Source organism: Homo sapiens, chromosome 3 (assembly GCF_000001405.40).
Source record: "Homo sapiens chromosome 3, GRCh38.p14 Primary Assembly".
Classification (NCBI taxonomy): Eukaryota; Metazoa; Chordata; class Mammalia; order Primates; family Hominidae; genus Homo; species Homo sapiens.
In genome coordinates this window covers 44,217,799-44,488,364 of record NC_000003.12, presented here as the reverse complement: position 1 = coordinate 44,488,364, position 270,566 = coordinate 44,217,799, and the positions used below count along the sequence as shown (strand labels likewise).

The window sequence follows — 270,566 nt, the reverse complement described above, 5'->3', positions numbered from 1 at the left end:
CTCCTAGGTTCAAGCGATTCTCCTGCCTCAGCCTCCCTAGTAATTGGGATTACAGGCATGTGCTACCACGCCTGGCTAATTTTGTATTTTTAGTAGAGACGGGGTTTCTCCATGTTGGTCAGGCTGGTCTCAAACTCCTGACCTCAGGTGATCTGCCCGCCTTGGCCTCCCAAAGTGCTGGGATTACAGGCGTGAGCCACCGTGCCCAGCCATTCTTTTTTTTCTGAGACAGAGTTTTGCTCTTGTTGCCCAGGCTGGAGTGCAATGGTGCGATCTCATCTCACTGCAACCTCCGCCTCCCAGGTTCAAGCGATTCTCCTGTCTCAGACTCCCGAGTAGCTGGGATCACCACGAGTGTGGTGCGTGGCACCACACCTGGCTAATTTTTTGTATTTTTAGTAGAGACGGGTTTCGCAATGTTGGGCAGGCTGGTCTCAAACTCCTGACCTCAGGTGATCCACTTCGGCCTCCCAAATTGCTGGGATTACAGGCGTGAGCCACCATGCCTGGCCCAGTTCACATTCTAATACCAGGCATCAGTATATAGACTCTTGAAAAAATAGTGCACAACCTGTCCTTAACCATGGTAGAAATAACTAATGCTGCTGCCCAAGCTATCCAAGACCAATGAGGCTCACTAAACTAGCTAGCAAGGTGGTAATGGACAATTAAACAGCTTTTGATTATCTGCTAGTGGAATCATGCTATTGCTAAAACCTATTGTTCTGTGTATATTAATTCAGAGAAAGTAGAAACTGAGCTACAGAAGATCTATGCTCAGGCAGGATAGTTATCTGCTCTATACCTGCAGTCCCCTTTAGACTCATTTGTTGAATTCTTCAATTTCAATTGCCTTATTCTGGGCACTTGGGTTACTGGCTGAGCACCATCCTCTAGGGAGGCCTGAGTATCCTCCTAGCCCAGGTTCTCCCAGTGATCTTGTGAAGTGCTGTATCAAAGTGGCAGGGATTCTCAGCAAACTAGGAATAGAGAGTAACTTTCTCAACTCGACAGAGAACATCTACAAAAAACCTACAGCTAACATTATACTTGATGAGAACCTAGAAGCCTTTCTGCTAAGAACAGGAGCAAGATAGGGATGTCACCTCTCACCAGTGCTTTTCAGCATAGTACTGGAAGTCCTAGCTAGTGCAGTAAGACAAGAAACAGTAATAAAAGGTGTACAGATTAGGAAGAAAGAAATAAAACTGTCTTTTTTTCACAGATAAATGATTGTCTATGTAGAAAATCCAAAAAACAAAAAAATCCTGAAACTATTAAGTGATCATAGCAAGGTTGCAGGATACAAGGTTAATGTACAAAAGTCAGTCAATTCCTTATATATCAGCAATGAACAAGTAGAATTTGAAATTTAAAACACAAAACTCCGTCTCAAAAAAGAAAATTATACAAAATTAGCCAGGCGTGGTGGTGCATGCCTGTAATCCCAGCTACTCCGGGGGCTGAGGCAGGAGAATTGCTTGAACCCAGGAGGCGGAGGTTGTGGTGAGCCAAGATCGCGCCATTGCACTCCAGCCTGGGCAACAAGAGTGAAACTGTGTCTCAAAAACAACAACAAAAAATTACCATTAACATTAGCACCCCCCAAAATGAAACACGTAGGTATAAATCTAACAAAATATGTACAAGATCTATATGAGGAAAACTATAAAACTCCGATGAAAGAAGTCAAAGAACTAAATAAGTGGAGAGATTTATATTTAGATGTTCATGAATAGGAAGCCTAAATGTTGTCAAGATGTCACTTCCTCACAACTTGATCTATAGATTCAATGCAATCCTGATCAAAATCTAAGCAAGTTATTTTATGGATATCAATAAACTGATACCAAAGTTTACATGGAGAGCAGACCCAGAGTAATCAACTTTATTGACATAGAAGAACAAAGTTAGAGGACTGACCCTACTTGACATCAAGACTTACTATAAAGCTATAGTAATCAAGGTCACGTGGTATTGGTGAAAGAATAAACAACTGGACTAATGGAATAGAATAGAGGGTGTAGAAATAGGTGCACATAAATATAGCCAACTTATTTATGGCAAAGTTAGAGTAAAGGCAATACAATGCAACAAAGTTGTCTTTTCACAGATGGTGCTAGAACATATGGACATCCACATGCCAAAAACAATTTGAATCTAAGGCCGGGCGTGGTAGCTCATGCCTGTAATCCCAGCACTTTGGGAGGCTGAGGCCAGCAGATCACGAGGTCAAGAGATCAAGACCATCCTGGCCAACATGGTGAAACCCCATCTCTACTAAAAATAAAAAAATTAGCTGGGCGTAGTGGCGCACACCTGTAGTTCCAGCTACTCAGGAGGCTGAGGCAGGAGAATCACTTGAACCTGGGAGGCGGAGGGTGCAGTGAGCCAAGATTGCGCCACTGCACTCCAGCCTGGTGACAGAGCGAGACTTCGTCTCGAAAAATTAAAAAAAAAAAATTTGAATCTAGGAACAGATCTTACACTCTTCACAAAAATCAAGATGAACCATACACCTAAATGTAAAACACAAAACTAGAACACTCCTAGAACATAGGAAAATATCTAGATGACCTTGGATAGGTCTAATGACTTTTCAGATACAACACCAAAAGCACAATAATGAAAGAAATAATTGATGAGCTAGATTTTGTTAAAATTAAAAACTCTGCTCTGCAAAAGTTACTGTCAAGAGAATGAGAAGGCAGGCCCCAGACTGGGAGAAGATGTTTGCAAAAGACATAAAAAGAACTGTTATCCAAAAAATATGGAGAACTCTTAAAACTCAACAATAAGAAAATGAACAACTCAACTTAAAAGATCAACAAGGCCAGGCATGGTGGCTCATGCCTGCAATCCCAGTACTTTGGGAGGCTGAGGCAGAAGGATCACTTGAGCCCAGGAGTTCAAGACCAGCCTGGGCAACATAGTGAAATCTCCCATCTCTAAAATAAATAATTTTAAAAATCACCAAAACCTGAACACACACCTTGCCAAGAAGGTATGAAGATGGCAAGTATGCATATGAAAAGATCTTCAGCATCATATGTTGTTAGGTAATTGCAAATTAAAATCACAGTGAGAGGAGACACTGTGACACACCTATTCTGGATCTAAACACTGACAATACCAAATGCTGGTGAGGATACTAGCAAATAGAAGCTCTCACTCATTGGTGGTGGGAATGTAAAATGGTACCGTAACTTTGGAAGACAGTTTGGCTGCTTTCTTATAAAACCAAAAATACTTCACCATCTGATCCAGCAATTGTACTCCTTGGTATTTACCCAAATGAATTGAAAATTTATGTCCACACAGAAACTTGCACACAGATGTTTATAGCAGCTTTATTCATAACTGACAAAAGTTGGAAGCAACCAAGGTATCTTTCAGAGGCTAAGTGGTTAAATAAACTGTGGTATATCAGGCAATGGAATATTATTCACTGCTAAAAAGAAATGAGTTATCAAGTAATGAAAAGACATGGAGCCCAGCCTGGGCAACATAGTGAGATCTCGTCTCTATTAAAAATAAAAAAATAAAATTAGCTGGGTGTGGTGGCATATGCCTGTAGTCCTAGCTACTCAGGAGGCCAAGACAGGAGGATTGCTTGAGTCCAGAAGATTGAGGTGGCAGTGAGCTATGATTGTGCTACTGCACTCCAGCCTGGACAACAGAACAAGACTCTGTCTCTCAAAAAAAAAAAAAAAAAAAAAAAAGAAAGAAAAGACACAGGAAAGGTCAATCTGAAAAGACTGCATACTGTATGATTTCAACTGTATTACCTTCTGGAAAAGGCAAAACTATGGTAAAAAGATCAGTGGTTGCCACAGGGAGGAGGGAGGGATGAATAAGGAGAGCACAGAGGATTTTTAGGGCAGTGAAACTATTCTGTATAATACTATTTTATGGTTATCAGTAAACTGATTCCAAAGTTTACATGGAGGGCAAAAGACCCAGAGTAGTCAACTCAGTGTTGAAGTAGAAGAACAAAGTCAGAGGACTGACTTTACTGGACTTTAAGCCTTACTATAAAGTTATAATGATCAAGACCATCCTCCTGCCTCAGCCTCCCAAGTAGCTGAGACTACAGGTGTGCACCACCACACTATTCTGGAAACTATTCCATATGACACAGAATACATGTATGTGGATACATGTATTTATACATTTGTCAAAAACCATAGAATGTATAACACCAAAAGTGAACCTCAATATAAAGTCTTGGCCTGGCGTGGTGGCTCATGCCTGTAATCCCAGTATTTTGGGAGGCTGAGGCAGGTGGATTGTTGAGTCCAGCAGTTTGAGACCAGCCAGGGCAATATAGCAAAACCTTGTGTCTACAAAAATACAAAAAAATTAGCCGGGTGTAGTGGCTTGCACCGGTAGTCCCGGCTACTCAGGGGCTGAGGTGGGAGGATCGCTTGAGCCTGGGAGGTCAAGGCTGCAGTGAGCTGTGTGATTGTACCACTGCACTCCAACCTGGGCAACAGAGTGGGACCCTGAAAAACCAAAAACAAAACCAAACAAACACACAACAACAACAAATATATATATGTGTGTATATATATAACATATATATCTGTGTGTATATATTATATATATAATATATAGTATATATATAATATATATTACATATTATTATATATAATATATTATATATATACTATATATTATATATATAATATATAATTATTATATATTATATATTTATATATAATATAAAATTTATTATATAATTATATAAAATATATAATAATATAAAATATATATTTTATATATATATATATATATATACACACACACACACACACATATATACATATTTGGCTGTAACTAATGTACCACTGTGGTTTGGGATGTCTATAGGGGGAGGTTATGTGTGTATGGAAACAGAGTGAATTGGGAACTCTCTGTTCTTTCTGTTCAATTTTGCTGTGAACCTAAAACTGCTCTAAAAAATCAGGGTTGTCCAGGTGCGGTTGTTCATGCCTGTAATCCCAGCACTTGTGGAGGCTGAGGAGAGTGGATTGCTTGAGCCCAGGAGTTTGAGACCAGCCTTGGCAACATGGTGAAACCCCATCTCTACCAAAAATACAAAAATTAGCCAGTCTCATAACCTGGTCTCAAAATAAATAAATAGATTTTAAAAATAAGGGTTATTAATTTTAAAAAGTGACAGGAAGATTCTGTGAGCAAACCTAATCCATAGGGGTTGTTCAGGCCCCATCAGACCCAGCTTTGCCTCCAAATTCAGGGCAGATGGTGGTCTGCTAGATTCAGTATGTTTTATCTGCTATTTCAGCAGCCAAGCAAGGGTCAGTGGGTAAACTGCTGGGAAAGACACTCCTGCACAGCCTGTCAAACCTTGCAGTTTCAAAGAATGTGCCTCGGGCTTGGAACTTTTACTTACATGGTGATAAAGAGCCTCCACACCCTGTGCTGGGCTCACTGCCCTGTTTGGGAATATCTTTTCCTGTTCCAGGTTTGACATGTACTTCTTTGTTCTGCTTAAACATGTGCATCATATGGTACCAGCCCAACCCCACTGCTATATCTGTTCTCAGTGGGATGGGAATGGGGTCCCTCCCAGGCAACACACAAAGAGTGTATGCAGACCATCTGTCTGTCCTGGTTGCAGGGCAAGTCCCACTGGCCATGGGGAACCAATGCTCCCTATTGAAGCTGATCTTACTCTGTCTCTTCTCTGTTGAGTAAAATGTTCCATCCAGTGCTTGTGTAAGTCTTGTCTTTCTTGACAACCCCCAAACCTTCAAACCCTGCAGTGGCTTAACATCGTAGGACTGCTGGTTTTGGTGGTACTCATTTTTATGCTCTGCTGTCCTCTACCCAGTGGGACTTCTCTGTTGGAGGTGGAAACAGGTGTCAGTTGCTTGACACCTGGTAACTGATATACCCCAGGTCGGGAACAGTATCTAGCACATAGTGCATAATCAATAAATTCTTTGTGAATGAAAGAATTAATGAGTATAGATAGATGTGGCTTCTAGTACCCATACTGACACTTCCTATTTCTTTCTTCAGATAGAGAATAAGGAAAGCAGGAGGAGCAGGTTTGCCTGGGGCACAGGTGGTGAGTGAGTTGTTGGTGCCATTGGAATGATAACACATCATGAACTAATTCTATTAGTTGTGTCAAGTCTCGGAACTTCCACCTCCAGACTTTCTTTTTTTTCTTTTCTTTTTTTTTTTTTTTTTGAGACGGAGTCTTGCTCTGCCGCCCAGGCTGGAGTGCAGTGGCGTGATCTCAGCTCACTGCAAGCTCCGCCTCCCGGGTTCACGCCATTCTCCTGCTTCAGCCTCCCGAGTAGCTGGGACTACAGGCGCCCGCCACCACGCCCAGCTAATTTTTTTGTATTTTTAGTAGAGACGGGGTTTCACCGTGTTAGCCAGGATGGTCTCGATCTCCTGACCTCGTGATCCGCCCGCCTCGGCCTCCCAAATTGCTGGGATTACAGATGTGAGCCACTGTGCCTGGCCTCAGACTTTCTATAAGAGAGCTTTGCTCCCTCATGGGCTCTTGTAATGCCAAAGCTTTGCTTTCTAAGCCTGTCTGTGATACAGACTTATTACAGAAATCAAAGCTAACATGATTGTTTTCTTTCCCCTTACATTCTTTCTCTAATAAGGCCAGCACCCTCTCCTCTCTTCCTGCTTCTCTCTCTCTCTCTTTTTCTCTCTCTCTCTTGGCAACGGGTGTCAGTGAACAGGAGGAGGATCACTTCAGGGCCCTGAGGAAAAATAAAATTTTGAAGATTATTTAGTGATGTGATAAAAAACACTTGACATTAGAATGGCAAGTGAAAAAAAGGCAGGACAGAAGCAGTTGTCAAAAGATGAAATTACGACAAATTTAGTTTGAAGACTAAATTAGGCCAGGTGCAGCGGCTCACGCCTGTAATCCCAGCACTTTGGGAAGCTGAGGTGTGTGGATCACCTGAGATCAGGAGTTCAAGGCCAGCCTGGCCAACATGGTGAAACCCTGTCTCTACTAAAAATACAAAAATTAGCTGGGTGTGGTGGTGGGCGCCTGTAATCTCAGCTACTCAGGAGGCTGAGGCAAGAGAATCACTTGAACCCAGGAGGCAGAGGTTGCAGTGAGCTGAGATCGTGCCACTGCACTCCAGCCTGGTGACAGAGTGAGACTCCGTCTCAAAAATAAATAAATAAATAAATAAATAAATAATAAAGACCAAATTAGGTTTTGTTAGTGATTCTAGATTCGGGCAACATCTCATTCTATAAAATAGAACGGGTATTCTGATAAGCTGAACAGAGGAGATTGGCTTTATAAGCAGAAAAAGGCCAAAGAAAGCAAAAATAGGGAACCAAAGGCAGACTGGTTGGCATTAGTTATTTCAGATTACTTTCCTTGTAAGGATTAAAGCGGAGGGGCCTTCGTTATCATGCCAGCTAAATCTGGCCTGTTTGAGGATTTGGCTATTATCACAATAGAGACCTCCTAAGGGCCTGGGTTAGACATAGAGAAGATTGATTAGTCAACAAATGTTTATTGAGTACATACTATGTAGTCAGTGCTGTTCTAAGTACTTGAGGTATAGCAATGCATAAAAGCAAAGATTCCATAGTTTTTCTTCCTCATGGCTATGGTCTGACTCAAAGATTCTTTCACCCCCTCCACTACCAATAAAGTTTAAATTCGTGTATATTCTCTCCTGGCTTCCTGATCCTCTCTCTTTCTCTACTTTTATGTTCAGATGCAAGGAATATCCTCTGCAGAAAAAGATGGAGGGTGGAGGAGGGAGTTGAGTTCAATTTTTCATTTTAAGTCCTTCATTAGTACTAAATGCATCAGTATTTCTTTGATATAAATGATAATTTTAAAATTCATTTAAAGTTGGATCACCTTCTAAAATCTCATTAAAATGTATTTTTCAATATCTTAGAATTAGAGGCAGAAGGGGGAATTCAGAGAAGATTAATTATATGATATAATATGTAATATATTTCAAATGGCCACAATTACACATAATTTAACTGCTTAAACATTTGTTTTATGTTTTTCTTATAGAAGAGTACACTAATCCAATGGATCACAGTAATCACCATCCTCAGATACATTGCTCTATTTTATTTTCATCCTAATATTTCAACCTGCCTCCTTCAAACTACAGAGAAGGGGCTGAGTTTGAGGCCAGAAAAGGAGTGAAAATCCTACCAGGCCAATTTGTTTGCCCACAACTGATTCTTAGTTTTAACATCTTATCTCTTTTCTCAAGTCACATTCCAGATCCCCATCTCAACACCCCAATTTTTTCTTCCCCATTTCAAAATAAGAAGAAAAAAATTAAGGAGGAAATTTCCCCCTTCTGTTTGAAAGGCAGAATCCTGATACACTTTAAATTCCAAAACAAAGAAGCAAATGAACATGCAATCCTTTAGCATGTGGTTTTTACATGTAGCAAGGAATCAGGGTAAAAGGATAATTATCTACTTCCAGGTTCTCAAATGTTGGAATCATCTAGGGATTTTAAAATCTAGGCTTGTCAGTGTCTCACCCACAAAGATTTGGATTGAATTGATATGAGGTATGGACTTTTTAAAAGCTCTGAGGAGGATTCTAATCTGCAGCAAAGTTAAGAACCACTGATTTACATGCACAGTTCTTTGCTTCTCCAAGTGTGGTCCAAGAACTGCAATATGGGTACACCTGGAAGTTTGTTAAAAATATTCGTTGGTCCCTCCCCAGACCTCCTGAATTTGAATCTACAGTTTAACCAGATCCCAAGTGATTTGTATTCATATGCACATGAGAATTTGAGAATCTTACCTAGGGCTTTTACTAAGCAAACTGCCCCGATCTGAAAGAGTACAGTGCTCAGGAAGTACAGCTAGCAAGAATATGCCTCCTACCAGAAAAGTGAAGAAACCTCATGGTTATAGGCTCGAGTGCTGTGGCACTCGGAGAAATCAGGTATTAGCAGAACTTCGAGATTCAAGAAGCTGTATAGGTCTTAAAATCAGAGCTGCACTCCCAGTGGCTGCTTCCCGAACTTTGCAAGTGCTGGTGAAGCCAATTTGGTTGATCTGTTTGATCACACTAAATGTGGGTGCTATCCATGCTAACCACCTATCACGTTGAAAAACATCCAGTAAGTACATCCCAAACACAGAGAACCTGCTCAAACTCTTCTACGATGGGAAAATTTTGTTCTCAAACAAAACTTGAAAACTCTTCTCACCACTATGGGTGGTTCTGAGTCACTCAAGAACATTATATCGAGTGGAAATTAATGGACAAATTAGGCATTGACAAGCAGTTTCTATTTTCCTTTTTGTATGTGTTGGATATTTTCCAATTGCCCCTCCATATTCAGTCTCAGTCCTCAACCCTGCTGTGACACTTGGGAGACTGAGTTTCCTGGATTGCCCTCTGGCTTCCAGTTGAGTTGGGCCAATGGGAAGCCCTGGCAGGAGATCAGAAGAGAGCTGGGTTCAGGTTATTTATTACCTCAGCTTCCTTTGTGCTGGACTATGGCTTGGATGTAGCCCTCAACTGAAAGCCACAGTTTCTCTCAGATGGCCTGCTCCTAGGGGTGAGAATAGCTTCTAAATTTTGCTAGCCATGGGATTCTGCACCACTCCGTGTTGCATTTCCTTAACCCTGTCCACTTTGTGTAAATCGCCCCTTGTGAACTCTCCCCACTTACCTTGTTTGAATGTGCCATCTGTTTCTCTATCACCTTGTCACCATCTTCCTGGTGTTCAGGATCTATTCTCTGTTTCCATCTTTGGTGACTGGGGCATTAAAAAGGGGTGGATCAGATGAGTAAAGCAAAGCCTCAGGGCACAGATGGGCATCATCAATGCCCATCTGAAAGATCAATCGTCAACATGTTGCAGCCTGCCACTAGGAAGCACAAACCAGAGGACTACCAGGACAGCAGCTTGTAGCATGCCCTCCAATGGCAGCAGATGGCCTTATGGCTTTGGCTGTGCACCCTCAAGGTTCTCTGGCACTGGCAATAGATGACATTTGCTCCTACAGGGGGTGGGCAACCTCTCCAGGTTGCTTCACCTCCTCTTCAAGCAGCCCCTCCACCCCCTACCCCCAACCTACTCCTCCCAGATTCCACATATTATTGGGCAATGGCATCATTGTTCACTCACCAGGCGAGCCTAGTTAGAATTCACCCACAGGAGAAAACGAGTGAAGGCCGTGGGAAGCTAAAGTATGGTGCACCTCTGAGCTGGCTATGAACAAGTATTCCTGGGTATGGTGATGATGGGGATGAGCTCGTCTTGGAAAGGCAGGAGTTCTGGCACCTAGCTTCCCGTAGGATCTGGTTCCCCTCTTTGAAGTGTACCCAGGCGAAGAATGAGTGGCTCCCTTAACCCCTTCTCCTGGCCAGGACCAGTCTGCTAGATACTGCTGGCCCTATTTTCACCCCTAGCTTTGGATCCCTTTCTTCCCTGGAGGGAAAGAGGCCTTCAGGGCAGCCCCGCAGACACGACAGGAGGGATGCAAGAAAACAGGCGCGGCTGGGCATCCGAGCGTGGAAGGGAAATGTCCAACTGAGGGAGGTGAGGGATGTTGGACAAGCCCCGCCGCCCGCCGCACCGGAGCCGGAGAGAAGCAGAGACGTTGGGCCTCCCAGTTTCCTAGAGAGGCCGCGGAGGGCCCCGGGCGCCGACGCGCGTGCGCGACTGGAGCCGCCGGGAGGTAGGCGCGGGACGGGCGGCTGCGGTGGCGGCGGGTGGACCGATTGTCGCTCGGCGGCGGGAGTCGGTGAGAGGCCTGGCGGGGCGCGGGGGTGGGGGTGGCGGCATTGCGGGCGCGGGGCTCCCCGAAGTCCGCGGCATTCTCGGGCCTGCCCGGGCGGCGGACGGGGCCCGGCCTGGAGGCTGCGCCCGTGGCGGGGGTCTGGCGGTGGATCCCGCCCCCGCCACGCTGAGGGCGTATCTAGAACCTCTTTGCCTCCCAGGCGTCCGGGGTAGAGAATCTGGAGCCCGGGTTTCTCCGGGCTTTCTCGTTTCATCCAATTCTGCATATAAAGCGTATTTATCAGAGACAATTAGATAACACGGGAAAGTAGAAGAAAAGTAAAAGTAGCCGCAATCCTGAAATCTGTCTCCAGGCCTCCTGACATTTAAAATATCTGTGCATAATTCTGCACACTGACATCCATAAATATATATTACGAAATGAGAGCGTGCTCTTGCTTTTTAAAAAACCTGTTAGTATTATTGTGAGGAAACAATATTGTGCCAAAATAACACATAACATTTACCATACAATACATAAACGTTTACCATTTAACCATTTGGAAGTGTGTAATTCAGTGACATTAAGTATATCCATACTACTGCTTTTTAAAAATTATAATCTCCTGAATTTGTAGAATGCATTTGTTCTTATTTTGGCTAAAATTAGTGCTGGCATTATGACACCACTAAAACATTTTTTTTTTGGCGAGGATAATTAAGAAATCGTGTTTGCAGTTTATTTTCTGTAGGAGACACATTTGCATGAAGCTCTAAATGGTGAAGTGACATTTGTGCAGAAAAATAGCAAAATCTTGTTTGTCAGGGTGGTTATCTTTCACAATGAAGTAACTAGTATATAAAATGCAGTTTTTAAACAAAGGCAGAGCTCTAACCTGCAGCGATTGTAGCACACTCTGACTTGCACAGGCCTAAGAGATCAGAGTATTGTCTCCTTCCGAATTTAAAAGTGGTGGCCAGGAAAGAATGTTATTCTGTTTCAAACGGCTTGTAGTGCAAAACTAAAAACTCAGTATTAGGTTGGTTGTTTTGCAAGGAAGTGCCAGGGAGTGGTTTGAGCAGTAATTTGATTAAGCAGTTTCAGAGAGCCTCCATGTGTTGTGTGTGTGTCTGCGTGTGTGTGTGTGCATGCATGTGTGTGCATATTCAGGGACCAAAGAATTAGGCTGCTCTTTTATGTTATCTTAATGAAAGGCAGACACATTTTGGTTAGAAAAAAAAAAAAGTCTTACTGTAAGCCGAAAAGATGAGAATGTTTTGAAGATAAACCTCAGTATGCACTTAAAAAGGAAACTGACAAAAAGCATGAAAAATGGCAAGTATTCCACCGCTAGGTTTTCTCTGGCTTCCGGTATCCAGGAAGAATTAGTGCATAAGCAGTCTACGATGTCAGAGAGTAAACTATAGTAAAACATAACACTGTATTTTGCAATTTTCAAGATTTTGTATTAGAAACAATGTGAAAGAGTACATTTCTGTGACTCTCAGGCGAATTGTTAGGTGTTCTGTAAGATTGAATTTATGAATTTCTTTTTTTCCTTCCTATTCTTAAATTTATTTTCTTTTTCCTTGTTTATTTTATTTATTTTATTTTTGAGACGGAGTTTCACTCTTGTTGCCCAGGCTGGAGTGCAGTGGTGCAAACTCGGCTCACTGCAGCCTCCGCCTCCTGGGTTCAAGTGATTCTCCTGCCTCAGCCTCCCAAGTAGCTGGGATTACAGGTGTGTGCCACCACGCCCAGCTAATTTTTGTATTTTAAGTAAAGACGGGGTTTCACCGTATTGGTCAGGCTGGTCTCGAACTCCCGACCTCAGGTGATCTGCCTGCCTCAGCCTCCCAAAATGCTGGGATTACAGGCGTGAGCCACCGTGCCCGCCTCTTGTTTTATATTACTATGTAGCAGCTGTCACTGTTTAGCATACCACGAATCTGTCTCCTCATAGACGCCTCAAGGCAGTACTGGAACATACAGTAGGTTCTCAATAAATATATGACAAATTAATGAAAGAAGGAATCCAAATTGGTAGATAAAAATTGACAGTATTAAATGTCCTCGATTTTTAAGAGCCACTTACCAAGTTAATCTTTAATACCTGGCTGAGCATGGTGGCTCATGCCTGTAATCCCAGCACTTTGGGAGGCTGAGGTGGGTGGGTCACCTGAGGTCAGGAGTTCAAGACCAGCCTGGCCAGCATGGTGAAACCCCATCTCTACTAAAAATACAAAAAATTAGCTGGGCATGGTGGCGGGCACCTGTAATCCCAGCTACTTGGGAGGCTGAGGCAGGAGAATTGCTTGAACCCAGGAGGCGGAGGTTGCAGTGAGTGGAGGTCACGCCATCGTACTCCAGCCTGGGCAACAAGAGTGAAACTCCGTCTCAAAAAAACAAAACAAAACCTGTAATACCTAAAATGGAAATAAATCAGATAAAAATGATGATGACTGAATGACTGGAACTTCTCAATGTAAGATAAGACAAACCTTTTTTTTGAGACAGAGTTAACGCTCTTTCACCCAGGCTGGAGTGAAGTGGCATGATCTCAGCTCACTGCAACCTCTGCCCCGCCCCATCCCCTTTGAACAATTATCCCTCCTTAGCCTCCTGAGTAGCTGGGATTACAGGCATGCGCCACCACGCCCAGCTAATTTTCATATTTTTAGTCTCAAACTCCTGACCTCAGGTGATCCACCTGCCTCGGCCGTCCAAAGTACTAGGATTACAGGTGTGAGCCACCGCGCCTGGCCAGCAAACTTTTTATTTGGAATAATTGTAGACTTTCAGAGTTCTCTTACACCTTTTACCTAGTTTGTCTCAAGTTGCTATCTTGGATTACCATAGTACGTTCATCAAAATTAAAAAATTTACGTTGGTACAGTACTATTAATTAAACTGCAGACTTTTAAAAGTTTATTTAAGCATTCTTTTTCTGTTGTAGGCTCCAATCTAGAATTCCTCATTACGTTTAGTTGTCATGTCTACTTGGTCTGCTTCAATCTGTGACAGTTACTTAGTCTTTCAAAACACTTCTGAAGAAGTGTTTTATATTTGTTTTTTTGTTTGTTCTGTTTTTTGTTTGTTTGAGACGGAATTTTGCTCTTGTTGCACTGGCTGGAGTGCAATGGCGTGATCTCGGCTCACCGCAACCTCCGCCTCCCAGGTTCAAGTGATTCTCCTGCCTCAGCCTCTCGAGTAGCTGGGATTACAGGCATGTGCCACCAGGCCTGGCTAATTTTGTATTTTTAGTAGAGGCAGGGTTTCACCATGTTGGTCAGGCTAGTCTCAAACTCCCGACCTCAGGTGATCTGCCCACCTCAGCCTCCCAGAGTGCGAGGATTACAGGCATGAGCCACCGTGCCGGCCTTATATTTGTATTTTTATAAAGTCCCTCAATTTGGTTGCATCTCAAGTTTTCTGTCAAGTTTTACCACTGGAACCTTACTGTCTTTCTCCTAGTCATCAGTAATTATTTGGGGGAAGATAGTTTACTACTTTGCATATGAGATGCTGTTTCTCTTTGAACTTTGGTCTAAGTAGCATTCATTGATTGATCTTGCCTGCAGCAATGACTACTGTGGTGTTGGGATTTGACTTTCTCTTTCCTTCATTCCTTCTAGGCATTCATTGGATACTTACATACAATTCTCATTCATTCAAAGTATTAATTGGAATCTTTGTGAGGAAGAGTTATCCCTTCTCCCCTGTTATTTATTTATTCAATCAGTTATATTATTGTGTGCTTTGGATACTTATTTTATTCTTTGCACTAGAATGCAGTACTGTTGTTATTTTATTGCTGAAATTATTGTAGCTCTTTGACTATTGGGAGCTGTGTCTGTTTGCCCCGATTTTTTTTTTTTTTTTTAGTCCTTCCTTAGTTTTTGTTTTCTGGCACCCAAAACCCTTATATTTTTCCCTCCCCAGCCTGGCATCAGTCACTTCTCCAAGGATCCCTGTTTGTTGTTGTTGTTGTTTGTTTTAATTGGAGAATAGTATAGTATTTAGAAATCAAATTTTGGGCACTCCCATTATTAGTTTATTTCTTAATTGGTAAATGAATATAAATATTATTTTAAGGCTTTAAATATATACTGAAAGCATTTTTTGTGTGTGTGTGTGTGTGTGTGTGTGTGTGTGTGTGTGAAGTGGAGTTTCACTCTCGTTGCCCAGGCTGGAGTGCAGTGGCATGATCTCGGCTCACTGCAACCTCCGCCTCCTGGGTTCAAGCGATTCTCCTGCCTCAGCCTCCCGAGTAGCTGGGATTACAGGCATGCAGCACCATGCCGGCTAATTTTTGTATTTTTAGTAGAGACGGGGTTTCTCCATGTTGGTCAGGCTGGTCTCGAACTCCCAACCTCAGATGATCTCGCCTCAGCCTCCCAAAGTGCTGGGATTACAGGTGTGAGCCACTGCGCCCGGCCTGCATTTTTTCTTAAGTGGTGATTATCTTGGAAACCTGTTTGCTTAATATCAGTTTATATACCTTCTATACACTTACACTGGTAGGAAAACACAAAAATAAGAGACTAGCTCATGGGGACATTAAAAGGAAAACAAAGAAATTACATTGGCCATGAGGTGAAGAAACAATGTAACAGAAGAAAATCTCCTTGAAAAATATCAAGATCTTGGTTGGAAGTTTCCCTGTTCTTTTCAAAGCCATTTTCTTTGTGGGAATGAAACTGGGTTAAGGTATAAAGCTCTGGGGGGAGAGTCCTGAGAATAAGATCCAGCTCATGTTCCTTCCCAGTTCTGAGTGTAATTGTGATATAATCTCAGCAAGAAGATAAATGAAGCTTTTCTTCTATGCTTAAAAGCTAGTTGGGACTTGGGAGAAGCCTGTGGCATTAAGATACCTGAATTTCATTGGCGGGCTCAGCTGTCTGCTGAGGTAGCTGTATGTTCACTATGCTCTGGGTCTTTCATTCAGAGTTTGAGAGGCCCGTGAGGTCTTTATTCATGTTCATGATTGCAGAGGCTGAGCTAACCTTTCTTTGACTCAAGGACTGGAATCCTCACTATATTCACAGGCATTCGCCCTGAATTTTCTGTCAGTCTTCTCATCACCTCTTTACAAATACATTACTGCCAGGCAAGGTGGCATGCGCCTGTAATCCCAGCTACTCAGAAGGCTGAGGCAGAAGAATTGTGTGAGCCCAGGAGTTCAAGACCAGCATGGGCAATATAGTGAAACCCTTGTTCCCCCGTCCTCCTCCAAAAATCTGGAAGTTAGCTGTTGTAGGGGGGAAAAAAAAGTCACTGACCCTTTTGGACATTTGTGCAGCAGCTGCTTCAGAACAGTCCTGCTTGGAGACTTATTTTTGGAGCTAATTTGACTGTAGGTGTCAATTTCCTGAGATTGGTCAGTGCCATTTATATTTTTCACTGGGTACATTTCTTAAAAGTGTTTCTCTCTGGCCTCAATTTCTTTCTCTTTAACTTAATTGCCAGATTTATCTTCATCTTTAGCAGCATTTTGGTTCTTTTCATACTTTGGTTTTCTTTCTCTTCTGTCTGTTCTGCAAGTTTGGCCATGAAAGTCTCTCTTCTTTTTCTGTTTTTCAGCTTTCTCCTGATCAGGTGTTTCTCCTTCCCTTTTGTGCTGCTGGCACGCACCGAGGCTGGAGCCTGCTCCTCTTGGTCCTGAAGCTCCCACTGCTTCTCAGTCTTCGAGTCTCCTTTTATAGGCCTTCATTTATTTACTTTATTTCTTCTTTCATTTTCCCTTTTTTTTTTCCTTTGAATACTTATTCTTACTCCACTCCCCTTTTTCACAGCAAGGCTTCAGTTCTCTGCCAGAACTGTAGCAGCTTCCTCAGCATGTGTGATCCCTAATGTAGCTCTTTTCTTGCCTCTTCTTGGCCCATAGAGTAGGGCTGTAGTTTCTTTTTTATCCCTGGATGATTGCATGCCTTCTAGTGTGAGTCTTCTTTACATCTTAGTTTACTGTCATTTCTTTTGACAGTATTAGCAGCACTTGCTGAGAGCAGAGGACATTGGATAGGTATTAGTTCAGAGCAAATGTAGAAGGTGGTGGCTCTTTTAATTTCATAAGTGTCACTCCTTTTACATTTGCTTCACAGTGGTGGGAGATGGAAGGGGTCAGCATTTTCAGGGGATATGACCTTCATCTGTGACTTTGTGCACAGGGTAGTGGGGCCACTTTGCAACAAGTTCTGAGACCTGTTGTCCATCTCACACTTTTTGTAGACACTCCAGTTCTTCTCTCATGAGTCTTTAGTTTGTCAGTTCAGTGGCTATTTATGGGCATATTTGGATCCTGGAGTAGATTGATGGCTGTTACTGATGGATCTTTTCCACCAATAATGTCTGGGTACTTTTACTTCTAGATAAAGAAGCTTTTAGGGACAAGAAGATACTGATGAGATTGCTCTCTAGACTGAACCAAGAGTCATATTAGAGAAATTCTGGATGCAGGTGATCTGTACAGAGTCAGCTGATCCTGTGTCTGTGGAACATTAATGGCAGCACTGCTTGTATTTCTCTTTTTCTTCAACTTTTATTTTTTTTCTTCCATTGTTGCTGGCTACTCCTTTTCTTTGTTTCTGTTTTCTTTCTGGATAGGTTTTTTATTTTTGTTTTGCATGTTGTGTTTTGGTAGCATTTTGCTCTTCTTGTTCTCTACCTCACTTGCCTGTTTTTTTTTCTCCTTACATCTGTTCAACTGGAGAACATCCTTTTGTAGTTGCTTGAGCTGAAGCCATGGTTTGTACTCAAGTCCCCCCTCAAGAATGTGCTGTCCCTTCTACTGTGCATCTGCCATCTTCAATCCTACGAGTTGCTACTCAATTGCTTTGCTTCTTAAGAGAATTATTGATCACTTTGCTGTTTATAAATGTAATGGGTAACAATTTAGGCAACATAGGCAAATAAGGAAGGAGAGCCCTTTCATCCCACCTCCCAGAGGAAATCATGGCTAAAAATACTTTGGTAGTGAGGCTTAGGAGCTTTTATGTGCATATGTAAACTGCTTTGCTTTTCATTTGCTTTAAGACATAAATGACAGTATAACTATGCTTTCTAATAATTGCTTTTCAATTTTCTTTTCTTTTAGGAAATAGAAGACAAAAAAAATATAAAGTTGCTTTTAAATGCAATTCTCTACCTTCCTACCCCCACCACCAGTAAGAGTTTTTGTGAATCCTTCCAGGCTTTTAAAATTTCTTTGAGTAGTTATAGGTACATTCACATACATGCGTATACAGTCACACACACACACGGTTGTACGTTTTGTTTTCACAATTCGTATTTAGGATGTGCTTTCAAACTTAGCACATATTTTTGTTATTGTTGGGAAAAGCAGTCGTGCACAGTTTCTCTCTCCTTACTTGGCTGTGTAGGAGTGTCCTTGGACGCCAGGCATTGTGGCTCATGCCTGTAATCCCAGTGCTTTGGGAGGCCAAGTCAGGAGGCTCTCTTGAAGCCAGGAGTTTGAGACTGGCCTGGGCAACATAGTGAGACCCTATCGCTAAAAAAAAGTCAGGCAGAGTGAGGGTGGCACATGTCTGTAGTCTCAGCTATTCAGGAGGTTGAGGTGGGAGGATCACTTGAACCCAGGAGTTTGAGGCTGCAGTGAGCTGTGATCGTGCTACTGCACTCCAGCCTGGATGACAGAGTGAGAAAAAAGAGTGGCCTCGGGCCTGAGACATTTCCTTACAAGAGCGAAAGAGTCCTCACAACCTTTGCTGGGTTTAACATCTTGTGACTGTAGGTGTCACATCTTGTGAGGGACTATCTTGTTTTTCTGCACTTGATGTACTCCTTTGTTTTGTTTGTTTTGTTTTGTTTTGTTTTTGTTTTTGTTTTTGAGATGGAGTTTTGCTTTGTCACCCAGGCTGGAGTGCAGTGGCACGATCTTGGCTCACTGCAACCTCTGCCTCCTGGGTTCAAGTGGTTCTCCTGCCTCAGCCTCCTGAGTAGCTGGGATTACAGCTGTACGTCTCCACGCCTGGCTAATTTTTGTATTTTTAATAGAGATGGGGTTTCGCCATGTTTGCCAGGCTGTTCTCAAACTCCTGACCTCAGGTAATGTGCCAGCCTTAGCCTCCCAAAGTGCTGGGATTACAGGTGCAAGCCACCATGCCAGGCCTCCTTTGTTCTGTTTCTGAGTGCATGAATCAGCAGCCGTCATGCATGTTCCTATCTTTCTTCATTTCAGACCCCACAGAGGAGGGGTTAAGGTCTTTCTACTGCAATATGAAGCGTGTATACACACACCACCTGTGTAGACTGTGGAGTGGTTCTGCTGGCCACGAGGGACCAACACATTGCAAGTGGCTGGATCTTGTGAACCCTCCATCTCCATAAGTAAACATTGTACCTCTTGAGCTTGGTGGGGGTGGTGTCTTTTCTCAGTGACCTCAAGTCATACACTGTCTCTTCCTTGGGTGACACCTAGTTGCCTTGTAACTTTGGCTACAGAGCCTTATCACCTGGTGTACAGTAAAGCAGTTATGTTGATGTATAACAATTCTAGTACATTCCTTTTAGGTGTGTGAGTATTTCATCCTATAAAATGCTTTTTTTTTTTTTTTTTGAGACAGACTCTCACTATCCTCCCAAAATACTGGAATTACAGGCATGAGTCACTGCACCTGGCCAAATGCTACACTTTTATAACCTCCCAAGAGGTTCACCTTGCCTGCTGCCTAGACAGAGCTGATTCAAGATGGGAATTGCAATAGAGAAAGAGTAATTCACGCAGAGCCGGCTGTGTGGGAGACTGGGGTTTTATTATTACTCAAAGCAGTCTCCCCCAGCATTTGCGGAGCAAAGTTTTTAAGGATAACTTGGTGGGTTGGGGGAAGCCAGTGAGCCAGGAGTGCTGATTGGTCAGAGATGAAATCATAGCGAGTCACAGCTGTCGTCTTGTGCTGAGTCAGCTCCTCGGGGGGAGGGGGTGGAGGGGTGGGGGCGGGCCACAAGATCAGATGAGCCAGTTTATTGATCTGGGTTGTGCCAGCTAATCCATCAAGTGCAGGGGCTGCAAAATACCTCAAGCACTGATCTTAGGAGCAGTTTAGGGAGGGTCAGAATCTTGTAACCTCCAGCTGCATGACTCCTAAACCATAATTTCTAATCTTGTGGCTAATGTTAGTCCCGCAAAGGCAATCTAGTCTCCAGGCAAGAAGGAGATCTGCTTTGGGAAAGATCTGTTACTGTCTTTATTTAAACTATAAACTGTAAGTTTCTCCCAAAGTTAGTTCAGCCTGTGCCCAGGAATGAACAAGGACAGCTTGGAGGTTAGAAGCAAGATGGAGTTAGTTAAGTTAGATCTCTTTCACTGTCTCAGTCATAATTTTGCAATGACAGTTTCAGTCCCTCCCTTTGGATTTTATAACACCTTAATAAGGTGTAAGTTATGAAGGTGGGAAAAGGCTGTTGATTGCTCTGGCTTCTTCCTCCTGACAGGGGACATAGTGGGAATGGGAGTGAACCCCAGCGTGAGAAGAGTGGAACTGCTTTGCAACTGTCTGAGTGTACTCACGCAGGCTTGGCCAGGCGTTCATGGCTTGCATGGCTAGAACATTAGTATTTTCATCTGTAATTTTACTGCAGTATTTAAGTGAAACAGCCTACTATAAGGTAAATAATGAGTCCTAGGATGAGGAGTACAATTCCCAATTTTAAAAGCAAAGATTTGAAAGTATTAGTTTGGGGACTTCTAACCCACAAAGAATTTAGAATTTTGTTTAAACTGCAGAAAAAAACCCTCAAGAACAGCTACAATATTGTACTATAGTTTTTCTTTTGAAGCATAATTTTCTCTCTCCAATCCCCATTTTTATTAAAAACAAATCATGATAGGACTGATTTGTTTACAAAATAAACTTTAGCCTTACTGTGCTTGGCCTGATTATTTGCATAAAGTGCAGCAAGAATAATTATTTTTCACTTAGGCTTTTTAAGTTGGTTTTGATAGAACTCTGTTCCATGAAGAATCTCAGATAAGACTTTTTAAAAGCTGAGCCCAGCTGTGGATTTGTACTCTCAAATACCTATGAGTTGGGCAAATTTCTCTCCTCTTGAGGTCCCAAGATAACTTGGGGTTCCTGGGCCTGTTAGCAAGTGACATTCTTTACTTACCACGGGTTGTCAGGAAGCTTGTACAGAGACTCTGTGTGGACAAGGTATGAGGCCAGATTCCCCAACAGGCTTTAATTGGCTCTATAAGTCAACTTTGATTCTTTAAAGGAAGCATGATTTCTCCAGCTGTGTCCTGTTACAAAAGAAAACAGATTCTTATTGCACTAAAGCAATGAACTATACTGCCATAAATTGAGAATATTCACATATAGTTTCCAAATTCTGGATAAATCAGGTAGAAAGGAACAAATATGCTCCAAATTTTGTTCACAGGATTATATTTTACTTGTTAAAAGTTGCAAATAGCTCTAAAGAAATAAGTTCTCTTAACTCTGAAAACAAAACGTTTAGCAATGTTTAACACATTAGCTTTCCGTGAGAGTCCTAGAAGCTTGTTTTATTCTCTATTCCAATAGCACAATTTTTAAAGTTATCTGAGACTGGCACTTAGAGTCCTATATCTGATTATAAACTGCCTTTTGAAAAGGACCAAAGCAAGACAAAATACCTGTGGATGACAAAAATGTATAGCCACTATGAAAGCTACAATTGACTAGGAATTTTGGTTACTTCTGTGGCATACAGCAATTTTACATAACAATTATAATAATGTACACTAAATTATGTCAACATTATAGAAGTTTCCCATAATTTTGGAACACATACTGATAACATATTTAAACAAATACAGTCCAAAGTAAACCAAACACCATTCATCTATTTGAAAGTGTTTATTCTAATGTTACAATCTCCAGAGTTAATTAATCAGAATCCTGCATTTAAGAGCACCTGTTAAATTTTATACCTGCTTATAAAACCATCTTTTAAAGAGGACCAAAATGAGACAATTGTCCGTGGATGACAAAAGCATTTTAGGGCAGCCACAGTTAAAGACACGATTGACAAGGAAATTTGCCACCTCCATGGCATACAGTGTGTTAACATAATTATAATTATTACTGATAACATATACTGAGTCATATTAGAATTATAAGGGTTTTACATAATTTCATAACATATACTAATAACACATTTACACAAATGTAGACCAAAGAAAGCCAAACACCATTTCATATTTGACAATGCTTCCTGTATGATTTTTGCACCAAATAAGCCAAATGTCATTTTTGGACTTTAGAGGACCTAATATCTAAAATATTAGGTTAGAAAGAGACATAATTTATAATTTGATTTTGGAAAGTTTGTCAAGTAGCAAAGGTTTAAAACACTGGATATCACAAAATAGAATCCCAGGTCACCATAAATCATTCTTTGGCCAAAATGATAACTCCAAAAAAAATTTTTTTTAAAAAAGAAAAACCTTTACTCTGATAGAGGAGACTTAGCTTTCCAAAGAAGACCCAGTGAAGATAGCTTGAGGCCAACTGAATCTCTCTTCTCTCCATTTTTTCCCTGCCATTTACCCAAAGGAGAAAACAAGACCCTTTTATTATCTTTTAACATTAATTAAAAATCATCTTCAAAAGAGAAAACCAAATTTCATGTTTGCATTAATGCATCTTTAATGTTAAAGCTAGTTTGTTTGTTTGTTTGTTTTGTTTTTTGGTTTTTTTTTGAGACGAAGTCTTACTCTGTAGCCCAGTCTGGAGTGCCATGGCATGATCTCGACTCACTGCAACCTCCGCCTCCCAGGTTCAAGCGATTTGCTTGCCTCAGCCTCCAGAGTAGTTGGGATTACAGGCGCGTGCCATTGCACCCGGCTAATTTTTTGTATTTTTAGTAGAGATGGGGTTTCACCATGTTGGCCAGGCTGGCCTTGAACTACCAACCTCAGGTAATCCTCCTGCCTCAGCCTCCCAAAGTGCTAGGATTACAGGTGTGAGCCACCACTCCCAGCCTAAAGCTAGTTTTTTAAATAAAAGTTTATATCTCTATCCAGTAGTTAGTTTAACCATAAGGTAAGATTTTCATAAACTTTTTAGACCCCTTTACAATTTTCCATCAAACAGCAGATCAGTTTTCTAAGAAAACCCTGTTATTCGGACACTTGGGCCCAGATTTTGGCCCCACATCAGTATCATTTTAATTTTTTAACCTGTGGAAAACTAAATAATTTCTTTTAAATCTTAGCCAACTTGTTTACACCCACATAATTTTTACAAGATCAACCCTTTACAAACCCTTTTGACTTTGCTTAAACCTTCAGTTTTGTTCCATTCCTCTTTTAGGTTAAGACAATCCTTAAAACCTTCTGAAATAGACAAAATTACATTCCCTTTAACAAAAGCCATATTCCCATGCCTTCTTATAATCTTTTAACAAAAACACATTTCCTACACACCTTGTATGTAAAACTATTTCTCCAGTGGTCTCAATTAAATGTTACAATGTTAGCTCTTAGCAAATTTTATTTTTAGTGAAAAACCTGATAAGTAAGCGATTTTTTTTTTTTTTTTTTTTTTTAGGCGGAGTCTCACTCTGTCGCCCAGGCTGGAATGCAGTGGTGTGATCTTGGCTCACTGCAACCTCCGCCTGCCGGGTTCAAGCAATTCTGCTGCCTCAGCCTACCGAGTAGCTGGGACTACAGGCGCATGCCACCATGCTCAGCTAATTTTTAGTAAGAGACGGGGTTTCACCATGCTGGCCAGGCTGGTCTGGAACTCCTGACATCGTGATCTGCCCACCTCGGCCTCCCAAAGTGCTGGTATTACAGCCGTGAGCCACTGTGCCCAGCTTGGGGTGGAGCCTAGGATATCAGACAGAAATGATGATAAGGTCTGACTCTTTTTAGCATAGCCAACGGGCATGGCTCTCCATATGTCCCAAGGCCTTATCTGTAATCTAATGCTCCAAAATAGGTAAATTGAACAATTCTCAGAAGTCAAAGAAACAATTTGACCTTAAAGCATTTGGCAAATCTGATATCTTAATTTAGACCAAATGTTTCCATTTTCAAGACATTTTATTTTATCAGTCTTTAAAACTGTCTTCTAAAAGAATACTAAAGCCACGTGAACGAAAAGGCATTAAAAGTTTCTATTTTTCTGACAAAATATTTGATTTAAACGTTTACTTTCCTAAGCCAATCAGAGCTCTTTTGTATATAAACATACAACATATAGAAATACACAGAAGATTCAGCCCTTGTAAGATTTTTCATTTGCCAGTTTCTTTATTGGATTACTGGCTTCAGAATTGAGCCCTTGGAGGAACAGGGCCAGGAAAGCATGTATTTCTAGGGCCACATAAGCAGCAAATAAGCAGCTGAAGGCAAAGACAGATCCCCAAAATTAAGGGTGCCTTTTTATACTGGATCCTGGATCCCCAAAATAAGGGAAATACTACAGGAGAAGACAGTGCAGTGCTGCTGCTGCTGTTTTTTTTGTTTGTTTGTTTGTTTTTTGAGATGGAGTCTCACTGCGACATCCAAGCTGCAGTGCAATGGTACGATGTCAGCTCACTGCAACCTCCACTTCCCAGGTTCAAGCGATTGTCCTGCCTAAGCCTTCCAAGTAGCTGCGACTACAGGCACGCACCACTACGCCTGGCTAATTTCTGCATTTTAGTAGAGACGAGGTTTCACCGTATTGGCCAGGCTGGTCTTGAACTCCTGACCTCAAGTGATCGCCCACCTCAGCCTCCCAAAGTGCTGGGCTTACAGGCATGAGCTACCATGACCAGTCGACAGTGCAGTGCTTCTACGCTGCATTTCATTGCAAGGCAACCCAAACCCAATTATCCCATTTTGTAATCAGCCCATCTCTTGTGGGAGTCTCATCTCCCAGTTCTGGGTGGGGATGTTTCCTTATCTTCCAGGTGGCCAAGAGCATGCTTTTCTGATCCAAGTGTGCAGAGTCAAGTATCCCTCCATAACTACTCTTAGCCATCCCTTAAAGTATATTTCCTACTTAGTTATTACACACCAAAGCTCTCTCATAATGCGAAGTAATTTCTGATACCCCAAAACTCAAAACCATCAGATAACACAACGCAAAACAGAACAGAGCGTTTGATTTTGAAAGGGATCTATCAGTTTTTAATTCCTGTGGTTTCATGAGGAAAACAGAGGTGGTTTGTTTGTTTGTTTCCCCCAAAACGGGGTCTGTGGTGCCTCCTCTGTTTTTCCCAATGAGTCCCAGGCTACCAGAAGTTATCTTAGGGCCTCTCATCTGTGCATTAAGAGTGGCAAGACAGGCTGGGCTCAGTGGCTCACACCTGTAATCCCAGCACTTTGGGAGGCTGAGTCAGGCAGATCACCTGAGGTCAGGAGTTCAAGACCAACCTAGCAACATGGTGAAACCCCATCTCTACTAAAAATACAAAAATTAGCTGGGTGTGGTGGCAGATGCCTGTAATTCCAGCTACTTGGGAGGCTGAGGCAGAAGAATCTCTTGAGCCTGGGAGGCAAAGGTTGCAGTGAACTGAGACCGTGCCATTGTACACCAGCCTGGGAAACAGATTGAGACTCTGTCTCATACACACACACACACACACACACACACACACACACACACACAAAGAAAAAAATAATTCAGTTGACTGAGAAGAAAAAATCTTTTTCCAGTAAAACAAGTTCCAAGAAGAAAAAAAAAAGGCCTTTTAAATATACCTACAGCTTGTTTATCCACTTTTAATTAAGCTTTTAACCATAGCACTCTTAAAAAAAATTCTTCAAAATTTTTTTATTACCCAACTTTAGCCATACCAAGTGGCCAATATTTTTGGCTTTTGAATTTTACCACAGGTAACTTCCCACATGAAATTAATCAGTTTTCACTAATGTTGTAACTTAGCCATGGACACACAGGTGTCTCAAAGAGATGGTAAGCAGTTTCTTTTTTTTTTCTTTTTTTTTCAAGATTTAGAATCTCCCCCAGGGTGGTTTAGAGAAAGGAAAATTCAAGATAGGAAATCAGAAACTATCCATGGGTGGGTGGGGAACCTCAATAAATGGCAAAGTTACATAAATAAAAAACCAGACAGGAATCATTCTGGAAGCCAAGAATAGAATCCAGGCTGCCATTGTCGAAAAGCAAAGCCTTAGCTACTGAGTTAGAGCAATGAGCGGTTTCTACTGTTCTTCCCAGAAGGAGGCTAGAGAAGCCAATTTCAAGCTTGCAAAGGTGTTTAACTACTCAAGATAATTTTTAGGGCTACCTATGACATGAGCCTCAAAATTCCTGTCCTCTGGATGGCGGAAACCAAGAGAAAGTATCCCTACATTGTCACAAGGTTAAGCTCTTGAGGACAGAAAACAAGACAAAGAAATTTCATACAATATTGGTTTCGGAGACCCGTAGCAAAGTAACTGTCCAGCCTGCTAGGCTGGCTTGAAAAGTGGACTTATAGGGGTCCTAAACCCACGTTCTATCTGTGATAGTCCTTTCGCCATTACAGAACACAGACAAATTCTTAGCACAAAGTACACCAGGTTTGCTACCGCCAAAGACTAGTTTCTATTAAACAAACCCTTGCAGAGAGACAAATAGTGACATTTACCATTTACCCAGACAGAGAGAGAGAGAGAGACCAGAAACTTGGCTGGTAAGCATTTCTTACCCCTTTTTGCCGGTATACCAGGTTTCTGGGCTCCCTTTCTCTGCATCTTCCAGAAGAATGGAGCAGGTTCTGATGACCCTGCTCACTGCGCCATAGCTGTGGGGTTCAAGCCGCTTTACAAGAGAAAGTCACTCTTTCCTGTTTTATGAAACATAGGCAATATTCTTAATTTGCCCAACAGGCTGCATGGGGAACCGAATTAACATTTTCTATCCCAGCAAAACACACATAACAAAACAAACATTAGTCACCTTGTTCAGCACCCAAAGTCAACCTGACGAAGCTCAAACTTTTTCCCATTGGTCCCTGTTGTCTTTGATCCATACCAGGTGGGAAAGGACAACCTATGAATGTTAATTCACAATGGGGTCTCTGGGCAAGGGGAAGAGCAGATAGTCACCCCAAGAGACAGACCTGTTGAGCGTTGAGTCTTCTTTAGAGCTCATCGAATGTCACCAGACAAATAAGGAAGGTTCTTTGAGTTAGGCCTGCTGGACTTCCATCAGCAACCCCTCTGAGATCCCTTCCACATAAACACATGCAAAGATGAGACAGACAGCCTTCTAAATCAGATCCCTAACCAAGCTATCCTCCTATTCTCGGTCTGAGAAACCTCCTCGAAATCTTCCTGATTGAGTAGAAGTCTTCCAAACCAGGACTCTTCCTCCTGGTTAGAAGGAGCACTTCAGGAGCCAAACAGACACCCAGCAGTGGTGCTACAGACACAGACACCCCATGGTAGAGCTACAAACAGACACCCCGTAATGGGGCTACAGACACCACACCATAGGGCTACAGAAGCTGCTGGGAGAAGGAAGGAGGCATTGGCAGCGCCTAGGATACTCACCAATGCAGACACTCTGCAGTGGGGCTACAGACAGACACCCTGTGGTAGGGCTACAGTTAAGGGATGTCCCCCCAGGACTATTTCTCCATTGCTATTAAATCTGTGCACATGGGGTCAGCAGTGCCCCGCCAGTAGAGAGAGTACCAGAATCAGCCCCCAGTTCCAAAAGAACTAGGTGGCTGCTTGGGCTGGCTTCTGGATCCATCGCTGGAGGGGGGCCACTGAACCATGGGCAGGTAGCTACAAGGGCAGTCCTGGACAAGCCCCCAAATTTGTAACCGCCCAAGGAGTAAACTTTGCCTGCTGCTTAGACAGAGCTGATTCATCAAGACAGGGGAATTGCAATAGAGAAAGTAATTCACACAGAACTGGCTGTGCGGGAGACCAGAGTTGTATTACTCAAATCAGTCTCCCCAGGCATTCAGGGAGCAGAGTTTTTAAGGATAACTTGGTGGATGGGGGGAAGCCAGTGAGCCAGGAGTGCTGATTGGTCAGAGATGAAATCATAGGGAGTTGCAGCTGTCTTGTGCTAAGTCAGTTCCTGGGTGGGGGGCCACAAGCTCAGATGAGCCAGTTTATTGATCTGGGTTGTGCCAGCTAATCCATCAAGTGCAGGGTCTGCAAAATATCTCAGGCATTGATCTTAGGAGCAGTTAGGGAGGGTCAGAATCTTGTAGCTTCCAGCTACATGACTCCTAAACCATAATTTCTAATCTTATGGCTAATGTTAGTCCTACAAAGGCAATCTAGTCCCCAGGCAAGAAGGAGATCTGCTTTGGGAAAGGGTTGTTAATCTCTATGTTTAAACTATTAGTTTCTCCCAAAGTTAGTTCCATCCGTACCCAGGAATGAACAAAGACAGCTTGGAGGCTAGAAGCAAGATGGAGTCAGTTAAGTTAGATCTCTTTCGCTGTCTAAGTCATAATTTTGCAAAGGCGGTTTCACTTTTCTTTAGGCCTATTGTTGGGCAAGTAGGTTGTTTTCAATGTTATGTTACAGAGTGCTCTAGTGTACACTCATGTAAATGTCTATATACCGTGCATCTATTTTTCCAGGGTAGATTCTTACTTTATTTCATTTTTCAATAGAAACGGAGTCTTGCTGTGTTGCCCAAGCTGGTCTTGAATTCCTGGGCTCAAGTGATCCTCCCATATTGGCCTCCTAAAGTGCTAGAATTACAGGTGTGAGCCACCACACCTAGCTCTCACAGTAGATTCTTAGAAGGAAAGTTCCTGGGGCATGAAGAATGTGCCTTTTTATTGTAAATCTTTAACTAGAATTCATTTTTTTAGTGTGTGGTTTTATTTGTTATTTAAATTTGGCTAGCCAGTTGTCCCAATGCAATTCATTGAATAGTCTAATCTTTCCCACTGATTTCTAATGCTGCCTCTATCATAGACCAAATATATATGTATGCATAAGCCCATGTCAGGATTCTGTATGTACTGTTTCTTCCATCTACTATTTGCGTATTCCTTCAGTAATACTCAGTGTTTTCATTAATGTAGCTTTATAGTAAGCCTTAATATCAGGTAGAACAAATATTTTCACCGCTAAAAAGTTATCTTGGCTATTCTTGGCCTTTTAGTCATTTGCTTGAATTTTAGAATATGCTTATCAAGCCCTAAGAAGAGATGGTGGAATTTGGTTGGGATTTTATTAACCACACATTACCTTAGGAAGAATTGTCATCATGAAAAGATTTGTCTTTCCATACTTAAGATTTATTCAGGTCTATTATGTCTTATGTTTATCTTTTAAGATCTTGTACATTTTTTATTAGCTTTATTTCTGGGTGTTTTATTTTGTTGATTAATTTTCTGATTGTATTGCTCAATTTATTTGGCAGAGCAGCTCACAAAACTCAGGGAAACACATTTATCAATTTATTATAAAGGATGTTGTAAACGATACAATAAACAACTAGATGAAGAGATACACAGGGGGAGGTCTGGCAGTGTTCTGGGTGCAGGAGCTTTTCTTCCTGTGGAGATGGGATGTGCCACTATCCTGGCACATGGATGAGTTCTTGTTCACTTTCCTGCAAGCCTCCACAAGTGCAGTTGTCCATAGCTCTCTTTACCCCATCCTCTTGGACCTTTTATGGAGACTTCATTGGATAAGCATGATTGAAGCATGGACAACCATGTAAAACGTGACTGGACAAAAAGAGTTTGATCTCATATTAATAGACTGAGTGGGGACATTCAGGCTGTCAGTTCAAATTCTTCTTGGCCTCTCCGCAGCATTTCTGCTTACTGAGTATGAGGCAGGACTCCTGAAATGGGCATCTTATGACCTACAATCCGATACAATAGGTCAGAGAATTTACGGCCAGCAGAAAGACAGAAAAGGGGGAAGATGACTATATATTTTTAGTTTCTGTGGCCTGCCTTGGGGAGAAAAAGGAGCAGGTGAAAGGAGGGGAAGAAAAGGTCAGAGAGAGGTGTTCTATTTTCTGAGCCCTGCTTCTGAGGCCTAAAACGCACCAATATTATAACAAAAGGCTGTCTTACCTTTATCACTCTGAAGTTCCAAAGCTGCTTTGGGAATCAAGGACAAAGCCCAAATAATTTAACAGAAGATATGCTTATTGTTTTAGTCACTTGGGAAATAAGGGCTATGGGAGTTAGGAGCCATGAACCATGGATAAAAACCAATGTGTATATATATATTATAATATCACAGGTATCAGGCGTAAGAACTATTTGCCTCATCCTAGATCCTAAAGGTTTTCTCCTATGTTCTTTTTTTTGAGGTGGAGTCTCGCTCTTTCGCAAGGCTGGAGTGCAATGGCATGATCTCGGCTCACTGCAGCCTCCGCCTCCTGGGTTCAAGTGATTCTTCTGCCTCAGCCTCCCGAGTAGCTGGGACTACAGGTGCGTGCCACCATGCCCAGCTAAGTTTTGTATTTTTAGTGGAAATGGGGTTTCATCATGTTGACCAGGATGGTCTTGATCTCTTGACCTCGTGATCCGCCTGCCTTGGCCTCCCAAAGTGCTGGAATTACAGGTGTGAACCACTGCGCCCAGCCTCCTGGATTGTTTTCTAAAAGTTGTATAGTTTTATGGCTTACGTTTAAGTCTGATCCTTTTTTTTTTTTTTTTTTTGAGACGGAGTCTTATTCTGTCGCCCAGGCTGGAGTGCAGTAGTGTGATCTTGGCTCACTGTAACCTCTACCGCCCAGCTTCAAGCAATTCTCCTGCCTCAGCCTCCTGAGTAGCTGGGATTACAGGCGCATGCCATCACGCCCAGCTAATTTTTTTTGTATTTTTTGTATTTTTAGTAGAGATGGCGTTTCACTGTGTTGGTCAGGCTGGTCCCAAACTTCTGACCTCGTGATCCACGCGCCTAGGCCTCCCAAAGTGCTAGGATTACAGGTGTAAGCCACCACACCCGGCCAAGTCTGATCCATTCTGAATTCAAGTGTACAAGAGGTGAGGTTTTGGTCAGTTTTCCTTATTTTGCTTTTAGATGTCCAATTGCTCCAGCAACATTTGGTGAGAAGACTACCCTTCCTCTTTTGAACTGCTTTTGCATCTTTATCAAAAATCGATTGGAGATCAGGCTTAGTGGCTCATGCCTGTAATCCCAGCTACTTAGGAGGCCGATGTGGGAGGATTGATCACCTGAGGCCAGGAGTTTGAGGTAACATAGGCCTCATCTCTAAAAATAATTTTTAAATTATCTGAGTGTGGTGTCACATGCCTGTAGTCTCACCTCCTCTGGAGGCTGAAGCAAGAGGATCGCTTGAGCCCAGGAGTTTGAGTCTGCAGTGAGCCATGATCACACCACTGCACTCCAGCCTGGGCAGCAGAAAGAGACCCTGTCTTTAAAAAAAAGAAAAAAAAAATCAGTTGGGTGTATCACAGGTGTGGACTCCTCTACATAGTGATGTGATTCGTATAGCACAAGCTCCTTCCCCAGGTATGAAGAAACAAACATTCCTTCAGAGCCCGAAATATACTCCAGATAGTCCCTTTTTTGAGATGGAGTCTCGCTCTGTTACCCAGGCTGGAGTGTAGAGTGCAGTGCCACGATCTTGTCTCACTGCAAACCTCTGCTTCCCAGGCGCAAGCAATTCTTGTGCCTCAGCCTCCCGAGTAGCTGGGATTATAGGCACATGCCACCATGCCCAGCTAATTTTTTGTATTTTTTGTAGACCTGGAGTTTTGCCATGTTGGCCAGGCTGTTCTCAAACTCCTGACCTCAAGCAGTCCGCCCACTTCGGCCTCCCAAAGTATTACCTCCTGAAAGTGACTTGAACCCTTGGACACCACATTTTATGATGAATTATAAAAAGAAATACAAGAGTTGAGTGGGAAGCTGGATTAGTAGTTTTCAAATTATAATTTGTAACCCATTGTTGGGTCGTAAAATCAACTAGGGGATTGGATTCTCAGGATTTTTTTGTTTTTGTTTTTGAATTGCTCATTTGAGATATTTTAAAATATTATAATAGCAAAATCACATTTGATATTTAAAAAGTCAGTTGGGCATTCTTGTGTGGTTCTGTTTCTGGTTTTTCTATTTTATTCCATTGACCTATGTGTCTCTTCCTCCACCAGTACTACACAGAATTGATTAATATAGCTATAAGTCTTGAAATCAGGTAGACTGTTTTCAGACTGATCCCTCCCAATTTATTCTTCCTTGTCATAATTGTTTTTTGGTTTTGTTTGTTTGCTTGCTTGCTTGCTTGTTTTGAGACAGACCCTTGCTCTGTTGCCCAGGCTGGAGTGCAGTGGCACGATCTTGGTTCACTGCAACCTCTGCCTCCCGGGTTCAAGTGATTCTTGTGCCTCAGCTTCCTGAGTAGCTGGGATTACAGGCACGCACCACCATGCCTGGCTCATTTTTTGTACTTTTAGTAGAGACGGGGTCTTGCCATGTTGCCCAGGCTGGTCTCGAACTCCTGAGCTCAGGCAATCCTCCCACCTCCGCTTTCCAAAGTGCTAGGATTACAGGTGTGAGCCACCATGCCTGACCTGTCATAATTTTAGCTATTCTAATCCCATTGCCTTTCCACATAAATTTATCTATGTCTACAAAAAATCTTGTTGAGATTTTGGTAGGATTTGCATTAGACCTGTAGATAAATGTGGAGAGAATTTACATCTTTACTGTGTCACATCTTCCAGTACATGCATACGGTATGTCTGTTCATTTATTTAGATCTTCTCTGACTTTTTTCATCATCCCTTTGTGTTTTTTACGAAGTTTTAATGTATAAGTTCAGTATATGTTTTATTGTGGGGTATTTTCTTAGCTTACTCCAATAGGGGACAGCCTAGCTCTGGTCTACTTGATACTGGCATATACCTTTGTGCAAACGCTCTTCTTATATATACAAAGATGATCCCAACCAGCAGAATCCAACTGCACCATGTATAATGGACATTATTCTCTCATCCCCTCCTGCACAGAAATGCTGGTAATTTCAGTCACTTGCTGATGACTTCTGATGTCCCAGCAAATGTTGGCATTGTTGACTGCTGAGAAGATACTTCTGAGGACCCACGTCTAAGGTGGACTTGGTTCGCACTCTTCTGGTTAGTCCCTGAACAGGAGTGATGCCTCCAGGCAGGTGGCATGCTGCCTATCCAGCTCAGGCCCAGTCTTCGAGGGAGCGAGGGCGGCTTCAGACAGTAAAGAAGGAAGAAGAGGATGAAAGCTATACTCCAGTGCAGGCTGCCAGGCCACAGACTCTCAACCGCCCTGGCCAGGAGCTGTTCCGCCAGCTCTTCAGACAGCTTCGCTACCATGAGTCTTCAGGGCCCCTAGAAACTCTGAGCCGGCTCCGGGAACTCTGTCGCTGGTGGCTGAGGCCTGACGTTCTCTCCAAGGCACAGATCCTAGAGCTGCTGGTGCTGGAACAGTTCCTGAGCATCCTGCCTGGGGAGCTCCGGGTTTGGGTGCAGCTTCATAACCCTGAGAGTGGCGAGGAGGCTGTGGCCTTGCTGGAGGAGCTGCAGAGGGACCTTGATGGGACATCCTGGAGGGTGAGTGTGAGCAAGTGTGTGGTGCCCAGGGAACTCTGCCTGCTAGTGAGCCAGCTTGTCTGGGGATGGGGGTGGCCCTCTAAACTGTCAATATAGAGGAGTGCAGGGGAAGCCTTCCTTTCTTCCCATGGTACCTGAGCAGCTGAGAACGGGACCCTGAGCCACGGACCCTTTAGCAGGTATCCTTTCCTACCTTCCCAGAGGAATATCAGCTCCAGATAGGGTCAGCAAGTCTCCATAAATAACAGCAACTTCTGGGCACAGTGGCTCACACATGTAATCCCAGCACTTTAGGAGGCTGAGGTGGGAGGATTGCTTGAGGCCAGGAGTTCAAGCCAGCCTGGACAACATAGGAGGACCCCCCCACACTGTCTCTATACATAATTTAAAAATTAGGCCAGGCATAGTGGCTCACACCTGTAATCTAAGCACTTTAGAGTCCAAGGTGGGCGGATTGCTTGAGTGCAGGAATTCGTGACCAGCCTGGGCAACATGGCAAAACCCTGTTTCTACAAAAATTAGCTGAATGTGGTAGCATGTGACTGTAGTCCCAGCTACTTGGGGGACTGAGGTGGGAGGATCACTTGAACCCAGGTTAGGTCAAGGCTGCAGTGAGCCGTGATTGCACCACTGCGCTCCAGCCTGGGTGACACAGCAAGACCCTATCTCTAAACAAAAAAGCCCAGTAACTAGTCTTTGGACACAGTGGCTTACAGTATACAAAGTCCATCTCCACATATTATCTAATTTGACTTGAGACTAACCATAGCCCTGTAAAGTGGTGGGTGTTGGGACAGCATTTAGGGTTAGGGCTCTTGGCTTCTCAGTGGGAGAGTACATGTTAAAACTCAGAAGAGCGCTCTGCAGGCACCATGTAGCTTCCTTCTCAGTAAGCTTTTTTTTTTCTTTTCTTTTCTTTTTTTTTTTGAGGCATACCCCACCACTCCCAGCTAATTTTGTTTGTATTTTTAGTAGAGATGAGGTTTTACCATTTTGGCCAGGCTGGTCTCAAACTCCTGACCTCAGGTGATCCATCCGCCTTGGCCTCCCAAAATGCTGGGATTACAGGTATGAACCACTGTGCCCAGCCCTTCTCACTAAGCTTTTGAGGACCTTTTCTATGTGTGTGAGATGGGAGGCAGGGAAGATGGTCATGAGTGCTGAGGGGCAGAGCTGGGCTGAGAAATAGGAAGACCTCGATTTTAGACTTCATTCCACAACCTCAACATCTGTGGCCACATAGTTGTACCTTTCAGAGCCTCTGTTCGTTGAGAAGAAAATGCAGAAATGGTTTAATCGTGAGAATTTGTTCGGTAAATATTCAAGTGCTTATCATGTGCCTGGCCCTGGCAGAGTTGGCAGTCCCAGGCCTGGCAGGAGAGCAGCAGCTGGTCAGTTCAAGTGCGTTCGTTCTTCCTGCCCTTCTCCTGCACACAGGGGAGCTGATGCTTCCTGTATTGTTACAGTTTTTTAAAAAAGCATTTATCACTTTTTTAAGGCTTCTTTATATAAAAATACATGATTCTGGCCAGGCGTGGTGGCTCACTCCTGTAGTGCTAGCACTTTGGGAGGCCAAGGCGGGCAGATCAGTTGAGGTCAGGAGTTCGAGACTAGCCTGGCCAACATGGTGAAACTCCATTTCTACTAAAAGGGCAGAAATTAGCCGGGTGTGGTGGTGTGCACCTGTAGACCCAGCTACTCAGGAGGCTGAGGCAGGAGAATTGCTTGAACCTGGAAGGTGGAGGCTGCAGTGAGCTGAGATTTCACCAGTGCAGTCTAGACTGGGCAACAGAACAAGACGCTGTCTAAAAAAAAAATTAAAAAAAAAAAACATATATAGACATACACTTTCATACATATACATATATATATGATTCTGCACACATAATTCATGTATAAATGAAAGTTGTAGCTTGGCGCGGTGGCTCACGCCTGTAATCCCAGCACTTTGGGAGGCCGAGGTGGCAGATCACAAGGTCAAGAGATCGAGACCATCCAGGCCAACATGATGAAAACCCATCTCTACTAAAAATACAAAAATTAGCTGGGCGTGGTGGTGTTCGCCTGTAGTCTCAGCTACTTGGGAGGCTGAGGCAGGAGAATTGCTTGAACCCAGGAGGTGGAGGTTTCAGTGAGCCGAGATCACGCCACTGCACACCATCCTGGCGAAAGAGCAAGACTATGTCCGAAAAAAAAAAAAAAAAGATTTCTGAAACAAATTTGACATACTTGTCCCTAAAACTTTATTATAAAAATTAAATCAAGTAAGACATCAGGACATGGTCTACCAGCAGTAAATGGTAATAAATAGACACAGGGTATAACTAATAGAAAATATTTTTGCACAACATGGGGTACTATTTTAAAAAATTTAAAAGAGCATTTGTTATTTTTACCAAAACAATGAAATGTTCAAAAGGACCTGATAATAATTTATAAAAGGAAATGAGGTACACAGTAGTTACAAAATCATGGCTTGGTTATATTCAGCTCATTTACAGCTAGATGTAATTTTAAAAATCCATGAAAACATTGCCACATGAGCAGAAAGGGCCTACCTGGTTGAAAGCTACTTAAAAGACAGTGGGGGCTGGGAGAAGCCCCTCAAATTTGGAAAATGAAGAGAAATGCTTTAAGATATATGTAAAGTCACAGAATCGTTCTGTGGTTCAGCAAAATTATCACAGTGTGAAAAACCAGGGCCCGAGAAAGTTTGTCCTTAAACTTGTTTTGCTGTGCTTCCATATTCTTTTTTTTTTTTTTAATTCTTCCTTTATTAGAAGAATAAAAAACGGGAGATAAATTATTGTGGTCAGTTCATCATCTTTAGTGTGTATCTCTGTATCAGATGATTAATGGCCTCAGGCTGAGATTTGTCCATATTGGTATAAAGACTGTCTCGGCCACAGGACCAGAAAATCTCAAATTGTAGTTTCCTGTACTCATCTCTATGTGAGGGACAGCCTTGCCTCAGAGACCAGAGTTATTTGAAGTCTTAGGGCAAATGCTTCCTCTTTGTTGGTCTCTACTTAGATGGACACTGCCATTTTTTACACTGGAGACTTTCTTCTATGGTTCCATGGCTGACTCTCATGATTAGCATTGCCTCTCTATCAGTGTTATTATTAAAAACAAGTTTACAATTTGGGAGCTAGCCTGCCTCTTTGAGTTCACTTTGTACATCAGTGCCTAGAGCAGCACTTGACAGTAGATATTACTTGACTGTATCTCCACTGTGAACCATTATGAGTTTAATTCTCAGGAACTAGTTCCTTCTCTCTCATTTCTAAGTTACAGGCCTGGGGTGGGAGCTGAGGGGTAGTGGGAAGGTGGCACTGTGTCATCTGAGGCCTGACAAGAGTGCTGTACTGAGTTACCATGTGCTTCCTTGTGTTGAGCTGGAGTCTGTCTCTACCTGGACTCTCCCATGACCCTCATTAGAGCCCAAGGAGGCTGAGGTGGTTGGAGGTACCTCCCTGGGCGTTCTTCTTGCCCTTTCCTCCTGCCTGGAAGTAATAAAGGACCTGGCTTACCTATCCCTCGGCCTTTGTCCTTCAGAGATTGGTCATGTGGTCTCTTCTCTGAGTTTGCTTTCTGATTCCCAGAAAGATCCTCTCACAACATTTTCTTCTTGCCAGGACCCGGGCCCTGCCCAGAGCCCAGATGTGCATTGGATGGGTACAGGAGCCCTGCGATCTGCACAGATATGGTCCCTTGCTTCACCTCTCAGGAGCAGCTCTGCTCTGGGGGACCACCTGGAGCCTCCCTATGAAATAGAAGCACGTGACTTCCTGGCTGGGCAATCCGGTACTTGCTGCCTGGCCTTAAGACCCCAGCCTTATGCCACACTTCTTGCATTTCCTGTAGTGTTGTCTTTCCACATCTGTCCTCTCATGAGAATCTCCTTCTGTCCTGGCCCTTAGCTCTCTGTCCTCTCCATCCATTCTATAACCTATATGTGGCTTGCTCCTCCCCCATTACACCCCCCATCCCACTACCCCTTTCCTGGCCCCAGTAGACTGAGGACATGTGAGATGGGTATTTAACAACATTATGTACCTGCTCATGGGTCCAGGAGTCCTCTACTGGGGGGAAGAGTGGGCTTCTCACTGGGCTGTCCAGAGCTGAGCCGCTCTCTCATGGCTTTTTCTCCTTCAGATACTCCTGCTGCCCAGATGCCTGCCCTTTTCCCGAGAGAGGGGTGCCCGGGAGACCAGGTAACACCAACCAGGTCCCTGACAGCCCAGCTCCAGGTGAGCCACAGAACATTTGGTCCTTCCTGATGTCCCCACGTCGCTGCCTAATGGGATAGTGCAGCTTCCCCATCCTGGGTTTCTCTGTCTAGTAATCTCACATCCAAAGACCCGTGTTCCAGAGACCAGATTATCCCCCTCAAGCCCAGAGGTCTTCTGCTGGGTGATGGTCTTCCCTTTCACCTTTGCCAGGTCCATCCTGCACTCACACAGAGCCAGTTTATTCCCCTTCTCTCCCTTTCCACCTCAAAGCTGGGAGCTGTGGACCAGCTCTAGGGCACAGTGTTTTTTCAGGAGACCATGACTTTCAAGGATGTGGAGGTGACCTTCTCCCAGGACGAGTGGGGGTGGCTGGACTCTGCTCAGAGGAACCTGTACAGGGATGTGATGCTGGAGAATTATAGGAACATGGCTTCCCTGGGTAAGTAATCGATATCCTCATGCTTCTATCCATCTTTATTTCTGCCTTCTTGGGTTGTTCTGTGCTGCATAGAAAGGTACCTGACCTGGTTTTAGATCCTGGCTCTGTAACTGCTGACCAGATCACTTAATCTAGCACCTTGGTAGCCTCTTTTGAAAAATGGGGAGAATAATGCCTGCCATTCTGGATTATTGTAAAGATTAAAGGTGGCTGGGTGTGGTAGCTCACACCTGTAATCCCACCACTTCGGGAGGCCCAGGTGGGAAGATTGCTTGAGCTCAGGAGTTTGAGACCAGTCTGGGCAACATAGTGAAACCCCATCTCTACAAAAAATACAAAAATACAAGCATGTGGTACGCACGCCTGTAATCCCAGCTACTTGGGAAGCCGAGGCTGGAGAATTGCTTGAGCCCAGGAGGATGAGGCTGCAGTGAGCCAAGATCGCACCACTGCACTCCAGCTTGGGTAACAGAGTGAGACCCTGTTTCAAAACAGACAAATAAAAACAACGGATTAAAGGTAATATGTTTTAAGTTCCTAGTCTGTTTAGACATTCAAAAAATGTTGGCTGATGTAACCAATTAAGTAGACGTGTGGTTCTCACCTCTGGAAAATTCTAGTAATCCTTTTGTGGGCAACTTCTATCAGTCTCTCTTATCTCTGCTCAGGGCTATTTGAAATGACTGGGCCTCCTTCGCTAGCTTCTGCTGCCTGCCTTCCTGGTCTTTCCCACCTTCCCACCAGGACTTCAGGCCCAGAGGTCCTGAAGAGTAGTTCTGTGTCATCCATCTCCCTTCTCATGCCATTCTCTTCTCTTCTGCAGTGGGACCATTCACCAAACCTGCTCTGATCTCCTGGTTGGAAGCAAGGGAGCCATGGGGCCTGAACATGCAGGCAGCTCAGCCTAAGGGGAATCCAGTTGCTGCTCCTACAGGTGAGTTCCAGAGAACCTGCCAGGTCCTGCTCCTCCTGCTTTTACTTTTCTCTTTCTTAAGGTCAGTTACATCACTGGGAATTTACTCCATTGTTTGCTGGAAGGAAGATCTTTAACAGTGTTGGTAAGGGTGCTTGGGCCACTGGGTCTCTTCCATCCTGGCTGGCCTCCGAGAGGTCATTCATTTCCGGCCATGTCTATTCTCCTGTCCCCTTCTCACAGCAGCCCTCTCAATAATAGTTCTTGCCTGCTGGAGGGCTTCACTGTTCCTGTCTTTCACTCACTGATGCTCCTCCTCACTCCTGGCCTGCACTCCTGCTGAACTCCTGTACTCACCCCTTTCTGCTCTTAGGAGCCCTCATCCCACTCCTGTTCTTTCTTTTCTTGGTCCTTCTTTTTGTAATAGGCTGATCTCCAGCCCTTTCAGCCAAGTGCTCCTTGGAGCCCCACCCCTTGGCTTTTGGGTACCTTTCTATAATGCCATGATTTTTCTCCCACTCTGGCTGTTTAACACTTTCTTCTTAATCCTTTTTATTTCCCTGCTGGATGTGACGTCTGCATATCTCTAGCTGCCCTGCCCATCTTGCTTTTCTTCTCCCTTCCCTGTAATCTGGGATAATCTTCCATGTTTTGCCTTATGTTTGACTATTTTATAAAGGTATTGGCAGTCAGGCAAAAGCCTCACCACCCAGACATTTTATTGCCCTTTGGTGCTTTCTGCAGTTCCAAGTATGGGAAAAGAGTACATTCTCTTGTGTTATATTTTTTGTCAGGAGATGACCTCCAGAGTAAAACAAACAAATTCATCTTAAATCAGGAACCTTTGGAAGAAGCAGAAACCTTAGCTGTGTCATCAGGATGTCCTGCGACAAGTGTTTCTGAGGGAATTGGGCTCAGAGAATCTTTTCAACAGAAGAGCAGGCAGAAGGATCAATGTGAAAATCCCATACAAGTAAGAGTTAAGAAAGAAGAGACCAATTTCAGTCACAGGACAGGAAAAGACTCTGAAGTATCAGGAAGTAATAGTCTTGACTTAAAACATGTTACATATTTGAGAGTTTCTGGAAGAAAGGAATCCCTTAAACATGGCTGTGGCAAACACTTCAGAATGAGTTCACACCACTATGACTACAAGAAATATGGGAAGGGGCTCAGACACATGATTGGGGGCTTCAGCCTACATCAGAGAATTCATAGTGGACTGAAAGGGAACAAAAAGGACGTGTGTGGAAAAGACTTCAGCCTTAGCTCTCATCACCAACGTGGGCAGAGTCTTCACACAGTGGGAGTGTCATTTAAGTGCAGTGACTGTGGAAGGACTTTCAGTCATAGCTCCCATCTTGCGTATCATCAGAGACTTCACACTCAAGAGAAAGCATTTAAATGTAGGGTGTGTGGGAAAGCCTTCCGGTGGAGTTCCAACTGTGCGCGGCATGAGAAAATTCACACTGGAGTGAAGCCTTATAAATGCGATTTATGTGAGAAAGCTTTCCGACGCCTGTCAGCCTACCGTCTGCACCGAGAAACCCATGCTAAGAAGAAATTTCTTGAATTGAATCAGTATAGGGCAGCTCTCACCTACAGCTCAGGGTTTGATCATCATTTGGGAGACCAAAGTGGGGAGAAACTCTTTGACTGCAGCCAGTGCAGGAAATCCTTCCACTGTAAGTCATATGTTCTTGAACATCAAAGGATTCACACCCAGGAGAAGCCCTATAAATGTACCAAATGTAGGAAAACCTTTAGATGGAGATCAAACTTTACTCGTCATATGAGGTTGCATGAGGAGGAAAAATTCTACAAACAAGATGAATGTCGTGAAGGCTTCAGGCAATCTCCTGACTGCAGTCAGCCCCAGGGTGCTCCCGCTGTGGAGAAAACATTTCTGTGTCAGCAGTGTGGGAAAACTTTTACTAGAAAGAAAACTCTCGTTGACCACCAGAGAATTCACACAGGTGAGAAACCTTACCAGTGTAGCGATTGTGGGAAGGACTTTGCCTATAGGTCAGCCTTTATTGTTCATAAGAAGAAGCATGCCATGAAAAGAAAACCTGAGGGCGGGCCATCTTTTAGTCAGGACACAGTGTTCCAGGTTCCTCAGAGCAGTCACTCCAAAGAGGAGCCCTACAAATGCAGCCAGTGTGGCAAGGCCTTCCGCAATCACTCATTCCTCCTCATCCATCAGAGAGTTCACACTGGAGAGAAGCCATATAAGTGCAGGGAGTGTGGGAAAGCCTTCAGATGGAGTTCCAATCTCTACCGACATCAGAGGATTCACTCTCTTCAAAAACAGTATGATTGCCATGAAAGTGAAAAGACTCCAAATGTGGAGCCAAAAATCCTCACTGGTGAGAAACGTTTTTGGTGTCAAGAATGTGGGAAAACCTTTACACGTAAAAGAACCCTTTTAGATCATAAGGGAATACACAGTGGAGAGAAGCGCTATAAATGTAATCTATGTGGGAAATCTTATGATAGAAACTATCGCCTTGTTAACCATCAGAGGATCCACTCTACAGAGAGACCTTTCAAATGTCAGTGGTGTGGGAAAGAGTTCATTGGGAGACATACCCTTTCCAGTCACCAGAGGAAACACACCAGAGCAGCACAGGCTGAACGTAGCCCGCCTGCACGGTCTTCCTCTCAGGACACAAAGTTGAGATTACAGAAGCTAAAACCAAGTGAAGAGATGCCCCTCGAAGACTGCAAAGAAGCTTGCAGCCAGAGCTCCAGGCTCACTGGACTCCAGGACATAAGCATTGGGAAAAAGTGCCACAAATGCAGCATATGTGGGAAAACTTTTAACAAGAGTTCACAACTCATTAGCCACAAGAGATTTCATACTCGAGAGAGGCCCTTCAAATGCAGCAAGTGTGGAAAGACCTTCAGGTGGTCTTCGAACCTGGCTCGGCATATGAAAAACCATATTAGAGATTAGCCTGGGACCTGACAGTGACAGTGGGGGTGGGTTCTCAGTCCCCTGCTAGAGAACCCTTAATTATAGGCATTGTGGAGTAACTTTGATAAAGGGCCCAGCCCTTTCTGTTTTGGAAGCTAGTGACAGAATCCCAAGGATTTGAAAGCTCGGGGAGTCCCCAGCCTGCCTGCTAGGATGTGACGCTGGGGAAGTGCAGCACCATGTCCTTTGGAGCCCTTCTGGAGACTCCGGCCCCTAGGAGTGGCCTCTGCACCATAGCCTGCGGCTCCCCTATTCAGGTCTCCTTCCACAACTCTGAAGAGAGAGACCACTGCCCTTTGTGGTTGGACAGAATATCTGTGGCATCATGGGCTATGGCTGCTGGAAAGGGGCCAGTGGGATCCTAGATTTGTCTTCAAGTTTGGCCTGTGGCCATGCCTATTCTGTTGACTTTAAAAGCAGCAGCATCAAGAACTCCTAGCCTTCCCAAATGCCCCCTGGGGAGTTCTGGCTGGGGCTTCAGCCTTCCTGGCTGGCTTTTGGATATCTGCTAGGGGGTTAGAGTGGTCTCAGCGGCAGGTGGAGGAGAGCAGGATGCTGGGCTCAAGCGCTTGGCGTGTGGATCTCTACCAGTACCCTGTTGCCATCCCCATCCCACAGGCCTGCATAGGCAGCAGCGGTCCATCTGTTTAACAGAAATGTGCTGAGCACTCCCATACACCAGGCGCTGGTGTGTTTGCCAGAGACCCAGCAGGGACCAGAACAGATGAAAATCCTGCCATCTTGGATCTTTACAGATGACAAACAAATGGGATACGCAGTATTCTGGATGGTGATGTGTGTAGTGGACAAAGTGAATCAGAGAAGAGCAGAGGGAGTGCTGGATTGGGAGATCAGTCGTGATTTTAGATAGTCTGGTCAGGGAGGGCCTCAACTGAGAAGGTGAAATGTGAGCAAAGACGTGAAGGAAGCCAGGGAGGTAGCAGGTAGCTCTCTAGGGAGAGTTGCAGGCAGAGGAGATTGGGTCTTGACTGGTGTCCTCAGGAAGGAAGCCCCTGGGATGGAGTGCAGGGAGCCAGCTGGAAGGGAAGGAGAGGGGCCAGGGAGGCCACAGGCCCGGCCATATGAGCATCATGGGTCATTACGGGGGCTTGAGCTGGCTCAGAGGGAGGCAGGGAGCTTTTGGACAATTTTGAGTTGAGGAGTGATGTGGTTTGAATCTGAATTATATTTTATAAGGGTTAACCACAGATCCAAGGACTCAGTAAAAGGGTGAAAGGCTTCTCATGCAGTTAGCCTTGCTGCCAGTTCCCATAAATCAGACTCCTCCCCACTCCGTTTCTGAATTTTCTATAGGATCCTCGGCCTCAGCAGATATAAACGCTTACCATTGTTGTGTTCATGTCTCTAGCCCCTGCACACTGCAGGCCCCTCTCAGCTTCACATACCCCTCTCCATGTATGAGATCTGGTGCTAGCAATCAGATTCAACCCGAAGGAACAAGTGCATGTGCCTGCTGCTCTCAGGAGAAAAGGCAGCCTGTTCTGGGAGGAGCTCCCTCACTGGCCCACCCACTTGTGTTGAAGCAAAAAGCAAGAATCAATTACTTAAAGGCAAAGGAGTGATATTGCTAAAGCATGTGAGTAATCATTGCTTCTGATTATTGAAGAGGTCAGATTATGAATGAAAGGATAAAATGTTTTAATAGTAGAGCAGTGTCCTGACTATAGGGGCCCGTTCATGGAGCTGGTCATTTCTTGAAATGAGAAGAAACCAACCTGGAAGATGTCTTTTTCAGTAGAGTATGGAATAATCTTACCTGCTCTGGATTGCCATGAGCAGGTGAAAATGAAGGCTCTGATATTGTGTGGTGGTGTCACAGGATGGTGGGGGCGGGGCAGAAGTCTCCTGTTGGTGTTCTGATGCCTGTTCAGCTTTGTCCTCAGGAAGGTTTGGTCATCTTGGTTCTGCCATCCTCTTGCCTTCCTACGGCAGCAGCTGTTCATGGCACTGAAGATGTCCCTTCACTGTCCCAAAACTGGCACTAGAAGTGGCTGGGCAGGGGGGCCAGAGTCATAGGAAGGGTCTTGGAGTCATCAGATCTGGGTTCCAGGCATGGTGTGCCTTTTCTTGGCAGGATTGATCTTGAGCAAGTCAATGAACCTCTGCATCAATTTCCTTATGTGTGAAGTTAGAGTGCTTGGCTGTGCTACCTGATTCCTGAGATTGGTGAAAGAGGGCTTGGTTTACCAAGGCTCTCCATCAGGTGGTTGACCTCTAGGACCAGGGCCCTCTCAGAGGTGCAGCTTCCATGTCAGTTGGTGTTGTAACCATGGAAAAGTCCCTTTCCAATCAAACTTTTAGCACCCCTTTCCCCCCATCTCTGCTCCCTTTGCCACAGGATACCTTGTAAAGTTCCTGCCCCAGTATAGGGATATTTTTACTGTCTTTTTTATTTTTTGAGACAGGGTTGCCCAGGGTGGAGTGCAGTGGCAGGATCACAGCTTACTGCAGCCTTGACCTCCCAGGCTCAGGTCCCATCTGAGCCTCCCGAGTAGCTGGGGCTACAGGTGTGTGCCACCCTGCCAGCTAATTTTTTATATTTTTTTGTAGAGACAAAACTTTTATTTTTTTTTCCCATGTTGCTCATGCTGGTCTCAAACTCCTGGGCTCAAGCAATCCACCCACCTCTGCCTCCCAAAGTGCTGGGATTACAGGCGTGAGCCACTGTGCCTGACCTGTCATTTTTATAGAATGAAATGTGCTTATTTCTAAACATTCTAATCAAATTTTAAAATGTGCAAAGAATGAAGTGAAAAACTGAATTTTTTTTTTTTTTTGATACGGAGTCTCACTCTGTTACCCAGGCTAGAGTGCAGTGGCGCGATCTCCGCTCACTGCAAGCTCTGCCTCCTGGGCTCACACCATTCTCCTGCCTCAGCCTCCTCAGTAGCTGGGACTACAAGTGCCTGCCACCACGCCTGGGTTATTTTTTATATTTTTAGTAGAGACGGGGTTTCACTGTGTTAGCCAGGATGGTCTCGATCTCCAGGATGGTCTCGATCTCCAGGATGGTCTCGATCTCCTGACGTCGTGATCCACCCGCCTCGGCCTCCCAAAATGCTGGGATTACAGGTGTGAGCCACTGTGCCCGGCCAAAAGAACAGAAATTATTTTATCCTGAAGTAAGCTGTTTATATTTGGGATTATACTGAACCTATTTGTCCAATAACCTGAGTTTTCAAATAATTTTAGTTCTATAAGTACTATAATTATATAAATATTAATGAATTCAGATTAGCTGAAAGGAAAAAAAGTAGAAGCCTGACTACTTGGTGCTAACTACTAAAGATTTTGGCAGAATCAATGTTGGATTTGGCTTTCCTGTCCCTTCCCCATGCCAGCCCCCCAGAGTGTTCTGCCTTGTGCTGCCTCCCTTCACCTGGAGTGCCACACCCCTCTCTCTGCCAGTTCAGCTCTTCATTCTTCAAGGCCTGACCTTGTCTGACCCTTGTGCCTCTAAACCCGTGGCCCCACCTCTCTTGGTTCCTATGTCAGGTGATGTTTGTGTTTTTGGTTATGCCCATCTCCATAGCCAGACCAAGCACTCTGGAAGCCAGGGTTGGGTGCTTATTTATCTGTTTGCCATGCAGAAAATATCTTGCACAAAATTACCTCTGTTAAGGAATCTGAAGCTGAATTTAGTTTGGCTGAGTCAGGGTTGGGTTTTTTTTAAGGGGCTGTGGGGTGAAATGTTGACTGGAAGCCACCCACAAACACACACCTGCTGGTTAGGAACCCGGCTGTGGGTGGTTCTGAGCTGTTTGGCTTCAGTTGACAGTTTCTGATTGCCCTGAGCACCAGGTCTCATCTTGCATCTCATCCTGGCCTGGAGAACATTCAGTTTCCTTCCAACCCTTCCCACCTTTCCCCCACTCCCTTGGAGGAACTGAAGTTGGGGTTGAGGAGAGCCAGATGGCTGGAGTGGGTATTTGAAGGTCTTTCTGTCACCTGTTCAGTGTGGTCTGCCCCACCCCTGCTGACCAAGACTGACTGAAATGTAAAATAATACAGACCATCTCACACTCAGAAAGCTGGCACATTTTTGAAAGCCCAAGTGTGGGTAAGTGCGTGGAACAACGATAATTCACACTGCTTTATGAGTAGAAATTGTGAGAAATATTGTGCCAGGCAATTTGCAAAATCTTGGAAGGTTGTGTGCACTTAACCACCCAGCAACTACTCCTGGATGCATCCTAGAGAAGTGCCATGTGAACAGAGAATGATTTTAAGACTTCACTGAAGTATTGTTTAGGTAGCAAGATTGGGAAAAGCCTGCATTTCATCAGCAGAAGAATGGATAAATAAATGGGTTGTTTTTGGTCCTTGGAAAGTGAATATGAAAGAGTTACGTCTCAACACAGATAGATGAAAAATTATGCTGAGAAAGTTGGTGAAGCTACATACAAGGTACCCTTAGTGTAAAGTTAAGCATACTGTGTACCTGTGGGCACGTTACTTCAACTTGTTTTTCACTTTTTCTGTAAAATGGGATAGTAGTGGCAATCTCACAGGGTGATTGTGGGTGGGGGGGTGGTCAATGAAGTAATGCATGTAAAATGCTTAGAATAGTGTCTAGCATGTAAGCCTTGTGGACATATAGAAAGTGTTATTGTTTTGCACAGTAATCTATTTTCTGTGGATTCAAATAATATGAAATGAGTATAAAATCATGTATTGGAACGATGTGTGCAAGTCACCATTCTGCCTTCCTAAGGCAGGAGACCTGATGGATTTGGGGAGGGTACATGGGGCCTTCAGTTGTGTTTTCTTTGTTTTTTTCTAAAAATTGATGCAGAGGCATCACAATGTTAAGATTTTTACAGGGTAGTGTGGTGGGTACTTTTTAACTGTTTGCTTAAAGTGTTTCAAAGTAAAAATATTTCTTAAGCATAGTCTCTGACATCTTATGACTTTATAGAAATCCCTGCCAGGTACATGATGTTACTTAGAGTGAGCCACCTAATCTTTCAAGGCTTCCATTTCCTCACCTGCAAAAATTGGGAGTGTCAGAGGCGTTTGAACCAGAGTGACTCCATCTTGAATAGGGAACTGGGTAAAATAAGGCTGAGACCTACTGGGCTGCATTCCCAGGAGGTTAGGCATTCCAAGTCATGGGATGAGATAGGAGGTCAGCACAAGATACAGTCATAAAGACCTTGCCAATAAAACAGCATGTGGTAAAGAAGCCGGTCAAAACCAAGATGGCAATGAAAGTGACCTCTGGTTGTCCTCACTGCTGTAATTATACTGTAATTATAATGCATTAGCATGCTAACAGACACTCCCACCAGTGCCATGACAGTTTACAAACGCCATGGCAGGCCTGGCACGATGGCTCATGCCTGTAATCCCAGCACTTTGGGAGGCCAAGGCGGGCGGATTATGAGGTCAGGAGATTGAGACCAGCCTGGCCAACATGGTGAAACCCTGTCTCTACTAAAAAATACAAAAATTAGCTGGGCATGGTGGCACGTGCCTGTAATCCCAGCTACTTGAGAGGCTGAGGCAGGAGAATCTCTAGATCCCGGGAGTTGGAGGTTGCAGTGAGCCAAGATGGTGCCACTGCACTCCAGCCTGGGTGACAGAGCAAGACTCTGTCTCAAAAAAAAAAAAAAAAAATGCCATGGCAACATCAGGAAGTAACACTATATGGTCTAAAAAGGAGAGGAACCCTCAGTTCTGGTAATTGCTCACACCTTTCCCGGGAAACTTATGAATAATCTACCCCTTGTTTAGCATATAATCAATAAATAACCATAAAAATAGGCAACCAGCAGCCCTTGGGGCTACTCTTCCTATGGAGTAGCCATTCTGTATTTCTTTACTTTCTTAATATTAACTACTTTCACTTTGTGGACTCGCCCGAATTCTTTTCTTGAGCAAGGTCCAAGAACTCTCTCTTGGGGACTGGATCACGACCGCTTTCTGGTAACAGGAGCAATACAAATGGCTATTAGTAAACGAACGCTTAAGTAACTCTAGTACATCTATGATGAAATACCAGGCCACAGTTTTTTTAAAAATGAGGATGTTCTCTATATACTGACGCACAGTCACCAAGACATGCACTTTATAGGAAATTATAAGCTCCTCCTTGCCTAAATCTCCTTAATTTTGCTTAATAAATAACAAGTGAAGCCAGAAGCTGTAAACTCATAATTTTAATGAAGAAATGGGATCCAGAAGATGGAGATGTTTTTCATTCTACTTTATTAGATGAGGAAAAGGAGAGTAAATACTTGTATGCCAGCTACCACACCTTTTAAAGTTAATGTTAACCCTGCTAAGAACAGCAAGGAGATTTTATATCAGCCAGGTTTTAGTTGCCAGAAACCACACCAGTTATTTTAGCAAAGACCTTATAAAGAAGTGTACTATATTTAAGTAGCTAAAAAGGCAAGAAGAAAATGCCAAGGTGTCTTGGAGGTAGCAACTGCTAAGCAGCTGCCACCCCAGGACTGGGGGAGCTAGAATAGAGTCTCCCCATGTTTGACGTTTGTCTGCTAATAGCATTCAAGCTCTCCCCCTCAGTTTGCCTGGATCTGGACAAGCTGATAAGAAAGCCCAGCCACTTCCTCTTTGCGTCAGAGGGGAAGTTCAAACTGTGCAAACCCTGACTGTCAAATGCACTGAGCTCTCATAACCACAACAAAAACCAGAGCCACTTGTTCGTCCTTTCACTGAAGCCCAACAGACTGGCGTGGGTGCCCGCTTTGCTTTCCCTAGAAGGCCTCATGTGAGTAGTAAACTTTTTCATAACCTCTTGGTGTCTGCAGTGTCATCAGTTTCAACATCCGAACCAGTTTTGAGTGATGGTAGTTTATTGATCCCACCTCATGTGGAGCAAAGTGCAAAGCAGGAACAAAGAGACGTGGCTAGAATTGTTGAAAGGTGGGAGATTGGAAGAGGGACCTTGTGGAGCTGAACTCAGACCTATGGTGGAGGAGTGGACTGCTGGGCTGACATAGTGTCTGTGCTCAGGGAGGGGCCCTGTGGCCTTTGGATCTGTGCTTCTGTGGAGAGGTCCCAGCTACTAATGCTGGGGCAGGGAGCAGAAGGGAGGGTCACAATGAGACTTTGAGTGTTAGTTAACCACCTTTTGCCTGAAGAACATGTAATGGCCTTCCCTGAGGTATATGTCTTCCAAAAGTCCGCTGACGTTGCTCATGACCTATGGTCACCACTGCTTTTTGCGTTTTGCTTTTTTTTTTTTTTTTTTTTTGAGACAAGGTCTCACCCTGTCACCCAGGCTGGAGTGCAGTGGCACGATCTCAGCTCACTGCAACCTCCACTTTCCCAGGCTCAAGCGATTCTCCAGCCTCAGCCTCCTGACTAGCTGGGACTACAAGCGTGCACCACCACACCCAGCTAATTTTTGTATTTTTGTAGAGACAAGGTTTGGCCATGTTGCCCAAGCTGGTCTTGAACTCCTGACCTCAAGTGACCCACCTGCCTCAGCTTGCCAAAGTGCTGGGATTACAGGTGTGAGCCACCATGCCTGGAGTCCTTGTTTTTTTTTTTTTTATACTTTTAGGGTACATGTGCACAATGTGCAGGTTAGTTACATATGTATACATGTGCCATGCTGGTGCGCTGCACCCACTAACTCATCATCTAGCATTAGGTATATCTCCCAATGCTATCCCTCCCCCCCTCCCCCCACCCCACAACAGTCCCCAGAGTGTGATGTTCCCCTTCCTGTGTCCATGTTTTCTCATTGTTCAATTCCCACCTATGAGTGAGAATATGCGGTGTTTGGTTTTTTGTTCTTGCGATAGTTTACTGAGAATGATTATTTCCACCTTCATCCATGTCCCTACAAAGGACATGAACTCATCATTTTTTATGGCTGCATAGTATTCCATGGTGTATGTGTGCCACATTTTCTTAATCCAGTCTATCATTGCCTGGAGTCCTTTTAAAAAAATTATTTTTTTGGCCAGGCACGGTGGCTCACACCTGTAATCCCAGCACTTTGGGAGGCTGAGGCGGGCAGATCACGAGGTCAAGAGATCGAGACCATGCTGGCTAACGCGGTGAAACCCCGTCTCTAGTAAAAATACAAAAAATTAACCGGGCGTGGCAGCGGGCGCCTGTAGTCCCAGCTACTCGGGAGGCTGAGGCGGGCAGATCACGAGATCAGGAGATTGAGACCAGCCAGCCTGGCCAATATGGTGAAACCCCATCTCTATTAAAAATACAAAAATTAGCCGGGTGTGGTGGTGTGTGCCTGTAATCCTAGCTACTGGGGAGGCTGAGGCAGGAGAATCACTTGAACCCAGGAGGTGGAAGTTGCAGTGAGCCGAGATCGCACAACTGCACTCCAGCCTGGGCGACAGAGTGAAACTTTGTCTCAATTAAAAAAAAAAAAAAGTGAAGTGCAAAATGTGACTGAGGAGATACAGTACTCTCCAAATTGCATAATTTTGCCAATTTTTATAGAAACCTGGGGAATCTGTAGAGATAGCGTCAGAAGCATTGGAACGAGAGCAACTCCATGTTGAATAGGGGCTGGGTAAAAGTGTCAGAGGTATTTGAACCAGAGCGACTCCATTTTGAGTGAGGGCTGGGAAAATGAGGCTGAGACTTACTGGCCTGCATTCTCAGAAAGTTAGGCATTCCTACCCTCTAGGATTGAATTGGGACCCCTTTCCTGTAACATATTTCTGGTGACCACAGAAGGGACTATAGTGCAGAAACGTTGACCCAACGGCTACCTTTGCGTAAGTGTTGGGGTCCTGTAACATATTTCTGGCAAACCACAGAAAGGATGATACTGAAGAAATCCCCCCAACCCCAAAGAAATAGACTGCAGCACTGATTGGACGACTTTGGGTAAGTGATGGGGTACCCGAGTAACAAATGGGATTGGGTTAGAGGCCCAACTTAGGGGAGTTGGAGTTTCTCCTAAGACAGAGTGAGTTAGAGGCCCCTCTTAATAAAAGGCAAGGACACTTGACTGACCTCAGGTTAGAGGTTACTCCATCCTACTCTATGGAGTAGCTGTCCTTTCACCACTTTACTTTCTTAATAAACTTGTTTTTGCTTTGCACTGCGGACTTGCCCTGAATCCTTTCTTGCACGAGATCCAAGAACTCTCTTAAGAGTCTGGATCGGGACCCCTTTCCTGTAACAAAATGAGGCTGAGACCTACTGGGCTGCATTCCCAGACGGTTAAGGCATTCTAAGTCACGGGATGAGATAGGAGATTGGCACAAGATCCAGGCCACAAAGACCTTGCTGATAAAGCAGGTTGCAGTAAAGAAGCCAGCTAAAACCCACCAAAACCAAGACGGTGATGAGAATGACCTCTGGTCATCCTCACTGCTACCCTCCCACCAGTGCCATGACAGTTTACAGTTGCCATGGCAACATCAGGAAGTTACCCTATATGGCCTGGAGAGGGGAGGCATGAATAATCCACCCCTTGTTTAGCATATCATCAAGAAACCATAAAATAGACAACCAGCAGCCCTCGGGGCTGCTCTGTCTATGGAGTAGCCATTCTTTTATTCCTTTACTTAATAAACTTGCTTTCTCTTTACGGACTCGCCCTGAATTCTTTCTTGTGCGAGATCCAAGAACCCTCTCTTGGGGTCTGGATTGGGAACCTTTTGCGGTAACAAGGGTGCAGGATCATCGTGGAAGGAATATAAAGTCAGATCAAGCTGAATTATTCGATATGGGATAATTAAGCAGAGATTTGTGGTTCATTGTTTTAACTTGAGAAGCTGAGAATGGCTGTCTTCATTTGCTTTGAGTTGTTGAGATATGGACTCACTGTAATCCCAGCTTGGGAGGCTGAGGTGGGAGGATTGCTTGAGGCCAGGAGTTTGAGACTGGCTTGGGCAATATAGTGAGAACTCATCTCCAAAAGAAAAAAAAAACACGAATGCAAACATAACCTGCACTGAATGAGTTGAAATGCGAGAACTTCGTTGGTATACTGTAGAGGAAGATATGTAAATGCTTAAGGAGATAAAAATGCTTGAGTATTTATCATGTAAATACCTGCTCACCCACCCAGGGAGGGTCCAGAGGACACTTCATTATGAGAAATAAATTCATGTAGAGAGTGCCAGATATTCTATACAGGCCACATTACAGTGGGAAATGCTCCCTGAAGTGCAGTGGGGCTGATGGAATCCTGAGGAGGCAGGGACCATATGGTAACACTTAGTCACCAAAAACACAATTGGTGTGGTGACTGCCATGGACAGTGCAGCCAAAGCAGGATCCTGAATGGTCTGACCCACAGAGATCTGTGATGTCTGCCTGCTGATCATAGTGTCCTGAGAACTGAAATGGATGGGCTGCCTACTAAAGTTTTACTTGATCCGAGTAAGTAGGAAAGCTCCAGATCTGGTGAATAAAGTCTGACCTAAATTACCAACACAGAGTTACAATCACTCAGTCAATTCCAAGTCTTGATCTAGTTCACAAACCCACAGCTTCTTGAATAAAGGATAGGCCAGGTCCCTTTGAAGTAGGACCCTGCTGCACTGACAATAATTTATACTTTTTATCTTCCTAGGCCTCCCCAAAGGCACCCAAGGCCATTTATCAGAGTGATTGTGCATTGGGAAGGGCAAATAATTAGACTTTTCTGGGATAACCAGCCTCTAGTTCTGAACTAGCAGTAATTACAGGAGACTCAAAATGCCACCATGGTTCCTCAGAGTAAGAGTGTATGGAGGTCAGGTGATCAATGGGCTTTTTGGCTCAGATTCATCTCACAGTAGATCTAGTAGATTCCTGAACCCATCCTATGGTTATTTCCCTGGTTCTAGAATGCGTAATTAGAATAGACATAGTCAACAATGGGCAGAATCCCACACTAGTTCCCTGATCCATACAGTAAAAGTAATTCTGGTAGAAAAGGCCAAGTAGAAGCCACTAGAGCTGCCTCATTCACAAAAATATTAAAGCAAACTAATACCACATTCCTGGAGAGATTGTTGAGATTAGTGCCACCATCAAAGACGGGAACACATCTCCACTTAGCTCACCTACTCAGCCTGTGCAGAAGACAGATGGATCTTGGAGAATGACAATTGGATTAATTGTAAACTTAATTAACTAGTGATTCCAAGTGCAGGTGCTGTTTCCACATGTGGTTTCAGTGCTGAGCAAACGATACGTCTGACAACTGGTTTGCAGTTGTTACTGAGCCAGGCCCAGGTTTGTTCTGTTCTCACACAGTAAATCAATCACTGTGACATGGGTTTTGCAAAAGAGAGAAGAATTATTCACAAGGCTGTCCAGTGAGGAGATGGGAGAATGGCTCTCAAATTCACCTCCCCAAAGATGAGGCTTAGAGAGATTTATAGGTTAGAGAAGTAGGGTGGTCTGAGGCATGGGGAAAGGTGATTGGCAGTGGGGAAAAATGCAGTCATAATTGGGGTTCATATGACATATGTGCAGAAAATGGTGGCGTTAACATGATCTGAGGGTGGAGTTTTTGGCCCTCTGATGTCAAAAGGCCACCTCTTGGGCATGTGTACAGGCCCAGTTGAAGGGTTGGCAGTCTCAACTGGTTTGAACTGGACAGGATCTGCCCCAAGTTCCTGAAAAATAAGTGGTTGTTATGGTGACTTATAAATGTTATCTATAAGGTAGCACGTAAAAGTTGAGTTACAGTGTTCAATAGCATAGCCTTCAGCTATCGTGGCCTTCAGCTTCATGGGGGAAAAAATAACAAAGAGCAAGCAACCAAAAGCAAGCGGGGCAGGCGAAGTGTGGCACACCCGATCCGATTATCCCCTTGGCTGCCCAGTTACCCATCTGGTGAATGTTTCTCTATACCTGTGAGTAAAGACCATCAGGAACAGTTTGCTTTCAGCTAGATACACCTTCACCACCCTATCTCAAGGCTGCCTCAACTCTGCCGCCCAGCTCATGATCTAGTTCCCAGGTCCTTTGAGAACCTTTTCACCCTCAGGACGACACACTGGTCCATTATATTGATGACATTATAGTCACTGGACCTGGTGTACAGGGAGTAGCAACTGCTCCAGACATGTTGGAAGACACATAATATGACTCAGTGTAGGAAATAAACCCACAACATGGCTAAGGGCAAATAATGTTTCCAAAACTTCTTTCTCTCTTTTTTTTTTCTTTTTTGAGACAGAGTCTCACTCTGTAGCTCGAGCTGGAGTGGAGGCAATCTTGGCTCACTGCAACCTGCACCTCCTGGGTACAAGTGAAGCTGCTTCCTCAGCCTGTTGGGACTACAGGTGTGCGCCACCACGCCCGGCTAATTTTTTTTTTTTTTTTTTTGGTAAAGGCAGGGTTTCACCATGTTAGCCAGCTTGGTCTTGAACTCTTGACCTCAAGTGATCTGCCCACCTCAGCCTCCCAAAGTGCTGGGATTACAGAAGTGAGCCACCAAGCCAGGCCCTTTTTCTCTCTCTTTCCAATAGTTACATTCTATATGTTTAAAAGGGACACGAGACAATTTTGTATGTGATTTTCTGAATCACATAATTCCACATTTAACATTTTGGGGAAATGCCAAACTGTTTTCCAAAGGGGCTGCCTGGGAGTCTCAGCTCTAGTTCTCAGTCCTCAGCAGCCATTCCTTTCCTCAGTGGGGCGTCAGTGCTGCCTTCCAAAGTCCAGGGCTGCCTTGAGACCTGATCAGGACCGGCTATTTTGCCAGGTGCAGTGCATGATGTTCAAGACCATTCAGAATTTCAAGACCCTGACAGCAGAGCAAGATAGCAGGCGGAGGCCATTCTAAGTGTGGGGCCCCGCAGGGCTGCCCAGGCTGCCTGCCTGTGAAGCCAGTCCTGCCTGATGGAGATGCTTTTGCCATGGCGTGAGGGAAAGTGAGCTGATGGTTCTCCACTTTCCCACTCTCTCTCTGCAGGTCCGGCTCCTCTAAGGGCAGAAGCCAGAACTTGGTCCCTGAACCTTCTCCAGTCTCCCTCCCTGGGCATTTCTCTCATAACCCCATCAGACCCCCCAGTAATGGCCTGACGTGGGTTCTGGAAATAGAACATGGGTTCTTAGAATGGCTCTCTGAGACTTCATTGAGTTGTCTGTCCTATTTCTTTCCTCAACAAAATGTCCACATCCTCAATCTCCTGTCTCAGCAGGAAAGATGAAAAGAACAGTGAGGCTTAGGCCAGGCACGGTGGCTCACACCTGTAATCCCAACACTTTGGGAGGCTGAGGTGGGCAGATCACCTGAGAACGGGAGTTCGAGACCAGTCTGAACTCCCTGTCTCTACTAAAAATACAAAAGTAGCCAGGCGTGGTAGCGGGCACCTGTAAATCCCAGCTACTGGGGAGGCTGAGACAGGAGAATCGTTTGAACCTGGGAGGCGGACGTTGTGGTGAGCCGAGATAGTGCCACTGCACTCCAGCCTGGACAACAGAGCGGGAAAAAAAAAAAAAAAGAACGATGACCCTTAGCATCCCAGGAAGCTTTGGGTGGTGAGAGATGGAGAGTATCTCCTTCCTGTGGTACTTCAGTTTCCCGTCTCCTTGTTAGGATGTTGCAAAGCTGGCCTGCTGAGGTCTTCTGTGATCTCCTGTGCTTCCTACACTTCCACCTGAAAATGAACCTACTGCAGGGATGAATCCATGAGCAGAATTTTAATGAAAAGGAAGCAGACACAAAGGAATCCATGGGTTGTAACTCCACCGACTTAAAATGAAAAACACAGGCAACAAAGAACAGGCACGATGCTGCTTCGCCAGCTGGTTCCTTGTTGGGTTCTGCCATTCAGGGATGTAAGAGGGAAGCTGGGATGTTGGAGGACTGGAGTGTGAGGGTAAATTTTAGGTGTCAACTTGGCTGAGCCACAAGGTCCCCAGGTATTTGATCAAACATTATGCTGGGTGTTTCTGTGAGGTTGCTTTGGATGAGATTAACGTTTAAATTTGTGGACTTTGAGGAAAGCAGATTGCCCTCTATCTGTGGGTGGGCTTCATCCAATCACCTGAAGACCTGAGGAGAACATAAAGTCTGGCTGCCCCAGACTCTCTCTCAGGCAAGAGAGAATTCTTCCGCAGACTGCCTTCAGAGTTCATGCACACCATCTACTAATCCTGCTCCACAGCAGGTGCCACTGGGCTCTCACTGGAATATGTATTCTCCTGGTTCTCCAGCCTGCTCATCCACCCTGAAGATTTGGGACTTGCCAGCCTCCTTAATTCTATAAGCCAATTCCTTATCATAAATTCATAAATCCCTCTCTCTCTATCTCCATCCACACACACACACACACACACACACACACACACACAGACACACACACACAAATGAGTGTAGATGTGTTCCAATAAAACTTCATTTAGAGACATTGAAATTTAAATTTCAAGGGCTGGGCATGGTGGCTCAACGCCTGTAATCTCAGCACTTTGGGAGGCTGAGGCAGGTGGATCACTTGAGGTCAGGAGTTCGAGACCAGCCTGGCCAACATGGTGAAACCCCGTCTCTACTAAAAATACAAAACATGTAGCCACGTGCAGTGGCTCATGCCTGTAATCCCAGCTGGGAGGCTAAGATGGGAGAATAGCTTGAACACAGGAGGCAGAGGTTGCTGTGAGCTGAAATGGTGCCCAGAAGACAGAGCGACCCTGTCTCAAAAAAATAAAAAATAAAAAATAAATTTCATATAATCTTCAGATATATTCATTCATTTACATATTGTCTGTGGTTGTTTTCACCCTTTAGGTCAGAAGTAGCCGACAACCTTTACACAGTATTTACCACTGTTATAGACATCTTTAAATATGGTTTACTTTTGCCTGTTTTTGTACTTTATAGAAATGAAGTAATAAAGTATTGTCTGTCTTGCATTTTTTGCTCAAAATTACGTTTGTCAGTTTTATGTATGTCATTGCATGTGATGATGCTGTATTTTCATTATATCATGGTATTCTGTGTATGATGATACCACTGTGGAGCTCTAGCCCACTCTTTTTTTTTTCTTCTTTCTTTCTTTTTTTTTTTTTTTTTTTTTTTTTTTTGAGACGGAGTCTTACTCTGTCACCCAAGCTGGAGTATAGTGGTAGTATCTCGGCTCACTGCAACCTCCGCCTCGCAGGTTCAAGTGATTCTCCTGCCTCAGCCTTCCAAATAGCTGGGATTACAGGCATGCGCCACCATACCCGGCTAATTTTTGTATTTTTAGTAGAGACGGGGTTTCACCATGTTGGCCGGAGTGGTCACGAACTGCTGACCTCAGGTGATCCACCCGCCTCAGCCTCCCAAAGTGCTGGGATTGCAAGCATGAGCCACCGTGCTCAGCCATCCAGCCCACACTTTATGGACATTGGGCTCTGCCTAGTTTTTGTCCTGGCTCACTGGGGATGGCCTATGTCCAGCTCTATGAAATTTGTAGCAGGCCTTTGAGTTCCTTTTAGCAACGCTTGATTGTGCCAGATCTCTCCATGTTCACTAATATCATAGGCTTGCTATGAGAAGCAACACCCAAAATCTTGTCTTTGCTAGCAGCACCAGGGCTATCTCCTACAAAGACTGCCTCTTCAGAGCCACAGCTCACAACTGCCTTGGCTGGGGTGTATGAGTGGCTGATTTTTTTCAAACTTGCAAGGCACCAAATTATTCAACTGTTTGTGTGTGGCAGGCCAGTCAGGGGTTACCTACATTAACAACACTCTGGATCCTTCTAGCTCTCCTTGCACACTGGCAAGCTCCAGCCAGAGACCACTTTTCTCACAGGACTTTGTTAAAAGCAGCCAAGGAGGAGCCAACAAAACCAGCATTCTGGATTCTTGCCGTTTTCCTAATGCCACAGATTTGGTCAAATTATGATCCACCCTCCAAGCTAACACAGGCTGCAACCTGGCCAAACATTTTACATGAGGTGCCAGCCTCCCCATCTCGAGGACGGGGATACTGCTAAACATTCTACACTGCCCAGTGCTGTCGCAACAACAAGGAATTATCCAGTCCCAAATGTCAAGAGTGCCAAGATTAAGGAACACTGCTTTATTTTATTTTATTTTTTTTTTTGAGACAGAGTGTTGCTCTGTTGCCCTGGCTGAAGTGCAGTGGTGCTATCCTAACTCACTGCAGCCTCAAACTCCTAGCCTCAAGTGATCCTCCCACCTTAGCCTCCTGAATAGCTAGGGCTACAGGTGCGTAACACCACACCCAGCTAATTTTTTAAAAACTTTTATGTAGAGATGGGGGTCTTGCTAGGCTGGTTTGAACTCCTGGCCTCAAGTGTTGCTTCTGTCTCGGCCTCCCAAAATGCTGGAATTACAGGCATGAGCCACAGTGCCCAGACCAAAACCGTTCTTTAGCAAGACATTCCTGTAGTCCAGGTCTGCTCATGGTAAACTTTTTATCTTGAAAGTCTTCATAGTTCCCTAATTGTTGAATAATTAGCTGAACGTACAAATCTGAGATGTCTGATTTTTTTCAGTATGTTAATGATACTATTTCATTAAATTTTATCATTTTTAATTTCAATTCATCAGATATTTTCCCTAGCAGCTTTCAAGGTTTATCTTCAGTGTTTCATGCTTTTGCTACAATGTAACTAAGTGTGGATGTTTTCAATTATCCTCTGTGGGATTCAGTGGCATCCCTCACTCTGAGAATTCCTGTTTTCCATCAATTTTGGGAAATTCTCAGCTTTATCTCTTGGATGTAGCCTCCCCTTTCCCTGTGTGATCTCCTAGAGCCTGTCTGTGCTCTGTTGGAACTTTTCCTTCAAATGTCCTGTCACCCATCTCTGGACTCCTTAAGGAAGATTGCACTTCAGATCTTGTTTGAGTTCACTTGGCCCCTCTGCTACCTGCATCTTATCTTTTTTGTGCGTGGGTGATGGAGTTTTGCTCTGTCGCCCAGGCTGGAGTGGCGCGATCTCAGCTCACTGCAACCTTTACTGCGCCCGGCCTGCTAACTGCATCTTATCTGATGTTTAATCTGTCCCTTGAGTTTTTATTTCTAATGATATTTTTCATCTCCAAAATGGGAAAAGCACATGTTAGCACAAATAATGAAACACTGGATATTGTTTTCTAAGGAATTTATTTGAAAGAATTATATCTATGGAAAATAAATATTCCAAAAAAGCTCTGAATTTTAGATGTTGAGATATTTCAAAGGTCAAACCAGGCCACGATTTGTGCTGGGTTGAAGGCCTGTGAGGACCCCATGTGGGACCCCCTGTGTGACGATCACAGCCTGGAGGATGACCTTCTGGGGGCTGAAGGGCATCACATTTTTGGACAAATCATAAATGTAGGAAAGCTCTGGGGCTGGTGGGAGTGGCTTGGGGGATGGGAAATGTGGGGCTCAGTGGCATAGGGAGTGGTACCTGTGGCCCACGCTTTCGGGGAGGGCCTGGGAGGGGGAAGCGCAGGATGCTTGTGTCAGGCAGTAGCAGAGGGCTCCTGGCATCAGCAGGCACCGGGCCAGTGCTTCTTGGGCCACTTTCTCTTAGGCAGCAGCAGGGGGTGTCCCTGGACTCCGTGCCTGTGTGGGAACACGAGATGGGCCTCTGGGACAGGGAGGAGCCACCTCCCCAGCACCACATCCAGACAGGGGTCCACATTGCAGGATCCGCAGAGAAGCAGGAAATGGTGCAGGAGGATCTAACCTGGATGCAGGGTAGGTTATTTGTTCTGTGACTTCATTTGCCCACATGCATGTGAGTAGAGGCTTGTTCCTTGACCCCAATTGACTTTTAGACATCTGAAGGAGAGAAAAGACAGCCTAAGTGAGTTCTCCATCAGTGGGCAATAGAGGAACTCACCCTCATGCTGCACACCTTCAAAGAAACTGTGTGGTCTGTGGACTTCAACAAACTAACCCATGCTCCAGGGGTACAGACTTTGTCAGACAATTTAAAAGCTTTCCCAAGAATAGGAGAGGGCTCATAAGCTGTCCCAAGTGAATTTCTAGGTTTGAACAAACCTTCAGTAAGAAACACGGTGGACACCTCCAAGTCATCCTCTCCTGACACACGTTTGCCAAGGTCCATTTCCTATGAATTGATAGGTTCTATTAGTTTTTATTTATTTATTTATTTTTTGAGACAGAGTTTCACTCTTGCTGCCCAGGCTGGAGTGCAATGATGAGGTCTTGGCTCACTGCAACCTCCGCCTCCCTGGTTCAAGTGATTCTCCTGCCTCAGCCTCCCAAGTAGCTAGGACTACAGGCGTGTGCCACCATGACTGGCTAATTTTTTGTATTTTTAGTAGAGAGGGGGTTTCACCATGTTGGCCAGGCTGGTCTCAAACTCCTGATCTCAGGTGATCCATCTGCCTTGGCCTCCCAAAGTGCTGGGATTACAGGCATGAGCCACTGTGCCCGACCGGTTCTGTTACTTTTATAAGGCATGAAGGGATAATCCTTCCTGGTGAAATCTGAAAGTCCTTACCTTCTAGGTTACTGAGGTTTCGAGGTCTGGGCAGCCGATTGGCTGTCTGATGTGAGGTGGAGAAGATGGGCCTGGTCAAAGGGGCAGCCTTTGGATTGGAACTGGATGCCCAGTCTGTCTGGGAGAAGGAAGGCAGTGAAGGGAAGGACCACGAAAAGGAGTGGCAGAAGACTGGCAGTCCCTTCACCCCACAGCCCTCTGCTTCATTCTCTGGCAGCTGTCCCTGACCTTTGTGACATCGAGGTCCCAGCCAATCACAGCACTCACTCCTGCTGTCCCAACAGCCTCCAAGGCAAATCTCTGGAGACTCCACCCACTGAGCTCCTCCCCTGGGGTTCTCTAAGCACTCTGAATTTGTGGACAAAAGCCCCTTTACTACCAGCATAACTACATACTTCACTTTCACAAGTTGGCATGCCTGGGTGAGGGCAATTATTTTAGTCATATGAGCTTCGATTTCTGGGAGAGTCAAGTCAATTCAGTTTTTGAGAGTGCTCTATATTTCAAGGGTGAATTTATATCTGTTATTTTACTTTATTTATTTATTTTTGAGAAAGGGTCTCGCTCTGTCATCCAGGCTGGAGTGCAATGGCATGATCTCGGCTCACTGAAGCCTCCGCCTCCTGGGTTCAAGCGATTCTTGTGCCTCAGCCTCCCGAGTAGCTGGAACTACAGGCGTGTGCCTCCACGCCCAGCTAAGTTTTGTATTTTTGGTGTAGAGATGGGGTTTCACTATGTCGGCCAGGCTGGTCTCTAACTCCTGGCCTGAAGTGATCCACCTGCTTTGGCCTCCCAAAGTGCTGGGATTACAGATGTGAGCCACCATACCCGGTCAAAATTTTTTATTTTAAATAAGTTATGGAAATGATGAAAACATTTCATTTACAAAATAAATGTGGGCCGGGCGCTGTGGCTCATGCCTGTAATCCCAGCATTTTGGGAGGCCGAGGCGGGTGGATCACCTGAGGTCGAGAGTTTGAGACTAGCCTGGCCAACATGGTGAAAACCCATCTCTACTAAAAATACAAAAAATTAGCTGGGCATGGTGGCACACACCTGTAATCCCAGCTACTCGGGAGGCTGAGACAGGAGAATCGCTTGAACCTGAGAGGTGGAGGTTGCTGTGAGCCGAGATTGTGCCACTGCACTCCAGCCTGGGGACAGAGTGAGGCTCCATCTCAAAAATAAATAAATAAATAAAATTAATGTAGGAAATTTAGGAAGTTTGAATTATAAGAAATCTAATTTTGGTCTGGAATAAGCCAAAATATTGTACTAACATTTTTTAAAAAAATAAACTAATAAGGAGTGAATCATGCTAACATTTTCCTTTATTTTGAAGTTGGCGTCTTTTCTTTTGTCATAGCTAGTTTAAAAGGTTATCAGGGAAATACATTTTCTAGTGTCCATAAAAAATAGTTCAATAACTTTTTTCTTTAGACAATTTAGACTTTACCTGAACTAAAAATTCCTAGAATATATGCATAACGGCTGAATGTAATTTTTGTTAAGTCTTTCATTTTGTTAAGTTTTCAAAAGAGGGAAAAGGAGAGGAAATGGGATAGAAAAAAAATGAGAGGGAGCTGGCTTTAGACAAATAACTAATCATTTTTCTCTGTAAGAAGAGGGATGAAAGTTTAGACATATATACAATACACACACGAGAGTGTCCTATATCTGGTTTTGACATAATTTCAGTTTGTGACAATTCTATCAAGCCATACAATTTTTTAAAAGCCAGAATGTATTAATCTCCAACTTATGGAAAGGAAGGAAGTGATGCCTCCCTGTGAAACAAAATGATCTGTCATTTAGGCAAACAAGACAAAGATTTTCCTCATGAGGGGTCTTTTATTCTTGATATCCAGAGTCTCCTTAAAATGTTTAGCCAAGCCCAGGTGCAGTGGCTCATGCCTGTAATCCCAGCACTTTGGGAGGCCAAGGCCGGTGGATCATGAGGTCAGAAGATCAAGACCATCCTGGGTAACATGGTAAAGCCCTGTCTTAGCTAAAAATACAAAAAAAATTAGCCGGGCATGGTGGCGGGCGCATGTAACCCCAGCTACTTGGGAGGCTGAGGCAGGAGAATGGTGTGAACCCGGGGAGGCAGAGCTTGCAGTGAGCTGAGATCACGCCACTGCACTCCAGCCTGGGTGACAGAGCGAGACTCCATCTCAAAAAAAAAAAAATGTTTAGCCAAATATTGATGTTTATGCAATAGAGTGATTTGCCAGCCAACATTTTTGTTTACCCAACATAGTGACAGTTTTGGACCTGAAGCCTTTCACAAAATGTGGCAAGGGCATTGGAAATGTCAACATTTTAAAGATGCTTGGTCGGGCACGGTGGCTCATGCCTGTAATCCTAGCACTTTGGGAGGCTGAGGTGGGTGGATCACTTGAAGTCAGAAGTTTGAGACCAGCCTAGCCAACATCGTGAAACTCCATCTCTACTAAAAATACAAAAATTAGTTGGGCGTGGTAGCACAGGCCTGTAATCCCAGCTACTCAGGAGGCTGAGGCGGGAGAATCACTTGAACCTGGGAGAAGGAGTTTGCAGTGAGCTGAGATGGTGCCATTGCACTCCAGCCTGGGCAACAGAGTGAGACTCCATCTCAAAAAAAAAAAAAAGAAAAGAAAAAAGAAAAAAAAGATGCACATGAGGGAAAAGATGCTCCTATTTCATATTAGTTATAGCTAAAGAATATTTTAGAGAAGCATTTTTTGAGTCCAAATTGTGTTTAGGAGCCTCCTCATACCAATTAAAGACAGCAGACCATTGGATATTCAGAATTTTGCTTTGTTTTTGTTTTGTATATATCAGAGTTTCCCCAAAGTGATCACTATAATTCTAAATTATCTTTGGGGAAATTGTACCAGTTAGAAAGCTATGCACATGAAGGGAGCCGGTGTTTGGCCTGAAAGAGGCTGAGTTTTCGATAGAAAAGACTCCATGGGAACTTCAGCGTGTCCACAGGGTGGTACTTGTGTGACACTGCGTCTTGGAGCCAGCCAAAGACTAACCAGCATTCAGGGTTGTCCAAGGCTTGGAAGACAAAGCCCTCAAAGCACACTGATCAAGAGCTGGACGCCATGGTGGGGGCAATAAGCTCTTAAGCTTGCCAATATTCACAGCAAGGGGGTTTCCAAGATCAGCTGGGGGAAGGTAATGGAATGAGTTAGAGTTTCCTGGGGAAACTGCCCCTGTGTGGACCGAGGTGGAGAGGCCCTGGGGAGGAAGGGAGGAAGCACACCTGGCCTCACCAAGCACACTGCCAGAGCAGGTGAGCTGAGCCAGGGAGGGAAGAGGGGACAGAGGCTTCTCCTTCACCTTAGCAATGGCCTCATGCTACGGACAGGCCTGCAGCAGTCTCTGGGAAGGCCCAAGGCTACTAGCACCAATGGGGAAAGGCTGCTGGGCAAGCCCCTGGGGGCTGGGAAGGGATTCATTTCTCACTAAGCTCCAGCAGCCCTGTGGACTGCCCCACATCGGGTGGGCACCATCAGGCAGGTGAGGAGAGGAGAAAAGCCTGCTTGGGTGACCTGGGGCCAGCCCAGGAGGACGACTGTTCCATCTTCTGCCAGCACCATGGGCTGGCTCCATGGGACACACAGCAGCCGCTGGGTCCATAGAGTGGGGAACGTGGTGAGGATTCAAGGTGGGCCTGGGCTGGGCAGTCCCAGTAAGCAGCTGGTGACATGGGGAGCTGCATCTAATTCTCAGGGAGACCAGGGTGTGAAGAGGGTGTGAGGCCCAGCAAGCCAGACCCAGGGGAGTAGGGAGGGGATCACAAGATGTTCCTGATCCAGGTAGCCCTGGCTACCATTATACTGAGCACAAACCAACCTTGTCAGAGGACATTGCCCCTTGTTTATAAATTTGGGTTCTAGAAAAAAACCCCGATGCTGTTTTTTGGAGCCATGTGATGGGACTGCTGGAAACCAGGCAGGGAAAGGCAATGGCAGGCACACTTCCAGTTTTGGGGCATCAGGCACTGTGACAGCGAGGATGGTGCAGGGGTGAGTGGGGAGCTGCCCTGCAGGGGTCTGAGATCACCAGGCAGAAGCTAGGCTGGGATAGGGCGGGAAACGCATTACACAACAAAGATTAGATTGCAGGGGCCCCAGCCTTCTAATGCCCCTCCTGCTCTCTGAAGCTCCCTCCACAGACTCCTCCACCCCAGAACCTTCCGACAGGTAAGCTTCAAACCCTTCATACCTATCCAGTTCCCTAGCTCCTGGCCAGCCTCTAACTGTTCAGCCCCCGAACCCCCTGTTTCCACCCACCCTGAACCAGGGGATCTCTGCAGGTTGTGCTGACTCCCCCATGGCCTTGTGGCCACCAGGGGATGCTGGGGAAATCCTCTCCACCTGAGCAAATCAGAACTTCCTGTAGGACACAGGTGTCAGGATCAGCTTCTGGTTGAGCTGGTTGATATTCTAGGTAGCGCACCTTGAAGTTTCTCAGGATTGACAGTCATTGTGTCTGTTCTAAAGAAGGTGAAGGAATTTGATGGAAAGAAAGTAGGAAGAGTCGCCCAGACTTGCAGGCTGCCTCCTGTACTTATTCTGAGAACGTGTTCACATGGCATAGGCGTTTCCTTTTGTGGCCATTTGTAAGAATGGGAAATGAATGACTTTTTTTTTTTTTTTTTGAGACGGAGTCTCACTCTGTCACCCAGGCTGGAGTGCAGTGGCGTGATCTCGCCTCACTGCCAGCTCCGCCTCCCAGGTTCACGCCATTCTGCTGCCTCAGCCTCCCAAGTAACTGGGACTACAGGCCCCCGCCACCAAGCCAGGCTAATTTTTTTGTTTTTTTTTTAGTAGAGACAGGTTTCACCGTGTTAGTCAGGATGGTCTCAATCTCCTGACCTCATGATCCACCCGCCTTGGCCTCCCAAAGTGCTGGGATTACAGGTGTGAGCCACTGCGCCTGACCAGGAAATGACTTATTCTTACAAATGACCACAGGTGTGGCTGCTTGATACAACACCCATTTATTTATTATTTATTTATTAATTTATTTAGAGACAAGGTCTCCCTCTGACATCCAGGCTGGATGGAGCGTAGTGGTACAATCTCAGCTCACTGCAGCCTTGACCACCCCAGGCTCAAGCGATTCTCCCACCTCAGCCTCCTGAGTAGCTAGGACCACAGGTGGATGCCACCACACCTAGCTAATTTATTTGTATTCTTCTTCTTATTATTATTATTATTTGTAGAGATGAGTTCTCCCTGTGTTGCCCAAGCTGGTCTGGAACTCCTGGGCTCAAGCAATCCTCCCACCTCCCAGTGTTGAGATTATAGGTATGAACCATCGAACCAGCCACAACACCCATTTATTATCTCATACCACTGAAGTCCCTAAGTCAGCAAGTGTGGCTCTGCTTAGGGTCTCACAAGATTAACATCAAGGTTTTGTCTACCTCCAGCTTTTATTGGGAGCTCTGGGGAACATCCACTTCCAAGCTCATTTTGTTGACACAGTTTCCAGTAAGCCCTTTCCATTGTCAAGCCAGCAACAGTGGGTTGAGTCCTTCTCATGCTTAGAATCTCTCTCACTTCTCCTGCTGCTGCATCTATCTCTGTGATGCCAGTCAGAGAAAGCTCTCTGCTTTTTAGGGCTCGAGTGATTAGATTGGGCCACTTGCATAATCCAGGATAATATTCCTAGTTCAAGGTCCATAATTTTAATTACATCTGCAAAGTCCCTTTTGCCATATAATGAAACACAGTTGTGGGTTCCAAGGATTAGGGCAGGGCCATCTTTGGGGGACAATTCTGCTGACCACACATGGTCATGTTTGTGTAAAATTTGCAAGAGTGATTTTTTTGGTCTTCTTTTGTATCAGATTCTCCATCCTTCTCTTAATTGAAGATTGTGTTTTTCAAGCTATGGTTCATCATTGCTGCTTTCCTTACAAAATGAATTCGAATGGCAATCAGCATTTTCTTAAGGAATATAGTAGATTTAATTACATAAAAAGAATTGAAAATATCAGAGACTATTGTACATAACTATTTACGTTCCATGAAATTGTTAGTATACACACACATCCCTGAACTAGGTCAGGACGTAAAGTATACTTAGTATACTTGGTTAAGATGAAAATATTTTGAAAAGACCATTTAAGAAGAAAATGACCCTAGAATTCATCTGGAGCTTCCAGTTAGGAGGCTAGAGCTTCCTGTTCCAGGAAGGCTTGGTGCTCCGGGAGAGAGTGAGTCCCCTGGTGAAAGGTTCAGGCTGAGGGAAGCCCAGGCCCTGGCAGTTCCCCCTGACCCTCCACCCGACATATGGAGGCTGGAAGGCCCACCTGTGTTGTCTCACTTTTCTCCCTTTTAGGTATGTCTAGAGGTCAGTTTGGACAGGGACAGGAACCTCTAGACATGTTTTTCTGGGTGAACGAGATAAGCGGAGAAATCACCTACCCCCCGCAGAAGGCAGATGCACCTGCTGTTTCTCCTGAGAGCCCACAAAAGAAGCCCCCATTTCAGCCCAGGAGTGTGCAGGAGGCTCCTTGCAGTCCCCAGGGCCCGCCTGCACAGAGGCCTGCCCTTGCACCTCCATCTAAGCCTTCTCTGAAAGACTCAGGCTCAAGAAACCCCTGCCCATCTGCACCCACCTGGGCCAGGCCAAAGCCGGAGGAGTGAGGAGCCCCCACCGTTCTCAGCAATCCCTGTCACCATCTCATCACCAGGAGTGACTCTGCCCATACTCGGACCCCTGGGACCAGCCCTTCAGCCACCGGTCTCGACCTCTCCTCTCAGCCCTTCTGCACCCTGGGCCTTCACCTGCAAGCTGAACAATGTCCTTACTGGGAATAACTGGTTTTCCTTTTGAATCTTAAGAAAATTTGTCTGGCTACACTCTTTAAGCACCTTCCTGAGCCACCCGTGGCCAGGCTCTGCTGGCCGCATCTGCCTGGCCCCATCTACCTTCCCTGGAAGCACAGGACTCACCCCAGGGGTCTCACAGGAACATGCCCAGTGCTTTCAAACCCAGTAAAATTTTACTTAGATTTTGACATAACGTTTCCTAGAGCTTCCCTTAACTTCCTTTAAAATACCAAGCCATCTTGGTATTTTACTCTTAATTCTTTGGGCTTCTGACATTGGTGTCAAAGCAATATGTTTAGTTTCCAGCCAGAGCCAGGAGACCTCCTTGGGTGGGAATGGGAACAAGCCAGGATGACGGACCTGCAGGCCCAGTGTCCCTGGGGCACAGCCTGGGGCCTCCTGGGCTTGAGGACAGCACTCAGGGCAGGGAGGGGCTGGGGCCCTGCATGGAGCTCCCTTTTGAGACAGCCTGAGGCTGGAGGAAGCTAGCAGTGGACACCACACTTTTAGGTAGGGTCACCCCCATCCCCAGCTCTGTGCTTTCTCTGGGTACTGCCTTTCAGCCCTCCAGGCATGGAGTGACTCAGGCAGTGTGGGAAGCAGCCCCATCACAGACCTGGCCCTCCTTGATCAGGCTGGTTGAGGGCTGGAGGAAGCCTCGGGGGTACAGGAGTGCATCCTGGGGGAAGGACACAGACCTGGCCTGGGCACACAGAGTGACCTGGTTTGAGGAGGAGCTGCTGGAGAAGCCCCACTAGTGTCCCTGAACAGGTGCTAGGTGGCTCCAAGTTGTACCGGAGCAGCTCCAGGTGAAATGCGTCATCAGGATGGACTTCAAGTACATCAGGAACACTAGAGAGGAGTGGGGCATGCAGAGCAACGGCAGGTAGGTGTGGCCAGAATCGGACGTGCAGCCTGGCCGGCATCGCTGAGCATTAGCCAGCCTTGCAGTGCATCCTCGGCTTTGCCAGTGGAGCACTGTGCCCTGCCACGAGGAGCTTGAGTTGCTGGGTACCAAGGAAGTGGACTTCTGAGGGCAAGGAAGAACAGAGCTACCTAAAAGAGGAGATCCTGGTGCTCCCGGCTCATGGGTGCCTAACCACAGAGTCCTGGTGGAGAAACACCCTCCCCTGCCCCTCAGCAGGCTGCACCAGCCCAGCCCTGGAATCATCACACCCAGGCGGCTCCCAGGTCTCATCTGATTCTTGGCCGGACCCAGGCCTCCAGAGGCTTTCATCCTAGGTGGGGCAGGTCAGAGGTCAAAGGTTAGGGTGTGGCTCCGTGTCTCTTTCCGACTAGGGCTTCTATGTTATTCCAGGAAATGGGCCCATGGTGGACCCTGACCCTTCTGAGAGTTCTCTGAGCTGGGGGCATGGGCCTGGGATCCAACCTCAAATCTGCGGCCACTACGTCCTGTGACGTCGGCAGGATTCTGCCTACCTTGGCCTCAGTTTCCTCCCTGCACAATATGGGAGTGAGCAAGCCAGTCTGTCAAGCCTGCTCAACCTACAGGCTATGACAAACACTGGGAACAAGAGGTAGCATGGAAGTCAGCCCCAGGCTGGGGTCAGCTGATCCCGAGGGCCTGGCTGCTTCTGAGGGTGGGAGAGGGCAGGGCCCATCAGCTCCACAGGGTGGGCGGGAGGACTGGTGTGCACTCCCTGTGCCCCTTGCAGGGTGGCCTTGATGAAGTCCTTGGTGTCACTGCTGGTGGGCACTCATGAGGTGCTCCAGGACATCCACTTGTGCATGGCAACACGGCCAGCAAACAACGGAGAGCAGGCCAGGCTGGAGGGCAGAGGGAGGGCCGGAGCCTGCAAGGTCATCTGGGCCCTGGGCCTTGGAGGGAAAGGTTGCCAGGGCAGGGGCTGTGGGTCTCTCAGGCAGAGTGACTGGGACCAGGGCCTCCAATCCTAACCCAGCATGGGCTCTTAAGCCTCATGCTCCTCCAACCCACAAGAGCCCCAGCCAGTGTCATAGAAATGCCCAGAGAGATACAAGCCCAGCCTGCAGCAGGAATCTGAGTTCATGCTGGGGTGGGGATCAGGGCTCAATGTACACCAGCAGAGTCTCCAGGGCAACAAATCCCCTGGACGAGCCACCGTGCTCTGCCCTGTGGCCTGGCAGGGCCACTTCTGCTGACAGTGGATGTATGAAAAAACCTGGGCAGCAGTTTCCTATCAAAGTTGGCCTTGTTGCCCATTTCCAAGACAGTTATCACTTTGAGCTCTCAGAGTCTCTAATCCAGAAAGGCAACCGACAGTGGGTGTGGGCCCCCTCACGTGGGCTTGGTGCCCTGTGTTGGATGACGGGGGCCTTGCAGTTAATAAAATCAGCAACTTCACCCCAGGCCAGGATATGTTTGTGTGTGTGGTAGGGAAAGGGTAGGGGGGATGGAAGTGGGATGAGTAGGGATCTGTGGGTGATCGCATTCTTCCACTCCCTGAAAGATGAGGAGATGGAGGGTCAGAGGTGGAGAGACTCTAGAAACACAACTGTGAGGAGAGGGGCTATTTGGTCATGGAATTCACATTCTGCCCCCAGTGGCAGGAGTGGGAATTGGGGGGATCTTGGGAGTCGAGTGTCCTTGGGGATCACAGACCATAGAGACAAAAGCTGTCAGGCCTGGGCAGGGAGGGTGCCCAGGCCATGCATTCAGCTGACTTGCTCCTGGGGGTTTGTTCTGAGATCCCACTCAGGTGAGCTGAACTTGCTGCACTGTGGCTCTGATAGGGTGATGTTTTGAGTAAAGCCCAAATCTCAGGTTTTCATGTCTCCCACGCAGAATTTGTGTCAAGGGGTGGTGGCCTGTTTGGGGCAGAGATGAGGGAAGGGTGAGGGGGTTCCAGGTCTGTATTAGTCTGTTTTCACACTGCTGATAAAGACATACCCAAGACTGGGTAATTTAAAAGATGTTTAATGGACTCACAGTTCCACGTGACTGGGGAGGCCTCACAATCATGGGGGAAGGGGAAAGGCACACCTTACATGGCGGCAGGCAAAGAGAGAATGAGAGCCAAATGAAAAGGGAAACCCCTTATAAAACCATCAGATCTTGTGAGACTTATTCACTACAATATGGGGAAACCACTCCCGTGAGGCAATTATCTCCCACCAGGTCCCTCCCACAACACATGGGGATTATGGGAGCGACAATTCAAGATGAGATTTGGGTGAGGACACAGCCAAACCATATCAAGGTCATCTGAGGGTTGTGCACCAAGGAGGTGATTCCTGGAGAAGAGCTGAGTGTCCTGAGACTGCAAGGTCTGGAGGAGGAGACACAGGGTCTAGCAGGGGCTATCCCACAGGGACCGTGGGGTCAGTGGGGAGCTCAATGGGGAGCCCCAGGGGCAGATTTCAGTTCCATTCGGAAGAGGTTTTGCTTGTTCAGAGCTGCACCCCACCTTGTGAGCTGCCTGGTAAGTGAGTGAGCGATCCATCACTGCAGGCATGCAAGCAGAGTCTGGGCAAGCCCTGCTAGGGCCTCCCAGGCTGCAGATGGCTACAGGGTCCTACTGACCACACACTCCTACCAGGACTGGGAGTGGCCTGAGCCAAGCACCCTCCTGTCCAGGGGCATCCAGGCGCTGTCCTCCCCTTCCTCCCCCAGCTGCTGGGTATGTGTCTTCAGGTGTGGCTAAAGGACGGGGCATTCAGGGAGAGACCCAGTCCTCTGCCCCCAGCCACCTTATCTGCTCCCTCACCATCTCTAGTGCCTTCTGACTCAAGGCCTGCTCTCACATCTGCTCTTTCCCAGCTCTGTGCCTCTCCCCCAGCCACTCAAGTGGCTTCTCCCATGTGAAATGCTCCCTCTTGCTTTTCTTTGCAGGCCTGGAGTCAAGGACAAGTCCCCCTGGGTCAGAGCTCCGTGCAATGCAGTTGCAGAGTTTGTGTGCCTGGCTCTGAGGGCCGAGGTGGGGCACAGGAGGAGCCACTGGGTCCTGAGGCATGGGGAGGGCATCCTGGAGGGCAGGAACAGCTTGAGCAAAGCTATGGAGGCTGGAAGCTGAAACGGAGCAGGTCATGGCGCTGGCTGGCCCAGCAGGTCCAGCCGCAGATATGGGCAGGAAGAGGTGAGATGGGAGTGGGCAGCTTTTAAGAGACCCATTGAGGAGCTGCGACTGTTTCTTCCGTCCTGGGGAGCCACAGAAGGTGTTTGAGCAGGGGGTGCAGTTCTGAAAGTGTGAAGGGTGGGCAGGGGAGCGCTCAAGGGCTGAGATGGTGTAGATATCTGCAGGGACAGGCCATCTGCGCAGGTAGATAGAGTGGGGGAGAGAGGGCGGGAAGCTGGGACAGAGTTGACATGGAGGCCTGGAGTGATGGGCAGGGAGCAGGATGGAGAGGGGTGGTGACAGTCTCCTTGGCTTCTGTCACTACACTCTTCTTGAACAGGCCCTCCAGCAGCTCCTTTGACATTGGGGCTCTGGTGGAGGAAAATATTGGTGCGGCTGGAACCTGATCTGGTCCCTGTCCTCCAAACACTTGTGGCCTATGGTGGGCAGGCCTCGGAGTGGTCTTTGCTGTGGGTGGGGGCTTTGCTGGGAAGCTAGTGTTCAGGTGCCTGGTGGTGGCCAGGGAGGGGCACCAGGACAGTGGGCCAGGAACCCCTAAGGGGCTAACCCTAAGGACTATCAGCACCCTCAGCTTGGAACTGGGTCTTGCCCCCCGAAAATGAACTCAGCAGGGCAGGGAAACTTACTTCCGGGTTCTCTGCTAGAAATTGAAGGTACCCGTGACCCTCCCATGAACCTTCCCCAGTGAGGTTTCCAATGTCTGCTGGACCAAGCCAAGAGAAGACATTCAGAGGGTCCTCAACAAAGGATGTTAAGGCCCTCCAGAGGGCATGACTCCCTTTGACCCGCAGGGCCCCTATTCCTACCCTGTGCCAGGTCCCTGTGGGCTGGAGTTTGCTTTAGTGATGGCCTGATGCTGAGCCATGCTCCCTGGACCTGCATGTCCCCATCGGTGACCTACATGGATGGAGGTCCAGGAGTAGGGGGAGGGGAACCCATGAACTTGGGTCACTTGGATACCAACCTCACGGACAAGGGCAAGTGGCCTTCAGGAGCCTGTCACAGCCCTCAGGCACACTGATCATATGAACCTGTCTCACATGTTTACTGAGAACCTACTACATGCTGGAAAAATAAGGCCAGAGACATCCTCATGTGCCCTGCTGGGTGGCCGTCGAGGCCCTGAGATGCTCTATGGTGACTTATTTGCCTCCCGAGTGATGGGATTACCATATTCTGACTCTGATGAGGCCTCTGGTAGCCAGAAAGTTCTTTCTGTCTTACCACTTGTCTACTTTGCTTAAGCCTTGTCTTGTCTTGTCTGCCTTGTCTACTTTGGCTTAAGCCAATATTAGGGCAGCTGGTCAACCATTCAGGATGAAGGACATTCTAACCTCAGACTGTTGGGGGAAGATGGCTTCATGGACATCCAAGTTCTCTGCTGTCCCACTGCTGAGCTCGCCTTTCCCCAAGGAAGTGGTTCTGGTCAGAACAGAGAGTTCCAGCCATCCCGGGTGATGGCCTGGGGCAGAGGTCCCTAGTGAGCCCCAGGCCTGGATGGGCTGGCCCTACAGATCAGGCAGTGGGGAGGGCCCTGGGTTGGGACACACCAGATGGCCCTGGCTGGCTCCTCTTGCAGTGATCCCTGGCCCTGGGTTTGAGGGATGTGGGAAGCGCACACAACCCTGGCTCGGCCCGGTCCCTGTCATACGTGCGACGTCGCCTTGCCAGTCTGGTACACAGGGCCCTCTGCGTGGTTTCCTTGAACATGTGGCCTCCATCCTGTGGTGACCTCCCTGCCTGGGGCCGTGCTGGGTGTACAGACGTTAGTGAGCAGAGCATTGAGTTCTGGAGCCAATAGGCCTTGATTTGGGGCCTGGCTTCTTCACTTCCTGGCAAGCTAAGCTGAAGATGGGGATAGGTCGGTGGTCCCCCCTCTGTGCCCACCCTGGAGGCTGCAGCAAAGACTCCATGGAATGAGGTGTACATAAGGGGAGCCCAGCCCTGGCTCAGGAGGGAAACAGATTCCTAAGGCTGGGGGCTTGCTGTGCGCAGCCCTGTGGTGCTGAGACCACCTGCCCAAGAGAGCCATTGCTTCTCTCTCCCTCTGCTGCTGAGAGTCTCTGTGGGCTCAGCATGGGGAGGCAAGGTGTCTGGAGCCCAGCCCTCAAAGCCCCCCTGCCTGGCCCTCTGGTTAAGAGCCATCTGGAGAGAGTGAGTGGGTCTTTCCCTGACCCTCATAAATGGGGAGCTACCTGCTGCTCTGACCTAAGGAGACTACTCGGTGGGGGCAGCTCCTCCCTGTGCCCAGTGCCTGTGCCATCTCCTGTTCCCCGCATGGGGGAGGGGCTAGGACACCTCCCTGGACTCACTTTGGACTTTGGCTGGTGAGAGACAAGGGGGCCTGGTGAGGCGGTCTTGGGATGGGACATGGGCCCTGCCCTGAGGTTGCACAATGGGAGATGAGGGGGTAGCCAGATAAGCTGTGCCTCGAATCATGTGGAGCCAGACATTACCGTGGGCTGGAGAACGTGACTGTGCATTGCTTCTGACTGAGAAGGGACTGGGAGACACACTCAGAGCAGAGCACGCGAGGGTCACTCCAGGGACAGTGGGCCACTTGGGTGAGAATGGCAGGGCCCAGTTCCTAACGGCCGCTGGCTCCATTCCACATGTATGCCCATCACCTCCTTCGACTTCACAGCAGAGCTCACACACCACAGACACCCTCCTTTCAGCAGCCAGGCCACAAGTGTTCCCCACCTGCCAGTTTATAGCTGGGTTGGACACACAGTGAGGCCCCAGCCATCCAGAGCACACGACTGTAGCAACTCTTCCCTCTGGAACACATCGGGGTTACCCCGACTGGGGAGAAATGTCAGCTGCAGAGCCCATGCACCTTACTTTGAGGAACAGGTGGGTTGCTAAGGCCAAGGTCATGAGGAGCAAGGCTGCTATCTCTCAGCACAGAGGATGACAGCAGTCACTACATTTTGCATTTTAAATGAATGAGCAACATGCGAGCAGGAATTCAAAGGCTGAGGGCACATAGGCCTCTAGCTGGGGAGTGCCTAGGAAGGAGCCAAGCCTGGCCTCCCACTCATGGCAGGGGGCATTGCTGAATCATTGTTATCAGTCTGGGTCCAATCAGAAAACAGAAACACACAGTGATTTATTTTTATTTATTTATTTATTTTTTAGGGGGACAGAGTTTCGCTCTCGTTGCCCAGGCTGGAGTGCAGTGGTGTGATCTCGGCTCACCACAGCCTCCGTCTCCCAGGTTCAAGAGATTCTCCTGCCTCAGCCTCCTGAGTAGCTGGGATTACAGGCATGTGCCACCACGCCCGAATAATTTTTGTATTTTTAGTAGAGACAGGGTTTCTCCATGTTGCTCAGGCTGATCTCGAACTCCTGACCTCAGGTGATCTGCCCGCCTCGGCCGCCCAAAGTGCTGGGATTACAGGCGTGAGCCACCACGCCCAGCCAACACACAGTGATTTCAACAGAAGTTTAAGGCCGGGCATGGTGGCTTATGCCGGTAATCCCAACACTTTGGGAGGCTGAGGTGTGTGGATCGCTTGATTCTAGGAGTTTGAGACCAGCCTGGGCAACATGGTGAAACCCCATCTCTACAAAAAATACAAAATTAGCTGGGCGTAGTGGCATGCACCTGTAGTCCCAGCTACTTGGGAGGCTGAGGAGAAAGGATGGCTTGAGGCCAGGAGGTCAAGGCTGCAGTGAGTCGTGATGGTGCGTGCCACTGCACTCCTGCTTGGATGACAGAGCCAGACCCTGTCTCAAAAAAATTAAAAAAATATAAACATGAGAAGTTTAATATAAATATTGTTAAATGATGTTAAAGAATTGTTAAAGGATGTAAACAATCTCAATATTGAACACAGGGCTGCAGGAGACCCCCCAGGAAAGGAAGGTTAGGACAGGCGCATGGCTCACGCCTGTAATCCCAGCACTTTGGGAGGCCGAGGCGGGCGGATTACCTGAGGTCAGGAGTTCGAAACCAGCCTGGCCAACACGGTGAAACCCCATCTCTACTAAACATACAAAAATTAGCCAGGCGTGGTGGCGTGTGCCTGTAATTCCAGCTACTCGGGAGGCTGAGGCAGGAGAATCGCTTGAACCTGGGAGGTGGAGCTTGCAGTGAGCCGAGATCATGCCATTGCACTCCAGCCTGGGCGACACAGCGAGACTCCATCTCAAAAAAAAAAAAAAAAGGAAGGTTAGAAGGGAGGCCCCTCTCCAGGGCTGGTGTTGAGGCCAAGCCACCAAGTGTAGAGGGTGGAGAGTGGTGGCCCTCAAAATCATCCATTCATTTGCTAAACCTCAGAACCTTGATATCACCTCATGTGGCAAAGTATATGATCCAGTTAAGGCTCTTGGGAGTTAAGCTCCAGTGAAGCTTGTCATGGGTGATCTGGTGGGTCACATGCAGCCACACGTTCTCATAAGAGACCAGCAGAGACACGGGGAGGACACTGGGAAGAGGAGGTGGCTGTCACCAGAGACAGAGCCAGGGGAAATGTAGCTGCAAGTGAGGGAGTGCCGACAGCCACCAGGAACTGAGGGCAAGAAGCAAAGGAAGGGATCCCACCCAGAGCCCGAGGAGGGCCAGCAGCCCTGCTGACACCTTGATGTCAGATGTGTGGCCCCCAGAGCTGTGAGGGAATCAATTTCTATTGTGTTAAACCACCGAGTTGATAACTTAGTTCAGTCACAGGAAACCAGTGCACTGAGGGAAGTCTGCGGCGTCAGCTCCTCAAGGGCAGCGTGTTTGTCCTTGCTGTGTCCTCAGTGCCCCGGACAGGGCCTGCATACAGGAGGTGCTCCCTCAGTGTTTATTGGATGACTGACAAGAAAGGAAAAGACCGAGAATTTTACCCCAAGGCTTAAAAATCCTGCACTTCAGGGGCCGGGCACACGGACTCTCACCTCTAATCCCAGCATTTTAGGAGGCCGAGGCGGGTGGATTGCTTGAGCCCAGGAGTTTGAGGCCAGCCTGGCCAACATAGTGACCCCGACCCTACTAAAAATACAAAAATTAGCTGTCTGTGGTGGCATATACCTGTAGTATGAGCTACTCAGGAGGCTGAGGTGGGAGGATTGCTTGAGCCCAGGAGGCAGAGGTTGCAGTGAGGTGAGATCGTGCCATTGCACCCCATTCTGGGTGACAGAGGGAGACCTTGTCTCAAAAAAAAAAAAACCAAAATAAAAAAAACATCCTGCACTTCTGGGTGGGGATAAAAGTGAGGCACCAGGGCTGGCACTTACACAGATTATCCCTGCCTCCCAATCACACAGCCCCTCCTGAGGCATCTCTGCTGTCCTGCTGACCTAGAAGTCTCTGGCTAATGCAGGCGGCCAACAGGTCTAAGCCAGTGCCTGTGGTAGTGACAAATGAGAAAATGAAAAAGAAAAACCGACTGCCTCCCACTCTTGAAGATTGTGAGGGTGAAAATCTGATGGCCCTTTCAGTTTGGGCAGCACACTCTGCTGAGCCACTTTCCCCCGAATGAGTGGCGTGGTGGGGACTTTTTGAGACAGGGTCTCACTCTGTCACCCAGGCTGGAGTGCAGTGGTGCAATCATAGCTCACTTCAGCCTAGACCTCCTGGGCTCAAGTGATCCTCCTGCCTCAGCCTCCCTAGTAGCTGGGATTACAGGCATGTGCCACCATGCCTAGCTAATTTTTCTTATTTTTAATAGAGAAGGGGTCTCACTATGTTGCTCAGGCTGGTGGTGGGCACTTTGGGGCAGAGGTGTGCAAACGTCCCTCTGAGCATGACATTCCTAGGGGCCTTTGTGGTCCCAGGGCGCCCCGTCCCCTGGCTGGAGCAGAGGGAGAATGGGGCTCCCTGAGCAGCTTGGCTGGTGGGAGGTGTGAGGGGCGAGGCCTGCCGGGATTCCCATGGGAGCAGTGGGGAGCAGAGCTGCAAGGTGCCGCCCTGACCCAATCTGCACAGCAGTTCTGTAGAAGCAAGTTAGGCCCTCTCAGCTGCTGGCTCATTCATTCCTACCATCGTGCCAGGACTGACACGCCCGGCCACCCAGGGAACATCTAGGGTCCCTGTGTGTCTTTCTCTGCTGTGATCCTATCCTCCTCCCAGATGGAGCAGTGCTGCTCTGAGGTCCCACGTGGTGGTGACCCTAGACCTGGTGCTGACCTCATGGTGGGCTTGCCCAGAGCTGGGGGTGCTTCTGCCTGCTCAGATCCGTCCAGCCCCTGGGACACCTGGATTCTAATCTCACCTCTCCTGCCTGCAGCAGGCAGAAGGGTCTTGGACAATTCTCTTCCCTAGTCTGGGCCTCAGTCCCCTGATATGTAATATCTGTCAGCTTAGGGAAAAAAAATTCCCTAAAAAAACTCCATAACAGTTCCCCATGAGGGAAAGGGTTTTTTTTTGTTTTGTTTTTGAGACTGAATCTTGCTGTCACCCAGGCTGGTGTGCAATGGTGCGATATTGGCTCACTGCAGCCTCTGCCTCCTAGGTTCAAGTGATTCTCCTGTCTCAGCCTCCCAAGTAGTTGGGATTACAGGTGTGAGCCACTGCACCTGGCCTGAGGGAAGGGTTTTGAGCAGTCAAGAGAACCAGGTTGTAGTAGCCGAGACTTGGGGGAAGAAGGGTCCCACAGCACCGATGCAGGTCTCATCTGTCTGGGGCACTAGCTACTCCATTTCTTTCTTCTCGTTCTTGCCCAACTGCTATGGAATAAGGGGTACTTAGGCTGGCCAAGGACCACCCATGGGAGCTGTCTGGCTTCCTGGGACAGATTTTCTCAGGGTGGCAAGAACCTCTAAGAACATGCCTTCGTGCCTCCTTTTATAGGTGGGGAGACTGAGGACAAGTGAGGGGTGGGTCTTGCACCCAGGGCCACTTAACATCTGCGGCCACTGGGACTCCATATCGGGGTCGATTTTCACCCATGGGATGGGACCTGTTGTGACCTTGCCATGTCAGAGGGCCTGTGGTTGGGGTCTTTGGCCAGGTGGCACAGGTAGGAGTGTGGTCTTGGAACAGTGTGGGCACTTCATGGTTAGCCAGTTGCCAGGCCTCACTGGATGCCTCTGTGGCTCCTATACCTTGGCCTGTGGGTGGGAGGTTGCCAGGACCATGGTCCCCTACAGAGGAGCCTGCAGCCTTGGGGCCCATCAGTCTCCATGGAACTGATTTGATCTGCTTGGTTTGCTCCAGGGAAGCCTGGGCAGAATTCTCCAGGGAAGCTGGGGGTGGGGCGGCAGACTCCATGAAAGAGGTCAAGTTAGTATGGGGGACACAGGGGCATCAGGTTGCTGGGACAGTGACCTGAGCTGGAGGGGGTTAACTCCAGGGACCTCTATCTGGGATATACACTTACTCCCAAGAGATGCCAAAGGTGAGCTGGCCCTTGAGACAGCCCTGGTCCCTTTTGTCCCACCTGGCCACTTCTGAAAGCCCACTACCCTCTCATTAGCTCAGGAAGGCCACCTGGAGGTGCAGTCCTTTAAGAGAAAGGAGGAAGTAGGGCCTGGTAAGAACCTGTCCTAGGGAAACACACATGCCTTCCTGCCAGGACAGCCTGGGCAGGGGAGTGCAGGCCTGTTTCTCCCTTGGGACAGGCCTAGCCCTGAGCTGGAGCTCAGGTCCCTTTGGAGACCACTTCTCACCTGAGACTTTGTAGAAACAGTGAGGGGGGCCTGCTCCTGTGCCAGCTTTCAGTGGTGGGACAGAATTTTCTCTTTCATGTTAGAGTGGGAAAGGAAGTCAAACAGGCATATACAAGTACCAATTTCTTCTCATTTCCTATTATACTGCAATAGTTCCAAAACTAATAACAGTTGGGTAACAAGAAAAAAACAGTTATCTGGTTGATGTATTATTTATTATGTAACAGTTCTGAGAAAAAATCCAATTCAAAACATATTACTGAGGATTCTGTATTAGTATATTTTAGAAATCGTATAATCCAAAGCTGATTTTCTAATATATTTTCTTATATAACACTTAAGGAATTTTTCACTCCCATTATTTGGCTCTAGAAAATCTTATGGGAAACATTTGTTACACTAGAAAACAAAATTTAAGTACAGTTGTTAGGCACGGTTAAAAGGGATGATACACACAAACTATAATAATTACAAATCAGTACTTCTTTTGAATACACATTTGAATGTAAACTTTTAAAATCAGTGTTTTAGATAAATATAAAACATACTTCAAGAACTTATTTTAACATCTCTTTTACTTTCTAATGCTCTTCAGAAAAAATTCCTTTCTGATTCATTCAGTAGCAAGAGCCCAAAAATGGTGTTCCAAGCCAAGATTCACCTTGTCCTCTTCAGAAATGACCTGAAGAGCTTTTGGGTTGGTTAAAAATATTGCCCGAAGGTATCTTAGGGTAAACTCGAAGAGCTAAAAGCACTGAATCCAGAGATCAGGTCTCTCGGCTGTGCTGGGGACACCATCAACCACTTGGGGTTGAATTCTATTGCTATGAATGAGAGGTGACTCTGAGGGGCTTTAACCAGGCCGGGGCTAATGACAGGGTTTCAAACATCAGTAATAACAGGAAGATCGTGGTTGAGAAGAGTGACAAGAAATCCTGAATGGTCTGAACCATTTTACACTTGATTCTATTTCTTAGAGCTCTTTGGGAAACAGGCAAGCAAGGCTTTTCCTGGATAGTGTTTGCCCATGAAACAAATGAATCACCTCACTAAATGATTAAAAAACATTTCCTGTTGGTTTCATACTACTAACAATTATAATATTTTAATGGATAGGAGAAATTATGGGTTTAAAATTAAATTCTCTGTTAATGCACACGTTTCAATAAACTGGTTATCAGACTGCTTATGACAATGTCAGTACCATACATTCAACTGCTTTTAGTCCTTCTAGTCTTTCTCTTGGGCAAAATTGGTGGTTATCTAATTTCTGTTACCTATCAATCACCTGTTTTGGACATTAACTGTCAATTACTGGCTGCAAAATATGTCTGTGTATATTTACATGAGATGTAACTATACAGATGCATGTTGAATTGTAGACATGAGTTCCATTATTTCAGAGCTATACTCTGAATGTGAGACCTTTATATTTACACACACATACCTCTCCAGCCCAACCCAACATTCATTCATATAAAAATATATGACTATTGTAGAATCCTTCATTTACATATCACTAAAAATATGTTCTTTCATTCTAACATCTTTTTATCTAGCCTTGCCAACCAACATCATAAGACTGGGATATAAAATCTTTTTATTAGTTACTTATTTATTTTAAATTATCATTATTATTTTTTGAGACAAGGTCTTGTTCTGTTGCTCAGGCTGGAGGGCAATGGTGCAATCTGGGCCCACTGCAACCTTGGCCTCCTGGGCTCAAGTGATCCTCCTATCTTAGCCTCCCTAAGTAGCTGGGACCGCAGGCATGAGCCACCACGCCTGGCATATAAAACCTCTCCTAGCAGAAATTAATTTTTTTAAAAAAGTCTACTTTTAAAGCAGCAGTTAGAAACTTTGTTCTTATGTAAATAATACTGTTATATCAAATTGTGGATTTAAATATTTTTAATTTAAGTTCCTTTCTTATCTCTTAAAAAAATAAAACAGATTTCTGTGTTACTTAATGGCTTCTCCATTCTTCCAATTCCAAGGAATACAAAGGTCTCCATCTTGCATAACAGAGTAAAAATGTGAAATGCAGAGGTGCATCCCATGTAGGTAAGGCAGTGATTGTTCTAGAAGTCTCTTACAACAATCCACCATTTGTATACTAGAAATGCTGGGCTCTTTATATAACTTCTCCAAAGAAAATTTCTTTGTTGATGCCTGTATCAATTCATTTTCAATAACCTTTAACCTATTATATAGAAAATAAAAATATTGTCATAAGAACAAATATTGTCATAACCAAACAAAAGAACACACAATGTAAATATATTCTTACATGTTGGGGCCCTAACTGTGCACTCACAACACTGAAAATGCCACCCACAAAGGCCAAATTATACGTTTGGAAGACACGCCAATAGCCATCATTGTTAAATCTTTTGAGTTACTGTCACATGGATCTCTAAAAGTATTTGTTAATGTTTTTAGCAGTAAAGGGCTAAAAATAACATAAATTTAAAAAAGCTCTTATATTGCCTTACCTAGCAGCTGTTAGTGACTGAAGGAAGGAGAAAATGAAGAATATAAAACCCCTAGTTTTAGGACCCACCTAAAGTTTAACCCTTGGGAAGTAATGCTGTCTAAAGATTTCCCAGATAAAAGCAGGCTCACAGAAAACCAGGATCCTGAGGAGGACAGGTTCTCTTCACTCTTACTCTCCTACCTCACCAGCCCCCTGTCTGTTCCCTCCCCTCTGCCTGAGGTTACAACTCTCTTATTCCATCAGGGGCTTCAGTTCAGGTCTACAAAGTATACAACTCTAGGCAGAACTCAGTGTCTCAAATACTTTCTCCCACAGGTGGCAAGTGCTTAGGGATACAGTGTTTTGATAAGTGGATTCAATGTGCTACATCTAGACCAACACATGAGTTACTCAGCAAGCCCATTTAACAACGTGAATAAAGCAAAACTGCCATGGTCGTGTCCCTGAACCAGTCTATTTAAAATACTTCATTGGTTTAAAATGTCCAAATATCTTACATTTAATCACCCTTAAACACTGCATAGAAAAGTAGGTACTATAAAATTTCCATAAACTAGACAGTAAAAAACAGAAATGGTCATAGCAGTTAGTTATCATGGCCTATAATACTGATCACTTTCTTAAGTGCTGTTTGCTTTTTCTGTAAGATTATTCTTACTTAGAATATGCTGCTTAGAGATTCAAGCAGACAGACAGCAGTCAGGGCTGATGGTTCTGCAAATGTTTCACAGCTGGGCCTGCTTCTAATCTCTCCAGGATTAGACAGAAAGAACCCTTAAACTTCTATCAATAGCAGGGGATGAGTAACTTTTTCTGTAAAGGGATTTTTCACTTGTCAAGAAAAGATATTAACAACCATGCTTGGAAGTGAAAAGCCTTGTAGTGTGACCATGTTGCTGCATAGTTCTCCAACAATATATCTTTAAAATCTGGGCAAGACTCTCATTTTCATTCCTTTTAGGAGAAGCCTACAGTCTCATCTCCAGGTTTCCCAGACCCATGGGTCACAAGCTTTATATCAGGAGAACCCATCAGTTCTTCTGAGGTACAATCTTAGAGAAGCATTGAGAAGGCAGCCCTTGTTAAGGTTGCCCAGGGTTGTCCCCTCAACAGGAAAATAACGTGTACCAGCCTTTCCTCATCCTTGGGTGCCTCTGCAGTCAGCATGAGATTAATTTTTTTTTTTTTTTTTTTTTGAGATGGAGTCTTGCTCTGTCGCCCAGGCTGGAGTGCAGTGGCGTGATCTTGGCTCACTGTAACCTCTGCTTCCCAGGTTCAAGCGATTCTCCTGCCTCAGCCTCCCAAGTAGCTGGGATTGCATGCATGTACCACCATGCCCGGCTGTTTTTTCTATAGTAGAGGCAGGGTTTTGCCATGTTGGCCAGGCTGGTCTTCAACTACTGACCTTAGGTGATCCACCCGCCTCAGCCTCCCAAAGTGCTGGGATTACAGGTGTGAGCCACTGTGCCTGGCCTTGAGATAGGGTCTTGCTGTTGCCCAGGCTGGAGTATCACTGTCGTGACCATGGTTCACTGCAGCCTTGACCACCCAGGCTTAGGCAAACCTCCTGCCTCAGCTTCCCAAGTAGCTGAGACTACAGGTGCAAACCACCACACCCAGCTAATTTTTAAATTTTTTGTAGAGACGAGGTCTCACCATGTAGCCCAGACTGGTCTTGAACTCCAGGGCTCAAGTGATCCTCCTGCCTTAGCCTCCCAAAGTGCTGGGATTATAACTGTGAGCCACCATGCCCACCCTTTAGTCATTGTTTCTACTACATGCAAGTATCAGAACTACTTAAACACTCTTCTATTACTGTACATTTTGATTGTTTCCAACTTATTTAAGTGATTTTAAAATTTGAAATATATGATATAGAGTAAAAGGAAACATCTGAGTGGGTTACTATAAAAACATAAAGTGAGGAATGCCCCTGCTAGGGAGAGCTGGTTGATTCTCAGGTGCAGGTTACTCTGGGTTATTACCACCCTACAGAAGAACTGTGAACTAGGTTATCACCAGCCTCCAAAGGACTGGGGGTTCCACAGGCAGCAAATACTGTCTATATGCCAGCCAGGCAATGCCAAGAGACAGGAGCTACAAGTCACACAGTTTTGGGATGGTCATGTGGGTTGTACATACTAGCTTAGAATAGTGTGGGTTTTTTCCCTTTTTCTAACTATTCAGCAAGCTGAGAGTCCAGCAGAGCTGCTACTGTGAGGACCCTGTGAGCATGGGTGGCCTCTGGCTCCTTTTCTTTTGAACTAGAACAGCTGAGAGCTTTAATCTTTTTTATTAGGTTGGTGCAAAAGTAATTGCAGTTTTTTGCCATAAAAAAATGGCAAAAACTGCAATTACTTTTGCACCAACCTAATAAAAATAAACTATGTTTCCACTTAAGAATCCACCTTATAAGTGAAAAAGTATCTGAAAACCACTCTCTAGGAACATGCTTCACTGAAGGAAAGAAGTTAGTCTTCATCACTGCTCTTCGAATATAATGAAGGTGTCTTACTAGGGCAGGGACAGCAGAGCAAAGGAAGGAAAGACAGCAAAGGCGAGGAGAGGCTCCTGGGCCCAGAGTCAGGGGCATGAGGATGATGACTGAGCAGGAAGGAAGGTTGGGACCAACAGCAAGTGCTTTCTCTTCTTGGGGGCTAAGTATAGGGATGAGGACTCTGGGGCCCAGAGCCAGAAAAAGGCTAAGGAAGCAGGTGAAAGGTCAATCGGTATTTCCTGAAGGCCCCCTGTGTGCCAGGCACCCATCCCAGTTGGCACCGGAGGGAACAAAATAGACTGAAGTCTTCCCTCAGTGGGCTTACCTTCTGTTGGGAAGGAGAGAGAGAGAATACATTAATAAGGAAACAGCAAATTTGCTGAGGTGGATGGAGAAAGGCAGGCCAGCTGAGGTGGAGAGGGGAGTGCAGCAGAGGGTGGGGACTCCATGCTTCGAGTTGTGTGGCCAGAGAAGGTGGAATGTGAGCAGGGCCTGAGGAAGCTGAGATTTCTGAGGAAGGAGTGCCTCAGGCTGGGGGAAGGCACACAGGCCCAGGAGTGGATAACATGTCAAGAGTGCCCGAGGACTATAAAAAGGCTGGAGCAGAACGAGTGAGAGGAGAGTCCCAGGAGCTGAGCTGAGAGAAGCAAGGGAGTGGGCAGAGGGTCTGTGGGCACTGGGCAGAGGAGTGACAGCTCTGACTAGGTTCCCACTGCTGCTCTGACGAGAGTCCACTGCGGGGTTGGGGAGATGCTGAGTGTGGAAGCCTGAAGACCAGACAAGAGGCCATCACAAAATGATGGAGGCTCAGACCAGGTGCAGCAGGAAAGGAAAGGAGAAGAGGTGAGTTTCTTTCCATGTCTGCTCTGAAGGTGGACTGGGGTAGGGAGTGAGACAGGGGAGAGGAATCAAGATGATTCATGGGTTTTTATTCGCCTGAGCAACTGGTAGGACGGAACATTCACAAATTGACCTATTTGAATTTTTTTATTTTTACTTTCCTTTCTCACAATCTAATAAGCATTACTCCAAAGCTATATAATGGCCATAGAGAAAAAGAGAAAAAGCAGCCGATAGGTTATAGCAAACAAAATAATCAGTCCTAATGATGAACAGTTGGCTAGAATTGCTCTTGAGGGTTAAAGCAGATGTAAAATTTAGAAAAGAAATAGCATGAACAAATACTTAACAACCAATCAAGAGGTAGGGTGTGATAGGATCTGGCCTACCGAGTTGTCATCAATTCCATAAGGAAAACAGGAAAACAAAAGAGATGCTGCTCCTTCATTTACTTTATATATAAAATGATCTCACTGTCTCTTGCTAAAAGAATGGCTTCCATCGTTAGTTGCCATCCCTTCTCTCTATTTATTTATTTTTCTGAGACGGAGTCTCGCTCTGTTGCCCAGGCTGGAGTGCAATGGCATGATCTCGGCTCACTGCAAGCTCCACCTCCCAGGTTCAAGTGATTCTCCTGTCTCAGCCTCCCGAGTAGCTGGGATTACAGGTGCATGCCACCACGCCCAGCTAATTTTTATATTTTTAGTAGAGACGGCGTTTCACCATGTTGGCCAGGCTGGTCTCAAACTCCTGACCTCAAGTGATCCGCCCACCTCGGCCTCCCAAAGTGCTGAGATTAAAGGTGTGAGCCACCATATCTAGCCTCTCTCTATATTTAAGATTCCTGGCTTTTTAAATGAGTACTTTGTGGAAACTGAGCCTCAAATGAACGGTAAGGCGGGAGAACTGCTTCCACTGGCACCCTGCTAAACAACCAGGTTCCATCACCCTGTCCTCTTCTCTTCTCCTTGAAACTTCCCTCCATGGACATGTGGAATGGCATTCTCTCCAGCTTCCATCCTGTTCCCTGCTGTTGCCTTCCCTTGTCCCCTATGCTACCAGGGTGTCAGCTTTGGCTCTTCCCACTTGACTGTGCTCCAGCTACCACTGGCAAATTTACAGCACTCACATCTCCTACTAGAAACAATTCCAGGAGGCAGAGATCATGTCTGAGTCTTTCTATCAATGGCATTGATCTCAGCTTTGGGCACGTAACAGTCACAGTAAATGCTGGCTAAGTAAATGACTTCATTTCTTCACAAGTGATACATAAAACATTATCAAGCAATATCTTACCACCTACAAAACAGGAAACTGTTGGCTATAATAGGACTCCTTCAAAGATACAAACAACATAAAAACAATACTGCTTAGGAACTAAAATGATACATATATTTTTTTGAGAAAGGATTTCATTATGTCACCCAGGCTGGAGTACAGAGGTGTGATCACAGCTCACTGCAGCCTTGACCACCCAGGCTCAATCAATCCTCCCACCTCAGCCTCCTGAGTAGCTGGGATACAGGCATGGTGCCATGCCTGGCTAATTTTTTTTTTTTTTCCCCACCATATTGCCCAGGGTTTCACCATGTTGCCTAGACTGGTCTTGAACTCCTGGGCTCAAGTGATCTCCTTGCCTTGGCCTCCTAAAGTGCTGGGATTACAGGCTTGAGCCACTGTGCACGGCCTAAAATGATTTTTTGCTTTAAGGTTTCTTCTCAAGTTAATTAAAATGCAGATAAAGTTTTATTTATATCAATAGTTAAAACGTTTATTTTTTTTCTTTTTCTCACTCTTTCATTCAGGCTGGAGTGCAGTGGCATGATCTCGGCTCACTGCAACCTCTGCCTCCTGGGTTCAACCCATTCTCCTGCCTCAGTCTCCTGAGTAGCTGGGACTAGAGGTGACCGCCATAACACCTGGATAACTTTTGTATTTTTAGTAAAGATGGGGTTTCACCATGTTGGCCAAGCTGGTCTCAAACTCCTGACCTCACAAGTGATCTGCCTGCCTCGGCCTCCCCAAGTGCTGGGATTACAGGCATGAGCCACCGTGCCGGGCCTAAGATGAGTTTTGTACTTTAAGTTTTCTTCTCAACTTAATCAAGATACAGATAAAGTTCTTTTTATATCAACAGTTTGAAAATTTTAAAACAATAAAGATTCCTGTTAATCAAGAAATAACCAATATTTTTCCTTGTTGTCAGTCTTTTCCATCTGGAAAATTCCTTGCTGATATTCTTATTTTTCATTCTGTTTCTGAATTGACTTTTATATTAAGAAGCTGTACTTCTCAAACTGAGGTCCGTGGTGGTAATATAATTTAGGTAGGGAAGAAATAAATATGGAATATCTAATAATTAGTCAATTTCCTAAGCTTCATACTGTTTCCAGGTCCCATATTTATGAGTTCCAAATATCTGAGGTTTTCAGTTAGACTGAATGATCTGACTTTACAGAAGACTGGCAGTACTTACTCTTCCTTTCTTTTCATGTTCTCTCTTGCCTGCTGAGCTTTGGTGAGAATAAACCACTGGAGATTTGCTGGATCACAGAGTGTTGGAATATTAAAATGCCCGAGTTCATGCAAGCTTGGAGCATATCTGTCACTGCAATAAAATATACATTAAAGGAAAAACCACTGACCCTCTCCTCTCCCCCACCAGAGAAAATATTTTATTAGTCTTCAGGAAAATAAAAAAAAATCATCAAGAAAAGCCACCTCAAAAGTACAGCAACATTGACTTAAAGCTTTGCTGCCCCCAAAGACACACTTCTTCAGAAGATCACGACCTACTTGCAAGCCCTCTGACCTTCCTTATCTGTCACATGCCAGGGGTGACCTGCTGCACAGTGAGGTTGTGAGAGCTAAAGACAGAATGCATATAAGTACCCAGCACAGTGCTCGGCAAACAGTGTATACACCACAAATGTTGGCTACTGATTTACTATTAGTTTAATCTTATAATGTTTTCCATTGGATTGACTTTGCCCAGTAAATCTGCTCAGCAATATATTCAAAGAATGTTCTAGACATTAAATCCTTCAATCCTCCCATGCTGGCTTTTCTAGTGTGTAGAAGAGGGTTGCTAACACAAGTAGTGGCATTTTTTTCTTTAATTCCTAAGAACTACCCATTGAAATACAAAACAATTTAATGCATTTACACACACAACCCACCTAGACGAAGGAATAAAAGTAATCCTTCTATCTTAGATATTTACCTGTTAAGGATCATTTGTAAACCACGCAAACTTCGAGGGTGAAATAGTATTCTACTTTTCAACAGTCTATTATAAAACACATCAAGAAGAGAGTAATATTCTTCAAGTGTCAATACTGGCTGTAATTCTTCAATATAAACAACTTGTATGCCACCTAAAAGATAGCTTATTTGGTCTTCTAAAATCATCAGCCTCCTCTGAAGGTCAAAATAACTTGGCAATCTTTCAAAAAGCTACAGTGTTAACAAAGGGAAAGAAATAATTAGTTTTATGTTACTATAATAATTTAATTTTAGAATTCCAATAAATGGCATTAAGACATTTTTAACAAGAAAATGATTTTCATTGAAGGAAAGTTCAAGTAAGAGATAAAAAAACTTAATGTAATGCTGGAAATATTAATATTCAAAACAAGCCACTGTAAATCTTTGGGATTTTTAGATGGGAATTTGTGAGGTTCCAAAAAAAAATATGCTCCAAATGAAAGTAAGTCCTAATCCTAAGCACTAATATTTAAATATTTAGGTAAGAATCTTAAATTAGTTTAGAATTATTAAATGGCATAAAGAAAAGTTTTAGAAATAAAGTGTATGTATTTCAACTCAGTCTATTCCTTCAAAATTTACTTTAAAGCAACTAAATACAATTAAGTGCAATAAATATGATTGCGCACCTACCATATACGTAAGCACTGAGCTGGACACTTCAAGTGTACAGATTATAAGAGTTTGTCCCTGTTTGGCTGGGACTCACAGTTGGGGTACAAGGAAACAAAAATCCGAATTTAGCATGCTAAATGCCAAATCAGGCTGAGTGGATACAGAGGAGGTTCAGGCAAAGGTTTCTAAGGGAGTCTAATTTAATCAATCTTAAACATTAAGTAAGATTTAGAAATGGCACATGAATGTAAGGGATGTTTTGGGGGAAGGAAAAAGAGCATGTGCAAATATGGAACCATGAAAAGGAACAGCATGTTTGGAAACAATAAGGAGTTTGGTATGGCTGGCATGTGACCTGCTGCGATTGAGTGGAAAGAGAAGGGCTGAAGGGGGACGTAGGGGCTGGGTCAGGGAAGGACCACTAAGGACTTAAGATTTTCTATTAAAAGCCAGGGCCTTTTAGAAGAGTTGGAAGGCATTAAAAACTCTGCTATAATAAAAGCAATAGCTATGTAAAAATTCTACAAATTATTTATAATCTACTTTTAACATCTTGTGGAAAATAATTTTACTCCCTATTTTTCAATTTTTCCATGGGTTACTCATGTATATATGGTAACTACATTTTAAAAGCTTTTTATTTTGAGATAATTGTAGATTCATATACCTTTCACTTAATAGTACATCTTATACAATTATTGCCATAATATCACAACCAGGAAATTGACATTGATACAATTCATTAATCTTACTCAGAGTTCATCAGTTTTACTTGCATGCGTTTGTGTATTTTTCACACGTGTATTCATTTTATTATATGTGTACAGAGCCGTGTGACACTGCCACAGTCAAAACACACAGGAGTTCCATCACAGGGATCCCGTTTATAGCACTGACACCTCTGCTCCCCTCTCTCTACTTCCTGGCAACCACTAATCTTTCCTTCCTTTCTATCATTTTATTATTTCAAGGGTGTTATGTAAATATAATCATACAGTTTGTAACCTTTTGAGACTGACTTTTTCACTCAGCACAATGCCCTTAAGATCCATCCAGTTGCTGCATGTATCAATAGCTCATTCCTTTTCATTGCTGAGTAGAATCCTATGGTATGGATGTACCAGTTTGTTTAGCTATTCACACACTGAAGAAAATTCATTTTTTCCTAGTTTTTGGCTATTATAAACATTCATGTACAGGTGTTTGTGTGAACATAATTTTTCATTTCTCTGCTGTAAATACCCAAGGGTGACTGCTGGGTCATGTTTAGTTTTGTAAGAAACCATTATAATCTTTTTCCAGAATGCCTGTACCACTTTACATTCCCATCAGCAATGCATGAATGACCTATTTTTTCTGCATTCTTATCAGCATGTAACTATTTTTCATTTTAGCCGTCCTGGTGTGTAGTGATAATGCACTATGGTTTTATCTATCTATCTATCTATCTATCTATCTATCTATCTATCTATCTATCTATCTAATCTTTGTATCTATTTGAGACACAGTCTCGCTGTGTTGCCCAGGCTGGAATGCAGTGGCGCAATCTCGGCTCACTGCAACTTCCGTCTCCCGGGTTCAAATGATTCTCCTGCCTCAGCCTCCCAAATAGCTGGGACTATAGGCGCCTGCCACCATGCCCGGCTTTTTATTTTTTTTTAATTTTTAGTAGAGACGGCGTTTTACTGTGTTTGCCAGGCTGGTCTCGAACTCCTGACCTTGTGATCCACCTGCCTTGGCCTCCAAAAGTACTGGGATTACAGGTGTGAGCCACAGTGCCCGGCCAATAAACATGTTTTTATGTGCTTACATGTCATCTGTACGTTCTCTTTGGCAACATGTCATTTCATGTCACCGTTTTTGGTTGGATTGGTTTTTCTAGTAGCCCTTTTTAGTTGTTTTTTTTTTTCTGCTGAATTTTGAGAGTTTTAGATTGCCCTTTTTTAGTTGGATTGGTTTTTTCTCTTCCTGCTGAAATTTGAGAGTTTGAAAATATATTCTAGATATAATGTCTTTGTCAGATATACGGTTTGCAAATATTTCTACCAAATAAATATTTGATTTGAACAGACGCTTCACTAAAGAAGATATGTGGATGACAAATAAGCACATGAAAAGATGCTCACCATTATTTATTATTAGAGAAATGCAAATTACACATTGAATGAGATTGTACTACAGAGCTATTAGACTGACTAAAATTAAAAAGATGACCATAGTTAAGTGTTGGCAGTTTTTTAAAAAGTTAAAATGCTCTACCATATGATCCAGCCATTCTATTCTAGGTATTTACCCAAGAGAAAGGAAATATATGTCCATATATTTGTGCACAAATGTTCACAGCAGCTTTATTTGTAATAGTCACAAAGTGATACGACCCTATGTTCATCAACAGGTGAATGAATAAACAAACTGTGGTATATTTATACCATGAAATAGTACGCAGTAATAAAAAGGAATAAACTCCCAATACATGCAACCACATGGATGAATCTCAAAATGAGACAGTGAAAGAAACCAGACACAAAAGTTTGCAAGCCCTATGATTCCACTTATGAAAAACTCCAAAACTAATCTATAGTAACAGAAAGCAGACCAGTGGTTGCTTGGAGAGGGGGTGGTGGGATGGGAGGGAGTGTTTACAAAGGGCCATATGCTCACATATATGCCCAGTTGTTGGATACGTTTGCTATCTTGACTGTGATAATGGCTTCATGGGCATACATAATATGTCAAAACTTACCAAATAACACACAAGAAACATGTGCAGTTTATTAAATGTCAGTTATACCTCAATAAATCTGTTAAGAACAAGTAAAACAAAACAGAATATAGGCTTTCAGGCTGTGCTTCAGAAAAGAATGCAATATTACCAGATAAAAACTGCCTTAAAAATCAGTCTTTCCTCTTAAGTATTTTAAGTACATGGTATTTAAGCATCTGATCTGAAAACAGCTGATACTGCGATTAAAAACATTAAAAAACAAAAACAAAAACACAACAAACCTTTTTTTAGTCCCTTAACATTACAGCATTGTTGGAAATGAAAGTTTATGAATGACAAGGAGTTTTTAATTTTAAGGCTCTTTCTTACTTTTGTCCAGTGGTGATGGACATCCATTGTTCCTAGCATCACATGGCCCACTGCACTCATGCCAGAACGGTCTGTAAATATGATTGTACACCCTGATGACAAAACACAAAACCTTTGGTCATGGTCGAGGTGCTTCATTCTTTCAGCATTGTGCAAATAGTGTATAAACCCAGGATTAAATTCAGTAGAAGCTTAAAGGCTAATTTTATGCCACTGCTTTATTCAAAGAACAGATTTAAAAGTTCAGCTGTGATAAAGTTATTTGGTTTTTCCATTAAAATTTATAGACGTACATAGCAGCTAAGTGATTTTTTAAAAGAAAATGGAAAATGTTTACCTTTTGCTTTTTTAAGTGTTTCCAAATTCTGCTGTGCTAAGCGGCTTAAACTATGCAGCTGGCTACAGCGGTGGGCGATGCCCCAGCTCCTCTGCCACCTAGGCCAACAGAGCACACACTCATGTTAACAAGTGGCACCCTGAAGACGGAGCGAGCACCCACCACAACTACTGGAGTCCTTGGAAAGCCAATGAGTCTCTTTTTGAAGCACACACATAACATGTTTTGATTGATCATATGTTTCTAAGCTAGCTAATTTTTAAAAAAGCAACCAAATGGAAAATGAATTGTTTACCAGAGGGCAGAAATATTACTACTATGTTCAGGTATCCAAAGATTTAAAATAAGCAAATATAAGATGTTTCTATTTAAAAATAAGATGATGAAATGGGAAAACTTTGAAAAAAGTGTTTTTCTTTTTCACATTGTTACAATGACGATGGTTTTGTTTTAGATTCAAGTTCCAACTACGAATTCCAGTTAGGTTTATCAGGTTCTCTTTTTTGTTTTTGAGACAGAGTCTCACTCTGTCGCCCAGGCGGGAGTGCAGTGGTGTAATCACGGCTCACTGCAGCCTTGACCTCCTCTGCTCAAGAGATCCTCCTACCTCAGCCTCACGAGTAGCTGGGACTAAAGGCATGTGCCACCATGGCCGGCTACTTAAATAAATTTTTTTGTAGAGACAGGGTTTCACCATGTTGCTTAGGCTGGTCTTCAACACCTGGGCTCAAGTGATCCACCCGCCTTGGCCTCCCAGAGTGCTGGGATTACAGGCGTGAGCCACCGTACCTGACCTCAGGTTCTTTTTATCTCATTCTAGAGAAAGTGATTTTGATGAAATCATGTAATCTGCTCATTTTATAAATTAATATTAAGCCTCAGTGACACATGGAACCTGACACTGACACGATGTCAGAGGCCCTGCTGTGTAACTGAAGAGCACCGGTCTCGAGTGCTGTCAGAAAACCCACCTTGGAATTCTAATTCTGTGGTTTACTAGCTCTGTGACCTTGAACAAGCTGCTTTTAGCCTTCCTAAGGTTTTCACTTTCATGCTTGCAAAGTGAGGATGTTTCCTGCTACACAGATAGTAGGCATCAAATGAGGTAATGTGTGTGAAGGAGTCAGGCATTCAAAACAGGCGCTCAAGAAACGTAGGTTCTTCTTTTATCCTAATACTAATTCTGATGAATGTCATTTCTGATAAAATGAAAACTTGTTTAAAAAATTGTTTTTTTCTTTAAACTACAATTTAAAAAGTAAAATATAATTTCAAAGAATATTAATTTTTGATTACTTGAAATTAAAAAATTTAAGTGACAAAGGTAGTAAATGCTGTTTTTGTTAAAAATGGTGTTTTATATAGGCTGTTTAGAATGAAAAACAATGTCATTAGTTAATGTTTCTGTTTGCTGGAGTTTTGGCTAATTTTTTAGCAAGTAAAAAAGCCCTCATGCCCATGGTCCTCAAATGTTATGGTCTCAGGGACCCTTTTATACTCTTAAAAATTGAAAACTAGAGTTTATGTGGGATATATACATATATATATATATATATATATATATATATATATATATTTTTTTTTTTTTTTTTTTTTTTTTTTTTTTGAGACAGTCTCGCTCTGTTGCCCAGGCCGGAGTGCAGTGGCGTGATCTCGGCTCACTGCAACCTCTGTCTCCTGAGTTCAAGCAATTCTCCTGCCTCAGCCTCCTGAGTAGCTGGGATTACAGGCACGTGCCACCAGGCCTGGCTAATTTTTGTATTTTTAGTAGAGACGGGGTTTCACCATGTTGGTCAGGCTGGTCTCAAACTCCTGACCTCGTGATCTGCCCGCCTTGGCCTCCCAAAGTGCTGGGATTACAGGTGTGAGCCACCATACCCGGCCGGGTTATATCTATTGACATTTACCATAATATAAATTAAAGCTGAGAAATTTCTCCATGATACTGTAAAATAATGTTTATTTCTTTTTTTGTTTAAGAAATCCTTTCATTTTCCTAACCCCAGTCTGCTTTGACAGATCTTTTAAAATTTCTATTAGAAAAAGTTATTTGCATGCACCTTAATTTATCTTATAAACTTTTAAAAATGATCTTACTATTTTTAGTTAGAAAAGTTTATGCTAATAGACTATGGAATGGGAAGAAACCCCTATAATAAAGTTTAATCTGAAAATGATTAGTGTGATGATAAAATAATGGATATATGCATACATTCAAACATTCCACACATGGAAGTCTAAAAGAATGCTTTGAAATTCTGAATTATCTTATGATGATTTGATTATACAAGAACAGAACATGTAAATACTATCTGTACTCTGTAAACACAGGAAAAAAAGGTGTTTTTATGGTACCCAAGTCATTTGTTTTAATATAAGAAAAAAAAGTCCTAATAATGAGAATTGAAAACAACAAAACAGGCTATTGCAAATAGTAACAAAGATGTTTAAACATGAAGACTGGATGACGATTTTTCCTAGTTCTAGTGATGGGAAGTCCAGTGACTGAATGACCTGACTCCTTTTCCCTTCCTTACAGTTTTAAGAACTGTTAAATCTATTCCACAATAAATTTCAGCATGGATCTTTATATAACTGCAATTTCCAAGTTTATGAAAACTTACTTAAAAAGTCCTGCTATATAATATAAAACCAAGAATACAACATCCATTTTCTCTCTCCCCTCCTCTTTTTAAACTCAAATACTAATCTTTTAAAACACTTATTATTATTATTATTTAGAGATGAGGTCTCGCTATGTTGCCCAGGCTGGTCTCAAACTCCTGGCCTCAAGTGATCCTCCTGCCTTGGCCTCCCAAAGTGGTAGAATTACAGGTATGAGTCACTGTGTCTGGCCTTAAATATCTTACAAGATGGGGGCATAATTATTTTTTATATATTATGTGTATATGGAAGAGGGTATTTTTCTTACAAACTTATTATGTAAAAAAGTTTATTACGCCAAAAATGTCAGTACTTAAACAAACCTTACTTCTTTATCTATATATAGAAGAAAGAAGTAACATATATATAAATTGAGATGAAGTCTTGCTCTATCACCCAGGCTGCAGTGCAGTGATGCAATTATAGCTCACTGCAGCCTCAAGCTCCTGGGCTTAAGTGATCCTCTTGCCTCACCCTTCCAAGTAGCTGAGACTACAGGTGCAGGCCATAGTGCCTAGCTATTTTTTTTTTAAGTTTTTGTAGAGATGGGGTCTCTATATGTTGCCCAGGCTAGTCTTGAACTCCTGGGCTCAAGCGATCCTCCCACCTTGGCCTCCCAAAGTGCTGGGATTACAGGCAAGAGCCACTGTGCACAGCCTTATTTCAGTATTTAAAATAAGAAATTAATAAGAGTTTTCTTACACAGATGAACATTTCATGATGTTCATAAAGATAATTGAAGAGTACTCAGTTATCAGAGCAATTAAAGATGCAAATATTTAGCTGCTGAAAAGCTTATCAGTTGGTAATTCATATTCATTTCAATTTCTAAATTAGGTTCTCTCTTCTTTCTTACCTGATATCTGAGAGTTGCAATTGATGAGACAGTTCATCTTTTAAACGATCTAGTTCTTTTCTAAGTGGCAAACTGTTCTTTAGCTTTTTAACAGCACTTTTCCCATTGTTATCTAACCAGGATCTAGAAAGAGAGAGATACATACTTTACAATACTAACTATAATATACATATTTTTACTATTAAAAGACACATGCATGCACTTGCATATTCACAATAGCAAAGACTTGGAATCAACCTAAATGCCAATCAATGACAGATTGGGTAAAGAAAATGTGGTACATATATACCATAGAATACTATGCAGCCATAAAAAAGAATGAGTTCATGTATTTCATGGGAACATGGATGAAGCTGGAGGCTATTATCCTTAGCAAGCTAACACAGGAACAGAAAACCACATACTGCATGTTCTCACTTATAAACGGGAGCTAAATGATGAGACCACATGGACACAAAGAGGGGAGCAACAGACACTGGGACCCACTTGAAGGCAGAGGATGGAGGAAGAGGATCAGTAAAAACAACTATTGGGTACTAGGCTTAGTACCTAGGTAACAGAATAAACTGTACAACAAACCCCTATGATGAGAGTTTATTTATATAACAAACCTACACATGTAACCCGAACCTAAAAGTTAAAAAAAAATTGTACTCAGAAAAAAAGGACACATACATTACCTTAAAGCAGCCCCACTGTTAAACTGAGTTTTCAATCAAACCTTTACTTCTACCTATTCTTTTTCAGAGATACCTACTTTTAAAATAAGTTGCTTGGAGAACTGCCAACACCTGTCAAATCATATTCTAGTTATGACAACTTCCTTTGCATATTAAAAAATTAAATTTTAATTATATCAAACCTGTCACTAGATTCCTAGAGATAGAATATTTTTTTAAATTAAAAATACTTCAAAGTGTGTTTATTACAACCTTCGGTAAGCTATACTGGATTTTCACTGATGTCAGTCATACACATATGGGAGGGTAGAACTAATACTAATTATGGAGCAAGTGAGCAAATATTATAATAGAGCTAAAAAGGTGTAAAAGTCAAACTCAACAGACATATCTGATGGGACTAGTGACAATTAAGAGGCAATGGGTCCTGATGAAGGAATAGGAAAAGATTACTTTGTGGATTCTGGCTGGGTGGACTCCAGTTTCTCCCTTTATTTTGGTCTTGGATATTACTACCCTGAGCTCCCAATGCTTATTCCCTCATCCCTGTAACCTAGTCCCTCCGACTGGTCAGACCTTACCAATCTAGTCATTTTGCCACACCCTCCTTCCAGGAGGGCCTCTTCACTACCCTGGTGCTCAGTGACACCTCCATTCCTTTCCACCCAACCAAATGTCCAGTTTCAGTTTCATCTCAACTATATCAACTCTATAATAAGCTCAGCAGAAAGATGTTCTCTAAACCTGTATTTCTTAGAATGTTTACCTCAATAGTCTTACAAGAAGAACTAAATATCAAAAATGCTTTGGCTGGGTGTGGTGGCTCAAGCCTGTGATCCCAGCACTTTGGGAGGCTGAGGTGGGTGGATCATGAGGTCAGGAGTTCGAGACCAGCCTGACCAATGTGGTGAAACCCCATCTCTACTAAAAAATACAAAAAAATTAGCCAGGCGTGTTCGCGCGCACCTGTAATCCCAGCTGCTTAGGAGACTGAGGCAGAAGAATCGCTTGAACCCGGGAGGCGGAGGTTGCAGTGAGCTGAGATCACGCCACTGCACTCCAGAGCTTGGGTGACAGAGCGAGACTCCATCTAAAAATTACAAAAAAAAAAAAGTCTTTAAGGATTAGAAGGGATAGCTTTCAGAAAAGAGCTGAAAGCCTGTGTGGCCTTCTAGAGAGCAGCACTGCCTCTGTAGAAACTCTCACTTGGTGCTATAATCATGACATAAGGGTGCTTGTTAGTGCTCAGGGTCACTGGCTACCCAAGGGAAGTCCAGAGAAATGAGTGACCTGGATGGAGTCCTGGGAGGCTGAAGAGCTGCTGCAGGAGTGGGTGGTGACGGGGAGGGGACAGAATGGTAAAGTGACTCTGGGCTGAGGGGATCATTTCAGATTCCAAAACAAAGTGGTTGGGGGTGGGCCCCAGGCATTACTATGCAAGAGAAAACTCCAGGAAAACCAGAGGTTCCCTTTCTTCTTATTATTTTTTTGTAGAGACTAGGTCTCACTTTGGTGCCAAGGCTGGCTCCAAACTTCTGGGCTCAAGTGATCCTCCTGCCTCGACCTGCCAAAATGCTAGGATTATAGGCATGAGCCACCATGCCTGGCCATTTTTTCTTAAAATTTGTTTTTTAATTGGCTATGCTAATCTTCTCTGTATTGTTCCAATTTTTTTGAGATGGGGTCTACCTATGTTGCCCAGGCTGGAATAGGTTGGTGTGATCATGGCTCACTGCAGCCTCGACCTCCTGGGCTCAAGTGATCCTCCAGACTTAGCCTCTCTAGTAGCTGGGACTACAAGCATGTACTACCATGCCCACCTAATTTTTTAAAGTTATTATTTGTAGAGATGAGGTCTTGCTATGTGGCCCAAACTGGTCTTGAACTCCTGGGCTCAAATGATCCTCCCGCGTTGGCATCCCAAAGTGCTGGCATTAAAGGCGTGAGCCACTGTACCTGGCCTCATTCCATTTTTAGTATATGTACTGCTGAAGCGAGTGCTAGGTTCCTTAATATTCACTTTAAATGTTTTAGATGTTGTGATCTAAAGCATTTAAAAATTATCAGGTTTAGAATATTGAAACTGACAAATCATTATGCATCTATTAAACACTTATATTGAATGCCTGACATTGTGTTGTGTTGGGATTACAAGGAAGATAAAGTCCCTGTTTTAAAGGAAGACACATTTAATAAGGAATATAGAGATAAGCAATTAGAATATAATATAAGAACTATTATGAGAAAAGAAGAAGTAATTCTTCCTGGAAGATTCTGTAGAACAGGTAGTATGTGATCTGGAACCTGAAAGATGTATCAGATCTTTCCAGGTAGGTGAGAGAGAATGGCATGTCAATCATATTAGTGCATAAAGACCTATGAGATGTACCAATATGCACAGATGACAGGATGCTTAGAGGGAGAGAAGGGCATAAGAGACTGGAGAGGGACTGGGGGTGAAGTGGGGTCAGACTATGAAGGGTCTTACACGCTGAGAAAGGGAACTGGAAGCTTATCCTCTAGGTGAAAGTGTTCGATGTTTTTTTTTTTTAATTCAATGACTTTGCATAGCAATTAATAATCCTTCCTATACCCTCTTTAAGAATATTCGTAAACATTTTGTCACTTCTGCATGGTGTGTGATTAAGCAGGTAAAAATATCTTAATTTACATCACTACTATTGGATATGGCATTACAATTTTCCAACTTTTCCACACTTATTAAGTAATACATGTTGTTCAACTTACTTTAAATTATGTAAGAGAAAGCATGATTTATTGACATATGAATTATCAAATGACACATCATGTCTGGTTTGGGGCCCAAATGTTTTGCAACATAGATTCAAATATGATCTTATAGATTTGTGAATTGATTTTTGGAATTCTTACATTTAATGTATAAAAATCAACTGGTCTAGCTTAACAATATTTGTGTTTTGTTTCTAAAAACTGAAGTAAAAACAAAGACTCTCAACATGGTTTCTGTTTTATTATTATTATTTTTTGAGACGGAGTCTCACTGTGTCACCCAGGCTGGAGTGCAGTGGCACGATCTCGGCTCGCTGCAACCTCCGCCTCCTGGGTTTGAGTGATTCTTCTGCCTCAGCCTCCTGAGTAGCTGGGACTACAGGTGGGCACCACCATGCCTGGCTAATTTTTGTATTATTAGCAGAGATGGGGCTTCACCATATTGGCCAGGCTGGTCTCGAACTCCTGACCTCGTGATCCACCCACCTCGGCCTCCCAAAGTGCCGGGATTACAGGCGTAAGCCACCGGCCGGGCTTTTAATATATACAGATATAAAGATACATGTTTCCTGGCTCTGGCCACTGAGAGGATTAGTAGTAACTGAGCGCATGTAGCACTGAGATGTTGGGTGTCTACAAACCAATCCCTACTAGAAAGAGCCAGAGCTTCCTGGCAAAACTGCTGAATCAAACTTTGGAGCAGGAACAGTCCAGATGAACCTGGAACAACTTGGTGAACCAGAAAGTAAGGGAGTACTCAAGGAAAGATGGGGACATAGGCACTTCACATAGTCCCCATATGAAGAGATGATGAAATGAGGAAATCAACACGTGGCAACCAGCAGAGTAAAACGTGATTCAAGCAAGAATCATCAATGAATATTAGAGCAAGTGAGGAAGTAAAAATCTAATGAGTAAAAGGATATTTATATAGCCCTAAATATCTCCTTAACAGAAGCTAATTAAAGGAAAAAAAATCATAACTTCCTGGAAGAAATTAGTATCATTAGTAATGGGTTACATAAACATAACATGCCTCCTATATAATACACTGAAAACAACACAACGTCACTTCTGGGGTAGGCCTGCAAAAAACTCTGACTCTAATTATGAGCAAACATCAGATAAACAAATGGAAAGACATTCTACAAAATAACTGGCTTGTATTCATCAAGGTAATGAAAGACAAGAAAACACTGAGGAACTGTTCCAGATTAAAGAAGACTAAAGAGATTTGACAACTAAATGTGGCTCACGATTTGGGATTTTCTTTTCCTAATAAAGGGTAGCGATCAGAAAATGAGTGACATTTGAATAATATCTCTGGGTTAGCTAATAGTATTGTCATAAGTGTTAACTTTTTAATTTTTAGTATTTTCTTATATAATGTTTTTATATTTTAAAAAAGTACAACCTAGGTATTTAGGGGTAAAGGGACATTGTGGCTGCAACTTACTCAAATGGTTCAGGGAAAAAATGTGTATAAATATACATATATAATTTCAATATTTAAATATATATATATAGAGAGAATGATAAAGCAAATGTGGTACAAAGTTAACATTTGAGGAATCTGGGTGGAGGTTACATGGGACTTCTTTATATTATTTCTGCAAATTTTCTTTCTTTTTTTATTTTAGTCTCTAACTTTTTTTATTCTAGAGACAGGGACTTTCTCTGTTGCCCAGGCTGGAGTGCAACAGCACAATCATAGTGTCACAGGATCCTTGGGGTGTTGCTTTTCCAGCTGGAAACCTCTGTGGTTGGTAGTGTCTTTGCCTGAGTTTGGCTCGGGCCCACTGGGCTCATTCTGCCCACTTGGCCTGGCAGGCTGCACTCAGCTCACACTACCGGCCCAGATCCCACATCTGCCAAGGGCCAGCCAGGCACAGAGTGGCAAGGGGTGTGTGAGTGAGCGCAGGGTCCAGCCACTGTGCACAGCCAGGCGTGCTGACTGCAGTGGAGAGCGGGCAAACCCATGCACCAGCACAGGCACTGGCTCCATGCAAGGCTGCAGCTGACCAGGTGTACCACTGTGGGAACTGAGGAACGTGGTGGTTCCTGGAAGCTTGGAAACACCAGGAACCGTGGGGTCCCAAAGAGGGTGTCACAGCCCTGGTTTGGGGAGCCCAGACCTAGGTGTGTTTCAGCCCTGTTTGTGTTACAGCTCTTTAAGTCCCACCATTAGGTGTTCACAAGTTCTTGTCCCATGTCCAGGAAGAATGAAGTATGTGGACAACTGGAGGGTGAGCAAGTCGGAGAGGAGCTTCACTGAGTGATAGAACAGCTCTCAGGAGACCTGGTGTAGCTCCTTTCTGCCAGCAGGTTGTCCCCACGAGTGTCCAGCTTTCAGCAGAGAGGAGACACACAGTGGATAGCTCCTTTTCACAGGCAGGCTGTGTCAACATTGAGGAGACCTGAAGTGGGTAACTCCTTCCCGCAGCTGGTAGTCCCAATGTCAGCATGAGTCTGGCTGAGTTTGGGGTTTTTATGTGCTCAGAAAGGAGGATTTTCCTGGTGGGCCTGGAAAAAGCACCATCCAATTGGCTGAACGGTCATCAGTGAAGTCTTCACTCTGGGCCATGGACTTCACCTGGAACCGGCAGCCCAGTCCCCACGCTTCAGGCTGTTCCTGGCTTGAAGGTGGGGTTTCATCAGGGACCTGGCCCTTTCTGCCCAGGAACCTATCTACCTCCTGCCATCAACATGCCGTCCATGGTACCCAGGCTGTTTGTGCTGAGGGGCTCCTGCAGGCCTGGGCCAAGCTGCCCTCAGCCACCCTCACCATGCCTCCCTCCTGTGCTCATCAGCGCCCAAAGTCCGGAGGGACAGAGATAGCAGGGGGCTGGTGTGTCAGCGCCACACTGGCCAGGTCGTGACAGTGCCCAGGCTCTGCCACAAATTTGCTCTGCACTTGAGCAGGCACTGGGAGTGGAGAGAGGCCAGGGAGTGGGAGCAGGTGCTTCTGAGCTGACAGGGGTGGGGGTTCCCAGGCCCCTGAGAGCCCAGAGATGTCCCAGTCCAGAGTGGGTGGCTGGGTAGCTGCAGCTGCACCAGGGAGCATGGGGCTCCCACCCTACCAATTCAGTAGGAGGTGGGGCTCCTGCCTGTTCCCAGCCCACACCAGCTCTGTAGAGCACGCAGCCCCGGACACGTCTCTCCTGCTGCAGCTGGTGTCTTAGCAGTGGCTGCTCCAGATGGGCTGCTGCTGCCATCAATAGCTCACTGTAACTTTGAACTCCTGGGCTCAAGCAATCCTCCCACTCGGCCTCAGGAGTAGAAAGAACTATATAGGTGTGGCTAATTTTAAAGTGTTTTTTTTTTTTTTTTTTTTTTTGGAGCTTCTGGCTCTATTGCCCAGGCTGAGGTGCAGTGGTGCAATCTCAGCTCACTGCAACCTTCGCCTCCTGGGCTCAAGTGATTCTTCTGTCTCAGCCTCTTGAGTAGCTGGGATTATAGGTGCGAGCCACTCTGCCTGGCCCTATTCCTGCAAATTTTCTGTGGGTCTGAAATTATGTCAAAATTAAAATTAAAAAACAGGTTAAAAAAAAAGAAAGTATAAGTTGCTGGCTACTGTTTGTAAGCATTTCTCTAGAGAAAAAAAATAATTGTAGAGAATGTCTTTATTCTTGAATATGTGAAAAACAAAACTGAAAATAAAGTCAACAAAAGCATTTTCTTTTGAGTTTTGGTGCTTATGTACAAGAGACACCATCGTGTGTTTCTGAATTTTGATCAAATCAATGCAACTAACAGGTCAGGTGAAGGTAATAAGAGACAAATTTTCAGATTTTTTTTGTTTTTGAGAAGGAGTCTCACTCTGTTGCCCAGGCTGGAGTGCAGTGGCGCAATCTCGGCTCACTGCAACCTCCGCCTCCTGGGTTCAAACAATTCTCCTGCCTCAGCCTCCCAAGTAGCTGGGACTACAGGCGTGTGCCACCACTCCCGGCTAATTTTTTTTGTATTTTTAGTAGAGACAGTGTTTCACCACGTTAGCCAGGACGGTCTCAATCTCCTGACCTTGTGATCTGCCCACCTCGGCCTCCCAAAGTGCTGGGATTACAGGCATGAGCCACCATGCCCGGCCTTTCAGAATTACTTTTTATGCTCATTAACTTTTTCAGGATCAGCAGTCCCTGTATTTTTCTTTAAAACAATTTAAATAAGTATATGGATCTATTTTTTAGGGTAAAACACTCTGTACAAAAGCATCTACAGTAAAGTGAGAGTCTCTCTTCTCAGCTCATACCCATCAGGACATTTTCTCAACCATGTCCTCCAATCTTCTGTAAACATGACAAGAGACTTCATATCCTTGTAATTTATTTTCTACTTACATTAGGGCTGGTTTCTTTTGTTGGCAATCAAAAACTCTTGACTAATAAAATTCCCTTTGATTTTCTTAGTGACAATCGTAAGTAATCCAAGTGTATCTCTGCCTTTCCAATATTTGCATATCCCATTTCTGTTTCTTATAATACATTGGCTGGGCTCTCCAGGACAAATACATTGCAGAGGTGATAGCAGGCATTCTGGCTGACTTGTTTCTCCACAGTTCTGAGCTCATCTGCTTTCTATCTTTCAAAAATTCCTAAAAATGTCCCTATTAGTATTTTCTCATTTATCACGCTCCATGAAATTTAATAAATGCCTGTATTTGCAGGCTACCAACTGGGATCTCCTCTAAACAATGCATGAGCTATTAAGGGGAATGACGTGACCAAAGCCTTTGGTAAAGTTGGGAATATAGAAGGAATGTAGAACCCAAGTTGCAGGGAAGAGAAACTGGTGGTAGAAAGATCCTTAGGAAGTTATTCCAATAGTCTAGAGAAAAATGAATGTGGCAATGAAGATTCCCATTAAACAACTTTGAATGATCTGTTCCCACATCAAGCAAAAACTATGAAAACTGGAAGTAAGCCAAGAGCTAGATTTACTTGAAAATCTTTCTGAGCTCCCTAATGTATGTCCTGTGATTGGCTGTATACTTGTTCAGTATTCTTTTTGGGACCAATCACAGCCTGTTTGTATAATAATTTATCTCTACGTGTCTTAAGTCCCCCATTATCCTATTACCCCCATGAGGGAAAGATGAGTCTTTTATTATCTAATGTGTACTTAATCTGAATGTCATCACAGTGAGATCACTAGACAGCATGAAATTTGACTATAAATTAAACCATAAGGCAAAGAGAAAAGAATACCTTCCTGATCAATGTGGAAACACACGGTTACCTTGTCTAACCAGACTCTAGGTCAGAAATAAAGTTCTAAATTACTCTCTAAATGAGAACACTTTATTGGATTTTAAAAGGATCATTACTGCCTGAATTTGCCACATAAATCATTTTAATTCTTGGCTTAATTTTATAATCACAGAGATTTAAAAATTCAGAGCCTTTGTTTTCAAGGGTGAGAAGTCCAATTAATTACTATTGAGATAAAAGAAATAGAGAAATCTCATATTTATTCTATAGTAAAATACCAAGTAAGCCAGACTATTTAACCTCTACTAAGCAAGAAGTTTTTTAAAAATGCTGATTTTATAAGAAATGAAATTACCTATAAACAAGTAAATACTAATTAGTAATCACTAACATATTTTTCCTAACCTTATTTTTTTCTTTTTTTAAAGACAGGGTCTTACTCTGTTGCCCAGGTCAGAGTGCAGTGGTGTGATTATGCCTGGCTAATTAGCTTGGCTAATTTAAATTTTTTTTTTTTTTTTTTTTTTTTTGTAGAGACAGGGTCTTGCCATGTTGCCCATGCTGATCTTGAACTCTTAAGCTCAAGTGATCCTCCTGCCTCAGCCTCCCAAAGTGCTGGGATTACAGGCATAAGCCACTGCACCCAGCCCCTTACCCATTTTTAAGTGTACAGTTCAGTGGTATTAAGTACATTAACATTGTTGTGCAACTATCACCACCATCAATTTTCAGAACTCTTTTCATCTTGCCCAACTCAAACTCTGTACACATTAAACACTAACGCCCCCTTCCCCTCCCTCCAGTCCCTGGCAACCGCTGTTCTATTTTCTGTCTCTATGAATTTGACTACTCCTTGTACTTCACATAAGTAGAATCATCCACCATCTGTCTTTTTGTGACTGGTTTATTTCATGTAGCATGATGTCCTCAAGGTTCATGTGTTGTAGCCTGTGTCAGAATTCCTTCCTTTTTAAGGCTAACATTCCACTGTAGGAGTATATCAAATTTTGCTTATCCATTCATCCACTGATGGACACTTGGGTTGCTTCCACCTTTTGGCTATTGTGAATAATGCTGCTATGAACATGGGTATACAAATATCTATTTGAGACACTGCTCTCAATTTTACGGTAAATCTATATTTAAGTTTTTGAGGAATCACCATATCATCTTCCATAGCAGCTGCACTATTTCACATTTCCACCAACAGTGCATAAGGGTTCCAGTTTCTTCAAACCCTCATCAACTCTTGTTATTTTGGTTTTTGGATAGTAGCCATTCTAGTGGGTGTGATTAGGTACCTCACACCCATTAGTTTTAATTTGCATTTCTCTAGTGATTAATGATGTTGAGTATCTTTTCATGTGCTTATTGGCCATTTATATACCTTCTTTGGAGAAATGTCTATTCAAGTCCTTTGCCCATTTTTGAAATGGGTTGTTTGCTGGTTGAGTTTTAGGAGTTCTTTATTTATTCTGGATATCAATTCCTTTATCATATATATGAGTTGCAAACATTTTCTCTCATTTTGTGGGTTGCCATTTTACTCTGTTGATAGTGTCTTTTAGTGCACAAACTTTAAAAATGTTCATGAAATCCAATTTGTCTATTTTTCTTTTGTTGCCTGTGTTTTAGGTGTTATATCCACGAAATCACTGGCAAATCCAATGTCATGAATCTTCTGCCCTATGTTTTCTTCTAAGAGTTTTATAGTTTAGGTCTTACATTTCAGTCAAAGATCCATTTTGAGTTAATTTTAGTATAAGTCAGTGTTCAACTTCATTCCTTTGCATGTGGCCAGTTTTCCCAGTACCATTTGTTGAAAAGATTATCTTTTCCCCATTCAGTGGTCTTGGCATTCTTGTTGAAAATCAGTTGACCATATATGCAAGTATTTACTGCTGTATTCTCTATTCTATTCCATTAGTCTATATGTTTGTGTATTTCTCTTTTTATAGAGATTGGGGTCTCACTACGGTGCCTGGGCTGGTTGGACTCAACTAATCCTTCTGCTTCAGCCTCCCAAAGTGCTGGGATTACAGAAGTGAGCCACTACACCTGGCCTATATGTCTGTTTTTATGCCAGTATCACAATGCTTTGTTTACTATAGCTTTGCAGTAAGTTTTGAAATGAGGAAATGTGAGTTCTCCAGCTTTGCTCTTCTTTTTCAGGATTGTTTTGGCTATTTGAGGTCCCCTGAAATTCTAATTTTAGGATGGGTTTTTCTATTTGTGCAAAAAATGTCATCAGGCTTTTGATAGGGATTGCATTAAATCTGTACTTGCTTTGGGTATTGACATCTTAGTAATATTATCTTCTGATCCTTGATCATAGAATGCCTTTCCATTTACTTATATCTTCTCTAATTTCTTTCAGAAATGTTTTTATAGTTTTCATTGTACTACAAGTCTTTCGTCTCTTCAGTCAATTCCTAAGCATTTTATCTTTTCTGATGCTATTGTAAATGGAATTGTTTTTGTAATTCCCTTTTTGGATTCATTGCTAGTATACAGAAATGCAATTAATTTTTGTGTATAGAGTTTGTATCCTGCTAACTTGCTGAATTTGCTAATTAGGTCTAACAGATTCTTCAGTGGAATCTGCAGAGTTTTCTATGTATAAGACCATTATCATCTGTGAACAGATAATTTTACCTCTTCCTTTCCAAGTAGATGACTTTAATTTCTTTTTCTTGCCTAATTGCTCTGGCTAAGACTTCCAGTAGTATGATGAATAGAAGTGGTGAAAGTAGGCATCCTTGCCTACTTCCTTATGTTACATGAAAAACTTCAGTCTTTTACTACTGAGAATGATGTTTGCTGTGGGTTTTCATATATAGCTTTTATTATGTTGATGTAGTTTCCTTTATTTCTAGAGTGTTTTTAGTATGAAAGTATGTTGAATTTTGTCAAATACTTTTTGCATTTGATCATTCTAGATCATGCATCATGATCATTCTAGATGATTTAAATGATCACGTGGGGTTTCTCCTTCATTCTGTTAGTGTGTATCGCACTGATTGATTTTGTATGTGGAACCATCCTTGTACTCTAGGAATATATCCTACTTGGTCATGGTATTGAATCCTTTTAATATGCTGCTAAATTAATTTTTCTAGGATTTTTTGAAGCTTTTTGTATTAATGTTCATAAAGCACACTGATTTGTGGTTTTCTTTTCTTGTAGTGTCTTTGTCTGCCTTTAGTATCAGGGTAATGCTCTCACAGAATGAGTTAGGGAGTGTTCCTTCTTCAGTTTCTTTTTGAAAAGTTTGAGAAGTATTGCTGTTAAATGTTTGGTAGAATTTGCCAGTGAAGCCATCCAGTTCAGGGCTTTTCTTTGTTGGGAAATTTAAAATTACTGACTCAGTCTCATTTTCTATTTCTTTGTGCTTTAGTCTTGGTAGATTTTGTGTTTCTAGAAATATGTCCATTTTATTTAGGTTATCCAACTTGTTGGTGTACAATTGCCCATGGTACTCTCTTATAATCTTTATTTCTGTGGAATTGGTAGTAATGTTCCTGCTTTCATTTCTGATTTTAGTAATTTGAGTCTCCTTTCTTTCTTAGTCCATCTAGCTAAAGGTCAATTTTGTTGATCTTTTCAAAGAACCAAGTTTTGGTTTTGTTGATTTTCTCTATCCTTTTTCTATTCTCCATTTTGTTTATCTAATATCTACTTTGGTTATCTGCTCTAATCTTTATTATTTCCCTCCTTCTACTAGTTTTGGGTTTAGTTTATTCTTTTTTCTCTAATCCCATAAGGTGTACAGTTAGATTGTTGATTTGAGATCTTTCTTGGTTTTTAAATGTGTTTATAGCTATAAATTTCCCCCTTAGCATTGCTTCACTGAATTTGCTGGGTCCCATAAATTTTGGTACATTGTGTTTTTGTTTTCATTCATCTATATTTTCTTTTTTGCTCAAAATTGTTAATCATACATTTTTTTAAAATTTTCAGGGTACATTCAGTAATGTAATATTCATATAATTTGTAAAAAATCAGTGTAATTGGTATATCCATCACCTTAAATATTTCTTTTATTGTAGAAACATTCCAATTATTCTCTTCTAGCTATTCTGAAATACACGATTGATGATTGTAAACTATAGTCACCTTACTGATCTATCAGACAGATCTTATTTTTTTCTATCAAACTGTATATCTGGACCCATTAATCAACCTCTCTTCATATCCCCCTGAAAATTTTCCCCTCCTTTTTCTCCTAAAAGTCTTACTACTTTACATTTTACATTTAAGTCTATGATCTAATTGAGTTAAAATTCTTAATTTTTTTTTTATTTTAGGTCTGGGGCTCATGTGCAGGTTAACAAAGGCAAACTCATGTCACGGAGGTCTCGTGTACAGACCATTTCTTCACCCAGGTACTAAGCACAGTACCTGATAGTTATTGTTCCTGATCCTCTCCCTCCTCCCACTCTCTTCCCTAGATATAATTTTAACTTTTATTTTAGATTTGGGAGTACATGTGCAGGTTTGTTACATGGGTGTAACGTAACGTGCTGGGGTTTGGGGTATGATTGATCCTGTCACCCAGGTATTGAGTGTAGCACCTGATAGTTAGAAACACCCTTCCCCTCTCTCTCCCTCCCCGCTCTAGTTATCCCCAGTGTCTGTTGTTCTCTGTGTTGTGCCCATTGGTTCTCATTATTTTGTTCCCACTTATAAGTGAGGACATGTGGTATTTGGTTTTCTGTCACGGCATTAGTTTGCTAAGGATAATGGCCTCCAGCTCCATCCATGTTCCTGCAAAGGACATGATCTCATTCTTTTTTATGGCCACATAGTATTCCATTAGGTATATGTACCACATTTCCCTTAACCAGTCCCAGTCCATTGATGGGCATTGAGGTTGATTCCATGTTTTTGCTATTGTGAACAGTGCTGCAATGAAGATATGTCAGCATGTGTGTTTACAGTAGAATGATTTATATTCCTTTGGGTATAAACCCCGTAGTGAGATTACTGGGTTGAATGTTAGTTGTTTTAAGTTCTTTGAGGAATTGCCACACTACTTTCCACGATGGTTTAACTAATATACACTCTTACCAACACTAAATAAGCATTCCCTTTTCTCCACAACCTGACCACAGCATCTGTTATTTATTTATTAATTAATTTTTTTTTTTTTGAGACAGGGCCTTGCTCTGTCACCCAGGCTGGAGTGCAACGGCACAATCTTGGCTCACTGCAATCTCTGCATGCACCCCACCCCACCCTCCCCACCGAGGCCCAGGCTCAAGTGATCCTCCTGCCTCAGCCTCCCCAACAGCTGGGACTATAGGCACATGGCATGAAGCCTGGCTATTTTTTTGTATTTTTGGTAGAGAAGGGGTCTCGTCATGTTGCCCAGGGTGGTCTTAAACTCCTGAGTTCAAGCAATCTCCCCACTTTGGCCTCCCAAAGTGCTGGGATTACAGGTGTGAGCAACTGTGCCTGGCCTGGCTTTTTAATGCTAGCCATTCTAACTGGTATGAGGTGGTATCTCACTGTGGTATTAATTTGCATTTTTTTTTTTTTTTGAGACAGAGTCTCGCTCTGTTGCCGTGGAGTGATCTCGGCTCACTGCAACCTCTGCATCCCAGGTTCAAGCAATTCTCCTGCCTCAGCCTCCTGAATAGCTGAGATTACAGGCACCTGCCACCATGCCTGGCTAATTTTTTGTATTTTTAGGAGCATGGGGTTTCACCATGTTGGCCAGGCTGTTCTTGAACAGCCTTTGATTCGCCTGCCTTAGCCTCCCAAAGCACTGGGATTACAGGCGTGAGCCACCGCACCCAGCTGCATTTTTCTTATGATTAGTAATATTGAGCATTTTTTCATACGCCTGTTGGCTGCATGTACATCTTCTTTTGAAAAGTGTCTGTTCATGTCTTTGCCTGCTTTTTAATGGGGCTGTTTTTTGCTTGTAAAATTTTTTTTTTGGGGGGGTAGGGTTGGGGACAGAGTCTCACTCTGTCGCCCAGGCTGGAGTGCAGTGGCACGATCTCAGCTCATTGCAACCTCCACCTCCTTGGTTCAAGTGATTCTTGTGCCTCAGCCTCCTGAGAGCTGGGATTACAGGCATGTGCCACCATGCCCAACTAATTTTTGTATTTTTAGTAGAGACGGGGTTTCACCATGTTGGCCAGGCTGGTCTCAAACTCTGGACCTCAGATGATCCACCCACCTCAGCCTCCCAAAGTGCTGGGATTACAGGTGTGAGCCACCGCACCCAGCAGTTTGTAAGTCTTAAGTTCCTGATAGATTCTGGATATTAGACCTTTGTCAGATATATAGTTTGAAAGTACTTTCTCCCATTCTGTAGGTTGTCTGTTTACTCTGTTGATATATCGTTTCTTTTGCTGTGCAAAAGCTCTAGTTTAATTATGTAACATTTGTCAATTTTTGCTTTTGTTGGAATTGCTTTTGGCATCTTCATCATGAAATCTTTGCCAGCCCCTATGTCCAGAATGGTATTTTCTATTTTCCCTTGGGATTTCTTTTTATTTTTAATTTTCATGGGTAACATAGTAAGTATATTTATGTGGTACATGGTATCTTCTTTGATCTGCTGGTTAAGAGTGCTTTAATTTCCACAATTTTGTGAAATTTCCAGTTTTACTTCTGTTGTTGATTTCTAACTTCATCCCATTTTGGTCAGAGAAGATACTCTGTATATTTATCTTTTGAAATCTATTGAGACTTAATTTGTGGCCGAAAATATGGTCCATCCTAGAAAACGTTCCATGTGGACTCGAGAAGAATGTGTATGCTGTTGTTGTTAGGTACAGTGTCTTGTATATGTCTGTTAGATCCAGCTCCTTAATTGTGCTATGCAAGTCCTCTGTTTCCTTACTTATTTCTTGTTTGGTTCTTCTATACACTATTGAGAGTGGAGTACTGAAGTGTCCAGCCATTATTGTAGAACTTTCTATTTCTCTCTTCAATTCAGTCCACTTTTGCTTCATATATTTTGATGATCAGGTATTAGGTAGATAAATATTTATAGCTGCTATCTCTTGTTGTTGTGGAGCCTTTTATTAATATGTAATAATCTTCTTTTCTCTTGTAATCTTTTTAAATTTAATGTCTATTTTGTCTCATATTAGTATAACTCTCTTTTGGTTACTATTGCATGGAATACTATCTTTTTCCACCCTTTCACTTTCAACTCCGGATCTAAAGTGACTCTTCTGTAGATGGCATATAGTTGAATCATGTGTTTTATTATTTATTTATTTATTTTTGAGACGGAGTCTCACTCTGTTGCCCAGGCTGGAGTGCAGTGGCATGATCACGGCTCACTGCAAGCTCCGCCTCCCAGGTTCAAGCGATTCTCCTGCCTCAGCCTCCCGAGTAGCTGGGGCTACAGGTGCCTGCCACCATGCCCAGCTAATTTTTTTGTATTTTTTAGTAGAGATGGGGTTTCACCATGTTAGCCAGGATGGTCTCAATCTCCTGACCTCGTGATCCACCCGCCTTAGTCTCCCAAAGTGCTGGGATTACAGGCGTGAGCCACCTCGCCCGGCCAAATCATGTTTTTTAAATTCACTCTGCCAGTATTTGTCTTTTGGAAAGTTTAATCCATTTACATTTAAAGTAATTACTTATAAGATACAACTTAATTCTGTCATGTTGCTATTTATTTTCCATGTGTCTTACCGCTTTTTTGTCCCTTATTTCTTGCATTACTATCTTCTTTTGTGTTTAATTGATTTTATTTTTTTTGTGGCAAAACATTTAAATTCCTTTCTCGTTTCCTTTTGTGTATATTCTTTAGTTATTTTCTTATGGTTACTGGGGGGATTACATTTAACATCCTAAAGTTATAACACCCTAATTTGAATTTATACTAGCTTAACTTCAATAACAAAAACTCTGCTCCTTTACTAGCTCTCCCCAACTCTTTCAGTTGTTACCACAAAATTATCTTTATACATTGTCCAAAAACATAAACTAATAATACTTTTAATAAATATATTTTTTAGGAAGAGTAGTGATAGTTCTTTTTAAAAATGGCTTTGTTGGAATACAATTCATATACCATATAACTCACCCATTCATCCATTTTTAGTATGTTCACAGAAGTGTACAACCACCACCACAGTCAATTTTAGTATACTTTCATCACTTGAATAAGAAATCACATACCCATTAATAGTCCTGCTCTCCAGCCCTACCAACCACTAATCTACTTTCTGTTTCTCTAGATTTGCCTATTGTAGGTATTTTACATAAAATGGAATCACACAGTATGTGGTTGACTGCAATCAGCTTCTTTGACTTAGCATGTTTTCAAGGTTCATCCATGTCGTAGTAAGTATCAGTACTTCATTCCTTTTTCTGGTTAAATAATATTCCATTATATGGATATGCCACTTTTTAAAAATCCATTTATCAGTTGGTAGACATTAGGTTATTTCCACTTTTGGCTATTATAAATAACGTTGCTATAAGCATATTTTTGTGTGAATGTCTGTTTTCATTTCTCTTGAGTGTATACCTAGGAGTGGAATTCTTGGGTCACATAACTCTGTTTAATATTTTGTAGTATTGCCAAACTGTGTTCCACAGCAGCTGCACCATTTTATATGGAGGAGAGTTCCAATTTCCCTACCTGCTCACCAACACTTGTTATTCTCTTTTAGAATATAGCCATCATAGGGTATGAAGTGGTAACTGGTTGTGGTTGTCTGTTTGACCTTGGCCTGTGCTACAGTTTAAATATTTGTCCCCTCCAAATCTCACGTTGAAATTTAATCCCCAATGTTGGAGGCAGGGCCTGGTGGGAAGTTTTGGGTCATGGAGGCAGAACTCTCATTAATGGCTTCATGTCATCTTCATGGTAATGAGTGACTTCTCACTATTAGTTTCCATAAGATCTGATTGCTAAAAATAGCCTGGCGCCTCCTCCTCTCTTTTTTTCCTCCTTTCTTGCCACATGATGCTTGTTCTTCTTTCCCTTCTACCATGAGGGGAAGCTTTCTGAAGTCCCTACCAGAAGCAGATGCTGATGCCACACTTCTTGTACAGCCTGCAGAACCATGAGCCAAACAAACCTCTTTTCTTTATAAATTACCCAGCCTCTAGTATTCCTTTATATTATAGCAATGCAAAATGGACTAAGACAGCTTGATTAAAAATGATTTCATTATAATTGCAGCAATATGTAATACATATATTACATGTATTGTTATAAGATCCAAATAAAAAGAAAAAAACTGATAATAAAATGAAGCCAAAAGAACATTAAAAGGTATATAAAAATGAATGCCAGAATACCACGTACAAGGACTAATGCTGGACTGTGAAATCATTTGGTTCGGTTCCTAGGGTCATGATGCTTTTGAAATAAAAATAGTAACTCAAGCGAAGCTCAGTTTTCCATGGATTTAAGAGATGAAAAAAGAAAGCCATGATCCAAATTACAATAAAGTTAAAATTGCATAAATTTTACACTCCTAGGCTTCAAACTGTATAAAACAAAGGAGTTTAGACCAATAACAGCCTTTATTTTATTTTCACTGCCTGAAGTTCATAGAGCAATAGTTTTTTTATTTTTATATTTTTTTTGGAGAGACAGGGTCTCACTCTGTCACCCAGGCTGGGGTACAGTGGTGTGATCATGGATCACTGCAGCCTAGACCTCCTGGGCTCAGGTGATCCTCCTGCCTCAGCCTCCTGAGTAGCTGGGAGTACAGGCACATGCCATCACACCTGGCTAATTTTTTAATTTTTATTTTTCTACAGACAAGGTCTTACTAGATTGCCCAAGTTGGTCTTAAACTCCTGGCCTCAAGCAATCCTCCCGCCTTGGCCTCCCAAAGTGCTGGGATTATAGTTAGAAGCCACTGCACCTGGCACCAAAAGCTTTTTATACTTCTCTGATGGCAACACATGGTAAGAAATATTTCACATAGTGAACCAGCATATACACACACACCTGTATTTATGTGTATGTAACTAAACGAAGTATTTTGAGAAATAATACTTAAACTTACTACTAGAAATGCATTCACAATATATAGTTAAAATAAAAAAAAAAAAAAAGAAAGCAAAGCAAAACAACTTTGCTAGTCCTGAGTCACTAAATTGTGCATTATCACTTGTAATTTTAAAAACAGTGACTTAGCCTATAAACAAAGGGAAGAGTAAATAAACGCACAATATGAGTTAAATCATGACTATCAAATCCCAAACATTTTATAGAATAGTTCCAATGTTGTAGGTGTCCAACATGGTATTTCATGAACACAAAAATTGATTCAAAGTTTAGACACTGAAAGTGAAATGTAAATATATTTGAGCTAAGGTCAAATAGAAAAAAAGGAACTCTGACATTCACTGGTATCTTAGTAGCTGTAAGAATAGTATTTCAATGGTCTTTTTCTAGTTCAATGACATGTTTGTTCAGTGGGATAGACATTTCATATGGAATTATTTTGCTTATATAAAATGGATCTGGTTAGCTCCTCTCAAATACAAGCTATATAATTAAAGTACATTTTTGTTTTAACATAATTTGATAATCAAAGAATATACCCAAAATATAGAAATACAAAAATTGACAACACGGAACAGCATTTCCTAATTTTTTTTAGACTGGAACATTCCTTTTATAATTTTATATAATTTTCAAAAACTACTTACGTATTAAAATTTTCTTTTCTTTTCTCTTTTTTTCAGACAGAGTCTCACTCTGTCACCCACGCTAGAGTGCAGTGGCACGATCTTGGTTCACTGCAATCTCTGCCTCCCGGGTTCAAGCAGTTCTCCTGCCTCAGTCACCCAAGTAGCTGGGACTACAGGCATGCATCATCACGCCTGGCTATTTTTTTTTTTTTAATAGAGATGGGGTTTCACCATGTTGGCCACCATCTTGACATCAAGTGATCTGCCCACCTCAGCTTCCCAAAGTGCCGAGATTATAGGCGTGACCCACCACACCTGGCCTAAAGCTTTCATTTTATCATTTTTATAGGTATATAACAAAGGAATGTTGAAGTAAGATAAAACACAATCTGCTGAGAAATTCAAAATTACAAACCATGCCTTAAAATATACATTAAAATGTAATTAATGGATATAATATAAAAGTGGGTTAAATAGAGTTTTTATGACCTGATAAATCTCCCATTTTGTGTTTTTAAAAAACTCCTCCAGTCTAGGCAACCAAACAAGACCCTGTCTCAAAAAATATTTAAAAATAAAAATAAAAAAACTCAACTGATTTATTTTTATGATTTCTTATTTTAATTTAAAAATGCTAGGACACAATTTTACCCTGCACTTCTCAGCAAAACCAAAAACAGATAAAATTATTTTGAAAGTTAAAGTCTATACTAAATAACACTGTAATTATATTTTCTCGTTTAACATAGTGCTCAGAAACATTAAAACCATCTTAACTTGCTTTAAAGATTTAATTAAAAAGAAAATTTTGGGCCGGGTGCAGTGGCTCACACCTGTAATCCCAGTGCTTTGGGAGGCCAAGACGGGTGGATCATGAGGTCAGGAGATCAAGACCATCCTGGCTAACACGGCGAAACCCCATCTCTACTAAAAATACAAAAAAATTAGCCGGGTGTGGTGGCAGGCGCCTGTAGTCCCAGCTACTCGGGAGGTTGAGGCAGGAGAATGGTGTGAACCCGGGAGGCGGAGCTTGCAGTGAGCCAAGATAGCACCACTGCACTCCAGCCTGGGCGACTGAGCAAAAGACTCTGTCTTAAAAAAAGAAAAAAAAAAAAAAGAAAGTTTTGATCCAATGAATGTAATTTGTAAATCAAGAGATCAGATTGATATAAATGGGCAGAATTACCATTTTTATGCTACTTCTGAACTATATAATTCAGCATGTGTTCCTTATGATTCCTCTCTATAATCTATACATGTAATGAAGATGAATTAAACAATACATGAATAAAAATTTAAACTGCATATGGCCAAAATGACCATGATGGCTAATAGGTTTTAGTAGACTTATAGGCACCATGAATCTCTCTACTAGGCAGTCACTTGATTCACATGATTTGAAAGCTCTGAAATGGTTCAACAGTTTTACAATTATTTGTAAAATAATTACAGATATAAAAAAATCAGTACAGTTTTCTCTTGCTATACATGAGGCATTAGTTCCAAGCCCACCCACGGGTACCAAAATCTGTGCATACTCAGGTCCCGCAGTTGGCCCCGCCAAACATGCGTATACCAACAGTCGGCCTTCCCTATACATAGGTTTCACATCTTGCTAATACTGTATCTTCCTTCCTTCCTTCCTTCCTTCCTTCCTTCCTTCCTTCCTTCCTTCCTTCCTTCCTTCCTTCCTTCTCTCTTTCTCTCTCTCTCTCTCTCTATTACTATTTCAATAGTTTTTGGGGAGCGAATATGGTATTTTCAATCTGCTTTTGGTTGAAAAAAAATCCGTGTAAGAGTGGATCTGCACAGTTCAAACACACATTCTTCAAGGGTCAACTGTAATTGAAATGAGAAATTGATAGAGATACCATTCCAGCTTTTATGATATAAGCTCCTGGAACCCTTACTAGGAAAAACTACCATATATTAAAACATTGAACAAACCCTCAGCAGAGGTTCCTTCAAACTGGGCAATGCTCATGCTTAGGGAAAGGTCAAGGGGCTCTGGGCCTATGTGAACATGCTAGAATTGGGAAACCAGGTTATGTTAGGGAGATAAGAGATATGAAACCTTTCAGATGAGTACAGGTATTATAATGCTACATCAGCACTGTAAGACATGCTGGTAAAGGGATTTAGCCTACCCTGCATTTCACTCTAACAGCCCAATGAGCAGTATTCCTTGTCTTGTCTTGGTTCAGTGTAGTGCTGTCCTCTCTCTCCTACCCAACCTGGACTTTTTGCTCTAAAATTACACATTCTTAAGCTAAACTCAAACTCCATGAGTTGTGATGATCTGGTTCAGGTAAATCAATAAGATGTCAATGCTTAAGAAATATAATCTAGCCGGGCATGGTGGCTCATGTCTGTAATCCCAGCACTCTGGGAAGCTGAGGCAGGGGGATCGCTTGAGCTCAGGAGTTTGAGACTAGCCTGCACAACATAGTGAGACCTTGTCTCTACTAAAAATTAAAAAATTAACCGGGTATGGGCCAGGCACGGTGGCTCATGCCTGTAATCCCAGCATTTTGGGAGGTCGAGGTGGGCGGATCACCTGAGGTCAAGAGTTCGAGACCAGTCTAGCCAACATGGTGAAACCCCGTCTCTACTAAAAATACAAAAATTAGCCAGGGGTGTGACGGTGTGTGCCTGTAATTCCAGCAACTCGGGAGGCTGAGGCAGGAGAATGCTTAATCCGGGAGGCAGAGGTTGCAGTGAGCCGAGATAGGGCCATTGCACTCCAGCCTGGGCAACAGAGTGAGACTCCATCTTTAAAAAAAAAAAAAAAAAAAATTAGCCAGGTATGGTGGCACATGCCTGTAGTCCCAGCTACTCCAAAGGCTGAGGCGGGAGGATCACTTGAGCCCAGGAGTTTGAGGCTGCAGTGAGCTATGATCATGCCACTGCACTCCAACCTGACAGAGTAAGACCCTGTCTCAAAAAAAAAGAAAGAAAGAAAGAAAGAAAGAAATTAAAAAAGAAATACAATCTAAGGCCCTTCAATATAAGCATAAAAAAACTAAAAAAAAAAAACAAAAAACCTATCTACTGTAATGCTATGCCACTATTAATTTCACTTTATGAAGCTAAAAAAAGAAAGGCTCTAACTGCTTAATAATGGGTTTACTTTAATTTCTGTAAAGATAAAATAGCTGTTGACAAGATGGATAATAATAATCAGTGATTTAGAAAGCTAAATTTCCACTGACTTCAATTTCTAAAACAGTGGTTTTTTTTTTTTTTTTTGAGACAGAGTCTCACTCTGTTGCCCAGGCTGGAGTGCAGTGGCGTGATGTTGGCTCACTGCAACCTCCACCTCCCCGGTTCAAGCGATTCTCCTGCCTCAGCTTCTTGAGTAGCTGGGACTACAGGTGCCCACCACCACGCTAATTTTTTGTATTTTTAGTAGAGACGGGGTTTCACCGTGTTAGCCAGGATGGTCTTGATCTCCTGACCTTGTGATCCGCCTGCCTCGGCCTCCCAAGGCATTTTTTATGTTGCTATACTCTTAAAGGGTAGACAACAAGTCAGAGGGACTTGTTTTTTGAGCTTGTCCTCATAACTGTCAAAATAAAAGCTTGAATTTAAAACAAAGCTGACTTTTGAGGAAATCAAGAATTCACAGCAACATAACTTATCTATGCATAGAAATTTTCCTTAAGACAATGTATCTTTCACTAAAAATAGCAGATTTTTTTAGTTAACATTAATGAAATTAACAGAAGCACTTTAAGAAAAAATGGCCCTCTACATTCACTGCTAAGTGACTTCTATTGCTACGCTATGTATGTTACTTTGCATTCACATATTAAAGCCCGAGTTCTTCAAACTGAGCCTCTAGCACATCACATTTAGTTATTCAACAATTCTTTAGTTCAGTTCAATGAAAATACTGGATGGATTCTATGAATCTATGAAGTAGATTAGTAGACACAGAGATTATCAAAACATATTCCCTACTCTTAAGAACTCATATAGTCGAATGTAATATAAGAAAGTCTCCTTTTACTAAAGACTAAGGAATTTTACTGGATAAATGACATACAAATAAAAAAATTATAAATACTGAGCTTAGGTAAGGAACCCAGTTGAATACACTTATCTTGTTGAGTTGGCTTTCTATAGTTTCAATGTATTTTCACTACTTTGCCGGTGTCTAAGTCCAGTTCTAGGTCCTTGGGGCACTCTTTTCATGATGGCTGCACATCCAGCTCCAAATAAAAACTGTGTTCTACGAAATACTCAACTGAACCACAGACCAACTGCTTCTATGAAATCCTTTAATACATTCTTCTTAGGCCCTTTTAACTTGAGTGAAGTCCAAAAACTGTTACTTTTGCTGTTTTGGCTTGATGTATTCAATCTCACTGTTTTCTATACTCTTTAGGCCAGTAATCCCCAACTTTTTGTTCATCTAGACACAGCGCAAGATAAGTACAACAATATTCTCCCGCGGGTGTAAGCAGAAGTTGTATGTGCCGTGTCCCACATAAAACTTGAAGGCAAGGCTGAGAACTTCTCTTCCAGTTTGTGCTCAGAGAAATCTACTTCAATTCTCACTGTAGCCTCTGTGTGCAATTAACCTTAAATTATCTCTTCTGTTTTTCTATACCAAAATTTTCAATTCGGCAACCTCTATGCCACCATGACTCTACTTTTTATTTATTTATTATTTTTTGGAGACAGGGTCTCACTTTGTCACCCAGGCTGGAGTGCAGTGGCACAATCATAGTTCACCGCAGCCTCAAACTCCTGTGCTCAAGGGATCTTCCTGCCTTAGCCTTCCAAGTAGCTAGAACTACAAATGTGTACCACCATGCCTGGCTAAATTTTTGTATTTTTTGTAGAGATGGGTCTCACTATGTTGCTCAGGCTGGTTTTGAACTCCTGACCTCAGGAAATCCTCCCACCTCGGCCTCCCCAAATGCTGGGATTATCGGCATAAGCCACAGTGCCAGGCTCTTCATTTTTTACCTGACTTCTTACTGTGTCATTACTTCTGGTCCATCATTAAATTGTTATTCCCAAACCCACATTTCCATCTCAGAGGAGAATCTGAACAATTAAAGTCATCATATTTAGGGAAGTGATTTATCCATCAGTTATGCATATAGACAAATATCATAGACTATCACACGTAGGTACATACATACACGTCTTCAGACACATACTTCTATACTTTTCTGTACTAGACTCTGCTACCTTCCTACCTTTTCAGCCTTATTTAGAATCTAGCTAGGTAGCAAGGAGGAATCCCTTAGTATAGATAATCCACAAAGCAGATATTATGCCAGTGGATAATGAAGGATCATTTACTATGCCATAATGAGAGAATCCTCTGATAAGCCACTGGACTTTTTAGATACAATCATAAGAAGAGAATGTGATGGGTCTTTATGAAATCCAAAAATGACTTAAAAAACATTAAGGTGACTTTACAAATAAGGCATGCCAAATAATAGAAAACATTTTATATATGATTTTTATAATTTAAAAAGTAACTCTTTAAAGCAGCTATTCTAGATGATATTTAATAATTTGGTCACCATGTATTTTTCTTATGTATGGATTATTACACTAAAGTACATCACTACTGAACTATCCGTTAGAAATGCCTAACACATGAAGAAGAGTAAAAAATATTTGTATAGTCTTAGGTATAGCCTTTCTCCATGTACCGGGGGTAACTTGAATAGAATTTTTAAAAGTTAAACAAAACAATCTCCTGCATGTGTTTGGTATCAAAAGACCACAACTTTAAATACAGTTGGAAGTATTTTGGCAGCTTTAAGTAAGAAACATGAAATATATTTTTCATAATGATTACTGGATTAACTAGACTGATAGTATTACTTTTCCTGGAAAATTAGGTTTTAATTTTAAATGTGAACTACACTTTTTATTTATAAAAAAATGTTTTTGCCATCCCAATAAATCAGTGTCATAAACACAAACTACAAATACAGTTTAGTTAGATAAAAACTTTTACATACGTGAGAGTTGTTTCCACTCTCGAGACTTGTTCAAGGTCTTCATCAGGGTCCTTGAATCCAGTAAAGGAGTAATAAGACTTGTCCCATTTGATGGGCCTGTCAGGCATCCTTTTAGCTTCTTTGAGAGGCTGGGTATGCATATTAGTATTCAAGCTTTGGATATGTTCAACAGATAAACTGCAGGAGTTGAGAATATATAACACTGTGCTTAGCAGATCTCTGGTGTGCAAAGTAAATTTGACTGCTCGAAATCCTAGAGAATATAATTCCCCCAAACAATTAATACAGATGATTATTTGCTTTATTTCAACATATATAAAATCAAAATCTTTTAAACATTCTATTACTGATTTAAATTCGTCCTATTAGCAAATCACCTGTAAATGGAAAATGACTTCCCTTCTCTAAAACTACACCACACTATTTTTACCTTCATGAATTACTTCAATCATCAGCTCCATTTTCTAGTTTGGCTCCAGTGAATTACTTCAATCATCAGCTCCATTTTCTAGTTTGGCTCCAGTGACCAAACCCATCCCAGCCCACCAAGGGGATTTAGAATATTCTCAATTCTGTCGATAAATCTGGTCTCTTAAGAGAGAGAAAAGCTCTCCTATAAGCAGGTGTCCACCAAAGATAGTTTCTAGTGTACACTGTGACAGCAGTTCAGGTAAGAGGGGCCATATAATCTAGTCTCAGTGGTCACAGAAACCCATCTTGAATTTTCTCTATGATTGAAGGAGATGGTCCTCATACTTGCTCACTCCACTAGGTAGTAACCCAATATTTTCAGGAGTGATTTAAAATTCTCTAGTTGTTTAAAAGTTACTCCTGTAATCCCAGCACTTTGGGAGGCCAAGGTGGGTGGATTATGAACTCAGGAGTTTGAGACCAGCCTGACCAAGACGGTGAAACCCCGTCTCTACTAAAAATACAAAAATTAGGCCGGGCGCGGTGGCTCATGCCTGTAATCCCAGCACTTTGGGAGGCCGAGGCGGGCGGATCACAAGGTCAGGAGATCGAGACTATCCTGGCTAAAACAGTGAAACCCCGTCTCTACTAAAAATACAAAAAAAAAAAATTAGCCGGGCGTGGTGGCGGGCGCCTGTAGTCCCAGCTGGAGGCTGAGGCAGGAGAATGGCGTGAACCCGGGAGGCGGAGCTTGCAGTGAGCCGAGATCGTGCCACTGCACTCCAACCTGGGTGACAGAGCGAGACTCTGTCTCAAAAAAAAAAAAAAAAAAAACAACAAAAATTAGCCAGGCGCAGTGGTGGGCGCCTGTAATCCCAAGTACTCGGGAGGCTGAGGCAGGAGAATTGCTTGAACCTGGGAGGCGGAGGTTGCAGTGAGCCGAGATTGTACCACTGCACTCTAGCCTGGGTGACAGAGCAAGACTCTGTCTCAAAAAAAAAAAAAAGTTACTGATTTTGATGTTGGGTAATCATTGGGCTAAGGTAAGTAATCTAAATTGTTAAGTCATCAATAAAAAATCCACTGGTTTGCTTTTTTTCTTTTCTGGGTGTTAGGCATGGTTCCAGCTTAATTTACATATCTTTTCAATCAACACTACCACCAACTATGCCATTATCATTTCTCTTGTCAAATGTGAAGGAACATAGATTAAGAATGAAGCCAGGGCTTAAATCTGAGTTGACACCAAGCCAAATATTTTCTCCACTACAACATGCTGACTCTTCGCTTTTTTAAAAAACTATTCTTAATTAGTTTTGAAAATTAAAAGCAAAATTCTCCTGTTAGCAGGCATACAACTTTACCATCTTTACTTGAGGTAATCACTATTAACAGGTACATATTCTTCCAGACCTGCTCTACCCAAGATGGTAGCTACTAGCACATGTGGCAATTTAAAATTAAATTGATTGAAATGAAATAAAAATTTAAAATTAAGTTCTTTGGCCACATTGGCCACATTTCAAGTGCTCAATAAGCACGCGGGGCTAGGGCCCACCATATTAGATGATGCAGATATGGAACATTTCCCTCATCACAGAAAGTTCTCTTGGGCAGCACTGTTCTTTGACCTTTTCCGTCTATGTGCTTGTATGTGTGTATCACGTATGAGGCCGGGGCAGTGGTTCATGCCTGTAATCCCACCACTTTGGAAGGCTGAGGCAGGTGGATCACTTGAGGCCAGGAGTTGGAGACCAGCCTGGCCAACAAGGTGAAACTCCGTCTCTACTAAAAATACAAAAATTAGCGGGTGTGGTGGTGCACTCCTGTAATCCCAGCTACTCGGGAGGCTGAGGCAGGAGAATCACTTGAACCCAGGAGGCAGAGATTGCAGTGAGCCGAGATTGTGCCACTGCACTTAAGCCTGGCAGCAGAGCAAGACTCTGCCTCAAAAAAAAAAAAAGTATTTGCAACTGATGACAGACACCACACTTTAAATCATTGTCAGAGATACACATTCTACTTGCCACACCAACTTATGAGATCCAGAACATGCCAACTAAGAAATACTTTTTTTTAGTTCAATAATTTGGGTAAACTTAGAACTACTGGCAAGGGAATTATTCTAGTCAGTAAAGGAGGAAAGGAAAACCCAAATTGCTGCACTGGAGGTTAAGAAAAAATAGCTCATCCTCAGAAGTGCAAAGTCAAGGAGTAAATCTGTTTCTATCTCAATTTATCAGCTCATTATTTAATCCAACATAAGAGCTGCTATATAGTGAGGATTGCCTGTACCACACTGCAAATATCCTTTACTGGTTCCTCAGGATACATTCCAAGAAGAATTTTGTGGCTTTGGGGAGAGAATTCCAAGCTGCAGAGTTTGTAGTTTGCACTAATTTATATACCCATCAATAATGTGGGAAAATGTATTTTTACCATTTATGGGTATTACCAGCAAAAAAAGAAAAAAATTAATGGGCAAAAAATACTACCTAATTATTTCAGTTTGCGTTCGAATACTGAGGCTAAAGATTTTTTTTTTTTTTTTTGAGACAGGGTCTCACTCTGTCACCCATGCTGGAGTGCAGTGGTGCCTGCCATCTTGCCTCACTGCAACCTCTGCCCCCTGGGCTCAGGTGATTCTCCTACCTTAGGCTCTCGAGTAGCGGGGACTACAGGCACATGCCACCACGCCTGGTTAATTTTTTGTATTTTTAGTAGAGACGGGGTTTTGCTATGTTGCCCAGGCTGGTCTGGAACTCCTGGACTCAAGCAATTTGCCTGCCTTGGCCTCTCAAGAGTGTTGGGATTACAGGCGTGAGCCACCACGCATGGCCTAAAGATTTTTATATACTTAACTGACATTTATATGTGTTATTTCTTGAACTGTCTATTTATTGTCTTTCTCCATTTTTGGAATGGAACTACTCTGGTTTATTTTTAATTTGTAAAAACTCTTTATGTATTAGCATCATCTTTTTGTCATATATGCTATATCTTTTCTCCCATTTCTAGTTTAATTTTTTCTGTAACCTTTTACATTTTTTTTTTTTTTAAATGACAGTCTCAGCCAGGTGCGGTGGCTCATGCCTGTAACACCAGCACTTTGGGAGGCTGAGGTGGGCGGATCACGGGGTTAAGAGATCGAGACCATCATGGCCAACATGGTGAAACCCCGTCTCTACTAAAAATACAAAAATTAGCTGGGCATTGTGGCGCTTGCCTGTAGTCCCAGCTACTCAGGAGGCTGAGGCAGAAGAATCACTTGAACCTGGGAGGCAGAGGTTGCAGTGAGCCAAGATTGCACCACTGCACTCCAACCTGGCAACAGAGTGAGACTCCGTATGAAAAAAAAAAAAAAAAAAAAAAAAAAAGACAGACTTGCTGTGTTGTCCAGTTGTCCAGGCTAGCCTCAAACTCCTGGGCTCAAGTGATTCTCCCACCTCAGTCTTCTGAGTAGCTGGGAGTACAGGCTTGTGTCACCATGCCCAGCTATAAGCTATTTTTGTTTAAGAAATCATTCAAAGTTAACCATTAACTGAAAGTAAAGGATTCTGTTTTTACTCAGCCAGAGCTGGCTACAGCTATTTGTCTTAGCATTAATTCACAGAAAGCTCTTAGCAAATCTTTAACTTATTTTAAAATTTATTCTAATAACAACATTTACTTCCTCATGAACCACCAAAAAGATACGGAGCTGAAGAAATAATTTCAGCCTTTAAGGATTTCAATGTATTAATAATGCTAAAGGCTCATAAAATTTCAGTAATGAAAATCACTAGTAAACATTTTACCTTATCACCATCTTATTTATTCAAAGCTGATTAATGATTTCTAGTGTTCTAGAAATAAAAATTTTTTAAAAATCTACTTGATTTTAATTTTATAATCAGGTAAAAATGTTACAGAAGTAAAAATGTTTTAAATCTTTGTCAGAGGGCCAATCTTTGTTATAAAGGCAAAAGGAAAAATGATTAATTACAATATTTTAAAAGAAGAATTAATAGATAATGTGGTATACAAATCAAAACACTGGACTAGGAATAAGGAGACATTAGTTCTAGTACCAGCTCTGTCCCTAATTTGCTGTGTGAAACTTCCTAAGTTTTCCACTAAGCTTTTAAATTCAGTTTACTCTTTAACTCCATGTATATTCAATATTTAAGACAAATCCAGCTGAGAGTGGTAGCAGAAGCACTAGTGGTAGCTGTAGGAACGAGCTCGACTCTTTCAACCACATACAAATAAAAACAGATTGATGATAATATTTTTATTTTAACAACTATAAAGGATATAATCTGCCTCTAAAAATTCCATCTGTCTTCCTGGAGAAATAATGAAACCTAAGTAGACCACTACATATATGTAAGATGTTATTTAATTCCTAGCCTAATCTTGACCCTGACTAACAGGAGCATACATCTATTAAAAATATTTATGAATATTTGGTTTTACACTAGTAACAATCTATCTCAGTTGCTTATGAGACTCTCATGCCTAGGAACAGCACATTCATGTATTTAAACTTTCAAACAGAATTGTGTCACTTAGAGTGATCAACATGCTTATTATTCATTATTTACAGCATTCTTCAGTATACCTGTTCCTTCACAAAAGGGCTATGAATTGACTTTCTATCTTTAAATATTGAAGAATAGGGCTATTTTTAATAAAACTCTAAGTCAGAGGTAGATGGAGAAACTGCCAAGAAAAGGAATTTGTGACTCCTGATCTCCCATATTCAATTATGAGAAAATAAAAGGTAAGAGATCATATACTATCAAATACTAGTCCCTGGAGAGACTGGGTGAGGAGTTGTCTTCAACATACTTCAGCATTCTTCAGATCAAGCTCTTCCTCCTTCCATTTGAAGTCCTGAGAGCCGGGGGAGGGTGAGGTGTAAATTAGGGATCTTCCATGTGAGTGGCCTCTACACAGTTCTCCAACTCTTTCATTTTAATAAATGAACACCCAAAAGTTAAAGGTCACACAGCTAGGTCACTGGCAGAGCTAGAAACAGATTTTAGATCTCAAAGACCTATCAAATTCTGAGTTTTATAACAGTTTGTTTCAAAAAAAAATTACAGTGTATCCTGTTTTAGCCTTAACTCACAGAAAGCACTCAGTGAATCCTTAAATTGTCTTAAGTTCATTCTAAAAATATAGTTATTTCTTCAAGGATCATTAAAAGCATGTATAATTAGAGAAATGATAGGCCTTTAGTGATCTTTACCCTAAATATTTGTCCTTAATTTTAAATATGGATAAGCAGTGACAAAAGGTAGTGAAAAGGTGGCTGTCTGCTAAGATCAATTGGATTTTAGAAGCAGCATAAGGTTGGAGTTCAAAGACCTGGGTTCAAGACTCATATTCTTTCTCTCTGGTCTTGGGAAAGGCACTGAACATCACTAAGTTACAATTGGGTAAGTACTACCAGCCTCAGAGTATTCAGAGGACTAAATAAGAGAATGCAAGCTGTAGTTTTTAGAAATACATATTGTTTGGACATGTTTAACACTTAAAATAACACTGAACTGGTAAGGGAACAAATAGGAACACTTTAGTTTTAGAAACAAAAACGTTTAAACACGCAAAAAATCACTTGTTCGAACATATGCAGGTAGGAATAGAATCTAATTCTAGGAAAACAATCAATTAAATGCTATTATTTTTCTATCACCAAAGTTTTCATCCAAAGGTATTCTGGCAATGTCAAAATTAATGAACACATTTAACATTAAGCTTGCAAGGGACACACCAGAAATAAAAAACGTACCGGAAGTACTAAAAGGTTCCTGGCCATCGGAGGAACTCTGGTCTGTTTCTCTTACATAAAATGTAAGCTGAGTTGGTTTCAAAGACTTGAAGCCTGGTTTCTGGAGGTTTTCTAGGTAGACACTTAACCTTTTAAGAGAATTTTCATTGATTTCCTGGAAAAAAACATTAAGGGCATTTACATACAAAATAGAACAAGGAAATATCAGAAATGATATCTATCTAACCTTTTAAACACATTGAGAGTATTAAATAATTTAGTATTTAAAAATGTTGGGATTTCATAGCTCTTTGGTAAAAGATAAAATTGGATCTACATCTCACAACATGTAACAGAATGAACTCCATATGGGTAAGATGTAAAAAGATGTAACCATATAAGTAATAGAAGAAAACATGGTTGAATTCCTTTATAACCTAAATGTAGAAAATGCCAATGACTAAATATCCCAAAGTAATAAATGATTGTTTGTTTAATTTATTCTAATATGATGTTCTTAGCCATATGAGTCCTGCAGGCAAGTGTGGGATAATTATTGCCAGTGTAAGACTAAATCTTCATCATTATTTTTTGATAAATATTTCTATTTTTGCTGAAAAGCAACACAAGAAGGCTGGACGTGGTGGCTCATGTCTATAATCCCAGCAGTTTTTGGGAGGCTGAGGTAGGCAGATTGCCTGAACTCAGGAGTTTGAGAACAGCCCGGGCAGCATGGTGAAACCTCGACTCTACAAAAAATACAAAAATTAGTTGGGCACGGTGGTACATGCTTGTGGTCCCAGCTACTCAGGAGGCTGAGGTAGGAGGATCACTTAAGCCCAGGAGTTCGAGGCTGCAGTGAGCCCCTTGATGGTGCCACCACACTCCCCGCCTGGGTGACAGAGCAAGACTCTGTCTCCAAAAAAATTAAAAAAAAAAAAAGATTATATATAGGAAGTGAATAGGAACTGGGTAAACGAAACAGGAATATAGGAATGAGACTTCTCATTAAACTTTGTATTTAGTTTTGATTTTTTTTTTAAACCCACAATGTTTTGCAGATTTTTAAATTAAATTAAAGAGGATTTTTTAAAAAACCCAAAAATCCTGTGCATCACTGGGAAACCCTGGACTTTGAGTTCGATGCTATGAATAGATGGGACTTTAAGCCACTCTTCCTAAGAAAAGGGGCAAGGGTGTTCTCTAATAGTAGGAAGAAGACTGAACTGAACATGTGGTGGCAAGAAGAGTGACAAGAAGAGTGAACAGTCTTCATGGAGCTTGCATTTTAGTGAGGGGAGAAAAATAAACAACAAACCTCACAAATAAGGAAATAGGGTACATGGAAAGGAAAAAAAAACAAGTACTGCAGGGTAAAGAGGGGACGGAATGCTAGGAAGGAAAGCAGAGATGGCAATTTAAAATAGGGTAGTTTTAAAAACAAAACAAAACAAAACAAACACAAGTAATAGTGTAGTCTGGGAGAGCCTCACTGAAAGGTGAGAAAGTAAAGGACAAGCCATATCTGGGATATCTGGGAAAAGGATGCTCTAAACAGAGGCAGCAGCTAGGGCAAGGGCTTGACACAAAGGAGGAGTCAATAAATACAAGTTAAAGATAACACGAAAATGTAAACTTATCAGAACCATTAAACTCTAGGCACATTGTGTCAGGGGTCCCCAAGACCACTCTCAGGTTCAACGATTTACTAGAAGGATTCACAGAACTCAGACAAGCTGTTTTATTCACCATTATGGTTTATTACAACAAAAGAATGGAGATTAAAATCAGCAAAGGGAAAAGGTGAATAGAGCAGAATCAGGAGAGACCACGTGCAAGTTTCCAGTTGTCATTTCACAGTGGAGTTTTACAGACAGTGCTTAATCCCCCCAGCAATGGTGTGTGACAATACGTAAAAGTGTTGCCACCCAAGGAAGCTCATCCAAGTCTGGATGTCCAGAGTTTTACTGGGGGTCAGTCAGGTAAGCATTTAGTGCTTATGTGACTCACTTCAGCTACTCAGTCTCAGCTCCCCAAATACCCAAGGTCAAATTAATACAGTGCAGCCCAGGGTCTTAGACACAGGAAAACAGGTATTCACTATAAATCACATTGTTAGCATAAACTATCTGGCATGGTCAAAGGCCTCAGGCAAACAGAAACATTCCTATCCAGGGGCTCAGAGCTCATTTCCCAGTAGCCAGTCAAAGGTCAGCACTGGGGTCAGACCTTTCTTTGGAATGTGCAAGGTTTAAGCAACCCAAGCTTGCTGAGTTAACCCTTTACCACACGTAGAAGTTTTTGTTGTTTGTTTTTTAAATTTAGGAGATGAGGACTCACTATGTTGCCCAGGCTTGAATTCCTGGGCTCAAGTAATCCTCCTGCCTCAGCCTCCCTAGTAGCTGGGACTACAGGTGTGCCACCATGCCCTGCTGCATACAGAAGTCTTAATTAAAAAAAATACATTGGTAGAATAATATTAAAGTATTACTAAGCTTGATTTTTCTATACATTTTGAATTTAAAAACTTTATTAATGCATCCCCGAGTTAATGAATATTTTTCTGTTGATTCAATTTACTGATTACTTTGAAAAGTTCTGACTTTGAGTAGCCAACATATCACATATCATAATCAGAATATTTTCCTAGAAGCAAAAAAGCAAAATAGATTTTCCATTGCAAGTAGAAAAAAATAACGATGTTCTAATTTTCAAGATTTCAAGTTCCTTTTCATATTAAACTAGATATCAGTGTTAATGAAAATAGAAGGAACACTGAAGTAATTCCAAAGCATGTGGCTTTGTAATACATAGCAGTCCCTTGGTATCCATAGGGGATTGGTTCCAGGACCTCCCGTGGATACCGAAATCTGCGAATGCTCAAGTCTCTCATATAAAATAGTGTAGTATTTGCAAATAACCTATGTGTATCCTCCCATATACTTTAAGTCATTTCTAGATTACTTATAATATCTAATATAATGTAAGTGCTATGTAAGTAGTTGTTATCCTGTGTTGTTCAGGGAATAATGACAAGAAAGAGAAGTTTGTTCATGTGTAGTACAGATGTATTTTTTTCCCCTAATATTTTCAGTCTGAGGTTGGTTGAATCCATGGATGTAAAACCCATGGATATGAAGGACTGACTGTATTTTCTAATGTTAAAATATATTGACTGTCTTAACTACATCTACCATAAGTCATTTTTCATATCAGTTTGTATTCCTGGAGCACACATTAACTGATGTTGTAGGGGAGTGGTCCAGCAGCATGCATCATAAGGAAAAATCACTAGGGCATTGAAAACTCTTCCATGTATCATCCTTAAAAAAAAAAAAGAGAGAGAGATTGATCATGATAATAAAGGTCTCAAGTTTTCTTTCAAACCCTCAACTGTACTTCAAAAATTGGTACCAAAAACATGATTACTAGTACTCTAAAGAGTTTAAATGACAGCTTTATTGCCTGCACAAAACAATGACAGCTTTCATAAAAAAAGCTCTATTTTCAATTTTCAGTATCTACATTTCAAATTAGTTCAAAGCATTGATTATATCACCACAACAGAATAATCCACATTTATAGAACTCTATGTATTATATTGTATCAAAGGTAAATAAGCAGAAATGTACACTAATGGTTTAAAAATAAATAAATGTTTACCCTTTCTACGGGGTGCTGTCCAAAGAAATCTGGATGTACTGCAAAATAGAAAGGCCTCAAGGCATTGACTGCTTCAGCTCCCGATAAAGCTCTTGAAAAGGGAAACCAGTGTGGAAATATCTTCTCTAGACATAACCTTTTAAAAAGATGTGGACTGGTTATTCATTGAGGCACTCACACACACACAAATCCTCAATGTATAAGTGACAATAAAACTAAACGTACTATGCACAGCAGAAACAAGATAGATACTTTGTGGTTTTCTGAAATCTATTAGTTTTACAAGCAGTGAGTACCACATGGTTTCTAAAACAGTGGTTATAAATTTTTCTGGTGCAAAATGAGAAATATTAAATAACATAATAATTTCCCCTCAATACTCCACTTTGAAATTCAGCTGACTTCACTGCAAATGATAACAATTTTCTTTATAAGTTTCTTATTCAGATCAAAAAATCTTAATATCCAATAGTGTAATTCTCTTTCTATATATATCTGTCTATATCTATCTCTTTCTCTCTTTTTTTCTTTCAGACAGAGTCTTGCTTTGTTGCCCAGGCTGGAGTGCAGCGGTGTGATCTCCGGGGGTCAAGTGATCCTCCCACCTTACCCTCCCAAGTAGCTGGAACTACAGGCACGTGCCACCACACCCAACTAATTCTTTTGCTGATCTCAAACTGCTGGCCTCAAGTAATACTCCTGCCTTACCCTCTCAAAGCAATGGGATTACAGTCATGAGCCACCATGCCTGGCTCAATTTTTTCTTTATAGTAGCAAACATTTTGATAATTATTATACTTAAAAAGAGATACAGATGTCTTTTAGTTCATTCCCTCATTATTAGCATGCTAAAATTATACTAGTTGGATAACTTGATATTCTCATTCTTTTTTTTTGAGATGGAGTCTTGCTCTGTTGCCCAGGCTGGAGTGCAGTGGCATGATCTTGGCTCACTGCATGCAATCTTCTGCCTCTCAGGTTCAAGTGACTCTCCTGCCTCAGCCTCCCGAGTAGCTGGGACTACAGGCATGTGCCACTACCGCCGACTGTTTTTTTTTTTTTTTTGTATTTTTAGTAGAGACAGGGTCTCACCATGTTGGTCAGGCTGGTCTCAAACTCCTGACCTCAGGTAATCCACCCGCCTCAGCCTCCCAAAGTACTGGGATTGCAGGCATGAGCCACCATACCTGGCCGTGATATTCTCATTCTTAAGTTTTGTAACCCACCTGGGAGTGTTTTTTAAAAGTACGGTGTTTAAATCCAAATGAAATTATTTGCGGTTTTTTGAAAGCACTTCCACGACACCTATTTTTAAATGTTATAATTTACCTTTTCCATCCTAAGCTTTTTTTTTTGAGACAGAGTCTCACTCTGTTGCCCTGGCTGGAGTGCAGTGGCATGATCTTGGCTCAACCTCTGTACCCTGGGTTCAAGCAATTCTCCTGCCTCAGCCTTGCAAGTAGCTGGGATTACAGGTGCACGCCACCGTGCCCAGTTAATTTTTGCATTTTTAGTAGAGACGGTGTTTCGCCATGTTGGCCCAGCTGGTCTTGAACTCCTGACCTCAAAGGCTCTGCCCGCCTCGGCCTCCCAAAGTGCTGGGATTACAGGCGTGAGCCACTGTGCCTGGCCCAACCTAAGCTTTTTATAATGAAGTCTCTAAACATTGCACATGCTTTTGTTCTCATACATTAGGTGTGACAAGTCTTTAGAAAAGTTTTATGTTTTTAAAATGGTAGAGATTGTGGAATCATTTCTGGTGATTTTTAAACAATCTGGAGACCACCAACCTATTTGCAGATTATCTTTTGTTTCTCCTATATATTTGAACCTTTTATAAAGTCAATATATGGATTTGTACATCAAAGATTAGAACAGGAGTTTAAAGTAAAGGAAAGAATCAGCCAGCATTAAATATGAGCTAGTCTAAGTAAACCACAGTGGCAACTCCACTTATCCCTCTGAGCTTCCGTTCTCATTTCCCAACGTCTGACATACACTTAGCTCTCCTGCCAGCTGCTCAAATTTTACATATCTAAAAAAGGAGTATGAGTCATTATTATCTTTCTAAATTCAGCCTGGTTACAGAAGGCCAGGGAGCAGTTAGCAACTCAATCCAGGATTATCTTCCTTATTTTTGTTATTGTGGTACCACCTTTCTCAATGTTGCAAAGCACAAAACCCAAATTAGTTCACTACCCCCATTCACTATCAGTTAGTAAAGTCTTCTCACTTTACAATGTTCAATGAAATCATTCCTTCTTTCCACTTTCTCTGCTATCAATTATCATCACTACAAAACTGGACTGTACATAATTAGTCTACTCTGCTGTCCTTTTCTCCAACCATATTGGGTATCACCAACAGATTAACTTTCTTAAAATTCCACCATCACTGTATTCCTTACTCAAACAGCTTTGGTGGTGCCCTAATTCCTGCAGAATAAATCCACTCCTTAGTCTGGTATTTGAAACCCTCTTTCATGGTTTCCCCATCTATCTTTCCAACTTGATCTCCAACCACTCCTTATACAAACCCTCAGTTCCAGCTCCCAAGAATCTTCCTCATTCTCCCCTTTCTGTCCTACATAATTTCTAAGCCCTAATGCATCCTCCCTGACCTGCATTTTTACCTATCCAAATTGAACAATTACTGCACACCTGCCATGCGCCAGGAGGCATTGTATCTATTCCCCCAGAACCTTCCCTTTTGTATTCTCATTAGTCTCTCCCTCTTTTAAACTCTAAAGAAAAGAAACTGTGTGCCCTAGATGCTTGAAACATAATACCATAAAGTGAATTGTGTTAAGAGGAAACTTGATCTGTTTTTCCTTTTAAGCTTTTCACACCTAACTCTTCTGAAGGACAGTATTCTTTTCACCTTCTACTCTGAATGTACTCTTGGAGGACCTGTCTTCTCATATAAATTTTCTTTCTTTTTGTTCCAGCTTTCCACCATAATATAACTTCAGAATTGGAAAAATAATAACAAACTGAAATAAACCAAATGCATAACAGACCTCCCCCCGCCACAATACTAATTACAGATTGGACCATGATGCTTACCTCCTCATAGGTCTCAGGTGGCAAAACATTTCTGAATATATATGTACGTCAACTTCGAGGCATCCATTAATTGCTTAAAAGTTAAGCAGATATCACAAATGAACAAGTAGAATTTTAAATGTAAAACACATTGCGATTTATATTATCACCCCAAAATATGAAATACTTAGTTATTAATCTTATAAAATATGTATAAGATCTAGATAAGGAAAACTACAAACTCAGATGAAGGAAACAGGAAGACTAAATAAATGGAGAGATACTCCATGTTCATGGATAGCAAGACTCAATATTGTCAAGATGTCATTCTTCCCAACTTGATCTATAGATTCAATGAAATTCCAATCAAAATCCCAGCAAGTTAGTTTGTGGATACTGACAAATGGATTCTAAAGTTTATAAAGAGAGACAAAAGACCCAGAGAGTAGCCAACTCAATAAGGAAGGAGAACAAAGGTGGAAAAGTGATACTACTTTATTTCAAGACTCACTCTAAAGCTACAGTAGTCAAGACAGCGCGGTGTTGGTGAAAGAATGAATAGATCCATGAAACAGAATAGAGAGCCCAGAAATAGATTCATACAAATAAAGTCAACTAATCTTTGGCAAAGGAACAAAGGCAATCCAGTGGAGCAAAGACAGCTTGTTCAACAAATGACACTAAAACAATCGTACATCCACATGCGAAAAAATTAACCTGGACACAGACCTTACATTGTTCACAAAAATTAACTCAAAATGGGTCACAGACCTAAATATAAAATGCTATAAAACTCCTAGAAGATAACAAAAGAGAAAATCTAGATGACCTTGGGGATAGAAATGACTATTTAGTTATAACAACAAAGGCACTATCCAGCTTAACTGGTAAGCTGGACTTCAGTAAAACTGAAAAATTCTGCTCTGTGAAAGACAATGTCAAGAGAATGAGAAGAAAAGCCACACACCTGGAGAAAACATTTCCAAAAGACACATCTGATAACAAACTATTATCCAAAATGTACAAAGAACTCCTAAAGCTTAACAATGAGAAAACAAGCAACCCAATCAAAAATGGGCAAAAAACCTTAACAGACACCTCACCAAGAAGACATACAGATGGCAAATGAGCATATGAAATGCAGTTCAACATCATGTGTTGTCAGACAACTGCAAATTAAAATAAGTGAGATGCCACTGCAAATCTATTAGAATGGCCAAAATCCAAAACATTGACAACACCTGCTGATAAGGATGTGTGGCAACAGCAACTCTCATTCACTGCTAGTGGGAAGGGAGAATGCAAACAGGTGCAGCCACTTTGGAAGACAGTATGGCAATTTCTTACAAAACTAAACATACTCTTACCATACTATACAGCAATAGTAGTCCTTGGTAATTTACAAAACAAACTGAAAACTATGTCCACACAACAACTAGCGCACAGGTGTTTACAGAGGCTTTATTTATAACTGCTAAAACTTGGAAGCAACCACGATGTCCTTCAGTAAGTAAATGGATAAACTGTGGTATATCCAGACAATTGAATATTATTCAGGCTAAAAAAAAGTCAGGGAGGAAACTTAACTGGATACTACTAAGTTAAAGAAGTTGGCCAGGCGCGGTGGCTCATGCCTGTAATCCCAGCACTGTGGGAGGCTGAGGCAGGCGGATCACCTGAGGTCAGGAGTTAGAGACCAGCCTGACCAACACGGTGAAACCCTGTCTCTACTAAAAAATACAAAAATTAGCCAGGTGTGGTGGGCGCCTGTAATCCCAGCTACTTGTGAGGCTGAGGCAGGAGAATTGCTTGAACCCAGGAATCAGAGGGTTGCAGTGAGCCGAGATCGCGTCTTTGCACTCCAGTATGGGCAACACGAGCAAAAACTGTCTCAAAAAAAAAAAAAAAAGAAGTCAATCTGAAAAGGCTGTATACTGTATGATTCCAAGCATATGATTCCAAGCATATGAATTCCAAGCAGTCTGGGAAAGGCAAGAAGTCTGAAGACAGTATAAAAAGATCTGTGGTTAATCGATAGGGAGGGATGAACAGGCAGAGCTCAGAGGATTTTTAGGGCAGTGAAACTATTCTGTATGAACGATACTAAAATGGTGGAAGCAACATTTGTCAACGTTTGTCAAAATCCTTAGAATGGACAACACCAAGTGAACCCTAAGGTAAAGCATGGACTTTGGGTGATAAGGATGTGTCAATGTAGATTGACTGTAATAAATATACCATTTTGGTGTGGATGCTGATAGTGAGGGAGGTTATGCGTGAGTAGGGATGTGAGTATATGAAACTCTCTTTACTTTCTGCTAAATTTTGCTGTGAACCTAAAATTGCTCTGAAAATTAAAGTCTATTTTTAAAACAAGCTATGGAGATAAAAGTGGGGGAAAGGATTTGAATCACATGAACTTTTCCAATAATGTAGCTCTTTAGCAAGATATTCGAATATACTACAGTCTCCATATCAACTGACCAAATGATTTTTAAAATCCTATGAGCAGTACCTTATTAAAGTCTTGCAAGGCCCTATTATTTGCATAATAACCATCAGATAAAAAATTCTTTTCTCCCCCATGTAATTGAGCTCTGAGCTTTTTCTGTTTTCCATTATTCCATTCTTGTGGAGAGCTGCTGAGTAGCACGTTCTCTCAAAACAATCACCACATGGCTAAAGTCCTATTCTGTCACATTTTAAGTACCAAAATGTTTTATATATATAATATATATATATATACACACACACATATATATGACTTTATATATAATACATATATAACTAACATATAATATATACATAACATATATGTTAGTGAAGTGGTCAATATATGTGAAGAAATCTAATGAAGCATAACTGTTATTAATAGAATGATAGAAAATTTTAAATGAAAAATCAGGAATTATCTTTTTTAAAAGTACATTCTTAAACAAAAATGGATACTTCAATTTATTTCCAGGTTGACTGATGTGGCAAGAGTTTCTAGGAGACAGAATGCATTTATAGGTATCCATTTAAATATTAAAAAGGTGGGTTGGGCGCGGTGGCTCATGCCTGTAATCCCAGCACTTTGGGAGGCTGAGGTGGGAGGATCACCTGAGGTCAGGAGTTCGAGACCAGCCTGGCCAACATGGCAAAACCCCATCTCTACAAAAAATACAAAAATTAGCCAGGTGTGGTAGTGGGACCCTGTAATCCCAGCTACTTGGGAGGCTGAGGCAGCAGAATCACTTGAACCCGGGAGGCAGAGGTTGGAGTGAGCCGAGATCACGCCACTGCACTCCAGCCTGGGCAACAGAGTGAGACTCTGTCTCAAAAATAAATAAATAAAATAAAATAAAATAAAATAAATTTAAAAAGGTGATTTTTTTAAACCATGCACATTGATATTTTGAGACAAATACAAAGATACAGAAAATACTTCTACCACTTCAAAGATTTCTGAGATCAAATGGAGATACAATGAGGAAAAAAAAAAACATTTGGGGCTAGATGCAGAGGCTCATGCCTCATGCATGTTCTCCTGCTCTTTGCTCCGTAAGAAAGATCCACCTATGACCTTGGGTCCCCAGCACTTTGGGAGGCCGAGGGAGGTGGATCAACTGAGGTCAGGAGTTCGAGACCAGCCTGGCCAACATGGAGAAACCCTGTCTCTGCCCAAAGCACAAAAATTAGCCAGCCATGGTGGTGCATGTCTGTAGTCCCAGCTACAGGCAGAATCACTTGAACCTGGGAGGCAGATGTTGCAGTGAGCCGAGATCGCACCATTGCACTGCCTGGGCAAGAGAGTGAGACTCCATCTCAAAAACAACAACAACAATAAAAAATACAAAAAAAATTTGGACTATTTGAAGGTTCAGTGTTACCTGTGAGGGACTAAATTCTCACCCAAACTTCATCATAAGATGAACAAAATAACCTAGATTTAGTTAAGACAGCACAAGTACCAGACCCCAAGCTTGCAAAGAAAAAAAGACTAGAAAAATATGCAATCTGTAACAACAGCTATCTCTAGGTGGTAGGATATTAAATGTTTTCATTTTGCTTCTTATTTTCTATATTATTTACAACAAACGTGAAATATGTTCTTAAAAAAATCATCTGCATATAATGGTCCCCACTTGTAATCCCAGGAATTCGGGAGGCTGCAGCAGGAGTATTGCTTCAGGCCAGGAGTTCAAGACCAGCCTCTGGGCAACATAGTGAGACTCTGTCTCTAAAAAACAAAAAAGTAGCTGGGTAGTGTTGTTTGTCTGTTGCCTCAGCTACTCAGAAAGCTAAGGTAAGGATGGCTTGACTCTGGGAAGTGCAGACTACAGTGAGCTGCAATCGTGCTGCTGTACTCCAGCCTGGGAGACAGAGCAAGACCCCTGCCTCAAAAAAAAAAAAGAAAGAAAATGAAAAAGAAGGAAGTGGGGCCTTCGGGAGGTAATTGTCAGGCCTCTGAGCCCAAGCCTGCACATACACATCCAGATGGCCTGAAGTAACTGAAGAATCACAAAAGAAGTGAAAATGAGTGGTTCTTGCCTTAACTGATGACATTACCTCGTGAAACTTCTTCTCCTGGCTCAGAAGCTCCCCCACTGAGCACCTTGTGACCCTCGCCCCTGCCCTCAAGAGAACAACCCCGTTTGACTGTAATTTTTCACTACCTACCCAAATCCTATAAAACTGCCCCACCCCTAACTCCCTTTGCTGACTCTCTTTTCGGACTCAGCCTGCCTGCACCCAGGTGATTAAAAAGCTTTATTGCCCACACAAAGCCTGTTTGGTGGTCTCTTCACACAGACGCACATGACATTTGGTGCTATGACTCGGATCGGGGGATCTCCCTTGGGAGATCAATCCCCTGTCCCCCTGCTCTTTGCTCCGTAAGAAAGATCCACCTACGACCTCGGGTCCTCAGACCAACCAGCCCAAGGAACATCTCACCAATTTTAAATCGGGTAAGCGGCCTCTTTCTACTCTCTTCTCCAACCTCTCTCACTATCCCTCAACTTCTTTCTCCTTTCAATTTTGGTGCCACCCTTCAATCTCTCCCTTCCCTTAATTTCAGTTCCTTTCCCTTTCTGGTAGAGACAGAGGAGACGTGTTTTATCCGTGAACCCAAAACTCCGGCACCAGTCACAGACTCGGGAAGACAGTCTTCCCTTGGTGTTTAATCACTGTGGGGACGCCTGCCTGATTATTCACCCACATTTCAGAGGTGTGTTATCACCACGGGGACACCTGCCTTGATCCTTCACTTTGGTGGCAAGCATAACCTCCCCTGGGGGGTAAGTATCCCCCTCTCTCCATGTCTCTACCCTCTCTTTTCTCTAGGCTTGCCTCCTTCACTATGGGCAACCTTCTACCCTCCATTCCTCCTTCTTCTCCCTTAGCCTGTGTTCTCAAGAACTTAAAACCTCTTCAACTCACACCTAACCTAAAACCTAAACGCCTTATTTTCTTCTGCAATACCGCTTGACAATAGTTCCAAGTAGCCAGAAAACGGCACTTTCAATTTATCCATCCTACAAGATCTAGATAATTCTTGTAGTAAAATGGGCAAATGGTCTGAGATGTCTGATGTCCAGGCATTCTTTTACACGTCGGTCCCTTCCTAATCTCTGCTTCCAATGTGACTCATCCCAAATCTTTCTTCTTTCTCTCTTATCTGTTCCTTCAGTCTCCACCCCAAACTCTGAGTTCTTTAAATCCTCCTTTTCTGTGGACCCATCTGACCTCTCCCCTCCTCCCCAGGCTGCTCCTTGCCAGGCCAAGCCAGGTCCCAATTCTTCCTTAGCCTCCGCTCCCCAACCCTATAATTCTTCTATCACCTCCCCTCCTCACCCCTGGTCCAGCTTACAGTTTCGTTCTGTGACTAGCCCTCCCCTACCTGCCCAACAATTTCCTCTTAAAGAGGTGGCTGGAGCTAAAGGCATAGTCAAGGTTAATGCTCCTTTTTTCTCTATCAGACCTTTCCCAAATCAGTTAGCACTTAGGCTTTTTCATCAAATATAAAAACCCAGCCCAGTTCATGGCTCGTTTAGCAGCAACCTTTAGACGCTTTACTGCCCTAGACCCAGAGGGGCCAGAAGGCCATCTTATTCTCAATATGCATTTTATTACCCAATCTGCTCCCGACATTAGAAAAAGCTCCAAAAATTAAATTCCGGCCCTCAAACCCCACAACAGGACTTAAATAACCTTGCCTTCAAGGTGTACAATAATAGAGAAGAGTTGCAATTACTTGCCTCTGCTGTGAGAGAAACCCCAGCCACATCTCCAGCACACAAGAACTTCAAAACACCTAAGCCACAGTGGCCAGGCATTCCTTCAGGACCTCCTCCCCCAGGATCTTGCTTCAAGTGCTAGAAATCTGGCCACTGGGCCAAGGAATGCCTGCAGCCCAGGATTCCTCCTAGGCCGTGTCCCATCTGTGTGGGACCCCACTGGAAATCGGACTGTCCAACTTGCCCGGGAGCTGTTCCCAGAGCCCCTGGAACTCTGCCCCAAGGCTCTCTGACTGACTCCTTCCCAGATCTTCTCAGCTTAGTGGCTGAAGACTGATGCTGCCTGATGGCCTCGGAAGCCTCCTGGACCATCACAGACACTTTGGGTAACTCTTACAGTGGAGGGTAAGTCCGTCCCCTTCTTAATACAGAGGCTACCCACTCCACATTACCTTCTTTTCAAGGGCCTGTTTCCCTTGCCTCCATAACTGTTGTGGGTATTGACGGCCAGGCTTCTAAACCTCTTAAAACTCCCCAACTCTGGTGCCAACTTGGACAATATTCTTTTATGCACTACTTTTTAGTTATTCCCACCTGCCCAGTTCCCTTATTAGGTTGAGGCATTTTAACTAAATTATCTGCTTTCCTGACTATTCCTAGGCTACAGCCACACCTCATTGCCGCCCTTTCCCCCAGTTCAAAGCCTCCTTCACATCCTCCCCTTGTGTCTCCCCACCTTAATCCACAAGCATAGGACACCTCTACTCCCTTCTTGGTGACCAATCATGCACCCCCTTACCATCCCATTAAAAACTAATCACTCTTACCCTGCTTAAGGCCAATATCCCATCCCACAGCATACTTTAAAAGGATTAAAGCCTGTTATCACTTGCCTGTTACAGCATGGCCTTTTAAAGCCTATAAACTCTCCTTACAATTCCATTTTACCTGTCCAAAAACTGGACAAGTCTTACAGGTTAGTTCAGGATCTGTGCCTTATCAGCCAAATTGTTTTGCCTATCCACCCTGTGGTGCCAAACCCATATACTCTCCTATCCTCAATACGTCCCTCCACCACCCATTATTCTGTTCTGGATCTCAAAACATGCTTTTTCCACTATTCCCCTGCACTCCTCCTCCCAGCCCCTTTGCTTTTACCTGGACTGACCCTGACATCCATCAGTCTCAGCAACTTACCTGGGCTGTACTGCTGCAAGCCTTCAGGGACAGCCCCCATTACTTCGGTCAAGCCCTTTCTCATAATTTACTCTCTTTCTGTCCATCTACTTCACACCTTATTAAGTATTTTGATGACCTTCTACTATATAGCCCCTCCTATAAATCTTCCCAAGAGGACATCCTCCTGCTCCTCCAACATCTGTTATCAAAAGGATATCTCGTGTCGTCCTCCAAAACCCAAATTTCTTCCTCATCTGTTACCTATCTCGGCATAATTCTTCATAAAAACACACGTGCTCTCCCTGCTGATCGTGTCTGGCTAATCTCCAAAACCCCAACCCCTTCTACAAAACAACAACTCCTTTTCTTCCTAGGCATGGTTAGGTACTTCCGCCTTTGGATACCTAGTTTTACCATCCTGACTAAACCATTATATAAACTCACAAAAGGAAACCTAGCTGACACCATAAATCCTAAATCCTTTCCCTGCTCCCCTTTCCATTCCTTAAAAAACAGCCCTAAAAGCTGCTCCCATACTAGCTCTCCCTAACTCATCCCAACCCTTTTCATTACACACAGCCGAAGTACAGGGCTCTGTGGTCAGAATTCTTACACAAGAGCCAGGACTGCGCCCTGTAGCCTTTCTGTCCAAACAACTTGACCTTACTGTTTTAGCCTAGCCTTCATGTCTGCACGCGGCAGCTGCTGCTGCTCTAATACTTTTAGAGGCCCTCAAAATCACAAACTATGCTCAACTCACTCCCTACAATTCTCATAACTTCCATGTAGATTACAAGCCGCTAGCGTGCCTCTTAGAATCTCTCATTTCCTTTCCACCATGGACATTCTACCCTCAAGGAAATCATTTCTCAGTGTTCCATCTGCTATTCTACTACTCCTCAGGGATTGTTCAGGCCCTCTCCCTTCCCTACACATCAAGCTCGGGGATTTGCCCCTGCCCAGGACTGGCAAACTGACTTACTCACATGCCCCGAGTCAGGAAACTAAAATACCTCTTGGTCTGGGTAGACACTTTCACTGGATGGGTAGACGCCTTTCCCACAGGGTCTGAGAAGTCCACCGTGGTCATTTCTTCCCTTCTGTCAGACACAATTCCTTGGTTTGGCCTTCCCACCTCTATACAGTCCGATAATGGACCAGCCTTTACTAGTCAAATCACCCAAGCAGTTTCTCAGGTTCTTGGTATTCAGTAGAACCTTCCCCTTACCGTCCTCAATCTTCGGAAAAGGTAAAACGGACTAATGATCTTTTAAAAACACACCTCGCCAAGCTCAGCCTCCAACTTAAAAAGGACTGGACAATACTTTTACCACTTGCCCTTCTCAGAATTCGGGCCTGTCCTCGGGACGCTACAGGGTACAGCCCATTTGAGCTCCTATGGATGCTCCTTTTTATTAGGCCCCAGTCTCATTCCAGACACCAGCCTAACTTGGACTGTACCCCAAAAACTTGTCATCCCTACTATCTTCTGTCTAGTCATACTCCTATTCACCATTCTCAACTACTCATAAATGCCCTGCCCTTGTTTCCACTGCCGGTTTACACTTTTCCTTCAAACCATCATAACTGATACCTTCTGGTTTTACCTCAAACCACCACCCTTAAGTCTCTCTTAAAGTGGATAGATGATCTTGCTGGCAGGGTACACTCCAATACTTTCACCTTGATGAAGTCCTATTCTTTACTTTCATACTCACTCTTATTCTTGTTCCCGTTCTTATGCCACCCTCTACCTCTCCCCAGCTATCTCCACCACACTATCAATCTCACTCACTCTCTCCTAGCCGTTTCTAATCCTTCTTTAACAAACAATTGCTGGCTTTGTATTTCTCTTTCCTCCAAAATCGTGGAGGACTCGTTAGTCACTGCTAAAAAAAAAGGGGACTCTGTATATTAAACGAAGAGTGTTGTTTTTACCTAAATCAATCTGGCCTGGTATATGACAACATAAAAAAACTCAAAGATAGAGCCCAAAAACTTGCCAACCAAGCAAGTAATTATGCTGAACCCCCTTGGGCACTCTCTAGTTGGATGTCCTGGGTCCTCCCAATTCTTAAGTCCTTTAATACCTGTTTTTCTCCTTCTCTTATTTGGACCTTGCGTCTTCTGTTTAGTTTCTCAATTCATACAAAACCGTATCCAGGCCATCACCAATCATTCTATACAACAAATGCTCCTTCTAACAACCCCACAATATCACCTCTTACCACAGAATCTTCCTTCAGCTTAATCTCTCCCACTCTAGGTTCCCACGCCGCCCCAATCCTGCTCGAAGCAGCCCTGAGAAACGTCGCCCATTATCTTTCCATACCACCCCCAAAAATTTTCAGGGCCCCAACACTTTACCACTATTTTATTTTTCTTATTAATGTAAGAAGACAGGAATGTCAGGCCTCTGAGCCCAAGCCTGAACGTATACATCCAGATGGCCTGAAGTAACTGAAGAATCACAAAAGAAGTGAAAATGGCCGGTTCCTGCTTTAACTGATGACAATACCTTGTGAATTGAATTCCTTCTCCTGGCTCAGAAGCTCCCCGACTGAGCACCTTGTGACCCCCGCCCCTGCCCGCAAGAGAACAATCCCCTTTGACTGTAATCTTCCCCACTACCTACCCAAATCCTATAAAACTACCCCACCCCTAACTCCCTCTGCTCTCTTTTTGGACTCAGCCCGCCTGCACCCAGGTGAATAAAAAGCTTCATTGCTCTCTCCAAGCCTGTTTGGTGGTCTCTTCACACGGACGCGTGTGACAGTAATAAGGTCATTAGTGCCCTTATAAAAAGTCCTGTCCTCTGATCAAAACTATCAGAAAAAAGGAAAATTACAAAAAAGGAAAAAGAAAAAAGCCCCAGAGGGCTATCTTGCCCCCTACCATGTGAAGTTATAGCAAGACAACAAATCTGCAGACATCTTGATGTTGAATTTCCCAGACTCCAGAACCGCAAGAAATATATTTCTGTTGTTTTTAAGCTATCTGGTTTATGATAGTTTGACACAGCAGCTGAAGACTAAGATAGTATCCTTAATGACTTTTAATCATGGAGGATAAAGTATGTTGTGTGTAAGATGGAATTATGTAGCACATTTCAGAAGCATTTCAGAAGCATTTCTGAGGCTCGGTATGGTGGCTCATCCCTGTAATCATAGCACTTTGGGAGGTGAAAATGGGCAGGAGTTCAAGACCAGCCTGGCCAACATGGCAAAACCCCATCTCTGCTAAAAATACAAAAATTAGCTGAGTGTGGTGACACACGCCTGTAATTCCAGCTACTTGGGAGGCTGAGGCCTTGAGCCTGGGAGGTGGAGTTTGCAGTGAGCTGAGATTGCACCACTGCACTCCAACCGGGGTGATGGAGTGAGACTCTCTCAAAAAAAAAAAAAAAAAAGCATTTCCATCAAAAATAATCAAAGCAAAATAAAATTTGTGTAAAGTTCAAGGTCTTTAGTTATCCAGAAAAATACATTCATCCACTAATCGCTTTGTAATCACAGAGTATAACTAAACTACTACTGAGAAATGACTAATAAAGGACATTAGTGCTTAGAAATGTGACAATAGATTTTCTCAACAAAAATAAAATGTTACCAAATACAAATCTAAACATTAAATCATGGTTTCCAGATTTAGAAAGAGAGCACTAAAAAAATGACAGGTTGAGAATTAGGTGTTTTCTATCTGCTTATTTTGTGAGCAAGCTATTTCCTAAAAAGGTTTACATTTCAGTAGAGTAATAGAATTACAATCTAGGCCTCTGCTGTCTAAAACAGTAGGCAGCCACTAGCCACATGTAGCTACTGTGCACTTGAAATGTGGTTAGTCTAAATAGAGATGTGTTAAGCTTAACATACCCACTGGATTTAAAAGATTCAGTACAAACAATGGAAAGTATCTCAGTAATAATTTTTCATATTGGTTATGTGTTGAAATTATAATTTATTAAAATTAATTTCACTTTTACTTTTTAAAAAGTAAAACATCTAGTTTTTAGAAAATTTTAAATTATATCCAAGGCTTACATTCTATTTTTATTGGATTGTGCTGATCTAAACACTTCCAGTGAATGTGACTGTCAAAGTAGGTAGTTTGCATAATGGTTAGGAAATGGAGGCTAGGGGGCTTGAGATTTGTATTCAAATCTTGACATCTTCAGTGACTGTGTGAGCAAGGGCAAGTTACGTTACCTTCTGGAGTCTGTTTCCTCATCTCTTAAATAACATAGATGGTTAAGAAAAGTCTGTTGTAACACCAAAACATTTCTTCTTTTTTTTTTTTGAGACAGAGTCTCGCTCTGTCACCTGCGCTATAGTGCAGTGGCATGATCTCGGCTCACTGCGACCTCTGCCTCCCAGGTTCAAGCGATTCTCGTGCCTCAGCTTCCCGAGTAGCTGGGATTACAGTCGCCTGCCACCGCACCCAGCGAATTTTTGTATTTTTAGTAGAGATGGAGTTTCTCCATGTTGGCCAGGCTGGTCTCGAACTCCTGACCTCAGCTGATCCTCCTTCCTCGGCCTCCCAAAGTGCTGAGATTACAAGCCTGAGCCACTGTGTCCAGCCTTAAAATGTTTATTTAATGTGAATCAGCTTATATGCAATTGGTCAATAGGGGAAAGACTTATATATGCACTTTACCCCCAACATATTACTGATTTGAAGTGATCAGAGGTAGGCTTTCTACAATTTAAAAAAAAAAAAAAGGCTTTAGTGATATGTAAAGACCTTAAGGAAAAAAAATCTCCTGGTATTTCTTTCTTTTGGTTTAAGAAGCAGATGTTTAGTGGGTTCAAGTCTGGCTACATTTTCCACTTCATCAAACCATCTGGCAATGTGCTAGGATAAACGAAAAAGCTAGAGATTTCCAAGTCTTTTAAAAAAAAATTTGATTGATAAATAAAGCTACTCCTAGATTAGAATGTTAATCTTGATGAAACTGGTCTAAACTAGATTTAATTTTACTACCATGTTTATTAGGGTTAGGGTTTTTGTTAGGGCTCTTATAAAATTTTGTTCAGTTTTGAGTGGTGTGTGCTTTTTCTCCACAAACTGTTACTTTTGCTTATTGTTTGGCAGCATGTCAGGATTTCCAGGAATGCAAGAATGGCATTACAGCAGAAACATGTGGATATATATAAACATTCTGTCCCCACTCCAAACTGCCTTTTAATTCTGAATCTTAAGTTTTCATTAACTGAGAGAATACTTTGAGCTAACACAATGCTAATCTGCTAGACAGGAGTACAATTTAGTAAATGAAATTAGTGAATATTTTATTGAATTTTGTCTTTATTTTATAAAAAAGAAAAATTACAATTCTAATACTAGTAATAAAGAATACGAAATGAAATACAAATGAGAAAACGTTATCTATATTGATATTTGGTCTGTATCTGATGCTCACTGAAGTTATCTGGACAGCACATTTAAGATAAAATGGTGGAAAGACACAGACAAAATGCTAGAAATATTCAATAAGACTTTTCTAAAAGGTGAAATCTAATTTAGAACCTAATAATGATGTTTAAGCACTGTGGATGTGGAATCCCACATCTGACTTTGTGTATGTGTTTTCAGGGGTACATCACTTATGAAAGTAGGGGCTATCTTTTTCATAGAACTTTTGTGAAGCTTAAGTAGAATATGCATAAGGGATTTAGCCACATTTAGTAAATAAAAAATTCATTACAGTTGCAACTATTATTATGTCAGAGTGTATTAAAAAATGGCATAATTTTTTTCCATCTAATGTCAGATAACATATTGCTCAAACATGCAGTTCAATACAACATTTTATTCAAAAACAAATTTTGAAAAACTTTGTTGAAAAACTCAGAATTATCACAATAAGGAGTCAATGTCTGAAGGTCTTAAACACAAGGTAGTAGGCAATTTTGCCAAGGCTACATACAATTCAAAAAGTACAGATGAATAATTTCACAAATTTTTCTCTAGAAAAATACTTTTAATTCATCAGAATTAAAAAATAGCTAGTTGTTTACTTTTACCATTTGAAGACAAAGGTGGCACTTGCTAACCAATAAAAACACAAGTTTTGATGGAAGTAGCATTTCTCTCTTCAAAATAAAAACCTAAAGTGAATATAATAAAGTTATATTGTGCTGTGGGAATTGTCTTTTTATGAATTAATACTGACTTTTTAAAGACAGTGTTCTGGGTCATGGAGAAACAATGAGAGAGCAATAGGGGAGAAATGAGAGGGAATGTGACTTTTCCTTTTTCCAATAATTCTCCTCTCTCCCACAATGGCAGCCAATTCATATTTCTAGAGGAAAATGCCTATATATATAAAAATATATTCAGTTAATAATTCTGCTATCCATTCAACAAAATTATTGCTCTAAGATGATCACTTCCTATACAAATCATTGGAAAAAATTAAAAATATATTTTCTCGTTCTGTTTAAGAATAAGAATGAAAAACCGAGTACTATGAGTCTTTTGAGTATTTCCTGTAAGCTCTTCAAGAATGGGCTCTGACGACTAAGTGACAGATGAGGATCCAGTTTTGGAAAAGAAGAAAGGGACAGGGTAGGAAGGAGAGAAAGAAATAACTCTTAGGGCAGTGGTTTTCAAAGCAGCAACAGCATCCGTGAGAAATGCAAATTATCAGGTCCCATCCGAGTCCTGCAGAATCAGAATCTGGGTGGGATGGAGGAATCTGTTTTAACACACTGTCAGGGATTCTGATGCACACTCAGGTTTGAGAACCACTGTATTAGGGAATCCTGATTCTATCACCAAAGAGGATTCTGGGGCATCTGTTAATGTTTAAGCTTTAATTCTTTAAAAATAATTATTTAATACAAACTTGGATCTTTAGCTACCCAATTTATGCTAAAAATCAAAGGAGGATTTCAAGTTTTTGCTTGAATTAGTTCTTTGTTTCCTGTATGGTTTATGTACTTTTCAGATTAAAAAAACCAAAATTCTAAGTAGAGACAATGTCCAGCAGGTTGGCAGGCATGGCTGCCTGCCGCTTCACAACGCCCAGATCTTGGGTTAGTCTTCAACCTTGTAAGAACAGAACCCAATTTTATCACTTCAAGACAGAAATACGTGGGCCTTGGGGAAGCTAAATTAGAAGGCCTGATAACTGGAATGTCAATCTGTAAATTTACTTTGAGATTATAACTGCTAAGACAACTAGAAGATTCAGATCTAATGTTCTTCCTCTTTCAGGACTAGCTACACAGAAAATCAAATTACTATCAGCTGACTGAAGACACATTGCTTCAGAGTAGAGTTGGGTGCTCTCATTCAGACACTAGCTCCAAAAGTCTGGGACATCCACATCAACCGCAGGCTTCTCGTCTTCAGATAAATTCTTACATAGGTGGTTCCTGTCCATACTGCACTTAGCCCACTATACTTCCACTTGGAAAATGCTATAAAATAACTGAAGAGGTTGCACTGTCTTATCACACTTGGGAGGCATACCGAGTCTTTAACTCACCCATTCATCACCACTTATGGGCCAGGTCCTGCGTAAAGCATTGGGACTAGAAAATTATTAAGACAATTCTAATACTCAAAAGACTTTTAGAGGGAGGGGGGAGTGTAAAAACAGACACAAGCAGATAAGTATAAAACAACGCAGTAAATGCAATAATACAAACATGCACAGAATATGAGAAACTCCCAGACGCAACACTTGGAATGGGGCGGGGAGAGCTCAGGAAGGTCTTCTCTAAGGAAATGGTGCCTTTCCTGGAAGAGGGCAGAGGACCGGGAAGGATAAAATTTATTTACAAACCATTGTAAATGACTACTTTAATCTACTTAACAGTGATATTAGTTTCTGTTTCATAAAGTGAAAATTTCTAATTTTACCTAAAATCTGTTCTAAGTGAGGCATTAAATCTGTGCAGTTTCAAACCAAATTTGGTGGAAAGATACCTAAATCAGTGAAAAATCCAAATTATGGAAGAGTACACGAAAAACGGTTTTGTTTTGCTTACTTTCAACTAACACCGAGTGTGTGCCAAATAGAGCTCTCAGGATTGAGCTTTGACCATTTGGCACAACTTTTATTTGAAAGTAATTTATTTTAACAAAATTAATATCATGCCACTCTCATTTGAACTGTGACTTCCCTTAGTGACTATCTTGTACGGTTTCTGAAAGCAGTTTGTTATATCAAGGAGGGACAAAAGCGGTAATTTTCATGGCTTTTCAGTTGAATATGAACTTCTTAGAGTAGGGGAAAAAGGCAAAGAAAAAGAGCAAAAGCAGGAAATGCTATTAGATACATTAGCCTAGATTCTGTAGCTTCCTTTTCTAAATCTCGCTATATGAGATTTAGTACGTAACAATTTCCCGTAAATCAAAGACCTCGGAAAAATATAAGTCGGAAACAATAAAACCTAAATCGTCTTTGCGTTCTCATTTCACAGCGAGTTAAAATGTAGATGCGATGCGGATACTGCGTCCCCTGGCACTGCCTCAATTCAAAAGTTAGCACTTTGCGCTAAGGTGGCTCTGAGCACTCCCCTCCGACCCCGCTTCCCCCCTAGAGGAGCATGAATGCACCACCGGAGCCCCTCCCCTCTTGCTCCTTACAGTTCTGGCAAGGGTCCGACGCGAGGGCTTTGTCCGACTAGTTCCACCTCCCACCCAGTACACCAGAAGGGAGGACAGTCGCTCCGCCCGCAGGGCTGTTCGGACGCGCATGCGCACTGGGGCGTCAGCTGGCCAACCAGCGCGCGACGCACGGCCAGGCGCTCCCACCTGCCCTCGCCCCGGTGGGCGACAGGCTTTGACGGGCTCCTAGCCGCAGTGCCCTCTGAGCCCCCAACCCTGAATTCTCAGCTGGGCCCTCCCGGCTCCACCTGCCCCCAACACCCTCCCCGCTCCGGCGGCGGCAGGGCGCTCGAGGCAAGCCCGGGCAGGGGGACGAGCTGCAGGTGACGCCCTGGTTGGCTGGAGCGTGCCAGGCCTTCCCCCTACGGCGCCTGCGCACAGCCAGGGCGTGGATTCAACCTTCCGCGGTGCCCTGCCTCTAGCTGACGTCAGCACCCTGGTAACTGCTGCACCTTCGCCGCGCGCTTTGAGCCCCCGCCCCTCCGCCTTCTTACCGGCCGCCCTGAGGGGTCTCGGCGCGCTCGGCTGAGAGCTTTAGGAGGCGCGAGCGAGCACTCCGACTAGGCCGGAGGGACTCGGAAAATGATGGTCCGGCAGGTGGTGGGTCCTGACCCAAGGGCCTGCAAGGAACGGAGAAGGGCAACCGAGCACGCGCTGGATCTTGGGGAAGAAGGGGAAAGGGACTGCTGGAGGAGGCGCGCATGCGCCGTGCGGTCCTTCGCCCCGGGCGCCCTGGCAGGGGGCGAGGCTCTGCGGAACTCCCGGAGCTGGCGCCAGGGAACAAGTCTCAGTGGAGAGCCTCGAATTTTAAAAGTCTCATTTAAGTATTTCTTTTGGTTTTCCTTGTATAAATATAGCTAACTTTTAAACATTTCTTTTCCGGCTTGTGTTGTTTGCTTTGGACCCTTCAGCACCTATTTTTAAACGTTAAGCATTCCCCAGTCAGCATGAAAGTTTTACTGTTAGTTTTATTTTGTTCCTATAATTTTGATTCCCCCCAGAAACTGCCACAGATGAAATCAAGCCAATAGAATTGAAAGCAAAGATCACCTGGTGGCCATGAAGCCGACCATCCTTAGGCAGAAACTCCTTACCTGAGGAATTTAGAGGTAACTAGACTTCCCTGTTACCTAAAGCCAGCATCTGGTACCAGACTTCTTCCCTCCAAATTTAAAAGTAACTAGAATTTCTATGCATCTCCGTAATGCACGCATGTCAAAACTCATTGTGCACCCCTTGCCATCTGCTCCATGCCCCAATCAACCCCTGTCCCCTACCATCCAGATACTTTATTACCCTCACATACTTGCACAGGAGTTACATATGCCACTAGTACAAAGTCCTCAGAAAATCCCCCAAGTGTTATGCCTCTCCACAAGGTGGCAAACGGAGATTTGGGAACAATTTGAGTTCATGTCCCTTTTCCATTGTCTGAACTTTGGCAAATTCAATCCAAGTTGGGTTCATTTAGCCAGGATCCCTCTAAGTTCATTCAAGAATTTCGGGCTTTATTGCCTTTGATTTAACCTGGCAAGACACATTTGTGGTATTAACTATTTGCTGTTCCCACGAAGAAAAAATCACGGTCTTTAGCTCGAGTTTGGGCAGACGAAACTCATGTTGGCAATCCTAATAATAGAGCCAGGGCAGAAGCTGTCCCCAACACAGAACCCAATTGGCAATACCACGCTGCCAATGCCAGCCCAAACAGAGACAGGGGAAGAGAAGATTATAACATGTTTGTTGGAAGGAATGAAATAAAACCTGTTAATTTTTCTAAATTATGAGAGATCACTCAGGACCAAGGACCCTTCCCTTTTCCAAGCTAGACTAATGGAGGCCATGCATAAATATACAGATTTAGATCCTGAAAGCCCTGAGGGCCAATCCCTTCTGGCCATACATTTTATAAGTCAGGCTTCCCCAGACATCAGACAAAAACTCCAAAAATTAGAGCAAGGCCCACAAACTCCCTTTTGTACTTTATTAAAAGCAGCCTTTAAGGACACTGAAGTTGAGAATGTCCCAAACCTCCAGGTTGCAAGCCATCCCTGGGACCCTGTCCTCACTGCAAATTGGAAGAATGAGTGTCCCTCCCTCATGAAGGGGGGGCCACCTCTTCCTTCTAGGCTATGACAGCCACAGTCTCACCAACCTACCTGACAAGGGGATCCTGCAGAACGAGGGTGAGGGTGAGGGCGAGAGCAAGGGCAAACACCTCTAATTCTATTCCTGGATTATGATCAAGCCTCTGAAATGTCAGTCATCCATCCTCTAGATGGGGCCTTGAAGCCATCCACGGCCCTGTCTTTTCCATCTCTGTGGATGATCCCAGGGCAAATCTGATTGTGGCTGAACAACAGATAATGTTACTCATAGATACACGGGACAGTTATTCAGCTTTATAAACATTTACTATGGCCCAATGTGCCAGTCCTCCATTTTCCTCATGGATATTGATGGAAAACCCCAATGAGGCTGTTTCACACAGCCATTCCCTTGTAAAATGAAAGGCTATTCCTTTACTCCTTTTTAGCCCTGTTCTATTAGGTTGTGATTTACAAAATTACAAGCTAATTTACAGCTAAGGCCCCACCTTCTAGCTGTATTAACACTTCACCAAAAGAGCCCCTGCAGCTTCTCCCAGATAGCAATCTACTTCAGTATGTGGATGACTTACTAATCTGTAGTCCTAACCAGGCTGTTCCAGACCAAAATACAGTATTAGTATTCAACAAACTTGCTAATTGTGGGTACAAAGTATCTCCTTCTAAAGCACAAATATCCACACAAAGGGTTCAATTTTGGGGTCTTATTTTAATTCCCAGTGAAAAAGCCTTTGTAGTGCTTGTACAGATCTTAAACGTGACAATTGTGGTAACTAAACAACAGCTTCAGTCATTTTTGGGTAAGGCTGGGTTTTGCAGAATATGGATTCCTTCCTTTGAGTTAATAGCAAAACCTTTATATGAAGCCCTCAAGGGAACTCAGGAACAGTCTCTATACTGGACTAATGAGATGAAGCATGCTCTAAACACTTTAAAATAGGCTTTAATCTCAGCCCTGACCTCAGCCCTACCAGATCTGACTAAGCCTTTTTCTATGTACATGAACAAAAGGGAATAGCTTTGGGAGTCTTAGCCCAAGATTGAGGGGCCCTCTAAGTGCCCTATAGCATTTTTTTTTCTTTGAGATGGAGTCTCACTCTATTGTTCAGGCTGGAGTGCAATGGCATGACCTTGGATCACTGCAACCTCTGCTTCCCAAGCTCAAGTGATTCTCCTGCCTCAGCCTCCCAAGTATCTGGGATTATAGGTGTGCACCACCGCGCCCAGCTAATTTTTGCATTTTTAGTAGAGTCAGGGTTTCACCATGTTGGCCAGGCTGGTCTCAAACTCCTGACCTCGTGATCTGACTGCCTCAGCCTCCCAAAGTGCTGGCATTACAGGTGTGAGCCACTGTGCCTGGCCCCTATAGCATATTTAAAAAAAAACTTTAGACCTAGTATGCCAGGGATGGCTTAAGAGCCTTAGCAGCGGTGGCCCTTAGTGCAAGAAGCCTCAAAAATGTATTACCTGCCCCTCCTGAACTCTTATGGTTTTGTGGCACTGCTATTAATTATTTAAATCCTTTTCAAGCTTTGGCCCTATCCCACCTTGATAATTCTCTTCGTTATGATGATTGTACCCTGGGTACAATAGCTCCTGCCCAAATCACTGTCTTAAACATAACTTCCAATCTAGAATCCCATTCTAGATGAAAAAGGGCCCTAGGACTTATTGTTGGAGTTGTGGGAATCATCACAACTCTCACCCCTTGGGGAGGTTGTACTTATCATGAAATCACACTATGTGAACATGCTGCCTCCCTCACAATCGCAAAAACTAGCACAAGTCTATCAGCACTAGAAAAGTCTGTAGCCTCACTAGCAGGAATGGTTGTTGATATCAGAAGGGCTCCAGATTACCTCCTAGCTGAATAAGGAGGAGTCTGTGCTGTCATTAACAAAATGTGTTGCACCTACATTAATGTGTCTGGAGAAGTGGAAGCTGATGTCCAAGAAATTTTCAAACAAACCAAATGGCTACACACACCTTCTCAAAGTAACCCAAAGTGGGCCAAAATCCTTACTAATTGGTTCCCAAAAATCACCTGGTTTCTCCCATTCCTTGGACCTTTATTCCTCATTATTCTTCCTCTAATATTTGGTCCCTGCCTCTTTAATGCTCTCATTAAGTTTCTATCTTCCAGATTACAATGATTCCACCTACAGATGATTATGTAATCCCAATACCAGCCTGCAACAGCAACTTCCACATATATGGGGCCTCTTGATGGAATCCGGTGTCTCCTGTCCCCAGTAAGTTTTTCATAACCCTTCATGACACAGAGCAAGAAAGGGAAAAATGTGACTTATCCCCTCAATGCTCCCTTTCAGCAAGAAGTAGCCAGACAGACCTGACACCCCTCTTCACTGTGCCGTTTCCCCTTTCTTGAAACCATAATAGGCAGAAGGTACAGAGGAGCATGGGGGATTCGAAAGGGTCAAATATTTGACCAAGATATCTGTCAGGGGGAAAATGAGGAGAGCAAAGATCACCTGGTGGCCATCAAGCAGACTATCTGCAGGCAAAACTCCTTACCTGAGGAATTTAGAAGTGATTAGACTTCCCCATTATAAAAACCTGGCATCTGGTACCAGGCTTCTTTCCCCCAAATTTGGAAGTAACTAGAATTTCTATACATCTCCAAATACATGCATGTCAAAACTCACTGTGCAACCCTTGCTAACATCAAGGCACCAAAATGTCTACAAATATAATCATTTATCATTACCTACATGGCTAATACGGTCCAAATTACCCTTAAGCTCCTGCTTTAAGCTCTATAAATACTCCTAAGGAAAAATCTCCTGTGGCGAGCTCAGTCCTCTCTTGCTGAAGCGCCCTGCTGCATCCTTCTGCATCCTCCTATCTATCTAATGAAACTTCCTTTTCAAACCTATACTGTTGTCAGTAAATTCTTCTTACTACCCGAGAGCCAACACTTTTTGTTGTCGGGGCTTTGATGCCTCACCCAGCAATGATTAACACTCCTTTCCCATCTTTTGGCACTGTTGACAGGCAAAAATGCCTCTGTTTGTTCCAGCAATAAGGCTCTTGTCATTAGAAACCAGTCCAGACACTTGTAAACCATTCCATCCAATCCCATTTTTCCTAAAACCTTAATTTATCATCCTTTCCCTCCTGCATCTTCATCCTAATACTTCTTTGCCACCAGCATCTCAGTGGTCACATATTTCTCTAATTCCTTTCTTAGGGTTTCAGTTATCATTTGTAGAAATGACTAATTTACAAATGCCCACTTTCTATTCTCCCCTTGTTTTCAAAGGTGCCTCAAAATGATCTCCAAACCTAATTCATTTCCTAGGTGCTCCACTGAAGTAATGGCAGGTTATAGTCACCCAGTTCCTTCTTACTAAAGAACTGGGTATCCTTCTTGACGTCACCTGCCTCACTTCCCCATATCCCATTTGTGATAGTATTCGTTCTACATTTCATCGATAGTAATCAGGCATTTTGGCAAGAGCTAGGATTTAACCTTCCTAGTCTTGTGATGTTACAGACTTATTCCAATGATGCTGCTATTTACCATATTTTGTGAACTCCCTTAAGAAATACTTTTGGTCCAGCTGGGCACGGTGGTCCATGCCTGTAATCCCAGCACTTTGGGAGGCCAAGGTGGGCAGACAGCTTGAGTCCAGAAGTTTGAGACCAGCCTGGGAAACATAGCAAAACCCCATCTCAAAAAAAAAAAAAACCACAAAAAAAACACCAAAAAACAAAAATTATCTGGGCATGGTGGCGCATACCTGTAGTCTCAGCTACATGGGAGGCTGAGATGGGAGGACTGCTTGAGCCTGGGAGGTTGAGGCTGCAGTGAGCCCTGATCATGCCACTGCACTCCAGCCTGGGCACAGAGTACGACCCTTTCTCAGGAAAAAAAAAAAAAAAACTTTCAGTCCCCTTAATCGCAACTTATTACTCACCTTATTCACACTTTTTAAAATCTAAATAATTTTAAATTACGGTTTAAAGTATCAAAGATGAGGATTACCACCTTGGAGAATGTGATACAGATTCTGAATATGACTTCAGAAGAGTTTTAACTTCCTAAATTGGTTTGGAAGGAAGAATCCTTGTTTAGATAATTAAGTTTTGGGTATATTTGTGTCTTATCTAGTGTAATGCACATAGATTTTCAAAACTCATCTAGTATTCCAAGATACACTAAAGGAAAACTATTCAGAGGGTAATTTAAACTTTTTGGTATAATTCAGAAAGTATTCTGAATTTTTGTGTTCATTTTCAATATTGTTTTATTATTCTCGATTACAGATGTAGTACAGCTTTAGAGACTGGACTGAGTACACACTAAACCTATTTCATACCCCTAAATGTTTTCCTGAAAACTCCAGTTACCTGCTTGCATATTTTCCCTATTATGTCTCCCTCTTACTAAATGCTGCACAGTATTCAGTTTTGGATTTCAGAATAAAGTGGGATTTACCATGCTTAGTTTCTTTTAAAGTCAAAAAGTAATCTGAAAAGTCACTTTTCTGTGTGAATAAAATCAATGAAAATTACATATCAATAAAAATTTAGTGCTTTAAAACTATTAACTTGCTGTAAGTCAATAAAGTCAAAGAGCTGAATATAGTGAAAACTGTCTATTTTTATTGCCTTTTATTTTCAACAATGATTACTTGAACTAAAAAAAAAAAAAAAGCAGACTTTATTAGCTAATGGTTACTGAAAAGCCAAACCTTTCCAGCCCACTTCATATTCTCTTTTAACCATTTCAGGGCAGAACAATGTTCCAAACTATAAACCTGTTCCTTATTAACATTGACAGTCATGTGTTTAACGAAAAGCTTTGGATCTGATATACGAGCAGCCATAATTAACCTTTCTACTGCAGCTTGATAATCATCATTGCTCCGAGACTGGTTGTCTTCACACCTATAAAATGAACACCTCATAAAGTCAGAAACTCTTAAAAAAGCTATATAGTTTCTTCAAAAGATAGTCATTTACATTTACTGGTACTAAGCTATGATAGTCTTCTCACCATGTTCTTCTAAAAGTGGCTTTCAAACTTTTTTGATCATGACCCACAGTAAGAAAGGCATTTTGGCCAGGCATAGTGGTATAACCCCAGCGCTTTGGACGCTCAGGTTGGGGGGATCGCTTGAGGCCAGGAGTTCAAGATCAGCCTGAGCAACACAGTGAGACCTTCATCTCTACAAAAAATTTAAAAACTAGCTGGGTATGGTGATGTGCGCCTGTAGTCCCAGCTGCTCAGGAGGCTGAGGTGGGAGGAGGCCTTGAGCCCAGGAAGTTGAGGCTGCAGTGAGCTATGATTGCACCACTGCACTCTAGCCTGAGTGATAGAGCAAGACTCTGTCCAAAAAAAAAAGACATATTATGGCCCAGTATATACCTTCATACATAAAAAATAAATTTGACAAAACAAGACTTATACCCTGATGACAAAAACCCTGATTTTAAAAATAATACTGGTTGTAACACCCTAAATTGATTTCACCACACAAATAGTCTGCAACCCAGTTTGAAAAATACTGATTTAGAACACAGCTAATTACCTAAATCTTTGTATTTTGAAAGTGAATAACTACAATTATTCATGAGAATGCATAAAATACTAAATGTAATCCAGTTTAGAATTAACATTCACATGTTAAGTTTTACTTTGATATTGACTATTTTTACTTATAAGCAAATACTTAATATGTAGCTAATATTTGGTAACAAGTTGTATAGCTATAGGGGCTTTATTATATTTCTGGTTATTTTCTTCAATACTGATTTAAGGTGCTTCCTTAAGTGCCAGAATTAATTTTTCTAATAATTTTTCTACCAGCGCCATCTGCAATCAATTGTGACTGCACTGACCTGCATAAAATTCACACGGTATGTCAGTTTTTTCCTCTGGGGTAGGGAATGGGAACTATTTAAAATAGAGGTGTGGCTGTTACATTAAGTATCACCTTTTTCTTTGTGTTCACTGCTTCCTACTCTTGGTATCTACCAGGCCCAGCAGCAAGTTCTGAGTAGGAGCCTATCTGCATTAACATCACAGTGTAGTCTAGAGTGACAGGAGTGAGGACTTGCACTTGAAACAGGAACCAGTGGTCAGAGAGAGGAAAGACTGGTCAGGTACCTTCTAGTACATTCTAGCTTTGAAAGAGGTGCCCGGGAATCTGGTAGGTGGTGCAGATGCCAACTATGTGCAGTCTTAAAAAGTCTAAAGATGAATAAAATTCTGTCTCATAGAGAGAGGTAAATGTAACAAGGCAGGGCTTAGCATGATAATGACAATAGAGAAAATATATTGGTTTGGACAAAATCAAAGATTTAGGTATGTCACTAGTTATGCACTATGGTTACAAATACCTTCCAAATTCAATAAGTAAACAAAGAAGTTGCATGTGTGTGGGGAATAGAAAGCTATGAGAAAACCATGACCTCATTAGGATGATGGGGAGCCTAGATGCCTTATCCACCATAGTGCACAGTGGTAAATAAGGAAGCCCTCTGAAAAAAAGAACTATAAGAAAAAAGGTGAATTTTAGTGGGTTTTTTTGAAGGTGGAACTAAAATAATTTACTTCCTAATTCTCCTCCCCTTAAGTGTGGACTGGATCAAAAGACTCATCTACAAAAAAGGAGAACAGAAGTGACAGTATGTAACTTTGGATAGTAGGCTGTTGGATGACAACTCTCCATGGGTCTCTTGAGTTTGTGAAGTTTTGCAAGAGTCACTGCCTACCCTTTGTTCTAAATTACAAGGATTATACAGTGAACAACCTTGAAAGATAAAGATAGTTTCTTCTTCTGGAGCAAAGGGCAGGTTTGCTCACAGTCTTAGATGATGGAGACAGTACCTCCCTGCAAAGCAAAGGGCAGGCATGCCTGTTACTCATAAAATATTTGGGTTTCCTAAGCTGGGTACTCCTCTCCTGTTACAGAACTCATGGCATATGTAGGTATCCATGTAGGCCCATCTATGGGACTTAGGAGCAAGAGGAAATGATGCAAATACGTAGATAATCATGCTGTTTGGTGTACCACAAATAATGAAGTCCTCTGTCTCCGACACAGGAGTCTTGTGTCTTATGCTACCATCTATGAAACTGTGGCAGGTTAGCTTGTAGCTTGCAATAGGGTAAAATCTCAGACTCTTCACAGTTCTTGCTTGATATAGGTCACAAAAGACCCTGCAGCTTCCTCCTTGCTTTTTCTTTCTTGGATCACTCATTCTGGGAGAAATTAGCTGTCAGTCATGTCATGAAGACACTTAACCAACCTATGGAGAGGCCCATGTGGTGAAATGAGGCTTCCACCCAACAGGTATTTGAGTGAGCCATCTAGCAAAAGGATCCTCTAGCTCCAGCAAGCTATCACGTAGGTGACTAAAGTTTCTGACAACATCTTGACTCCAACTATGTGGAAAAACTGAGTCACATGAAAATTCCCGAGCCAGGACCATCCAGCTAAACCTCTCTGAAATTTCTGACCCACAGATATTAAGATACTATTTTCTGTTTTAAGCCATTAGGTCCAGGGATAATTTATTCTATAGCAACAGATAACTAATGTAATATTCAACCAGAGGATCTGGTTTGTCACACCAGTAAACTGAAGCAAAATTCTTGTCAAGAAGCTCTAAAACAGGATTCCCAGGAGATCCTTATATTGCAAGTTTCCTGGATAAAGCTGACAAGAAATCGTATGGCATACCACGATTTAGGCACACCATCTACTGTATGCCTAAATTCTAGGATTCTAAACAAAATTACGTGAAAGGGTGTCACTCTGGTACAGTACCTACTTTATAATATTTATGCATATATAGCATTATAAAATATAGAAACTAGGCTGATGGCTTTATTTTCAATGGTATTCTTGGCTGATCACGTATTTCCCTTTTAGACCCTAGTCCTTTGATCTTTTGAGTTGACTAGAGATAAAGATTTTTATAGGTACTGATCTCTAAACACAAGAAAGGTTGGTACCTAAAGAGGATCCGTCTCTTTGAACATCTAACTATATCTCTGAAGTTGCTAAAGTGTTTACCGAATGCTACTAACTTGTTTGGTTTTAAGCCTCAAACAGGTCTAATCCTTTCTTAGTTTAAATGATATCAGAGTTTGCAATACACACACATAAAGTACATATATAAATATATACATAAATATATATGTATGTATAAAAACACATAAAACATTTACATCTTAGGGTGGGTGTGGGGAGTCATGATCTACATTCAGAATGCAGTTAAAGTTATGTCAACCAACCTTTTCAAAACTATCTGCAGTATCTGTGTAGAAGTTCCAGGACTCTGAATACTACTAGCATTAGATACCATGAAGATTTCAATAGCTAAGAGCATTTCAATCTCAGATAAATAAGATGGAATTAGAAGAAGTTTTCGGTATAAATTTCCTTCCAATGGTGGGTAGCAACCCAAGGAAAGAGCACCTGAAAAATCAAATAATAGGTCAAACTTTACTAAAACCCAATAGGTAAAAACCTAGATTTCTGAAATACCTACAGGCGATAATTACTTACACAGAATAAGTCTTCACATTAGAAGTAGATTAACAAATTACATGATAGCTTATCCTAGTATATTTGGCATTATTCTTTGTAAAGTGCTTTTGAAACATTAAATAAAAAGTGAGAAGGGCTGGGTGTGGTGACTCATGCCTGTAATCCCAGCACTTTGGGAGGCTGAGGCGGGTGGATCTCTTGAGGTCAGTAGTTTGAGACCAGCCTGGCCAACATGGTGAAACCCCATCCCTACTAAAATACAAAAATTAGTTGGGTGTGGTGGCGGGTGCCTGTCGTCCCAGCAACTCGGGAGGCTGAGTCAGGAGAATCACTTGAACCTGGGAGGCAGAGGCTGCAGTGAGCCGAGATTGTGCCACTGTACTCCAGCCTAGGCGACAGTGTGAGACTCCATCTCAACAAAAACAAAAACAAAAAAAGTGAGAAACATTAAAAAAAAAACACTCTGAAAAATGACTTTTGGGCCTTATCATGGCAAATGACATTTATTTCAAGCCACAGTAAACACAAGACAATTTCAGAATAACTATTTTTGAGCACAGTTATTTATAGTACCATTATAGTTTATGCAATATTTACTGTTGCTACTAAATGTCTGGCATTGTGCTAAGTACTAGGCATAAAATACATTTCCATCCTGTAGGTGATCTGTGTGTTGTAGCTACATTCACCAATTCATGTTTTTAAAACTTCACTTTTCAAGAGAAGAGATTTAACTTTTAAATTGTTTAGGTGCTTATTAGGAGAGATATATAGGGAAATACCTATAAAACTTCTAGAACATCCAAACTATATATAGGCAATTTTATATTATTATATTTTACTGAAACCAATTTAAATATGTATGTAAATTTTGCTTAGAATGTTTTGTTTTGTTAGGATGAGTTTCTTCAAGAAATCTTTCTAATATGGGTAATGGCTAATCTTTGAAGACCTGCTATGTGCCATGTACATGTGCTAACAAACACATGGGTTTTACCTCATTTTAACTTGACAAAATGCTACCTTTGAAATTAGGTACAATTACTTCCATGTTATAGACGAGGGGCTTTTGGTAAGCACTCAGGCTCTCTAAGCTTGCATGGGGTGCCCACTTTCTGGCTCCAGATTTTGGATTCCTAACCACTAGGTATTCCCACCTCCCTAGGTCACTGCCAGGAGCAACAAACTGTTAACTCATTAACTTTACTAGTTTTTGGTAGGTATAATTTACATGCATTCTTATTTAACTTTTCTTACCAGAATTAAAAAGCAGAAAATAAAAAATTAACTAGAAATCTACTAATACGATTTTTTTTTTCACTCAAAATGAAACGTGAGAAGAAAAATACTCACATTTGATTTTGGGGAGAAAGTAATGGAAAGATACACTAATAACATCTCTCTCTTGACTTCTCAGTTCTGAGAGAAAAGCAGTATTTTTAGGACAAAGGAGAACAAATCAGGAGCGTGAGAAAGGAAACTCTGCTGTCCCTGGACAACCTCCTCCTGATTAGTCTGGCATGAAAGCAAGGGAAAGCCATCAAGAAAGTAACAGAAAACTCACAGGATGGACAAAATATTTGTAATTCATATATCTGACAAGGGATTTGTATCCAGAGTGTATATAAATGCATATGTACATGTGTATGTATGTATGAATACTCTTACAACCAAAAAAACCCAATCAAAAAAAAAGGGCAAAAGATTTAATAGGCATTCTCAAAAGAAAATATACGAATGACCAATAACTGTATGAAAAGGTCCTCAACATCATTAGTTATTAGGGATATGAAAACCAAAACTGTAATGATACATTACTTAACACCCACTAGGAGGAAAGCTAAAATAAAAAACACAGTAACAAGTGTTGGTGAAGATATAAAGAAACAGGAAATCCCGTACACGGCTGGTGGGAATATAAATATAAAATGATGCAGCTTCTTCAGGAAACAGTTTGGCAGTTTGGCAAAAAGCTAAATATAGATTTACTGTATGAGTCAGCAATTCTCCCAAGAGAAATGAATGCATATATACACATAAAAACTTATGTGAATATTCAAAGTAGCACTATTCACAATAGCCAAAAAGTGAAAACAACTCAAATGTCCATCAACCAATGAATAAACAGATTCCATTTTATAGAATATTGTTTAGCAATAAAAAGGAACAAAGTATTGATACATGCTACAACACTGAAATTTGAAAACACTAGGCTAAGTATAAGAAGCCAGTCATGGCTGGGTGCAGTGGCTCACGCATGTAATCGCAGCATTTTGGGAGGCCGAGGTGGATGGATGACCTGAGGCTGGGAGTTCAAGACCAGCCTGGCTAACATGGTGAAACCCCATCTCTACTAAAAATACAAAATTAGCTGCGCATGGTGATATGTGCCTGTAATCCCAGCTACTCAGGAGGCTGAGGCAGGAGAATCACTTGAACCTGGGAGGTGGAGGTTGCAGTGAGCCGAGATTGCGCCACTGTACTCCAGCCTAGGTGACAGAGGGAGACTCCGTCTCCAAGAAAAAAAAAAAAAAGCCAGTCACTAAAACACATGTATTAAATGATTCCATTTATGTGATCTGTCTAGAATGGGCAAATTCATGGAGACAGAGAATAAATTAGTTGTTGCCTAGGACTAGGGTGGAAGAGGAGACAACCAGGGAATGGAGAATAAATGCTAATGTGTACAAGGTTTCTTTTTCTGGAGGTGTTGAAGATGTTCTAAACTTAAATGGTGGTGATGGCTGCATGACTCTGTGACTATACCAAAAATGAATGCATTATATACTTTAAGTGAACTAATTTCATGATATGTGAAATTATCTCAATAAAGCCATAAAAATATTAAAACAAAAAAAGTTTAAAAAAAGTCAAAACAAAGGCACTGGCACCAAGTCTTAACAGTGCCTTGAAGAAAGTCAGCGTTAAGTCCCAAATAAAGTACTACTAGACACGATTATATACCATTGAAAGGCTCTTCTTGCAAGGGTTAAGCTATGTCTGAAAATAAATCCAAAAGGAGTTCCAATATAATTTTAATGTCAATGTTGTTAGAAAATGAGATGTTTTGAAGACTGATCAGTGGCTATAAATTACTCACTTGGCTGTAAATTACTCATTTTTATTCATGGTTTTATAATTCAAGTACATTCCTTAAAAAACAAAAATACTCTTTATCCCGTAACCTCACTTGCATAAGTCTCAGAAGTTACACTGCATATGAAATAAGGAATATGTGATTAGATAAAAGGAAAAGTTCCAATAACAAAGGTACTGTATTGTACACAGGCATTAATTGCTTTAACACACTGCTAAAAAAATCTTTAAAAGTAATTCTTACTAGGGCTGAATTGATTTGGAGGAATGAGGAGTGACTGCTAATGCATATGAGGTTTCTTTCTGGTATGAATAAAATATTCTAAAGTTGATTATGGTGATGGTTACACAACTCTGTAGATATAGTAAAACCACTGACTTGTATACTTTAAATGGGTGACTTGTATGGCATTTGAATTATACTTCTATAAAGTTGTTAAAAATTTTTAAAGTAAATGATTAAGTCTAGATGCTTTAATATAAAATTTTATTTCCAACTAAAAAATAGAAATATTTATAAAAATCTCATTTAAATGTCTGAGCTTATATTTGTTCCTGTGGCATATAAACACCTTTTGATGGCATCTCCCCCCAGTTGCACAGTTATATGAAATTATTCCCATTAACTTCAATTCTAGAAACTAAAATCACACACACACATATATGTGTGTGTGTATGGTTTCTAGAAGTCTGAAGGTAAATAGTATAAAGAGTTGAAACATAACCACACAATTGAAATTAGGTGTTATGAACAAACAATTCTATCTTTCCTCTAAATTTCTGATCACCCTTTTTAAGAAAACTCAGCTTTCAAAACTTCTTTTGATTATAACCTACAAGAAACACATTTTGCATAATGACCCAGTATACATACGTGCATATATGCAACTGAAATGAAAATTTTATCAAATAATTAAACTTACTACCTGTAATGTACCCTAGTATTTTCTTTCCCATTTTGTTGGGGAAAAAAAGTTACCACCTGCTGCATTGATCACAGCTGGCCACCTGAAAAACACTTCCAGCTCAGGTAGTAGTGGCTAGGATATTTGACACATTTGGTACGGGGTGACACAGAGTAGGCACTCAAATATTTGTTATATACATGATAGTGGTAGAAATGGTAGCTGAAGACAAATTACTGCATGAAGGCAGAAAAAACAATGCTTTTCTAGATCTAGAACGTACATGGAATTACTTTCTAATTAAAATACCTGCGAGGTGGCTTGGACTAGAGAAAGCACTAGTTTTCCAGGCTTATTTGTTAGAGAACAACAGCTGTAAGTAGATTAACAAAGTTCTATTACTAAAAGCCATGTGAAAAACATATACTATGTTGCATTGTTATGACAGCCTTTATGCTTCTGATGTGACCTGCTATTGAATATTTTTAGTTATAACAATTAGGGATATAGCAGAGATAAATAAAAACAGATCTTCTTTAAACTTCATTCTACCCACTTGTTTTATGCTTGCATTATTTATAAGATATGCCAAACTGGTTCTATCCTGTCATTTGTTCCCTTTGCTCGCCCTCTAGCGGACAGGCTACTGTGCAAGAAATAAAGATTGGAAATTGCAAACATTGGAAATAAGGAAAGCAACTGGAAACAGAAGAGAAACAATAGGTTTCAAAAGAGAGCACAGATCTGTTGAGACCACTACATTTGAATATGTATTACTGCTCTTTTAATACATATAAATATCTAATCTTATATATTATAAATTCTGGGTTAGAGAATACAATTATAAACCAATATATTAAAACATTTTAAATGTAACTTACTTTTGTAGTGGGCTCTGGCTTTGAGCCATAAACGACTCCTTCCTAAAGAAGTAATTAATCTTCTGAGAAAGGAAAAATCAATAGGGATGCTCTTTGAAATCATGAATTCTGCCACAGAGGATGACATACCAAGACTACTGCTTTCTATACAGGAACCTAGAAGCTTATTAAAAAGAAGGCTATATTGTGAGACTTCCACAGTTTCTGGAATAAAAAAAATGATATAATAAAATTCATTTATATTAAAGTGTCTCAAACCTCCATCTCATACTCCTTTTTCTTTCTCCTCCCCTTCACCCTTTCTTACCCATTATAGGACTCACAGTCACTAAAATGCAATCATTTTATATATTCTCTTTATTTTTCTTCTCCTTTTTTGAGACAGGGTCTCACTCTGTCAGCCAGGCTGGAGTGCAGTGGCATGATCTTGGCTCACTGCAACCTTCACCTCCTGGGCTCAAGTCATCCTCTCGCCTCAGCCTCCTAAGTAGCTTGGACTACAGGTCCACCAGGCCTGGCTAATTTTTATGTTTTTTTGCAGAGGCAGGGTTTCACCATGTTGCCCAGACTAGTTTCGAATTCCTGGGCTCATCTATGGCCATACCACCCTGAACACGCCCATATCGTCTGATCTCAAATTCCTGGGCTCAAGTGAACTGCCTGCCTCAGCCTCCCAAAGTGCTGGGATTACAGGCATGAGCCACCGCGCCCAACCTATCTTACATATTCTCTAAGTCAGAAACGAAAAAGCATTTGACAAAAGAAAAACCATTAACTTCCTTTGCAATAGAGAAGATAAAAAGAAGCTTGACAAAAATTTCAGAGGATGCATTAAGACCTCTGTATTTGATTCCCACATGTAACTGTGTATCTGTAGTGTCTTGAATAATTTCTCAATTCTGTTTGTATTATATCTACAGTTCAGACCTTAGCCTTATATATCCCTTGACTAAAAACAAATCATCCCCTAATAAATATTTACTGCCAAATTTAAAACAATCCTTTAATGGATTTTCTATTCCTTCAGTTATTCTTAGAAGAAAGAGAAGTCATCTTAGAGACTTCTCTTTTATTCCCTATATTCAGTCAGTTGGGTCTGTGAGCTAGACTGTAGTTCCTTACTGCTTTAGAATCTTTTAGTTATCCAGGACTTATCAGGAAATTAATCTCTCTACTTTTAGTCTTTTCCTAAACACTACTGCCAGAGGAACTTTCCTGAAACACCAATTTCATTATATCACTCCCTAGACCCAAAACTCTAGTGATCCCTTTTTATACACAGAGAAGAAAATTCCTTTAGCCTGACATTTAGGGTCTTCCAAAATCTGGCACAACTATCTGTCCAATCTCCCTATTACTACTTTGTTTCATTACCAACTAATTGTATATTAAGAGATTGCTAGATAGCAGCCATTGGGCCAGGAATACCAAGGTAAAGAAAATAGTACCATCCTGATTGAGCTCACTTTGTATAAGGAGAAACAGATAAGAATGCTCATTACAATACAGGAGCACAGTGGAATTAAGTGGAAAAATGAAAATTTATAGATAGTACGATGAAAGTACTGAGGGGAGGCCCTCAGGTTAACGTTTTCGTCATCCTCTGAACCTATCACATAGCTCATTCTTGACCCAAAGCTTTTGCTCATGGACACCCAACATTCAAGAGTACTGACTACCATTTCCCACATTGGCGTTTGAACTTGGCATCTGTTTCACTTCCTCCATTTCTTTCAAGTTTACCTGTGTTCCTAGGTAATGTAAACTAAGTTCTGTATTTATTCAGTGATAAGAGAAAAAGCTTGCTCAGGGCATTTAAACATATTGTTTGCTGATGACTTGACAGAAGTAGGGAAAAGGGAATGATAAAAATGCTTGTCTTAGGAACTGCTGACAAACAACCCAAAGATAAGCATCTCAGATTTTTTTAAACCATCAGGAAAGTATATTCAATTTGCAGAGAACATATTTTACAGAAAACTACTTCATTAAAAAATATGCTGGAATATAAAACTCAATCAAAACAGGTGGATAACTATTTCTTATTAACAGTTAAACACCAGATGGGCAAGAGATAATTAAGATAGACTTTTAAAAAACATACCTTGGGAATTTTGAAAACCTGGTAGATTCTGCAAAACTTCAAATGTCTGTCTATAAAGGCTCTTGGCTAAGATTTCATGTGCAATTGTACAGAGTAAATTATGTCGATTAAGCACATCCAGTCTATCACAAGGCCACAGAGGCGTATTGATTATCCACTCTGACTCTTCCAAAAAGAAAAAAATATGAATAGTTTATACCATGAAAATGACACTTAACAGTATAATCACAACTAATGTTTCAATATATCTTTTGAAGAAACAGGCAAAACTTAAACATATGTACTCAGAGAAGATAACCATGGCTCAAATTTATTAGAAATAACTTATATAGTGATGATCATCATCTGAAGAAGATGCAAACAAATGGCCACTTTGTTATATTTATTTTTAATTAATTCTTCATCTAAGTGTACTAGTCAATTACTAATTTTAAATGTTTATTTTTATATAAAAAAGTTCAGATTATCACAAATATTTGCTTTAACATAAAATATTATTTATGTGGACAAGTTTAACAATTTCACAATAAATAATTTAATTAGTTTTTGGTATTACTGGGGAATAGCTTTTCTTTTCTTTTCTTTTTTTGAGATGGAGTCTCACTCTGTCACCCAGGCTGGAGTGCAGTGCAGTGGCGCAATCTTGGCTCACTGCAACCTCCGCCTCCCGGGTTCAAGTGATTCTCCTGCCTCAGCCTCCTGAGTAGCTGGGACTACAGGCGCGTGCCACCACACCTGGCTAAATTTTTTGTATGTTAAGTAGAGACGGAGTTTCGCTGTGTCAGCCAGGACAGTCTCGATCTCTTGACCTTGTGATTGGCCCACCTTGGCCTCCCAAAGTGCTGGGATTACAGGCATGAGCCACTGCGCCCGACCAGCGAATAGCTTTTCTTAACACTTTCTATTTTAAAAACAATTTCTATTATGAAATCGTTGTTGTATACAGAAGAATAATATATGTTATAAAAGCATAATAATAAAATTAACTCCTGTGTACCCATCACACCCACCTACGACCCTCAAACCAACAGACCTCAGACCCTCTTTAAAAAAAGAGAATATTACCTATAATGCTGAAGTTCCTTAATTTCTGCTCTGATTTTCACATTGAGAAAAACAATGGGAGACTGTAGTACAGAACACTGAGGTACTAAAATGTTAGAAATGTCAATATTTTATCATTTACCTAATTTACTCAATCATTATACACATAGTGAAACATTACTATATGTAACATTCAAATCATATTTTGGTGCTCTTTTTCAACTGAACTAAATGTAGAAGTAATCCTTTTATTTTGTGGCCTTCCTAGCACAGTGAATATAAAAAGTATTGAAGAAAAAGTTGATAATTCAAATATATCATGACAAAAGAAAGCTTTTAGTATCCAGTATAAAGCTTTAAAAAGGAGCTTTTCAATTACTAGAGCCCATGTGATTGACTGATTGACCTAACAGAGTTATACTATGTGTTAGGAATGTTCTAAGTGCTTTAAGAATATTAACTCATTTAGACAGATACTTTCATTAATTTGCTTCTACATTTGCTGACATTTTAATATAGAGAGAAATGTAAATGAATTTAATATCTTCAAAGACTGTATGATCATCTGTTAAACATAATTCCCATTAAAAGTAAAACTGTTCGTTCACCATTCCTTATAAAGTGAATTTTACTTTGATTGAATAAGTTCAATTATTTTTTATCTGTTAGATATATCCCATGTACAAAAAGTAGATTATATAAACCTTTTCTCATAAAAATTGCATCATTTTTCTTTAATACTTATTCTTTATATTTAAGGTAGGGTAATGGTCACATTTTTTGGAAAGTATATATGGTATTTTAGGAGATTCATTTAAAATTTTTATCAAACTGTTTAGGTATATAAAAAAATCTGACCTAGCATGCTCTCTCCCCACATCATCTCCCTGTCTGGGTTTTTGTTTTTTTCTGTGTTGCCATCTTTTTTAAAAACCTGTTCAGTGTTGCCAATCAACCAACGGTCTGTGAGGGGCAGCATGGGATCAGGCAGCAGGGTTCTTCCCCGCCTTGCCTTGGTTCCTTTGCAGGATTGAGCCACCTGGCCGTGGGGGAAGGGGTCAAGCTATATCCCAATACGTGTAGGGTAATGGTCCCTGGTGGCACATCCAGGTTGTGGGCCGAGCTGTGCTGGGGAGAACAGACCTGGGCATGGAGGGGAACTGCTCCCCAAAGGTTTCCGGTTGCCTCTCCTCTTCCTACTTTTGTCAGCCGATCAGTTTGTGGTTTCTGTGCCCGCAAAGGCTTCAGGAAGCATTAACAAAAGAAAACTATATATATATATTTTTATATATAAAGGTATACATTTAATATAATTATATAAAATATATATTATATATAAATAAAATATACATATTATATATATAAAATACATATATATATTTTTTTTTTCCGAGGAATGGGGCAGGGATAATGGAGATGGTGCTGGGAAATGAGTCCCCTGGGAGAGGGGGCCTGGCCATGATGCTGAAATATCTCAGGCTTCTGAATGGCTGGATTTCCCTAGGACCCTCAGAATAACAGACCTCAGATCCTCAGACCTGCCCTGGGGCCTGGTGGTGAAACTGAGGCCCGTACAAGGCAAGTCGAATTCTGAGTTGTTGGGACTAAGCCTGACCCCCTCTCTATGCAAACCCTCCCCCGCCCCACTCCCCCACCCCCCACCGTGGCCCTCAGTAGGGTTTTGTTTTGTTTTTTTGAGATGGAGTCTCAGTCTGTCACCCGGGCTGGAGTGCAGTGGCACAGTCCTGGTTCACTGCAACCTCCGCCTCCCGGGTTCAAGTGATTCTCCTGCCTCAGCCTCCTTAGTAGCTGGGACTACACGTGCCTGCCACCACGCCCAGCTAATTTTTGTATTTTTAGTAGAGACAGGGTTTCACCACGTTGGCCAGGATGGTCTCGAACTCCTGACCTCAGGTGATCAATCCACCCACTTCGGCCTCCCAAAGTGCTGGGATTACAGGCGTGAGCCACCATGCCCGCCCCTCAGTAGGTGGAGCCCCCAGCCCTTCTCCCCTTCCTGGCCTGACCAGCCATACTGCTTCATCACCCCGGGCCACAGGCCCTGTCAAGTACTGCACAGGGATTCCCACCCAGGGGCCCTGCACCATGAAATAATGTGAAATACTGACTGTGGACCAAACACAATCAAACCTCTGTTTTTAAGAAGAAAAAAAATCTGAGTAAGCTAATTATTCTATGTATCAAAGTCGACTGAAACTGATAAATGAGAAGTCACTTAGAAATTAATAGCTTTAAATTTAATCTAGCTAGTTCACAATTCTACCAACATAAATACTTTTATGAATATTTTATGAGAACTCATGAGAATTAAATTCCCAAGAATAAGAAACAGTTTACTAGTGGGCTTAATACTAGTTTTATAGCAGTAAAAGTTGTTATAGCATTCATCTTCATGTTTTTCTCTATTTCATATTTGGGAAATATTTTCTATTTGTCTAAAATCTCAGAATCAAAGGGAGAGCATATTTTCCATAATAGCCTGTTTTTATCCACTTACCTTCTGACATATGCACATTCAGTCATTACTCACACAAGATTTTGAATATACACACTGGGAACATAAAACTATTAAATGAATTTCCAAGCTAGTCAGTGAGACTATCAAACAAATAATTATCTTTTCCAACAGTAAATACTAAAATGGGGGAGTATCTAAAGATACCTATTTTTCCCCTAAGGTATACATTTATTTTTATTTATTTTTTTGAGACCGAGTCTTGCTCTCTTGCCCAGGCTGAAGTGCAGTGCCGCGATCTTGGCTCACTGCAACCTCTGCTTCCCGGGTTTAAATGATTCTTGTGCCTCAGCCTCCTGAGTAGCTGGGATTACCAGAGCCTGCCACAATGCTAGGCTAATTTTTGTATTTTTCTTAGCGACAGGGTTTCACCACATTGGCCAGGCTGGTCTCGAACTCCTGACCTCAAGTGATCCACCGGCCTCGGCCTCCCAAAGTGCTGGGATTACAGGCGTGAGCCACCAAGCCCAGCCAAGGTATACATTTGATATAATCCCAATCAAATTTCCTACAGAACTGTATTAAAACCTGATTTAGTAATTCTGAAATTCATTCAAAGAATAAACAAGCATAGCAAAGAATAATTTAGAAGAGGAGTGAGAGTGGATAGACAAATGGAGACAAGTGGAGAGAGGATAGACAAATATCACATATTCTAAGATTATATTAAATAAAAAGAGCATCGTGCTAGCATAGAAACACAGAGATGCTTGGGAGAAAGGTGCAGAAACAGACCCAACAGATTCAAGATTCTAATATATGATAAAAATGGCATTTCAAGTAAGTGAGTAAAGGATGAAATGGGAAAACATTTTGGGGAAATAAATAAAATTAACTTCCCATCTAATACCAAAATTTAAAACTAACAACAAATGAAAAAATTGAAGAACATATGGATGAATACGTAACTTTGAGATGACTAAGGACTGCCTAAAAGCATGATACAAAACAAAAATTATTAAATATTTAAAAAGCAGCAGTTTATATTAAGTAGAAAAAATGTCAGTAGGCAAAAGAAAACAAAAAATGCAAAAAACATCATAAAGTTAAAGAAAAATGAAAAGCTAGGAAAAATATTTGTAAATACCCAACAGATCAAGGACTAGTATCTTTAATATGTAAAACTACTGCAATATAAAAAGGACATTATTATACAGTGTGATATTTCCTAAGTGTGATATACACATCACTGATGGTACCTGAAAATTTTAGGTGTTACATTAGAATTTTAATAATTGTATTTTAAAAAATTATAAAGATCACATTAAATACAAAAATCACAGTAAATCTGTGATTTCACAAATATTTGGATGAGGCTAAGTTGCTTGATTTACTTTAAAAAAAGTTTACTTTATTTATTTTTTTTGAGACAGGGTCTCACTGTGTTGCCCAGGCTGGAGTGAAGTGGCATGATCACTGCTCAATGCAGACTCGACCTCTGGGGCTCAAGCAATCCTCCCACCTCAGCCTCCTGAGTAGCTGAGACTACAGGCGTGTGCTACCATGCCTGGCTAATTAAATTTTTTTTTTTTTAAATTTCATAGAGACAGAGTCTCCCTACGTTGCCCAGGCTGGTCTCAAACTCCTGAGCTCAAATGATCCAACTGCCTCGGCCTCCCAAAGTGCTGGGATTACAGGCATGAGTCACTGTGCCTGGCCTTAAATGTTTATTTTTAAAATATAAATGTTTACTATAAAAACTCAAGCAAAACAGAAAAGTACAAAGAAGTATTTTAGAAATAATTAAAAATCCCATGACTGCAAATAACCAGGGTTCACATTTGGTGAAAATTATTTGAGAAAGAGGTGTTAATGACCTAAGTAGTAGGTCTTGATGAGTAGATATAAATGGAACTGTGGTATTCAATCAAAGACTAAAGATGGCCTGGGCTAACACAGCTTTGTGCTGGGAAGATCCAGCCACTGATTGAAAATGAAGATGCCGGGCATGGTGGCTCACGCCTGTAATCCCAGCACTTTGGGAGGCCAAGGTGGGCGGATCACCTGAGGCCAGCAGTTTGAGACCAGCCTGACCAACATGGAGAAACCCTGTCCTACTAAAAAAAAAAAAAAAAAAATAGCCAGACGTGGTGGTGCACACCTGTAATCCCAGCTACTTGGGAGGCTGAGGCAGAAGAATTGCTTGAACCCAGGAGGCAAAGGTTTACAGTGAGCTGAGATCATGCCATTGCACTCCAGCCTGGGCAACAGAGCAAGATTCCATCTCAGAAAAAAAAAAGAGAAAGAAAATGAAGACAACACGTTTTTTCTGAAATGATTTTTCTTAAATATTAACATTGTTTATATGCTTATATTCGTACTGTAGTCACAGGCGCTGGTCCACATGTGTGAGCTAAACTTTATGCTAAATTTCATAGTATAAACACACACACACACACACACACACACACGTTCTTTCAAAACCTGCAACCATTTCCTCTTTGGAAGGTATAAAGATACATAAATGAAGAACATCCATCCATCCATCCATCCATCCATCCATCCACCTCAACTAATATTTACTAAATATTTACTCTGTGCCAGGTACCACCACAGGTGAAATACTCTAAATGTAATTAACTTTCAAAGAAATAAAAATGGTAGTATTTATAGCAGTGGTTAAAGAACGCAGTGGGGGAGCGACTTGAGGGGGTATGGTTTAGGAACACAGGTAAGGTATGAGAAAACGTCACTATGTGAGAGTGATGTAGGGCAGTGGTCTTCAAAGTGAGGTCCCCAGATCGGCAGAATCAACAACATCTAAAAACCTGACAGACATGCAAATTTTTAGGACCCACCCCAGACTTAATGAATCAGAAAATCTGGGGGTGGGTCCAGCAATATGTGTTTTAACAAGCCCTCTAGAGAATTCTGATAATCAAGGTTGAGAACCCCTGTCTTAGATTTACCAAAAACAAGCTCAATACCACCATTTTGCTCAGGAGGCTGACTATCTTAGGTTTGGATCTGTTTGTGTAGTTTGTGCTTCTGATCTAGTTGCAATTTTATGAAGTCTATTTAGAGGAAAAACTAGGAAAACAATAGTACTGGTGTAGTAGTTAAAAATACAGACTTTGCAGTCAGATAGACCTGGATTGGAATTCCTGCTTTACACTTATTTGTTGTGTGATCTTCTCTGAACCTCAGCGTCCTCATATTGGGATACTATTACCTACGTTATGGGGTTAGTATTGATTAGATGAGATGACACAAATAATACACTTAGCACAATGCTTGGTAGATAGTGAATACTCACATTATTATGAAACCAATAATGAAGAGAAATGCTAAATTCAGAAAACAGACCAAGAACATAAACAGGCAATTCACAAAAAAGTAAGGTCCAGATGGGGAAAAAATTTCTTTAATAATTAAATGCAAAGTTGGCCGGGTGCAGTGGCTCAGGCCTGTAATCCCAGCACTTTGGGAGGCCGAGGTGGGCAGATCACGAGGTCAGGAGATTGAGACCATCCTAGCTAACACGGTGAAACCCTATCTCTACTAAAAATACAAAATATTAGCCAGGCGTGGGTGACAGAGTGAGACTCCGTCTCAAAAAAAATAAATAATATAAAAATGCAAAGTAAAGCTGTGAATAACTTTTGCCCTATCAAACTAGCAGAGAGATAAGAAAAATAATAATACTAATTGTTGGCAAGGGTATTTCATAAGCTGCATCTTCATACACTGTTAAGTAGACTGTAATTACTACAATCTAACTGAAGGTGTAGAGGACTTTTATAGTCTCCTCACAGAGAAAAGACCTGGAATGGAATGTACTGAATAGCTAGATTAGGGTTTGCATAACCTGGAATGTACCAGTCTGCCTGTCTGATAACCAAAAAACATAGTATCAGGCACTAACATCTGGAATTGTTAACTAACATCTGCACCTGTGATACCTAAAAGGACATGTTTGTATAGAAGCTATATCTAAAGGAAATAACTCTCTAAGATTTTCTAATAAAGTGGGGGGCTTTTTTTTTTTTTTTTTGAGACAGAGTCTCGCTTTGTTGCCCCAGGCTGGAGTGCAGTGGCGTGATCTTGGCTCACTGCAAGCTCCGCCTCCCGGGTTCATGCCATTCTCCTGTCTCAGCCTCCAGAGTAGCTGGGACTACAGGTGTCCGCCACCATGCCCGGCTAATTTTTTTTTTTTATATTTTTAGTAGAGATGGGGTTTCACTATGTTAGCCAGGATGGTCTCCAACTCCTGACCTCGTGATCCGCCCGCCTCGGCCTCCCAAAGTGCTGGGATTACAGGCATGAGCCACCGCACCTGGCCCGGGGGAGCTTTCTAATAAACCTGAAATAACATCTGCAAATCTGAATAGGGAAAATTTGTTGATATTTGCCAAAAAGCTTTAAAATGCCTTTACCCTTTAACACAGCAATTCCATCAGAATTTATCCTAAGGAAAAGTAAGATTTAGCGGTGACGTTTAGCAGGAATTATCGTTTACAACTGAAATCTGAAAAACAAGCTAGTTCAGTAAAAGTGGATTCATGGATCAAAAGACAGATCTATCCATCTGTCTATTTATAAGATAGAAAACCATGCAGCCTAGTAAGTGATGCTGTAGAAAAATTTTTCACTGAAAGGCTACTGCCTGAAAAAAATGCAGAGTATAAAAGTGTCGGTATAACAACATTAAAGTGGATAATAGCAATTTCTGGGTGACCAAATGATATGGGATTTTTAACATTAGTTTTGCTTATCCAGCTTTTCATATTTATTAATATGTATTACTTATACAAAGGCAATAAGTTATTTCAAAATTCAAAGGCAGTTTCTCAATAAATGGCATAACTTTTTTACAAAATTTGATTATAGAGAACTAAGATACTTATTTTTCAGCCTCTGAACAAGGATTATAAAATGATAGTCTTAAAACCATTTTATATTTCAAGACTTTTTTATGTTGGTTTTGGGAGATGGCATGGTAGCAATCTGTTGCTCATTTGCAGGATAAAAAGCACTAGTATGAGAAAGAGTTTGAAATGTCAAAGTGAAATGCCAAAACAATAGATTTGTTCTCGCCATCAAATCTGTCACTCACCAAACAAAAAAATGTGTGAGATATTCCGCATTTCTCAAACTTGAGTAATGTATGTAACTCCATCTTTTGCAAATTCAGTAGGTAATAAAAGCATATTTTTAAAAAGGAAAAATATATGTAAAAAGTTAATCTGCTACTCTGTCCTCCAAGCACTCAATTTCTCCTTCCAGAGGCAGAGTCAGCCACTATTACTAGTTTCTTGTGCATTCTTCTACACATATTTTAAGGGTATATAAGCAAATACGTATTTGTCCATTGTATTATTATTCTTATTCGGATGGTAGCAACTGCTCTGTACATTCCTGTGTTTTTTTTTTTTTTTTTGGCTTTGCAATAGGTCTTGAAGATCATTCCAAATGAACACTTACAGATCTGCCTCATTCTGCTTTATCATATGGCTATAACACAGTTCAACTGGTATTCCCTTAATGAGCATTTAAGCTACCTGGAATTCTTTGTTACCATTGTTGGTGTAACAAAATATTCCAGATAATTTAATATGCATACCTTTGTATACAGGTATAAATGTGTGTGCAGTACAAATTCTTAGAAATGGAATTAGTAAATGAAAAAAAAATGTGTTTTAAACTTTTGACATTTATTTTGCCAAAAAGCTCCTAAAGACAACCTCTGTGAATGTCTATTTCTCTATACCCTCACAAAAAGCATATCACCAAACTTTGATCTTTGATAGTCTAATGGGTTCAAAATGGTGTTTGTAATTGTAATGTATATTTCTCTTATTACAAGTGAGTATTAATCTCACTTATTATCAGTGAGATTGAGCCATTTGTATTTCCTTTCTTGGGAATGGCCTGTTCACTATAGAGCCCTTTTAAGAATTAAAAAATTCTAGGAACAACTGAGCATACTTCTGTGGCCTCTTCTTTTGTAGAGATAAAATTTTACTTATGAAAATTACTTTTAGTTGAAACTGTCACTGCAAAAAAAAGAATACTGCTTATAATTGATAGAAGTTTAAAGTTAGTCTAAAACGGAAACATTGAAATTTAAAACAAAATCTCCAAAGATCACTCCACATCTCTCCCACAAACTCTCCCAGTTTCTAGTTTGAGAAAGACTGGTTTTGCCACAAACTTTCAGACAGGAGGTTCCTATCGTAAGGTGACCCAAGTTCATTTTTATAAACTATTTTCACCTTCCCATTTCTTGACACATCGCTTCTTTCTTCACAGAGCTTGTGAGCTCTGGCTTATATTTCATTAATTTCCATTTTTGTATTTTGGTACTCTTCCCACTTAGGAAACCTCACTGACTATGTTTAAGTTGAAGAATACCTTTACAAACGAGCTTTTGAATGAAGCCTACTCACAACCTCTGTATTAAACCCTCAGCACTGAACATATACAAGATATTTTATATACATATATTTCCCATATATGAATCACATGTATATGAATATATATATATGTGCTAGTGTTTGTGTGTTAGTGTGTTTTACAGTTCTCAATTTGCTTTATTTATTGATTCCATCTTCCCACCTAAACTCCTGAGATCCTTGAGGTTTTTTCGTTCTTATCCCACTTTATCAAATAAAATCTGCCTGATGGTCCAAATAGCCAGCGCTATCATTAGCTTCATTAGTATCGTAACACTATTGTGCTCTTTTTAATTTTTCTCATACCAAACTAACCTTATTTGTTCCTGCTGGCTTAATTTCACTGTAATTTCTGCTTAGAAGAATTGCCTTATCAAGGAAAGTAAGCTCTACTCATCTTGGTTTGAAGTCATGTTTGCCCATACATATGAAGATAGAGTTTACGCACACTGCAATCAGGATTTCCATTTTACACAGCGGCTGAAGCCTGGGCTCTGAAGCTGGATTGTCTGGATTTGAATTTGGCCTCCATTCCTTACTTATTATGTCATTTTGGGCAAGTTGGTTAATATCTCTGACAGCATTTTCTTATCAATAAAATGGGGATTTTAATAGTTCCAAATTCAGGGTTCTATGAAGATTATTTGGGATAATTCAGGGAAAGCATTAATATGGAGCCTAGGCCATAGCAAGAATTAGGTTTTGCTTTTTTTTTTCTGAGATGGAGTCTCGTTCTGTTGCCCAGGCTGGACTGCAATTGCGCGATCTCGGCTCACTGCAACCTCCGCCTCCCGGGTTCAAGCGATTCTCCTGCCTCAGCCTCCTGAGTAGTTGGGATTACAAGCGGCCACCACCATGCCTGGCTAATTTTTGTACTTTTAGTAGAGACAGGGTTTCGTCATGTTGGTCAGGCTGGTCTCAAACTCCTGACCTCAGGTGATCCGCTGCCTTGGCCTCCCAAAGTGCTGGGATTACAGGCATGAGTCACCACACCCGGCCCAACAAGAACTAGTTTTTAAATGAACAAAGGCTTATATAATTTCTTCTTTAAGGCTAAGTTAACTTTCCCCTTTCAGTTTACATGACAACCTTTCCTACCCACATGTTCACTAGGGTTTAGACCAAACTATTAACCACAGTTCAATATCAACTTAAGGTAATTACATAGACAAAAATGCATGACAAGTATAACGAATTATTTTATGCTTGCATATATCAGGACTTACCCCTCATTACCCAAATGGCACCATCTAGGCTTCCACTTTTTAGAAAAATTTCTGCTGCAACATTCACAATTTGACATCTTGATGCTAACTTCTCAGGCCCTATAAGTCCTTTTAAACTTGTAAAGTGTATTTTTAATTCATATAGTTTCTCTAAGACCTTCCTTCCCTAGAATAAAAATAAAGAACACTAATTGGGTATCAATCATTTACAAACACACAAAGCCACTGATAATTATTCACAAGCCAAGTATCCAGTTTGAATCATCATCCTAGACTGCTGGCTGTTAAGCTGCTCCAAGACTCTTTCCTTAAGCCCCTTCCTGTTCAGCCATACAGATGAAAGGGAAAGAGGAACAAGCAAGGCTCTGCCTCATATTAACCACCTCTTCCCACCAATACCACCAGACCCCCTTTATCAGAAGCCTTCTTTTTATTTGTTTTATACACTGTACTTCTCCTTAAGATTTCATGTGATGAAAGGCTTCCATGATTTAGCATAGAAAACTACTGATTATATGTTTTTGCTCCTCTTCTGTTGGTCAATCTGGGATCCAGGAGGGAGAGAAAGTAAAAATGAAAATAATTTGTTATCAAATTTAAACATACTCAGGAGGAGGCTGAGATGGGATGATCACTAGAACCCAGAAGTTTGAGATCAGCCTGGGGAGTGTGGTGAAACCCCTGCCCTACCTTCCAAAAAATTTAGACAAAGAATGATAGTGAAAAAAAGGATAAACTTGTTAGCTAAAATTCTTAATTCCGTAGACTAAGTATTTCATGTATTCTACATGAAAATTACCTTTGGTTTGGACATCAGAAATTGGACATATATCATTATTTTATACCATGAGCCAGCAAGCTTTTCCTGTAAATGGCCAGATAGTAAGTAGCTTAGGCTTTGCAGGCCACATTTAGTCTGTTGTACATTCTTTTTGATTGTTGTTTTTTAAATTTATAACTCTTTAAAAATGTGAAAAAGTCTTAGCTTGAGGGCTGTACAAAAACAGGCTTTGGGTGAGTTCTGGACCATGGGCCTTAGTGTACAGACCCTTGTTTTATATTCTATAATATTTGAATTAGATGCTTATTATGATGTCAAGCTACCTTCAAGATGACTGTATAAAAGAGTGCATTTTTAAAGGGATATGTTTAGTTTACTGTCAATGATTTTATTTTTACATTCAAAAAGGAATAGGTTTCATTAAAAAATTCATACTATGTAATAAAATAATTTTCTAAAGTAGTTAAAATTTTTAATTAAAATAGATAAAATTCACCAATCTACCAATGTCTCAAATAATAACCAAATAAAATTAAAATATACTCTAAAATTTCAGCAAAATCAGTCTGAGTTTCTCTTTTATTAAATTTGAGATGCAGTCTATAAAGACACATGCATATGTATGTTTATTGCGGCACTATTCACAATAGCAAAGACTTGGAATCAACCCAAATGTCCATCAGTGATAGACTGGATTAAAAAAATGTGGCACATATACACCATGGAATACTATGCAGCCATAAAAAAGGATGAGTTCATATCCTTTGTAGGGACATAGATGAAGCTGGAAACCATCATTCTGAGCAAACTATCGCAAGGATAGAAAACCAAACACCGCATGTTCCCACTCATAGGTGGGAATTGAACAATGAGAACACTTGGACACAGGGTGGGGAACATCACACACTGGGGCCTGTCATGGGGTTGGGGGAGGGGGGAGGGATGGCATTAAGAGATGGAGTCTTGTTCTGTCACCCAGGCTGGAGGGCAGTGGTGCAATCTCGGCTCACTGCAACCTCCGCCTCCCGGGTTCAAGCAATTCTCCTGCCTCAGCCTCCCGATTAGCGCCATCACCCCCTGCTAATTTTTGTATTTTTTAGTAGAGATGGGGTTTCACCATGTTGGCTAGGCTGGTCTTGAACTCCGGACCTCAAGTGATGCCCCCGCCTCAGCCTCCCAAAGTACTGGGATTACAGGTGTGAGCCACTGCTCCTGGCCCAGTCTGAATTTTTATAAAGGATCTTCTTGTTAGATAGTCCTCAAATTCCCAAGCACTAAATAGTCAAGAAATTAATGCTATGACCAACCTTAAGCTCAATTGTGAGAGCAAACACAAGGTACACCTTGCCTACTCCAGGCCTACCACACAATAAGAGCTAAGCCTCCTGAAGACTTTTGAGCCTGGAGACCTACTATACAACCATTCTAGGTTAAAAATTTTTTTCTTTTTACTTCGTGAATTTTGTAGGTATACAGGTGACCATGTACTTAAATGTTATTGAACGTATATATTCAATTGTGAAATAACCTCTTTATAAAAGCAGCAAGTAACAAAAGATAAACTTTAATAGTTAATTCAATAGTGACCACACTCTCTACTCTACTCTCTATATAAACTCCATCCCTCAGCACTTCCTCCCTATTTTGGATTTCCTGTCCTCTACTTGAACTTTTTTGAGTCTATAACTCCACCTGCCACCTCAGGAATATGTGAAGAATGGTAATACAACATGGTCTTGAGTCACTAAACCATCTCTATGGTAAGCTAAGCCTCAAAGTTAGACATCAAGATATATGGTATATAGTGTTCCAAGGTATTCTAAGAGGTGATTTTTATGAAGTTCTGTTAATTGTGAGTATTCTGAGTTCATCTTAAGAAATGTGTCTTGGCTGGGTATGGTGGCTCACACCTGTAATCCCAGCACTTTGGGAGGCTGAGGCGGGTGGATCAACTGAGACTGGGAGTTCGAGACCAGCCTGACCAACATGGAGAAACCCTGTCTCTACTAAAAATACAAAATTAGCCAGGCATGGTGATACATGCCTGTAATCCCAGCTACTTGGGAGGCTGAGGCAGGAGAATTGCTTGAACCTGGGAGGCGGAGGCTGTGGTGAGCCAAGATTGCAGTATTGCACTCCAGCCTGGGCAACAAGAGCGAAACTCCATCACAAAAACAAACAAACAAAAAAACCCCACAAACAAAGAAATGTGTCTTGGACTCTTCTAAAATTACAATATAACTGATACTCAGGTGTTGGCAAAATAATATGAATTGAAAGTTACTTCAAATAAATATGACATTTAGCATGGGTTCTTAACCCATTTATACCTAGTGTTACATTATTGGAACACTAAACTTATGGGAGTTATTTATATCCTACTGCTCAAGGTCATCACCAAGGTCTGATTTTTCACAAAAAACATTTGCAATCTCTGGCATAAATGGGTTAAGTGTTCTCTATACTGAGATTTTATTTATTTTTATAATAAAAATTATTTTTTAAAGATGGGAATCTGTCCACATTGCCCAGGCTGGCCTCGAACTCAGCTTCCTGAGTAGCTGGGACTATAGGTACATGCCACTGCATCCAGTTTGAGATTTTGAATAGTAGCCATTTGCTTAATATACCATCTAATAAATCACTCACTAGTCTGGGTCCCACTTTATCAATTGTAATGATTATTAGCAAACTCCTAATTTGCAGGGTTAACTTATATTCTGTTCATAATTTTAAAACTAGTAGTCTCTATACCAAGCCAAGACAAAAACTTAATGAAGTACCTTGGACCACTGCAACAGCTTGTGATAGAAGTACATAGCACTGATTCCAATTCTTCCCAGTACACCTTTATCTACTTTACTGTTTTGTGGATCTTTGCTAACTGAAACACAAATAGGCATACAAAAGAAAATAAAATAGTCACTTAAAATGATGGAAGAGGCAAACTAATACAGAATTATTGATACTACCATAAAGACCAGGTGTTGGCAAACTGTGCCCCGTTTTTGTATAGCCTAGGAGCCAACAATGGTTTTCCTGTTTTCAAAGCATCGTTTAAAAAGAAAATAAAACTATGTGATAGAGATCACATGTGGTGTGTTCGAAGCCTAAAATATTTACTATCCGGCTTTTTACAGAAAGTTTGCCAACCCCTGATAAAGGCTACAGTAGTAAAGAGCTCAGGTCAAAAACAAAACAAATTCAAAACTATATAGACTCTGTTGACTTGTAATAGTAAAGAGAGTAACAACTTAAATAATTCAAAAATTCAGGTGCTCCACTATAATTTGTTAGCAATAGTTTTACCAATCTGAGTGAAAAGAAAAATAAGAATGTGAAACGTTTGATACTAAAACACCAATTCTTGACCTTTTACCATAATCTAACAATAAATAGATGGAAAAATTCAGAAAGAGAAGGAAGAGTATCTAAAGCCTGCATTAATTTATCCACAACATGGAAAATATTCAAGGGTTTTACATTCTTTCTTTTTTTAATTTTTTTTTTAGTTTTACATTCTTGTTAAGAACACTGCCACTGGCCGAGCTGTGACTTATGTCTGTAATACCAGTGCTTTGAGAGGCTGAGGTGGGAGGATCCCTTGAGCACAAGAGTTCGAGACTAGCCTGGGCAATGAAGCAAGATTCTGTGTCTACAAAAAATAAAAAAATTAGCTGAGTGTAGTGATATGTGCCTGTAGTCCCAGCTACTTGGGAGGCTGAGGCAGGAGAAGTGCTTGAGCCCAGGAGTTCGAGGCTGCGGTGAGCTATGACCGCACCCCTGTACTCCAGCCTGGGTAACAAAGGAAGACCCTGTCTCTAAAAAACAAAAAAGAAAACTGCACCATCCTCATACACAATATTCAGGCCAATAGTTACATTTTACCTGTTTCAGCAAATTCACAAAAGGGAATATCTGGTCTTTCATCTTCATAGTTTTTTGTGAGTGTTTCAGCAATGCAAGCACAAAATGTCTGGAAATCTGCAAATTTTTCACAGCCCATTTTTACGTTAATGTATAATTTTCCCAATTTGGTCCAGTCACCTTTTTCTTTACAATGCTATCAAAATTATTAAAAACAAAACAAAAAAGAAAAAGAATGAAAACTATGTCATTTATGCAAACATGTCTTTAGGGCAAAGCATGTTTAGGCATTAGATATACATAAATTAATAAGACAAAATCTGCACATCTTATAAGCTTACCAACAAGTATCACATCAACAACACACTATTGTAACTTTGCTTTTCTGGCTATAGTAAAGCCTCTATAAATTCCAAATAACAATGCACATTTGTTTTAATTATCCAGGTCTTAAAGTATTTAACTGTATTCACCCCCAAAACTGAACCTGACAGTGGAGATGGATTTTACGGAAAACATGATGAGCAGCATAATTTGAACTGTCTCCATGGCAATGCATTATTTTACTACTTTTAGAAAGTACATTTTAATGTTATCTGGCCATTTATAATTTGGGCCCACATATCGTTTTGGACACTACGTTCTACAAAAGTGGCCACAAAGTAAATTTCAATCAACTTATTATCTTTCTACAATTTCTGTTATAAACTAAAGAAGTTGTTCACATCAAGAAAAAAAGTTGTCTTAAGAATATAAAAGTACTAATTAAAACCAGAGCAACAATTACTACATGAATACAAAAATGATATTAAATTTAAAAGTAAAAATCATCCTGAAGGTCCTCATTTCTTATACTCTAAATGGTTGGAGAGTTCAGTGTGACCTGGGCTTTCTCCCACCATTTCATGTACTGTAGCCATCCATGACAAGTACCTCAGCTTTCTTATGCACTGAGCGAGTCTGCCCAGTCTCAAAACTTAAAGACTAAGCTTCGAATTGTTATTTTACTTTAATATAATTTTGAAACTGAACAATTTTTAGAATTATTTTTAGTACAGTCCACAACTCTAGAAATTAAAACGTTTGCCTTTCAAAATATTAACTTGTAAGAAAAACAAAACTTCCTTTCCTTGAGCATTTTCTCTGTATAACAGCCACATTTCTAAAACTTTTCATAAAATGGGGTTATTATTCAAACCTTTTTTGTTGCTATTGATTTTCAGAGATCCCAGCAATGTATTTAAAATAATAAATGTCATACCTCTAATTTATTCAAGGCTGAATCTAAATCACACTTCCAGTTCTTTTTAAATCGTCTCATCTGTAACCTTTAACAAAAGAAAAGAGTTAATTATACTATATTCACCCCTTAAAAGTCACTGCTGCTTCTAATTAATCTGTCCTATGGTTTATAAGAAACCAGAAGAAAAAATGAATGTATATAATATGCTATAAACATTCTTCAGAGCTGAAAAAAAGGCAGCTATATAGACACCTACTTTATACTATTTCCTCCCCAAAACAATAAGAAGGAAAAAGCAAATTCCACATGAAATCATACCTTCAGCCTAACTTGTAGACAGAGGATGTCAAAACTTCAAAAATAACTGTGACTAAAAGGAGAAAAAAAATACCAAATCCTGGCACATGATCTCTACTGCTCCTACCCTACCCTTACTGCTCCACAGGATTTGTGGCAATCAAAGACCAAAACAAAAACAGAGCAAGTAAACACACAAAACCTGATGGGGAGAATTGAAGAGGGAAACTAGCAGAAAGAGCTAACATTGATTTAAAAATACTGCTGCAAAGACTAAGTCCACATTAAGTTTGAAAATGCTAAAAAAAAAAAAAAAAAAAAAAGCAAGCAAGCATCTGGGTAGATCAGAACCACAAGGAAGGATCTTAAAAGTCTGTGATTTAAAGAAGGCAATTTTTGAAATGCATAGTTTTTGGAAAAGAAAAAAAGACAAAAATGAAAGAAACACCCTTTGGCAATCAGAAGAAAATTTAAAAAAAGGCAGCTGGAATAAGAAGGTGTCATTGAACTAGTATTATGTAATACCTAACTATGAGTTCACCAATTTTGGTAATTCATCTAGAGCATTAAGAAGGAAGAACATACTGTCACATTTGGGATTAAGAAAAAAAAACAATTTTCTAACTCCTTTTATGAAGCAAGTATAACTGATATTTAAACTAGATAGACAGCCTGTGTGAGGTGGCTCACACCAGAAATTTCAGCACTCTGGAAGGCCGAGTTGGGCAGATCCATTGAGCTCAGGAGTTTGAGACCAGCCTGGTTAATATGGTGAATCCTACCTCTGCAAAAATTAGCTGGGTGTGGTGGCATGCACCTGTAGTACCAGCTACGTGGGAGACTGAGGTGGGAGGATCACCTGAGCCCAGGAGGTCCAGGCTGCAGTGAGCTGTAATTGCACTACTGCACCCCAGCCCGGGAAACAGAGCAAGATCCTGTCTCAATCCATCAACACACAAACAAAAAACAATAGCTTTTATAAATACAAAAAAACCACATAATAATACAGAAAACCTCATTCACAATAGCACCCAAAATATTAAGTACTTATACAAAGAAAATTATAAAACACTCCTGAAAGACACATTACTACTACACGGAGTTAGGAAGTTGATACTAAATATATGGAGAAGCGTACATCCAAGAAGATCCAGGAAAACACTGAAAAACTATGAAAAAGAATTATCCCTACCAAAAATTAAAACATACTATTAAAGCTTCTACAGTTACTATAGTGTGGTTCCAGTGCAGGAATAGGCAAACAGTCCAGTGGAATAAAATACAAAGTCAAGAAACAGACCCCATTGTATATGAAATTTAGTATACGATGAAGGTGGCATCTCAAATCACTGGAGGTAAAGATGGACATTTTATTTTACCATTATTATTTTCTGAGATGGAGTCTTGCTCTGTCACCCAGGCTGGAGTGCAGTGGTGCTATCTCGGCTCACTGCAAGCTCCGCCTTCTGGGTTCACGCCATTCTCCTACCTCAGCCTCCCGAGAAGCTGGGACTACAGGTGCCCGCCACCACACCCGGCTAGTTTTTTGTATTTTTAGTAGAGACGGGGCTTCACCATGTTAGCCAGAATGGTCTCTATCTCCTGACCTCGTGATCTGCCCACCTCGGCCTCCCAAAGTGCTGGGATTACAGGTGTGAGCCACCACGCCCAGCCAAGATGGATATTTTAATACATGTTGTTGGAAAAGTTGTATAATCATTTGGAAAAGATAAAACTGAATCCATTTCACATAACATACCTAAGAGAAAAAACTCCACGTAGATTAAAAACCTAACTGTAAAAATGAAGTCATACAAATAGTAAAAGAAAACGTGCCAGTTTGCCTAAAACCTTCATGTAGAGAAATGATGACTCAAAACCACATGCAATAAAACATAACCTTGACTCAAAACTGAGAAAAAAGATTGAAATATAAGGTTGCATAAAAATAAAACTTTTTGCATGGTAAAAAACACCAGAAGGTCAAAAGACAACTGACAAACTGGAAGAAAAATTGCAATATATACTAATATATACTACAAAGGCCTAATACCTGTAATATATCAAGAACTCTAAAAGTTTAAGAACCAAAAAACCAAAACCTAATAGAAAAAGGGGAAAAAGAGTGAAGAGTTCACATAAAACATGTAAAAATAGCCCTCAAATATACGAACAGAAAATGCTCAAATTCATTCATGAGAGAAATGCAAACTAAAACACCATTTGTCATCTAATAGATTGGCAAACATTGAAAAACATTCTAACACATTATGTTAGAAAGCTAGGCTGAAATAGGCAGTCTCATATTTCTGATGGGAACACAAATGGGTACAAGTATTCTGGAGGAAAATTTGGCAATACCTAACAAAAGTTATATATACTTATCTTTAAAAGTTATAAGTTATATACTTATCTTCACAATTTTTTGACTTTTAAATAAGCTCACAGGAATTTCCAAAAATAGTACACTGTGCACTCTTCACCCAGCTTTTTCCAATAGTGACATCTTATATACCACCAGGAAACTGACACTGGTACAATATTGTTAACTACAGGCCTTATTCAGTTTTTATCAATTTTTACATGTATTTGTGTGTGTGTATGTAACTGCAACTGTTCCATTTCTACAAAGGAACTTTCTCATGATACCCTTTTATACTCATCCCCTCTCCACTGTCCCTGTCCCCTGGCAACCACTAATCAGTTCTCCATTTCTTAGTTTTGTTATCTCGGGAATATTACATAAATGAAATGTATGCACTGTGTAGCATGTAGCCTTTTGAGATTAGCTTTTAAAATTCAACACAATTCCCTTGAGATCAATCCAATTTGTTGCACATTTCATAGTTTCTCCCTCTTTTTCCTGAATAGTATGCCATGGTATGTACCACAGTTTAACTATAACTACTCATTCACCTATTGAAGGGTATCTGAGTTTTTTTTTTTTTTTCCAGTTTCTGGTTATTACAATTAAAGCTGCTAAGAACATTTACGTGTAAGTTTTTATGTGACCAAAAGTTTTCATTTCTCTAGGATAAATGCCCAGGAGTTCAACAGCTGCCTTTGGGATGTGCATGTTTAGTTTGTAGAGAAACTGTCAAACTGCTTTTCAGAGTGGCTGTACCATTTTATATTCTCACTAACAGCATATGATCCAGTTTATCCACACTCTCCCCAGCATTTGGTGTTAACAATATTTAAAAAAAAATTCTGTTATTCTGATAGGTGTGTGGTGATATCTCATATAGTTTTATTTTACATTTCTCTTATGGCTAACAATGTTGAACTTATTTTCATGTGCTTAGTTGCCATCTGCATATCCTCATTGGTGAAACATGTTTATGTCTTTAGCCCATTTTCTTTTCTTTCTTTTTTTTTAAGACGTCTCACTCTGTCGCCCAAGCTGGAGTGCAGTGGCACGATCTCAGTTCACTACAACCTGGGTTCAAGTGATTCTCTTGGAGCCTCAGCCTCCTGAGTAGCTGGGACTACAGGCATGTACCACCATGCCTGGGTAATTTTTGTTATTTTTAGTAGAGATGGGGTTTTACCATGTTGGCCAGGCTGGTCTCAAACTCCTGACCTCAAGTGATCTGCCCACCTCGGCCTCCCAAAGTGCTGGGATTACAGATGTAAGCCATGGCACCCAGCTCTCATTTTCTTTTTTTTTATTTTTTATTTATTTATTTATTTTATTATTATTATACTTTAAGTTTTAGGGTACATGTGCACAATGTGCAGGTTAGTTACATATGTATACATGTGCCATGCTGGTGTGCTGCACCCATTAACTCATCATTTAGCATTAGGTATATCTCCTAAAGCTATTGCTTCCCCCTCCCCCCACCCCACAACAGTCCCCAGAGTGTGATGTTCCTCTTCCTGTGTCCATGTGTTCTCATTGTTCAATTCCCACCTATGAGTGAGAATATGCGGTGTTTGGTTTTTTGTTCTTGCGATAGTTTACTGAGAATGATGATTTCCAATTTCATCCATGTCCCTACAAAGGACATGAACTCATCATTTTTTATGGCTGCATAGTATTCCATGGTGTATATGTGCCACATTTTCTTAATCCAGTCTATCATTGTTGGACATTTGGGTTGGTTCCAAGTCTTTGCTATTGTGAATAGTGCCGCAATAAACATACATGTGCTTGTGTCTTTATAGCAGCATGATTTGTAGTCCTTTCGGTATATACCCAGTAATGGGATGGCTGGGTCAAATGGTATTTCTAGTTCTAGATCCCTGAGGAATCGCCACACTGACTTCCACAATGGTTGAACTAGTTTACTGTCCCACCAACAGTGTAAAAGTGTTCCTATTTCTCCACATCCTCTCCAGCACCTGTTGTTTCCTGACTTTTTAATGATTGCCATTCTAACTGGTGTGAGATGGTATCTCATTGTGGTTTTGATTTGCATTTCTCTGAAAGCCAGTGATGGTGAGCATTTTTTCATGTGTTTTTTGGCTGCATAAATGTCTTCTTTTGAGACGTGTCTGTTCATGTCCAGCTCCCATTTTCTAACAGTATCATTTGTTTGTTTACTATTGAATTTTGAGACTTTCAAAATATATTCTCAGCTGGGCACGGTGGCTCATGCCTGTAATCTCAGCACTTTGGGAGGCCGAGGTGGGTGAATCACGAGGTCAGCAGTTTGAGATCAGCCTGGCCAACATGGTGAAACCCAGTCTCTACTAAAAATACAAAAATCAGCCAGGCATGGTGGCACGCATCTGTAATCCCAGCTACTTGGGAGGCTGAGGCAGGAGAATCACTTGAACCCAGGAGGCGGAGGTTGCAGTGAGCTGAGATTGTGCCACTGCACTCCAGCCTGTGTGACAGAGCAAGACTCTATCTCAGGGGGAAAAAAAAAAAAAAAAAAAAAAAAATATATATATATATATATAATATATATACATAAAATATATATTATACAAATATATTATATAATATATATAAACATATATATATAGGTTTCCAAATTTTCCCCTATTTTTTCCTAAAAGTTTTTTTGTTTAAATTCATGATTCATTTTGAATTAATTTTTGTATAAGGTGTCGGGTTTGGGTCAAAGTTTTTGTTTTTTTACTATGGCTGTTCAATTGCTCCAGCATCATTTGTTTAAAAACTAGCTTTCTTCCATAAAATTGCTTTTGTACCTTATAAAATCAATTGAACATATTAGTAGTGGTTTATTCCTGGATTCCCTCTGTTCCTTTGACCTATGTCTCTCTCCCTCCATCCAATAACATACTTTCTTAATTACTTGATTACTGTTAGTAAGTCTTAACATTAAGTAGAGTGAATCCTTTTACTTTACCCTATTCTTGTTTTCTTTTTTGAGACAGGGTCTCTATCTGTCACCCAGGCTGGAGTGCAGTGGTGCAATCACGGCTCATTGCAGCCTCTACCTCTGGGGCTCAAGTGATCCTCCCACAGCTACAAGTCCCAGTTAGCTGGGACTACAGGTGCGTGACATCATGCCCAGCTAATTTTTTGTAGAGATGGGGTTTCACCACGTTGCCCAGGCTGGCCTCGAACTCCTGGGCTTAAGTAATCTGCCTGCCTCTCCCTCCCAAAGTATTGTGATTACAGGTGTGAGCCACTGCACCCAGCCTATTCTTTTTTAAAAGTTGTCTTAGCTATTCTAGTCCTTTTACCTTTGCACATAAATTTTAGAATATACGTTTTTATACCTACAAAAAAATCTTGCCAGAGGGATTCTGATAGGAATTGAGTTAAACCAATGGATGAAATTTTGAAGCATTGACACCTTTATTAAGTCTCCCAACCCATGAATGTAGTATCTCTATTTATTTAATCTTTCAATTTCTTTTATCAGCATTTTGTAACTTCCAACATACAAGTTTAGCATGTGTTCAGTCAGATTTTTACTAATTTTTGTTTTTAGCCATTGTAAATTATATTGTTTTAAATGCTGGTTTCCCCAGTTCGTTTTCAGTATATAGAAATATGGTTGATTTTTGTGTTGATTTTTGTGCTGCAACCTTGCTGCACTCCTTAGTTCTAGGAGAGTGTTTTTTTTTTAAATTTTGGTACATTCCTTGGCATATATGCAGAAAATGTCATCTGCAAATACGGACAGTTTTATTTCTTCACTTCCAATCTGTATGCTAGCTATTTCCATTTCTTGCCTTACACTGGCTAAGATTTATCATAGTATGTTGAATAAGAGTGGTATCAGTGAACATCCTTGCCATGTTCCCAGTCTTAGGAAGAAGCATCCAGTCTTTCATCTAAATATAATATTTGCTGTAGGTTTCTTACAGATACTGTTTGTGAAGTTAAAGAATTTCTTCCTTTATTCATAATTTGCTGACTTTTAAAAATAATGCATGGATATTGAATTTTGTCAAATGCTTTTCTGTATTAATTGAATAATCATGTGGTTTTTCTTCTTATGTTGTAGATATGATGAATTACATTGATTTTCAAATATTGAACCATCTTTTCATTCTTGAAATAAACCCTGTTTGATAATGGTGTATAATTCTTTTTACAAATTCCTGGATTCAATATGGTAGTATTTTATTGATAATTTCTGCATCAAAGCTCAGGAGAGATAATACTAATTTGTAATTTTCTTTTCTTTTTTCTTTTTTTTTTTTGAGACAGACTTTCACTCGTTGTCCAGGCTGGAGTGCAATGGTTCAATCTCGGCTCACTGTAACCTCCGCCTCCTGGGTTCAAGTGATTCTCCTGCCTTAGCCTATCAAGTAGCTGGGATTACAGGCATGTGCCACCATGCCCAGCTAATTTTGTATTTTTAGTAGAGACGGGGTTTCACCATGTTAGTCAGGTTGGTCTTAAACTCCTGACCTCAGGTGATCCACCCACCTCGGCCTCTCAAAGTGCTGAGATTACAGGTGTGAGCCACCATGCCCGGCCGTAATTTGCTTTTCTTTTTTTTTTCTTTTTTTTTTTTTTTTTGGTATTCTCTGTGTCTGGTTTTGGAGGCTGGGTAACACTGGTATCAAAATATGCTGGTAAATGTTCCCTCATGTTTTCTGCAAGAGATCGTGTAAATCCATGCTGATTCTTCTTTGAATGACTGGTAGAATCGTCCAATGAAACTATCTGGCCCTTGAAATGTCTTTTTTGGAAGCTTTTAAATGATGGATTAAATTTCTTCCATAGTTGTAACACTATTTAGATGATCTAGTTCATATTGCATCAACTTTGTTTTTTTTTGTGGTTTTTAAGGACTTGCTCCTTTTCATCTATGTTGCTGAGTTTATGTCAAGTTGTTCAAGGCAATCCCTTATGATCGCTTTAATGGCTGCAGTAACTGTACTGATAACCCTGGTCTCATTCCTGGTATCGATAATTCATGTCTTCATGTCTGCTTTTTTTTTTAGTCTTGCTAGAGGCTTGTTAATTTTATTGATCTTTTCAAACAAACAGCTTTTTGTTTCATTGATTTACTTTTTGTTTTCAGCTTCATTGATTCATATTCTTAGCTTTATTGCCTTTCTTATGCTTACTTTGAGTTTATTTTGCTCTTATTTTTCCTTGTTTTGTGAGGTGGGAGCTTAGAATATTGTGTAATGGATTTTCCTCTCAGGATTGCTTTAACTGCATCCCCAAGTTGTGACATATTTTCATTTTTATTCAGTTCTAACAGTTCACTTAGTTTTGAAACTTTCTCTTCACACGTGGATTATAGAGAAATGTGTTGTTTAATTTCCAAGTGTTTGGAGATTTTCCTATTATACCTCCATTGTTGATTTCCAGTTTGATTCCATTACAGTCAAATAATGTACTCTGTATAGTTTTAATTGTTTTAAATTTTTTGAGGTTTATGATCCAGGATATGGTCTACCTTGGTGAATATTCCATAGATGCTTGAAAAGAATATGTATTCTGCTGTTTTGGGGTACAGTGTTCTATAAATGTCTATTAAACCCTGTTGATTGATGGAGGTGTTTAGTTCTATATCTTTGCTGATTTCCCAGTATTTCTATCAATTATTGAGAGAGGGATATTGAAGTCCCCAACTATAATTATAGAATTGTCCATTTCTCCTTTCAATTCAATAATTTTGTTTCATGTATTCTGAAGCTGTTTTTTGGTGCATATACTTTATAATTGCTATGTCTTCTTGGCATATTGATCATCTTATTATGTAGTGTCCCTCTTTGTACCTGTAGTTTTCCTTGCTCTAAAGTCTATTTAATTCGTTATTCATATAATCACTCATGCTCCTTTTAAAACTAATGTTTGCATGGCATATTGTTTCAACTACCTATATCCTTACAATGAAAGTTAATTTCTTGTCAGGGGCATATAGTTATACTTTTATATATATTCTGCCAACTGCAATCCTTTAATTAGTGTATTTATAACATTTACACAAACAGTATATGGATATCACTCTAAATAAATTCATAGAGAAATTCTTCATTTTTTAATGGCTGCAAAGTACTTCATTGTGTGAATATACTATATTATTCATCTACTGTATTGGTATTTAGATTGTTCCTAATATTTTGCAAGTATAAACAATGCTGCAATGAATAACCTTGGGTGTGCATATGTTTGTATTGATAGAGGTGTGTTTTCAGGGTACATTTGTAGAATTGGGATTGCTGAGTCAAAAGGTAAGTGCATTAGAGCAACAACTAAAAAATATATATCTACAAAGAGAGATACTCAAAAACTACAGTTAATCAGAATGGAATTCTAAAAAACGTTCAAGTAATCCCCACAGGAATATAGAAAAAGGTAAACAGGAGATAAACAAAAAGTAACTAATAAAGTTGCAGACTTAAGCTCCAACATTTCAATACCCACTTTAAATGTGAAAGTTTTAAAATAATCACTGAATGTTAAGAAATTTCCTAAGTTATAGGCACATATAAATTGTCACTAATGTCCTGAATATAAATGTTAAAATTCTTTCTAGCAGCCTTATCTTCTGTGAAAGTCTTTCAAATGAACTGTAAACTAGCTAATTAAAAATATAATCAAAATCAAAATATAAATGTGCATTAAAATTCATTTGACTATTTTGGGATGCTGAAGCAGGCAGATCACTTGAGCCCAGGAGTTCGAGACCAGACTGGGCAACATGTTGAAATCCTACCTCTGAAAAAAATACAAAAAAATATAGCTAGGGCACAATGGCACGTGCCTGTAGTCCCAGAGGGTTGGGAAGCTAAGGTAGGAGAATTTCTTGAGCCCAAGAGGTTGAGGCTGCAGTGAGCCATGAGCCATGATTGCACCACTGCACTCCAGCTTGGGAGACAGAGGGAGATACTGTCTCAAAGAAAAAAAAATAATTGCCTAGTGCAGAATAGGGTGATTATTTCAAAGAGTCAAGAAAATTCAAGTATAAAATAACATACTACTTTTTTTTCTTTTGCCTTGGAGCTGGGTTCACATGCTCAGTTATGATCTAAACTCCTTAACTATCCAGTTATTATCCTACTCTCTCAAAACTCTCTCCATCATCAAATAGGTCACCAACGTTAGTACCTCTTAAAGAATACTATATACAGTCATGCGTCGTTTGATGGCTATATGTCTTTTTTTTTTTGAGACAGAGTCTTGCTCTGTTGTCCAGAATGGAGTGCAGTGGCACGATCTTGGCTCACTGCCACCTCTGCTTTCCAGATTCAAGCAATTCTCCCACCTCAGCCTCCTGAGTAGCTGGGATTACAGGCGTGCACCACTACAACTGGCTGATTTTTCTATTTTTTGTAGAGATGAGGTTTCACATGTTGGCCAGGCTAGTCTCAAACTCCCAACCTCAGGTGATCCACCTGCCTCAGCCTCCCAAAGTACTGGGATTACAGGCATGAGCCACTGTACCCGGCTGGGGATATGTTCTCAGAAATGTGTCTTTATGTGATTTTATCTTTGTGTAATCATCATAAGGGTGTACTTACACAAACCTAGATGGTACAGCCTACTAATCACCTAGGCTATATGATATAGCCTATTGTTCCTAGGCTACCAACCTGCAAAGCATGTTATTGTACTGAATACTGTAGGCAACTGTAACACAAACTGTAGACTTTACAAATACTATATACTTAGGCTACACTTAATTTAGAAAAAAAGTTTCTCTTTCTTCAATATTAATTTTAACTTACTGTAACTTTACAAACTTTTTGACTCTTTTGTAACAACACCCAGCTTAAAACAGAAACACACTGTATATCTGTACAAAAGCATGTTCTCTATATCCTTATTCTATAAACTTTTTTCTATTTTTGAAAATTTTTATTTTTATCTTTTTACTTTGTAAACTGTTTTGTTAAAAACTAAGACACAAATACATGCATTAGCCTAGGCCTACAGAGAACAAGGATGATCAATATCACTGTCTTCCACCTCCACATCTTGTCTCCCTGGAAGGTCTATGGGTCAATCACAAGTATGGAGCTGTCATCTCCTATGACAATAATGCCTACTTCTGGAATACCTTCTGGAGGACCTGCCTGAATCTGTTTTACACTTAACTTTAAAAAAATATAAGTAGGAGTACACTCTAAAATAATAATAAAGTACAGTAAATACATAGACCAGTAACACTAATTTATTATCATTATCAAATGTTATGTACTGTACATAGTTGTATGTGCTATACTTTTATATGACTGGCAGCGCAGTAAGTTTGTTTACACTAGTATCACCACAAACATATGAGTAGTGCATTGTGCTCTGACATTATAACAGCTAAGATGTCACTAGGAGATAGGAATTTTTCAGCTCCATTATAATTTTATGGGATCACCATGGTATATGTGGTCCATCATTAACCAAAACATTATTATGGGGCACATAACTGTAATGGTTTGAAGTGGGAGCACAGAAAGGGGCAGAGGGTATAAAGATACAGTTTTCAAAGTTATATACTGTAAAATAGACTAAGAATATTCATGATTGTGTTGCTTGTGTTTGAAAGCACAATAGGGCAACTACAGTTAACAGAAATGTATAGCATATTTCAAATAACCAGAAGAGAAGCTCTGGAATGTCCCTAATACAAAGAAATGATAAATGTTTGAGGTGATGAATATCCCAGTTACCCTGATTTGATCATTATACATCGTATACATGTATCGTTAAAACTCATGTACTCTGTAAACATATACAACTATTACACATCAATAAAAAAAGTGAAAAGCTGGATTGTTCTGGGGTCTTCCTATATACTAACAGGATCTGCTGTCAATCATTGCATGAAGGGTGAAGTTCAGTAGCTATTCAGGGCACCAGATACTGCTATTCTCTTGAGCCTTGATGCATACACTTTCCCTGTGCTAACTGCTACTGAATCTGGTGCGAGATTAACATCTGTTAGTCATGTGAGCTCTCTGCCATAGCTGCCACTGCCCAAAATGGGAAAAGTTTTTCACATATCGCTCTGGGGAAGAATGAACTCAATGATTGGAAGACAACATCAATGCACCCTACTTAAAAACAAATTAGACTCCAGAACTACATGCTGGATGAATTATACTTTCCTTACAAAAATTTGTTTCCTAGGTAGTCCCCAAAATCTATTTAGCCTAAACAGTGTTACAATTTTCATGGAAAACATGAATATTGTTAATTATCAGTAATTAAATTAAAAAATCATAGAACTTGGAAAACTCAAATTAATTTCAATGTTAGTGATTGAAGGGAAGAAGTACTATTTAGAGCTGCAATTCTTTTAACTGTACCGAGGCATCTAGGGCACAATGGCAAACTCCCCAGGACACCATAGGTTAGTTTAAGCTTGTTAAATAAGCCTATGTTAAGGCTGACACCTGTCAGACACTGAACAAATGACTACTATTAACTTGTTTGGACCTAACTAGTTAATAAATGGGACAGTTAACATCTTTCTTTTGGCCTAGGGACACAGAACCAAGAAAGTTTGGGAACCTCTGCATTAGAAGATAATGAGAAATGAGATAAAAATAGCGATGGAAGCTCCATATTGGAGATTTCTGGGCATTCTGAAGGATTTCAGTAGTTGATTTGCTCTTTATCAAATCTAATTACATTTAAAAAGTTATGATTCATTTAAACACATAATTTATATCTTTTTTTCTATGTATGTTATACTTTGATTTTTTTTTTTTTTAAGTCATGGCCTTCCTTTTTCTTGGTGTAAGTACATTATGGTACCACTTGTATAATTGTTAGAGTTTTTTTTTCAGTTTTTATTTATTTATTTATTTATTTTTGAGACGGAGTCTCGCTCTGTCGCCCAGGTAGTGGTGCGATCTCGGCTCACTGCAACCTCTGCCTCCCAGATTCAAGTGATTCTCCTGCCTCAGTCTCCTGAGTAACTGGGATTACAGGCACGCGCTACCATGCTCAGCTAATTTTTGTATTTTTAGTAGATATGGGGTTTCACCATGTTGGTCAGGATGGTCTTGAACTCCTGACCTTGTGATCCGCCTGCCTCGGCCTTGCAAAGTGCTGGGATTACAGGCGTGAGCCACGGCGCCTGGCTTTTTTTTTTTTTAAAGGTCTTTGGAGGCCCACAAGCTGAATAGAGAAAGTAAATAAGGGAGGGGCACTAAAGTATTTTATTAAGCTAACAACAAAAAATGAGTCAAATAGAAAAACGCATTAAGGTAATTTGTACACATATAAGAGAGTACATTAGGTGTAATTAAGTGGTGAAACAGAAGATAAAAGACACTCTTTTTACACTTGATGAGCAGGACATTGAGAGGAAATGAAGTACTAAGAAAAATAAGGTGAGGCTGGCCACAGGCAGCTTGACTAAAGTAGGGCACAGCCAAGAGACAGGAGAAGGGTTTATGACAGGCCACTATCTAAATGTTTGGGCATACAAACAGTTATTAGAGCTTTGCCTTCAGCTTTTATAAGTCCCCACCAAGACACATATATTTTGGCTTAAATAATAATGATTTTTCTCACCTCGATTTCATTTCCAGAACTGCAGTTATTTCTTGTTTGGAAGCTTGTACTTGGTATAAAAGCTTAACAATATAGTTAAAGTGCTCTGGGTCAAGCACCATCCCGGCTTCAACAAGCTGTAGAAGAGAAAAGAAAGAGTGGTTATTCTTACAAAAATGTGACAGAATTGAGGAGCCAATGTGTGTGAAACAACTAAGACACTAATGGAAGAAGTGAAACATGGAGACAAGTGGAATAAAACTCATTTAAAAAAATTGAGGCACAGAACCACAAAAAGATATCCTAAGAATTTAAAGCAAAAATGAAAATATTAAGTTTTTGGATTTTCTTCCTGCTCTCTAAGTTATCTCAACCACTTTATCATATATACCTCTTATTTAGTACTCAGTCTGTCTTCTAATCTAGGACTGGTATTCATACCTCATCCCTGATTATAAACTTCCTGAGAAGTATTGTTCCTGTGCCTCACATAGGGCCATGGCCAGAGAAGAATCAGTGATTCCTTGATAAATTAATCACTCAGGTGGACCAACTGCCCACATGTAACATAGCACGTAATTAAAAAAATACCAATTCAAAGGCTTTATCTGTCATTCACATATGACTCATTTCCTGTCTTCTTCATGAGCCTCAACGCTAATGAAGAGAACCAACAAGGGAATATCTGGACACTTCTAGTGTGAGAATAGATGAATGAGAGGCAGGCCTTTTCTGACAGCTCTTCTACATGACATTATCCTGGAAACGTGGGAAGATACAAGGTTGTGAGCTGGCAGTCTTATTAGTTGCCCCAGCTCAAATGATCCTCTTGACCTTGGTTCAAAGGTATAATGACTAGGTCCTCCAATACCTCCATAATACTTCAAAGGTATTATGACTAGCTACCCTGGACAAGGATTTAGAGAGTTAAGAATGACTCAACTGAGTGGTGTTTGAAATTCTCTGAGCAATATTTTTGCTGAGAATTTTATTTGGTTCTATTCTGGTTTTCAGAAAAATTCCCCTTTTAAGAAATTACTTAAATATCAAAATATATTTTGAATGTTTGGGAGAATGTATGCTTTGTCTCCAGTATAGATCTGAAGGGAGTACTAGGAAATAAGAATTTGGGGTAGGATAACAAAACAATACCAGGGGTAAGTGGAGAAGCTACCTGTTTCAAGGTATAATGTGAGATGCTGTAATTTGGCTGTTAGAACTCACAATTATATATTTTGAGATAGAATTTCTTTTAGTGAAGGACAATAGTAACAAGCTGCTGAGAGATTTTCCCCACCTTTGAACTCCAAGGAAAATTGTCTCAAATTTAGTGGTACTCGGCCCCTTTTGAATGGGTCCTAGAAATGCTACCCTAAGACACGTTATTCAACAACTTTAACTAAAAATAGTTTTGGTAAAAAAAAATCCTGTAAAAATGACTATTTAAAGCCTGTTCTAAAGATTAGGCTCTAATCCTTAAGCTCTATTAGCTCCTCTAGATTCAAAGCATGCTCAATTTTATTTTAAAAGAGGAAAACAGCTCCTCTCCTAAACCTACCAATCCACTACCTTAACAAATAGTTTTCCAAACATCATGAAGTAAAGGACTGGACATCATGATTTTTTTACTGTTACGCTCTACAACATTTGAAAGGGTCACTGGTGGTCTAACTGTATTCACTGACCTTGCAACGACTTTTGACTAAATGAACAAGGCCAACTATAAACAAACCTGCAAGAGAACAAATCAGTTATCTGGTAACTGACATGCCTTAAAAACTCTGCCCTTTAACACTGCTCAAAGACCAGGGTAAATATAAATTGTAACAGACTAGGTAACAATCTAAGGCAGGACAAAAATGTTAATTATCTTTTCTCAGTGATATTTTTGTTAAATACATGGAGTATGGTACACTGCTAGAATAAAGAGGAGGAAAAGCATCTTTCTCCATGATGATATTATGGTGTTATTACTGAACCCTGAAATAGTCTTAACAGGGAAATTGGCACTGGTTTTAAACAACTTCCAGAAATGATGGCTCCATATTAGCCATGCAAAAATGAAAATCATTGTCTTTGTTAGATATTCTCCACTAAGGGTAATTTTATTTAGACAGTCACTGCGGGGTACATTTTGCAGAAAGCCAAGTTATTCAGTATCAGACAATTTATGGAATCCTTACTGAGATTTTCTACAACCTCTACGGGTTATCAGTAACTTTTTATTTTTTGAGATGGAGTTTTGCCCTGTTGCCTAGGTTATGGCACAATCTTGGCTCACTGCAACCTCCGCCTCCCAGGTTCAAGCAATTCTCCTGACTCAGCCTCCTGAGTGGCTGGGATTATAGGAGTGCGCCACCATGCCCGGCTAATTTTTTGTGTGTTTTTAGTAGAGATGGGGTTTCACCATGTTGGTCAGGCTGGTCTTGAACTCCTGACCCTGTGATCTGCCTGCTTCAGCCTCCCAAAGTGTTAGGATTACAGGCGTGAGCCACCACGCCTGGCAATCAGTAACTTTTGATTCCAAACATCTCTAGGCAAGCAATTGTCAAGTTTTGTAATGTGAAATCTGAGGTATTCACTCACATATCTGTTCTTCTGCTTGAGTTCTTCCAATGTTGCTTCTGAAAGAAAACTGGCAGTTTTCCTATCAGGCCTATTCTGAAGTAGACGATTGAGTAGTATCAAATACTAGGAAGTATTTAACAAAAGTTGAATTTTATATTTTTGTAAGTCTTTTTTGGTTTGTTTATTTCTGTTGTAAATGATCTCAAGTCTTTTAGAGAAAGAAAATTTTATTTAATCATCCTTACGGAGTAGAGACGAAGACAATTCATACATCAAAAAGCAATAATCTGAGTGTCTGAAACTATTTAAGAGGAAGGCTTATCAGCCACTGGATTCTTTTTTTATAAACCCTATTTCAAGAGAAAAAGAATACTTCTGGAAATAGAATTCTTTGGCATCCAGAATGTGAATAAAAGGCAGCTCAAGGGTACCCCCCCATGGAAACAATTATTTTCTTGGTTACTCGCCATCAGAGAATAAAAGAGAAAATAAAACCATACCTTGCAAAAGATATCAATTAAAGCAGGTACAGCATTCCTTAATTTCATAGTTGCCACATACTCAAATATGTTTAGTAATATTTTCAGAGAAGGCTGGATAAAACAAAAAAATTACACTCATTTTCAGATCTTCTTTTAGTACACCTTAAATTTCTCAAATTCATTTATGTTGAAAAACACAAGTGGTTTCTAGGAAGTATTCAACAAATACAGAAATTCAACTGCTAAGTTCAAACAATGAATATGACAGAGAAATTAACATAAAATATTAAAATAACATATATTTTCAGGCTACTTACCAGCATTTTAACCATTATGCTGAGGTTCACTATCTGAAATACTTCTTTCAACAAACAATGTTTGAGTAAAGAATTTAGAAGGTCATTTAGCACTTGTAAATCAAAGTATACACCTGGGGGAAACTTTCTGTAGTACTCCATAAATATGTTTACTGAAAATGAAAATATATATACTAAAGTCATTTGCTGCTTCAGATATCTGTATTTCTTAAATTTGATAATTTTTCTATATATAAAGATAAAATAATATGAATTCAATGTAAATTCTTGAAAGGTACAGTTCTAGTATTAGAAAGAGTAGATGAAAATTAAAGCAAAAGTCAAAATGGCAATAATATTTGAAGTCAACCAAGCATGCTCAGCATGAAGTAACCCATGTGCTACCTGCAAAGAATAGGTCCAAACTGCCATTCCCATACATCATAGCGTCAATATGAGCTCCTACAGAGTCAAGCTCCCAGGCAGTCTTGAGGCAGTAGCCTTGGTACATATGCAAGGTTATATAGTTTGGTGATGGATGCAGACTGTTTTGACACATACCCATGCTTGTTGCTTTAAACCCACCAACATGTTGACATTATTTTTAACTTCTCCCTGCCTTGTCATGGATGGGGATATTTTTTATTTCAGTTTGTGATTGTGGAACATTCTACTAAAAATTACAACAATGCTGATTAGTTTTCTTTGAGAAAGTACTTCCTTCATGCCCATCCAAATCCTTAATTTTCTATGTAACATGATGTTTCCAATTTTTCCCCATTAATTTTACTAAAATTATTTACATTAGGATTCTTTCATTGATCATTTTTTTCTTCATTCCAAAATTTCCCAGGTTAAAATCTGTATACCTTAACTGCCTTAGTAAAAATACTTTTGGTTTTATTTTGTGTTAATTACTTCTATTAGAAATATTTATTACTAGCTGGATTACCTGGTATTGTTTAGGAAAGCCAGTAGCTACTGACAAAGTTCAGTGGCACAAATGAAAAATTAATGTTAAAGTTTTAATAATTTTTAAAACTTTAATAATATGGTATAACAATATTCAAATTTCTTGTAAAGCTTTTTTATATACTACAATTATTTTCCCTGGACACATACAGATAAATTCTTGCTGCTATACTTTTGGCAGTATTTATATAGTCGCCTATACAGAAGCTGATCAACTGATAAAACGGTAAACTCAGTGTTATTATAGCTTATTAATAAAACTGAAATTGCAGACATTCAAAAAGGTGCAGTTAATCTATGTTAGCCAGTGTGTAAATAGTCCACTAATTGACATGAAACCTTTCTCCTTTTTGTCATTAAGTTATTTATTTTTTTGAGACAGAGTATCGCTCTGTCACCCAGGCTGGAGTGCAGTGGCATGATCTCAGCTCACTGCAACCTCTGCCTTCCAGGTTCAAACGACTCTCTTGCCTCAGTCTCCAGAGTAGCTGGGATTACAAGCATGCACCACCAAACCTGGTTAGGTTTTTTTTTTGCATTTTTAGTAGAGACGGCGTTTCACCATGTGGGCCAGGCTGGTCTTGAACTTCTGACCTCAGGTGATCTGCCCGCCTTGGCCTCCCAAAGTGCTGGAATTATAGGCATGAGCCACTGCACCTGGCCTCATTAAGTTATTTTTAAACTGTTAATATATTATCTGCATTGAAAATAATGATCCTCTCGGCCAGGCGTGGTGGCTCGCACCTGTAATTCCAGCACTTTGGGAGGCTGTGGGCGGATCACCTGAGGTCAAGAGTTCGAGACCAGCCTGGCCAACAGGGTGAGACCTTGTCTCTGCTAAAAATACAAAAATTAGCCAGGCATGGTGGCACAGGCCTGTAGTCACAGCTACTCAGGGAGACTGAGGCAGGAGAATCGCTTGAACCCAGGAGGCGGAGGTTGCAGTGAGCCAAGATCGTGCGACTGCACTCCAGCCTGGGCGACCGGGGAAGACTCCGTCTCAAAAAATCAAAAACAAATAATGATACCTTCTTGTTAAACTGTTGGGTGGAAACTGTCTGAACATTTTAATACATTTTGACACAAACTACTGCATTGTCTTTTATTTTATTTATTTATTTTTGAGACACGGTCTTGCTCTGTCACCCAGTGCTGGAGTGCAGTGTTGTGATCTCGGCTCACTGCAACCTCTGCCTCCTGGGCTTGAGCGATCTTCCCACCTCAGCCTCCCAAGCAGTTGGGACTATAGGTGTGCTCCACCATGCCTGGCTAATTTTTTAAATTTATTTTTATAGAGATGGGGTTTCGCCATTTTGCCCAGGCTGGTCTAAACTCCTGGGCTCAAGCAATCCACCCACCTCAGGCTCCCAGAGTGCTGAGATTACAGGTGTGAGCCACTGTACCCAGCCTACATTGCTTTTTAAAAAGGGTTGTCAATTCATAACGCTACTTTACCAATTACTCACCAGAATCAGGTATTTTTACTCCTTTCTTTGGTTAGGAATGCATAATTCTAGTGAATCATTAACCACTGGATTTTCCTCTTGAAATGTTTCTAATTTTCACAAGAAGAAACAATATTCATGTCTTTCTAAATAGCTGATTGGACTCATTATTCTTATATATTGGAATAGTTTTGTATATTACCAGTGGTAAATCTAAAATATTGAAGATAATAGCTTTTTAGTTCAAATTTATGTGATCATATTTATATCTTTTATACTCCCTTTGATTACTTTAAACCACAGAAATTGTCATCTTTCTAAAAATCTGATTTAAAAGAAAAGACTTTTTTCTACTGAATTGCTAATTGCTATACTTCATTGATTCATTCTGGTATATGCTAAATAGCAGTTGTTTTAAAATGTTTTTGGCCATAAAACTTCTGGAAAGGGAAATTTTATGTGGAAATTCAAATATAAAACAGATAAAACAGGACCTATAGTTTTACTCTTAGGTATATACCCGAAAGAACTGAAAGCAAGGACTCAAGTAGATACTTGTATGTCAAAGTTCATGGCAACATTACTCTAATACCCAAAAGGAGAAAACAACCCAAGCGTCCATCAACAGATGAATATATAAACAAAATGTGGTATGTACATACAACAGGATATTATTCAGCCTTTAAAAGGAAGGAAATTCTGATACACGTTACAATATGGATAAACCTTGAGGACATTATGCTAAGTGAAATAATCCAGACACAAAAGGACAAATATTGTATAATTTTACTTATATGAAATACCTAGAATAGACAAATTCATAGAGCCAGAAAGTAGATTAGAGGTTATCAAGGGCTGAGAATGAGGGTAATGAGGAGTTATTGTTTAATGCATACGGCATTTCTGTTTGGAATGAGAAAGTTCTGGGAATGGATAATGGTGATGGTTACACAACATTGAATGTACTTAATATGCCAGTGAATCGTACACTTAAAAATGTTTAAAATGGTAAATTTTATGTATATTTTATCACATACATACTCCCAAAATGTCCAAGACAGACGGTGGAAATGTTCTAGATTAAAGGAGGCTAAAGAATCATGACAACTAAATGCACACCTGATCCTGGACTGGATCCTAAACTAGAGGGAAAAATGCTATAAAACGCCATAATTGGGTCAAGTGACAAAATTTGAATATAAATAATAAATTAGACAAAACTACTGTACTCATGTTAAATTTACTAATGTGGATAAATGTACCATGGTTATATAAAAGGATAGCCTGTTTTTCGGAAATATGCATTAAACTATTTGGTGGTAAAGGGCCATGATGCGTGCAACTTAACTTCAAGTGGTTCAGGGAAAAATGTGTGTGCGTGTAAGGCCATGCACATATGTGCACACGTGTGTGTACACACACATATATGGAAGGAAGGAGAGAGAGAACAAATGAAAATGATAAAGGATATGCCTCTTGTTTGTATTATTTCCATTTTCACAGATTTTTGTAAATTTAAAATTTCTAAATAAAAACTTAAAATTTAAAAACTTCTCAAAAGAATTTTATGTGGAAATTCAAATATAAAATAGATAAACAAGAAACTATGGTTAAACAGGGGGTGGGGGAGTCCACTGACTCAGCTTCTTCCTCTTGTGCACCAAAATGGTTCCTGAGGCCTCTCTGTAGAGCCTGAGTAGCTAAATCCATAACTTATTTATACCAGTGGTATTCAGAGCCTCTTTAAGTTGCTATCTAGTTATCTTATCATTCTTAAAGTGATTCCTCTTGTCTCAAATCCTATGGTCTTTCTAAACACTAAACCCCTCATATGTATCAGGTCTATTCTGAGCTATCTATTATTTCCCACTGATCTAAGTTTTTATTTTTACACCAAAAAATTTCCACAGGTTCTTGACAACTTTCTACATTTATTCTACAGGTGCTACATTTATGCTACAGGTGCTTATTTTTGTTCTGCATTCATTGTTTTAAAGCAAAATTCAGAAGTATTTTTCCTGTGGCCATATTGGATCTTTATACAGTCAGACTTATATTTTTGGGAGTTTTGCATCCTTTTCATGACATCCTTTTTCCTTCCACATCTCATGTTATGGAATTATTTCTGGAATTTAAAAGTTCATCCATATCTAACCTATATAGTTCCTCCTCCTTGGCTATCAAAATCCCTCAGGTCACAAGTATACTCCCATATAGGTATCTATTACTTCACCTTAACTACTACTTCTTTGTTATAGTTATATTAAGTTCAGACTAGCAATTCCATTAGGTGTTTCCTTTAATCCTTGGGGAGAATGATATTACCAGCAAAACAAAACAATAAACCTGTCAGAGACTTTTTTTTTAGCAGAATGAGATCTCAAGCAGAAATATATGAAGTGAAAGTGCTCTATTACCACATCTACTATGTGGCTTTGGTGGTTGTGTCAGGGTGACAAATATAAATAAATTAAGCATGGTGTCTATCTTCTTGCAGCTCACTATTAGTATGGGGAGAAGGTGGCAAAGAATGGGATGGGGTTGTGGAATCAGATAAGGGCCTAATAGAGGAGGTAATCCTATTTCCTACGACCTAGCCCTGAAGGCCGAATAGCCTTTCCTTTGCCATGAGGAAATGGGATGGAACCAGAGGCATCTCTGACAGAGAGAAGTGGTAATAGTAGCCTTGAAGTTTGAACACAGCCTGGCATGTATAGGGAACTGCACAGAACTTACTGGATGGTACACTGGCTACAAGAGGTAAATGTAAAAAGAGAAGAAGGATGAAGAAGTAGGAAAGAGTCAGCTTCTGAAAAATCCCTTTAGATAGAGTTAAAGACTAATTAACAATACCATTTTCTCCATCTTACACTTATAAATAAAATTTGTAAGTCATGAAAACATTAATGTGTAAGGGAATGACAGTGTTAGGTAGATTATCATTTTTTTATTAACCAAAATATCTCATTTATTTTCAATCCTTTCTTAGGCCAACAGAGCTACTCTTGGGTAAGGCATTCAGTTTTCAAACTTACAAATTATTGAATTTACTTTTAAACTATTTTCAAACAACACATTAATAGCTTCATACTAATTATTTAATTGTTTCATACCTGCACGCTGTAGCAAACACAGTTCATTGATATTTATATATTTCTTAAACACATCCATGCAAACCTGCAAAAGTCACGAAAAATGTAAAACTACCTTTTTTAAATATTCTGTAAGAACTATACACATTTCAATCCTATCTTTTTGCTTATATTGAAATTTTTAAATGATCTCAAAGGATTGGAATAAAGAAGCTGATGTTTGGTTAACTCACAGATTTGAAGTACATATTGAATTCATTACAAAAATCTTATGTTATTTTTTAAATAACCATTTGCTGGTGCAAGGATAAACACATTGACCAATGTATTAGAACAGAGATCCCAGAAACAGACCCACTTATATACAGTCAGCTGATTTATAACATGGTATCACTGTAGTGTAGCGGGGAAAAGATGGTCTTTTTGATAAATGGTAATGTGTCACCTGAAGATCCACATGGGAAAAAATTGTATCTTGATTCTCTTCTTATATCATAAACAAAAATCAATTCTAGCTGATTTGATTCTGCAAAAGGTAAAACAAACTTTTAAAGGAAAAACATAGAACATTTTCATGATCTTGGCAAAGATCTTCAACAGGATGCAAAAAGTCAATATTACAAAAGAAAATGAAATATTGGACTATAAAAATGAAGAAATTCTATTTCTCAAAAGATACTTTTAAGAGGGTGAAAAGGGGTTTCTGACTACCATAGCATTGCAGTGGGTATTAAATGCCTGAAGACCTGGCCTTGGACCAGCCACTTCAGTGGAGAAGTGATGGCATGGTGAGCCAAATGGATGAATGCAGTTCAGTGGGATTTTGCTAGAAAGTAGAAGAAAATGCATTTGCTTAGTTTGCTTGTCTTATACAGAGAAAGAATCTCATCAGGGTTAAAACCTACTAGTGGAGTTAGAGAGGCTCCCTAATACAGGGAAAGTGTAAATGAGAGACCCCCAGTGGTCCACACTCCGGCTGCAGACTCCTATAATCCTAGCCATGACAGAGTCCCTTGGCCCTTGTGGGTCCTGAGACTAATGTAGGGGGTTGCCTGGAAAAGCACTGCTCCAGAGAGGAAGAGCTCATGCTCAGTCCCACAAATTCCTCAGTCCTAAGTAGCTGCTAAAAAAGCTGCTAATTAACAACACCCTGGTGCCATTTTGGGAGCCCAGCCCCCACAGATTGTAACCCTGCCCTGGGGCCCAATGGAAAATCCCTGGAGCCCCACTGACATTCCTGGCCTGCAGCTGCTGCTGCCAGGGCTAAGGTGGGAGCCAATGGCAGTGACTCAGCGCCCCCACCAGAACCAGAAAGATGGCTACACATTTTCACACGCCAGAAGGACAAATTCTACTATTTGCAACCATCACTGCTGTGGGCTGCTAAAATAACTTTTGAAAAAGAAGAACAGGCTGGGTACAGCAGCTCATGCCTGTAATCTCAGCACCCACCAAGGCGGGTGGATTGCTTGAGTCTAGGAGTTCGAGACCAGCCTGGGCAACATGGTGAAATCTCAACTCTACTAAAAATAGAAAAATTAACTGGACATGGTGACATGCCTGTAGTCCCAGCTACTTGGGAGGCTGAGGTGGGAGGATCACGTGAGCCCAGGAGGCAGAAGCTGCAGCGAGCTGAGATCACACCACTGCACTCCAGCCTGGGCAACAGAGAAAGACCCGGTCTCAAAAAAATAAAAGAAGAAAAAGAAAAGAAAAGAAAGAAAAGGAAAGGAAAGGGAAAAAAAAGAAAGGAAAGGAAAGAAAAGGAAAGGAAAGGAAAAAAAAAAGCATCTAGTCACTTATAAAGAAATCTCCATCAGACTAACAGTGGATTTCTCAGCAGAAACCTTACAGACCAGGAGAGAATAGGATGAAGTATCTAAAGTGTGCTAAAAGAAAATATGGATATTATACTCAGCAAAGTTTGCCTTCATAAATAAAGAGAAATAAAGTCTTTCCCAGACAAGCAAAAGCTGAGGGAGTTCATCACCACTACACCAGCCCTACAAGAAATACTTAAGGGAATCCTACACCTAGAAGTGAAAAGAATGATATCTACCATGATGTAAATATAAACACTACTGATAAAGCAGAGCATACAAACAAGAAAGAGAAAAGAATCAAATGTTAGCACTACAGATAGGCAATAAGAGAGAAAGAAAGGAACAAAGGATATACAAAACAACCAGTTATCAATTAATAAGATGACAGGAATAAGCCCTCACACATCAATAATAACCTTGAATGTAAAGGAGTTAAACTTTCCACTTAAAAGATATAGATTGGCTAAATGGATTAAACAAACATGATCCAATGATATGCTACTTACCAGAAACTCATCTCACCTGTAAAGACACATATAGATTGAAAGTAAAGGGATGGAAAAAGATATTCCATGCAAACAAAAGCCAAAAGCAAGCAGGAGCAGCTATACTTATCAGATAAAACAGACTTTAAGTAAAAAAATAACAAAAAAGATAAAGTCATTATTTAAAGACAAATGGATCAATTCAGCAACAGGATATAACAACTTAAAACACATGCATCTATCAATGCAGCACCAAGACACATAAAGCATATATTATTACATCTAAAGGGAGGGACAGACTCCAATACAATAATAGTTGGAGATTTAAACACCCTACTCTCAGCATTAGACAGAACATCTAGACAGAAAATTAACAAACAAACATTAGTTTTAAACTGCACATTAAATCAAAGGACCTAACAGACATTTACAGAACATTTCATCCAACAGCTACAGAACACACATTCTTCTCATCAGCACATGGAACATTTTTTAGACCATATGTTAGAATACAAAACGAACCAGCAATTTAAAAAATCAAAATCATATCAAGTATCTTCTCAGATACAATAAAATAGAACTAGAAATCAATAACATGAGGAACTCTGGAAACTGTGCAAATACATGGAAACTAAACAACCTGCTCCTGAATGACCATCGGGTCAAGAAAGAAATTAAGAAGAAAATGCAAAAATTTCTTGAAGCAAATGAGAAAACAAAATACCAAAATATATGCGATATAGCAACAACTATTCTAAAAGGGAAGTTTATAGCATTAAATGCCTATGTTAAAAAAGTAGAAAGATTTCAAATAATCACTCTAACAATGCATCTCAAGAAACTAGGAAAGCAAGAAGAAACCAAACCCAAAACTAGTAGAAGGAAAGAAATAAGATCAGAGTGGGGCTGAAAAAAATAGAGACAAAAAAAAAAAAGGAGGATCAACACAATGAAAAGTTGGTTTCTCAAAATGATAAACAAAATTGATAAACTGCTAGCTAAACTAACCAAGAAAAAGAAAAGACCCAAATAAAATCTGAAATGAAAAAGCAGACTTTACAATGGATACTATGAAAATATAAAAAGATCATCAGAGACGATTATGAACAACTAACTATACATGAAAAAGTAGAAAATCTAGAGGAAATGGAATAAATTCCTGGACACATACAGCCTACTGAGATTGAATTAGGAAGAAACAGAAAACTTGAACAGACCAAAAACAAGTAATGAGATTGCATCAGGACCAGATGACTTCATTGCTGAATTCCAAACTTTCGAAGAAGAACTAATACCAATTTTCCTCAAACTATTCCAAAAAATGGAAGAGAAAGGAATTGTCCCTAACTCATTCTGTGATGCCAGCATTACCCTGATAACAAAACCAGACAAGGCTACAACAACAGTAAAAACTATAGGTCAATACCCCTGATAAACTCAGACTCAAAAATTCTCAACAAAATATTAGCAAACCGAATCTAGCAGCACATAAAAAAAATACATCATGATCAAGTGGGATTTATTCTAGGAATGTAAGTTTGGCACAACACACACAAATAAATAAACATGATATATCACATTAACAGAATGAAGGACAAAAACCATATGATCATCTCAATAAATGCAGACAAAGCATTTAATAAAATTCAATATCCCTTCATGATAAAAATCTCAATAAACTAGGCAAAGGAGGAATACACCTCAATATAGTAAAGGCCATTGTATTATTAGGTCATTCTTGCATTGCTATAAAGAAATATCTGAGACTGGGTAATTTACAAAGAAAAGATGTTTAATTGGCCCATGGTTCTGCAGGCTTTACAGGAAGCATGGTGCTGGCATCTGCTCAGCTTCTAGGGAGGCCTGAGGAAGTTTACAATCATGGCAGAAGGTGAAGGTGGAGCAGGCACATCACATGGTGAAAGCAGGAACAAGAGAGCAAGAGAGAGTGGAGCGGAAGGTGCCACACACTTTTATATGACCAGATCTCATGAGAACTCACTCACTATAGTGAAAAAAGCACCATGCCATGAAGGATCCACCCCCATCACCCAAACACCTTCCACCAGGCCCCACCTTTAGGATTGCAGATTACAGTTCAATGTGAGATATGGGCAGGGACAAATATCCAAACTCTATCAGCCATATAAGGCAAACCTGCAGCTAACATCATACTGAATGACCAAGACAAGGATGCCTACTTTCACCACTCCTATTCAACATAGTACCAGAAGTCCTGGCCAGAGCAAGCAGGCAAGAGAAAGAAATAAAAGGCATCCAAGTTGGAGAAGTCAAATTGTCACTCTTTGCTAATTATATGATTTTATATTTAAAAATAACCAAAGAATACACCAGAAAACTCTTAGATGTGATGAATAAATCAGTAAAGTTGCAGGATACAAAATCAAAACACAAAAATTAATAGTGTTTCTATACACCAATAATGAACTAGCTGAGAGAGAAATCAAGAAGGTATTCCCATTTATAAAAGTTACAAAAAAATACTTAGGAATAAATTTACCCAATGAGGTAAAAGATCTCTACAAGGAAACCACAAGGCACTGATGAAAGAGACTGAAGAGGACACAAACAAATGGAAAGACATCCCAAGCTTATAAATTAGAAGGATTAATGTCATTAAAATGACCATACTGGGCCAGGTGTGGTGGCTCATGCCTGTAATCCCAGCACTTTGGGAGGCTGAGGCAGGCAGATCATGAAGTCAGGAGAGCGAGACCATCCTGGCCAACATGGTGAAATCCCGTCTCTACTAAAAATACAAAAAAATTAGCTGGGCGTGGTGACATATGGCTGTAGTCCCAGCTACTCAGGAGGCTGAGGCAGGAGAGTAGCTTGAACCCAGGAGGCGGAGGGTGCAGTGAGCCGAGATCTCGCCACTGTACTCCAGCCTGGCGACAGAGCCAGACTCCGTCTAAAAAAAACCAAAAAAACAAAAAAGCTGCCCAAAGCAATCTACAGATTCAATGTAATCTCTATTAAAATACCAATGTCATTTTTCACAGACATAGAAAAACAACCCTAAAATTCACATGGAACCAAAAAAGAGCCAGAATAGGCCAAGCAATTCTGGAAAAAAAAAAAAAAAAAAAAAAAAAAAAAGAACAAAGCTGGAGGCATTAAACTACCTCACTTCAAAATACATTATAAGGATACAGTAAACAAAAAAGCATGGTATTGATATAAAAACAGACCTATAGACCAATGGAATAGAACAGAGAATCCAGAAGTAAATTTACCTATTTACAGCCAAATGATTTTTGACAAAGGCGCCAAGAACATACATTAAGGAAAGGACCCTCTTCAATAAGTGGTGCTGGGAAAATTAAGATATCCATATTCAGAAGAATGAAACTGGACCCCTATCTCTCACCATACACAAAATCAACTCAAGATGGATTAAAACTTAACACCTAAAACCATAGGAGAAAACATAGGGGAGATACTATAGGACATTGGTCTAGGCAAAGATTTTATGGCAAAAACTGCAAAAGCACAGGCAACAAAACAAAAAATAAGACAAATGGGACTATATTAAACCAAAAAGCTTCTGCACAGCAAACACAGTGAAGAGAACCTGTTGAATGAAAGAAAATATTTGCAAACTATTCATGTGACAAAGGACTAATATCCAGAATATACAAGGAACTCAAACAATTCAACAGCAAAAAAAGCAAATAATCTCATTAAAAAGTGGGCAAAGGACATGAACAGACATTTCTCAAGAGAAGACATACAAATGGCTAACAGGTATATGAAAGAATGCTCAACATTACTACATATCAGGGAAATGCAAATCTAAACCACAGTAAGGTATCATCTTACCCCAGTTAGAGTGCCTATCACTAAGAAGACAGAAAATAACAAATGTTGGTGAGGATGCAGAGAAAAAAGAACTTTTATACACTGTTGGTGGGAATGTAAATTAGCGCAGCCTCTGTGGAAAACAGTATGGAGATTTCTTAAAAAACTAAAAGTAAAACTACCATATGATTTAGCAATCCCACTACTGGGTATTTATCCAAAGAAAAAAAAATTAGTAAATTAAAGGGATACCTGTACTCACATGTTTATTCCAGCACTATTCACAATAGCAAAGATATGGAATCAACCCAAGAGTCCATCAATAGATCAATGAATAAAGAAAATGTGGTATATATACACAATGGAATATTATTTGGTCATAAAAAAGAATGAAATCATGTAGTCTGCAGCAATATGGATGAACTGGAGGTCAGTATGTTAAGTGGTAACAAGGAGGCACAAAGACACATATACCATATTCTCACTCTTACGTGGGAGCTAAAGAAGTTGATTTCATTGAGGTAGACAGTAGAATGATAGAAACAGAGGCTGGGAAGAATGTGTAGGTAGGAGGGGGAAAAAGAGTGGTTGGTCAAATAGTATAAACATACAGTTGGAAGGTATAAGTTCTAATGTTTGATAGCAGTGTAGGATGACTATAGTTAGCAACAATGTATTGTGTATTTCAAAGTAGCTAGAAGAATTTGAAATGTTCCCAACTCATAGAAATGTTAAACACTCAAGGTGATGGATACACCAAATACCCTGACTTGATTGATCATTATGATCTTGATTCACAATATTTTACATATTTATGGGGTATATGTGGTATTTTGTTACATCTATGCATGTAAACTGTATGGATGTATAATAATAAATTTTATGTATTTATGGGGTATGGGATATTTTGCCACATGCATAGATGTACAAAATATCACACACATAGATGTAACAAAATATCACATATACCCCATAAATATGTAAAATATTATGAATCAAGAGCAATTAAAAAAAAACCTACCAGTGGAGGTACAAAATAAGAACTGTCATCTCTCACTTAAAAGAATTAAAGGCGGCCGGGTGCAATGGCTCTGTAATCCCAGCACTTTGGGAGGCTGAGGCAGGCAGATCACCTGAGGTCGGGAGTTCAAGACCAGCCTGACCAACATGAAGAAACCCTGTCTCTACTAAAAATACAAAATTAGCCGGGCATGTTGGCGCACGCCTGTAATCCCAGCTACTTGGGAGGCTGAGGCAGGAGAATCGCTTGAACCCGGGAGGCGGAGGTTACAGTGAGCTGAGATTGTGCCATTGCTCTCTAGCCTGGGCAACAAGAAATCCATCTCAAAAAAAAAAAAAAATTTAAGGCTTTACTTCCATTTTGTGCCTTTTCAGTGCTTAGCATTGTGCCTGGCATGTTGTAAATATTCAATAAATGGTAGTTATTATTATTATGTTTCTTTTACTTAAACTCTTTTTGGCTCTCATTTTCTTTTCTTTTCTTTTCTTTTCTTTTTTTTTTGAGAGGGAGTCTTGCTCTGTCACCCAGGCTGGAGTGCAGTGGCTCAGTCTCGCCTCACTGCAACCTCCACCTCCTGGGTTCAAGTGATACTCCTACCTCAGCCTCCCAAGTAGCTGGGCGCCCACCACCATGCCCAGCTAATTTTTGTAATTTAGTAGAGATGGGGTTTCACTTTGTAGGTCAAGCTGGTCTTGAACTCCTGACCTCAAATGATCTGCCTGCCTCACCCTCCCAAAGTGCTGGGATTACAGGCCTCAGCCACTGTGCCTTGCCAAAAAAAAAAAAAAGAGACAGGGTTTCACAATGTTGGCCAGGCTGATCTTGAACTCCTGACCTCAGGTGATCTACCCGCCTGGGCCTCCCAAAGTGCAGGGATTACAGGCATGAGCCACCGCGCTGGGCCTCTCATTTTCATCATCAAAGAAAATGGGGATTAAATCAGTTAATATACGTAAAGCACTTGAAACAGAATCTGACATATATGGTAAGTCACTCATGAATATATTTTTATTTTTTCTATGAAGCTTCTTCTGATCTTGTTTGAATTAATAATTTGCCTATCTATATTCTGCTCATATTTTACAACACATCCTTTATATTAAATAACATTGATTTGTTTGCTTGTGTGTCTCTCTGCCAAATGGGATTCTTGATAGCTGGGACCTATCTTACTTATCTTAGTGGTCTTAGTGCATAGTCTTTTCTTGCCACATATTATTGTGGCTTTGAGCTGGGTTTTAAAGGATGAAGAGGATGGTGTGATTGGAGCATGGGGGGTGGTACATCAGTGGGAAGTGAAATTTGACAAATACACTGACAAGTGATTGTAAGTTGATGAATGCCAAACTAAATAATTTGAATTTATTTTGTATACGGAAGGGAGACTTTTTTATTATTGACCAGATTAATTCCATATTTTAGGAAGATAATTCTGAATGCGGAGTAGAGAATATAGTGTAAAGAGGAAAAGAGATTGAAAACAAAAAGAAGATGTAAGAAACTCTGGCTCTTGCTATATTAGAGAGTTCTTATTTTAGCAGAGGTCTTCTAGAATATAGCCTTTTACCACCATGTAACTAACCTTTTAAGCCTTATCACAGAAAGGCTTCAGTGTGTCCCTGCTAACTTTGTTTTGACTTCTGTTAAAAGAAAAACTTCAGAAAAAATAAATTTAATAGAGTTTATTTGAGCATTAAAAGATTCACGAATGAGGAAGCACCCCAAACTAGAGAGGTTCAGAGAGCTCTGTTTCAACAGTGTGAACAGTGGGATTTCTTATAGACTGAATGTGGAAACAAAGTAGAGAAATTACTTGAATGGCTATAGCTAGGTGTTTGCCTTATCTGGGCACAATCTGGTGGTAAGTCCCTCATTAGAGGATAGTTGTTGGTTTGTTTAAGATTGAGTTTTGACAACCTATAGGTTGGGAGAAATATTTGCAAGCCATACATTTGATAAGGGGTTAGTATCTAAAATATATAAAGAATTCAAATAACTTTATAGAAAGAATACAAGTAATCCAATTTAAAAATGGGCAACGGAGGCTGCGTGCAGTGGCTCATGCCTGTCATCCCAGCACTTTGGGAGGCCGAGGCAGGCAGATTATGAGGTCAGGAGATGGGGACCATCCTGGCCAACATGGTGAAACTGTGTCTCTACTAAAAATACAAAAATTAGCCGGGCTTGGTGGCACAGGCCTGTAGTCCCAGCTACTAAGGAGGTGGAGGCAGAAGAATCGCTTGAACCAGGAGGTGGAGGCTGCAGTGAGCCAAGATCGTGCCACTGTACTCCAGCCTGGGCAACAGAGCAAGACTCTGCCTCAAAAAAAAGGGCAAGAGAGCTGAACAAACATTCCTCAAAAGAAGACATATAAATGGCAAATGTACGAAAAAAGGCTCAACATCATGAATCAGAGAAATGCAAATTATAAACCTCAGTGAGATATTACCTGACATCTGTCAGAATGGCTATTATCAAAAAGACAAACAATAACAAGTGCTGGTGAAGATGTGCAGAAAAGGGAATCTTTGTATACTGTTGGTGGCAATGTAAATTAGTATAGCCATTATAGAAAACTGTATGGTCATTCCTCAAAAAACTAAAAATAGAATTACCATATGATCCAGCAATCTCACTTCTGTGTATTTACCCAAAAGATTTGAAATCAGTATGTTGAAGAGATGTCTGCACGTCTATGTTCATTGCAGCACTATTCACAATAGCCAAGGTATGGAATCAACCTAAGTGTCCATCAATGGATGAATGGATTAAGCAAATGTGGTATATATACACAATGAAATACTATTCAGCCTTATAAAAAGAAAGAAGTTTTGTCACCATAACACAGATAGACTGGAGAACATGCTAACTGAAATAAGCCAAGTACAGAAAGACAAATGCCATATATGTTCTCATTTACATATGGAATCTAAAACTCAAAGAAGCAGAGAGTAGAACAGTAGTTACCAGAGGACAGGGGTGGAGGGTGGTTAGGGGAATGGGGAGATGATGGTCAAATAGTACAAAACCTCAATTAAACAGGAAGAAAAAGTTTTTTTTTCTTTGATATCTATTGTATGGAGTGGTGACTATGGCAAATAATAATGCACATTTCATAATTGCTAAGAGTAAATTTCAAATATTCTTGCCACAAAAAAAGATAGTATCTTAGGTGACAGATATGTTAATTAGCTTGATTTAATTATTCCATATCATATTCATAAATCAAAACATCACACTGTACCCCATAAATAAACTATAGTTTTCAATTTATAATTTAAAAATAAAAATTAAAACAAAATACAAAAGGTGAAAAGGCAACTTCTAAAGTAATAAATGATTTTATATATATAGATATACATACACACATACAACCAAGAACTTGTATACAGATTATATGATTAATTATTGTAGACTGAGAAGAAAAAGAATCCCATAGAATATAGGGAAAATATCTGTATATTTCCAAATAGAGCATATCCCATTAATGCCCAATAAACATTGAAAAGTGCTCAACTTCATCAATCATCAGGGAAGGTATCACTACCCACCCACCAGAATGGCTATATGCAAAAGGCTAATAATATCAAGAGCTGGTAAGGATGTGAAACAACCAGAATTCTCAGACATTGCTGGTAAGAGTGTAATTTGGTAAAACCCCTCTGGAAACCTATTTGGCTGTTATCTACTAGGGCTGAATATATGCAGACCCTATGACACAGCAGTTCCAGTTTTAAGTATAACCTATCAGAACGTATACATATGTTCACCAAAAGACATGGGGAACACTGACAGCATCACAATTGTAATATCCAAATCTGCTCCACCCAATATTCCATTTTGATACACTCATAAAATGGAATATTAACTATTATAGGACAATGAGAAACATCTACAATAGGTGTTTGCTCAAAAATATCGAGCAAAAGAAGACAGACTAAAGAATACACATATGATTCCATTTATATAAAGAACAAAAGCAGGCAAAACTCACATCTATGCTATTAGGAGTCAATGAAAATCTAAATTAAAATGCATGACTGAGATAGTTATTAAAACAATCTCTACTTTAAAGACTTTATATGTTTTACCTTTTCATCCCCTTGTTCAGGCACATGAGCAAACTTGCACAGTGGTCGCTCACAGCCACGTAATGTATTAAAATGAAATTTGCAATATTTATAGGGTATCATCAACCCTAGGGACTTCTGGAACACCTAGAAAATTAGAAAGATTCACTTTCTGTATTAACTGTAAAGCACTTACTATAGTTAAGCAAGACAGCATTTGAAGCAACACAAATAACATATATTCCAAAGAGTATCAAGATAACTTGTTTGCTAATTTAATAAGAAAAAATAAAACTTCAAACAATTTATATTTTCAAAAATAATTAAAAAATCATTTCAGAGTGATTTGTCTGGATTTTAAAAAATTTATCTTTGTGTAAAATATTCCATCAAGGTTATTCTCTTTTATGTCTCATTTTTTAAGACTGTTTTTTCTGGAGCAGGTACAGGTTCACAGAAAAACTAAGGAACAGAAATATCCCATGGACTCCCTGCCCCCACATACTTTACATATTTAAAAAAATGTACACATTCCTCTTCCCTTTCACGTACCTGTCTCTGCTTTTACAAAAAGTTAATTCTATTATAATATGCACTATATTTCAGATGCATTTATTAGAACCAAAATTCTCCTTAGTTTTTCTGATTAATAGAACAAGGCAAATGACAGAGTTAAAGCTTTTTACAACAAACTTTCCCCATAAACTGCTTTATATCAGCAGCTTTCTCTTTCATCACAGAAAAGTATTCAGCCTGTTTTTTCTGTTTTGGATGTTCTCCCTCTGCTGTTTTCAACCTCTTACACTATTTGTGAATATCCTCTAACTCACTACTTATTTTCTACCTCTTACCACAAACCTCCATTCAAAATCCATATAATATCTGGAACTGCTTAAAAAATGATGATAGGCTGGGCACAGTGGCTCACGCCCGTAATCCTTTGGGAGCCCAAGGAAGGAGGATCACGAGGTCAGGAGTTCGAGACCAGCCTGGCCAACATGGTGAAACCCCATCTCTACTAAAAATACAAAACTTAGCCGGGCGTGGTGGTGGGCGCCTGTAATCCCAGCTACTCAGGAGGCTGAGGCAGGAGAATCTTAAGGCTGAGGCTTGAACCCAGGAGGCAGAGGTTGCAGTGAGCCAAGATCATGCCATTGTACTCCAGCCTAGACGACAAGAGCAAGACTCCGTCTCAAAAAAAAGGATAGGGAAATACAACCAAAAGGTCCAAAGTATTGGTTTTATGAAAATTTTTTTTTTTTAAGGGGCAGTGAGCCGAGATCATGCCATTGTATTCTAGCCTGGACGACAAGAGCAAGACTCCGTCTCAAAAAAAAAAAAAAAAAAAAAAAAAAAAAAAGATGATAGGGAAATACAATCAAAAGGTCCAAAGTATTGGTTTATAAAATTATTTTTTTAAGGGGAGGATAAAAGAGGGAGTGGAGGAAAGTGAGGAAGAGGAGGGAGGAGAAGGAGGAGGAGGGGGAGGAGAAAGAGACAGATTATTATTATTTTTTAAAGTAGACTTACCCCCACATTTTTTTCCCTCTTGAATATTTCACAAGTTTCAGGATTCTGCAGCTTTAGGACAGAATGTTTTCCCAGAAATCTGAAATCTAGAAATGATTTAGAGTGGCATTACACACCAATATGTTACAACTTATTTTCTTCATAACAATGAAATAGATGATCACTACTATCTGCTTTAAAGTTTCACTTTGAAATATTCATATTCAGTTCACAGACTGTGCTGCCATGTGTGTTCCTGTGAAATATAGTACGATATACATCTTAGGTACCCTCAAGTATTTCTAGACCTGAATTTAAAATTTTAAACTCACTATAAGCTGCAGACAACTTTCTTAAAAACCTCACATAGCAGCATTGGGCACTGTATTCAAATGATATGTCTCTAAGTTAAATAGACAAATATTATACACAATAAACATTTCTAAGGGAAGAAAACTAGTGACAAATCCAGGTGCGATGGACTGAACTGTGTCCCCAAAAAATTAACATGTTGAAGCCCTAACCCTCAATATGACTATATTTGGAGATAGGGTGTTTATAGAAGTTAATCAGGTTAAATGAGGTCAAAGAGGTGGGGTCCTGAATCAATGGAATTAATGTCCTTATATGAATAGGCACCAGTCTGGTGCGGTGGCTCACACCTGTAATCTCAGCACTTTGGGAGGCCCACGTGGGCAGATTGCCTGAGGTCAGGAGTTTGAGACCATTGAGACCAGCCTGGCCAACATGGTGAAACCTCGTCTCTACTAAAAATACAAAAATTAGCCAGGCATGGTGGTGCGTGCCTGTAATCCCAGCTACTCGAGAGGCTGAGGCAGGAGAATCACTTGAACCTGGGAGGGGGAGGTTGTAGTGAGCCAAGATCACATCACTGCACTCCAGCCTGGGCTATAGAGTGAGACTCTGTCTAAAAAAAAAAAAAAAAAAAAAAAAAAGAATAGGCACCACAGAGCTTACACTCTTTCCTTGCACACACCAAGGAAAAGTTATGTGAGGACTTAGCAAGAAGGTAGCCATCTGCAAGCCAGAAAGAGAGCCCTCATCAGAAAATGAACCCTTCTAGAACCTTAGCCCTGAACTTCTAGCACTGTGCAAAATAAATTTCTGTTGTTTGAGCCCTTTAATCTGTGGCATTTTATTATGGCAGCCCAAGCAAACTAATACACCAGGCATCATATCCCTTAATGTTGGTCTTTTAAAAAGAGAACTAGGGCATTTAAAAATGTTCTTTTCTAAAGATAAAAATAACAAATAAAAATAAAAGTATTTTTAATTTTAAATCATTTATTTTTTACTTTGGCAGCATCCAGCTATAATCTGAAACAAGCTGAAGTTTTTGCTGCATAACTTCACAGTAATTTGCATTATGAAAACTGTAAGACTTTTAAGATAAAACACATGACCATCATGGGCTTGCTGTTATAGTATACAACACGAGGCAGCATGAAGTCAGTAGGTATAGTAGGGTAGATATAGAAAAGTTAGGTGTGTGCTATACAATGTGATTTTACAGATTCTAAATTCATCCTTTAATGTAGTCTATTTTGTTCAAAATATTGTTAATTATCAAAAAACTGACACAAGTTCTAAAATACATATACACACTCCATCAAAATATATTTTAGATATAACCTGTAATTTACTCGTACTACCACTATCACATAAATACAGATATTTCACACGTTGTTCCATCAAAAGTACTAAGTAGGCTGGGCGCGGTAGCTTACACCTGTAATTTCAGCACTTTGGGAGGCTGAGGTGGACAGATTACGAGGTCAGGAGTTCAAGACCAGCCTGGCCAACACCGTTAAACCCCGTCTCTACTAAAAATACAAAAAAATTAGCCGGGCATGGTGGCAGGTGCCTGTAATCCCAGCCACTCAGGAGACTGAGGCAGGAGAATCGCTTGAACCTGGGAAGGTGCAGGTTGCAGTGCACTGAGATCGTGCCACTGCACTCCAGCCTAGGCGACAGTGTGAGACTCTGTCTCAAAAAAAAAAAAAAAAAAAAAAGTACTAAGTAAAGGTGCACAAACCTTCTAATTTTAACATATTCTACATGATTCCATTTTTCTTTTTTAATCGTTTTTTGTTTTTGGTAGAAAAATCTCCTAGTTTCTATATCACCAAAAGCCAACAGGATTTCATTAAGAAAACAAATAGTACCATTCATCCAGGTATTCAGTATTGTGTCTTCTTGACGACCACTTAGATTCAAAGGAGGTACTAATAAACACAGAGGTTTCGGGACTGGTACTGCAAATTGACATTCGCCGACCATAAAGTCTGCATTTCTAGAATCTTTGCTGTGTGAAAGGAAAAATTAACATCAGAATTTAAATGTATTTTTAAACATTAAAGTAATGCTTTGCAGATATCAGATATTTCTTTTTAAAAAAATTTTTTATTTTTATTTTTTTACAAATTGAAGCACTGTGGCAACCCTGAGTCGAGCAAGTCTAATTGGTGCCATTTTTCTAACAGCACGTGCTCACTTACGTCTCTGTGTCACATTTTGGTAATTCTCACAATATTTCAAATTTTTTCATTATTATTTTATCTGTTATGGTGCTCTATGATCAGTGATCAGTGTTACTACTGATATTGTTTCAGGGCACCATGAAAACTAAGCCCCTATAAGAGGGTACACTTAATCAATGAATGATGTGTGTGTTCTGACTGCTCCACCAACTGGCTGTTCCCCCATCTCTCTCCCTCTCCTTAGGCTTCCCTATTTCCTGAGACAAAACAATATTGAAATTAGACCAGTTTATGACCCTACTATGTCCTCTAAGCAGTCAAGTGAAAGGAGGAGTATCACATCTATCACTTTAAATCAAAAGCTAGAAATGATTAAGCTTAGTGAGGAAGGCATGTTGACGGATAAGACAGGCCAAAAGGTAGGCTTCTTGTACCAAATAGTTAACCAAGCTGTCAATGCAAAGGAAAAGTTCTTCAAGGAAATTAAAAGTGTTACTCCAGTGAACATACGAATGAAAAGAAAGTGAAACAGTCTTACTGCGGAAATGGAAAAAGTTTGAGTGATCTAGATGGAAGATCAAACCAGTCACAACATTCCCTTAAGCCAAAGCCTAATACAGAGCAAGGCCCTAACTCTCTTCAATTCTGTGAGGGCTGAGAGTGATAAGAAAGCTACAGAAGTATGAAGCTAGCAAAATTGGTTCATGAGGTTTCACGAAACAAATCATCTCTGTAACATAGAAGTGCAAGGTCAAACAGGAAGTGCAAGGTCAACTTGCTAATGGAAAAGTTGCAGCAAGTTATCCAGAAGATCTAGCTAAGATAACTGATGAAGGAAGCTACAACAAACTGATTTTCAATGTAGACAAAACTGCCTTATACCGGAAGAAGATACCATCTAGGACTTTCATAGCTAGAGAAAAGTTAATGCCTGGCTACAAAGATTCAACGAATAGACTGGCTCTCTCTTGTTAAGGGATAATGTAGCTGGCAACTTTAACCATTCCAAAAATCCTAGGGCCCTTAAGAATTATGCTAAATCTATTCTTTCTGTGCCCTATAAATGAAACATCAAAGCCTGCAAGACAGCACATCTGTTTAAAGCATGGTTTACTGAATATTCTAAGCCCACTGTTGAGAGCTATTGCTCAAAAAGATTCCTTTCAAAATACCACTGCTCATTGACAATGTATCTTGTCACCCAAGAACTCTGCTGGACATGCTCAAGGAGAAGAATATTTTGGTTTTTTTCTGTGTTTGTTTTTTGAGATGGAGTCTTGCTCTGTCGCCCAGGCTGGAGTGCAGTGGTGCGATCTCAGCTCACTACAACCTCCCCCTCCTGGGTTCAAGCAATTCTCTGCCTCAGCTTCCTGAGTAGCTAGGATTACAAGTGCCCGCCACCACGCCTGGCTAATTATGGCATTTTTAGTAGAGGTGGGGTTTCACCATCTTGGCCATGCTGGTGAACTCCTGACCTTGTGATCCACCCACCTTGGCCTCCCGAAGTGCTGGGATTACAGGCGTGAGCCACCATGCCCAGTCTGAATGTTGTTTTTATGCCTGCTAACACAACATCTATTCTGCAATCTATGAATCAAGAAGTAATTTTGACTTTCAAGACTTATTATTTAAGAAATACATTTAATTAGGCTCTATCTGCCATGGATAGTGATTTCTCTGATGGATCTTGACAAAGTAAATTGAAAACCTAGGAAGAATTCACCATTCGAGGTGCCATTAAAAACATTTGTGATTTATAAGAGAAGGTCAACATATCAACGTTAGCAGTCTGGAGGAAGTTGATTCCAACCCTCATAGATGACTTTCAGGGGTTAAACACTTTAGTTGTGGAAGTCACTGCAAATGTGGAGGACATAGCAAGAAAACTAGAAGTAGAAGTGGAGCCTAAAGTTGTAACTGAATTGCTGCAATCTCATGATAAAACTTGAATGGATTAAGAGTTGCTTCTTATGGATGAGCAAAGAAAGTGGTTTCTTGAGATGAAATCTACTCCTGATGAAGAAGCCATTAACATTGTTTAAGTGACAAAGTATTCAGAATATCACACAATCTAGTTGATAAAGCAGAGGTAGAGTTTGAGAGGATTGAGTCTGATTTTGAAAGAAGTTCTACTGTTGGTAAAATGCTATCAAACAGCATCACATGCTACAGAGAAATCTTTTGTGAAAAGAAGTGTCAACTGATGCAGCAAACTTCATTGTTGTCTTATTTTAAGAAATTGCCACAGCCACCTCAACCTTCAACCTTCACCCCAATCTTCAACCACCCTATTCAGTAAGCAGCCATCAACATCCAGGCAAATATGACTCACTGAAGGCTCAGATGATGTAAAAACTTTTTGGCAATAAAGTATTTTTAAATGAAGGTGTGTACATTTTTTAAAGACATAATGCTATTGCACACTTAATAGACTAAAGTACAGTGTAAGCATAACTTTTATACGCACTAGGAAACAAAAAAATTCATATGACTCATTTTATTTGCTTTACAGCAGTAGTCTGAACTCAAACCTGCAATACCTCCAAGGTATACCTGTATATATTACAATTCTTCAGCATCTCCAATAGGTTGTTCCTGCCTTCTTAACTAGAAAACCAGCACTTCTTAAGTGGTTGGAGTAGAGGAAGGAATGGGGTGGTGTGGTTAAGATTAGAGCAAAATATTTTTGACTATGCTAAACAAAAGGTCTGAGGAGGAGTTAGGTTAGTGTTCTAATCAGAAAAGGTCATTAAATTATTCTACTGATAATGCAATTAAATGAATTATAAATTAGTCTTCAGGAAAGGTATACACAATAAGCCTATAAAGGCATTTGAGTGCTTTCTCTGGGGAAAAGGTATTAAAAATGTTATTGTTCCAGGGTGGCTGATTTAAACAGCTTTAATTGTATTCTAATATGTGAGATCCTACATAAGCAATTTTACAAAAATTTAATTTGGACACTACTTATCTAGAAAAATAATTCAAGTAAGGGGAGAGAGAGAAGTACTTCAGAGCTGATTAGTAAATACAAATGCATTTACTTTTTAGGAGAGAGGTTTACACCAACATTCAGATACTATAATCTTTACCTTAAAAATAATTCTAATAAGTTTTTCAGCTTGTGTTTTCTGCGCCAGAGGAGACTAAAAATAGGAAGAAGAGGGACCCATATTTATAAGAGTTGAAATTTAGTATCATTGGTAGAATTTAAGATTTTCACACAAAATAAAGATATTCACTTCTCTCCCCAACTTGGGATGTCACTTACTATGTATTATCAGTATGTCCTCCACAAATAAAACAAAAGCGGCAACATAAACAAAGAAATAGAAATTATGAATTTTTATAGATGGAAGAGATGATCTATTTTTTATTTTTGATCAGATGACTGAAGCCCATGGTGATGTAATGACTTAACCGATCAATGTCAACTGGTGATCGCTATGCTAGAGTCAAGTTGATAAACCTTTGCAGTCTGCAATTACACTATGTTAGTTTGTAAGCAAAATGATTTCAACAGAAAAAAAAGTTAATCTTATTGCTTTTTCTTTAGTATCTTCCTTTTTCTTTAGTATCTCCAAATGGTCATGAACCAAACTAAACCTTCTATGCCAATTTAATTCTTGCCCAGTCTTTCCCTTAACACAGTTCTCAAACTTGAGCATGCATCAAAATCAGCTGGTGGTCTTGTTAAAAACAGATTGATAGGCCCATCCCCAAAGTTTGATTCAGAGATCTGAGATGGGACTCAATAATTTCAATTTCTGACAAGTTCCTACATGATGATGCTTCTCCAAGGATCACACTTTGAAAATTACTGCCTTAACATTAAAAGCCTCAAATGCATCCATCACCTGTCCTGGGTGAGCCTTGCCTCACATGCAAAATGAGGGTGGTGGAGGATGGATCAGATGGTCTTTAAGGTGTCCTCCAATTCCAAATGTGGTGGTTTTATATGTTCCAGTGGGTGTGCTATAACTCTTAGTATGAATCGCTGCAACTATGTAAGATCCTTGCAAACTGCAATGTGAATCTGATTTCAGCCACTCATATCTTCATAAAAGTCAAACATACATCATTTTTTCTTTTTATCACTACTCCTTATCTTTCCTCAAAAAATATTTTAATGGCTCAAAAAACTTAGTGACAGCTTTAAGGTAATTTACAATACCCCTTACACCTGAGTACATCTGACACATTAATTAAATTATACCTATATATGGCTTATGGCATATAGCCCAAGCATATAAACAGCAGAGAATAAAAAACATACTCAAGATATAAATTAGATGAGTGACTATTTTAAGTTATGTAATTAAGAATTATGTTACAGACCTTTTGCAAACTTCATAAATATTTTCTTTTTCTTCTTTGGTAATCACTTTGTCTGTAAATCTATGCTGTGAAGAGATTATGGTTAAATAAGTACAAGTGAAGGTCTCTGTATTACATACTAAGCTATGAGGCTTACTGGATTTATTATAATGTATTAGATGTTAATTAAATAACTAGTTTATGGCCAATCCCTAAAAACAATTCTACTCTACATAATTTAAAATACTGAATACTGACTTTAAAATTTCCACTGCTGCTTAAGAGAAAAATTAATATAAGTCAAAATATTTGTCCAGGTTTTGATATCCCCTTTAATTACCCAAGTTGCTATTTCAAATTATTAGGTAAAACTAAAGTTGAGTTTCTTTTTATTCAGAAAAAAGCTTGAGCTTTGAGTTATTTTAAAGTGGTATTTATGAACATAAAATTTGTATTTCATAAGAAATATTTAAATGTGTTTTAAATATAACTATACTTACATTTCACAAGTAGCTGTTTTGAAATCATGATTTTTCAGTCATAAGAAGGTTATACATGTTCAAATATTAAACTTTTGAAAAAACAGGCATCCACTAAAAGAATAAAATACCTAGGAATACAGCTAACCAGGGAAGTGAAAGATCTCTATAATGAGAATTACAAAACACTGCTCAAAGAAAGCACAGACGACATCAACTAATGGAAAAACATTCCATGATCATGGATAGGAGAGAGCAATATCATTAAAATGGCCATACTGCCCAGAGTAATTTATGGATTCAATGTTATTCCTATTAAACTACCAATGACATTGTTCACAGAACTAGAAAAAACTATTTTAAAATTCATATGAAACTCAAAAAGAGTGCGAATAGACAAGGCAATCCTAAGCAAAAAGAACAAAGCTGGAGGCATCATGTTACTGACTTCAAACTACGCTACAGGGCTATAGTAACCAAAACTGCATGGTACTTGTACAAAAACAGATACACGGACCAATAGAACAGAATAGACAGCCCAGGAATAAGGCTGCACACCTACAACCATCTGATCTTCAACAAAGCTGACAAAAACAAGCAATGGGGAAAGGACCTCTATTCAATAAATGGTGCTGGGTAACTGGCTAGCCATATGCAGAAGACTGAAACTGGATCCTTCTTTTCCCATATGCAAAAATCAACTTGAGATGGTTAAAAACTTAAATGTAAAACCCAAAACTATAAAAGCCTTGGAAGACAACCTAGAACTCTTAGAAAACTACAAAAATCAACTGAGAAACATAAAACATAACAAACCGAGGACCTACCATGTTCCTGGATGAGAATACTAGAGTTAAAGATGCTAATTCTCCCCAAATTAATTTATACATTAAAAAAACTACAATGTGAGTTTAAAGCACTCTTTAAAAAAATACAAGAGAGAGAACCACCAAAACATATTTTACCATTTAATATTTTACTTACTATTTTTCAAAAAATTGACAGTATGCTATTGGTGTAAGGACTAGCAATCAATGAAACAAAAAAAAAGAAACAGATCTACACATAAAACTTTGAAAATATTAAATATGGCACTTGAAATTTAGGAGGAAATGATTCAATAAATGGTAGAACAACTGGCTAGTTAATTGGATGGAAAATAAGTGTGCTCCTAACTCACCATATGCCAAAATACCTTTTAGGTTTATTAAATATTTCATTAAATTAAAAATAAATTCTAAAAGTAGCAAAAGAAAATAAAATAGCAAAACAAATCAAATATATAAATGAGTATATAATTTGGAGGGTTGGGAAAGCCTAAGCGTGACACCAAAGGCAGAAACCATGAAGTAAGATATCAATGGTTTGACTATAAATATTTTAAATATTTTCATATGTTAAGAGAATAAAGAGTACAAAATGCCATCTGCTAAAATAAGGAAAAGTTACATTGTTTCTATATTCCTTCCCCTAAGATAAATTTTACATAATAAGTAACACCAAAAAACCCTAAAAGAAAATATGGGAGAAAATTTTAAATGTTGAGATGGGGAAGGGTTTCTCTAAATGTGACTTGTAACTCCTATTATAAAAGAAAACTGACATATTTGATTAAATAAAAATAAAAGGCTTTTACAAGATGAAAAGCTCCTAAACGAAGTCAAAACAAATGAAATCCAGGAAAAGGTATAGCCACATATGACAAGAATAGATATGTTTATTTCATGAAAAGTTCCTACAAGTAAAAAAGATCAAATCCAGAAGAAAATGGGCAAATGGGCATGTATTAGTCCGTTTTCATGCTACTATAAAGAACTGCCCAAGACTGGGTAATTTATAAGGAAAGAGGTTTAATTGACTCGCAGTTCAGCACGGCTGGGGAGGCCTCAGGAAACTTACACAAGGTGAAGGGGAAGCAAGGCCCCTTCTTCACAAGGTGGCAGGAAGGAGAATGAATGCAGGAGGAACTACCAAACGCTAATAAAACCATCAGATTTCATGAGAACTCACTATCATAAAACAATATGGGGGAACTGCCCCAATGATTCAATTACCTCTACCTGGTCTCTCCCTTGACATGCAGGGATTGTGGGGATTATGTGGATTCAAGGTGAGATTTTGGGTGGGACCACGGCCAAACCATATCAGGACATACACAGCAAGTTCATAGAAAACAATATAAATGGCTTCTAAAGATGTTTAACTAGACTCATAAGAGAAATGCATATTAAAACTAAAATAAAGTCATTTATAAAAATAAGCAGATGGACAAAAAATTAATAATGAATTAGTGTGTGGGGAGAAAATGGCATTCTCACACAATATTGTTGAAAGTATAAATCAAAGCAATCTCTATGAAGGACAATTTGACAACTCCACTTCTAGGAATTAATCCAAAAATGCTTGCACATATGCAAAATGCCTTATGCTCAAGGATGCATAATGCAGCAATATTTAAATAGCAAAAAAATGGAAACAAACCAAGTGTCCATCAATAGTGGGACTTGTTAGATTATATTCATATAGTAGGTAATTATACAACTATAAAAACAAGACATCATTACATACATTGAAAGGAAAAACATCTTAAGCAAGGTAAAGAACAGTACGCTACCATCTGGATGAAATTCAAAAGAATTCACAATGGGTGTACTTTGAGAAATGGCAGAGAATCTCCTATTGGGGTAACTCTTCTGCAGATAACAACCATAAACCCTGGATAAAATATTTTTAAACTACCTGAAAAGCCTGGAGAGATATGAAAAGCAGGCAGAACCTAGAGGGAAGTCTACACTCAAAAAGATGGAATGCCACTGGGTAAATGTCTTGCTTTTATGGCTGTATACCCAAGGGCAGGCCCTAGTTGGAACCACTTGGGGAGGACAACAATTTGCCCTACTAACAACCAGAAGAACAGAGTTTGGGGTAAAATCAGAAACTGGAAAGTGAGGCTAGGAATATGGGAGAAAGCCTAACAGATAAATCCCCCAAATCTACTTATAACTTGGCCCAAATCTCTAGCTGATCTCTGAACTATATGTATGTAACGTGGATTCCAAAGAGCCCAGCTAAGACTCAAAGAACTGAACAAACATTTCAACTGACTCCAGCCGCAGGAGAGTAATCTGGAGGATGAGTTCACCCAAGTCAAAACCTAACATGCGACTACTATATAGCTCAGCAGTTAACAGCCCATTTATCCCAGAGAAATTAAAACACATAGATACACAAAAACCTGTACATGAACGTTTATAGATAGCAGCTTTATCCTGTAAGAGTCCCAAACTGGAAACAATCTAGATATCCATCAATGAGCAAATAGCTAAACAAACTATGGTACACTTATACCATGGAGTATTACCAAACAGTAAAAATGAATGAACTACCGATATATGCAATGACTTGGTTGAATATCCACAGGATTATCCAGGTGGAAAAAAAAAAAGAAACCAATCTGAAGAGGTTACATACTGTATGATTCCATTTATATAATACTCTTGAAATGACTGAATTATAGAAATGCAGAACAGATATGTGGTTGTCCAGGGTTAAGGAATGGGCGATGGAGGAAAGAGAGAAGAAAGTAGGTGTGCACTATCAAAGGGCAACATGAGGGATCCACGTGGTGACGGAAATGTTCTGTAATATCTTGATCGTATTAATGCCAATATTCTGGTTGTGATATTGTACTATGGTTTTGCAATATATTACAACTGGGAGAAACTAGGTAAAGGGTAGATAGATATCTATGCATTATTTCTTATAACTGCACGTGAATCCACAATTTATCTCAACTAAAAGTGGGATGCTGCTGAAACAGTATTTATGGATACATTTATAGCACTAAATGCCTCTATTAGAAAATAATAATGGTTTCAAATCAATGACCTCGGCTGCAACTTTAGGAAGCTACAAAAAGAACAACAAATTAATCCAAACTAAGTAGAAGGAGGAAATAACCAAAGCAGAAATCAGTGAAACTGAAAACAAAAAAGCAACATAGGAAAAAAAATCAGTAAAACTAAAGCTGTTTTTTTTTAGAATTATCAATTAATAATCCTCTAGCCAACCTCTTATGAATCTTCATTTTAAAATGCCAAAACTATAGAAATTATTGGGGGAGGGAAACAGGTATGACTGTTAAGAGGTAGCATAAGGGATATCTTTGTGGTGATGGAATAGCTCTTTGACTGCAGTGGTGGTCACATAAATCTGCATATTTGATAAAATACACTGAACTACACAAACTTATTTTATCAATATCAAATTCCTGCTTCTTATACTTTAAGATGTAATTATAGGGGAAAACTAGGTAAAGGCAACATGGGTCTTCTCTGTACTACCTTTGTAACTTCCTGTGAATCTCTATTTCAAAATAAGAAGTTAAAAAAAAGTACACTAGTACTTTATCAGGAGCCCAACAGTAGAATCATCAAGTAATTACTACCATGGTAAACCTAAAAATTGACAAGTGATACACAGGAGAAAAGAAAAGGCCTCTGGAAAAGAATCATTCACACACACACACACACACACACACACACACACACACACACTATATATATATATAAAATAGATACACACACATTTTATATATATATAAAATATATAAAATAGACACACACACACACACACACACACACACACACACACACACACACACACACACACACCCCTATGTTTTCTTTTTTGAGACAGGTCTTGCTTTGTTGCCCAGGCTGGAGTGCAGTGGCCCGAACATGGCTCACTGCAGACTTGACCTCCCAGGCTCAAGTTATCCTCCCACCTCCACCCCGCCAAGTAGCTGGGACTACAGGTGGATGCCAGCACGCCTTGCTAATTAAAAAAAAATTTTTTTTTGTAGAGACAAGGTCTCACTATGTTGCTCAAGCTGGTCTCAAATTCCTGGCCTCAAGTAGTCCTCCCACCTCAGCCTCCCAAAGTCCTGAGATAACAGGCCTGAGTCACTGCACCCGGCATATTGATCTTTTATTTCCCACTATACATGTATGTACTTGTACATACATACATACTTGTACATACATACACATATAGTGGAAGTAAAAGATCAATAAGGAAGCATTTCTAAAAATTTACAGCCAGCCATATATAAAAGCAGAAAAGAAGGCCAGGCATATGTCCCGTAAGTCAATCTACTTAGCCTCTAATGTTCCTAAAATGTAAGGTAAGAGAGAGACGAAAACAAGTTTGTTAATTCCCAAATTTGGGGGCCAGATATCTTAAGAGCAAATATTACTGACTAATTTTGTAAAGGGTTAGTACTTTGAAGCCTACCATGGTATTAGAAGGATAAATATATAATCCCCCTTCCCTCAAACAAAACAAAGAAATCATCCCATACTAGGAAGCATGGCCCTCAGGTACTATGCTACCTGAAAATTAAGGAAGATCAAACGATTTTCAGTACTTAGTGTTTTCTGAGGCAGAAAAATATGTAATATTTTATTTAGAAAGACTTTCATAGGTTTGTGACAAACTTCAGATACTAAAAAGCTAACTACAGTATGTAATTAAACAGTACATCCCATTTTCCCAGGCAAGGAAGATCTTTTTTATACTATGCTTACACCAAGTATCAAGGGATACATCCCATGGCTAGAGTGACGTGATTCTTTTATTCAATAAAGGGAGTTACACTTGCCACCCGATAGCACTGTTAAGATGGATTTATGCATTACCACTATTTAAGACCAAGAAATAAAAAAACACAAAAGATCCCCTAGTACCTTTTCATCCAAGTCTGAACCTTTTATTTGTTCACTGAAGTCTCCCAGTGTTTCATTTTCAGAGGTCTCATTAGCAACTTCTCCTAAGGAAGTGTTTACATCTTTGGGATCACGTTTTATTTCACTTTCTGAAAAGAAATAATATTCAACTATAGAAACTTTAAAGACAAAATAACTGAGTTATTCAAAGGCTGTTCTAAAAAATGACTCAGAATTCAGAGGCTCTTTTAAGGTCTAATGTGACAAATATGAAGCAGAGTTTTCAGCGAATTATACAATAATTCCTCTCTATCAAAATAACTCCATTATATTATATAAAAAGAAACAGATATTTAAGAATTTTTCTTGATCATCTCAAGAATTTTAAATTTTAAATGCACTTATTTTAAATATACTTATAAAATATACTTTTAAATATACTTATAAAATAAAATGTATTTTAAATATACTTATAAAACTTGAAAGTCAAAGTAAAATTAACTTTCATACTAAGTTATGCCCTATGAAATAAAGATTCAGGTATTTAAACTTTTGACTAGCTGTTAACCATATATATATGTGTGTGTGTGTGTGTGTGTGTGTGTGTGTGTGTGTGTGTGTGTGTGTGTATATATATTTTTTTTTTTTGAGACAGAGTCTCGCACTGTTGCCCAGGCTGGAGTGCAGTGGCGTGATCTTGGCTCACTGCAAGCTCCGCCTCCCGGGTTCACACCATTCTCCTGCCTCAGCCTCCCAAGTAGCTGGGACTACAGGTGCCTGCCACCACGCCCGGCTAATTTTTTGTACTTTTAGTAGAGATGGGGTTTCACCATGTTGGCCAGGATGGTCTCGATCTCCTGACCTCGTGATCCACCTGCCGCGGACTCCCAAAGTGCTGGGATTACAGGCATGAGCCACCGCCCCTAGCCAACTATAAAATTTTTTTAAGCAACTGAGATTTAAAATGTGATAAAGCTTAAATACATATTTCATTTTCAAAATAAGATGACAAAAACTGCTGAGGTCAATTACCTATCTTTTGTAGATAAAGCCTAACAAAGTTATTTATTAAATAATCAAACAGAAAATATCTCAATCTGATCTTCCAACCAGTCAATTAAAACAGGAAAATTGACAAACTATAAAACATATGGTCAACAGACCCTAAAATGAAAAGCTTCTTGTTCTAGTGAATTCATCTTGACTAGGCCTGAATGGAGATATAAAGAGATGCTTCAATATTGCATATTCTGAAAATGTCAACTTTTACCTGCTGAGTTGGAAGCACAGATGTCTGGCTTTATCCATCCACAGTCCAGTACAGGAAGTTCTCTATTATAAAGCAAACAGAGCTTAAACATTATAATAGATTCTAAGCAGAACTATCCACTTCTCTAAACATTAATAATAGTCACTTTAGCTGCTGGTGAACATCAGCTCAAGTCCTCCAGGGCAGAGTACTTACTATAATGAGACACAGAACCCAGTGCACCTGAGTGGATTTTTTGTTTGGTTCTTTAATCACATATGCCTCAACTGTTAGGGGGTGCTGCCACTCAAACTTTGTTACTGAGAGCTTGACAAGATATACAAAGCATGTAAAATTCAAAAAAGTATTACACCAATACGAGATAGTGTTTAACTTCTACTCTTTTTTTTTTTTTTTTTTTTTGAGACGGAGTTTCGCTCTTGTTGCCCAGGCTGGAGTGCAATGGCGCGATCTTGGCTCACTGCAACCTCTGCCTCATGAGTTCAAGTGATTCTACTGCCTCAGCCTCCTGAGTAGCTGGGATTACAGGCATGCACCACGACGCCCAGCTAATTTTGTATTTTTAGTAGAGACGGGGTTTTGCCATGTTGGTCAGGCTGGTCTCAAACTCCTGACCTCAGGTGATCCATTGGCCTTGGACTCCCAAAGTGCCGGGATTACAGGCGTGAGTCACTGTGCCTGGCCAACTTCTACTGTTAAGCATGTATATGTATGTCATACGGTCAATGTCAAAGGAAGACAGCTTGAAAGCAGCTCAATTTTTTTTGGTAGTCCCTAAAGACAACTTACAGTCTAAAGATTAAGAATATGTAGAACAGAGTTAGACCAGTCTGGGTTCAAACACTGTTCTGCTACTTGCTGTGTAAACTGTGGCAAAACTACTTAACTTCTTTAAGTTTAACCATATCTGTAAAATGAGAATACCACCTAACCACAAGGTATTGTGAGGATTAAATGAGATAAGATGTCCTTAAAGCCAACAGCATAGGCCCAACAGATGAAAACTACATTTATAGGAGCCACTCAAATACAAATGGCCAAACACTATTCCATTTTTAATCACTTAGACAAAAATTTAAAACATATCAAAGTACACAGAATAAAATAAACACTCATAATCCCACCATTTGTTCATTTAACAAGTGGATAAGCATATCCTTCAGCACTGCGACTGCTCCTGGTTCAGAATTACTTCCTAGCCAAGAAAGATGAAAACTAAACAAAACATTTTGTATTTACTGTTCTTTGAAGTTTAGAAAACAAAGTATTTTTTCCCAACATAAACCCTAGAAACAATGAGAAGTATAGTTTAAAGGATGGGGAAATAATACAAACAGAAAACATACACAAATGCACATCTTTCTCTAACCTGGACCTTTCTAGATTCATATCCAGCTATCTACTAGAATATTTCCATCTCAGTATCTCAAAGGCCTCTTCAACTCAAAATGTCTAAATTTCACCTCCCCAATACAGCTTTTTTGCATGGGAGATGGATGGTAATGTTCTTCTCTAAGAGAGAAACCAGGTATCAACCTTAACACCTCCCTCTGCCTCACCCCCATCTGATGAACCAATATTCACTTCTTAAACCTCCCTCAAATTCACTCCCACTTCTGTGTAAAGTCACCACGTTCTTTTGGCTTATTACAATAGCTCCCTGCCAGTTTATCCTCCACACCAGAGCTATAATGATTTTTAAAAGTAAATGTGATCAAATTATCTCTCTTATTTAAAAGTCTTTCCATGAATTCCTATATGCTTAGCATAAACTTCACACTCACCATAAATTCTAGTTTGCCTAGGAAGGTCTGCTTACGCCTGTTGTCCTGGCATATTATTAACAGCTCCTCATGTCCTTTTCAAAAGCTTTGCAAACCAGAAGGTAAATTCTATGGTCATTTTACTCTCACAGCCCTTCATGACAGCTTTTGCACATTCTGTAGCTTCATTTCTTGCCATTTGAACACCAAGCCATGAGACATTATTTTGGTGTCTCAATTTTCCTCAACAATTAGCTAATTCCTACTTATCCTTTAGTGATCATTTTAAATGCCACTTTCACCAGGAGGCGTTTAACATCTTGCACTTCTCCTATCATTTTATGGTACATGCTTATTTGCCTCCCTAAAAGCACTGTGAGGACAAGGCTTATATATGTCTAGTTGTTCTCCACACATGCAGCACCTAACATATTCCAAGCTAAGGAGACCCAAATGAAGACGCCTCCCTCCTTTCCAGCAATTCCAGTACAAGGTGGGGCTCACATACAAGCAGACATAATATACTGAGATATGTGCCAAGAGAACTACTGGAACATATCCCTGGAATAATATCTCAGATGTGACTGACGGATAACTGAATGCAAAGAAAGGGACTTTCAGATAAACATATGCAAAAGGCCTAAAGTACATGGTGCATTGTAGAAACAGTGAGCTGCCTGCTATGTTTATCTTTCATTATTAGCCTTTCACCCCACTTTCCTCCCTCCAATACCATAGTTGCCAAACAGGAAATGGATACAGATCCACTAAAGAGCCTTAAAAAGCCATGCCAAGCAATTTAGACTACCCCCACGTGGCTGAAAGCCAGTGAAACACTCTCAACGGTTACTGGCAGATCAATTTCTATTTCAAATATCACTATGACAAAAGATATATTAAGAGAGTTTAGGAAGATTAAGCAGGAGCTCATTACAATAATTTAGGAGAAAAATAAGAACATAGAATTTAGAGGAAGGAACAGCCATGAGAGATATTGAGGTAATAACATGAACAGAACTAAGTGACTCAATAGAGAACTGAGGGATGCTTCTGTGGCCTCTAATTATCCTGAAAGTTCCATTCATAAATAGGTACAACAAGTATATTAGCTTAATTTCCAAGTATTAAGATAGTATTTATAATACTGCTAGTATAATTTATATAGGTATGGGAAACTTTTTACTATGAAAATAGCTAACTTACAAGGAAGGTAAAATTACATATGCAAACTCTTGTAAGAAACAGTTTATTTTTGTTTGGAATTTGAGAGACAAAAAGTTAAATTCACCTGGGTGAAAAAAAAATCATAAAGTGAGAAAAATTGTAACTTATACAAATATTTTACAGTTTTGCATTGGTGGAGTGTAGTCACAGTTCTGAATTGGTGAAATAGAAAAGGGAAAAATGAAGGGAAGAACAACGAAAGGAGATAAAAGAGATTTGGATGAGGCTACAGAAATACAGATAAGCAAAGAGAAGATCTAAGTAAAAAGGAGAGGAGAGAGTAAGACAGGTTTAAGCCAAATCTGAAGAGCCATACAGATTACCTCAAGCTTATTCTCTACCAGAGCACTTTTCATGTGGATAATGAAATCTATTTAGTGGGTCCCAACCAAGAAATTTTTTAATGAAATTGAATATGAAATATGAGACTATATCTGTTGTAGTAAGGAAAATAATTGTTTTCGTAAACCTATAATTTCCTATCTTTATAAATGTGTACCAGATTGTAATATAAAACAGATCTTTATTGTGGGTAATTGGCAAAATAGCTGGAAGATGATTGCTTTAGAATAATTACTATCAGAAACTGTTTGAAAACTATTGCCCAAGGAAAAAGTTTAGGGCTTAGCATAGTGGCTCACACCTATAATCCCCACAATTTGGGAGGCTGATGTGGGAGGATTGCTTGAGTCCAGGAATTCAAGACCAGGTTGGGCAACACAGTGAGATTCAGTCTCTACAAAAAGAGAAAAACATTAGCCAGGTGTGGCGGCATGCACCTGTAGCCCCAGCTACTTGGAAGGCTGAGGTGTGAGCATCGTTTGAGCCTGGTAGGTAGAGGCTGCAGTGAGCCATGATGGCATCACTGCACTCCAGCCTGGGCAACAAAGCAAGACCCTTTCTCTCTCAAAGAAAAAAAAAAGAGAGAAAAAAATTCAGAATGTCACTGCCTCCTTTTGAGATGCTAATTGTGGTCAGTACTCATTTATTTACAAATACCCATATTCTGTTTCTGGATAGGACTGCTACAAATTTACTGGGGCAATTATTATGCAAGTAGTAGTGGCCCTAGGCAGAGAAATATTATGGTATCCAATTCATCAAGGCAGGGGTTCCCTAGCCTGATGCCACACTATACTGTTAGGTCTCCTGATATTACAAATGTTCAATCACGTACAATACTGTTTATTCCAGCAAAGACAAAGACTAGTTTACGTGGCCTGAAAGAGAAAAGAAAAAAAATCAGAATAATGTTTCTTCATAGTCCCCACCTGCTACTTTAAAGAGGAAGCAGAGATGAGAAGAAAGGGACCTAAAGTGAAATAATGTTCTGCGGTAGTTTGCAGAGTAATTGAATTAAATATATAGGAAGAACCAAAATGCCGCTCTTCCAGTGTGCTGTTTTGCAGAGCAGGGACAGACTCTGGAGCAGGTTGCCTTGAGTTCAGATGTCAGCTCTGATACTTGCAAGCTGAGTCCTTTAGAAAGTTAATCATTTTGATTTAAGTATAAAAATAGAGTTTCAACCTCAGAATTTTTTCACTAAATAAAATAAGTAATGTATCTAGCACAGGGTAGACATTAAATATCAGTTCTTATGATTAAAATTTAATAAAAATTTAATAATTTTTATACAAATTTAATAAAAATTTGCAGTAAAGTTAGAGCACATTAGATTCTCAGCGGAATGGGACAATAAAGAAAAGTAAGTTTCTTAAAAGACAATGAATCTCAATATATAAGGGAGAGAAAAAATGATTTTTATTTTTGGTGGAAACCTGTTTTTTTTTTTTTTTTTTGTCATTTCATGGTAAAATTGGTAATAAGACTACTCTACTCTAGAAGTCCTCTCTTGGGGAACAAACTGGGATTAAGTCAGACTCTGAGAAAGTAAGTTACTTGAGACAGGATATAATTTGCCCGGCATAGATCCAGTCTATGCATGGGTCTAATGAGACTCAAATGCCTGGGCAAAAGTGGTAGGCTTTTATTTTCTGTGGATTGATATCAGATATTTATCCCTCAGAAGTTATTATTTACTGGCTCCAGAATCTACAATGGCTGCCTATGGATTTGAGACCAAGTTGTGAAGGTGGTAAATAACTGATCCCCACTGATCACCAACATCAATTCCATACTGAATTCAAATTTTTGTGCCTAACTTTCCAACCTCCTTAATCTAGCATCACCCTACTTATAAAATCTTATTTCCCACTATTGTTCAATGTCTACTTGCTTAAGAAAGAAAGGATTCACTGTCTCCATTTACATGTAATCTAATTCAAGTGCTTCAGAAATGGCCTGCGATATTCTCAAATAGGAATTGAAACCTTAATTCTCTTTCCCATCTCAATATATGAGGGACTGGACTTGCAAATGAAGGTAAATAAGACATGGACATTTCTTACCCTTAAGAAATCCAACAGTTTAGCAAGTGAGAGATTAAATTATTCCACCATGAAATCAATGCCACTACTGAGGTAGCATAAGGTGCTATGGGAATGCATAAGGGATTCTACCTCTGCCTGATGGAATCAGGAAAACCTTTAACCTTCTGTACACAATCATGTTTATATGTACTTTTACCTTTCTGCCCACATATTCCTCATTATTTCTCCTTCCCGACCAAACTTCTTTCCTTCTTCTTTGTTAATCTAAAATCCAAACTTCAAGGATCAATACAAATTTTTGCTTTTCCAAGATTTCTTTCATTCTTCTCTTTTCTAAACTCCTACTACTCTTAGTACTTCAGTTTATATACTTTTGTTTAAAACACATTAGTCCCCCACTCCTCCCCCTTCCCCCCAACTATATAGTAATTCCCCTGAATTTTTGGCAGACTCTTAAAATCTCAACAATCCACTGTATGGTATCATTCAACTGATATTTTAGCATATAATAATCCTATGTTCTAGTACAGATTAACTGTCCAGCACTGACTATTATGGAAATCCTCAGATCATTTCCAATGATACAGGCTATTTCAAACGTTTTACCAATTTCAGCCATTACACATTTCCAAGCACATCAGTTCAAGTTTTAGTGAATGAGCTCTAGTATGCTTCTAATGTTTTAGATTTTAATATGGGCTTTCCCCACTGTGGAGACTAAAAACAAATAAGCATTCTATCATGACTTAGACACCTTCCAAATTCTCCCCAATCTGGTCTGAGAATACTTTCCCCAGTGATTAAGTCAGCTCAAGTTTGTCTACTTGTTTTACCAAAAGGGGCAGTCCAGAGTTTCTGACAATATATGGGCCTCACCCTTTCATCTTCTACTTTTATTCCTGTAAAATAAAAACTCATTCCAGCAGCCTTCAGCCTCTCAGTGTCTTAGAAGGGAGAAAATGGAGCATAAGAACTAGTAACTGACTGGTAAAAGGGACATAGCTGAAATTTCAAATTATATTTTAAGCTTCATTTAGTTCTAGAACCATTAACAAGTTTCTGTGCAACTACTGATAGATTCTCTGGTTATCAGGTCTTCATTTTTCCCTGTTAAGGTTTATCCTAGCACTGTGGATGACTACAAAACTAGTATTTCCAGTGCAGAACAAATATAAAAATATTAAAATAATACTAAGAAAATGTTTAAGTTTGTTTAAAAACAGAAACTTTAGAAGTAGATAAAAGGCAAAGAAGAGCCAATAAAAGTATAACTGGTGCTTTTGAAGTGAAGAAAAATGAAGTTCAAAGATAGTAACAAAAAAGCTATCTGAAATAAACACTTGATACTGCACACCAAAATGGCTAACGTTGTCTCAGGAAAAAGTGATATATAATTACCATTCCCAAGGTGGAAAACAAGAAGAAAAAATAAGGGCAGCTTAAAGTGGAGCAGTGGGAGTATTAGTTTGGCCTCAAAGTTTTTTACTACAACACATAATGTCAGAAAGCAGGAGAGCAATGTCTATATAATTGTGAGGGGGAAATATGTAAACTAAGAATTTTACACACAGACAACCTGCTCTTAGACAAATAATTCTCATGCACCCAAGATTTTAGGGAACACAGTAATCGTGAACTCTTTAAAAATTTCTTTGCTCTGAAATCTAGCCAACTAAGCGATGAATCAAAATAGTCAAGATTAGGCCAGGCACGGTGGCTCATGCCTGTAATCCCAGCACTTTGGGAGGCCAAGGCAGGCAGATCACTTGACATCAGGAGTTGGAGACCAGCCTGGCCAACATGGTGAAACCCTGTCTACTAAAAGTACAAAAAAAATTAGCCAGGAGTGGTGGCATGTGCCTGTAATCCCTGCTACTCAGGAGGCCAGGGCAGGAGAATTGCTTGAACCTGGGAGGCATAGGTTGCAGTGAGCCGAGATCCGCCACTGCACTCCAGCCTGGGTGACAGAGCAAGACTCCCTCTCAAAAAAATAACAAAAATAGTCAAGATTAGAGGAAAGTAAATAGGACTGGTGGTAGGGACTGAACCAATTTAAATAGAGTACTAATAATGAGAATCATTGGAGTTCAGGTTATTGAAGGAATGTACATGGCACAAGGCTTAGTAATATAAAATAAACTTTAAACAAAAATGTGGGGTAGGCTATATTAGGAGAAAAAGTGTGTAGAAATATGTTCATCTTTCATATTAAGAAAGCAAACACTGCTGTCTAAAGTTAGAAAACAATTTTTATAAGTGAAGCTAAAACTCAAACTTTTAGACAAGTTTCCTTATTAACTTGAGAGAGAACTTCAAGAAACTAATTTCTTGTGGTAAAGAAATATATTAATTCAGCAATCCATTTCATTCCACTTTGATTTCTCTGCCTCTTCTGGTTAAGTGTAAATGAAATTTTCTTTAGCATTTTTACTAAAAAATGGCATGATCCAATTTTTCTAATATTATATCCACTTATATGTATAGACAAATGTCTGAAATGATGCATACAAATAGCAATTAATTTGTTATTTGGGTGGTGGATTTCCCCCCCAACACCGCTTTTTACTTTAATGAAAATGTATCATGTTTTAAAATCAGCCATTATTCTTTAAAAAAAGAATAAAGAACAAAGGTCCTGCACTTTAATTCACAACATGTATCTCTTTCTAAATTTGGCTTAGCTCACTGTCAACATCTTGTCACTCAACAGAGAAGTTTGCTCTTGAATGCAGAATTTACTCTGATTTTCCTTTGTATTCCTCCAAGGAAGTATGGTATAACAGTTAAAAATGCCCAAACCTTTTCTATTCATTATTTAATTTAATCCTCACAACCCTGAGGCAAGTACTTTCCCTTTTTACAGAAAGATGAAATAATTTGCCTAAAAGGTCACATAGTTGTTAGGTGGTAACAAGAAGATTCAAAAACCAAGGTCAGACTACAAAGACAATCACTAGGTTTAGAGTAAGACAGGGCTAGGTTCAAATCCAGATTCTGTTACTAGGAGTGTGATCTTGGGCAAGTGACAAATTTGTCTTCATTTTTTTCCATCTTCAAAACAGGCAGATTACCAGGCTACCTCATTACATGGTTAAAAAAATCAATAAAACTCTTGGTTCTCCATTTGGCACATAGACAGCATTATATTTGGTGATAAGTTTCAAGTTCTTATAACAATAAGACCATCAAGAAGAGTATGATACCACAAAGGTAACTGCAAATAAATGGCAGAGAAACTTAAGTCATGTACCACTGAATCTTAATGAAAAGTGTTTTCATTTTTCTTTGAGTCTATTCACAAAATATTATGATATTCAGGTATTATATAAATAACGGCTTCAGGAATTATAAAATTAAGTAAAATATGACATAATATTAAATCAATTTGGGGCCAAACAGAATAGATTAAGTTCCTGAGCATGAAGGTTACTACTTGGCCCCATTTAAAGTTGCATTGGGCAAACTAGTCCTATTTGAGGGAAAAAATCATCATTTAAAACCATTGCCTTAAAAGTAAAACCACGAATAAATTTTATGCTGTTTATCTCTGAAAATTAGTTTAACTTTTGACTCTACTTTCAAGCCCTAATTACTTCAAATAAAAATTTCCAAGGCGTCTCTGTCCCCTGAAAAATGAACTTTTTATCGAACAAGGAGGCTATAGAAAATGGATTAAAATAGATAGCACTGATCTTAATAAGTAACCTGGCTGAAGTAAAAGTTTATCTGTGTATTTATAATAATTAAAGAACATTTGAAAATAAACTTAACTTTTGAAAGAAGCAATCTCCATCACTTAAAAAGCCACTCTATGGGCTGGGTGCGGTGGCTCACGCCTGTAATCCCAGCACTTTGGGAGGCTGAGGCGGGTGGATCACGAGGTCAGGAGATCAAGACCATCCTGGCTAACACAGTGAAACCCCGTGTCTACTAAAAATACAAAAACAAATTAGCCGGGCATGGTGGTGGGTGCCTGTAGTCCCAGCTACTTGGGAGGCTGAGGCAGGAGAATGGGGTGAACCTGGGAGGCAGAGCTTGCAGTGAGCTGAGATTGCGCCACTGCACTCCAGCCTGGGTGACAGAGCGAGACTCCGTTAAAAAAAAAAAAAAAAAAAAAAAAAAGCCACTCTATGAACCATAAATTCTGAACAGCTAATCTTTTCTATCTTCCAAGATACATATAATTCATTATTTTGACTCTAAGTTTTAGCATAATGACATTTCCAGGTATCAGCAGTAATAATGGTATATAACATTTAATAAATAATTGGGTTAAAAAATAATGGAGCTTCAATATCACTGAATACATTAGTGAAACTTAAGAGACTGCTTTTCTAACCCCCAACAATCTGCACTAAAAGGAATACTTGAACATGCATACCTTAAGTCATCACTTGGTTCTTTTTTTACTGGAGTTTCCATGTACTTGGAGTCTGTTGATTGGTGCTCTCCAGCAACATTGGGCTCCTGGCTTATCTTTGGGACCTCAGAAGTAAATGAGAGCTCCCCTTCATTGGAGACTCCAAAGAGGTCTGGGTCATCTTGAATTACATCAATTAAGAGGACGTCATCTTCATATGCTTTAAGAATATCTGGAAACCCTACCTCTGAAAAATTCTTAGTTATTTTTCTACCCCTAACTTCACTGGACACTGGTCGGAATGTTTCTTGTTCATTACAGCAGAAGGAAGGACTTTTCTCTACATACCCAGGATCACAAGAAAAAGCATTATTTTCAACTGTGAGAGAAGCAACTTCTTTATTAGAAACAATATTGCCTGGTTCAGAGACGTGATTAGATGGTTTGCTATTGTTACCTTGCTTTGTAAAGCTTGGAGAAATACTATAGGATTTCTTATTGTAGAATGAGTCAGAACTAGCTTGCACTGGAGTTACACTATTTCGTATGCTCAAAGTTTGAGGTCCTAACATCATCATGGAGACATTTTCTTTACTCCTGTTCTGTCTTACGTCTGCTCCAGATAAATTGTCCAGAAGTTCTAGAGGACTGTAAGCTTCTCTCTCTGATGACTTGGCATTTACTTCTTTTCTTTTTTCTGATTTATTCTTAAGTAAAGGAATTTTAAAATTAGTCAGCCGTCCTGTGTTCAATATTTTAACCAAGTCTGGAACTATAAATGTTTGTTGAGCAATGCATGCTTTTCGATGAATAGTTTTGCCTGCAGAGTTATTTGCTTCCTGACCATCTTTGGAAGTCGCTGTCAAATTAAGTTTCGTTAAATTTCCTCTAGCTTTTTTTTTATTTCCCGTTAAGCTTTGAGTCTCACTGGTTAATTGAGTATCTTCAGTAGTGTTAGAAATTACCTCTGACCCTCTTCTGCTCAGTTCCTCTGATTTTATCTTTTTATCATCCTTGATTATAGGTTCCTTTATAACCATTAAAGTAGGTTCTACTGCAGAAACTGAAGACAAACAATTAGAATTAGAATCTAATTTTTCTTTACTTGAAGATTCAGTGTTTGTTTCTGTTAAGGAACTTTGTAATAATAATTTGGAGTCAGTTAAATGGGTCTGGTTTGTTTGGTGTTTAGGGACATCAACTTGCCTACAACTTTCCTGAGACCCACGAAGAAAGTAACTTGATTCTGGCAAGGAAGCCTTTTTCCAACACCAGGCAGATATTCTAGCACATGAATAATAGGGCCAAGTTCTTTTACCAGTCATAGGTATTGTTCTCTGACAGCTTAACTTCAATTCTTCAGATGCACTTCTTAAGTCTTCCCGTGAAGATCTCCTTTCAATATGGTACTCATTAGGTGATTTCCCTATGAAGCTTTTCATCGATTTAAAATCCTCTTTCGATGCCATGCTTTCATAACCTAACGGCTCTGAAGCATTCTCTGTTTCTTCTTTCAAAAGTGGTTCAATGGTTTTCTGAAACACAGCATTTACATGATGTTCAGAACTTGTTTCTTTTTCTACTGTTTCTGGGACACTTAATAAATGATCCATCAAAGAGACTGTATTATGGCTTACTTTTCTCAAAACATTTAAAGGACTTTTAGTCTCTGCTTCTTTACCATCAGCAATCATTTGATTTTCTTGCAACATCAACTCAGACTTGTTATACTCATTAGAGAAGTTCATCTCAGTAACTGTTTCATCTGCTTTTTCAGACAACTTCATCCTTTTCCTGGGTTTTCGCCCAACACTGCTCTCCTCTATTGAATATTTATTTTTTTCATGTTGAAGGCAGGAAAGCAAGCCATTGGTTTTACTTTGGTATAAATCACTCTCTTCTGGTAGTAACTTATTTACTCCCATTACATTTTCTTCTGTTTGTAAGAGCTGAGGAATACTATTTGTGTCACTCTTCTCTGCAAGACTCCTAAGGTTTTCTTTCTTTGAGAAATTTTCTGCTACATGCATACATCCACCATCAGGTTTATATGGCAGGTTGTTTTCATCATTACAACCCTTGGAATGGGGGAAACAATTGCAATCACGTAATTTTAAAACGGAATTATTTTCTACTTCAGGTGACAAGATATTACAAGAATATTTTGGAGTATTCTTGTACAGTTCATCTTGGAATTCAACCTTAATATTTTGTGTAGCCTCATTTTCGGTTATTTTGAGAGGTGGGTTTTCTAAGCTTTTAAGTTTTTTATTTCGAATTCTTCTTTTAATACCTTCTATTATACTTTCCTTACCCAAAGACTGCAAGCATTCCACTGTTTGGAAAGATTCCGAACTGGTTAATGATTCCTTTCTTACCAAGTCAAGCCCTGGCTGTGGATCATCACTTGAGGCTTCAGTAACTTTTCTTTTTTCCTTGGCTGATCAAAACAACAAAATATATCAGAAAAGATTTTATATTGAGGAGGAAAATGCAATTATCATTGAAATTAAAAATTGTGAGGCTATCATTTTTATTTCCCTGAACAGCTGTATGTAAATACACATTTGTTTTTAAATGAAAGCCTTAATTTCTGTTAAGGAATTACATATAAACCTGTATAAATTCTAAGGCAACTGAATAACCCTTATAACATCGTCATCTCATACTAGCCAAAATGGACCACAAGTAGGAATTCCTCCTATCATAATTCTGACCAAGGATTCCTAACAGGGAACACCCCTTTTAAGGAAATCCATTTTTCCCATCTCCTGGTCAACTATGTGCATCAGAAATAACCATGCAGGTTCAAGTTAAAGACTAGTGGTAAAACAAAGATGGAGCACGCTGAGGTACAAGGGCTAAAGGTAAGTGATCGTGGATGCTTTCTTACTGTGTCTTTCCGTTTGCAAGGGGAGTTCAGCCTCCTTTGCTGCTTCTAGGCCTCGCGGGTCTGACGAGTCTGACGGGCTCACCGGGCCCCTGCGCCCCTCCACCTGACGCCTTGCGGCCTTTCCAGCCCCTGATGCTGCAACCGACTTATCACTTTCCACCTCGCCTCTCCCAGGGGTGGCCCGGGCCACCATTCTCCTCTTTTGCTTATTTTCCCGGCACCCCCCGGCCTCAGGGCCACAGCCTCCCGCCGCGCCTGGCCCTGGCGCCTGCCGCTTCTGCAGGTTTCGCACATTGCCTTCAGGCCCTGAGGCCGTCGTGGGGCCCAGGGGTGGAGGTCGTCGCATGTGCCCCGGGGCCGGCCCGCTGGGGCCCCTCTGCACCAGCTCGCAGGAACCCACCGCGGTGCAAACGCTGCTCCCGCCTGGAGGTACCTACTGCCCTCTGACCCACCCCACACCGCCAGTCACCACAGCCCGGGGCCGGAAGCGGAAGTGGGGCGCGTAAGCGGAAGTGGGGCCTCGTGTCTGGGGCCCCGACTGGTGCTTCGGGATCCAACGGGCAGGAGAGCCGCGAGTTCCGTGCCAGCGTCTTTTTGGAGGGCCTCTCGCGGAGCTCCGAGGGAGGCAGTGGCCGCGCCCGATTGCATTGCGAGGGACTGTAGTGGGGCTCATCACATAACAGGCCTCCGTTGGCCCTTCCACTAGGCTGAGCTTCCTGGAACCGTTCAGGGCTCATTCTCCCAGCTGCTGCTCTTCGCGCCTTGGCTGCTCGCAAAGGCCACTGTCAGTGGCTTGTAACTCCACACCAAGTCTCCTAGAAGCCCCTGTCTAACTGTCTTCCTGATATATTCACCCGGATATTCCATATTCCACAGGCACCTCACACTCAGATGGGCAAACCAGCTCATCGCTCCTCACAAGCTTGCTCCTTTCACATAGGTGGATGCGCCACCATGCGCCTAATTGTTTAAGCCAGAAACCTAGAAACCATCAGAGACAACCTTCTTTCTACTTCATCCCTCACATCCACTTTCACTAGATCTACTTGACTGTATTTTGTTTGTCAGCCACTCTCCCGTTTGCCATTACCGTGGCTCTGGCCCTCAGACTTTCTTGACTGACCTACTGCATCAAGCCTCTGAATCCATCCTTGAGCTATTCCAGTCAAACGTCCACCTCCTTGCCAGGCCATGCCTCTCCGATGACAGGAGATCCTAGCACTTCTCAGTTTGACCCTTCATGAACTTCTTTTGCTCAAAGACTAAAACTAACAGAAATCCAAACTCTGGTGTGGTATCTGTGACCCTATCTGATGTGGCCTCTGAAAAATTAACTAGTTTTCTCTTACTGCCACTGTAGGGTAAAAGTTGTGCTTTGATGGAAAACTACATAGAAGTCACCCTTCTGAATTATCTGATTCTGATTCTATGGGAGTTATTTTACAACTCTGTAAATTATAGATAAGCGATAGCAACACAAAATAACGGTCTATAGAAATCCAAATTCTGTCCAATAGAAGTTTAATTGACTTCCCATTTTCACTGTGGAAGAAGCTAGTTTTGCCTCCATTTCCACATTCACTTCATTCCTGGTCTAGAATGTTTGTTGTTTGGACTTACCCTTTGAACCAATGTTTATAAAATCTGCCTGATGGGAGAATATAATCTTTAATACATGTTCATCCATGACAGCCATTATTTTCTCTTTTTTGAAAATTATCTCTTATCACCACACATAGCCTGCCCATAAGCCACGTTGGACTACTACCTGAAGTTCCCCAGATTTCATATACTTTTGTTATGCTTGTGCTTCTGTACCTGACAGTCCTGGAAAGTCTTCCTTTGCTTGTCTGCCTGGTAAACTACATATTTCCCCTTCAAGATTCATGCAAGGATCACCCATCAAGGAAGCCTTCCTGCAACTGTTCTTGCACTTTGAGGGGTAAAGTGTTCCTTCCTGTCTGCGAACACACAGTTCAACTATTTACTTGTGTGTCTCCCTTAGTAGCTTCCTTCCAACCAAGTGCAGATACCTTCCATTAATCTTTGCTTTCTGTGTGTTTAAAGAAGGACCTGGTGAATTTGAATACAATGCATTAAAGAATGGTAGGTATGATGCATAGAGTGTGACTAATATGGCAGTTTGGATGAGAAGCTCAGGTCAAGTATTCTGAGGAGCTTTTATAAAATAGAACTTAAGTAAAAGAGGTGTAAAAGATACAGAAATTATCCTTGTTTCTTTCTCTTTGTAAGTACCCTTAGTAAAAGGAAAATCAGTTTAAGACTAGCAGAATTTATAAAAAGTTATCATAAGCACTTCAGGCTCATTCCACATTCACTTTATGCCTCACTTTATATATCACTTTCCTCATCTGTAAAATGAAATAGTGTGTCCTCAGAGTTCTCATGAGAATTAGATGTGCCAATATTTGTAAAGCAGTTAGAATAATGCCTAGTTGATTATAAACATTAAATAGATTTGTTAAGTAAAAACTTCAACACACACACACACACACACACACACACACACACACACACACACTCTCTCTCTCTGAGTCAGAGTCTCACTCTGTCACCCAGGCAGGAGTGCAGTGGTGTGAACACAGCTCACTGCAGCCTTGATCTCCTGGGCCCAAGTGATGCTCCCACCGTAGCCTCAGGAGTAGCTGGGACTACAGGTGTGCATCACCACACCCAGCTCATTTTTTTTTTAATAGAGATAGAGTCTCCCTATGTTGCCCAAGCAGGCCTTGAACTCCTGGCCTACAGTGATTCTCCCACCTCAGCCTTCCAAAGTGCAGGGATTATAGGTGTGAGCCACCAGACCTGGCCTCAATATATATTAAAAGGTAGACTCTATAGAATTCTGACATTTACTACCTTCAAAATAAACATTGCTACTAGGATGTTAGTAAAATAAAGATAAAAATTCAAGAGTCCGGCCTCTGGTCTGAACCTGGAGCCCACTGGCAGGCACCCACTGCCTTCGGCCCACTTTAAGGACAGATGGTGTTAAAGTTGGTTATAGGCCCAGGAATTTGAAACTTTTATGACCCATAACTGTCAAACAATTTGTAGAACAGGAATGAGAAGAACTTAGTAGCATAGGAAATTCCAAAATCAAGTGCAGTCGTCCCTCCCTATCTGTGGGTTCTGCATCTGCAGATTCAACCAACTGTATAACAAAAATATTTGGAAAAAAAAAGAATAAAAATACAAAATTAAAAAACAATGTAACAATTATTTACATTGTATGAGGTATTGTAAGTAATGTAGAGATGATTTAAAGTATACAGAAGGATGTGGGTAGGTTATATGTAAATACTATGACATTTTATGTAAGGAACTGAATCACAGATTTTAGTATTGAGAGAGGTCCTGGAATCAACCGTCTGTGGACATTGAGGAAGGACTGTATACTTAGGGTTCTGCATAGTAAAATTTTAGTCTTTATTACAGCTTTTAAAATCCTCACACCAAACTGCTTTCAAATGGAAAACTTGAGGTTAGATGTCTTTATAAAAAGTTTCCATTGGATCTTCTGTTCTATTCTGTGAAATGATTATCATAATTTTACTTATTATGCATGGCAATATCTGGAGAGGGAAGGCATTATCATTTATCAAAAAAGACTGTCTTCCTAGTGGGAGACCTCACATACTTGGGAAACCAGAACATGGAGCAGAATGTTTACTCATAGCTATTGGGTTGCATCTCAGCCCACACAGAGATGACCTTCTATGGGTGCCTAAGAGTCCCTTCTCTTCTAGTCCTTTCCCTTTTCCTTTTCTACCCATGTGCTCTTGTCCCTGCATCCTGGCTGACAATATTGCCCAGCCCTTGAAGTCAACCTCAGGGTCACCACTTCTCCAATGTCCTAGTTCTATCCAGAAAAGAGGACAGCAGAGCTACATTCTCTGCATTCCACAACTCTAAGTTGTAGATTATTGATCCTCTGGACTAGCTACATAATTTATGGGCCCCAGTACAAAATGAAAACTCACACAGCCCTTTGTTCAAAAATTAAAAAGTTTCCCCATTTCTTTGGGTCTTCATTTCTAAAGGCTTCTGTGTCATGTAAAACTTAAGGAAGTTTGTGAGCTTTCAGCCAGGCGTGGTGGCTCACACCTGCAATCCCAGCACTTTGGGAGGCTGAAGCAGGAGGATCGCTTGAGCCTAGGTGTTCAAGACAAGCCTGGGCAACACAGTGAGACCCTGTCTCAAAAAAGAAAAAAAATTAAAAACTTTCAAGACAGTGACAGCAGAACATTAAACCAAGTATGGAACCCTGTGCAGCTACACAGGCCATGTCCCCATAAAGCTGACCTTGTAGATTCATGTTCTATTTATACAAACATCTATAAGACTAACAGTCCTCTCTATTGCTAATATTTGTCAACTCTAACATCATAACTTCTATCCTTTATTATGCCAGTCCTTGGCCAGTTTGCAGTTAGAGCAATTCCATACCCTTTTTCTGCCCTGCTATGACTTGCAGGGGCCAGCTCCTGAATCTGCATTTTCCACATTCCTGGGTCAGCTGGCTTTGAGTGAGACTCGACCAATAGAGAACCCTGGCAGAATAAAGAAGGGAGAGTTTTCCCACATTGCTTTCTGCCTTGAACTGCCTAGCAGACCACTGGTACATCTCCCCTGGGGCTCCATTTCTTGCTGGAGGGGCTCTCTGTGGGGGCAGCTTCGGCTATGTGCCTTGAGGTCCCTTTGCCGCTCCAGCCTAGAAGTGGTAGTTGCTTTCTGCTGTTATTAATATCTGGGCACCACAAACCTCATTTGATTTCTCAGTTCTTCTATCCCATTCTCTGAAGTACATGCCTGTTTTGTTGGGAGTGATGAGGTTCAGAACATGCTACCCCAAAATATGGCACCTTGGCATTTGAGAAAACAGCAGAAGCAAGGTCACTTTCACCCTCCCCTGCCCTTTTGCCCTGAAACAGGCCATAAAATCCAGCTGACTTTTTCCTGAAGTAGGCCATAGACCCTCATTCCAGAGGTGCCCTTCCTATTCCTGGAAGAAAGCAATATCCTTATCTCTGAAGACACAGGGACACAGAGAAGAACGTGAACAAACAAGTCTTGCTAAGCTCTCCCCAGTTTATTACCATTAGATCACACCCCCTTTGTCCAATTATACTTCTGTACAACTGTCCACTCTTTAAGCATAAAAATACGCAAGTTTCACCATTTCTTTGAGTCTTCATTTCTGAAGGCTCCTGTGTCATGTAAAACTTAAATTTGTGAGCTTTTCTCTTGTTAGTATGTTTTTATTATAGGTGCCTCAGTCATGTACCTAGTGATGATTATGAAAATAATTATCTTCTCCCCTATGGAAGGAAATATTTTTTCATCCTTCGATTTGGGTCCAGTGTTTGGGGGTCTGCAAATTAACTGACAGTAGACATATTAATAGGAGAAAAGACAAAATTTGTGTAGTCACTCTGGATCCTTTAGATGAAACGGCTACTCAATCAGCCAAAGATAGTTTATATATCCACTGAATAAGGAGAAAGGAGGGGGAGAAAGGGCTTCTATGGAAGAACGAGTGGAAAGTTTGGTTCAGATGAAGTTTAAGCAATTACTAATTCCATTGATAATAGTCTTTTTTTCCGGCTGTAAATCATTCAGAGAGGGAATTATGGTGGCTGGTATTTTCTGGGAGGTCCTGCTTAACTCAGCAAAAGAAGTTTAGATAAGGTCCGCCCGCCTCCTGCCCTCATGGCTGCTGTTTGTTCAGATGGTTTTAGCTTAAAATAATCTTTATGCCACTGAGGGGCATTTTAGATTCCTACAGTTTAAAATACTTAATTTCTTTTTTCCTGGTAAGAGAGCCCCCTCTGTAGCTAAAGGAAGCTGGAAGAAACAGTGTGAAAGCAAAGACTTGTTCAGTCACAGTGGCAGAAGATGTTCTTTCACTGTCTTGAAATTGGCGTTTAAATAATGCAAGAATAAATTTTGTGTTCTCCCAAAACATGGTCACTTATCTTTTCTGCTAAACATTCCCCACATTTTCTCCAAGTTTGGCTTCTTATTCAATTTCTGATTGTAAATCATCTGCCTAGGAATATTATCCAATCCAATGTTCAGCAGACAATAACATATCGGTATCTCTCAAATGTTAAAAAAAATTAGTGATCCTATTTTACCTTGGAGAAAAATGAAAGGTTTCAAAACCTGCCACTTGTCTCAAGTAATTTTACGTCTTGAAGTCCAGACTTCGGAATCTCAATTAACTTTGTATCCACTAGAGGGCCCCAGATCAGAGCCGCCAACGATGACTCACCCTCTTTCCTCAGGCTGCAGGAACTCCAGGCTCTTTAATCTTAAGAGCCTCTCTGATTGTGTCATTGAGTCGGAAGAACTCAATTACTCAATGTAATAAGTCCAAAATGGAACACAATAGGAATCTGTGAGCAGAATAGGACCTTGAAATAATCTAGTCTAACCTCTCCGTTTTGCTCCTGAGAGGCAAGAGCAGCTAAGTAATTTAAAAACGCGGTGAATTAATCATTTCCTAAGCGTTTCCTCTTGGTTGCTGCCTAGCCGCCTGTGCTTCCAAACTGACCATTCTCCAGGAGGCAAGAACCTCTGGTCTGAGAGAGACGGAAGCAAGCTTATTCTACTGCTTCTGCACCCGCCCCACACCTAAGAATGCCTAAGGTGGATGTGCCCATACTCTGGCATCTCTGGAAAGGATCTTGTAATATTTATCCCTCTCAAATTTTCAAGTTGGGGCCGGGTATGGCGGCTCAGGCTTGTAATCCCAGTACTTTGGGAGGCTAAGACGGGTAAATCACTTGAGGTCAAAAGTTCCAGACCAGCTTGGCCAACATGGTGAAACCCCATCTCTACTAAAAATATGAAAATTAGGCCGAGTGTGGTGGCTCACTCCTATAATCCCAGCACTTTGGGAGGCTGAGGCAGGTGGATCACTTGAGGTCAGGAGTTCGAGACCAGCCTGGCCAACATGGTGAAACCCCACCTCTATTAAAAATACAAAAATTAGCTGGGCATGGTGGTGCACGCCTGTAGTCCCAGCTACTAGGAAGGCTGAGGCAGGAGAATAGCTTGAATCTGGGAGACGGAGGTTGCAGTGAGCCGAGATGGCGCCACTGCACTCTAGCCTGGGCGACAGGGCGAGACTCCATCTCAAAAAAAAAAAAAAAAAAAATTCAAGTTGGATTAGGGCCATCATTTCAGTGTATTATTTTGTTTGTTTGTGGAGGAGTAAATAAAGCTAGAAAAGATGAGGTATGGGGTAGTGGGGTGTTCCAAAGAGTGGCGTGTTCCAAAGAGTGGTGTGTTCCAACAGGAGATCACAGAATGTTTGACCCTGAGGCCAGCCTCTTCTCAGGAGGGGCTGTATATTGAGCCAAAGTTCAGGGACCTGGAGGAAGGAGAGAAGCTGAACCAAAGTGTGAAACATGCATTTTGTTCCAATTGGTCAGTGGGGACAAGTAGTTCAGCTAATGATTTATGAAGCAGAGTAAGATTGGTGTCTGGCCTCGTCATAGATAATTAAGGTGAGTATCTGTGAGTCTTATCTCAGTTACATGGGGAAAGGTGGTTCTTTGCAGTAAGCTGTTTCTTGGAACATAAGGGCAGGGAGATATCTTATCCTTCCCTTTTCCAGGGTCACAGGGCACAAGTAAAATTCAATATTGCTACCACTCTACAATGGAAGTTCCCTCCCATGCACTTTTCCGGTTTGATTTTCCTCACGACAGTGCCATATAGTGTACTTGCTCATTTTCAGTCTTCCCCAACCCTTAGCTAGAACAGGGCCTTTTTTCATGCCCTGCTATATCTCTATTAATGAAAACAGTGCCTGGCACACAGGTGCCAAGTAAACATTTGTTGGCTGCGTGGGGCCTGTAATTTTTTTGGAGGGGTTGTGGAATAGCAGGACTGTCAGGGTCATGGCTCAGGAAGCTGATCTGGAAGGAATGTGCAGCATTGTAGGAGGAAACCAACTTCCTTGGGGAACCCTCTCCACAGTCCACGTGGGAAGGATGAGGACTGTGATAGAGTGAAACACTGACAAATGAGGTTACAGATTCAAGGGATCCTTAGGAAGAAAAATTTCTCTTTGAGAGCCAAGATAGTCTTATTTCAATCTCTTAAAAATTGATAAATAATAATTGCACGTACTTATGGGGTACAATGTGATGTTTTGACATATGTATACATTGCAGAATGATTAAGTTAAATCAAGCTAATGAACATATCCATCGCCTGATATATTTCTTTTTGTGGTATGAAATCTATCTTAGCAATTTTGAAATATACATTATTACTAACTATAGTCACCATGCAGTGCAAAAGATCTAAAAAACTTGCTCCTCTTAACTAAAACTTGGCACTCTTTGACCAGCATCTCTCCATCACCAACCCCCTAGCCCACCATTCTAATCTTTGCTTCTGTGAGTTTGACTTAAAAAAAAAAAGATTCCACATATAAATGAGATCGTGTGGTATTTGTCTTTCAAGAGTGTCATATTGATCTCTCTTCTCTCAGCACCTAGCATGATGCCTTGCCACTGGTCAGTCCTTAAAAATAAATGTCATGATGTCTCCATGGATATTCAGAGGAGTGTTGGGAAGAGTTTGTATATATCTATATTGAAGAACATCAAGACTGAAAACAAGAGCAAATGTGCATCTTAAAAAGGGTATAAAAAGGAAAGAATTCCCAGCCCTGGCATTGTCTTCAATACTTACTTTCCTTTGAAGGAGAACTGTATTGACAGAAGAACATCACATATTTGGTGGCACCAAAGAGCTAGATTGCTTTCTTCTGTTTCTCTAAGATCTATCTTTCAATAGCCACTGCCCATGTAGCCACCCCTTATCCCCACAGCCTGGTCAAAAGCACTGACACTATCAGGCAACTTATAGTCCTAGGCCTCACTTGTCACCCCTCAGGATATATGCCTTCAACAGTAATGGTTGTCTTAGACTTGGCACACATGGAAGCAGTGTAGACCGTGGGCTCTGGTGCCAAACAGCCTGGGTTCAAATTCTGGCTCCAGCATTTACCAGCCCTGTGACCTTGGGCTAGGTATATAATCTTTATGCCCTAGTTTCCTCCTCAGTAATAGTAATACTTAACTCATCCAATTGTCCTGAAGATTAAATGTCAATGTAATAATGCTTGGCATGAAGAAAGCACTAAATGAAGCGTTAGCTTTAGGAAATCCTCTTTTAATAATTGTACTGTGTATCTCCAGTTTACTAGTGAAGTTCTATTTATATTCAGCACTCTGATCCATGTCCATGCCAAGAGATTCAGCAAAGGGCTGAGAGAAAACACTGTCTTGTATGCATTAGTTTCTAAGATTTTACATGATATGCCAGCATTCATATCTTGACACACTGTAGAATGCATACCTGCACCCCCGACCCCAGCCCCCAACAACATTCCCTGGTCCTTTTCTCTTATCTAATTCACAGTCTCTGGTATGGACTTTTTGCATGAAACACAAGGCGTAAGTCAATGGATGCTGACTTGGTGGGAGGGGGAGCTTCCTATTTCTCAACGCTTAAAACCTGGAACACCCAGTGATGTCAGAAATTTGTCCTTTCAGTCAACATATACTTATGAAGCAGCTATTATGTTCTACATCCTGTGCCCAACCTAACCCTTAATGCAACATAGTTCAGTAAAGAAAACAGATGACAAATAACTTCACGAGGTTCCCTTCCACATAGAGTTGAAAAGAGGGCTTGCAGGCTGATCCAGCACTTTTTCTCACATACTGCCTGGCACCTATTGATATAGTGTGGCTTTGGTTTATCCAGGAAGTGGCTAAGCCAGCATTAGGTTGAAAAGGGTTACATGTTCATGAGGCAATTCAAACTGTACAGAGGCACATAAATTAAATTAAAAAGTGAAAGTCTTTCCTCCAATAGCTTTTCCCAGAGGTAACCACTCTTAGGTTGGGTGTCCACTTCTCCAGATTTTCTATAGATGTACAATTAACATATATATATGAAACATGTACAATATTTTGTTTGGATATAAACTTTCCTCAAAACAAAGCAGTTTCTATTGTTGCTCAACTTGTCTGAATTTATTTTTCCCCCAATATATTTTGTGGTTTTTTTTTCAGATATTGATTTACAAAGTTTTCATAGAAATTGTAGCCCTCTCTTCCATGACCCAAGCAAATACTATGTGGAATAGTGCTATGTAAATAAAGATTTTTGATAACCAAGGGAACGGAAGGAGCAGGGAAGATATACAACATTTTTACTATTTTTCTCATTGCAGGGACGACTAATTAAAAAGTTAGAAATAAAATTAAAATATGATTAAGTTTGAATTCATACTTAATGATTGTGTTCCTGTGTTCCTGATAGTTCAATTTTCAGTTTTATCCATTTTTATTATTAATTGTTTAGGATTCCTATATCTTCCTAAGAATTTGCCATTTTATCTTTATGAAACATCCCTCTATTTCTGGCAATACTCTCTGCCTCGATACTACTTAGATTCCTTTTTTTTTTTTTTTTTTGAGGTGCAGTCTCGCCCTGTCACCCAGGCTGGAGTGCAATGGCGCAATCTCGGCTCACTGCAACCTCTGCGTCCCAGGTTCAAACGATTCTCCTGCCTCAGCCTCCCTAGTAGCTGGGATTACAGGCATGTGCCACCATGTCCAACTAATTTTTGTATTTTTTAGTAAAGATGGGGTTTCACCATGTTGGTCAGGCTGGTCTCGAACTCCTGACCTCGTGATCTGCCCACCTTGGCCTCCCAAAGTACTGGGATTACAGGCGTGAGCCATCTACTTAGATTCTTAAAAATAGCCCCCTGGCATTCTTACGGTTAGTGTTGGTATATAGTTTATCTTTTGTTATATTTGTTTCTGTCATTTCCCTTTAACCTGTCTGTAGGCCTCATGTAATAACATATAGTTGGGTGTTGCTATTTTTTTTACCTAGTTTGACATTCTCTTAATTTAATCTCTTGAGGATTTAGCCTTTAGGCTTTATTTATTTATTTATTTTTAGATGGAGTCTTGCTCTGTCATCCAGGCTGGAGTGCAGTTGCCCAGTCTCAGCTCACTGCAACCTCTGCCTTCCAAGTTGAAGCAATTCTCCTGTCTCAGCCTCCGGAGTAGCTGGGATTACAGGCATGTGCCACCATGTCCAGCTAATTTTTGTATTTTTAGTAGAGACAGGGTTTCACCATGTTGGCCAGGCTGGTCTCGAACTCCTGACCTCAAATGATCCGCCCACCTCAGCCTCCCAAAGTGCTGGGATTACAGGTGTGAGCCACTGTGCCCGGCCTTAGCCATTAATATTTAAAGTAATTACTGATATGGTTGGATTAAATCTACTGTCTTGCTGTTTGCTTTCTGTTTTTCCCATCTGTTCTTTTGTCTCCCTTTCCTGACTTAAAAATTTTTTTTAGGAATTTAGATATATTTTATTATTTTATATCCTTTTTGCTGGCAGTGGTGGAGGGGTTAAACAGTAACCTGTTGTTTTTAGTAACTAGAAATTATATGTATCCTTAACTCATTACATCTGCCTTAAATTGGTACTTTACCATTTCCTGAATCATATAAGAACCTTTAACAATGTAATTCCGCTTACCATCTCTTGCTCTTTATGACATTGTCATATTTTACTTATACATGTTATAACCCCTTAGAATGCATTGTTGTTATTGTTGCTGTAAATAGTTAGCAATCTTTTATAACATTTTAAACAGTCATTTATATTTGCCCATTTATATTTCTTAAGATTTCTTGCAGTGAGAGTACATGGGGGGAGAAATTCTTGTTGTTTTATTTGTTGAAGAATGTCTTTATTCCACTTTGTTTTATAGAATATGCTTTCATTGGAGATAGAATTACAGGCTAGCTTTTATTTTATTTCTTTCCCCTTTAGGCACTTTAAAGAAATAGTTCCATTGTCTCTGGCTTCCATTTTTTTGTCGTTGTTGTTGAAAAGTCACTGTTATTCTTATTGCTGTTCCCCTGAATGTAATGTGTCTTTTTTTCTGACAGTTTGAGATTTTCCCATTATTTTGGATGTACAGTAGTTTAACTATGTGTAATTTTCTTTATATTTGTCTGCTTGGGGTTCACTGAGCATCTTGAATGTAGCAAGGGCTTGTTCCCTTCTCTGGTATTTCCTCTAGATTTCTTCTCCTTTGCCTTTAAAAATATTTAAAAATTTTTTGGTTATTATGATAAGAGCAATGATTTCTTGCAACTCCCTAGGATGAAAGCTGAGTGCTCTGCCTCTGATATTTAATTCATCTATTCACAAGATAATTTAATGGGTAGTCAACTAAGCTTCTTTTACTATATTGATTCAAACCTATCAAAGTAAAACAATGCTCCTTCACCTGAATCAATAGCACACACGCACATACACACATATACACACACTAACCTTTTCAGTTCTAGGATATGTAGCTGGTTATTTGCTTCTTTGCAGATTTTATTATCATTTTTTGAGACAGAGTCTCTTACTCTTTTGCCCAGGCTGGAGTGCAGCAGTGTGATCATGGCTCACTGTACCCTCCAACTCCCAGGCTCAAGTGATCTTCCCACCTTAGCCTCCTGGGTAACTGGGTCTACAGTAACTGCACTACCATGCCTGGCTAATTTTTTAAAATTTTTCATAGAGGCGAGGTCTCACTATGTTGCCCAGGCTGGTTTTAAACTCCTAGCCTCAAGCAGTTTTTCCACCTCAGCCCCACAAAGTGCTGGGATTACAGGCATGAGCCACTGTGCCCAACCTTCTTTGCAGACTTTAAAATGTCACTTTTTGTTTCAGGAACCTGACTGAAATTTGTTTGGCTTTAATCTGCACGAGCATAGGTGTTTGTACATTCATCTGGTAATTCTACTATCTGTAGCAGTTGTGGGTCTGTCTCTGTACTTGTTTCTTTCATCTGTGCTGGGTCTTGGTCACATTTCTTAGCTTCTTGTGTACCTGGTTATATTTGACTATATTGATTGTTTATGAACATACTTGAAAAAATTCTTTATAGATTTATAGAAATATGTAGGATTATATTATCTTCCTCCAGAGAAGATTTTTCAATTGTTTGCTTCAGGCACCCAGCAGCACTAGCAATGTGGGACCGCCTGTATCCAGCATTAACACAAGATTTTCCTGACCCCCAAATGAGTCTTGGAGTTTACGCAAGGGGCGATTTACTTATAGTTCACTTGCATTTCTAGGGTTCAGCCTGTTAGGCTTACGATACTAAGTGAGGAATTTTTTGCTGCTGCTTCCCTCTCTTGATCAGCTCTCAACTTCACATTTAACCCCATAGCCTTGAGAGGCTGTCAGAGGTATGACTCAGTCTCTCAGTTCCTCCACTTATGCTTTCTAGATTTGGCAAATAAAAATGCAGAACACCTAGTTAAATTTGAATTTTAGATTATCAAAAAATAATTTTTTAGTACAGATATATCTCCTACAATATTTGGAACATACTTATACTAAAATTATTCATTGTTGGCTGGGAGCAGTGGCTTACACATGTAATCCCAGCACTTTGGGAGGCTGAGGTGGGAGCCTGAGCCTAGGAGTTCGAGACCAGCCTGGGCAACATGGTGAGACCCTATCTCTACAAAAAATACAAAAATTTAGCCGAGCATGGTGGTGCACGCCTGTAGTCCCAGCTACTCGGGAGGGTGAGGCGGGAGGATCACTTGAGCCTGGGAGGTAGAGGCTGCAGTGAGCCAAGATCACACCACTGCCACTCCAGCCTGGGAAACAGAGGAAGACCCTGTCTCAAAAACAAACGAAAAATTACATAATTGAGATTGTTTATGGCTAAAAGCCATGGAGGAATTATCTGTGAGTGACTAGAAGATTCTTTAGCTTGCCCAAGTCTTCATCTAGGATCAGGAGATTATTCCTTACTACAGAAAATTTACAGGGCTAGAGGAAGACAAAAATAAAGTTTAGTTTTGGTCAGGTTATGCATTTGTTAAAACAAAAAAACCCTACTATTCATATTTGAGTGTGTTCTATAAGAGACATGGCATTTAGGCCTCCTACCAGCTCTATGAGGATGGGCTTGTTGCCAGGACACTCAGTTAGGGACACTGAGACTCAGAGGAGTGTCCTCCTTCAGCAAATTGGAGCAGGGTGGACATTTACACCCATTTGCCCAACTCCTTGGCCTGCGAAGTTCCTCACTGCACTACAGTGCCTCCCATGAGTGTATTTCTCTAGTGCTTCCTGGGGATTAAAGCATCAGTATATTTTATTTATCCTTCTGGTAATGCCATGAAGTGGGCCAGTGGGTGGTGATAGCCCCAGTTTTACAGAGGAAAATTGTAGAGATTCCAAGCCTTGCTCATGGCTACTGGTTCTGTGGCCTGTTTTTGGATTCTTGCTCTGTTGGTCTTTCTCTATTTCTCTAGGGTGCCTTTCAGAAACTAACTTTGCTGAACCTGAGGGTTATGCTTAGAGAAATTTTCTATTGACTAACTTTTGAAAAGTTGTGAAATACACACCCACAGAAAAATATGCAGAACACACGTTTGGCTTAAGCAAAGGTCTTTGTAGACACGAGCAGCTCAAGGAGCAGTATGTCAGCACCCCAGAAACGCCATGTGCCCTGACCACAATCCTGCCTCTTCAAAGGTAGTGCTGTGTCTTTCATGGCCTTTCTTGCCTTGCTTTACAGTTTTACCAGCTACATGTACTTGTATGTCTTTCAACACTATAGTACAGTATTGTTTTCAAACTTTATATAAACTGAGTTGTATTGGTGTACTATTTTGTGTTGAACTTTTTTTATTCAACATTGTTTTAAAGGTTCACCTATATTGCTATACATAGCTCCAGCTTGCTTTTATTACTGTATAATAAATTTCACTGTATGAACATACCAAAGGAATGTATTTATTTACTATTGGATAATAGGATTGTTTCATGTTTTGGCTGATTGTAGACAATATAATGTTTCTGTATGTGCAATATGAAGACATTTCTGTAGGGTGGCATGGAATTTCTGGATCACTGGGTGTGGCCATGGTAGTATGTGTGCTGGAGCTTCCTCAGACTGTCCCCCAAGAGCCACTTGTTAAATTTCCTGAAATTTTATGAGCAAATTGTTAACACAGCTATTAATAGTTGAATTATATAAACTTATAATTAAAAATTATGTTAAAAATAAAGGTGACACATATTGAAGACTCATCACTTTCTAGTTATTTTACAACATTTATATTATTATCTATATTTTTGAGATTCCTTCTGTTTATTTTATCTATATGGTGGAAACACTATATAATGGTGTACTATTGTGCATCTTTTCTCAATTCTGCATTCGGTAATGTCATTTTGGTAGCTTGAAATCAGTCATAGTGGGAGTATTTACACAATGGAAATAAGAAAACACTACAAGGCTTTCCCTCTGGAGAGCTGGTTGTTAAAACATTTGGCAGCCCACCACTGGATATGTGTCGTCAAATTTATCAGAAAATTCCAAACTGTTTTCCCAAGTTGTACCAATTTGCATCCCTACCAGCAATTTCAGAGTTCCTGTAGATCCTTGCCAACACTTACATTTGATTCTGCTGGGCAAGTAGCAGTATCTAATTGTGGTTTTCATTTGCATTTCCCTTCAGCACTTGTCTTGTTTATTGGCTATTTGGATTTCCTCTTTCTGTGAAGTGCTTCTTCAAGTCTTCTGCTCATTTTTCTATTATGTTGGCTGTCTTTCTTATTATTTTATAGGAGATCTTTTCTCTTACAAAGGTTATGGACCCTTTGTTGATTAGGTACATTGCAAATATGTCTTGTGACATTTCATTTTTTCCTTTCTTGTTGTAAAACAGGCACAAAAAACCACATAAAATGTAGCTTAATAGGTTGGTATAAAACAAATCCCTTGCAATCACTACCCAGGCTGAAAAATAGACCTTTGCTGACCACTTCGGAGGTAGTGCCTCTGTGCCAATCACAGCCTTTCTCTCCTCCCTAAAAAGACTATCCAGATGTTGACAATCATCATTTCCTCACTTTTCTTTGTAGTTCTAGCTACAAATGAGCATCCTTATGTGCAATAGTCTGGTTTTGCTTTTTTAAAGATAAATATCTTAGAAGTCTCTTAATTTACAGGTTCTCTCCTCTCTTTCTTTTTGCAATTTGAAGACATCAAGTCATTTGCCCTGTAAAGTTTCGCATAGACTGGATTTTGATGATTGAATCCCTATAATGTAAGCTATCATTTTCTAATATCTTCTGAATTTTCTGAGCTTTGATCCTATTCAGGTTTTTTTTTCCCCAAGGTAACTTTGTAGATGGCAATGTGTTTTTGCACTGGGAGGCACTTAATGTCTGTTCCTCTCTCCTTCTGTGATATTACTAGCCCCTGATGTTCAACACCTACATTCATGAATTCATTAGGGAGTGCAAAGTGGGGAGATTCTAAATCTATTATTCTGTCATATATTTGTTCAATTTACTTTTTTGAAAGAGTTTGTTCTCTGTCCTGATCCAGAAGTGATTTTTTTCTTTTAGTAACATTTCGTGATGCATTTACTTATGACCTATGTATTTGAGTATCTGTCTACCACCCTTATCTTTTTATGGCTGTGCAAATTCTCTCATCTCTGGTTGTGGGAGCCTCATGAAGAAACACTACCTTATTAGTCTTTGATAGCATCCCTGTTTTCTGATATGAAAAGATGTTACAGGCTCATCTTGGTCATTTCCTATTCTGGCCCTGGAATAATTCATTTCTCCAAGGAGCCCTAGTTCCTTTTAATAGGAAATGGTGTTTCAAGACCATAGTCTGGGTGCCAGGGTGCTCATTGTTCACAGGATGCTCATTGTTTCTACGTCTCTTCAGCAGACAGTGCTAGGAAGCTAAATGAAAATAATGTGAGTTCATGCTGACACTTCTATTTCATATTCATGACCACAGGATTTTTACTTCTTTCACCTTATCTCTGTTATTTCTATCCTTCCACATAGAAGATCTTGGTTCTCAAGGATACAGGGGATAATGGATTAGACTATCCCATAATTACACATTTGCTCTCCTCCATCATACACACACTACACTCCCAGAGCTGCAAAACCAGTGACGACCACAGAAGTTACTGAAGACAGCTACCTTGTCCACACTCTGTCTATTCTCTTTGTCTTTTTAAATTGTGTGCTATATCTGTATTGCCAGAGTGAATAGCAATTACATGTTATATTTCCTCCCTTATACTCTCAATTCCTCATAAGCAGGAGTTTATACAGGGATGCTTAGGCAAAACTGACACTTGCAGCACATCTTTACATATTTAAAGGAGCATATTTTAAACAAAAGAGAAGTATACTTGATCAAGGTCACATATTATATATCTTCATATGTGAACATGTACACTCTTCCCTCCTTTTAACTGATGTTTTGGGTTATGCAATTAATTCTAGCAATCTCACTAGATGATCTTTTAGCATAAAGAATGTCTGTTTCCAGATTTACGGGCATAGAAATAACAGATATACAAAAAGTTTCTGGCATTTGAAGGATTACAAAAGAAGGGCAATTCTTGCTGAAAGTACACAAAGTTTTATTTTCAAAACTTTCTTTTCAAAGTTAGTATCTGTATCTTTCTGGAAAAAAATACATGACTTTGTTAAAAACTTCATCAATATAGAAACATATTTTAAAAGCCACCTTTAAAAAAAATCACTAAAACTCACATTACCCACAGGGAGTTCCAAAGTTGGAATTCCATATTGTCAATTAAAACTTTAGTTCTGATTATGTTACTTATCATAACTTCTGCCAGAACTTCCAACATTCTCAAAATCACTTTAGATAAAGGGAAGAAACAAACAAGCTATACTTAGAATCATGAAAATGCAACTCAAATGTTTTGATAAATATAGTAGTACATCCCATAAGTTGAAGCTGTCAGGATATTACTGGTGTATTGTAAGTTGTACAATTGTGGTCATTAACTGCAAACTCAACCTGTAGAGTTGCAAAGCAGCAATTGCCCCACAATATACTTGGCTATGCAGGTGTAAGTGGTAGGAAAGCAGGTAATCAGGTTAAGGAAATGAGATTAATCATGCACGACTTCTCTATTTACCTAAGATATATTCAGCTCCATGGTGCTGACCTACGTACTTCAATTATATCATTAACACACTAATTAGACAAAGCAAACACCAGCTTAGTGGCTCTTATTTTTAAAGACTAGCTACAATGTCTTAAGTACCTGCTCTGGCTTTCCCAAAAAGTTGTTTATCTAAAAGCTCAGCAAATCTAGTTGGAGGTTAATAAAGAACTTCTAACTTAAAGCAGACACAATCTCAACTTTCATCCGATGCATTCACAATGAGGTTACAACACAATTGGTTTACCTCTAGAGAACTAGATCTTTGTTAAACCTAAAGTCATCTACCTATTGTGAAGGAGTGGATTCAGGCAATGTAATGGTCTTCACAGGCCCTAAAAATTGGTAAGAAACCTCTATTTGCTTGCAGCCCTACCTAAAGCATTTCCTAAACTACTGCCCCTTCCTATGCACGGTATTTCTGCCAGGGAGAAACATCTAGAAACATCCCTGACCTACAACATCAATTTCCCAAGACAACTTATTAGAAAGGCAAATTCTTGGGCCCCACCCTAGACCTCCTGAATCAGAAATTGGTGTGGGGCCTTATAGTCTGTTTTAACAAGCCCTCTAGGGAATTCTGATCCAAGTTCATGTTTGAGAACTGTGGTCTAAGATCCGAGTGACAAATCACTTTCTGTGTGCTTTGTGAAATTAAATAAGTCACGATTCTTTGTGATGCTTGGCATAAAATATGTTCCATAAGCATTTGTTTACCTCTCTGAGCAGCATCCAGGGAGAGTTTTTTAACTACTGCATTGGGATAAGATAATTCACACTTTGTGGGTCTGTGGTTTTTTTCCTGAGATCGGCTTGGACCCCAGTCACTGCCACCCACCGCCCTATGATTCAGCTTGAAGTCAGCTGAGTCATGACTATAGGAAAACACAAATCAACCCTAAATCATTTAGCAGCTGCCCCCCTTTTCATAGCTTACCCACATAGACAGGAGACCCCTGCTAAACTGTGTAACCCGGTTTCTCCCACGGCCACTGCAACCAGTCACATCCCTCAGTGACTGTCTGCCACCTGATACAGCTGCCCCTAAAGCCCTGACCAAATCAGCATAACATGTCCAAGCCTCTAGCTTCAAGTAGTGAGACAAGGAGCTTTCTAAGTTTGGGGGAACACTAATTACTGCCAGAGAGATGAATTTAATGAGAAACCAGCAGAGGAGCACCTGGTCTTACTGCTCTTCATGCTCCGTTCGTGAGCTACATCAGATGCTGTCCCTGAGCTCACCAGCTGTACCTTCTCCCTGACCAGTTTTGCTTCTGGGCCACTTCACGTGGGAAGCAGACTCAGTAGGGAAGCAACTGCAAAGTTGTTATAAACTGTGTACTTTTCTTCCTATCTCCTGTAATTCCCAAGAGGTTACCCTAAAGTTACTTTTATTGCCCTCTTTATCTTGCCAATAAGAGAATGGTAAAAATTTGGTGGAGGGCAGAGATGCATGGGCAGCTAGGAAGCTTTGTGACCTGAATACATCAGCGTTAAGTACATGTTCCTACACGTCAACATCAACTTTTACATCCCAGCTTTCCAGCCTATACCTGCTGTCTGTCCTTTCCACGGTCATCTGCCTTGTAGTCCTCTCACTCTTCATAAGCACCTCCCAAAGAATGACAAGTTAGGATCAAAATGGGAATAACTTTGAGGTGCTCAGTTGCTTACATTTTTCCTTCCTCTCCTTAGAAAACCTTAGAAGTGGTCTCTTTTTGCCAGTTTTGCCCTTTGGACTGCTGGGCTAGACTAGAGTTCACTCATGGAGCAACTGGCTGCTTGAGGAGGGGAATCACTCCTTGGTTCACTGTCTCCACCTGCCATTCTGCCTCACCTCCTCACCCCGCCCCTACAGGTCCCGAACAGCTAGATTTCTTAGCCTCTGATTCAGCATAGCTAAAGAGTACAACATTTCAGGTAGCCCTTTACTTCTTTCTCCCTGGAAATCCCTGAATTAAGACAGACTTCTCACTAAGAATTGCCTTTTTCCCGCCCAGAAAAATGAAAGAAGAGTTCAGACCTGTGGCTGTTTTGTGAAGGGAAGATTTTGTGAAGGAAAACATTTTAGGAAAAAATATAGTTAAAAAATATTGGCTGTTATATTTATAAGCTTGGCAAATCTTACTTCCAACGATCTGATGAGGATCTAAAATCTCCATGACTTCCTCCGACTCCATCGCTTTTGAGAATGTCCCCCTCTAATGAGGTGAGACCATCGTATAAAGGCAGTAAGCGGCCGGGCGCGGTGGCTCACGCCTGTAATCCCAGCACTTTGGGAGGCCGAGGCGGGCGGATTAGGAGGTCAGGAGATCGAGATCATCCTGGCTAACACGGTGAAACCCCGTCTATACTAAAAAATACAAAAAATTAGCCGGGCGTGGTGGCAGGCGCCTGTAGTCCCAGCTACTCGGGGGACTGAGCCAGGAGAATGACGTGAACCCGGGAGGCGGAGCTTGCAGTGAGCCGAGATTACGCCACTGCACTCCAGCCTGGGAGACAGAGTGAGACTCCGTCTCAAAAAAAAAAAAAAAAAAGGCAGTAAGCACAGAAGGGTAAAAATGGGACCTTGTCTACACCCATCACTGTCCAGGTACCCTTTTGAGAGAAGGTGAAGATCTTTAAGTCAAAAGGAACAATCAGTACTTTCAGAGCAAGAACACACTGTCAGTGGGAGATAGAGCAGAAGGTGGCCTAGAGAAATGATTCCCTGTGGTGCATAGAGCACTAGAGAAGTCTGAAAGGTAAGTCCTCGCACTGGTGTTAGCTCTCCATTCAAGATAACTTGGTAAAGAGATGGCAAATTCTTAAGCCCAATAGATTGCCAATCCCCAGATCAAAATCGAGATTGATTTATTTTTGCTCATAAACTTTTGACCATTTTCTAGGGTTTTTAATAGATATCATCTGGGTCACTGACCACTCTTGGAGGAATAAGAGAAGTCTCAGACTACAAAGAGCAAAGTCCATTAAAAGAAAGAAGTATTATTTATATCATAATATCCCAACCAAGAAAACAGCTGGACGTTGTGAGCACTGATTGAAGTGACGAAGAATGACGGGAGTAGGGGCTCTGTACCCAACCCCTTAGCACACAAAGAGCCTTGCAGTATAGCTAGGATCTCTTTAGAGCCACTAGGTTTCACCTAATGCACCACACTCTTTGTAAGGCTGCAGCCCCTTTCCCGTGCAGGCACTGAGAAGTCTCCTAATTTCTGGACTCAAGCTTTCCGGCCCCTCTCCCCGGGCCTGACCACACTACATGAACCTGTTCAAAGAACTTAGCTTCTTGACAGTCCCACCTACCTACACCTCCAGACTCTTGGGCTCAGCCTTCCTCTTATATCACCTTCCTGCTTGTTAGCTGAATCAGATCACCTGGGTATGTAGCAGCATGGCACCTGTTAGCAATCTGGTGTCAGCTGAATTCTGAGCCCATGTCTTGTTTTCCCCTCCTCCTGCCCTCAGTGTTAATTACCCACAAAATTGAATTGTGTTCCATTGCTTAATATTGACATTCTTATAAAGGTAGAAGGACTGATTTCCACTTGTAATAAACAATTTCATGTAAACACCTAAAAGTAAATCTCATCAACTAGTTTAGAATACAAAGGAGAACCAAATTTGTATTAAAAAAATTTTAATAGTTTTTAACTGTAGGCTGGGCATGGTGGCTCACACCTGTGATCCCAGCACCTTTAGGAGGCCAAACCAAGTGGATCACTTGAGGCCAGGAGTTCAAGACCAATCTGGCCAACATGGCGAAAGTCTGTCTTTACTACAAGTACAAAAATTAGCTGAGGTGGTGGCAGACGCCTGTAATCCAAGTTATTCAGGAGGCTGAGACGCGAGAATTGCTTGAGCCTGGGAGGTGGAGGTTGCAGTGAGCTGAGATCGCACCCTTGCATTGCAGCCTCGGCAACAGAGTGAGACTCTGTCTCAAAAAAAAAAGTTTTTAATTGTAAAATATAGAATTCATAGATAAAGCAAATATTTTCATACTTGATATTTAAAGCCAACTTCTGTGTGGTCACGACCACATGCCAAGAAATGGAACATTGCCTGATTATGAGATGCTTCCCAACTTCCATCCCTTCCTGCCTCTTGTGATAACCATTTCTTGTTCTTCTTTGTAGTTTTACTACTTATACATCTAACCCTAAATGACCTAGTAAAGTTTTGGCTCTTTTGAGCTTTATTTAAATGGATCATACTGTAGGAATTTTTAAAAAATCTTTCTGTTTTTGAGCTTCTGCACAGCAAAAGAAACTATCAACAGAGTGAAAAGACAAGCTACAGAATGGGAGAAAATATCTGCAAACTGCATCTGACAAAGATCTAATATCCAGCATCTATAAGGAACTTAAACAAATTTACAAGAAAAAAATGACCCCATTAAAAAGCGGGCAAAGGACACGAACCGACGCTTTTCAAAAGAAGATATACATATGGCCAACAAGCATATGAAAAAGAGCTCAACATAGCTGATTATTACAGAAATGCAGATCAAAACCACAAGGAGATACCATCTCACACCAGTCTGAATGGCTATTAATAAAAGTCAAAAAATAACAAAAGCTGGCAAGGTTGCGGAATAAAAGGAATGCTATGCACTGTTGGTGGGAGTGTAAATTACTTCAACCATTGTGGAAGACAGTGCAATGATTTCTCAAAGAGCTAAAAGCAGAACTACCATTTTACCAGCAATCCCATGACTGGGTATATACTCAGAGAAATATAAATCATTCTATCATAAAGACACACATGCACATGTATGTTCATTGTAGCACTATTCACAATAGCAAAGACATGAAATCAACTTAAATATCTGTTAGTGGTAGGCTGGATAAAGAAAATGTGGTACATATACATCATGGAATGCTATGCAGCCATAAAAAACCAAGATCGTTTCCTTTGCAAGAACATGGATGGAGCTGGAAGCCGTTATCTTTAGTAAACTAATGCGCGAACAGACAACTAAATACTGCATGTTCTCACTTATAAGTGGGAGCTAAATGATGAAAACATATGGACACATGGAGAGGAACAACACACACTGGGGCCTACTTGAGGGTATAGGTGGGGAGGAGGGAGAGGATCAGGAAAACTAACCAATGGGTACTAAGCTTAGTACCTGGGTGATTAATCTGTACAACAAACCTCCATGACACAAGTTTTCCTATATAACAAACTTGGACAGGTACACTTGAACTTAAAATAAAAGTTAAAAAAATTCAAATCCAGACACATATTTAAAAAATCTATCTCTTTTTTATTTTGCTATTATTATCTATTTTCCTGCTCAAGCTTGGTCATTTTCACTGCTGCATAATATTTCATTATAATGTATCCCAAGTTATTAATTTTTATTGTTGATTAGCATTTGCATATAGTTTTAGGTTATTATAAATAATGTTTCTATGAACATTCTTTTATGTGTATGATGGTGCACATATCTACAAATTTCTTTAGGATCTAGGAGTGGAATTTCTGGGTCATCAGGTTTATACATCTTCCGGATTATCAGATAAAGCCAAACTTTCAGTGGTTGTAAACTGAACAAAGTGGTTATGCCAATTTAAACTCCCACCTGAAGAATATGAGTTTCCATGATAACACATGTTCAGCAGATGTTTTCAGCTGCTGAAAACATTTAGGATTGTAAGACTTCCCATGTTTTGCCAATCTGATGGGTTTACAATAGCATCTCATTAAGGTTTTAGTTTATATTTCCCTGATTATTAATGAAGTTAGGCACTCTTTTCTATTCATGAGTCGGGCACTTTTTTCTATTTATTTGCTATTTGAATATCTTCTTCTGCATGTGCTTGTTTAAGTCTTTTAGCCATTTTTACCTTATTGGTTTGTAGGACTTGATATATTCTGAGGTTGAGTTTGATGGCTTACATTTTCATTCTCTTTATGGTGTTTTTTGATAAACAAAGTTGTCAAATTTAATGTAGTAAATTTACTAAGCCTTTCCTTAAAAGTCACTGTACTTTGTATTGTTTGATAGATATTTTCCTTCCCCAAGGTCAGGACAATATTCTACATTATCTTCTGAAAACTTAGGTTTGCCTTTCACATTTGGGTTTATAATATAGAGGTTTCAGCATTAGTTTTTCCATACGGGCACTCAGTTGTTTTTAGCAGTATTTATTTCAAAACTCATCCTTTCCCCAGTACTCTGTGATACACTTTCATTATAAAGTGTCCTCATTTTTGAGACCCTGTTTCTGAGATCTTAATTCTTTCCATTAGTTTATTTGTCTAGTCCTTGTATCAATACTAAACGTATGACAGCTTTGTATAAATAATTGATATCTGGTAAAACAAGTCCTCCCAACACATGCTTCTGCTTTAAGTCTGTCTTATATCTTTACGGTATTTACATTTTCATACATTTTATAAGATCATTTATCAAATGCTTCTTTACACCTATTGAAATGATTACATTTTTCTTCTTTAATCTATTA

General features: G+C 40.6%; 3 protein-coding genes, 3 long non-coding RNA genes and 1 pseudogene across 23 annotated transcripts, besides 10 other annotated features; 3 read left to right on the top strand and 4 right to left on the bottom strand.

Moving 5' to 3' along the window:
* Positions 1–3,336: 3,336 nt before the first annotated feature.
* LOC101928529 (uncharacterized) lies at positions 3,337–10,675 on the bottom strand. The gene is made up of 4 exons (XR_940785.4): positions 10,156–10,675; positions 9,696–9,783; positions 6,637–6,755; positions 3,337–4,505 (listed from the first exon to the last, which is right to left on the bottom strand). It is a non-coding gene; the product is annotated as an uncharacterized LOC101928529 (long non-coding RNA).
* ZNF445 (zinc finger protein 445) lies at positions 10,695–56,660 on the top strand. Of its 2 annotated transcripts, NM_181489.6 has the most exons (8): positions 10,695–10,774; positions 30,001–30,121; positions 32,669–33,244; positions 36,883–37,051; positions 37,403–37,497; positions 37,792–37,918; positions 38,742–38,852; positions 39,626–56,660. In NM_181489.6, exons 3-8 carry the CDS (start codon positions 32,816–32,818, stop codon positions 41,788–41,790), a joined length of 3,096 nt encoding a protein of 1,031 aa, NP_852466.1. In that variant the 5' UTR covers positions 10,695–10,774; positions 30,001–30,121; positions 32,669–32,815; the 3' UTR covers positions 41,791–56,660. The 2 variants fall into 2 exon arrangements, with proteins under 2 accessions (NP_852466.1, NP_001356383.1); NM_001369454.1 differs by lacking the exon at positions 30,001–30,121 and having other exon boundaries at positions 37,403–37,461.
* Positions 10,718–10,877: a silencer, noted in NCBI's record as "silent region_14264". NCBI's record gives its function as "represses an Ori minimal core promoter by ATAC-STARR-seq in GM12878 lymphoblastoid cells {active_cell/tissue: GM12878}" and the evidence as "EXISTENCE:reporter gene assay evidence [ECO:0000049][PMID:35858748]".
* Positions 10,898–10,947: a silencer, noted in NCBI's record as "silent region_14263". NCBI's record gives its function as "represses an Ori minimal core promoter by ATAC-STARR-seq in GM12878 lymphoblastoid cells {active_cell/tissue: GM12878}" and the evidence as "EXISTENCE:reporter gene assay evidence [ECO:0000049][PMID:35858748]".
* Positions 46,765–46,971: a silencer, noted in NCBI's record as "fragment chr3:44482886-44483092 (GRCh37/hg19 assembly coordinates)". NCBI's record gives its function as "represses an EF-1alpha promoter that drives an FKBP-Casp9 reporter gene in an ReSE screen in K562 erythroleukemia cells {active_cell/tissue: K562}" and the evidence as "EXISTENCE:reporter gene assay evidence [ECO:0000049][PMID:32094911]".
* C3orf86P (chromosome 3 open reading frame 86, pseudogene) lies at positions 48,467–67,233 on the top strand (annotated as a pseudogene). 6 transcript variants are annotated; one of them, NR_172926.1, is made up of 4 exons: positions 48,467–48,568; positions 50,598–50,667; positions 59,268–59,434; positions 66,552–67,233. The product of NR_172926.1 is annotated as a chromosome 3 open reading frame 86, pseudogene, transcript variant 5 (transcript). The 6 variants fall into 6 exon arrangements; NR_172922.1 differs by lacking the exons at positions 50,598–50,667; positions 59,268–59,434 and adding an exon at positions 65,428–65,512; NR_172927.1 differs by lacking the exon at positions 50,598–50,667.
* LINC01988 (long intergenic non-protein coding RNA 1988) lies at positions 58,836–60,443 on the bottom strand. Its single transcript, NR_144436.1, has 4 exons — positions 60,207–60,443; positions 59,741–59,810; positions 59,424–59,518; positions 58,836–59,299 (listed from the first exon to the last, which is right to left on the bottom strand). It is a non-coding gene; the product is annotated as a long intergenic non-protein coding RNA 1988 (long non-coding RNA).
* Positions 63,382–63,521: an enhancer, noted in NCBI's record as "active region_19763". NCBI's record gives its function as "activates an Ori minimal core promoter by ATAC-STARR-seq in GM12878 lymphoblastoid cells {active_cell/tissue: GM12878}" and the evidence as "EXISTENCE:reporter gene assay evidence [ECO:0000049][PMID:35858748]".
* Positions 67,234–78,916: 11,683 nt separating the features above from the next.
* TCAIM (T cell activation inhibitor, mitochondrial) lies at positions 78,917–150,236 on the bottom strand. 7 transcript variants are annotated; one of them, NM_001282913.2, is made up of 11 exons: positions 150,046–150,236; positions 133,554–133,626; positions 130,489–130,624; positions 126,847–127,000; positions 120,657–120,909; positions 95,388–95,510; positions 91,868–91,965; positions 91,531–91,622; positions 87,778–88,010; positions 87,031–87,162; positions 78,917–80,923 (listed from the first exon to the last, which is right to left on the bottom strand). In NM_001282913.2, the coding sequence occupies exons 2-11, from the start codon at positions 133,580–133,582 to the stop codon at positions 80,683–80,685; spliced, it is 1,491 nt and encodes a 496-aa protein (NP_001269842.1). In that variant the 5' UTR covers positions 133,583–133,626; positions 150,046–150,236; the 3' UTR covers positions 78,917–80,682. The 7 variants fall into 7 exon arrangements, with proteins under 7 accessions (NP_001269842.1, NP_001269844.1, NP_776187.2 ...); NM_001282915.2 differs by having other exon boundaries at positions 120,657–120,833; NM_173826.4 differs by lacking the exon at positions 150,046–150,236 and adding an exon at positions 149,531–149,599.
* Positions 109,587–109,745: a silencer, noted in NCBI's record as "fragment chr3:44420112-44420270 (GRCh37/hg19 assembly coordinates)". NCBI's record gives its function as "represses an EF-1alpha promoter that drives an FKBP-Casp9 reporter gene in an ReSE screen in HepG2 liver carcinoma cells {active_cell/tissue: HepG2}" and the evidence as "EXISTENCE:reporter gene assay evidence [ECO:0000049][PMID:32094911]".
* Positions 125,952–126,152: a silencer, noted in NCBI's record as "peak4626 fragment used in MPRA reporter construct". NCBI's record gives its function as "represses an SCP1 promoter by STARR-seq MPRAs in K562 erythroleukemia cells {active_cell/tissue: K562}" and the evidence as "EXISTENCE:reporter gene assay evidence [ECO:0000049][PMID:32103011]".
* Positions 149,549–149,938: a silencer, noted in NCBI's record as "silent region_14262". NCBI's record gives its function as "represses an Ori minimal core promoter by ATAC-STARR-seq in GM12878 lymphoblastoid cells {active_cell/tissue: GM12878}" and the evidence as "EXISTENCE:reporter gene assay evidence [ECO:0000049][PMID:35858748]".
* Positions 149,933–150,586: an enhancer, noted in NCBI's record as "H3K27ac hESC enhancer chr3:44379271-44379924 (GRCh37/hg19 assembly coordinates)". NCBI's record gives its function as "activates a minimal SCP1, AML or CMV promoter by ChIP-STARR-seq in naive H9 embryonic stem cells {active_cell/tissue: H9 hESC(naive)}" and the evidence as "EXISTENCE:reporter gene assay evidence [ECO:0000049][PMID:30033119]".
* Positions 150,079–150,248: an enhancer, noted in NCBI's record as "active region_19762". NCBI's record gives its function as "activates an Ori minimal core promoter by ATAC-STARR-seq in GM12878 lymphoblastoid cells {active_cell/tissue: GM12878}" and the evidence as "EXISTENCE:reporter gene assay evidence [ECO:0000049][PMID:35858748]".
* On the top strand, positions 150,247–163,674 carry LOC105377055 (uncharacterized). 2 transcript variants are annotated; one of them, XR_940782.4, is made up of 4 exons: positions 150,247–150,660; positions 153,803–153,911; positions 157,496–157,545; positions 161,605–163,674. It is a non-coding gene; the product is annotated as an uncharacterized LOC105377055 (long non-coding RNA). The 2 variants fall into 2 exon arrangements; XR_940783.4 differs by lacking the exon at positions 161,605–163,674 and adding an exon at positions 158,266–158,573.
* Positions 151,676–246,479, bottom strand: TOPAZ1 (testis and ovary specific TOPAZ 1). Of its 4 annotated transcripts, none has more exons than XM_011533694.3 (20): positions 245,966–246,479; positions 243,094–245,512; positions 233,336–233,397; positions 232,087–232,214; positions 225,882–225,946; positions 221,229–221,368; positions 219,064–219,149; positions 217,555–217,680; positions 206,334–206,397; positions 200,825–200,976; positions 200,526–200,618; positions 197,479–197,594; positions 184,284–184,350; positions 183,044–183,218; positions 181,939–182,039; positions 178,375–178,540; positions 167,174–167,338; positions 165,070–165,273; positions 159,932–160,115; positions 151,676–151,903 (listed from the first exon to the last, which is right to left on the bottom strand). In XM_011533694.3, exons 1-20 carry the CDS (start codon positions 246,309–246,311, stop codon positions 151,795–151,797), a joined length of 4,968 nt encoding a protein of 1,655 aa, XP_011531996.1. In that variant the 5' UTR covers positions 246,312–246,479; the 3' UTR covers positions 151,676–151,794. The 4 variants fall into 4 exon arrangements, with proteins under 4 accessions (XP_011531996.1, NP_001138502.1, XP_016861850.1 ...); NM_001145030.2 differs by lacking the exon at positions 151,676–151,903 and adding an exon at positions 156,267–156,573; XM_017006361.2 differs by lacking the exons at positions 151,676–151,903; positions 165,070–165,273; positions 167,174–167,338 and adding an exon at positions 156,267–156,573.
* Positions 197,175–198,374: an enhancer, noted in NCBI's record as "P300/CBP strongly-dependent group 1 enhancer chr3:44331483-44332682 (GRCh37/hg19 assembly coordinates)". NCBI's record gives its function as "activates an origin of replication core promoter dependent on BRD2, BRD4, P300/CBP, MED14 and CDK7 cofactors, with strong dependence on P300/CBP, by STARR-seq in HCT116 cells {active_cell/tissue: HCT116}" and the evidence as "EXISTENCE:reporter gene assay evidence [ECO:0000049][PMID:35650434]".
* Positions 246,480–270,566: the final 24,087 nt, after the last annotated feature.

What these genes read in the sequence shown, in the direction of transcription:
- ZNF445 (NM_181489.6), top strand. Translation starts at nt 32,816, where the DNA reads ATGCCTCCAGGCAGGTGGCATGCTGCCTATCCAGCTCAGGCCCAGTCT. An exon ending in CCCTGACAGCCCAGCTCCAG is followed by an intron (nt 37,498 to 37,791) that starts GTGAGCCACAGA and finishes GTGTTTTTTCAG; the next exon opens with GAGACCATGACTTTCAAGGA. An exon ending in TCCAGTTGCTGCTCCTACAG is followed by an intron (nt 38,853 to 39,625) that starts GTGAGTTCCAGA and finishes ATTTTTTGTCAG; the next exon opens with GAGATGACCTCCAGAGTAAA.
- TOPAZ1 (NM_001145030.2), bottom strand. Translation starts at nt 246,311, where the DNA reads ATGCGACGACCTCCACCCCTGGGCCCCACGACGGCCTCAGGGCCTGAA. An exon ending in GAACCAAGTGATGACTTAAG is followed by an intron (nt 233,398 to 243,093) that starts GTATGCATGTTC and finishes GCTTTATAATAG; the next exon opens with AGAACTTCCTGTACTGGACT. An exon ending in GCATAATGGTTAAAATGCTG is followed by an intron (nt 200,619 to 200,824) that starts GTAAGTAGCCTG and finishes TGTTTTATCCAG; the next exon opens with CCTTCTCTGAAAATATTACT.
- TCAIM (NM_001282913.2), bottom strand. Translation starts at nt 133,582, where the DNA reads ATGTTTTGCCACCTGAGACCTATGAGGAG. An exon ending in TCCATCACCACTGGACAAAA is followed by an intron (nt 88,011 to 91,530) that starts GTAAGAAAGAGC and finishes TTAACACTGTAG; the next exon opens with CTTTTTGAAAGATTGCCAAG. An exon ending in AACATGAAAAGAAAGGAAGA is followed by an intron (nt 80,924 to 87,030) that starts GTAAGTACTGCC and finishes TCTATATAATAG; the next exon opens with GTTAAAGGTTATTGAAAATG.